We start from the raw sequence: 230,826 nt of genomic DNA, 5'->3' as shown, positions 1-230,826 counted from the left end.
CCTGTACAGTAAAGGCAGGCGATGCGGGAAAACTCCAATGAAACATCCCATAGAAATCGATTCCCCGTTTTCAGCTCTTCGCTCAGTTTTATTGCCCACTTGGAGATTTGCTGCTTGCTTTTCTTCACCCCCAGCCCGCCCCCCTGCCCCGATCTTTCTGGTTAGTTTTCCAGGAGGGGAAAAGCTGTTAAACCTCCTGCCTTCCCCCTGTTGCTGCTGGCTGTCAGGGCGTTCGGTCTTGATCCTGAGAGCCCGGTGCTGGGCCGGCTGCCTTCTGGCCCCCAGCCCCGAGGCTCGGGGGCTCTCGCTCCGCCTGATGTGGCCAGGCTGGAACCACAAAAACCGCGCTAGTGCCTTTTTCCACGCACCCGCATGCCCTACGGTAGGGGAAAGGGAGGGAAGGCGAGGCAGTGTAGAGTTGCTTAATGGAAATGTACCTGCTTTTAAAGAGAAAAAAAAAAAAAAAGAAAGAAAAAAAAAAGAAGCATGCTGCGTAAGCAGGTCGTGCGCCGAGTTACGTAACAGTAGTTAGGATTACTGTTTAAAAAAAAAAAGTCAGATGCCAAATTTCTGTCCTCTCCGTATCAGTTGCCCAGTGGTTTCGTGTTGTGCTCTGTGTGCATATGAGTGTAGACGTCTGTGTCGATTCCAACGCATCAACTAATCTGGAGGAAAAAAAAAAATAAATGTATGGCAGGCCAGTAGAGGGGCGTTCATTTGGGAGTTGAAGATTATTTTTAGTTTTATTTTGTGATTTTTAAGGAGAGCAAATGAGCTTTTTTTTTTTTTTTTTTTTTTTTTTTTTTTTTTTTTTTTTTTTTTTTTAAGCCAGAGGCTGTGTTTTCATCAAACCGGCGGTGTCCTAAAAAAGCAGAAATGTAGGATTTTGTCAAAAAGAGCCCAGGAGCTTGGCAGTCACTTGGAAGTGAATTGTGACTGCTGAGGGGTTGCAGCCTGGAGCCTCGGTCACCTGCTGGGGCCAAACCTCCTGCCATGCAGCACTCTGCTCCTCCATGCCCTAAAGGCACAGGCCTGCGAATGATGGTGACCATCTCCCCAGTGATAGTTTTCCCGAATTGTTACAGCAAAGCCACGTTAATCTTACTGCTTTCCAGCTACAGGTGACAGTTCTTTTCCTCTCCGAATTACGTGTAGCTAACAGGGATGTTGCGGCTCAGTCCTGGCATCCCTAACCTCAGCCAAGGATTTCTGAGCACCCTGCTAACCAGACTTAGTATTTTTTTAATTTTCTGAAGCTACAGAGAACACTATCATTCTGTTCCCGGTATTGGTTCTCAAGATTACATAGTTCAGATATACTTTGCAGGTGGTTTCAGATTTCCTGCTTGTTTTGTTTTGAATCCTTCAGTGCTCCATCTTAGCAGTCTTTTAAACAAGTACCCATTTGGCACCGGCCTCCTGGCTCACCCCCCAGCCTGCAGCGTGCATCAAGCTGGGGCTTTTTTTAACAGGCTTGACATTTCCTCACTCCATTTGACAATTTCATTTTAGCCATGATAACAAAGCCTAGCAAGCAAAAAACATACATGTAAAGAGGAGGGGGTGCAGCTCAGCAACCTGTGTTGAGACCTCGGACACTTATTTTGGAAAGCAGGTTCGGTATGCACGTCGGAAGACTTTCCAGCTTTTTCCAATGTTTTTGTACTTCCCTGGACACTTGGCCAGCAGTCTTGAGAGTGTTGTTTTTTTTTTTGTTGCTGTTTTTTCCCAATCGCAGGCTGTCAGGGTTTTCTTACAAGTTTTTTATTTTGCTTCAGGTTAAGTGGTGTGCGTAGTGAGCAAGAATATTAAACCAAGCGCGTTTTTCCTTTGCAATATAAACAAGATGTTTTCAACAAACTGGCTGGGATAACCACCTCAGAGATGAAATAACAACGGAACCTTTATATTAAGTTGTCTTTTTTTTTTTTTTTTTAACCTACCATTAACTTCTAAACATTTAGTCTTTTGAACTTTTTCCCTCATCTTTCCCTTCCTAAAAATGCTGCCACATCTTCCACTGTTTGTCTTGATAGCGCACCCAAGTAGTACTGTAGGGGGGTTGTTTTGTTGCTTCGTTCTTTAATTATGTTTACCTTTAAGGCTTCTAAATTTGTTCGTGCGTATGCTTTTCCTTTTGACTTTAGGAGGAGTACTGTATGTGTTTTCTGAGATACCCAATTTTGGTCAAGTCTAGTCTGGGAAACTGGGAGTGATCCTCCTGTAAATGAGTCCCACTGACCTGAAACGAGCGTGCGCTGCTCAAGGAAGGGCTCTTTGTGCAAGTAAACCTTAGCTGGACCAGGGTCCAGGTAGCAGCTGAGGACCTGTTACATTTCCAAAGCAGCAAAGGGATCAGTCTTGTATATCTCGCCTTCACTGTAGCTCCTGTGACCTTACCATCCAGGTTGCTCAAGTGGATTGAAGTGCTGGTTTTGTGGCAGATGGTTAGCATCTCAGGGTATGGGTCCTGATGGAGTAGAAGGTGATTTTTCCTCTCTCTGAAGAGGAGAGGTTCTCCAGGAGCCCCCTGGTTCCCCCCGGGAGCAGCTTTCTTATCTGTAAGTGTGTGCATGTATTTGTGGGCAGGAAAGTAATCCCGAGAAAGCTAAGTTGAAATGAATTCAGACAAAAAAACAAAAAACAAAAGCTGTTGAAATGCAACTTTGGTCCTGAATCTGAAACAACATATGCAGAATCTGTTGCTGTGACTAAATTGATTTTTTTGCACAAAATACCATTTCAGTTTTATACCGTTTATCTGCTACAGTTTTGCAATGTCACAAACCTTATTGCCTGATGCTGTTAGATCATATCAGTCATTCCTGCTGTGATCAAAACGCAGATGTCTGAAGTCCAAATCCTCTTCCTTTTCCTTCACCTCCCTTACGAGGCTTCTCAGTGCAGCAGAAGGGTGTTAGCAGTAACAGGGGAAAACGTGTAAAGCTTCCCTGGCATTGACAAACCCCGCTTCCCTGCTGTGCTGAATTCACATCCCAACCTAAAATGCAAACCCTGAACGATGCTGGAGTGGAGCTGTTGGTTGGCCTAGACGGCAGGAGCCTAACTGGAGATCTTTAGCAGTCCTGCTAGTTCGTGTCCCTCACGATGTTTTCCCCGAGTGTCCTGTCCCTGTAAATACCAGTGTTGATGAATTTTACCAAAGTTCCCCCGCAGTAGGTGATAGGAAACAGCCAGGTCCATCCCGTAGTGACTCCAAGCAGAGCTTTGTCTCCAGTAGGAGCCAAGGGTCCGTCTGTCTGCACTGCTGTGAAAACTGAGTCAGGGTCCTGTTAAAATAGAGCTCTGTTTCGTGGTGTACCTGGAACTTTAAACCTTGTGCTGCAGTGACTAGAGCTTCTAATCCTTCTGTGAAAAGTGAGTTAAGGTTTCATCTACGATACAAAAAAAGCACCACAGCTCCTGAGGGTGTGGAGCCTGTTGTTAAAACTCATCAGGCCCAGCTTCACCCGTGGCACGCAGCAGCCGACATCCCTCCGCTTCCACGGTTGGCGTGCGCGTTTTCATTGAGCTATGCAGGGAAGTTTCTCTCCAAAAATCCCCCGGGATCCTGCGCTACGTGAGCAAGCTCCTCACGAATCAAGTGCCCTCTGCAAAGAGCCATTTCCACCCCGTGTGCGTGTGTGGCAGTCGGGACTGGCGACATTCAGCAGCGGTAGGGCTCCTGGTAACTCGAGAGGGTTTTGTGACTTGACTCCGACAGCCCTTCTGTACCTGAACACAGAGCACTCCAGGGAAGGGGGGGGAGAGGGACAAACGCGTTGTGCCAGCCAGCATGAAGTATTTTTGCAGCAAACACTCTTGACTGTGGTGGACAGAGGGGAAGGGAAGAGCTGGGAGAAGTTTGCCTGGGTGCGCAGTACGAGGAGGCGGTGCGTGGCGAGAAACATTTCCTTGAGCACAAAGCCTCACCTTGGGTGTCAGTGTGCGTTGTCGCCTTCACAGAACTCATTTCTTCAAGTTTTTAATCTGTTTTTGTTTGTTTGTTTGTTTTCTTAAACTGAGACAAAGTGGAAGCTTCAGTCAGAGCAGGTTGCACAGCTTGCTAGAGTAGCTATTTTATGACATGGTTATGATATTACGTGCTTGCTTTCCCCTCCCTCTCCCTGCCAGATACGGCTCACCCTTTCTATATAAGGCGTCAAGTGTGGGTTTTTTTGTTTTGTTCTGGGGATGCGTGGAGAAAGAAGCAAAATGAAGTGAAAAATGCAAGCCAAGGTAGAACAGCCTTACTTTAGGGGGGTAGCCTTACAACAGAGCTTTATAGTGAGTGTGCTGTATTCCAAAATATGTAAGCCAAAAACAAAAAAAAAAAAGCATTCATTTATGCAAAAAAAAAAAATTAAAAAGAGGTGTTGGAAGACTTCTTTAATATGTACCTTCTAAAGGTAGCGTAAGGTCTCACCAAGTGACACGTTATTGTGATACTTCTTGCTGGGTCAGTAGGGACGGGTCGGGGTATAAGCGCTTAATGTTTTCCTCCTTCTGTGTTTTTACAAGCAGTAAGTTAAATGTGGTATTTATGAATGTGCCTTTGTGAGTATAGTGACTAATTGAGGAGACCGCTGGGGCTGGAGGGGAGACAATGGTCAATTTATTCTTTCAAGAGGTCAGACGTTGAGATTCCAGCCCACTGGTCCCTTTTTTTTGGCAAGCAGCATCCTTGGGCTGGTCTCTACACTGCACAATACGTATTCATCTGTGGTAGAGATCGGGGCGGGGGGCGAGGAGGGAGGCGGTGTGATGCACAGAAGCTGTTGGTAGTTTTAGGCTAGGCTGCTGTTGCAGGTTGAGTTTGTACATGTACTACGTGGCTTCTCTTTACGTTGGTGTGCATGAGTGTGAGTGCGTGTGGCTTTATTTTTTTTGTAAGCACTGGAGAATTGAAACACAGTGATGTTTGAGACAAATTTATACATGTAGACAAGATGACGTTTTGTAGCTTCTGTTAAATAGTGGGTGCAGGCACACTTTTACCCTCTGTCCGTGTCCTGATAAGAGAAACAGGAGAATTTATTTTTTTCAACCCTTCAACTTCCAGCACACTTAATGTTGCCATGTAAATGAACAGGGTATTACACAAGAAGAAAAAAGAGTTTTTGAAATGGTGAGGTAGAAGTGTTTAAAAGGAGAAAAAAAGAAATCTGAAGTAATTTTTTGTTTCTTCGAAGCTGTTTGTAGCTAAACATGGGAATCTGCAGTGTCTCCTTCCATTTGTTTTTTTTTTCTAATAATTCACCTCTTCGTCCCACCCAAACCGAGGTGTACGAGATCAAGAGCTGTTGCTGTAGCCCCTCGCAATTCCCACCCTGAAAAGCAACTCCAGTGGGATCCCTCAGCTCTATTCAGGAAGACAAAGAGAGGAGAGACTCTGCAGTTTTCTTTGCTTCGCTCTCATTCCTCTCTAATGGCCTTGAAATGTATTATTATGCAAATGTGAATTTTGATACTGAACTTAAGAAGAGGTTGTTTGTTCTTTTTTCAAAAAAAAAAAAAAAAAAAAGGTCCCATATGTGGTCAGCATTGCTTCTTTATTTTGTAAGTGAATTGTAAACTATGCATTCTGCAAAGGGGGCGTAGGGGACGAAGATAGCTTTGCTAAACTGTTCAGGAGTTTCTGTGTCCATGGTAGATCCGTTACCATTTGGGGGGTGGTGAAGTGATAACTTGGAAATAGACAGGAGTTCCCAAGAACTTCTCTTGGTTCAGAATTCGGCCCCTGGGCAGAGATTTGGGGAAACGAAGGTCGACTACAAAAGAAAACGGGCTCCAAAGCTGCTGCAGGATGGTGAATTGTAGCCATGCAGTGTTAACCCAGGGCCAGGAGGGTGACTGGGACACCAGCTCTACCTGGGGAGCGATCCGCCGCCGCCTCCTGCGTTCTGGCCCCGGTCAAGCTCAGGAAAACACGGTGCCGTAGGCACTGGCTTCTTTGGATTTACTACTCGCTTTCCATTACAACAGTCTTGCACTCTCCCAGGAGAATTGGGACGCGGCGGGTCCTTCCGTCTACACCCTCTTTTCCCTAAAATCCTCGTTGCTGCTGTTCCTGGCACAGCTATGGACAGGACGGTGGAGATGGTCCTGGTGGTGCTGATCAAGGCACGACCGCGAGGGTTGCGTTTTTCAACATCGGCAGCGCGTGCAATTTTGGGGAACGTAGACTGATGTGTAGACAAGGCTCTGTTGAAAAGAAAGATCATCTTTTTATCCATGGAGTGGCTGGTAGCATAACGGGCAAAAAAGGATTCATTTCCTCACATCTCCAAAACGCAGCCATTGTGTGAATTTCTTGCGTTCCTTGAAGCTCGCTGAGCTTCCAGGAGCAGTCTCCTCAGAAAAGTGTAGGTCTCGCTGCCCTCTTCATCATCTTCCTAGGGACCCTTTGTTGACTTGACTTTTTCCTTCGTCCATGGCGTACCATGGTACCTGCATTATCCTTGGCATTATCTTAGACGTAATACCATAAACCGAGGGGTTATCCTGCCTGTATTCAGTGTTTTCATGCAGCAATTTTATTTGTGTTGACGTTCACAGTACTGTAATAAGTTAGAGACTTGATGATCGCTCTCGCATCTGCGCCTGCCTTGCAGATGTGATCTTATCAGGGTTCCACTCTGTCAGATTGCCTTCAACAACAACAAAAAGTTTTTAAAAAAAGGAAAAAAAAAAAATCTGAAGTTTCAACTCACAAAAATACCTCGTGGTACATTTCCCCTTCTGACGTAACCATTTAAATCTTAACATTTTCTTCTAAACTTTATAGGTTTTCATTTCCATCCGTTGTCTCCTTTCTAAAAAGATGCTTGGAATAGTGGTTTTGAGCACAGGACCAGAAGCCTGGAACTCCTGACCTTGAACATTGGCCCTTATTCTTCCCTCTTTGGCCTTGGGCAAGTCATTGAACTTCTTTGCCTTTGTTTTTTCATTTGGAAAACAGGGGTGTTAATAATACCTACCTACCTCACAGGGGTTTTGTGAGGATCAAGTAGTACATGTTTGTAAAGTGCTTTAAAGATTAAAAGCATGATAGAAGTATTAAGAGTTCTTACAGCAAGGTAGCTCAGTTCTTTTTACATTGTTTGCTTGTGTGGAGGGAGAGAACCCACAACATTTTCTGTGATGAAGCCATTAGACACTCAAACCCTATGTGACAGAAGTTGATGGAGATTGTTACTCACGCTCCTCCTGTCTTTGTGCCAGTTTCCTCCTCCCGCTCTTCCTCGTCTCGTTACACCAGTTTTGCTCCAGGTCACACGTCTCTGGTCATACTTCTGGAGAAACTTTTGAACTTGAAGTACTTCGAGCTTGCTGCTTCTTTCACCAGGTCTCCACGTTGGAATCCGTTCGTGTGCTTCTCCCTGCCTTCAAACAGAGTTTTTGCTAATTGCCATCCTCCACCGGGCGCATCTCCTCCTGCCACCACGAAGGGGAGGCGGTGGCCTGGGGCTGCCGTACCGAGAGCTGTGCCGCTCCAGCAGCGAAGGGCACAGCAGCTTCCCGTGTCCTTCCCTCAGCTAACTTCTCACTGACACTTCAAGTACAGCATCTCTTTTTGCTCCACGGCAGAAGCTGCCAGCAAGACGTAGGAATAAGGAGCGACGGTCGCTGCTGCCCGCGCGCCTTCCAGCCTCCCGCAGCCTCTCCGGGAGCGTGGTGAGGAAGGGACCGAACCCGGCGGCTGTTGGGGAGCCTCTGCTGCTTCCTCCCCTCTCCAGCCCCGTGGTTGCCCTTTCTTCTTTATGGATGTGCATCTCAGGGCTGTGCATTTGAGCCCTCATGCCTTTGGGCATCGGGCCTTTGAAACATCAAGGGTTTCCGTGTCCGAAACCTCCCCGACGCTTCCCGGTCCTTTGTCCTGCGCTGCTCCCTGTGGCCTCGGGAATATCCCTGTTGCCAGATGCCACCTGCTCCATCTCTGCTCGTACTTGGGACGAAACACGCAGCGGTCCTGCAGAGAAGGCAGCCGGAGCGATGCCCGTGGGGTTTACACACGCGGCCCTTGCATTTCTGTCGTGGCCTGCAGGGCACGCGCGGAGCATCTGAGGCACGAAGCTGCTTCTTTCTCGTTCAGGAAACCGAACAAACGGCAGCACGGCTGCTGATGGCGACTCTGTAATGTTTACTCTGGAAGAAATGTTAGGTATTTTCCCCCAAAGAACCAAAAATTTAAAAAAATATATATTAATGAAAGTAACCAAATGTAAATGTCCTGGAGGGAGAGAAGGGGAGGAGGAGAAGCAGTGACGGGGGAGCACTCTGGTCTATCCTGATCTCCGCCACTTGGCTGGAGATGCGAAATGCTGCTCTGAGTTCCACAAACATAAGGGATTATGTTTACAAAGGTAAATGCCTTCTACCTGTTCAGGAAACTGGCTCACGGTGGGCATCAGACGTCTGGCGAGCTTCTCCTCGTTGCCAGCGGGCAATGGGAGAAGGGTTGTGTCTGGAAGAGGAATGGAGAAATAGGTTAATTTCATCTAATCTTCGTAGTAAAGCAGTGCCACTTCCTCTCTTCTTCTTCAAAAAAAAGACAAAAAAAAAAAAAAAAAAAAAACAACGAAGGGAGGAGGTTGCAGAACAAGAAACTTGGTGATGTCCAAACTGGCTGGATTAGAAAAGGCAGCTTTTCTACTTTGCACATAACTAGGTAACAGGAAGGTACAGCTCAAGTCCTCTTGCCTGAAACACTGTCCCCCAGAAGCAGACATTGTAATAATAAAACTAGTGGCTGTGTATATTGATGCTCTTCGCAAGTTACCTATAAGTGTTTTTTGGTTTTTTGTTTTTTTTTTTTTGATTTATTTTTTTTTCTTATACTTGAAATAGCTTCCTTTTAACTAAACTCTCACCGGAGCTCTGGTTTCTCCCCTCCTTCTCCAGCGTGCAGTAAAGCAAACAGACACAGGACAAACGGGGAGGACGTAGAGGAGATGCAGCAGTGTCTTGCATATAGCCAGGGTTCGTCTTAATTTCCATCCTGTATGCTCTCAGCTCTTTGAATTTCCTTTCCCGAGGGTTTTCCATGGACACAGAAACTCAGCACTTTACAAGGTGCTCTCGTATGGCTGGCTGCCCCCCCCCCTTCTCCTCCTTTTCTATATTTTTATTTTACTTTTAGTATAGTGGTACTTAAAATCACTGGTTCACTTAAAAAGAAAAAGAGAAAAAAAAAAAAAAAAAAACAACCAACAATAAAATGTTTAAACTCTACTAATGTACAAATAAGCTGAAATGTTGCATTTTATGTGTATTTTTGCCATAGCAGGTACTGTATTTCTCATGCTGGATTTAGAAAAAAAAAAAAAAAAAAAAAAAGAAAAAAAAGAGAAAAAAAATGAAAAAATGAAAAAACAAACAAAAAGGGTGATGTTTTATTGGAGTGTGACAAGAGTAATAAGGAATTAAGTCGTCGTCATTTCATTGAAACTGAGAGATGGTGTAATACATATATAAGTTTTCTGAAGGTTTTTTTTTGGGCTTTTAAACAGCTTTTTTTTTTTTCGTTTTTATTTTATTTTTATTTTTTTTTGAAAGATATGATTGTATTATGTGCAACTCAGTTGCTTACATTATAACTACAAAATATTTTTGGGTTCCTGGAAAAAAAAAAAAAAAAAAAAAAACGAGGAAAAAAAAAAAAAAAAAAAAAAAAAAAGAGAAAAAGACTAATAAATGTGTTTGGCTGCTAAGCATTTAAATCCTTTGGCTCCCGGTACTTTTTTGTTGGGTTTGGGGGGTTATTTTTGGGGGAGGGGGAGGGGGGAGAGGGGGCGTATTTCGGTCCCTGCGCTCTGGCCTCCAGCCGCCGGGTGGTGCTGCCTCCTATGGGGGGGTGTGGTTTACCCCGGAGGGGGTGTGGGTTATCCGGGAGGGGGTGTGGGTTATCTGGGAGGGGGCGTGGGTCCTATCCCGGATCCTTTTTCCCCGCTGCGGGCGCTGGATCCCGGAGCCGCCGCTGCCATGGGGACCCCCGAGGACGCGCTGAGCCGCTACCGCTCGCCGCTGGTGTCGCGCTACGCCGGCGCCGAGATGGCCTTCATCTTCAGCGAGAGGAACAAATTCGGCACCTGGCGCCGCCTCTGGCTCTTCCTCGCCCAGGCGGAGAAGGTAACGGGAAGGTAACGGGCCCGGGAGGGCGCTGGGAGGCAGCCCCCGGCCCCATCGCGCAGCCGGCGGGGTGCCCTTGGAGAGCGGGGGCAGCGCTGGGGGTCGCTCCCTGCCGAGCAGTAGGGAGCTGGTTGAAATAACCTCTTCCTCATCCCCCCCCCAAATTTGGAAATGATAATAATAATAAAAGGTGGCTGCCTGGGTAAACTTGGAAAATTTGGAATAAATTAAAATATATATATAATCTGTCTGCCCGGGTGCACGCGAGGGCAGTGCGCGAGGTTTGAGGTTTGGCACAACCCCACGTGTGCAATCCTCACCCGGCAAACCGCGCTGCGCTGCGCGCCCTCCCTCCTGCCCTTTGACCCCTCTGGGCAAAAGCCTCGCCAAGCGGATTTTGGGGGCCCGCAGGGGTTGTTGGCTCTGCAAACACCGGTGTCCTTCTGTGCCTGTTTGCTCTCGGGGGGTGTGCGCGGAGCGAAGCGCTGCCCTCTCCCACCCACCCCGCCGCCCTCGGTCTCACTGGCAGCCGCCCACATTTATTTGGCCCACGTTCCCTAAATCCCCTCGCTGGTGGCCAAAGTGGGCTGAACGCTGGGTTAGCACCCCCCTGGCGGGCAGGGTGCCACAAAAACCCAACAGCGCAAAAGGATCGGTGCTAATGCAGCCCCTGGGAAGCAGAGGCTGAAAGCACATCCATGGGATTGCGGGCTGGCATGTCAGTACTTCCCACGGAGTCAACGTTTCTAAAATCTAGTTTAAGATTTTTTGTTTAAGCCTTTTTGTTTTGAATTTGGTCCCCATCAGGGGTACACATGCAGCCAAGTATTACTTCCTAGCTCAGAGGCCATCATCTCTTCAGATGTGCCAGCTTGTGACTGCGCTGACGTACCCCGAGAGGGAGATTCAGATCTGCTTTTCCACAGTGATATATTCCAGAAAAAAAAAAGAAACATTGCAAATCCACAGGATAGCTCCCAGGCCTGATGTCTGTTTTGTTTTGTGCACAAACCTCCAGCTCCCACTTCCAAAGTAAGGAGGCAGTGGGAGTGCTGGGTGAAGCCGCTGCTGTCAGCACACAGACAGAGCAGCGCCATGCTGGCCAGCGAGCAGGCAGTGCCCAGAGCCATTTAATATCTTCCTTCTCCGAGGACCATGCTGCTGCTGCACCAAAGGCGATGCTTTAGAAGCTGAGGGTGTAATTATACAGCCGTGTTAAAGAGGAGTCCCCCTCCATCTCAGGTACTGTGATCACCACGGTTGAGATGTTGGCGTGAACTGACCGTGCATCTCATCACCCATCACACCAAGAACACCCGCTCAAGGAGCTTTGCATGGTCAAAGCATGATAATTTACACAGTCACCTCAATCCCAGCTGATAAACCATCGCCTTTTCTGCTGTTAGAAAATGAGGTGCTTTACCCACGTGCCCTACAGGAGAAGGGAGCTGCTGAAGCAACCAGCGGGGGGCTTCTTGGTTTCTGCTCCCAAGCCCAGGCCTCGGGGTTCCCCAGTCTCCTGTCCCTGTCTTCTGTCCCTTTTTTGCATCCCATTTCCACGGAGAGCTGTGTTCCCAGAAAGCAGAGACGGATCTTGCGATTTCTTGAGCACCATTTTCATGCCGGGAGGAGGGACGCTGCTATTTTTATCTGTCACCTCGTTCCAGGGGAGTTTGTCTCCTGATGTCAGTCGTGGACTCAAAGTCAGCTCCTCAGCACCTGTTAGCTCTGTCAGCAGTCACGCTGCGATAGATACAAGCGATTTCCTCAAGTTCCATGCTGAAGCTTCATAATATTTCTTTGCAGTCATACTAAAACAATATATAATAATGCAATGAATGAACTATGGGCAAATTTACTCCACTGCTTCTCCTCTCTACCTTTCAAGCCATTTATGCGCTGCTTCTCCAGTCCCTGCAGTCTCTGTTTCACAGCAAATCAGAATATTAGGAAGATCTCACCACAGGTTTTCTGAAGGTTGCAGGGAAGTAGCAAAAGAGGGAGCATGCAGCTTAGTTATAAATTTTAGCTGAAGGACATGGTGAGCTAAGTGGTTTCAGTATTTCATATTTCATTGCAATATTCATCCTACTTCAGGGAAAATTTTTTGAGTAGTCCACTTGGATTATGTGAATAACCAAAAAATGGTGTCACTGGGAACTGGATTAGACAGAAAATCTTCCCGGTTCGTGTTGTTTTTTTGTTGTTGTTGTTGTTTTTTTTTTACAGCAGATAACAGCGTGAGTTTGAAAGAGGAGACCCCACGAAGTGTGTGGTTATGAGATTCTTAAACTGGTCTCCTCCCAGAGACAGCAGCCAAGGTCTGGGTTAAGAGCTGAAGGGTGTGAGTTCATGCCCATCTCAAAACTCTGGCTTATTTTTTTTTAACATAAATTCATTTGTATTGTGATACTCCCACTAATACCTCAATATTATTTTTCAGACCTTGAGCTCTTTACCTAAACAACACATTATTTGAAAGGCAAGTACAGATTTCATGGAGCTCTTCCTTCCAGTGGACACCCCACAGCGTCAAACTGGCTAGTAAAATCTGACTGTTTTGCACGTATGGAATCTGGATGTTTATCCCCCTTAATATAAACACACAATCTATTGTGATAGATAGATATCTATATAGATAGCTCGCAATCTATTTTTTTTGTCCGATTTAAATTCAGTATTTTTCTGTCATGCATTCTTTGTTAGATGAGCAGTCGGTGTTCTCATTCCGTTTGCAGATATTCTGTTACCTGCAGATATTCTGTCATGAGGCCTGCTTTGCTCCGGCCTCAAGGACAAGGGTGAATGAAGAGGGATAGCTGCTCTAATAAATAGCACATCAAAGCGTTGGAACAGCCTTGGAGGAATCACGCTTTAAAATCACAACTCAGAGAGGGCCTCACTGACCTATAGCACTTTGGAGAAACCCTGTGATCCCCTTTAGGTAGTTTTTCTACTTAATTTACTTAGTTGGACACATCTGAAGGACATCTGATTGCTGTGTCCCTGAGGTACTGTCAGTGTTGGCCAAAAGTCAAGGGGAAGAGGCCTCCCACGACATTTGTGGACATGAAAACAGCGTTTGCTTTGGCACTGACCCACCTTGCAGGTACTCCTGTGACAAGCAGTCCCTTTTCTTGGGGATTCTTTCTCTCCACTCTGTATGGCTGTCAGTAACCACACGCTATGGCCAGAACGGATCATGGATGTGCGAGCAAGACAAGAGATTTTAATCTTAGCACAAGGCTCTGTCGCCTGATGAGTTGCCTGTGGGCTTTCAGGCGGTTATGATCCGTACCTGTGCACCTCCAGGACAGCAGCCTGGAGCCAGGTGCTTCTCCTCGTTCGTCTGGACAGCTGTGGTTGTGTGATTACACTTACAGCAAGATATTTTAAGTTGTGTGGGTACGAGTTACCCGATGAGGACCCTGAAGACATACCTGCTTTCCTTGCTGTTTTCTCTAATTCCAGATTCCTTACGTGCAAAACATTTTACTAGGCAGCTTCATTCTGAACAGACCCAGCTTTGAAATGTTTTGTATCATTAAAGCTTCCTTGTTGACAAATTGCAAGTACTAATGTGCAAAACAGTAGCATCTTAATTTAGAAAAAGCAGTAATGCCAAGTTCACTGTGAGACTTTTAAACTCACAGTATTAGGAAAATAATTTTTTCTCAGCTTAGTTATCTTGTGCAAGTATAGAACTGTGCAAGATTTATACCCGTGTATAATTCTGCAGTTCAATATCTTACTCTGTTCCTAAATCAGCTTGCTGAGTAATTTCAGCAGATGTTTTTAAACATGAACTGGGAGCATTTGTCTCCTGCTTCCAGGTCAAGTAACTCATTTCCTCACTTTCCAGTTTCAGGCTGAGATGAAGAATTTTAGGACTTGACTGCACCCAGTTGCCATTCTGCTGCGAAGACAGGCTGAGGGTGTTGAGGTTGTTCAGCCTGGAGAAGAGAAGGCTCCAGGGAGACCTTATAGCGGCCTGCCAGCCCCTAAAGGGGGCTACACGAGAGCTGGGGAGAAACTCTGTCAGGGGGTGCAGTGATAGGACAAGGGGCAGTAGCTTTAAACTAAAAGAGGGTAGGTTAAGGGTAAATGTAAGGAGGAAATTCTTTACTCAGAAGGTGGTGAGGCACTGGCACAGGTTGTCCAGAGAAGCTGTGGATGCCCCATCCCTGGAAATGCTCAAGGTCAGGTTGGATGGGGCTTTGAGCATCCTGGACTAGTGGAAGGTGTCCCTGCCCGTGGAACGAGATGGTCTTTAAGGTCACTTTCAGCCCAAACTGTTCTGTAATTCTATAATCTAAACAGCTTCTATTTCAGTTTGGTTTATCTGTTAAAGACAAAGGGCAACAGAAAGCTCTTTTCCCCTTGCAGTCGCTTGGGCTTCCCATCACAGATGAGCAGATACAGGAGATGGAAGCAAACCTGGACAACATCGACTTCAAGATGGCAGCGGAGGAAGAGAAGAGGCTGCGCCACGACGTGATGGCACACGTTCACACCTTCGCCCACTGCTGTCCGAAAGCTGCAGCCATCATTCACCTTGGAGCAACCTCCTGTTACGTCGGGGACAACACGGTAATAAAGCATTGTTAGTTGGGCCAAACAAAGACACAGGTGCTGACTTAATAGCTCTTTATAAACTTTACTTTATAAAATGATGCTCACTAGATTTTTTCAGAATTTTTTATTAGTTTTACTTTCAAATTTATTTATCCATTTCCCTAGCTGCCCTAGATAGGCAGATTCCTCTTATGTCATTTCCCTTTTGATATGAAGCAAGATCTATCGGCAAATTAACTGTTCCCTAAGCTCTTGTATGTTAAATATTCGTGGAGGTAAGACAGTAATGGTCATAAGAGTTGGGATGTGTGCACAAACGTGCGAGCTGTCAGTTGCATCAATGGAGCAAGAGTTCACTGACCTACAAAGCAAGTCGACTTTTAGCATATGCAGCCCATGAGCTTTCAGTTGTCACTTGGGACATCTGTATTGATTCAGGGTAGATAAAGTCCTTCAATGGAATGGATAAATAGGCTAAATAAAGAGGGAAGTGCTGCCATCCTACAGAACTATTAAAATATTTGTGAAAAAATAAAACTGAGTTCATACTAAAGCCTCAGTGTATTGCTGTTCCTTGATGTCCAAGTCACTGCAACTTCATATCCTCTTTTGTTGTATTAGAAGCTGCTGCATGATTAGTTTTACCTTACTCCTTTGCAAATCTCTTTGGCTTTTAGCTGTTACCACCTTCCTTCCACGTCACGTGGCACCCAGCTGTACTTGAGTCTCAAAAGGAGAAAGGCAAGAGTTCGGCACGATCAGCCCACTTACTGCTCTGCTATCTTTTGCTTACAGTGCCTCTATTTTCTGCTTGGATTAAATGATTTAGTCTGGTGACATCAGGAATATCTCAAAATAATCATTTATGTCCAGATCATGGAAATCAGTCTTCTGCTGCCCAGTGTGACTTTCCGTGGATAGTACAGTAAGAATGATGCTGGATCCAGCATTTTTTTCACAAACAAGTTCCTCGCCATGTTTGGGTACAAGCAGAAAAGCAGAGGTTTGATTGTAAGAAGACTTCTGAGCAGGCCAGGCTTTGTAATCATCTGTGTCCTCTCTGAGAGAAGCCAGTATGTGTGGTCCTTCAGATGGAGTGGGTGGTGGTCAGATGTGGCCCAAACTTCCTTTCTTTGCTTCTTTCAGGATCTGATCGTCCTCCGTGATGGACTTAACCTGCTGCTACCCCAGGTGAGAAGGCGGTTACTCAGAGTGTCTCGAAGTGGGCAGTGCTGGTGGCCCATGAATAACGTCTGGATTTTCATAGGCCTTGCTGGAGGAGCTGTCTGCTTGGGTTGTTCTCAAGCAAGTGAACAGTTATCTTCCTTTCCCCGTGTCTTTGTCTTTCCCCAAAGCTTCTTTGCTCATCATGAGAGTTATAAGCAACTCTTGGTAGATAGGAGCAGTTTCCATGTGCCAGTGGTAGCAGTTTTAGAAAACAACTCTATTGCTTTCAGGGTGCGCTTAGACACCCCATAACTAGATTACTTAGGAGTGTGTCTGCATTAAGGAAGCTGTGTAATACGATTTTCTGAGGACAAATATATTGGGAGCATAGCTGGCCTGAATGTCTTGGCATCCAATTTTTGCCAGACTGTAAATGTGTCAGTTACGCTCCAAGCAGCTTTATTTCTAAACAATTCCAGGAATAAATAAAATACTCAGAGCTACACCAGATGTAGGCTTGGGTTGGGCATGAAGACTGGTCTCGCTTCAGCTAAAGTCCAACTACTTATATCATCCGCTGCTCAAATTTTGTAGCTAGTAAAAATTATGTGCATGCCCTGAAAAAATGGAGCACACCGCATTCAACAATTAGAGGGAGCGATTCAAAGATTGCACAGCTTTTCTCCTCCCTTTTCTAACAACATTGCTGTGCTTAAGCATGCCACCTTCCACTTTTGTTTTTTTTTTTTTTTTTTTCCTTTCTCATGCTGCCTCTTTTCTATCCTCCCCGCATCCACCAGCTCGCAAGGGTGATCAGCCGGCTGGCCGACTTTGCAGAGAAGTACGCTGACCTGCCTACCTTGGGCTTCACTCACTACCAGTAAGTAGCCATCAGCCTTTCCCTTCATTTTCTTGGCTGTTCTTTGGATAGATTGACTTACTACTACTGTCTCCTTTCTCTGTTCTGTTTCCCATCTCTGATCCACTGCTGGACATCATTAGGACGCTGTTGGTGGTTCAGAAAAGGAATACAGCCTAACTCCAGCCTTGCCTCAGAAAATCGAACTGTTGCTTTGGATAGCTGTCATCAGTGGTTTTAGCACAGCCCGACGTTGTTTTAGCACAGCCGCATAAAGAACTTGCTAACGCAGATGTGTAAATCCTGGGGTAGTTCCAGGAGGCATGGTTGTGATCTGCAGTAGGCCCAGCTTCCAATCACATATTTGTAATACTTGTTTTTTTCATCGTTTCAGTTGTTTTCAACTGCAGCACAGAAAAGTTTGTTGCTGGCAGGAAACCTCAGCTACTCAGCCTGCTAAAACTTTCTTCTGAAGTGATGATTATGAGATCCTTTGGTTTTCACACAGCCGTATGTGGGTCCCTATGAAAAAAAAAAAAAAAAACAAACAGGAAGAGTTTCCCCATTTTAACAGGACACTGGCATTTTCTGTCTCTTTGGGAAATTACCCTTTTTGTGCAGTGCTGCTGGCATTGACGGCTTTTAGGCAGGCTCCTGAGTCAAAGTGCAGCAAGATTTGGACCGGTCTGCTTTGGGGAGAGGTAATTAGTCTATTACTTCATGAAGACAGTTTGCTTTCAGAGGCTTTAAACTGTGCATCTTGAGGTAAGCCTGGGTTTTCTACCCTGGTGGTGTGGAACACCAGATCCACGGAAATTAGTCATGGATCATGTCAGTATTAATGTCTGGCACTTTAAAATCACTCCCGAAGGAGAGTGGAAGCTTCAGGTCTCTGATTAATGGCCTTGCTGTATGTGCCGTGTCATTTGATCAGCTCTAGTCCTTGGTCCCTCTTCATCTACAGCTTCTCAGGGGACTGTTCTCAGGTCTGTGTTTTAGTTTGACTTTTGGAAAGCACAAAGGGGTATTCAAGAAGTGTACACGAGGCAAGTCCTACTAGTGAAAACCAAGGTAAAAAGACATTGAGTACCTTGGCCTTTTCTGTGTGTTGTGTCAGCAGGGCGCCCTGCCTTGTTTAGGAGCAGGTCCATGTTTTCCCTAGCCTTCCTTTTGCTGGTTAGGAACTTGTAGAAGCCTTTCTTTATCGCCTTTCACATTTCATACCAGATTCAACCCCAAGGTAGCCTTTGGCTTCCCTAACCCTTCCCTGCAGTGTTGGACAGTTTCTCCATATTCCTCCTGGATCACCCATCCCTGCTTCCACATCTCACGTGCTTTCTGTGCTTTTCTTGTTCACATGTGAAGTCTTAAAACAGTACAGGCGTTGCCTTTGGAGTTCATTTTGGTAATTTGAAATATTTCAGCTTCTGGGCTCAGCACCGGCAGGGGGTGCCCTCTGCCAGCAGAGGTAGCTGGATCTCCTGGCAGATCCCTGGTAGCTGTGGCTGGGAGCAGAAATAAGGAGCCTGGGAAGTCGACCTGTGAAGCCATATTATTTGTACAGACTGAGGCTTCTCCTTTTGACAGAGTTCTGGAAAAAAAAGACAAAATATGTATTTTTTTCTGACAAATGGGCAATCACTTTTCTGTAAGAAGCTATAGAAGGCTTTAGTAGTTAAGCACCTTCAAATATCCATTCTCGCTTATTTCTTAATCCCCTTTTTAACATGCACAGCAACTACGATTACTGTTTTCTCTTGATGTAACTACATTTAATTCCTGAAAAGAATGATCATATCCTCCAGTATCACTTATTGGTGGTGTGCATGTGCCAGATCTTTTTAACTCCTGCTCTGATGAATGAAAGAGAGGGGTCTCAACAGCAGCTAAGCGTGGTCCTTGTGGAGTTACTGTGCAAATTGTCAACGAGTTGTCTTCTGTTCTTGGTTGTTTTCAGACCTGCACAGCTCACCACCGTGGGGAAACGCTGCTGCTTGTGGATCCAGGACTTGTGCATGGACCTGCAGAACCTGGAGCGGGCTCGGGACAACCTGCGCTTTCGGGGCGTGAAGGGCACCACGGGCACGCAAGCCAGCTTCCTGCAGCTCTTTGAGGGAGACCATAGTAAAGTAAGTCAGACAGAGCCCGTGGCAGCCTTGGACATCTCCCCTCTGGAAGGCTGTTGTGTTTGCGGGAGCGTGGAGGTTCTGCTGTCACAAGGGCCCTGTGATCTCTGTGGGGCCCACTGGCAGAGATCTGTGGGAGGGGTACTTCCCAGCAGGTGCGAGGTTTGTGGATGGTAAACTGAGAAGAGCAGAGGATCCCTTTTGCTGTTGCTGACCTTTTTTTTTGGAGTCGTTGAGTTCTGAGGTCCTTTTGTTTTGTTTTTTTCCCTCCCCTGAGGTTGAAGAGCTGGACAGATTAGTGACTGAAAAGGCAGGATTTAAGCGGTATGTAACAAGAATGCTTAGTAACCCGAATTTGCTCTTAACAAAGTCTGACTCTTGCTGCCCGTGCTGGCCCAGATCCCACTGGCTGCCACACTGACATTGTTCTGCTGCTGACTTTACCTCCCCTGGTGGTCTTCCATTCCCACCTGCAGCCCTCTGGAGGAAACTCCACCTCCGAAGCAGGCCACTTCTGGCTGTCTCCCTGTCCAAGCACAGCTGTCTGTTTTTCCTCTGCTCTCTCTCTCCTCGTGCATGCTGCTCCAAGAAATCAATGGCCTGAATCCAAACTTGGTATAGGGACAGGTTGACAGTGCTGTCACCCACTTCAAAAGCCATTGTCACTCCTTGCTCAAAGTCTTGTTATATGGTTTAATGTCCGGAACACTCAACTTCTGTGCTCGTTTCTAGATCGTACATGGTCACGGGGCAGACCTACAGTCGCAAGGTGGATATTGACATCCTCTCTGTACTGGCCAGCCTGGGAGCATCTGTACACAAGGTGAGCCCCCTACCTGTACACACCAGGAAGAAGTGCAAGAGAAGGTGCCTGTGGGGCTAAATGCTTTCCTCAGGAAGTAGGAGTTGTTTGGCTGTTCTCTTTGTGATCATGTAAATTCACCACTGGGTTCATGCGTAGACATCAGACTTCAAAGATCTTAAGACCAGTGTTAAGGGAAAAAAAAAGTTTACTGAGCAGATTTCAAGTTGGATTAACAAATCCCATGCCAGATATTAGTCTAATCTGTGCTAAATCGATCCAAATAGAGTAAATGTCTTTCTTAGTGGTATATGAGTTTTTAAATTTCACTGCTTGCTCCCCGTTAATTGCTTCTCTGGTAATGGTGTTATTCTGCCTGTCCCTGTTGTTATAAATTCCGAGTCAATTTAGCTTTATAAGGTTTATTTATGGGGTCAATAAAAGGCAAATAAACAGCATTAGGTGCGCAGGGAGTCTGGACTCCTCCAACACACACACACACACGTTACATCAGGCGGCTGTTTTTTATGTTTCTAGGCTAATACATATTCATTACTACTTCTAGAAAAGGCAGGGTTATTATAATTAGTTCCCAAAATCCGAACCCTCCCACTGGCGCATGCGTATCAGTCTCTGGTGGTCCCTCTGGTGGTCTCTCATGCTGAAGGCTCGTAGTCTTCCTCCCAGGCTTTTTTCCTTGTCCTTTTCCTTTGTCCATCTTGGCCGGATGTCAGACTTGCATAGTGTCCAATGCAATAGTCACAATAGTTAGCAGTTATTCTGAACCCCCCGCCCCCCCAGATATCAGAGATTCAAGGTTTACCCTTCAAGCCCTCCATTGACACAAATTGCTGAAACATTCCTTACAATCCCTCATCTTCTTTTTAATATTCGCAATTCATGTCTCTTCTTCAACTTTTGCCAGTAAGAACTGCATTTCATCAGTCGGTTCTTGGGGGGTCCATTGCTTAAGCATCATTATTGACATATCACCTTTCTTCCCTACCGAAGTCATCACAAATCGGTTGCTATTTATTATTCGGTGTATCAATAATGTAAAGCAAGGTATCATACAAGGTATAAATAATAACATCATTACAACACATAAAAATAAAAATAGCATCCTTTTAACCCATGGTCCACCGGGCAGCCATGAAAACAAATCCCAATCCATACCCTTCCAAGTTTGTACTGGGACGTGGGCTAATTTTCTAATTTCTTTTGTTATCTGTTTAACCACTTTTCCGTTACCATCAACTTGTAAACAACAATTAGAGTCGTTCAGCTTTCCACATGCTCCCCCTTCCTCTGCTAGTAAATAGTCTAAAACCATTCTGTGTTGAAAGATAGCATTCCTCACCTGGGTGGACCGATCAGCCAAAAGACCCAAATCCGTCGTTGTTTGACTGGTTATAATTTCGAGGGCAGTTTGCAACCTAATTATTCGATTTAAATTATAAATAGGTTCTTGGGCCCCCGATACTACCTTGTTCGGGTTCCAGGTAGCTGGTCCATAATGCTGTATGATTCTTTCAGGAGGCCATTCATTCTCTCCCCATTTTTGGGCACTACCCCCGGCTAAGGAAGCATCAGTAGATCGTTTCACTCTATTCACATCATCATATAATGTTACTTGTAAATGATTTCCTTGTATTTGTGACAATAGAAAGAACAAGGGTCTTATGTACCCCACATAGCATATTCCTGACCAGTTTTTGGGTAGCCTCTTGTAGGCATATTCGCCACACACCCAGTAATGTCCCTTTAGGGCCCATGTCCCATTTGGAAAAGGACCATCCCATTCTTCTTTATTCTTTGGAGCATGAAAATACAGAGTGTTCTTGTCACCGAGTGGTCCTGTTACAATGTCTGCCCCGTTTGTACTCAGATATGTACACCTCCAAGCTCCTGCATTGGATTCCCACTTACAATTACAATCAAGTTTTCCTTGGTGGCCTGTCATATTATGAGCTGACCAGAAATGCTTAAAGAACACTCGTCTCCCATTCTCATCTTGCCACCTCCAGCGGTAGACCCTTACCACATGCTGTTCCCTAGTGGTGTTATCACGCTGACAGCTCAAGATCTGACTGTCAAATTGTCCCTCCGCTTGTGCTCTTTCCGCGGTTTCACATCCAGATCCAAAAAACTCCCTATATGAGCATTTCAGCCAAGTCCCGTTTCTCAGCTGGACATGTGTGGCGTTCCATTGCCCACTACGTGCTGTACAGTTTATGGGTCTACATTCAGGATCAGCACAATCATATCCGGGAGACAGCGTCCAATTACAAATGCTTTTTCCTACCGCTACCGTTCCTGTTCTATTTAAGCAGTACATACCCCGATCTGACGAGTACAATTGCCACGGGCCTCCTTCGTCTTTCCAAAACTGTGTCCCGTTATGAACTTCACTCAAATTACTAACCCACCACTTGGGTTCGACCGGGCCAGCTACCCAGGGCCATCTTTCAGCCCCCTCCGGTCCTCCGCAAACCCAGCAGTTACTCAGGTTAAAGGCCTTGGCCACTTCCTCCCCCAGAATGAAAAAGTTATTCCTCCATTCTTGCCCATGGCTCAGTTGCCCCTGTAAAAACAGTACCAGGATGTATAGCATTGCTTATCCTTCTGCGCCGTCCAGTCTTGAGGGTGAGGGAAGCACCTTCACTCAAGGGGTTGGGCCTGCTCTCAGGGTTGATGTGTTACCGTTCAGCCTTTCGGGGTGATCCAGCTCCTGGAAAGCTAATCACAGTTTTATATGGGTTTAAAAAAAGGTTCTTATGTGTTTGTTTGTTTTTTTTTGTTTGTTTGTTTTTGTTTTTTGTTTTTTCCTCCTTTCTGGATTTCTCTGACAGCAGCCACAGAGATTTTTCTGTCTTTCTTCATCACGCCTCACAAAGACCTTTTGAGCCTCTCATAACAATTTCTCCAAGCCCCTGTCTTGCCAGTTATCCAGTTTCTCTATCTTTTTTCATATGTCCTCCCATGATTTTGCCACAAACTGAGTTTTTAATAGCACCCCCCAGTGGGTGAATCTGGATCCAGGCCAGAGTACATTAGGAGGCTTTTTCTTAACCTTCCCAGCCACTCTGTTGGGGACTCCTCTCTTTTTTGGTGTTCGTTAAAAGCGTTATTAATATTCTGTCCCCCTGGTACTGCCTCCTTGATGCCTTGAATTATTGTAGCTCTAAGATCTCTCATGTCCTGTTGCCCTGCTGCCATTTGGTGGTCCCAGTCAGGGTCCACATTTGGCCATTTTGTATCCCCGGGCGGTCCAGCTTGATTTTGTCTTTCCCATATTCTCATTCCCACTTGTCTAATCATCCCCCTTTCCTCCGTGGTGAAGAGGATCCCCAAAATCGACTGCATTTCTTCCCACCTATACGTGTTAGGTCCCAGGAATTGATCTAATCTCTCTGCGACCCCTCAAGGATCATTCAATAAACTACCCGTTTCCTTTTTAATATTTCTCACATCTGACGTATTGAGGGGCACAGTCACAAAGCCTCTTCCTCCCTGGTTACCTCCCCAGGGTACCCCCAGCAAAGGGTATAAACCCCTCTGCTCCTCAGCCCCTTCCTGTTCCCTTTCCCTGTTTCTCTGTTGCCTCCTTGTCCTTCGGACAGGTGGGAATGGGATAGGGGTCAGTGCGGTTGGGGAAGGTGGGTTATCTGGAGGAGGCAAATTATCAAGGGGCTCCCACTCCTTACATTCTTCATCCTCCTTTTTTGTAATTAAATTAAATATACGAGTGGCAGGTGATTCTGTTAGTCTTAACCAGGCTGCAGCAAACTTGCTCTCTTCCAGATCCACAGGTGTTCTGCTATTCACGTGAATATTCAATGCCTGACAAACCCAGTCCTCTGTGGACCCAAATATCAGCCAAGATACTACATGGGGTCTTAAGGGTTCTTTTGGCCATTTAACCATACAAAATTGAATCCTTCTTGCCTTATCCTTATGTTTAGTGCTTCTAAAACTATCCCAATATCTTAACATTAGCCCTAAGGGACTATCTGGTAGAATATCTGGTGATTTTTCCCCCTTTTTAAACCAGAGGCCCCTCCTCGAACCTCCCGAGTCTGAGGATCTGCTTTGTTCCTGACCCGTTCCTGGAACTTCTTTTTATACAAAAAAAAGTTCCGAAACTCCTGGCTGTGCCTGTATCTAAAGGTGTCTGGTGAGTGTTATCTCACCCACAAATACCTGGAACGATCACTTCGGTCAGAAGGCCTCCACATGCTTCAGAACTGAGTCCCATCTCAATCACACCCCGGCACACCATCACACAGCCAGACCCACCCAACCCAGCAGCGTACTCACCAAACGATAAATCTTCGTTCGGATCTTCGTGCACAGAGTTACGGGTGTAAACCAGAGGAGGGGAGAGCTCTTTGTTCCTCACTTGCCTCTTCTGTTCGTAATCCAGCTGGGCTCCCTACTGCCCTTGGAAAAGGGCCACAAGGAAACAAGGGTGGGGGGTGCCTCCCTTAGGCGTTCGCAGCCTCGGGACCCAAGAGGATCACGTCGGGGTCACCAAATTGTTATAAATTCCGAGTCAGTTTAGCTTTGTAAGATTTATTGGTGAGTGCGCAGGGAGTCTGGGCTCCTCCAACACACACACACACGTTACATCAGGCGGCTGGTTTTTATGCTCCTAGGCTAATACATATTCATCACTACTTCTAGAAAAGGCAGGGTTATTATAATTAGTTCCCGAAATCCGAACCCTCCCACTGGTGCATATCACTCTCTGGTGGTCCCTCTGGGGGTCTCACGTGCTGAAGGCTCATAATCTTCCTTCCAGATTTTTTTCCTTGTCCTTCGCCTTTGTCCATCTTGGCCGGGTGTCAGAGACTTGCATAGTGTCCCATGCACTAGTCACAATAGTTAGCAGTTATTCTGACCACCCCCCCGAATAACAGAGACTCCAGGTTTACCCTTCAAGCCCTCTGTTGACACGAATCGCTGAAACATTCCTTACACTGTGGATTCTTTTCATTGATTTATCTCTCTTTCCTCCCACCTCCTTCTCTTGGGCTAAAGTGATCTGTGGTATGTTTTTCTGTTTTAGTTTTGTAAGCTGGCTGGTTCAGTGAGCACACGTTATCTGTATTTGCAAGCTGCTGTACTTTTGTTATGGTTTTTCAGTGTTCCCTCCTGGTATCTTTTAACATTCCCTGCAAAGCTTTGCCCTTCTTGGAGTCCTGTTGTATTCTAATACAGTGGACACCCTCTTTTAATTATGCTTTCTTGACTGTGGGATTTTTAGGCCAGCAACTATGGTTGTAGTGTCATTTTTTTTCTCAAATTTTTCACTGCCTCCTCAGTTGTCTTCTTGGACACTAACGTAAATGATTCTTCACAAATGCTGACAGGAGATATACTGGTGGGTGTTGGTTTGGTTCTGTTTATTAATTTCTTGGGCTTTTTTTCTAGATTTGTACCGACATTCGTCTTTTGGCCAACCTGAAGGAGATAGAAGAGCCTTTTGAGAAGGACCAGATTGGTAAGGGACTATAGCCATTTCTGGGACTGGCATATGGACCCTTTGACTTATGCTGGTGCAGCAATTTAAGCAAGCTTAGAAATGTGACTGGCAGAAGTTGCTTTAAATTAACTGGGGTGTGAGGTAAAGGTTTCTGGATATTAAGTAATGAATTTAATTTTAATATTTGTATTCATGCACTTCCTGAGTTGAGGGAGAGCAGAAGTAGTCATGTATTCTGCATTCACCACAGAGGATGCCCTGGTTCTGAGGAGAACACGTTGTTTTCCATTCCTCAAGAGCCTAACTGGAGTTGTAGGTTTCCTGGTTGACTCAGCATTTTGGTGTTTGTAAACAGACAAATTTGGAACAATAAAACTGGACTGGACACTTGCCAGAAAAATGCCAGTGACATGACTCTGATGTTGATAAAAGGGGAGGAGGGAATGTCAAGTTTTAGACCTTGGTGCCCAGGCACCCTAAATAGTTGCATAGGATTGAGTCAGCAGTTCAAGCCTTAGCCCTGTCTGTTACTTGAACCATTCTGCATTACATGATTGGTTTTAAAGTACATTTCAACAGAGCAGAAGGCAGCAGTGTATCTGACTTGGAAGAACAGCATTACAGGGGTCGTGAACGCTGCTAGTGTTGCCATGGGTAGCTTAGAGAGATGGTGCTAAATACTGCACTAGAAATAACGTCCGTTTGTTCCTGTTCTGTGGTAGTACTTATGCTGTTTTGCAGAATGGCAAAATGTCTTCTCACTTTTTCCCCCCCCCCACATTTGGATGTTTCTGATCAATCTGAAGAAGTTCGATGTTGTCATTTTCTTTACTGCATTTAGAAAACCGTCGTGTTCTGAGGCTTTAGTCTAAATTTGATTCCTGACGCACTTCTCTTATCTGGAGGAGGCCCTGCACCTTCCTGAGCGTGCTATTTCCACCACTCTCTCTCCTTTCACAGGTTCAAGTGCAATGCCTTACAAGAGGAACCCGATGCGTTCAGAACGGTGCTGCAGCCTGGCTCGACACCTGATGACTCTGATCATGGATCCCCTCCAAACAGCTTCTGTGCAGTGGTTCGAGCGAACGCTGGACGACAGCGCCAACAGGTTCGTTCACACTGTGCAACGCAGCCATTCTGGAAGGTCTTGTGCAAGAAGGCCCGCTGATGTATTGAGGAAAGACTATTTTTAAACTAAAACCACAAGTTACCACCTTGATGAAAAGCAGTCTCAACAGAAGTTAGAGACTTGCAGACTGGTTTCCTCTGAAAGGTCAGGTGAAAAATGTTAGTTTTCTGTAACCGTCAAGACCTTTTGCAAAGCAAAGCAGCAGAGAGAGGAGGGATGCAGGAAACATAGGTAATGAATTGCTCTTATAGTTTTCTGGTTTCAAAAGCATAGTGTTGTAGCATAGCAGCTCTCACATTTCTCAGATTGGTTTTTTCTTCCTGTTTTGAACATCATTTTTGACCCTATGCTTCTTCACTTTTAACACTGAATAATTCAATATTTTATCTGTAAACCCTTCACCCTCTGGCAAATCTGAAGACACTTATTTTCATCTCTCTGTAAAGTGTTGCTCCATACAAGAAGCAATTTCGATCCCAAAGAGCACAAACCATTACTAAGTGATGTTTCATAAAAACCTGTGCAGATCTTTTAGACATGCTCAACAAACTTGGCTTTGTTTTCTGATTCTTCATTATGACTACTTCGAGATGAGCAGAAGTTATCTATAGTTGTTATTAAGTGAGTGATAGCCATTCAATTTGTCCATCTAGCTGTAAGTACTAAATCTGCATAAAGCTCTTACTTAGCTTTGAAATGTTCAAAGCAGTCTTCTGATGCAGAATTTGGTCTCCGGGATTTCTAAGATACAGGACACGTGGAATACTGAACAGCAGAAAAACACTGTAAAATTTCAGAGATTGGATATTGGTTGATATGGTGGGTTTATTTCCCAAGAGCTACCAAGCACTGAGATAACTACTGGAATGTTTCAAATTTTATTTTGACCTCATCTTACAAAAAGAGTCATTCGTCTACTTCATAATCTGTTTACAAAATTCTGTGCCTTGGATTTTTCTTGTCAAAGCTGAAGTATTTTGAAAGGAGGGCAAGCCAGAGGAAAAGCAAACAACCTACAAAACAGCATAAAGGGCATCCTTTTGAATACAGTATGATAGAATTGGGAGCTTTACATGTAGCACAAGATTCAAGTACTAGTTAGTTTGAAAAGATCACGATTTATAATGGACCAGGTTCTGCTCTCACAGGTGGGTGATGTTGTACTGGCTGCACTGTGACCCAGACTCTTTTGCCTGATACAGCACAGTCCCCACTACTGCCTTTCCTTTCCCTCCTTTCCTTTTGGCATTCTTTTTTGTCAGGAGCCTGCTTAGTGATCTGGAGTTGGTCTCTTGGAGGAAACCCCCACCAACCGCATGGATCTCTTTGGAAGTTCCCCGCTGAGCACAGCCAGGCACAGCATGAGTGCACAGCAAGTCTTACTCCTGCAGGGTAGGATCCATAGACAGGGCAATGCAGAACACCTAGGGGAAGATAGTCTTGTGTGTTTACTAGCTCTGTAAATTGCTGCCCTCTTTTCTAGCTGTGTAATCATTGAATTATTTTGGAGCTTTCTATCTGTGTCTCTACGCTTTCTCTTCTCTTTCTGTATTGACCTTTAAGCAGCAAGAAGTGCCCATAAAGAGAACGGTTCCACCTTTTGGTCCACGGTACGCTATCTAAGAGACATTTACAGAAACTTAGGAGCTGGATCTGTGGTAGATGTGAACATGACCTTTATTGCTAACTGGGCCCCTGTGCCTGTCTGTTTCCTAGGCGCGTGTGCCTGGCCGAGGCCTTCCTCACAGCTGACATCATTCTGAGTACGCTGCAGAATATCTCCGAGGGACTTGTGGTATATCCAAAGGTAAAACACTAGATATAGATAGCATGTGAAGCATTGTGTCCTTGATAATGCTGCAACTAAGCCAGAGTGGGTAAAGAAAAAGAAAAAAATCTTCACACTCAATGGATTACATTTTTATCTGGTAGTTCAAACAGTTCCTGAGTTTTGTTCTCCATTCTTACTGTCTGCAATGCAGGCTTAAAATGGCATTTGTTAAAGCCAAAAGATAGTAAATTGAAAACTTCTTAAAAGGAGTATTTTTCTCTGAGCTGCACAATGAATTTGTAGAATTTACCATCAAAAGATCCAAGGCAGATCTCATACAGACCCGTAACTTACCTACAGGCTTTAAAAAAATAAAATTGTACATCTTTTCCACAGTAATGTTCCATAAAAAGTTCAGTTCCTATTATCAGCTCCAATAGATTTTCAGAGCTAAGTTCAAAAAGAGTTCATCACTGTTCATCACTGCACAGTCCTGGGGATTCAAAAGGAGAGGAAAACTTTACCAGGAATCACGGTTGTCTACAGGAATTCCTATAATGCTGTTTCTCTCTTTTTGTTTTGTTTTGTTTTGTTTTGTTTTTTAAGGTGATTGACAGAAGGATCCGGCAGGAGCTTCCATTCATGGCCACAGAGAATATAATCATGGCGATGGTGAAAGCAGGAGGCAATCGTCAGGTACAAATGAATTCAAAAATACCTTTTTTTACTTTCTGATGTTTCACTCCTGAGAAACAAAAGCTTCTGGGTTCTTGTCCTGAATCTCCCACCTTTCTGTGTTCTCTTCCTGCTCCCACAGAGTTATTAATATTAGCCAGCCTCTGCTCTCTGCAGGGAGAGCTGTTGTAGAGATCCTTTAGTGTTAGGAACACTGCGTGTTTGAGCTAATCTGGCTGTCTGTGCTGGAGAGGAGAGAGACCTATTTTTATTATGTTAGATACTAGTAGGCGTTTTCCTCTTGTAAATGTTTGAAGGAACTGGGAACACAGGCCAAGCTTCTTTAAATGGAATGTGTTGGCAGTTGGCTACCTTATAAATTAAAGGAATGAATCAGTACCAAAAAGCAAGTAAGGCTGTTCTGAACCATTCATTCTTGTGTCACACTTCCTGAATTCAGGGTAGTGCCTTTTGTTGCTAATTTTGTTTTGTGTCCTTTATTAAATTTTCTGTGTTGAAGCAAATTGAAATTGAACGTTTTTGTTAGCAAATAAATCCAGATGCACCTGGATTATATTTCCTTATCATTTAATTTTAAAAATCAGTTTAGAACTGATGATGAGATTTACATCCCAACAAGACAGCTTATTTTCACTTACCTTTAGATAGTAACGCTTCCTTCAATAATTGTTGTCCCATCAGGGACGAAGTAAAACTTGCAAAGAGCAGAAATGTGTCTTGGAAGCTTTCAGCAGGATATGTGGTTCTAGCTCTCTGGAACACTTCTGGCAACTCACCCCCAGGTTTAGTCATTAGCTATTAGTCAGGAAACATCTTTTTTCCTTTCTTTTCTGTGCGTCTCTGATGTGTGCCACTGAGTCAGTGGGTAAGCTCACCAACTGAGCACGTTAAGGTTCATATCCTGTGGATGGTTTCCTTATCTCTTCAGCTGTTTCTCTTTCTAAAGTACCGTGTACTCACCTAAACAGTCCTCTTTATTTAATTAGATTGGAGAGCTAATTTCATTTCTGTTTGCTATTGGCCTACCTTCTTTCTGGTGCTGTTTAATTACAATTCTGTAGAGTTCAGTACGCTTACAGAAGCTGTCCTTAGTCACATGAATACATCCTGTTTTCATGTGCTGAAAAGTCTGGAATAGCAGATTTTCTAAAGACAAAACTGAGTTTACCCACTTCATGGCAGAGAAACTCACTTGCCTTCCCCACCACTGAATAGCTCCCTCCCCTAAACATCCAGATCTATTTGTCTGAGGTAGGTTGGTGCTGGAACAAGATGGCCTTTGAATGGAGGAGATGAGGAAGAGGAGATCATTTTCCTTCTAACTGAAGATTGCTCAAAGATAATTCATTTGAGGAGAAAATTATTCCAGGTCTATAAATGCAACCCTATAACAAGTTTAGGGCCAGCATGGCAGCATCTGATTTTGCAGGTGGTCCTCTGCATTCAGGTTCTCTTGTTTTTACGGACTGATTCCACAGGAAGTCAAAGGAATAGGAAATGTTTCAGAAAATTTGTTTTAAGAATGTTGTCAGTCGTAGTTCCATGTGAGGGTTCTATAGCGAAGAACGTCTTAAAGCCCTCAGGTTTGTGTGTTTGTTTCTTTTCCCTGTCAGTCTGTTTGTCCTTATGTAAGCCATGGTTTACATAGTCTGCCCTGGTGTACACAGTCTCACTGCTCATTGAGTTGGGCAGCTTTTCTTTTTTTTCTTTTCCAAGTTTGTAGATGCTTTTCATTGTTATGCTCCCACGATGTTCCATACAGGGCATGACTAGTTGTGAGTAAGGAATTCCTTTATTACAGTTCACAGAATATTTCTGGGAACAGCTATTCTCATCTGTCTCAGGAAAAATAAAGTAAGGAGTAGAACAACTGAAAAAAAAATAATCACGTAGTGAATCCTAAGAGTATTTGAAGAGTTTGAGGAAGTGTAAAGGATTCTGCTGCCATAACTCTGTGGTATAATTGAACAGGGGCAGATGTGGAAGGATTAATAAAATCTTGTTTTCAGATCTGATACATGTGATATATGAAACACTACAGTCCAAGATGTGTTCCATTTGTGTGCTGTTCAATGAACTCTTCTCTGGTGTTTTTCCCTCCTGCACAAGTTAGCAGCATAAACGTGTGCAGTCAGTAACAGCAGACTGACTTTTTCATTTTCCCTTCTCTTCCCCCTGCTCCTGCAGGATTGCCACGAGAAGATCCGTGTTCTCTCCCAGAAAGCAGCTGCTGTTGTGAAACAGGAAGGGGGTGATAATGACTTCATTGCCCGTGTGCGTGCTGATCCTTACTTCAGCCCCATCCATAAACAACTTGATAGCCTTCTAGATCCCTCCTCTTTCACTGGACGTGCTCCTCAGCAGGTAAAGTACTCAAAATAGGATACAGTTTTAGGGGTTGTTATCTAATTAATTTTTCATCCGCCATCCTCTTGTGTGCCAGAGAGTACACACATTTTCTATTATCTCTGCTCATACTACTACAGCAGATGCATTTATCTTGGACATATTTACACATATTTCTTTGAATTCTTTGTCTTTCTACCACATGGGCTTCAAATTTTTGATCCTGGGCATATCTGACTGCTCGGTGTCTCTGTGAAACGGAGCTCCCATGAGGCAAGCAGGTCTGAATAGGGAGAAGAAGGGAACGCCGCCTTCTCTGCTCACTTTCTCTTCCCCCTCTTTCTTGAACAGGTGGCAAAGTTCTTGAAGGAGGAGGTTCGACCAGCACTGATCCCATACAAAAGCAAGATGGGTGGGAAAATTGAGCTGACACTTTAGGCACTTTTTGGCAAGGCTGTGGGTACAGGAAGATAATAAAAACCGTATTGAACCAGGTGTGTTTACCTTGTCACATTATTTTTGTTGTCTACAGCACGTTTAACCCCCAGAGCTTACAGCCACCTTGATTCCAGGTGGGCTTTCCTTTCTTTGCCTGCTGTTTAATCAAGCCTCCCTCTATTGTGTGCAGAGGTACTGAGAAACGCTTGAAGGTGACGAGGTGGCTTTAACACAGTACCTTTCATTGGCCCCGTACAGAGCGCTGCCAGCTGTTTAAAGAGCAAAGCCAGGTGCCAGCTACTATTCCCATTCCCACATTTCCATTTTATTCATCTCCTCTTAAACTTTGTCCACAAGTAATCCAAAAGATGATAAAAGGCTGCACTTGCTTTCAGAGTACTGCAGTTTGGGGAGCTGATAGGTAAAAATATGAGGAATAATGAAAGGGAGAGGACATGCAACTTCTTGGCTGCATCTACAGGGTGGTCCTTCAGTGCTCTCCGGCTGTTTTAATACTGTACTTGTGGCTTTATACCTTCTGATAGTCATATTTACAGGTGTAGGTTAGGAACACCCGCTGTGATTTAGTTTTCCAGGTCCTTGGCTCTAAGTGCTCAATAGTGAATGTAAGGTGGACGCTGGCACATGTAAGCCATTCTCTACTACAAGTGCGTTTTGTTTGATACGGAAAGAAAAGGAGATGTGGGAATTGAAAGAGGGTTTCAAAATACGATACCATGTTTTAAAGAGCCTTGTCTGTGTTTAGTCAGAGAAGTGGGGAAGCATCAGGCTGTGATCACCCCTCATCGAGCTTGCTCTGCCTTTACCTTGCCTCGAGGCTAAGGTGTAAATGTTTGTAAGTGCTAATGGTGTTTAACATATTTTGCCTGTTTGTCCTATTAAAATTTAATTAGCCAGCTGCTTGGGAAGGGTGACTTCAACCGAGCTGGAGGGAAAACAGAAATCCTCCTGTTTTTCGGTCCTTTCCTGTGTGGGGTTTAAAAAAAAAAAAAAAAAAAAAAAAAAAAAGGACCAGGTAATGGATCTCATCATGTGGAAATAAATCCCTGTGCTGGGAAGGGGCAGGTGTGTGTTCTGTGACGGTTGGGGTTACTGAACGTGAGGTGAGGCGCTGTGAGGTAGGACTCCTCCTCAAGGCTTCCAGCCCCCGGGAGGAGCCGGGTGTGGGACCTCACGTCCTTTATTTCCCCCAGTGCCGCCAGAAAGCGCTTCGGAAGTGCTTGTTTTATCGCGACACGCCTCCCGGCAGCCCCTATCGCCGACAGAGGCGCTGAGGAAAGCAGCGGCGCCGCCGCCTACAATCCCCGGCGTGCCCCGTGCCGCCGCCCGGATGCCGCGCATGCGCGCAGCGCCTCCCGGAGCGGCGTGTGGGGCCGCCGCGGGGCCGGGCGCCCGCAGTGGGGGGACGGGCGGGCGGCGAGGCGGGGGGGCGCCGCCGCCGCTGACGGGAGCAGGTGAGCCGGGGCGGGATGGGGGGTCCTGACCCGATCCGGGGGGCTCAGCCGGCCGCCCCTCAGCCTCTGGGGCTTCCCTTCGCCTTGTTTTCCCCTTCCCTTCCCGTCCTTTCCCTTCCCTCGGGGTGGTGGGGTCGGGGGGGGACCATTCCCCGCTGTGCCTGCCTCCTGCCCCCCGGCTTTCCGAGGGGGCTCCGTGTCCGAGCAGGCGCTTCTCTGCCGGACAGGTGGCTTTCAGCGATGCTCTTTGTGGTTTTTGTTATTTATTTTTTTTTGGTTTGTCCGTGACGGCACAGCATCCTCACTCACGATGATTCACGATGCCTCAGGCATGGCTCAATGCGATGCTCTTGGAGGGGGGGGGGGGGCGGTCGGGATAAAGTAGTAAAAGTGCCGCGAGGAAATGGAGGCTCCGTCGGCTGTAATGCACGGGAGAGCGAGGCCACAGCTTGCTGCAGGTGAGGTGTGCATCAGGTGGTCGGTAGCAGGAGGCTGGAGCCCAAAAACCCCCAGCAGAAGGAGCAGGGCGCTGCCGTGCCGCGGCAGGGCTGCTGGCTGGGCTACCTGAGGAGCTTTGCAGCTGCTCCGGAGTGCTGGGGGGGAAAAGCCGCTGGAGCGAAGATTTATTTCCTTATGGCTTTCCGGATGCACACAGTGTGTGTGTGGTTTTCCCTCTGCAGAAAGGATGGTTGGGTCCTACCCCAGAGAGTTCACGAAGTAAAAAGGAGGGGAGGGCGTGAGGAGAGGCACGGCGTGTGCTTAAAGAGGTCAAGCAGGGATGGGTTGTGTCCCCTTAATATAAGGATGTGTTAATGACGTATTTAAAAGGCCAAAATGCCAGGTGCTACCTTCTTCTCTTCCTGTTTAGGGTAATATTTTGACAACAGGTCTTCGTAATCTCAGGGAGATGTCATTCGTAGCGACCCTCCCTCCAAAGGAGGCTGAAGGAAATACGTGAGCGGCAGCGGAGAGGAGGGGGCACGCTGGTAAGGGGGTGATGAGTAACATCAGCCAGTGAGTGAGGGAAACACAGCACAGCTGCCAGGACTGCAGCCAACCCCCAGCTTTGGGGTCTCCACTAGTGCCATTTCGGTACGCCTTCATTGCCGTGCTGTTAATCTGTTGCTTGCTTTCCTGTGAGAGGGCATCTTTTGCAACTCTCAGTGTTCCAGAAGACCTTGAAGATCTTCAAGATAGGCTATACTCAAAATACTTCGCTTCTGTAAATGAATGCCTCTTATGTGAGGTGGCTTGGTAATCGTAGGGACTGCTGGATCAGTGATCTGCATGAAATGAGCTGCGGGCCTCAGTCGCATTCTTAATGAATCGGTCTGCGTGATGCCAAGTTGCCTGCCATGCTCGGTGTTTGTCAGGCTGCTGTAACCAAGAAATCAGGGAGTTTGGCCCTGAGTGGTACTGCATTTGACATTGCAGCTGTTTTGGAAATAATTGGGGTGCTTGGTGCCCATTGTCCTGGCTGTTAACTGGAGGCTTCTTACCAAAACACAAGAACGGAAGAAAGCTTGTGGGGGAAAAGAAGTCCTTGCAACTTTATCAAAGGTAAGGATGTGCTGGGGCGTGTGGCCCTACAGCTCCTGTAGCTGGTGATCACCGCTGCTGGTTGGTGATCTGCATCACGTCGGTGACCCTGATCCTATCCAAACTTGAATCGGTAGGATCTTAGGGACTCTGTAGTTGTCAGGTGTGATGAGGTGGATGGAGAGTTTCACTGCATGCGGTGAATGCAGTGTCCCAAATGTCCCTCGAGAGCTGGAGGGGTGTTGGCATTTCAGCGTTGTATCCTCAGCAGCACAAGGACTCGTTTGAACTTCTTTCCTTGCCACCTTTCATCAGACAGTCAAATCCTGAGACACGCAGAGCTCGCGCAGGGTGACTGGGGAGGGGTGTTTGTGTCTCGCCATGCTTGTCTGCTGTCCTGCTGCTGGCTCCAGGGAGGGAGGAGGAGGAGAAGGAGGAGGAGGATGTTGTCTTGCCACGTTTGTTTTGGCTCTGAGGAACTCTCAGCTGTTTTTACACGGGATAGCAACAAGTGATACTGGTAACAGCAATTCTGGTTCTGGCTTTAAAAAAAGTGCCTTAGGGGAAGAAGAAATGTATTTGTTTTATGAGATAGGAGAGAAAAAGATAGCATTTGGTCATTTGTATGATGAGAACTGTTGTCACTGCCCAGTCAGTGCAGTTTCTTGGCTGGGTAACACCTGATGATTCAGAGATGAGAGAGAATGTCCATAACCCGACAGCCCTTTTGTTCTGGGCAGGAATTCTTCCTGATCCCCAGAAATGGGAAATGTGGTTATTTTTGCCTTGTTTTGTTACAAATGCTAATGATTGTCACGCAGTTTACTTTTATTTTTCCTCTCAGTTACCCACGTATATGCGCTTCTGCAGGAGCAAGATCTGAGTAGTCTAACGCGACGTGTTAGATGGGAGCTTTGCAAGCAGTCCTGGAGCCCTGGCAGGTGTTTTGAGTGTTTAGCCTCTTCAGAAAGTTGAGTTCTGGAAAGACAGAGCCCCGGAGGGGATAAATCTTGAGTGCTGTGGGAGATATTTTCCTTGAAAAGCCGTTTTTTTGGAGCTAAATGAAGTGAGACCTGCTAGGTGAGGCTGAGGTTCTTTTGCTGAGACTGTTTGTGCATGAGCGGCACAGTGACAGGGGAAGTGACCTGGATCTAGCCTTTCCTGCGTGGGAATGACAAGCCCTGGCAACTAAAGCTCTGCAGATCTGTCAGAGGCTGTACCGAGGCAGAGTCATTCCTCAGGCTGTTCCTCTGCCACTGGGAGCAGTAGGATGAGAGCAGCCTGGGAATCAAACTTCCACCTGGGAGCTTGTGGGGCTGGCTCTGGATGCGATGGAGAGCCTTGGATGATTATAGAAAAACATATGAATAGCTGTCAGCGATGTCTTCCAGCATTTTTTTTGGTTTGTAGAGCCTCAAGTCTCTTAACAAGTGCTTGCTTTCAAACTTCTGTAGAGCAAATGAAGCTGGACAGTTGCTGTAACCCCATCACCTTTCACAGACCTCTTAGAAACAGTTTGCAGGCTTGCCGAAGTTCACGGACCAGAGGTTAGAAACATCTTTTGGAAAGTTTGGGAGGAAAATGAGTTTTTGTGGAGTTCTGCAGAAGTGCCCTGGTGCTATACCGTGCTTATTTGGATGAAAGCATCCTTTTATTACACATCAATAAATTGCATCACGGAAAGGTGTTTGGAGTCCATTTAGCTGCTAACCAGAAGCCTCTGGATTGTGTTTGTGTAGCAGTATTTGATGTGAAGCCACCTTTGCAGCCTTCCCTGAAGACGTGGGCTCTCACAAACCCACCCTCTGGCACCCACAGGTTTCATCCCACCACGTTTGAAGTGAGGAGAGTTTCACCGTGCAGCAAGAGAGGTGGGAGCGGATACCTCTGTGTAGTTTGTGTCCTGGCCCTTTTTTTTTTTTTTTCCCATCCCCATTCAATGCAGACTTGAAAAAACAAACAAACAGCCCTCAGCTATTGTTCCAGAGCTTGGTCTGGCGGAACCTCCTCATGTGAGATGGGAGGAGCGCTCTGTGCTCCCATCGCATATCCTCTCCCCACGCAAATACTGGGAATGCCAGGAAAGGGGAACTCCTCCTCTTGTGATCCCAAGGGTCTGGGCAAACTGAGTTCTCCACTGCGGTGCAGTTCATGCTTAGCAGGTGCCCAGCGTGTGCTGTGTAAGGACAGACACCTGATTTCCAGGGCTAAAAAGCCAGGGTTGGGACAGGAGGGCAGGAGGTGCCTGTTTCTTGTCTGTGCTTCATCGCTTACGTAGGTAGTTGTGAAGCTGGAGTTTCCTTCTGCCTGCGTACGCACAGAGCAAATATTGACTCGAGGAACTAATGGCATTTGCAGCTCCGGGATGTGCCTCTACCTGGCCCGAAGGGGAAGGCTCTGGGGGAAGGGAAGGCAAAGGGGAATTACCGGGTTCGGGGTTACTGGGTTCCTGCTCCCCTTGCCTGTTGCAAGTCAGGATTTTAACTCAGAAAACAAAACCTTTCTGAGTGTGAGGGGGCAGAAACGAACTGCCTGATCCAGGGCAGGCTTCTTCTCTGATTTCTAAGAGAGGGGCAGTCTGGATGGCAAACTGGATGCAATCTCCTTGAGGTTTAAAAGCTGAGCTTCTAGGACTGCAACAAAGCGTGTGGCCTTGTGTTGCGTACTGTGGCTTTGCAATCACTTGTCTTTCCTAAAACTTTTTTATCTTTTTTTTTTTTTTTTTTTAAAACACAGGAAGAATGTAGAGAGCAGTGGAAAGCAGCTGGCAGGGGGATTGGCTGCGTGCAGAGCGTTGCTTCGTGTTCAGTGGGAAGTCGAGCTTTTTCCCGTGCTTAGTGGCAGAGGAAGTGATTGTGTGCGATGCTTCCCTGACAGTGGATGAAAGTCTGGCAAGAATTGTGGTTGTTCTCCTTCTGGTGGTGGTTGCTGCTTGCTCCCTGCATGGCTGTTAGTTGTAGGGTCTGCAGCATACAAAAGCAGTGCTTTGTCAAACCCTTCAGTGCTGCTTTTCTGCCGGATTTTATTTCTGTTTGGCTAAAATCATCAGAGGAAGAACATCCCTGGGAAGGAGTTTTTGTTCCAGAATAAGGATCCTACCGAAAAGTTCCCGGAGGCCAGGCTTTCAGGAAGGTTTCCCTAGGAACCAGAGGCAGGAAAAACCTGCCCACCTTGTTCAGCACCCTGATACCAGGGGAGGAAGGCCAGCAGAGGAGCTGTTGCTGCCAAGGCGGAGGCCGGGCTGCGTGACGTGGGCAGGGGGAGGTGTTGCCCAGCGCTGCACCTGCCCTGGGACCTGGAGTCCAGTCTCCTAGTCCTTGTGGTGTCTTACTGGGGGCAAACTTGGTGCTAAGAGAGCAAGTGGGGCCACTGGGGTGACAGAAGGACAGGGGAGAGTTCACAGAACTCACAGGTAAGCAGCTGGTCACTGTGTGGACAACATAACCTCAGAAACAAAAGCTGGACTTGTTTTTTTTTTTCCTTCTTTTTGCACTAAGTTGGTGTCAGATCACAGTGTCTGTTCAGCCATGCCAGCCTGTCTCCTGCCGAGAACTGTTTCACTCTGGGAGGAAGGAGCCTTATCTTTTGTGTTCCCAGATGCCTTCCTAGCTGCTTATCTGAGCGCTGGAGCGAGGCTCTTCTAGGCTGTAGCTGCTTGCTGAGATGCAGAGGCAGGAGCGGCAGTGTAACCTTGTAGTGGTTTGCAGCCAGGAGCAGCTGTACTGCAAAGGGGAAGCTGGAAAATCCATCCGAGGTGTGCAAACATTATTTTCTCCCAAGTTCTTTCCTAAGAACTCTTTTAAGCTCGAGTGGCTGATATATCCCGACTTTCTCTGCTTGCTGGAGGTGGCTCTCGCCATCTCCCACACACACAGAGCTATGCGAATTATCCTGAAGCCCAAAATACCTGTTTCTGACCACCAAACTATTCTGTTGCTGTACTGGAAACCCCTTGTCTGAATCTGCCGTGAACTGGTGCCAGGAAGGTAAGGAGAGTGTGTGCCGGTTCATCATGAACTCTGTTACCTGATGCATTTCAGAGGAGCCTGGCTCATTGCAGGGGGTTCTCCCTGGCATGTTCTCCATGTTCTGGGCTAGTTGATCACAGGAAGGCCTTGTCAGAGATTCTCCTAGTGCCCTTCAAGAGTTTATGCCACAGCCTAACACACATCGCTCCTGTTTTGTGCTGATGCTCCTAAAACCTGTTTCAGACTTCCTGAGTCTAAAGACACCCCTCAAACCCTCGTCACCATTCCAGTCCCTTCTCCACGGCTGGTGAATTCAGAGAACGATCAGGTGTTGTTTTAGCATCCATAATTAAATACAGGACTCACTGTGATGGAATTTGGCTTGATTTTTGGCATACTTTCAGTCAGCAATGCTGGTGGTGTCCCACAGAATTTGGTAGATGATGCCGTGCTCTTTCTAGCTGATAGGTGTGAAATGAAGAGGGAATTCCGCTCTTTGAAGGTTAATTTTCCTGTGGGGAGCTTAAATACTGAGGGATTTTAATTCTCCTGTGGAGAATCTGTGCGTGAAGGGTCTGTCTGTCCCTCCCTGTGCTCTCAGGTACTAACTGATGAGATGCCCTCATAATCAATTCTTCTTTTTCTGTGTGTAACAGGATAGTGACCTCTCACCTCTGAGACCAGTGGGCAGCCTCTGCCACGCAGCCTTACCTAGCACGATGTCAGGTGAGCAGACAAAAAGGGACCTTCTTATTTGATTGCATTTTCTTTCTTCATCTACAGCTTAGCAGAGCAAAGGTACGGGTTCCTGTAGATGTCCTTTTCATTACCATACTACTCTGTGTAAAACAGAGGGAGAGCAAGTGCCCTGCTCCTTGTGACACAGCTGCCTTTTTGCTCAGGGAGAGCTCAATTCCTCCTTTTGCCCTGTGCTGAGGCTGCTTCAGCCATTGCATACAGAGGAAGGAGGAGAATGAAATGCAATTTGTCTTCCCCCATGCCAAGGGAAGCCGAGCTGCTCGGTGGGACACCACCTGAGGCTGGGAAGGGGCTCACCTGGAGCACACAAGACCACAGCAGGTGCACGTGGGTTGCTGCAGCTTTCTACACACGGGCTGGCAACCTCGGAGGGAGGGCAGCAGCCTCGCAGGCCTTCATCAGCAAGGGGAGCAGATGAGCATCCTGCTGAGGGCTTTGATCTCCCATTTTGGTGCCTGGCTGGCAGAGTGTGCATGTTCACGGGGAGTCCTTCTGGGTTCTCACTGCTGCGTGTTGCTCTCTCTGTTTAGGCCACCACACTCCCTCTGCTGGGGGTCCCTTCTCAGCGCTCACCCCCAGCATTTGGCCGCAGGAGATCCTGGCAAAATACACACAGGTACGGCGTGGGGCAGGGAGGGTAAATGCTCTGGTTCTGTGCAGAAAAAAAAAGGGACCCTGGTGGCTTTTGGGGTCTCCAAGCAGTGTAGGGGAAAGGAGGGAGGGAGGCACTGCTCCACCAGTGGTGTGGTTGCAGACACTTGTTTGCCACTCGACCTTCATTTGTCTCGTGGCTGTGGCTCTCGCAAGAGGATCTTGCAGGGCCTCAAGAAACTTGGGCGAGTTATTGCCCTGCTGTGTGGCAACTCTTGCTCCACTGTGAAAATGTTGACACTCGGAGGGAGCCTCTGTCACCATCAGGCTGCTCTGGGCGGCTTGCACAGGGCAGGAAGGGCTCGCCTCAGGGCTTGCCGCCAGGTGGGCAGAGCAGGAAGGAAGGAGGCAGCCCTGGAGCTCTGCAACCTGCCCGCGGGGTTTGCTGAAGGCAGCTGCGCCCAGAGAGGCAGGTTAAAGCTGATCTGGGAGCTCTGCTAGGGCACGGGACGAGCGGGTGGGCTTGTAGGGAATGGAGGCACCTGTAGGATTTTAACCTCCGGGCGAGGAGCGCAGTGGCTCAGGGCTCGGTGCGGTGGGATGGGGTGGAATTTGCTGTTACCTGCTGGGCTGTGCAGTGGTGAAAGTGTCTGTTCTCCTTCCTCACACTCCCAGAAAGAAGAGGCCATCGAGCAGCCCGAGTTCAAGTATGACGAATTCGGTTTCCGAGTTGATAAGGAAGGTAAAGCCAGCCCCATCCCTCCCCATTTGGAAATGGGGACATTTCCAGCTCTCAGGCCATGCAGCGTGAGGGCAGAGCTTGTTTGCACCGTGCCCTGAGGCACCTTGAGCTGTAGAGGATCCTCTCGAAGCAATGACCTGAGAGAGAGCAGTTTCCTTCAGACAGAACATTTGATGGACTTGTGCAGTCTGAAACCAGCAGAAAGGTTTGGATTGCTTTGCTGGGATCTGTGTTAGGATGAAGGATGCCTGATGTCAAACCTGTGCTGGCACTGAAGTATATTTTGGAGAGATGGCCCGAGATTAAGGTGCCCTCTCATCGTGAATTTGCCAGTGTTCTTATTAAAGATCTTTTTGGTGATTAGCTCTCCCCGAAGTTAACATTTTGTGCCTCATTACTTGCATGAGCATATGGCTTTCTGCTTGTCGCCGCCGAGGCTCGCTCTGCTTTTGTCAGCTTGATTTACAGATCCTCACAAAACCCAGCAGGATGACTGCTGCCAGGGTCTTGTTTCATTCCTGCCGTGCTCTGCTGTAAATCAGGAGTGAACAGAGGCTTCGGTGCCTTTTGCTTACAACCAAAAAATTGCTACGTGGAGAAGAAAGTTAGAAACCAAGCTCTGCCTTCCCGTGCTGTGGCTGGAAGACACGAATGATTTTATGTGCTTTCTTCAGATGGATGTCCTGCTCCTCCCCGTGTGTGTTTCCTCTCTCACCCATCTTCGTGTCTCTCCCTTCCCTTGCTCTCAGATGGTGCTGAGACCAACTCCAGCAAGCTCCTGGGGCTCCCGCTGACAGAGGAGCCGCAGCAGAGGCTCAAGTGGCAGGCTCACCTGGAGTTCACGCACAACCACGACGTGGGCGACCTCACCTGGGACAAAATCGAGGTCACCCTGCCGCGTTCAGACAAGCTGCGCTCGCTGGTGCTGGCCGGCATCCCGCACAGCATGAGGCCACAGGTGAGAGCGCTGCCTGGCTGGGCACAACCCCCTGCCCGGAGTAAGAGGCAGAGGAACGAGACCGCTTTCTTTTGGTTGAGGGGGTGCCAGGTTATGGCTCTCAGTGGCTCCTCCTCTCCCTGTTCAGCTGTGGATGCGCCTTTCTGGGGCCTTGCAGAAGAAGAGGAATTCCGAGATGTCGTATCGGGATATCGTGAAAAACAGCTCTAACGACGAGACCATTGCTGCAAAACAGGTGAGAGAGACTGCCTAGTGCTGGCTGGGCAGGAGAAATCTCCCCACCATAATGCCTGCTCTGAAGCTGGGGGGGCTGAGTGCAGACAAATATTTCTTAGGAGCCACCAAGTCGCTGTCTGGCTTTTTTTTTGCATGTGTTATGAGGCTATTAAACTGGCCCCAGGTGCTTGGACAGGGCCTTCCTCAGTCCTCAAGGACTTGAGAATTGTGGAGGGAAGCAGAGTTCCCTGAGGCAAGGAGCCACGGGTAAGTACAGAGAGCAGAAGGCCGTCGGGTGCTGCCAGCTGACCGTTTCCTCGTTTGTGTCTGTCTGGCAGATTGAGAAGGACTTGCTCCGCACGATGCCCAGCAACGCCTGCTTCTCCAACATGAACAGCATCGGGGTGCCACGGCTACGCAGGATCCTACGGGGGCTTGCCTGGCTCTACCCGGAGATTGGCTATTGCCAAGGCACCGGCATGGTGAGTTGCTTTCCTGGTGCTTTTTGCAGTGGGGTCGATCTGTCTGTGGCAGCTGTGCTGGACTTGAGGCAATTTTTGGATTTGAGGCAATGCTGCCAGACACTGCGGCCTCCAGACTAGTTGAAGGGAAATTCATTCTGCATGGAACACTTCTTCCTAGGAGAGGTGGAGCAGAGCAACACCGTGTGTCCAAAGAGGTGGAATAATTCAGTCTGTCTATGGGGGAGGGACAGACAGGCTTCCTCTCTCTGAGGAGAAATCCCTTCCATGGGAGGAGAGACTTCAGGAGAGCCACTAGAGAGAAAAGAAGGTGCTGGTCACCTAGGCACAGGTCTGTGTGAGGAGGGGAGAAGAGTTCCTCTCCTCTGCAGGCTTGGCACGCAGGCTTTCTTCCTTCAAATCCCAGGTGGCTGCCTCCCTGCTGCTCTTTCTGGAAGAGGAAGATGCCTTCTGGATGATGTGCGCTATCATTGAAGAGCTGGTCCCTGCCTCCTACTTCAGCACCACCCTGATGGGGGTGCAGACAGACCAGCGCGTCCTGCGGCAGCTCATTGTGCAGTACCTGCCCCGCCTGGACAAGCTGCTCCAGGAGCACGACATCGGTAAAAATGTGCCCGTAGCTTTTCTGGTCAGGGTGCTGTGCAGGCAGAGATCGCTGTGCTCCTTTCACAAAGGGAGAACAAGAGCTGGGAGGGCAGTGCTCGGGGGAGTCCATCCCCAAAGGCTGGCTGAGTTCCCTTGTCGTGATTCCTGTCTGTGTCTCTACTCACAGAGCTGTCCCTCATCACCTTGCACTGGTTCCTCACCTCTTTCGCTAGCGTCGTCCACATCAAGCTGCTGCTGCGCATTTGGGACCTCTTCTTCTACCAGGGCTCCCTGGTGCTGTTCCAGCTCACGCTGGGCATGCTCAGCATGAAGGTAACTGCTGCCCCCACTTCCTTCTTTCAGTGCTTAATGGCAAATTTTAGGGGCAAGGTTTTGTATCCACTTCTTCTGTGTGGTCTGGGAAAATGTGTGAAGGGCGAAGGTAAGGGGAAAGTAGAGCATAGCAGGTGCTACACAGCATGTGAGACTGAGTAGTTTCCCTTTCCTTGACCCCAGGAAGATCCCTGCTGTGCCTGCTCCTGGTGGAGTAGCTTCTATTTGATTGATTTGACTTCATTTCAATGGTGGATGTTAAATAGAGTTTGGGGAGCAGAGCTCAGTGCAGTAGAGTAGTGCCCAGGCTGTGAGCTGAGCGTCAAATCACATCCAGCAGCACCAAGAGCAGAGCTGTCATGTGCTTACTGTTCTGTGTGGTAAAATGATGGCATCATTGCAGGAGGATGAGCTGATCCAGTCCGAGAACTCTGCCTCGATCTTCAACACGCTGTCGGACATCCCCAGCCAGATCGAGGACGCCGACGTGCTGCTGCGGGAGGCCATGCGCGTGGCGGGCTCGCTGACGGACGTGGCGGTGGAGACCCAGCGTCGCAAACACCTGGCCTACCTCATTGCCGACCAAGGGCAGCTGCTCAACTCCAGCACCGCCGTCAACAATTTGTCCAAAGTGAGTGCCCAGATCGCTTGGAATTAACCCGAGCACACGAAATGCAATAAGAGTGGGATTAAGGCATTAGTGAGAAACCGATCTGCTGAAATAACTCTGGAAGGGAGAGTCAGAAAACAGCAGCAGCCTTTGAGAAGCTGAAAAAGAAATTCATCTGTGTTTAACCTCAGACTGCAGTCTGCAGCTGCAGATGTAGTAGCTCCGGTTTGTCAAACCTGTGTGGAAGATATATTCTGGATGCTCCTCTGTGTGCTTATCGGCAGACAATCCTGCAGTTCTCAAACGTAATGGGCATCCACTTAGAAATCTAAACACAATTACATGTGGAACTGCTGCTGGCAACAGGTAGAATTAAAACTAAAATCATTCAGATGAATCACGGTTGATTCTTGAACTTCAAGTATGCTTTCGTAATAATTGGGCTATAAATAACTTGTTGCACATAGAGCAGGTCAAGCAGGAGAGCTGATTCACTGCAGCTGGAACTGGAACAACTGTCTAAAATTGCTGGGTCACTTGTTGGCCCCTTCCAGCAGTTGCTGTCAAGACCCCTTGCTCAGACCTGACCGTTGTGGAGGGTTGCTTCCTTTTCCTGTACTAAATCGGCTGTAATGTGTGCACTTTTCTTCTTTTTCTCTTTTCTCTCTCCCCCGTAGATTGTGCGGCGCAGGACTCAGCGCAGGAAATCTGGCATTACCTCTCTGCTGTTCGGTAAGGACAGTCCTGTGCCTGCCCTGTGGTGTGGATGGATCTGGCAACCTAGGAGGGAGGGTGCTGAGTGACAGGGAAACTCTGAGAAGAGGAGAGGAGGGAGCTGGAAATGAAGGATGAGAGAGAAGAAGTGTAGTTTTCTATTTACTCGCTTTGGTCTGAGCTCAGAAAGTGAGTTTCAGATCAGCTGGTAAGTCCTGAAGTGGTGATTGACAGTGGGCTGCACCTCAGCCCTGTGCCCAAGGCTCTAACACATCTTCTGGCAGACCACGTGCAGTCCATGGGCTATATGCTGTAGTCTCCTGATACTGCTCCTCTGAGCTCAGGAGCATCGTCTCTGAAGATCTGAGACAGGACGGGATGGGCCAGTGGGTCATCCATCAAGATTTTAAGTCAAAATTTAAAAATGCAGACATCCCTCGTGCTTCTTCCTCTTACCTGCTACAAGAGTTCAATGTCACGAACAGACATCTTTGATTCTTTACTCTCACTGCTTATGAGCTCGCCCAGCATACGTCCAGAAAGCACATGGCCAGGATAGGTTTTGCATAGATACAAAAATAACTTCTGTGGCTTTTGTAATAGCCTTCTCTATCGTAAACCTCACTGTCATCACCTTCTGTGCAACTGGCTAGCTGTCTTGAAATTGCTACATCTCACCACAGAAATTTGTTTTTCCGGGGAAGGAGAATGTACTGAGTTTACAAGGTTTAGATAATGTTCCAGTTGTGGTTGAAATGGCCTGAATAAACTTAAAGCTGTGTTTTACTGGTCTCTTCAGAGAAGAGCTTTTCTAATGGTCTCTGGGAAGCTCACATCTTGTCAGAGGCTTTGCTTACATGCACGCACAGCATTGCATAGAAAAACGATAGTACAGCACTGGTGAAGCTGTAAGGTTGAGCATGCAGAAGTGAAGAAAGGCAGGAAGGTTGGGAAGGTTGTTACTGCAACCTGAACTCTTCTGTGTAAGGCTATCATACGGTCAGTACACGCTGAATCTGTAGGCAACATAGCTGCCACGTGCATCTTTCTTGTGTCTCAGCCTCTTCTTGGCCAAGTTTGAGCACCTTCCTTGGAGGTGATAGTGAGTATTCCCAGGCAACAAGGTAAATTTGAAGTTCAAGTGTCAAAATGTATCAGTGGATGATTGATGATCACTGAGGTGATTGATGGTGGCTTTTATGTACAGTGACTGTCATGCTTTTGTCCTTAATAACTAAAACGTTATTTAAAATGTGTGTGATAGTGGTTTTACCACTAGTGGCACCTAGTCTTGCTCTGGGTGGGAGTAAGAATTTATCCAGAACCTAATTCTTCTTCCATAGAGAGAATGAAGACGTAGAAGTAACTTGGACAGGGGTAGTACAATCACTGGAGAGCTGTTTGGAAGGGACCTGGAGGAGGTTGGTAGTCCGACCTCTTGTGTTCATGCTAGATCAGGTCAGCCAGGGCTTTCTGTAGCTGAGCCTCAAGTGGTTGGATCAGATCTCTAACAAAGAAATAGAAAAAAGAAACGACGAAAGGCCGTACGTGTTGCCCTTTTCCTGTTAGCTGGTCATTGCCCCAAGGAGACCCAGGAGGGCTCGTCCTCCTCTGCACAACTGCTCGGTCTTTGCAGCTCAAAATAGAGCCTCATCACACGTGGCCGGTCCCGCACTCATTTCCTGTTTTGGAAACACCCCCAGGTGCAGCGAGGTGAATCTGGTGGAAACCCCAGGCGCTTTCCTCTGTGTTTCGTGTGTTTGGAGGTGGGAGGGTGCAGAACTTTCCTGGCTCTCCTGCTCGTGTCTGGGTGGGATTCATCAGGGTGCAGGATTTTGGCCAGAAGGGGCCAAATGATGAAACAAAGAGTCAACAATCTGTGTAAACCAGGGCAGCCCACGGCTAGCGTGGCTGTGGTTGTAGTTTCTTCTTTAGTCACATTCTGTTTCAGCAGCGTGAATTTTCCAGGAATCTCCCCCACGGTCTGCGTGATCACTCATCTATTTACGATCTTCCTCTCTCTCTGAATCTGCAGTGAGGCTTCTTACGTCCTACCCCATTGCCTTAGGAGGAGGTTTTGTTAATTTTCATTATTTGGCCTTGGAGTTAGTGTGTGTTCGCCTATTCTAGTCCAGAAGCAAAGTTCAGTTTTTCTCTTATGCTCTCTGTCTAAATCTGACTCTTATTAAATAGAGCAAATGGAAAAGAATTATAAAAATCATTTTAAATCTAATATTGTGTTTCCAGTTATGTTCTTAAAGTTTGGGACTTTTTAATTAGTATCACTTGGATTAAAAGACACCGTTAATCACTTTTCAGTAAGCAGGAGCTATTCTTCGTGTACGCATCGCAAAAATAGATCTAGGAAAATACACGTTGAATTTAAAACAAATGATATTTCTTAGGAAAAGAAGCAAATGATTAATCACGTACCCAATTTTTAAGGCATTCAGACGCATTCATTGCCTAAATAATCAATACCAGTAGGTGTCTTTCTGCATAAATGAATAGGATTTTTGGCAGCTTATGTGGGAATTAGTAAAAGTTGGAAGTTGGGTTACTTTTATTTTGTACTTATGACCATCTGTATACACCAAAATGTTTGAACTTTGGCTGTTAGGGAGGCAGAGGTGACGGAGGATGGAAGCTTCTCTCTCATGGCTCTCACTTCTGGGCTGACACAGGAAAGTGGCCTGTCTTGGTTTTCACATCTTTTTCAGGTCTCAGTGAAGGAGATGCTCTCACCCTGTACGCCGTGCAAAAGTTATAAGTAGTTTTCACAAAAGCTGTTTCAGTTTTAAGAGCATTTCAGTTCCAGAAGACTTTTGCAGTGTCCCTAGTTCTGAGTCTGACCATGGTGCTGCCCCTGTGTGCTGTGCAGGCAGTGCAGCAGCGGCTTGGCACGCTAAGATCCCAGACAGCGTCCTCCCAGTCCCATGTATTCATTGGAAATAGCAGCTCCTTAAAAATTGGGACAGCCTTGTTGATAATTCTTACTTACATTAGTGAGTAGATCGGCAGTAGGTTCCTGCCTTAATGCAGGCAGGCTTGTTTGATTTCTGGCACTAATAAGAAATAAATATCTCATGCTTGGTTTCCTTTTCCTCACCTTCCCCCTGGCCGTGTGGGCTCCACCAGGGGACGACGACCTGGAGGCCCTGAAAGCCAAGAACATCAAGCAGACGGAGCTGGTGGCTGACCTCCGCGAGGCCATCCTGCAGGTGGCCCGGCACTTCCAGTGCGTGGATCCCAAGAACTGCAGCATTGTGAGTGGGACGGGGGCTGCCACGTGCAGAACAGGCGCTGTAAGCTCTGGGAGATGAGCTGGGAGTCACCTGCTGGTCTTCATTCCTCTTTGCTCTGCATCCTTGTGCCAGGACCTGACCCCGGACTACAGCATGGAGAGCCACCAGCGGGACCACGAGAACTACGTGGCCTGCTCCCGCAACCGCCGGCGCCGTGCCAAGGCCCTGCTGGACTTCGAGCGCCACGACGACGACGAGCTGGGCTTCCGCAAGAACGATATCATCACGGTGCGAGGGGCAGCGCGGGGCACACCCAGCCCGTCTGGGAGATCCGCTCAGGGTAGCTGGGGGTCCGAGGGAAGCACTGGGTGGCTCTGGGATGAGGCAGGATGTGAGTATGGTTTGTTGGTCTTTCTCAACACAACTACAAAGGCCCTTTCCTGGCTGCCATACAGCAGAGCCAAAGCTTGATTTGGTGCCAGTTCAACGCCTCACACCAGGCTGTGGTAAGGCTGTAAAAGCATCCGTTTGCCTTTTAGCTGTGGGCGCCCCATCTGGAAGTGGGGAAAGAGGAATGACGTTATGTTTGCAGTAGCTTTTTGCCATTGAAAACCCTGCACCACATGAGATGAAGGCATTGGCAAAAGAGGAGAAGGCAGTTCCTCATGGTGCACACACAGTCAGGCAGCTGTAGCCCTCCTCACCTGTGGGGGGAGAGTTCTGTGTCCTGCCTCCATTCCTTGCTGCTTGCGAGTCGTCGTCTGACACTCTTCAACCGCTGTTTCCCACCCCCTGTCTTTCAGATCGTTTCCCAGAAGGACGAGCACTGTTGGGTGGGAGAGCTGAATGGACTGAGAGGTGAGAGCGGGGCAGGCTGAAACGGGGGGGGGAGAGCAGGGTGGGATGCAAAGGATGGTGGTTGGGTGCACATCATCTCCGCTGCTGGTGGGCGGGATCCTGTAATTGGCTTCCTCCTGCAGTTGCCTGAATTCTTGTGATTTTTCAGGCTGCTTGCTTCCTTCTCTGAGGTTGGACTCCATGAACTCTGATTAATTCTCAGCCCCCACTGGTTTCTCATCTCCCCTGTTTGATATGCTCACCTCTTTTGTCCATCCTTCGTAGGTTGGTTTCCTGCAAAATTTGTGGAGATCTTGGATGAGAGGAGCAAAGAGGTAATTAAACAATAACAATACTAATTGAAAAGGGCCCTGTATTGCCCTCACTGAGTGCATTTGTGGGGAGCTGAGCGCAGTGCTTGGAGACCGGCTCTGGGAAAGCTGAGCAGCCGTAGGGCAGGCACGCAGCAGGATGCTGGGGCAGGGTTTCAGCCTGCTTCCCTCTGCCTGTGCTCTCTTCCTCCTTTGAGGCTGTCCCTGTGGATCTTGCCGGTGCTTTCTGGTCACCACAGTGGATTCTCCCCCAGCAGCTGTGCCTGAGGGAGCAGTGCCTTGGTTCCCCTGGTGAAATGTCAGCTGTTTAGCACTGCCCCACGAGGGGCACCTGCTCTAGGCACAGAAGTGCTGGTGGCCCAGCGAGTCCCAGGGGGCCAGCACTGACCGTGGCGCCTCACACAAGATCATAAAGGGCCGAGGGAGGGGGCTGGGAGTGAAGGAGGCATGCGTGGAGCAGCTGTGGGTGAGCACACCACCTCCGTGTGCTGTCCCAATGCACTGAGCTGGTTCTTGGTGCCCCTCAGTACTCCATTGCTGGCGACGATTCGGTGACAGAAGGGGTGACGGACCTGGTGCGAGGCACGCTGTGTCCAGCCCTCAAGTCCATATTTGAGCATGGACTGAAGAAGCCGTCGCTGCTGGGGGGCGCCTGCCACCCCTGGCTGTTCATCGAAGAGGTGAGGCGGCTCCCTTCCCTTCCTGGGGCTGGGCCGAAGGGGCTGTATGGCGGTGTAGGGTCGTGTGCCAACTGTCCCTGTGCCTCCCTAGGCTGCGAGCAGGGAAGTGGAAAGGGATTTTGACTCCGTGTATTCTCGCCTGGTGCTCTGCAAGACGTACAGGTAAGGCCCCGTTATTCACACCCTGCTCCTGTGTGCCCATCAAACTGCTGCTCTCCACCTTGGGGAGGTGCCCCAGCCTCCTCGTAGCTGTGTGCTGTGATCTTTTCAGGCTCGATGAAGACGGCAAAGTCCTCACCCCAGAGGAGCTGCTTTACCGGGTGAGCGCTGCCCCAGCCCAGCCGGTAGCAGGGCTGTTTCCTGGGGGGGCTGCTGGGGGGCGCTGCCCTTCAGGGAGGTGCTTGGGAGTCTCCCTGAGCTTCCCCGACTGGGGAGAGGCACAAATGGGAACTGTCTGGCAGCCTCAGCCCCTGTGATGCTGGTGGGTGGCACTGGGTGAGGCTGGGAGCACGCTGGGGGGCTCTGGGGGGGGGCAGCGTTCGGCTGTGCTGCTGACACGGGATCTCAGCTCGGCCCCGGCTGAGGCTGAGCTGCGAGGAGGCCGTAACCACATCTTCCTGCCCTCCAGGCAGTTCAGGCTGTGAACATGACGCACGACGCCGCACACGCACAGATGGACGTGAAGCTTCGTTCCCTCATCTGTGTGGGACTCAAGTGAGTCACCCGGGCCTGCCGCCCCCAGCGCCGGGGGTGCGAGGAGCTTGGGATGGGGCAGAGCAGGCTCATGAGCAGCGGTTGTTTCAGCCTGCCTTGGGGTCACTGGGGGGTGCTGGTCCCGACGGGGACAAGATTGTGGGCTGGGGTCGAGGCTGGGGCTGAGAACAGCCTGTCCCAAAGGGGCAGAGCTTCTTCCCATGGCTTCAGCTGAGTAACGTGCCTCCACCCCCTCGCCGCAGCGAGCAGGTGCTACATTTGTGGCTGGAGGTGCTGTGCTCGAGCCTGCAGACCGTGGAGAAGTGGTTCCATCCCTGGTCCTTCCTGCGCAGCCCCGGCTGGGTGCAGATCAAGTGTGAGCTGAGGTGAGTCTGGCCCCTCGGGCCTCGCCTGGATTTCCTCCTCCCCTGCGGGAGCTGGGCCTCACCGTGGCGGGTTTTGGACCCTCTCCCGCCAGCAGCAGCGCCCAGATCTCTTTCCGTGTGCTGAGGCAGCAGTAACCGTCTAGACAGCCTAATGGGATGCGCTGGGCCTGCCGGATTTAAGGGCAGGCCCCGGCTCCTGGGGAGCTGTCGTGACAAGCAGGCAGAAGCTGCCCGTCCCCTCTGCGCTGCACAGCCCCCCTGGCTCCCTCACAGCCTGGGGCAGAGCTCGTTCAGCACAACCACAGCACCAAGGGGCTGCTTCTGGGCTGGAATGGGGTTGTGGGGAGCAGGAGCTGAGCCCTGGGCCGTGGACTCTTCCCTCAGCCACTAGTGCCCGTGGTGCAGCAGAGCCCGGGGCTGCGCTGCTGTGTCAGGCTCTGTAGGGGCTGCACTTGAGTCGTGTTTTCGAGCTTCTCCTCCAGCCTGGGACTGGCAGGACAGGAAGTCCAAGCAGGAGGTGGAAAGAGGGGAAGGTGGAGAGCTGCTGCTGCTGCTCTGGCAGTGCCAGCAGGTGATCCCCACCCTTTCAGCTGGGTGTTTTTCTTGGGTGGGCTGGTGCAGTTGTGTGCCCGGGGGCAGCAGTGGCGGGCACGGGCTGGGAGCGTGCTCTGGGCGTGTGCCTGAGCGCCGGGCTGTGCTCTCCTTCCCTTCCAGGGTCCTCTGCAAATTCGCCTTCAGCCTGTCTCAGGACTGGGAGCTGCCCATAAAGAGGGAGGTGAGTGGGCAGCATCTCCTCCCCTCCTTCCTCTCACGGCCCGGGGCAGGGTCAGAGGCTTCAGATGGAGCCATTTTCCACAAGGCCTCCCCCCACTGCGTGGAGGTGGGCAGTGCAGGAGCTGCCTGGCTGCTGTGCCCGTGTTTCACCCGCGGATGCTTCCCCCTCACTTTTCGGGGCGCGGCGCGCTGACCCGGCTCTCTGTCTCCCTGCAGGAGAAGGAGAAGAAGCCGCTGAAGGAAGGGGTGCAGGACATGCTGGTGAAGCACCATCTCTTCAGCTGGGACATAGACGGGTGACCCACACCCCGCCCCGGCCCGGGGAACCTTCTCAACGGCACACGCTCCTCTCCCCCACTCCGTCCCCTCCCCACACTTGTACCCGTGACAAAATCCCCCTCGGGGGGCTGCCAGAGCTGCAGACCCCAGGGCGGCCACGGCCTCGCGGGGTGGCTTTGGGCTCTGGAAGGTGGGAATGGGGGGAATGGGGCTGTGGGAGCAGGGCCAGCACCACTGCTCCGGACCAGCCAGGGGCTCGCCTCCAACGGGGAGAGGGGAGGTGAAGCCCCAAGCACTTGGAGGGGTTCCCCTGACCTGGGGCCGGGGCAGGGAAGGGGAATCGGTGTTGGCCTCGTCCCACTGCTCTGGCAGCGGGGTGCTTATGAGGTGCCCGAGGGCACCGGCCCGCTACCGCTGGAACGTCTCCTCTGGGAGACAAAAACCAACACTCCCTGAAAACCCCCGAGTGTTTCATGCTGTCGTTTTAGTCTCTAGCTGATTTTTACCGTTAACCAAAAAGCTGTAAATTATCTCCAGGCCCGTGTGTATATTTTGGCACTGTTGTAGCTCAGGATGGGGTTGAGGTGGGAGCTGGCTCAGGGAGACTTAACTCGTCCTCCTGGCCCTGCGGTTGGCGGCAGGGCCAGGGCGGGAGGGGAGAATTGCTGCTTTGTGGTGGTGGCTCTGGATATGGAGTCTGTGACTTTCTACTGAAAGCGCTTGTCTGTGAGCACAAAACTACTCGTGAGATGACACTAGATTCTTACTGCCCTTTATTCCGTGGGTTTGTAAATAAAAACTGCATCTTGGGAGAGCGCTGGGCTGAGCCTTTGTTTTTGCACAGGGCCGGGGATGGATTTAATTCCTGAAGTCTTCAGTCTTCAGTAACTTGAGCCCCTGAAACACGGGAAATACTCAAAACCAAGGAACTAGGGGCTGCTGGTGGCCAGCAGCAGTGCCTGCAGGTGGAGGGGTTTGTCCAAGAGCAGCCCGTAGCTGGGCGAGGCAGAGCGGCCCCGCGCCCTCCCAGCAGCGCAGCGCAGCAGAGACGCCTCGGAGCCCGTGGCTGTTTGGAATTTTTTTAATAAAATGGATTTTTTTTTTTTTCTTCAAATATTTGTAACTGAAAAAATAATTCAATTTAAAGATCCGTTCTCTCCCCCGTCACCTCGTCGCCTTTTCCAGTTGAATACTCGCTCTGGATCCCATGCCCCAGCGCCGTCCCTCGCGGGCGGTGCTGCCCACCCCTCGCCGTTCGCTGCATAGTGGAAGGGGGAGTGCGTGCTAGTCAAATACACGGTACAAACAAGTAGTGGTTACAGCAGAAAGATTCAGGATTACATTCAAGGTAGAGGCAGAACATCAGGCTTTTTTTTTTTTTTTCTTTCTTTCTTTCTTTTCCCAATGGGTGCAAAAAACGTCCTTCCAGGGGAATACCTCTTCCAACAAAGAACTATTGAACTATTATTCAAACAAATAATAGTAAGAAAGCAGAGAACCGGGCTAGCCTCCTCCGGGCACGTCTCAGGGAAAAGATCACTCTGGGATATCCTGGGACAAGACGCTGTCTTCCCCCTGCCCCTGGCCACGAGGTTTTCGTGTGCTCTCCTGGTAGAAGCCCTTTGTGCAGAGGGGCTCCGGCAGGGTCGCGGGTTTCCTCAGCCAATTTCAAGTCCGTTGGGCAAATTGAACGAATTCCTACAGGTTTCACGAGCGGAGGTGGGGAGGTAAAGGCGAAGGGGAGCACCCGGGAGCTCCTCCTTTCGCCGCCCACCCAGGGGAAGGGTGAAATCGGGCGCTGGCACCTCTGCCAGCAAGGAGCGGGGGGGCTGCAGGTGGAGTGCTCCCACCCTCCTGCAGGAGCAAATTGCACTTGGATACTTGAATTCTTTACGAATTGCCACTTGGTAATTCCTCGTACAAAAGAAATCACACAGCTGTTTTGCTTTTTTTTTTTTTTTGGGGGGGGAGGGCTAACCTTGAGCTCACTGCGGGCTAAAAGGAGCTGATTTTGCTGAGTATGACAAACAGGCAGCCTCATTTTTTTTTTCCCCCTTATCCTTTAAAACCTTGGAGGGAAGGTTCTCATCCCCCTTTCCACCATGCCACCCTACTTTCCTCATAAGAAACCACTTGCCTCCTGTGCCCACATGGTCCCATGGCTGGGCAGCTGCCGGGGTGGGGGGAACAGGCTATAACACGGCCCTTGCCCAGTCTCCAAAATCTTGTGCTGCAAAGAGCGCAGGGCAGCAGCCCACAGGGAGCAGTGAGGTTGCTTTTTTTTTTTTTTTTTTTTACCTTTTACCTCACTGGCCTGCAGGGAAACACTGAGGATTTGCTGCAGCGGAGCCGAGAGCAGCTGCCCCTTCCTTTCTCACCCCGTGGGGCAGCGCCTCTTCCCTTTCCTTGCCTGCGGGCCCTGCCAGCCTTCCTCGGGGCACGGGCACCCCTTTGGAGGGCTGGGGGGAGCTCCTTACGCTTGAGGCACCTGCTGCAGGGAGGAACAGCGCAGCTGAAGGCAGAAGAGAGATTGCACGTGGCCCCGAATGATATGTTGCTCGTTGCCAGCTGTGCCCGCCGCACGCTCCCCAGGGGCGGCTGGGGCCGAGGGGTGGGCTCCAGGCACAGCCAGAGGTCTGGGGGCAGCGAAGGACAGGGTTAACACACAAGGATCTGGATTTTAGCACCTTAAAAAAAAAAAAAAAGAAAAACAGAACCAAACCGTTGCTGCAGCCCAAAGCAAGTGAAGCAGCGGGCAGGCCTCTGCCAAGCTCAGCAGGATTTGGGAAACCAGCTTGGACAGTACCAGGCCGCTGGGAAACCCTGGTTTCCTTTGGCTACGTTGGGAAAAGCTGCCTGCTCTGCCCAGCTCCCCACGGCCCTGCAGCACACCGGGCCCTCCCTGACAGCCTCCCGGAGCTGCCGTCCCTGCAAGGAGCGTGCTGCTGCTTTTGGGATGGGCTCGGGACCAATCCTGCCACATCTTGCAGCGAGGGATGTCGTGCCCAGGAACATCTCAGCACACGGCTCCTGCCGGCTCCCTCCTCACCCGAGCTGGCCTGAGGCTGCCAGCCCCGGAGCTGCAGCCTCCCTGGCCTGCTTCGTGCAGGAAGGACACTGTTGGGGGAGGAGTACAAATACTAGGAGCTCCTTTCTTTTTTTTTTCTTTTTTTTTTGTTGTTTTCTTTTTTTTGTGTGTGTTTTTTGTGTGTTTTTTCTTTTTTTTTTTTTTTTTTTGGTTGACTGGCCTCTTCCCCCTGCATGCCCGTGCCCTCCCACGCCCGTTCCCTTCAGTCTCCGCTCACAGAGTTACAAGCACGAATCCCAGTGCAGCTGCAGGTCATGTCCATCAAGGAAGTCTGTGGAAAAGAGGCTGGGAGCCGCGGTGCTGAGGGGAGCCAGGCTCATGACGGACCCCCCCGGCAGCTCCAGCCAGTCCATGCTGTCCAAATTAGCCTCAGCCAGATCCAGGGCTATGCCCCCGGCCGGCTCGTGAGCAAAGTGCAATTCCGAGGTGTCCATGGGTGAAGGCGGGTGGTCCAGGATGGCCGAGCTGCTCAGCATCTCACTGTGGAGGTCGTCGATCAGGGACAGGGGCTCCGGCCCGTCGTGGCCCGCCGTCAGCAGCGGGAGGCCGGTGCTGCTCTCTAGGAAGTCCTCCAGCCGGCCCACGGGCACCGGCTGCCCCATGGAGCCCGGCCCCGGCAGCTCCGAGGCCTGGTGGCTGCTGGGCGGCGAGGGGCAGGCGGGGGCCGCGGGGGGCTCTTTTCCAGCCGGGGACGACTGCTCCTTGAAGTCGGCAGAAATCTCTGTGCGGGGAGCAAATGCACGAAGCGGGGTGAGGAGAAGCTCTGCCGCAGACAGCGGGAGCCCTCCCACCCCGCCGGGCAGCGGGGACCCCGCTTTGCAGCTCAACCCCAGGGAATTGAAGCTGTGGCCGGTGTGGCAGGGAAGATGTGCCCAGCTTTGATGCAGCAGAGCCACCAAAAAGCGTTTTAAGCACACCGATGCCTGGCTGGCGTCTCCCCGGGGGCTTTAATGCCTGCCAGGGATGCGGGAGCAAAGAGCAGTGACAGCCAAGCACATCAGCGCGCTGCCACTTCCAGGCTGAAGCCCCAGGGCTGGCAAGTGCCGCCTCATCTCCTTACCTCCGCTCTCTATGAGGATATCGAACAGGTCGTCCATCTGCTGGCTGGAGCAGCCGTTCTCCTGGGGAGGAAGAGGGACGGGTTAGCTCCCTAGGCACCAGGGGTGGGGCTGCTGTTGTACAGGGAGCAGCCAGAGGCACGGCACCAGAGCCCTCCGTAAGAGGGCTCAGAAAGGGACAGTTTGGTCTCCGTTCTCTTTTCCTGGCCCGAATCAGGAATCTAAAGGGCTTCACGACAGCAACTTTGCACCTGCTCTCCAAGGGAAACAGGAGAACTGCTCTCACCTGGGCCTTTGGCTGTTGCTTCATGGCCTCTTCATAGCCTGGTGGCTCTTTCATTGGGACCGAGGGCACGGGGAGAGAAGGTGGAGGAGTTCCAAAAAGCGACGTGTGCTGCTGCTGCTGCTGCTGCTGCTGCTGCTGCTGCTGCTGCTGCTCCAGGTCCATGTGGGCTGGGGAGGGGGCAGCAGGAGAGCCAGGCTGGGATGAGGGCTGTTAGGAGCAAAGGCAGAAGGAACGATCAGGGGAAAGCTCAGGGCTGCTTTGAGAGACCATCACCCCCCTCTCTTGGCGAGGTCTGCGCCGTGCTGCTCCCAGCAGCCCGGCTCCTTCCGTGTACTCGGTGCCCTGCGCGCTGACCGCGGGGGCGTGAGGCAGACTTCCCCTCCCTGTCAGCTGGAAAGCTCTCGCTGGTATTTTTAATACCAAAGCAACCACGCCACAAACCACCACCAGGCTGCTCCTGGCTGGGGAGAGCTTCATCTGTCCACGTGGGGGAACTCCTCGAGGATTTGAGAGAGAGAGAAGGCATTTCCCTCGCTTTGTTCAGCCTCCTCCGCACTCGCGACGGAGCCGGGACCTCTCTTTTCCCCCACCTCTCTCCCTGCAGCGCCAGCTTCGGCGACACGATGGGGCCTGACAGGCAGCAAACCTCACAGCCCGAGGGTGGGCGGGGAGCACCAGAGCACCGAGCGGTACCGGAGCTCTCCAAAGGAAGCCCCAAGCGCTGCAGGAAGCGGTGCTGGTGACTCAGCTTTGCCAGATGAATCAGCAGCCAGCTGCCCATACGAAATGTTCGAGTGAGGCCGGGGGGCTTGTGAGTGATCCAACCCACATCTGCTTCCCTGGAAAGCCTGGTCACCTGCTCTGCGGCCCGCCTGGAGAGGAGCAACCCCAAGCCCCTGCTACCAGAGCTGCTCTGGGGGCTGCTCTCCACGTGAGAGGGGCTGGAAACCCCAGCGTTGTGGCAGCGGCCACTGGGACGGGCTGGGGGGTACCTTTTTTGGCACACTGGGTTGGCCGGCCTTGCCAGGAGCACCAGTTTTCAGGGACCCTTTGTGGAAAGCGTTGAGGAAGAAGGGCTGCAGGGTTGGAGGTGCTGAGAAAGACAATGTGGTGGGGGGCTGCTGCCCTGTGACCACCTGCAGGCCTGGCTTCTGACCCTACAGGGAGGCAAAAGGATGAGGAGAGTCACTGCAGGTGCCCTCCGCAGCACAGCACACAAGCTCAGGGAGCCTGTGGGGAAATGGTGCCTGCGTTTACCTGCTGCATTTCCACAAGGCCTCAAAGCGAACCAAGGCACCGACTCTTTGCGAAGGGGCCATCCCACTCTGACTACACTAGGAAGGGCTCCTACCTGCACATCCTTCCCAGGACCTGACCCAGAAATGATCCTCCGAGCTCTAAAAACTCTTCATAGAAGTATTTCTCTCTCTCATCTTATTTACATGTGAAAGAGCGAGCTAAGTCATGCCTGACATGAGGTGGGCACAGCAGGGGCTCTTTAGCGCTGTCACTTGGAGGAGGGGTAAAGGCAGAGGTGCTCCCTTTCTCGATCCCACGTTGCACTTCACAAAGACATAACTAACAGGCGTGCTCAAGGCACAGGAACACAAATACAGCACGTTCAGCTGTACCAGACAGTAAAGGCCACATCTTTTTGCCCTTCTCAAAGCTGAGACACCACCTTCAGAGCAAAGCTCCTGCCCACACCACCCTCTGGCAGCTCTCTCCGTGCAGTAACCACCTCTTCATTTCAGCAGCGCTCCTTCAAGAACTGAGGACACCGCTGAGAACCAAGGCTGCCCGCGGTGCCTGTCATCATTTTTAGTTGACAGAAAGCTCCTGTCTAAACCTCCAGCTGGTATTTTGTCCAGCGGCAGGAGAAGGTGCTGGGAGACCTCACTGTGATAATGGTCTCACCAGGACTCTGTGTGTGTGTGCACTCCCTTCCCACCACTGCTACAAACCCTGGCATGGAGCGAAGGAAAACAAGGCAGAAACGCGAGCAGGCAGCACGCTACCTTTCTGACAGCTTGGTTTAGGCCTCGGGGCTGCTGCTGCTGCTTCTGCTGCTGCGTGGGCTGCTGCTGCTGCTTCTGCTGCGTGGGCTGCTGAGGAGTGCTTGCAGGTAGCTGACACTGCGGCTGGCTGGAAGTTTTAGCGGGCGATGATTGTACTCTCTGGAAAGAAGAGGGTATCGGTGAGGAGCTGTTCCCCGGGCACAACAGGGAGCAAGGCTCGAGTTTCTTAAAGGGTGTATTAAATCTGGCTTTCCTGACTCTTTAGGAAATGAAGTCAATCGTTCTGTTTCACCAGGGAGAGAAATCAAACTGGGGTGGGATTCTGTGTCCTACACGAGGAGGTGGTGCCACTCGAACTCCCTGGGCTCTGTGACTTCCCTCAGGGGCTGGCAGCCCTAGCACGGGACCTATCCCTGACTACGTGGGGTGAGCCGGGGCTGACATTTGGCTGACTTGCATCTCACCAGCTACGCAGCAAATGCAGCCTGTCCCTGATGGTGGGTGCTGCCACTGGCCCTGTTGGAGGTGCAAGAAATGTGGCAGCAGAGAATGGAAATTTTCTCTGATACCACGGAGGATGCTGGAGTTTAACTTATGCCATAAAACATATTTATCTCTTCCTGGAAGAAGCACTCAGAACACTTCTGTTAAGTGCTGGATCCATGCCAAGAGGGGAATAGTGCATCATGTCTGATGAAAGGCTCCACTAGCACCGAAATATCGACATGCATTAAAACAAAGAGCAGTCAAAAAGCAAAATGTCTGTTCTCAGGGCCTGATTTCAGCTCTCAGTAGACAAGGGGATCTATCTATCACTCCAGTGAAGAACAAGAGGTGAAATACATCCTCTTTTTTCTAATACCATGGGCACAGTTGTTCTGTCGAAAAGTGGTAGAACGATTTCTACCATGAAAGATTTACTTACACCGCTCTGTTTTGCAAAGCCAGGAACTCTCAGAGCAATAAAACACCTACTAAAATACCATTTTAGTATTTACTGAACTGAATTCCCAATGTATGAAGTCATCCCGTGGTAACCTGGACCCTAGGGACGGGACCTGAGCCTCGCCTACCTGCAAGGCCGGGCAGCTACTCCCTGCCTTCCCGTGGGGCGAGAGGCCCTGCCTCTCGGCGCTCGGCTTGGTCACGGTGAGCACGATGTGGGTCCCGGTGGAGTCGGTGATGAGGGTGGGGGGCGGGCTGCCCTTGATCAGGTCGCTCAGGGCGCTCCCTTGCTGGCCGAGGAAGAGCCGCGGGCTGTGGGACTGGCATGGCGGCTCCGCATCCGCGGCTGGCACCTCCTGCTTCACCATCACGGCTTTCTTTGGCACTGGGCTTGGATTCGAAGTGTCCATTTGGCTGGCGGCTGGCGCGGGGCTGAATTGGTCGCTTTGGCCACTGGATGGCTTTGCGGACGGGCAGCTCAGGAAACCGTTCTCGCTCTTCACCTGGACGCCGAACGCTGCTGGGCTGGGGGCGAGGGCGGCTCGTTCTCCCGCAGCCGCTGGGGCCGGCAGGGACTGCTGAGAGCGCTTCTCCTGCTCCAGCTGTAGTCTGAGCATCTCGACCAGCTGCTGCTTCTGCTTCAGCATGCGGGTGAGTTCCTCGATCTGCTTGTCCTTCTCCTGCAGCATCTGGTCCTTGTCCCTAACTTCTGCGTCTCTGCTGCTACCGGTGCTGCACCGCTCGGCCCTGGGTGCCGCGCTCACGCTGCAGGAGGAAGGTTTGGAGCTTTCTTCCTTCACCAGAAACTGCACCGGGGAGGCCTGCAGGGTGAGCTGGGTCAGGGGTGAGGTCACCATCTCTCCAAAGGTGTCTCCGGTGGCCGAGTTCTCGTCCCCCGTGCTCATCTGCGAGCGCTCAGAAGGAGTGGGAGAAACGGGAGGAGTCGAGCCCGTGCTGCCGAACTTCATCACGCTGCCACCGGTGACCGTGGCCACGACCACTTCTGCTGGTGCAATGCCCGTGGTGACCAGGGCTGGCCCCGTGCTCAGCCTGGCGGCAGGGAAGGCCACCACCACTTCGGCAGCTTTGGGGAGAATGGCTGCAGTGCTGGGCTTGGGAGTGGGGGTGGCGGGGCCGGCCGCACCGTTCTGCTCTTGGTAGGCTCTGAGACGCTCAATCAGGTCCGTCTTGGTGCCCGAGACAGGCAAGGCCCTCAGCTTCAACTCCTGCTTCAGCTCTGCCACCTGATGAGGGGGAAGAGGGCAACATTAAGACAGCACACGCTATCACCAGAACCACTGGGAGAGGGCCAGGCGAGCCCCTGCAGGCCAACACGCCCGCATGTCTGGTACAAACTGCGGGGCAGCAACGCCAGCCCTTTTCAGCAACATCGCTCAGTGTCGACTCCTCCACAGACAATGGCATAAAAAAAAAGGGCCGTGCAGTTTCCCAGGGCTGCCAGCAGCACCAGCGCTTACCTTCATCTCATCGAGGTTGGCAGGGAGAGGGCCTGGCTTGCCCACTGCAGCGTTGCTGTTCTGTCGCATCAGCCCGCTGGAAGCGGAGGACACCGAGGAGCTGCTGCTGACTGTGGCAGAGAGATTGCGTACGGCAGGGGCACTGGCACCACTCTGCTGCTCTCCTGGAGGCCTGCAGCGAAAGAAAAGCCACGGGCATCAAAACCAAGGTGGAAAGGCACTGGAGGCCCTCAGTGCACAAGAAGCCAGTCGAGGGGATTTAGGTATCTATGTCCACAGTCACACACGCTCAGAAACATGAGCACCACCCCAGACATTAAAGCACGCCAATGCTTTTGGCTAGATCCAGCCTCCTGACGCTGGCCCTTTTTGAGGCCCACCGTAACCCGAGGCTCACAGCTCCCACCCAGAACACCATTTGTTGCTAACTGTACTGCGCAAGCCCGTCCCTAAGAGAGAGCTGGCGTTTTGGACCCGTACTTTGGTGGAGCTGGCAGGATGGTCTGGTAGTTGTAGTGCTGCTGCTGCTGCTGGTTGAGGATCTGAAGCTGGAGAAAGAGTTGCTGCTGCTGCAGTATTTTGGCATAGGATGAATCCATGGGAGGAGCTCCCTTGTCCTGCTTTTGGTCCGGGGGGATATACTGATGATATTTAAGCTTCTTGACTTTCGGCTTCAACTCCTTGGCTTTCTTACTGCGCTGAGACTTCTCGCTGGTAGACTTGGGCTGGCTTTGCTATTTGGGGGAAAAAGAGGAAGCAGATAAGAATGGAAACACTGAAATAACGCCCCAGGTAAACCAGAAAGCACGCTGGGGTTTTTGTTTGAAAATTCTCCATATTTGACCTCAGGGCCTTTCCATGCTTCTCTAAGTCGGGCAGTACTACAGCCACAGCACCCACAGCAGCTCTGCAGCACCCTAAGGCAGGTCACAGAAAGGTGGCAATCCATCCTTCCTAGCACCATTTGTCCATGCAGGGCAGAGTCAGTGTCTCTTCTTCTAGGTAATACCGATTGGTTCAACACATTTTGCATTCAGGACCCATTTTACAGACGGTGAACAGCTCATGGACCAGAAGAACCTCTTAAATAGGTTACAAATAGGATCAGAGGATGACACCAGTGAGTATATAAGCCTTCCTTTCTTAGTGCCTGTTCACATAACACTTCCAGCTCCAAACCTGCTTCGGAGTAACCACCTTACTTTCTCTCAGACTACACCCACGAGGAAATCATCCCAAACCGTACCTTAATGAGCGTCGGAGGGGGCTTGGCAGCAGGAAGAGCCGCTCCATTGGTAAGACTGGGGGGCAGGAGAGGTGGAGGTGGCAGAGGCGGGGGGGGCTGTTCAGGTAGGAAAAGTGTTTCACTGGAGTCCGCACTGATCTGCAACTGGGATGAACCCTGCAGGAACAGAGAGAGGCATAATGCACGCACATCAAGGAAGGAAGTATTTTAACAGGGTGCTGGGAAGTGCCCACTTAAAGGGCAACAGCACAGGTTTCGAGTCAGTAATGAGGATCCTTTAACCCACTCCTTCAGTTGTTCCTGAGAGGCAGCACAACTTCTTAGGGCAGAAAAGGAATCAAAATCCTACAGCTGCATCCCCCAGCTTTGCCTGCCAGCGCTGGCTGCACAAACCCAGGCTGCATCACCAAATAATGGCTGTCCCCCTTCCCCTCACGGCACCACTACAGGGACCTCTAACCAGAGGGCATCATCAGTGCCACACAGGGCTAACACCCTCACATTTCAGGACCCTCTGCCACACATCAGCAGTGGCTGTGAAGCTCCAGGGCACTGCAGGAGGCCCCCCCGTCCTCACCTGAGCTAGTGATGTGCCAGTGGTGCTAGGGAGAGGCTCACAAATCCGGGAGTCCATCGGCGATGGGACAGACCCCTGGGACTCATGGCTGGCTGGCTGTTCGGGGGAGAGGGCATCACTGCTGTCCTCGTCAAAGGAGGAGTTGTCTGCAACCTTTGGGTAGTTCACCTGTCCAACTGAAAAGACAAACACCAGCTGTGGGCTTCAAAAGAGAATTAAGGAATTATCTCACTTGCCCCTAGATGTTTCATAAAGATATTGAAGGCATGGAGAGACTTGTGTCTGAGCAGTGCTTAAAGCAACAGCTAAAAATGAGAGAATGAAGCCCAGCGTGGATCCATCTGAAGTGTTTACATTCGTCTCTGCTATCAGTAGAACAAAACGATGCTATCAGTAGAATAAAACGATGCTGGGGTGAACCAGCAAGACAAGATCAGGAAGTACAACATCAGCAACTTAACCCTGCCCAAACCCAGAACCGTGGGATCAGCAAACAATCAGCCTACTTGCTGATCATTCAGCACCACGGAAAAAAGTCAGGCAGGCAGTTTAAGGCCGAGTCATGGTTTCTTTGGTGTTCATCCTAGGTGGTGGAAGATAGAATCACTCTTCAAGACAGAATCCCAAATTGTTCTCCAGTCTTACAAGCAGCAAGGGCTATGGATTAAGAGGTGGCCCTGAGTGCTGTTAGCAGTTCTGCCTGCCTGCATGTCCCACAAGCAGCAATTTATCTCAAAATAAACCTGGTAAGCAGGAATCTTTCGCACCTAACACAAGAACAACTGAAATCCAGGGAGATGTGATATTCTCAAAGTCAGAAGCAAGCCACATCTCTTAACACTCCAGTTCACAAATTCACTCTTTCTCTTCTACAGTTATTTCTTCTGCAGCAGTGAAGCCAGGCTCTCCCACAGCACTGTCCTTTTTGTTTTTCATGCTAAGTATGTGGCCTTGCTCACAGTTGTGTCCCATTTGTCTTTAAAGTAGCTGTGTGTGTTTGAGGGGACGAATAACCACAGACACACGCAGACTGCTCAGCCCAGGGGAAATGGGAAAGAGCACTGCTGAGGCAGTGGGCAGGCTACTCCTCAGCATTCCTTTCAGCCCTTGGAATGGCGCTGGCATGATTTACATCTGTTCTGGTTTATTTTTAAAGGGGTTGAATTCTCTGAAGTTTGTAAGTTCACAGACAGCTTTTGTTTCATCACACCTGTTTATATTCTGTCTCCTCTCCCTGATCTGAGTCCGTCAGTGGGTTCTCCCTGACCAAGGTTGCTGATGTGTTATACCCAGAGAGATTTTTAAGGAGAGAATCCAGGGAATGCAAGCTACAGCAGTCTTTCAAGCCTTCAGGGTATGCAAAGACTTTCATATTATTCCAGGATGTCCACACTCATAATTTAATGTCCACACACATAATTTAATGACTCTGTACTACTATCTGTGCCAGAGGGAGTTTTGTTTTTCAGAATCCTGGGGGCTAAAAGGCTGCGATTCTGCAACAGGAAAACAAGGCCAACGATGGGCTCGCACTCCCTTAAGCAGGCAGGTGAAATGACAGGAAATCATAGCCACGTGTGGGCAACGCCTTCCACAAAGATCCTCTTCTGGCCTCACCTATAATGGCTTCCTTCAGGCTGGATTCCACAGGCAAGATGTTCTTCTCCACCAGCTCCATGGGGCCTGGCCTCTGCGCTATCTTCTCATTGAGGTCATCTGCCAGCCTGGCTCTCTTTAGCTTCAGCTGCTTAGCCTGCAAGGAGGGTTCGGCCGAGGTCTCTGTTCAGGGGAAAGTAAATAAAATGGCATCAGTCCAGCAACGGTCAACCTATGCACTTTAGCAGTATTTGACTTCTGTTCAGAAAGGTAACTGTAGACACTGATAGATAGCTGCACAGGAAAATAATTGCAGATAATGCTAGATAACTACACAGTGTAAAGATGTTACAGATATATTACAGATATTACATATACTGAAGTTATAAAGATGCTACAGTAGCTTCCGTGACTCTAGAACAGGACAAATTCACTGCTCCCAAACTAATGTCACCTGATTCTCATTCACCTTTTCCCTTTCAGGTGTGTCCAAAGATGTGGCACTCAGCAGTAGGGTAGTACTCCCTCTCTGAAACTGAGGTGCATATTAATTAGATCAGATCTGCCTTACTCCCACTCTGGATATTTTACAGTGTCTTCCGTTAGAAGAGCAATCCCTACCAATTCCATTTCATTTCAGCTGCACAAAACTGCACAATTTGAGTTTACCTAACAGATTTTTCTGAGAATCTCCATGCAAAGGTTGTTGGATCCCTCCCAAGAAATCATGATCTTCTGCCAACTCCCGACTACAGGAAAGATTTGGGGGTCCAGAGTCAATACAGAAAGCTACTAAACAAGTAGTTAAGACAATGTTTGTGGTTGATGTCCTTCTGTTTCATGTGTGCCATACCTTCCAGAATGTGCATCCTAACCAGCTCCGATCTCTCTGGCCTGGACCGGATTTTCCGTTTCAGATAGTCCTCTGTCTGTAGCAAAACAGAAAAGCAAAACCAGTTTTAGTTGATCAGGCACAGGAGTGAGGTGATCTTGGGACAGCACAACCAAGAGAAACAACCATCCTTAGTTGCTTCTGAGATCTCAGTAAACACTGACCAGTGAAGGGACATTATTTTCTGTCCCAAGGCACCCACAGAGTGAGTTTATTCTGAAGATGACCTCCCACTGGACATCCCCTCAGTGTAAGAGTGTTCTGCTGCCCTGTGGAACAGAAACTGGAAAGGACTTCCTCAGGACCCGAAGCCCTCTTTTTGCTTTTTATGCAAAACCACTAACGTGTCAGGGTGAAACGCAAGACATTTCTTTTCGCATTAAAGGACAGACATGTTGGTTCCAATGTTCACAGCAGACTTTCATATACTGCTGGCATTTGATGCCGACTTGTGGTTTGGGCATAATCTTCTTTGTTTCAGGATAAGCTGTTTGTTAAGCTAAAGACCCCATGCACTCCCTTGGCAGGCAAAATCTAAATGCTATGACAAGACCCATTTCATTTCCAGAGCTGCTTTTAGCTCTGTCTTTGGAGAACGTGCTACAGAGCAATGCACGGAGATGACCCTGCCCGGGCTGAGCCTGTTACCCTGCACACATCCAGCAATGGGAATCTGGGAGCAGAGGCAAACAGACTGCTGAGTACTGCCCAGCCGAATGGGCCTTACAGGAAATTCATATGGAAGCCAGTCAGAAAACTGCACCATACTTGCTCGGTTGCCCACACCAAAATATTAGCTTGGTAAGAAGGTTTTATTAAATGAGGAAGAAGAAATAAAGCCTTTGGGACACTGGTCGTAATGCAAAACTCGTTGTTCCAAGCTTTCCATCAAGTTTAAAGTGGCAACGCTGTCTGACAGGTTTTCATCACAGCTGTTCTTTAGTCTTATGTTGCTTTCACTTTTAAAACAGAACTTAGCCCAGAGTCATACGAGTTTTTATTTCCCCTGTAGGCCAATCAGAAAAAAAAACAACAAACCACTGTCCCCAGAGACCTTCTGAGGAACAGAAATCAAGAAACCCCCAGTTAGCAAAGGTGCAACACGAAGTGTGAGGCCTGGCTCAGGCCTGGCTTCCTCTTTCGACAGAGCCAGAAGTGGGTGTGACTTCAGTGTTGGGATCTTCTCAATTAAGTTTACATAACATAATACAGCATAATATGACATAAATAACAATGTAAAGTAACTGGGTGGTGGGGAAGAAGAATATTATGGACCTACAGGAAAAATCCAATGGCTTTCAGGCACAACTAGTTGACTGAGGGGTAACCACCACCACACAGAAGCTGAAGAACAGCCCATCCTATACATCCGTGTCTGCACAGCATTGTGTTACATCCAGAGCATGAAGGACTTCCTTCTGCATCACATCAACAGCTACAGGATGCCCAAAATACGAGACATACTCCTCCTGACTTCCCTAAAACCTCGAAGAGCATATTGCATCTTACCCTGGCCCGCTCCAAACTCCTTCTCTGTTCATGAAATGCAGCTGGACTTTTCAGAGCTGTTGAGAAAAAAAAAAAAAAGAGAATGAGTAAGAATGAAGAAGTTTTCTCACCACATGTCCTTTCAGGCCAACTAAATTAACAAATACACCACAGCAACTGCCCCCTGCATCTGTCAACACGCTGGACCAGATCTCCAGCTGGTATAAAGCAATGTGAACTGACATGCTCTGCTTGACAGCAAAGGAGCTACAGGAGCTGGATTTTCTGTGGGCTACTGAAGAGAATAATTTGGGCTCCACTTCTAGGAGAGCTAACCGCTGTTCACCAAGTGGGGGCCATGAACACAAGGCAAAAATCTCCCCCCAGCAAATGCCTTTCCCAAGTTTCAGCATGGCGTAAAACACCCCGGACCCTTAAATAAGAGAACAGCACCAAAACACTGAAGAGATACGTGAAATGGTTGGAAGGATGGGGGAGGATCCTAATGAACTGCAAATCCTCTTTACTACCTTGTAATGTCATAGGAAGCTGCAAGTCTTTCATTAATCTGCACCTGTGCTTTGTGTACAGGCAAGGGCTGGTCACAAATTCTGTAGGTCCCCAGCAGGACGTATATATTCTGTGTAACAGAAACTAGCAGGACAACGGGAACACTTGGACAGGAAAGTATATCTGCCTGCTGACAGATAACCAAGACTTGAGGAATTAACAGCAGACCTCCTCGCCCCCTCAGGCCTAGTAAAAGAGCAGAGCCAAAATGGATCAGGTTTTAAGAAACCGATCCTCTGCTGTCCAGGACCGTACTAACCCTGGAGGAATCTCTCGCTCTGCCTGGCTCCCCTGCAGCACACAAAGCTCACGTCCCACGGTAAAACTGGAGAAAGGGGGTGACATTACTCCTAACTCAGCACTGAGAAGCGTCACTTGCTCCTCATGGTTTCCCAAATCCACGAGCCGCTTGCTTGCTACAACAATTGCATTGTAGCTTGTATTCAGAACTGCCTGAAGGGCACAGAACTCATTTCCTTTCATATTTAGGAAGTATTTATATTTAAAACTGCTCGATGGAGTTTCTAAATTACCATCAAGATAAGCACCAATGTTAAAAAATCCTTCAGCTTTAAAGGCAAGTTGCAAGGCTTTTGAAGCCAGAAATCTCAACTTGTGTAGTCAGTAACTCCGAGGTGTTGCACGCACATCCTCCAAAATACGGTCTCCTTGTACTCTTTTTCACTTGAGACCAATGATTAAAATATTTCTCAAATGTAACTTAATAATGAAATATCAAAATGCTATTCAAAAATTAAAAAGCTTGCTTAGATGCAATGCAGGAAGCTACTTCCAATGCATGCGTAAGCTTCTGAACTTTCCTACGGAATAAAATGCAGAGCCAACAAAGACAAAATGTTAAGACAGAAATACCTCCTGTGAAATATAGGCAGAGTCCCTCTACATTTACAAATACAGAGTAAAAAGCACAAGTTAGTCAATATGCTAGGAATTATGAGCACACCGGTGCCCCATAATGAGATTCAGGCTACAGCAGTGAATGAAGAGTAATTTGTAGAGTAAGTAAGCAACAACTGAGCACTAACCATAGTGAGTATACAACTGCTGGGGCAAAACAGTTCCTGTTCAGATTAAAGATGGTTTCATACAATCGAATTTCACACAAGCCGGGAGAAATCACCAGAGAAAGTTATGCAAGCTGGCAAATGGGAGTGCTCTGATTGCACTTTGGGATAAGTAATGTACGGGCAGAGAGATGGTTTTGCAATAACTGAAAAAAATAACATAAAGAAAAAAATGCACTGGCCAGCTGAGACATGAACAGCCGCGCAGTATGGCCACCGCATTGTCATGACCACAAGCAGCAAATCCCGCTGGGAAATGCTCTTCTCAAGCCCCACGGACTGCTTGTGAATATATGCATGAGCTTGAACACATTTCTCTCGTGGTACACGTATCACGGAAAAGTGAAGTAAAAGCTTCCTTAAGCTCAGGCAATCCTGGGCAAAGATACCGGGCGATAGATAAATCACCATCAAAATCTACGCTGGAAACAAGCGCAGCAAGCCTCTTCTTGAGTCCTCCAAATCCCTCTCCCCCTAGAATGTGCCGGCACGGCAGTAATTCTTCGCTCTCCCCTTCCTACCTCTGCCGTCAGCGTGAGGCAGGACATGAACTTTAAGTGACATTTCCCTGGCCATGGCAACTGCTCAGGAAAGTCAACTGCAGGCGTTCAGCTGATTTCACAGGTAGTCCAGGAAAATCTTCAATAGGAAGAATAAAACCAAGACGAAAAGGATCCCCGAGTCAAAGGAAAAAAAAAGAACCCCCCTCCCCCAAATCCCATACACATTAAATAGTAAGCAATGCAAAACTGCTACGGGAAGACCCTTGCAAAAACAATGTCAGTCTCTCACGACCAGCTCTCTGCAAACAAGCACGGGGCTGGAGCTCGCTGTGCTGGCAACACGACAGAGGACTTCATATCTGACCTCTGGAAATGTCAAGAGGGCACAAATCCTTCCCTGCTTCCCTCAGCAATCTAGGATGGGGCTGCCATGTCAGAGGAGGGTGTCTGTTGTAAAACCCCGCTCTGTCTGAAGTTAACTAAGCCTTGCACATTCTGCTGGCCACGTAACGATGACTATTTTACTGGAGCAATTTGAAAAAAAAATAATGACAAAAAAATAAAAAATTCTCTCTGCAGAAGACTGAGGCTGGGAGGCAGAGGGTGCCCAGCACCGGCTGGGGCAGGGCTCCTGCCACCAAAGCAGGTCATGCATGCACGGCCCCTGGTACCTGAAGCAGCAAATAGGACCCCACAACGTGAAGGAACTCCTAGCATCTGATCCTTTCTGACTGCACGGGTTGGAGAAAATATATTAGGCTGTTCCTTACGGCGGGTTGTCTATCCTGTTCTTGAAGACCACTAATGAAAAAATGCAGCATTATATTGCAGAGAAATTATCCCAGAGCTTGCTACCTGAAAAACCTTTCTGTATGTCTAAACTGTATTTCCCTTCCTACAATTTATACTCATTATTCCTTGCCTTGCCTGCAATGATTACAGAGAACAACCTATTTTCTTCCTCTTTGCATTTATCCCTACATATTTGAAAACTTAGGTTCTCTCTTCTGCTGGATAAAATGAACAAAGCCGGTTATTTCATCCTTCCTTTACAGATAACATTTCCCAGACCTTTGCTTGTTTACTCTCTTCTGGACTTTTTCCAGTTGATCTGCATTTTTCTTGAAGTACAGTGCCCAAAATTGGGTATATATTCCAGCCTAGGCTTTATCAGTGTTTCAGAGAGCTAAAGATTATTCAATAAGACTTCTCAGTTCCACGTGTCAGGCTGTTTGCCTTTTCTTGGGTGCATAAAACATGTAACACTGTTTACTTGTGCTTGGCTCACAAACCGTGAAAGGTCTCCGATCCTCTTCTGCGGAGCTGCTCTCCAGCCGGGATTCTCCATCCTCAGTTCATGCCACTGGCTGGATGTACCAAAAGGCAGGAATTCTGCGTTTTTCTCCCCATCCCCAACATTTCATTTCTCAGCTTCTCCAGAATATTGTGAGCCCCCCATCCTGCCTTCCTCCCAGCTTCCTAACCCGCCAGCTTAAAAAATACACACATGATTCCCTTGTTTAAACAGAATTACTGAAAGCAGTGCATAGTATCAGACACAGACGTTAGGGTCTGTCACCAAAAGGTGACTGCCTCCTCCCTGTGGCACGTGCCCCTCCCCAAACGGGGTGCTATTTAACTCAGTGTGAATCCTGACCCTGCTAACTGCATGGCCAACCTCACTAGCTTTGCTTGCAAAACTTGGGGGAGCCCCTGCAGACCACACAGTGCTGCCAAAGAAAGAAGAACTCGACAGACTACAATAGCAGCGTTAGCTGTTGATAGAAAATTTGTATTTCTCTGGTACTGAGATATTGAAGAATGCAGAAGGAATTTCCACCAGGCCTCCTTTCAGTTCGGTGTACCTTTGCCTGCCCTTGTGCTTTTGTCTGTATGTGATATATTTGTGATATTTTCATCCCCAATAAACGGAGTTTCTACTTTCTGCCCTCACTCCTGCACTTGGGCCTGGGACAAAGCCCGCTAGCCCTCAGTTATGCTGACACAACAGTTTGTGGCCTCGGATCACAGTTGTTTTGAAAGAGTTATTTTAACCTGGATCGGTATGCTCATTTACAGCCCAGCTCCACAAATAATTGTGTCAGCAAGACTGAGCAAAAGCTGCACGGGCAGCCAAAGCCAGAAAGGAGCGGCTGGGGCTGAAGCCCGTGCTGCAGCGGGAGCCCCCATGATGCTGAAGCACGGCCCCAGAGCCTGCAGCCTGCCCCATGCACCTTGGGGAACAGCCTGAAGGAGGAAACGGCTCTCAGCACCACGTCCCACGCAGCAGGCATTACACGTGGCTTACTGCAGGGATCAAAGGGATACCACCATCACCAGAAGTGTTTGGGACAGAGGTGTACAGGGCTTTGTCCCACTCAGCCACGTGGCGAGTTGCAGCACCAACTGCTAGGAGAAGAAGCACCAGCTTTAGGTGACCGCCAGCAGGACACGAGTTTCCTACCGCCGCTGGGCTGGCTTGCAAGGACCTCCTGAGGTTCCTACCACACACATCCCAGTTTTTCATTCTCTCTGCTACTTGTGGACAACGATGCTTCCTCACAGGATTCCTGAAGCGTTACGATCTCTGTGGTCACACCCTCAGCTACCAAGAGAAAGCTCTCTGGAGATGAGTGATGCAACTGCGTCGTGCCTCCACCCTACTGCAGAAATGGTTGCAGCTAGGGCACTGCAACTGCTGGCCTTCCGTCTGACCCCCAAAGGGAGGCAGCAGCCACACCGGAGCATCTACGATGACAAATTCCTTTCCATACAATGCACAGCAATGGAAATCACTCATCTTTGCTTCAAGCTGATGTATTAATTCCTGTGAAACTGCATCCAAAACTGCAGTGCGTAACTTCAGTGTTCCCTCAGCCCACGTCATGTTTTGAAGATGACGATGTGTGAGTGAAGGGAGATTCTACTGCAAAGTGTCCAGGTGGTGCTGCCTGTAACGAAGGTGACTCGGGAAACCAAGGCTCAGCCCAAATCTCCAACGTAACAGCAGAAACAAAAAGCTGGACAAAATGGTCCAAACATTTTCTGCTCAGGGATTATTTACCCTGCAGCATACAAAAGCCAATTTACGCCTTGCAAAGCTTTCAAGGACAGTCATATAAAGATACTTGAGTTCCTGTTACCCAGTGTGAGAAATAAGTGGAATCAGAACCGCTCTAAGAATGAAACATGGCAGAGGAAGGGGATGGAAGGATCCAGCCCCTCGGAGAGGAAGGTCAAAGAAGCCACACGCTCTGCATTTGCTTCTGCAGTTGATGGAAGACACCAAGATTTGCAAGGAGCCAAATAATGCAAAAGGGTCTTCAGAGATCCTCATAGCTCAGATGTCTAGGGAGGCTGCAAAACCTTCTGAAATCGGGTAAGATTTCAGAATAGGAATTGTCTATCAGACCTGTACACAGGGAAGAGACAGCAAGGGAGCTTTCCTTGGTCACACACAGCATCGAGAACTTCACGGACAGCACAGGCAATGTTCTTCATAGGCAATACCTGAACTGCAGATCAGTTGGTCAGACAACGTGCAGTGTTTGTGGAAAACTACAGCTAAATGTGAAAGGCTGAATCAAGTATCCTGCTTGTCATTTAGATCAGCTCATGAAGGAAAATTAAAATCTTTGTTATGACAAAGAGAAGATCATGTCCTGTCCAAAACCAACTTCAGAATAACTCAGAGAGGCAAGGCCTACCACTGCAGCTCTTCGCCTCCTCTCTGAACCAAATTCTAGTTTCTCTCTCTTGTTTACTATATGCTTTCGTAAAAAGATGAGATAAAGAGCTGCAAATACGCTCATGACTTCCTCTGTCAGTTCAGGGTGGGGCACCCACCCTGTAGCACTTTGCGTGGCATTTGGTAATACACACATATTTTGAACCACAGATCAAGGCTGTTGGCACTTTCTTCCTATTTGTCCTCAACCCACTTCCAAAAATCATTTCTCAAAGCACAGAAGACAAAAGTATTCAAAAATTGGGTCGCCAGCACAGAAGGAGCTGTCATCTTGCTAGTGGGGCAGCACCAGAGAGCAGGATGGTGTAGAAATATGAAACAGGTGGGAATACACAGGTGATGGAAAAGAGATCTTCACTAGTACTCTTCTTTTTACGTAGCTCCAGCGAATTTCCCGTTTGGGACACAAACCTGATCAAGCCTGATCATTCCTGCTGATTTCATAGCCCTGGCATGGATAAAAACCCTTGGATTAAGGCTAAGATCTGAGCATCAATTTAAGGATTAGGAAAAAGAAGCCACAATCAATGAACTGTGATTATTCAAGCCCAGAAGCATGACAAACTCAGAAAATTCAGCCACCACCAAAGCACGGCATGGTGACGGTGCCACAGCGTTACGGAGACTCCCGTGACTGAGCTATCCCAAGGGGCAGCAGAAGACAGGCCATGTGTAGTGGAAGGCAGACGTCCTGCCTCCTGCTGCCACCCCAAGCCCTGTGAGACCCCCAAACCTGCTCCTCAGCACCCTGAGGTGGGGCTGAGCATCACAGCACCACGCGGGTGGGACTGCGGGACCCTGCCCCAGCTCTGCCTTTTGGCTGTACCACAGCCATGCCTCCTTTCAAATACAGCTGAAATCTAAGATTTTTGTTAGCTTCAGCAATGCGACAAGCCTGCCTGTCACAGCCAGCGTGCAAGAATTGAGAGAAAGCACTAAGAAGTTTCGAGGGCCAAGCGGAGTTAATTTGAACTGTCAGAGATCTGTGTAATTTCTCAGAAGACTCACCCTCTGGAGGAGCAAAATGGAAATTGTCACCCATGGTAACAGTTATCAGATCTCTGAGTGTCTTGCTACAGCTTCAAGTCCAAGAACACTTAGGGCAGGCACATAGAGATAATGCACAGCCCACTCTGCGCATCCACAGTAATTCTGCAGTCAAAAGACATCGCTGATACCTGAACTGAAAACATAAAGGAGGTAATAGAAAGCTTCACTGCAATTATTATCATTCCACCTCCAAACTCAAGAGGAAAAGGGAGATAAGGAACTTCTAATGGGAACCCCTCAATTGATCCATTCCTACACCAAACTCAGCGCCTGTTTGTTGGATGGTTAATCGCCCCTTTGCAAACTCTTCTGACAGCTTCATGGAGAGCCAAGATGTGGGGCAGTGAGAAGAAACAGGACAGACCATTCCCAGCTTCCAAGCAAGAATAAGCCCAAACAGACTCCAGGGAACGTGAAGGAAAAAGAATTGTATCGCAGACCAAGTTTTGCTCCCCTGAATTATTATGCTTCTCTTGCAAACAACCGGCAGAGCTAAATACATTATTGTTGCAGGGATCAGGGACTAAATGCAGCCTGCCAAAACCCTGAGCACAGCCTTTTCTTTCTGCAACTTCAGAGAGGACAAACAGCACATTTCCACGGCTAACACAATGAACTTTCCTGCTCCAACCATGTCTTATTAATCACAGATGATACAAGCACGTGGAAAACAAACACATACAGCTATCTGAAAACATGAACAAGCCAGGTGCTGTTATTAGGCCTCTTGCAACGAGGCCCTCAGCTGAAATCTACAGACTCCCTTCTCCACATGAAGCCTCAGGCCTTTGAAATCGGGCTTCAAGAGAAGAGATCAAAGTCAAAGAACGAGCAAATAATTTCCAGGAGACGAGCTGCAGGTAGATAATCAAATTAAAAGAAAAACAGTTACAGATTTCTGTGTGAGATGCCACAAACAGAAAACACAGCTGGAAGTGTCCTCCACAGCTCTGTTTGTGTTACGCTACCTGCTCAGAGCTCCAGTTCTGCTCTCGGAGCAGGACATCTAGCAGAGCAAAAGTTGTGCTGCAGCCTCTCTATTTGAGATGTCATTCTATACACAATGAACCAGGAAATACAAGAGATGAAGTGGAGTAGTTAAATATATAAATATATATCTTAAAAGTTTGATGGGTTTGGGTTTTTTATTAAAAAAGTCTGTGAGTAACAATAATCACAGACCATATGTTTGTTTTTAACTACTTATCCTAAATGGTATCCTAAATGAAGCACAATTTCAGCTGGTTTTGTTTGTGGAAATACCTTGTGGGACAGAAGCAGCAGCAGTGGGCACAACAGCAGAAACCAGGTGGTAGGGAAGTATAAATTTGTATTGTTGTTACTATAGATACACTTTCAAAAATACAAGGAGCATCACTTCGAAGTCCTGATGTGTAAAGAAGCATGCGCATGCCGGAGCACGTTACGCAGCACAGACACTCGAGGCAGGAAGAGTGTTTTGGGGGGATTAAAGCAATCGGTTTCTCTGCAATTCAAATATAACACATTGATTCTGAGCCACACATCAACACTCCTGAATTAATAAAACTCCAGGCAGCCATAGCAGCTCATCTTCTATCACGGCCTTGATGCAGAAGGTGAAATGTTGTGGAGACATTACGAATTGCACCTGAAGTCGCCGACACGACTGCAGAACACTTCCTGTTGCGAAAAATGCAGCATGTTTAGGTAACTGTGCTCTAACAGCTCACTACCTTTCCCTTCCTCGACATGGATCAACAGACGATCCTATTTAGCAATTAACACAGTTAAACAAATCTAAAAGCCAGATGTTTTTGGTTTGTTTTGACAACATGTCAGTATGGCCTACCGTAGCTATTGTTCATAGCGGGAATCAGGAATTGACAACATCCCCAAAGGACCGGCCTCCCTCAGCCACTGCCCCGTGCATGGCATTGAGAAGCTGCAGGTTTAAAACTGCAAACATTTTGCTTACTGAAATCAGTACCTCAACTGTTTTATTGTAACGGATGCAGAAGGCCTCGCACAGGCTCTGCACACATGACTACTGATAGGCCAAAACATAAATGTGGTCTGTATCCTAGACTGGCCTACTTTAGGCCAAAACACAGCCTGTGCTCTGTATCTTAAAATCACTTTCTAAGTGTCCCCAGCAACTGGCAACACCTTTAAATTAATTCTGAGCAATGTCTCTTGTACACCCTCCTTAGGAGAGTCAAAGTACACCCTCCTCAGGAGAGTCTGAAAGCCGGTAGGCAGCACAGGATTCACCAATGTCGTATACCAAAACACACTCAGGTAACCAACAGGCTGCATGTCCAAGTAGGAAACTGCACTGGAGTGTTGGTAACTCAAACCTACAGCATGCAATCACCTCAGCATGGCAACCTGTAAAAACAGAGACATTAGAAAAACAGCACAAATTCCAGCCTTCCTGGATTCTACCCTGACTGCCATCTTCTAACTGCTCAGTGTGAAGAGAAGCTCTATTTCCAATTATTAAGCGATTTGCACTAAGCAGTTGCTGTGACAAGAGAAGACAAAGTACTGTAAATCAGTACTGGTCCCAGCAGAGAGGTAACGCCAGGTGCATTTAGATGAGACATTAGGAAGAAATTCTTTTCTCTGAGGGCTGTGGGGCACAGGCTGCCCAGAGAAGCTGTGGGTTCCCCATCCCTGGAGGTGCCCAAGGCCAGGCTGGATGAGACTTTGAGCAACATGGTCTGGTGGGAGGTGTCCCTGTCCATGGCAGGGGGTTGGGATTAGATGGTTTTTAAGGTCCCTTCCAACCCCAACTATTCTAGGATTCTCTGATTCTCTGAACTGCCAAAGCAAAGCAAGCACTAGCTCAGAGGGTTCATGGGATGAAAACCCCAAATTGCCAGCAGGAAAAAAGTTTACAAGGACTTGAGCTGAGTACTGTGTGCTGGAGAGGACAGCAGTATTTTGTTCTTTTCTATTTTTTACACCTGCCTTCTACACACATTCATACACGCTGTGTACATGGCATTCTGGAACCCAAACACACAGCCAAAGTAATTGCATGTGGGCTCAAATCCGGGAAGCAGCAAATGCACTGAAGCAAAAAAGAAGCACATGGAAATTCTCTACCTGTGCTGTAGCTCCCCTCCTCTTAGCTCTCAGTTCAGACAATGCCCTTTTCAAAGGCTGCCTCCATCACCTTTCAGATATTCACAAAGCAATGCGGAGAGCAACACAAAGCACATCCCCGGAAACAATTTTCAACTTCTGCTTCATCTGCTTGGTGAATCTAATGGTCACTACGGCAGCTTCCCTGCAGGACTGCGCCACATGAAAGCCTTAATTGGCTCTATTTTGTGTCTGCAAAGAGAAGCCAAAGATCACAGTCCCCGGCTGATAAAAAAAGGGGCATGTGAAGCTTTAAAACAGGCGCAGAAAACAAACAGAAAAAGCAAAACATGTTTTGCAAAGCAGAATATTGCTATACTGGCCAAATGTCTTTCCCCTAAAATTATAGTTGAAGATACTTTCCACGTGTTTTTCTGCTCAGATGAGTATTAGCTGTTGTGCTAAACATTCTTTTCGAGGGTGGAAAACTGGACATTTAATTCTAACAAAACAAAACAAAACAAAAACTTACAATAGCTGTGACTTAAATTTGACACTGACAGCTTCTGCCTGTTCTGCTACAGCACGACAGGGTTCAGTTGAGCACTGAAGAAGTTTTTGTTTAGTTTGCATTTTAGAGAATAAGAAAATCACTTCTGCATAGTTACCAAAAAAAATGCAAATAGTCAGAGAGCTTCTCTATTGGCACTATCAAATAATAGGCCAAAACTTGAATCAGTATGAAAACTCTCCTTGTTTCTAGATATAGTCCTAGCTCAAATCACAGGCATGTCAGCTGCAGATGAAGGCTTGCTTATCACCTCCTTCCTACAGGCAATGCAGAATTTTAACCTTCAACTAATGAATCCTGCTACTAGTAAAAGGTTATGCAAAGTGATAACAGAGGAGCAAGAAGAATTAATGAAGCATTAAACTAAATTATTTTGAGTCCTCCGTCACTGCTTATAAATGTTTTATTTCTATCTACAATACACTAATTCTTTAGTGAAGCGTAGCCCTGCTGTAGGTGGTTGGTGGGCTGGAAAGGTTACTCAAGCAAGATTAAGTGTACTTGGTGTAAGATTGTTGAAACGTTTGCCTTTCCTCCCTACCATATAAACAAAATTCCACATGGGAACAAAGAAAGCAGTTCCCTGCTCCATTTCAAACAAGCAAAGCAGAACAGGGTGACTCTTTCAGGCTCTTCACTGTGAGCATCAGCTCCTTTACAAACACACATTCTCCCACTCCTCAGGTTTAGAGTGTCCAAAAGCCTTGTGTGGAAGGAAGCCTGAAATACAATTTCTTATTTACAATTCACAAACTCAATCCAAACACCACGTAAGAATTGTATTGCATTCAGGAGAACCAGAAGTACTCAAGTGAGCTTGCACAACAGATAGGTTTTAATGTAAAACCAGAACTTTTACTTCCTCCATTCTTGGTTCACGGATTTCTGCAGGTCTGTTTGGTGATGGGATCCAGGAACTGAACGGAATTAAAGGCTAAATCCGAGTGAACATCTGGGATAGCATAATAAGAGCAACTCTGCCAAGAAAAACAGTTGATACTGAGGAACTAACATCCACACTCTGTATGTGAAAGTGAAACAGGAGGTGGTGTGTCAGATGAGCCCTAGTCTGGTCCCATGGACCAAATGAGTATTAGCTGTAAGCAGAATATTCTTCAGCTCAGTTTCACCCCAATTTAATACAACTCTCCAATTCTGTGAGCTTTTTGTGTGCAAAGCAAGGTACAGCAGGCACGTGCAATCGGGAGTTTGACTTCAAAAGCACTTTCCTGACTCAAGCCATAATGCTAATGAAGGTCCACCCATAACCACTGCAGTTCTTTCAAGCATGATAAGGCTCTCCAGATGGGAAATACAGGCCAGAAGCCAACCAGCACTTCCCGTGGAGAGAGCACGCCAGCTCATTTCATTCGGCGCCAAATCATCCTCTGGATTCCCATTTTTAATTTTTGTTAAATCCTGATAAAGGGCTGAGCAGGGCTGGTTTCCTGAGTAACGAACTCAAGAGGGAGACATGGGGTCCGCGATCGCTATGTATAGCAGCAGATGACAGCGGAACAGGATAAGTACATAAATGCTTTCACAGACAGGGTTTACATGGTAGAGACATGACAGAGTACAGGAGACCTGCACATTCTCAGTGGAAAGGTAAAATGTCTATTCTGAACAGCTGAAAGGAGGAGCAAAGCTGTTGTGACTCAGATGCCTTCAGAAAGAACAGGGCCCTTAGTCATCTCCTGTCCTTCTCAGGTTAAAAATGGGATTTTGCTTTAAGTATCACAATTCGTCTCACATCTGATCTTCTCATTAAAAACGGCCCAGACAAATAATGGTTTAAACATTTCCCTATGTGTGGTTATTTCCAGTTGGCAGGTATGGGTAAATGATACCATGGCTTGGAGAGGAATAATTTTAACTCATGTTTAGAGCAGATCTGCTCAAATGTTTTTTCTTCACTGAAGAAAGAACCTTTTAATGTGGTGCCAATGTTTTCGCAATGATATTTCACTGAGCATTCTTCTTTGGTCTGTCATGAAATTCACACGTAAGAGACATAAATGAAGCAATGAAGGGTACAAGTCTGCAAAGACTCGTTATTTAGGCTATATTTTAAGCAAATTTAAGACTGACTAATTACTCTGGGTGCCTTACTTGAATTACTTGAAAGGGCATCATTTTCAAAGGGCCTGTAAAACAGACCCCTCTCGGGAATCACAAGTTTGGCCAGCCACGCTTTGAAGAAAGCCAGTACGAAACATAACCTAATACAGATTTGCATACATATCCACCTACAGCAGAAGACCACAAAGAAGTCAGGAACATTCAGGAATATTTGCTTCTGGGAAACATTAGCAAAAGCACACAGCCACTGGGACACTAATCTTTCATCCAAAAGCAAGTAAGTGTATTCTGTAGAAACATGTATATGAATTCCCCAGGCGAAAATAAGACAAGCGTGATGTACTACATCCAGACAGGTCAATCCTTCCTTTTTAATTTGGTAATAGAATTTTAAATAGGGGTCCCAGAAACATCTTGAGCATGTCACTACCTTCCAGAGAGCCACTTCAGCTGACAGAGGGGTGCTGACAGGTTCTCTTCATTCAAAGAGAGAGCTGACAGCCTAACCTTATGACATTAGCAAAGCCTAAGTCACATCACTGTGTCATATTACAGTGTGCACCCCAAAAATAGAAGGAACGAGAAACTCATTACTACGTTGTGTTCAAATAAGGTGTGTGAAGTGGGGGAGGAGGGAAGTTTTTGAAAGAAGAAAACATTTACCTGAGCCTCTGCCTTCTATTGAAGCTGTTAAGTGAAACTGAGAGGAACTCTTAAATGCTTGCTCTTTGGTCTTCCTTCGAGTTATTACCTCTAAGTCATTCAGCTCAGAAGTGCATGTGGGGGGTGGGAAACAAAAAAAATATCTTTTCTCCAGTGCTAAACTGACAGAGAATTTACTAAAGCTTGGCATTAAGGGATATCCAATGTGTCTACACAGACACGTATATTAATGTTCTCTGGCTCTGCAGACTTAGTCTTGCCCTGCAAGAAGGGGACTGGCTGATGCCCATAAGTCCCTTGCTGGCTACGTGTTCTAGCTACAAACATAAAACATGGTCCCTTGGTTAACATCTGGTAAGTGCTGCCAGTTTTGACCAGGTTTATGGAATATGTTACATACAAAGTTAGAACTGCCTCTGAGGTCTGCAGAGCTGACAAACAAGAACAGAAACTGCAAAGGCAGGAAGCCTGTTAAAAGAGTGATTATCAGCATGTGTCAAGAATATCAGACACTTCAAACATAGCATGGTCTCCAGAAGACTTTTCACTACGATCAAATTCAAAAGCTGTTTTGGAGTACGGTTACGCTTGGAGCCATTACTCTGTTCCTTGGTATCAGAGGTGGCCCCACACCTAGAGTACCAACGCCTCCGAAGGACAACGTTGAGTGTAACAGGGTGGGGCTCTTCTCTATGATGTTTTTCATCCAGGAACGGAGAATTTGATCTTTCGTATCATTTGTGAAACCAGTCCCGACTCAAAAAACAAGCATAATAACAAAAAGAGAAAGAGTTTAAGTGATACTCACGCGGCATGATCCCTTGGCTCACCAGCTCCTCCCGTGTGCGTCGCTGCTGGAGCTTCAACTGCAGCACTGCACAACAGCAGAGAGAGGGAAGAGAAAGAAACCCATCAGTGCGAGAAACATCAGAGGACACATTTTCAAACGCATCTTCTTCTCTCCTTTGGACGCCAAGGCAGTAGTGAGCAGCAGGACGAGAAGACCTCCCTCCCACCCAACTCCCCTGCAGCACGCAATTGCAGAAGTGGCCGTGAGTGGCGAGGTTTCCGTATTCTGCTGCGGGCAACAAGGAGAGGAAGTTGCAAAGGGTCTTGGCAGGGTGATAAAAATCCGCAAAGCAGGGCCTGTTTCTCAATTCTTTCTACAGCTCCAAGTTCTTTCAAGCCATTAGCATTCAAAAACAAACAGAGAGAAACGTTGGTCTGACAGGCCGCCAGGAAAAGCAGCGACACCCCACCTGCTAATGACTCCTCAAAACTTTAATTACAGATTAAATTGATATGACAAAATCACTGGTCATTAAGCTTTCTCTAAATTACAAGGCCGACTGCCTTCCCTGGCACTGAAATCCTTCCACCTTCAGAACCATGTAATGAAAGTGAAATATCATGGGCATATCTGCAAGTGTCCTTGTTCCCCAGCAAAAGGGATCCCTTATCTCTAGTATGTCTCCAATTTCTTTGAGTGCTATAGAGCATGTGTTACCTGTATGAAATACAGTTATCTTTTTTTTTTTCTAATGCAAATGACTGGATTATTTCCACATTAAGATTAGAACAGCAGTTTCCATTTAAACTATACAATCAAAGCAAAATTCTCGAGATCGTTCTTACGAACAGTCAAAGACAACTTCCATATGAAAGGGACCTCGTAAAGCCAAAGGAAAAGTCCCATGAGCCGTGCACACACACACACAAACGCACAGACACATCGATTTGGGACAACTTGAATGAACACTCACTGAATGTTTGCAATCAAGCCTAAGCTCCTAAGTACACTCAACAGAAAACATTATAAAATTAATGGCATGGCTTCTTCCACATTTAAATTTCAGTTTCTCTGTCATGTTTATGCCTGTTGTATAGTCCACATAACAGAGGTCTGCACAAATGTAATAGAACTACCAAAGAACAAAACTGCTCTGCTAACTAAACCATCTTATTATAACCCTTATGCTTCCTTTCTCAGTTATTTTTTTCTGTCCAATACATTCATTTCTGACATTAGATCCAAATTTATACTGTACACTCCCTAAAGCAGAGATCAAAAACTTCAAGAGAAGATGCCACTTCACCTACTTACATACATCATCGCATTTTACCTGTTTCCTTAAACCTCCTATTTGCAGTTTTTCTTTTGAGGGAGATACCCCTTCCAGTAAGGCATCTGGTCTTCACAAGAAGTTGACAGGAGATGTAAAATCCATCTCTTCTGTGGTCGCTTGCACCGTGGCTAATCGCCCGCACTTAAATGCTTGGATTTGTCTAGCGTCAGCTGCCTTTGGCTCTTGACATTGCTTTTTTTGAAGTTTATGACAGTGCGAATATAATTCCTACCTCTGAAGGCACTTCTGTATACAGTGTGCAACCAAGTTCCCTCTCTTCACTTTCTTGAGCCAAACGAGGATTTCTCAACACACGCATCCCAGGCAGGAAACTATTTTCTTCACCACAGGGAAGGGAGAGAGGGAGTGAGCTAGAGCAGAGCACCACACAAATCCTGCGAGGGATCAGCCAAGAGCCCTGGCGAGGAGGAGGGAATTCAGAGGGGAAGAACAGGCCCTCAGTTTGGCTGTGAAACTGCAAACAGAAGTGGTAGTCCCCAATTCCCCCTCCCACCCAGCCGTGCAATCTCACTCCTACTTTTGCGCTTGCATGAGGGGTGACACAGTCTCACGGCTGTCACAGAGCTCCTCGTTTGCTGGATTCGTCGTGAGGCCATCAAAAGCCGAAGCAGGTGCTGCCACATCTATGCAGAACCAGCGCCAAAAGAATGGGTGGGACCACGGCAGACCTGATCTGATTCAACTGCAGGTACCCCAGCAGCATGGCTACAAGGGAACGGCCTTGAGCAAGCAGCTTGCTGCAGCCGAATCTCGCTCCCCGCATCAGCTCTCACCTCTGTCTGACTGACGGCTGGACCCACTGACGTGACAGCACACCCCGGCCAGAACCGTGAACAGTTTTCTGCCTGGTTTAGTAGGTTCAAGAGTGGGTGAGACTTCATTCTCCCAGCAGCAGCAGGCAGCACGCAGGGTTTCGGCCCTGTCAGGTAACTGTACATTAAATCTCTCGCTCTGTGGCGTTTTCGTCATTCTGGAGCCATTTGAGGGGCTCATTTCGATACCCTAAACTAGCACATTTCACTAAATGTACACAGACCAGGCACAGACCTAGAGCATCTCGCACCCCAACTTTACGTGCAGATAATCTCAGTATTACTCATTTCTCCCAGTTACACATCTAGCAATGTATTTGCTAGCTGTGTTTGCCACTGTGTTATTTACTTGCCAGGACCACCAACTTTCCCTACTTTTTCCAACTATACCTACCACTTACCTCAACAGCTTATTTACCTTTTCCCTCCCAGAGTCGAAGATTTCCAGAGAAAAACTCCCCCACACAGGTGTGGCCAGCATTTTTTGCTCTTTGGTGCATAACTCTGCACTCAACTGTATTTATGCGCATTTTGCCCAACCATCTCAGTTTGCCTAAATGATCTAAAGCATTTTATTTTCACTGTCATTAAGGTTATTTATGCCTCCACTAATTTTTGTTCCATCCACACCTTTACCAGCAGTCATCTTGCACTTGCTTCCAGACCACGCTGGGCTGATCCCAACTAGAAACTCTTTTCTTTGATTAGAGTCAGTTCTTAAACCATTTAAGCTCTACTTCATTACATCCAAAGATACTTTTTAAAACCCAAATGTATTGCACTACTAAGCTAGAGACCTTATAAAAGTCTATTACACCCAGGCAAAACCCCTAAAAAACAAATTTCTAGTATCAAAACAACAAAATTGTACTTGAGTGGACCTGTTCTTCGAAAACTGAAAAGCTGCAAGCATGATTACTGCTCCTCTTATTCAAATTCTTTATCAAATTTTCTTTATTTTTTTCCCTAGAACTGGTAAGAGATTACGTACTCTTTACTCACTCACACTTTTTCACTAGCAGTGCAAAATGTTACTTCTCTTTCACTCTTCCGAGTCTCCCTGCTGTCACCAGATTTGTTAGAAATCAGTGTCAGCCAGCCAGCCAGACTTCATCAAATGGCTTAAAACTCACTTCCCGACTTAAGCTTCCCTTATGATTTTTCTAAATATAGCTTATTTCTATATCAGTTGCCATCTACTATCCTTTTTCTCTAGTCATTATATGCACCTTTTATTTTTAAACACTATGTCCCTTCATAGCAAAAAACTAGCAACTGTCAAGAGGACTAAGCTAAAGAATAGGTAAAAGGTCATTTTCAGGATATTTTTAACAGCTATTAAGTAATTCCTGGGATTTGTGAATGTATTACATATTAAGCAGAAGTTATAACCAGAACATAATGCACTTTTGTCCCAACACAGTTTATTTTGGGAGGAGGGCAAAAAGGTTTAATTCAGTTCAGTCCTGAATTCATTTTGGCTTAAATAAGCACTTGGAGTTGCAAACACCATTTTGTATATTTAGGAGATCACCTGTTTACGTGTGCAAGTGTGTGAATCCTATATATAGATTAACAGATGTCCCAAGAGCCAATCCAAGGCTGTTGTACGTGGAGCTCAGCCAAAGGTCTAGAATGACCAGAGAAATTCAGTTACTCAAAGACAGGCTGGAGTATAAGTCCTTCAATCACAAACCAGCAACCTTCTGTTTCCTTTATCCCCATACTTAAACTTTAAATTAATTTTCAAGTTTGAAAGAAATCAGGTCATATAAAGAAGAGTGTATATCTGCAGGTTGGAAAATAAGTTCCACACTGGAACTCTTTTACTTGCCTCTTTTCTTCAACTTGTGTCCCGGTCCATGAAACATTTTGTAAGCTTCATATGCTTGTCTGATTTTTCCGCCCAAAAATGGGACTAACTGATTTATTTCACAAGAATTAAAAGCTCTGAATTATAATTAAAGTTTGGACAAGGCTGCTAGGTCTTTAATGAACTCTTTCAGGAATTTCTAAAACATTCCAGAGCAATCTGGAAGATGGTATAGAGGGCTGTTGGCAGCACTTTAGAAGAGGGTTAAAGCAGCACTTGTGTGGGTGTGTAGTAACAGACAAGTAACACAGCAATACAGCTACTACCAACAGAGTTGTACTGTTAAAGAAATTTAGCAAGATGTGCTCATTTTTTGTTCATCTTGACGTAGAACTGCGTTAACACTGAACCCATAGGCACTGCCCGCTGCGTTAAGCACGTGCTTAACGTACAGAGGCTGCACCCACACGGACACTTAGGCCACAGCTCTAGTCACAGTGCAGGGGTGCACCAGCAGTAAGCAAGAACAAATATTTATGAGGAGCGAAGTTGCTTTTTGCAGCCTGTCATCTAAATCAGCAGCAGACCTGCCTTTACACACACGTGCCCGAAAGCCCTTTGCTGCTGAGCCACGCTTCGTGTTTAATGGTGTGCCCAGGGCTGCTGCAGAAACCCAGCTGCAGCCTCAGCATCTCAACATCTTAACGAGAAAAAACTACCCTTGTCTTAGAGACTATGTCACATATCCTGGCAAGTTTACAACAACAAATTTAAAAAATATTTTGCATTTCCTGTTTTTTTGAGACCCGGCAACGAGAAGCGCGCAGCTCTGAACTGCGGCCTGTGGTGAGGCCCTGCACGCGCTGGATCCCGATGTAGCACCTGGGGCCAGTCAGCGGCCACATCGCTGCAAACCCCTTTCTTGTAAGGAATCCCCCAAAATCCTCATGGTTGCGCAAAGCGAGGTGACTCTTAAGTACTGCTATAGGGGTTATTACAACAGTGAGAGCCCAAGCAGCCGTGAGGAGCCCGGGGAGGATGGCTGCTGCAGCCCACTGGATACCAGGACGATGAGGAAGAGAGCAAGGAGCCCTGAGACATAACCTGCACCTCAGCTGGCTAGGCTGGATGCTCACAGATGTGATTTATCCAGTTTTTAATTCAGTGAAAGCAGCTAGCCTGATCTAAAAATTCATTCTTGTAACCCAAGCAATACGCCAGGTACTGGCTAGAGAAACTAGCAAGGAGAAAGTGCAATTAGCCCAACTTCATTATCCAGGCTGAGGAAAGTGCAAGCATCAGTAAAAGCAGTAAAAAGCAAACCGTGTGCTTTAATGCTTACAAAGGGTCATGATCCTTTCTTCGTAAGTTGCTCAGCACCTCTGCAGACCCCATCAGAAAGCCCAGAGCTACAGCATCACTTCACTCACAGGGAAGCACTAACGCAGCCTGAGCTGGGAGGGAAAGCTGCTGCTTAGTTCACCAGCACCTTCCAGGAGCATCTTCTAAGAGAATATTCACCAGCCTCAGCGCTGGCAAGGTCTGATTCGGTTCCTTTGTGAGGGTCAGAGACCACGGCCCAAGGCAACGTGGCACCAGGCCACCATTTGCAGCCCACACATGTAGTTTTCAATTTTTCAGTACAATCTCTGTAACAACGCTACACCAAAACAACAGTCGATATCCAACCAACTTTATTGTAACATGCAATGATAAAAGAAGTCTTTAAATATCACAGGATATTTAGCGAAGAAAATCATTACAGCTCTTTGCGCTATCCTAACTTAAACATGACAGTGCCGCCCAACTGCTGCTTTGAAAGGTGAAGCCACTTTTCCACTCATCACTCAGCCAGCAACAGCCTTTTTAATTATGTTGAGAATTTTTTCCCAGATTCTGATGTATGAAATAGTCCCATCTGACTACTAGCCAGTGCCAAATTGAGCTTTGGAACATGCAGCACATTAACCATTGGTTTCACTGGAAGTTATATCATTTTGTGACTGAATTCAATCCCTTGGAGATGTAGTAAGAAAACCTACCTCTTGCACCAAAAATGGTCTCTGAGCTTTTTTCAGCAATGTCTGCTTACAAAACAAATGTTGTCTTGCATGAGCCCTTTCAAGGGGAAGCCAGATTAGACTCTGGTTCAGACACCAGCAAGAGCAGCATCTGCTGACTTCCAATTGCAAAACCTTTCTGGACTGGGGCAGCAAAGGGTGGTTAGTATTATAGAACATTTGTGGTGTCAACAAGAAGCTATAAAAGAATACAGCTATAAGAGTTAGTGATCAATGACTGAATATACAATGGTCAAAATGAATTTTGAAAATGACTCTCACATTGCTGAGGCTGACAATTTAATTTTTTTTCAGAGCTGCCTCTTGCACGGTCGACAACACCCACCCCATCACACAGAATTTGCTAGAATGGTAATTACCAACAAAGAAAAGCCAACTTTGGGGGCCTTTTTTAAAGGCAATTTTCTGAGCCTAACAGCATTTTAATCCACTAACTGCTGATGGGGAACACACGCTGGCTTTGCATTTAAGCAGACTGTGCAGTTAACAGAGAAGCATTTAAGTGAAGCAGACTGTAAATGACACCCAAACTGCAGGGATTATATGGCAGTTTGCTATCCAGGCAAGGGGATGCCAAAAATTCACGTCCCTCTGTGGGGTGAAGGAGAAGCAGCAGAGTGCACAGCTGATCCTCCCAATTTGCAAGCAGCCACTCTTGTTGGGAATAGCATCCACGTGGTCACATTCATTTGAATGCATTTTAAAGAATAGCTTGGAGTGAGCCTGAGCAAAGGGACAGTTAAGCATAAGTTTATTTCTTTACTATTTGAGGCTATCTCACATTCCACTACCTCTTTTCTCTACTGTAGCAACAACAGCTGCTATTAAAATGCAAGCAGTTTCCTCATCTCTTCCTTAGCAACCATACCACGGAGAAAATGAGCTCTGGGAGGATGAAGAAGAGGATTTGGTTTAGTCTCTCCAACTGTCACAAGAACTTTTCCCACTAGAGGCAAAAGCCACTTATTGATACCCATGCTGTGGTCTCCTCTTTGTAAAAAGCAGGATTGAGATCCATCTCCCTGAAGCCAAAGGGGAGGTCTGTGAAGCAAATCCTGAACAGGAAACAAAACCAGGATCGGGAGCAGTTCCTTACTGCAAATCACATGAACGATTCAAGTGGGTTTTTTAGCAGCACTGTAGAAATCAGCACATCCTGCTGTAATATGCTTAGATGGGCAGGTGTCTCGTGTAATTTTGGCGAATATTTATGAACACTGATGAACTCCTTACCCTGCTCTGCTTGTCCAACAGGGACGATATTTGAGGAGGTTTAACCAAGAAAGCCATACAGTGGCATCAAAGGCAGATCTAGCACAGAGGACTTGAAACTTTTTCACAACCACCTTTTCTTTCTTATCTTCTTGAGAGCACGAAAAGTTGTCACAAATGGGAACAAGAATACAATTCTTAAAAAAATGGAACAGATCTTTCACCTCTAAAGCCACAACTTTCAAAATATTTCACAGTAGCTGTGCTAGTAATAATCTAGGGATGTAATGTGGGTCATGTAACACTACTTTTTTTTTTCATCCAGCGCTCCCAGAAGCCTTCAGCTTTCAAATGCCCAGAAGCTTTTTAAAGCAGCTGAAAAGTATAGAAAAGGGCGAGTTTGCCATTTCGACTGGGCATATAAAACACAAAGAGGAGGAAGAGAGAAAATTAACTGACTCACACTCAGGACAAGAAGGGCTGGTTTCTTGATAAAACCATACTCTTCAAAGTTTCTGCATTTTTTTAGAGCTCAAAGTGTTCTTGGGTAATATAAAATCATTAACATGACATCCAGCTCCCACATGCCTGCTAATGGACTAGATGCATCGTCTGTGTGACCGTGTCCCACAGGACTGGATCAGACTGCTAGAAACAGAATACAGCTACAAGGCAATGCTCCCTTTGAAAGCTTTTGTTGGGAAGTTGCTGTTCGAAGAGAAATATGAAATTGTAATCATTTGTAAGAATGTTTTCAAAGGATGATGGAATACTTGCATGTATTATCTTTTAGTGAGTGCATGTTACGAGACATTAAGTAGCTCTTTCACTGGGGACAGACAAATGCGGATTCTTTGATACAGCTAATTTAGCAGAATCTAAAACCTGCAGAAGAAACTGGTCTCAGAAGAATATGGAATCAGAAGCAAATACACAGCCAAAAGCACAAGGATCTATTTTTATCCTCACGCTGTTGAACACGGAAAAAAAGCTACCTCATCAGGTCATTTCTGAGGCTTCAATATCAAATTTGACACAATGTGGAAATCAAAGTAATGTTTGTACTAAAATGTATCTAGAAGGCAAAGCCACCATTTACTGCAATTTCAGTATTGCAACCACATAACATTACAAAACAGGCAAAAACAGTAGCATGGTCAAAGTGTAACAACATAACATGATCTAACCTCAAGATGGAACAGAATAATTACTCTTGTTTGGTGCTTCTCAAAGGCTCCAAGACAGCATTGGGGTTGTAGGGTGGTAAAATGTACAGGTACAAAAGGAAGAACCAGTCCGCAGTCCCAGAAGTTTACAATCTCAGTCTTCAACTTTGCATACAATTGTACGTGTTTATTTCAAGGGTACTGCTCAAATATATGACTCCAAATAGATGCAAAACTTGATTATTACTGCGATCCAAAAGTTATGCTGAATTTTGCACAGTTGTTATTATGTTGGTTTAAAATGAATGCTAGCAGTTGCTGTGCATTTTACAGCATTTGCCTTTACATTCTTCCTTCATAATTTGTTTAAACTCCTGCCATTTCCATTAAACATAAAATGTAGGGGGTTTAATGCAATTTTAATCATCGCTACTTTTTAATGAGATGCAAGCTTTGTTTTCTTTAATACTAAAATTTTGAATCAGATAAATGTATTACTGTCAGTACATACATCTTTCTACCTAATGCATAGAAGACCACTCTTAACAGCCCACATCTAATAGTTCATTTCAGCACTTAGAAGCTGTTAAAATGGGACTTCAATAAATTAACCCAGTATTTTTAGTAAGATATGCAACACATGAAAGTGTGCAATGAGCATAACAACTGGAAAAGTTGGTTTTCTTCCTGTGCAAGGTACTGAATCTTATAAAATCCTTTAGTCCCAGAACTACTGGTTAGGTGAAAACCAAGCATGTGAATAGTTAGGCACACATCCACTTCTATGGAATCTGGCTACCATGCGTGATCCAACAAGATGACCTGTAACAAAATACCTAGGTGGAAAGGTCTACCTAAAATTGACACACCAGTATCATGAGATAGTAAATAATAGCTGTAATCAGTGCTTGTTGATGCCATCCATATATCCATTGTTGCTATATGTAGCTGGAAGAGAAGCCTTGCGGGGAAAAAACTGACTTCACAGAGAATTTCCCAACTCCCCTGTAAACTTGAGTCACAGTCTATACTAATTTATACGTTTCCGTGAAACAACAAACAAGGAGGAACTAACATTGCCCTTAACCACCTTGCAAAGAAGACCCTAGACAGAGATTCTCCAAGATAACTTAAGGTGATGTGGCAGATGAGGACAAATGAAGGGAAAAGAAGGAATGGGCAGATACATCCCGACCATCAGATCTACAGCTGTCTACTAATGTGACAGAACAAAAGGCAAGCTGCACAAGGGAAAACACATTTGTGACCTTTGCATTTTTTTCTTGTAAAGATAGAGGTATCTCTGCCGAGAAGAAGAAAGCGCTCCAACCTTGTTATTTTCCTTAAAGCTGAGACATCAGAGTTGCTTGATGTTTTTTTTTCTGAAAAATTATACAGAAGATGAAAGAGACATGTATCAGAAGCCTAACATTTTTTTCAGATTATTCAAAACTCTTAGTTTAAGTGATAATGCATGTTTGTGTGTTCCTATTAAACTAAAAAAGTCCCAAGTCTTGAGAGAATGTCAAGACATGTTCATAAAACACAACTGATTAGACACGTTTATAATACTAAAATTGATGAGAAAAAGCTTTCCATGCCTCTTTCAGCAGTAAGAGCCACAATCTAATATATTTCCTTTACAGCTCACCTCCCATACTGCAATTCCTGCTACAGCACAGAGCCCCAGTGTACCAACAGCCTCTCAGATCAAGGCCCAGAACTTCCCCAAACATTTCTCAGAGACTGTATCGGCCGGATGATTCAGCCTTCCCCCTACCACAGGGCACCCTCTACAGATAGAAGTTCAGAGCTTCCTTCACAGAAATCATCTAATGGGCAAGATACCACAGAATTTCTGCCCAAACAGCTGGGATCCCTCGACATATGAGCTGTGTTATCTGGTTTTCCACATAAACGTGGAATAATTCTGTATTTCCGAGACTGTCTCAGATTCTTAAACACCTAAAGAAGTTTAGTTTATTGAAGGCAAATGCAAATTGGAACAAATGTGTTTTCACAAGCCGTAGAAAAAAAGGACTTAGAAGTATGCAGATTCAAATACAAAAACAACATTTATTTGGAAGAAGTAATTAACTGGTTATATAGAGAACTCAGAAAACGGGCCCATATAATTTTAAATTAGCTGGTTTGAGCACCTCTCTCCTTCCTTCAGATTTGTGTGGTTGTGCTGACAGTTATTCCACAGAACAAAGGTGGGTTTGCCCAACACACACATCACATACTGCATTTACTCATATATAATTATATATATATTTATATATATATGTGTGTGTAATTCACATTACACACAAAATGCACATCAAATTCCATCAAGCTCAACAGTGATCATACATGTCTACTATTTTTTATTTCCTTTCTCTTTGAATATTCACTTTCTTACAAATGTCTAGAATAGAGATCTGCAGGACACTTTGTATTTTTTTTCGTAAGGAAGATCAACAGCCTTAAAAACAAATCAGCCTGCAAGGTTTAACGTGCTTCTTCAGTGCCATCATAGCTATAAAAACCTAACTAATAAAATTCTGTGCAACAGGTCAACCAGCTAACTACAAGAGCCCAGCAGTCAAAACTGGCCTGCCTGACCACTGACTTCAGGCTGGTGGACAAATTCTGCAAATGTTTAAAATGTTGCTGCTGGCTCACTGCTCTACTGAAGGGCACAGAGGAGACTGCCGGCGGCAGCGGGTTCTCCCACACTCAACACACACGCTGGAAGAACTGTTAATAAACATGGGTTTTTGCTGATATAATGAACAAAAGCTAGTGAAGGGCGGACACGTTTCCTTTCTATTGCTCCCTGCAGCAAAGAGGAGCGGAGATAGCTCCGTGGTGACAGTGCTCGCAAACCACTGTAGTTAGTTTTACGGTCACACGTCAGTCCCGAAGACATGATCCTTGTTCTGAGCTGCCTACAGTCAATGTGACAACTATTATTAGCAGCAGTAAAGCAGTCGCTCAGTGAGGCACAAAGGTACTGCTAGCTTAGGAACTGCTTCCAAAATGTCAACTTCCACTTCTGAAAAGGGGCAGTTTGAGATCTGAGCATGGGAAAGGAGGGGAGCTGCAGGCAGGCTTGGAAGGACATCCCCATGTGTGCATCATACAGACAGAGGTGGGACAGCTTTGGAAAGTGAAAGTGAAGAATAAAACATAAAAAAAAGCCTCACAAAGAGCATTTTGACAGGAACTCCAAAATAAGATTGAGAAGCCCACAAGTGAGACAGGCCGGTTGGGCTGCAAGCCGCTCGCAGCACTGACCAAATGATGTGCAGGGAGCACAGGCGGCCTTCACGCTTCTCATGCTGCTGAGAAACTTGCAAATAACCAAAGCACATAGCCACTACCTCACACAATTACTACAAAAAATAGACAAACAACCCCCCCCCCCAAAATAAATAACAACAAAAAATCCACAGCTGTATTCTATATCCATTTAATACTAGAGAAATAGTTACCAGCATGAAGCTGGGAAAACTCCACACAGAGAAAGGTGAAAGCGGGTCTCCTCCTTTAGTCAGCCAAAGGGTACCTGTTAGTTCCCCACATCTTTCAGCTGTGCCATAAATGTTTGTGCCCTGAAAAGTGTTTCGGTGAGGAAGGTTACCAAAAAGATGTTTGGTGTGTCAGCTGGTAGGGTAGAGCAGAGAAGTTTGGGGAAATCCCCTCAGAATGGCGACAGGCCTCAGATACCACAAGCTTCGGCTGCCTTTGGGGATGGAGACCTCATTGTAGGTATGGCCACAATATGCCTTGCCCTTACCACAGAGAAAAAAAAAATCAGTATGGACAAATCTTTTGTAAACTTTCAAATAGCTTTTTTTTTTTTTTACAAAAGATTTTCTTTATGGCTGCTTACTTTTGAAAGGCTGTATTTAGATGACACTGTCCAGAAAGCCTGGATTTTGCCAATTTTCACCATCAATTCTGGAAGAAATCCATGCCCCAAAGTAGTACATCCTCTTATTATCAACTTTCTTACGTGTTCCTTGCTAGCTTCATCAGACTTAGTCTAACTTCAGATGGAGAACTGCAGACTAGCAAATTCAAATCCGTGTTTCCTCAGAAGAACACTTACTATACTATATAAACTATAAGCCTTCTTCCAGGTCTTCTACAGACTCATCTCACTGAACACAGGGAAAAACCCTGAATGCACTGATCAGCAAACAACATTTTGCAGCTCTTACTCATAATCCCTGTATTGCAAGGTACTTCAGTTACTGCAGGTTTGCTCTTAAATTGGAAGAGATGTTGCACGTAAGTAAATTTTACATACCATTAGGGCAAAAAACACTGCATACACCTCCCCTAGCACAAGTTAGAGAAAGAAAGCCATGAGCTCTGCTTCATGTTATGCCATTTAGCAGATTACGCATCCACTGAGAGGCCTCCTGCAAGAAAAAGACAGAATTTGCCCCATACAAGCTCACTGCATCTTTTTGTTTGATAAACCTAAGCTATGTCAGGGGCCATATCCCATTTTCTACTGTAGGCTGCAGAGGTCCTTGCCAAGAAATATGTTGCTTTAACATTTTGAATCAAAATTTATTGATGCAGCAGGTGACAAGATCAGTAATTCAATGCTCAGAAAAGTCTGGATAGATGGGAGTTGGATCACGAAAGGAAAGATCAAAGCACCAAAGCAGGCGCTTATTTGTGTTATAGATATTCCTTAAGTAATTGATCAATGACTTACAGGTGTGACAGAATGCTGAAAAATCTGAGGTGACTAGTGACAGATCTCATAAGTGACAAAAGGACCACAATTAGATTTACACAGGCAGCCTGATGCGGATCTGAAAAGCGTGAGTGACTGTGAGTGACCCTTATCTTGTTTGGGAAGGAGAGCCACAGTGACATCTGTCTGGCAAGACCTTGGAACAAGCATGTTAACTCCAGAAGTTGTTTCTGGATGCAAAACAAGCAAGCTGAGCTTAAGCATCGTCACAATTTTGTTTTCAGAAAAGCATCTGCTTTCCAACAGCTACAAGGAAGTCTAAGCATCAATTATTTGCTGTTTGAAAGTGTAAATACAGATCTTTTCTTTACAAAATAAGCAACAAATAATTATCAAATAAGCAATAATTACAAAATCATGCCTGCTTTTTCCAATCTTTATTAAAATGTTTCCCAGTTGCTGGGAATATCAATACCCCAGTACCACAGCTGATGAACACGAAGCTCTCAGTTCAACTGCAAAGAAAATTCAGCTGATAGGGCAGCAAAGTACTTACTGCAAATTTTACTTGGTATCGTTACTAGTTCAAAGCATTGTCCGCATAAATGCTATTAACAGCTGCACTCATTGCACCACACCCACTTTCTATTCATTTTATTTCTGCATGTGTTGAATCCTTATATCTCCTTGCTCTGGTAAATCCGAGACCACAACTCCTTCCCTTTAGCATTATTTTGGGCTAAAGAAAGCATTATAGAAGACCTTTTTCTGAAAAATGAATTAGATTAAAGTGCGGTAAACAAGCTAGCCTCTGCCCCTCTCCTCCTCCTCCCATTCCCAGCATGAAAATAGCTAGGGCTAAAGCAACAGCTGGGGATCATTACACTGACAGGAATAGTTCAGTAAACTGCAAGAAGGGAAAACATGTCATATCCATAAAAACTAAAAACACATTAGAGCAGCAGGACTAAAAAAATACGTGATTTCAGCTTCATGGGTAATGCTACGAGCCCCTTCCACTGATAAGGACTGACTTCTGAAAGCACTGGCCATTCGGTGTTAACCCTTTCCCAAAGCTTCCCACACTAGGTACTGCTGTCATAAAGTTCACATATACCATGAAACACCTCCAGCCTTCACAATCAAATGAGGCACGCTGGGAATTAAGAAAAAAAATAAATAAATTGCTTGTTTACTATCAACTTCAAGCCACTTCACCTTACTATCTCATTGTCTTATCTTCACTGCACCTCCTACCTTTTAAATGCAGTGACAATCAGTGTGCCACACATTTGCAGAATTAGTTGCAGCACGAGCCTACAGAGTCTAACTACGTATGCCAGCTGTGTCTCTGGCTTTGCAACAAGGAAAGCCCTTCATATAGTCAACACATTTCTATGCCTTTCTGTGCCACAGCACTCTTTGCGCACATCATTCTGGATTTTGGGGTACACCAAGCCATAATTCAGAGATGCTTCGGTGAGGTTTTGTGCCCAGTTTCTGCTGTTCTTTGCACCACTCTGCCATCTCCCACAGCAGCTTCAGGTCCATTCTGAAGCAGGAAGACACCCATCAACCTCTACAGATAAATGACATCCTTCATTTCGGTGACGTGCCTCAGATGCAGATCCTCTTGCTGGGGATCTCCTTGGTGTCCAGAGCTTCCAGGTCCACATGGGCACCTTCTTCTGCCCTCTGCTGGGGGAGGCACAGGCCACCGAGCTGCTTCACCTTCAGGTTGCAGGAGGCGTTATGACAATGAGGCCTAGATCACTTGTGAAGACAGCTATGCATTAACAAGCACTTGCATGACTCCTGATCTCTTCAAAGTACTGAACAGATATTAATAGTTTAATCAAAGGCTAAGCTAACTCAAATTACCTCACATTTGCTGTGGACCAAGAATGTGCACACAGTTACCACAGATCAGATGGCATGCAGTAACTTGTTCGTGTCTGGGCCCTGAGACACAAATCTTGGAAAAAGACAGGTGAATTTCACTGGCAGCCTCCGAGTCACATTGAACATTTTTGAAGCAAGGACTTGACAAAAAAAAAAAAAAAAAAAAAAAGAGCTGAGTTCAAGACTAGTGACTTTGCACAGAGGTGGTGAGGTTGGAATTTACTTTTGGAAGTATTTACTTCTAAACCAGACTCATGAATGCTCATCAGCTTTTGGGTAGTTTTCTGAAATTTTCCAGAGCTTGTGATTCCTTCTTCCTATCTTTCGTTAGAGGTTACCATACTGTTGTGTTAAGTGGGCTAGGAACTGCAAACTGAGCTCTGGTATTTGAAAACTAAATCATCCCAACGCATTCTTTGATAGAAAACATGTTTATGGATTTCTGAATTCTAGGAATTTTACAAATAACTGCCCCCAACACATACTTTGAAAAAAACACGCATACGCCCTTTGACTTCCCCAGGTCAAATGAATTTGTGTGTGGAAAGGCTCAGCAGTTCCCGTATTTCATTATGTCAAGCCCCACTTAAAAAACAAAACAAAACACATTAAATCAAATGTAGGGCACCATGTTTTCCAGAGGCAAGAAAACAAGATGACGGCTATTCCAGACAGCCATTTCTCATAAGATTCATGAAGCAAACAGGAGTGAACATTGCCAGCATAATGCAGACCCCTCTTTATTTGCCTGGCTTTACTAATAGGAGAAAGTAGACTGGCACCCATCACCTGTGCATGGCAAAAAGTGAGGAAGAGAAGTGGATGAATTCCGTCATGATAAGAAAAGTAGGCTGTCCCATTTTTCGCCAAAAATGAGGTACAACAGTCCTTACAGTTTCATTTAGCTCAGTACTAAATCCTGACTTCCATTGCTCTTGCAAGGGTACACACGAGTGCATCTGCTCCTCCACTGCCTCTAAGATTTGGCTCTGCAAAATCCAGTGAATGCTACAGCACAAATACAGCAGGAGTCCTGAGAATGCAGAGACTTGAATGGAGCACCAGTGAAGCTAATGTGTTGTTTTTTTTTTTCTCTTCTGACATGAAAGAAACTGGCAGCATCCACTTCTCTTTCCTACCCTTCCTGTTTGGTAGCTGGTAGCAAGAAGCCTTCCCCATTGCATCTGGTATTAGAACATCAGGAATTAGACATGGAGCAGGCTGATGAATGGTGCTAAACCCTGCAGAGCTAACACAGCTTTTTCAATCATTTATATTTATGTATATTTATTTATTATGTTTATTTAGAGATACACAAGAACTCAATGGCCTTAATTCGGTTCCACCAGAGATGGCAGCACCTATTTTTCTGTTGATGAAAGTACTACAGAATTGCATTTTCCTCATTCTACAAGCGATGCCACTGTAGAGCTTGTGCTATTTAGTGCCTGTATGAAAGGCATACCCTGGCACATCCAAAAGCAGAGTGCTCACCTTCCATAAGCCTCATGAACGCCTTGCAAATAACAAGTCAGCTGCAAGTTCGAGCTTTTTGTTTTGTTTTCTTTCTTCCTCCAAAGATTGATGTGCTGCAGTTCTTTGCCCCCAGAGCCGACAAAGTAATGTGGGAATACTGCTGACACCAGTGGATTTATGACTGAGTCCCAAATTTTAATTGCAGAGCTATGGCTTCAGTTCTCTTTTCCTTTTCCACACTTGCTTGACGAAGAGTATTCCAAGGAAAACAAGCAATGAAAATAGTAATATTTTAAAAATCTAATAAAAAGCTCACTCTTGGTATCTGATAACGGGGCTTGGTATGGGGAATGACAGCAGGGGACAGAACTTTAACAGTTTTCTTTGGCAACCTCAGCAGATCAAAAGCTGCACGAGAGAAAAATCCTCTAAATTCAACTGCTAAAATCATCTTCCACACACTGGCTATCTTTTGATAACAAACACGGCCTTACTCTATCCAGCTTTCAGTACTCAACTCAGTCCACTCTTTACTTTTCTGTCCAAAATGTCACTGGAAGTTATTTTCCTCTCCCCTCAGATCACGTTACTCACTCTTTAAAACCAGCCTTCACCTTACTTCTGAGGCCACTGTGCCAGAGACCTTTGGTCACTCCTGCAAGGCCTTACTAAAACTTCACTTGCATTTAGGTGAATCCACTATTTCTGATCAAATATACCTTGTGTGTGTTTGTCACTGGCATTTTGTTATGTTCTGCTATTCTATCCTGTAATTTTTTCCTGCTTGTTGCTATCTATTATGCTGCTCACTGTGAATGAGTCACTGTCTGTACTCATCTTCTTCAGCTCTTCTTCAAATTCATTCTTGCAAGCAACCCCTCCATATTGTCTTTTCTTCTCATAGAAGAAACCTTTCTTGTCATAGAAGAAACTCCCTGAAACTTGACCTCTATCTGTCTGCATAATTTTGCAGAAATGACAAATCCCTGTAAGAAATCCCATGTATTTGCAGGGAAACACCATTAACTGAAACAGGATCTTATCCAGATATACACACACCACTCCTTCCACACTCTGCACAGGAACACAATGAAACTCAAAACACGATATTCTATCCCCTTCAGGACAGACCTGCCCCTCCAAAATAAGCCTTTGCACCTTTAATAAATCGGCCTTAAAGCACGGCTTACAAGATCCTTACAGATGTAGAGGAGAAGGAGAAATTTGAACTCCCCAAGTTCCCAAACACAAGTGAAATTGTCCCAAGGAAACTGTCTCCCTGCAAGTCCCTACACACGGGGCTCTGACCTCGTCCTGTGACATGCTTACGAGCGCCCTCAGGAACAACGGGTCAGAGGAGCCAGTGGGAAACCCGAAATCTGGACAACTGCCCGGGTTGGACAGAAAAAGCAAAAGCAGGCAGATTCAATATGCAAGGAGAAAAAAAAAAAAAAAAAAAACAACAACACACCCCCACAAACCAATTACACAGTGCCTAAAAGGAAGAAAGAAAGCAGAGCCTGCTGACCTTCTCGCAAGCTGTGGTATGAATCCTGGTAGGGGCTCGAACAGCTCTTCCCTTGCTTTGCCACAGTCTCTGCAAGCGGCACAATCCCGACATAGGCAGGCTGGAGTGTCTTGGCTTTATCCAACATATTAGAGGAAATCCCTGGACCTGAAGGCCGAGTCTGCAACACGGGAGGCGTTCCAGGCTAGCAGAAGGGGTGCTTAATCCTCACGAGAGACCCAACCACGATCCCTCTTTACCGGGTTTCTGTCACTGCACCAACCGGAAAAAAACTCAGTTTCCTGCTCGATTCCAAGGCTGTGCTTCAACAGGAACCCAGAGGTACGCAAGGCACTGACAGATCCTGACAGCCAGCATCTAAAGATTAAAATCAGCAAGCCTCTTGGCAAAGCTTTTCCTCCTACTACCTCAAAACTCGGACAGACGCTTCGCTGCTTCTGCAAGCGGCTGGAAGCATTCGGGATCCCAGTGTGCAGGGCAGTGCTTATCAACAGATGCGTGGACTTCTTCTTGGAGCCACTGGCAGTGACAGGCAACCTCATTCACCCAAAATAGTGAGCAGTTGGTTCCTCTCCTCACCCTGCAGCCACCTGCCAGACAGGCACTGCCATGTGATGCAGCGCTCCCCTCTCTGCACCTCCCCGCTGGAAGCGCGCCGCGCACAAAGCCAGGAGCACGCCACCACTCCGCGAGCAGCAGCCTTTTCTTTCATTTTTTTTTCCCATTTAAACCATCAGAAATTGAATTTTGGCTGTGGAGAAAGCTGAACTGGTCAGTGTGGAAACAGATCTTACATGCATTGGTGTGAGACTACACACAGGCAGCAGCAGGCTGCTGCTGTACAAGCACACAGAGCCGCCTCCTCTTCCCCTAAACCCTTTCTCTTCACCCAGCAGAAACACCTAGCTGGAGACACGCAGCAGTCCCCAGTCAATAACACTCCTGCAAGCACCAAAATGTCACAATCGAGGCGGCTGTCTCACCAGGAGCTTATTTAATGCACATCATGGCTGGATGTCACCGGGTCGTCAGTCTCTGTATATAGGAACCAGCAGCATGGTGCTGGAATTGGAAGTGGCCAGGGAAGAGCACGCTCCATCCTACCGACAGCCTGGAGGTGCTCACACCAGGACAGCCGGTGGCTTTGCTGTCTCCTGATCTCACAAAGCATGCATCATAAAAGGTACAAGGAAGTCTGAGCAAAAAGGAAGAAAAAAGAAAAGAAAAAAGTTGTCCAATGACGACACACTTGTGAAAAGTATTTCAGCATCTTCCCAGAAAAAAAATAATAATCGTAACTGTTGTCATCCTACAAGCCTGAAGCAAGATAGCCACATGGACATTACAAAAACAAGAAGGTGAATACTCCAAACCCCACCAAAACAGTCTACATTTCAGTCTACATTTCTGCCTCCCTTCAAATCGAGACCAAAATTTTGCAGAGTGAGGCTGGAGTGACAGCAACAAGAAAAAAAAAAATCTCTTTAATAATGAAGCTGAAATCTTGAAACAAGTGATGCTCAACCAAATCTGGAAAACAACTTTAACTCTGCCATTAGCAGCACCAGAGCAAACAAGCAATCTAACACCTTTTTAAGCTACAAACTAGAAATTAATATACTGAATTTTACATGTTTATTAAGACATGATCCTAGATTGCAGAAGATATTTCTGAGCTCCTGCAGCAGTGCTCTTCTTGCTTGGAAAAGTTCAACCTTCACTCAGACAAGAACCCATACTCAAAACCTACCCCGTGCCAGACAGTCCTGCTCTTTCTGACAACGCACCGTTTGGAGGGGGGAAACAAAAAGATTCAGCCACAGAGGTCAAAGATTTGCTATTGCCTTGCCAAACGGGGCCTCATACCCAGCAGTACGGCGTGCAACACCTGGCCAGTGGGAGCTGCTGCTCCCTCCAGCCGAGTCACAGCCACCCAGGCGGTGCCCTGACAGCCCTAAGGCATCGCCCGAGCTCTGATGAAGCAAACTTTGAGAACTGGAAGAACGGAGGCCCCAAGCAGCTAATAATACATGAAATCTACCATATTGCCAGCTTGGGCACTCTGGTGACTTCACCAACCCTCCGCTGCTGTCACTGACAGCTCCATCTTGATGAAGATTTGATCCCCTCAATGTCTTTTTGCAGGGCTGCAGATGAGGATGCCGACTTACCTTTCTTTCTTCCTACACAGAAAATAGCTTGGAAAGACAACCACTTGACTGGCTGAATGGCAGCCAGGTAAATCTTGTCTTCCTTGAGCAACATACTCTGTAATTTTGTCCTACGGCGTCAAATTTGTCCTACAGCGTTCCTGAGTGGTCTGAAGGAAGGAGGAATTATCCGAACCAGAGAAGGATGGGCCAGAGGGAGGATGGGAAGGTCTGTCACGGCAGAAGTAAGGCATCCAGCATGCTTCAGCTGCCTAGCTGCTCCAGAGAAGTGGCACCAACCCACTCCAACACACGTCCAATGTTCACTGATTTCTTGTCTCCCCGGCTTTCTCGCTTGGAAAGCATCAAACTCAATTTTCATAACCAGTCCTGGAGACATCTACTGAGCCTTGCATCCTCTGACTTTCAAGTGTGAAATGAGATACAGACCGTGGGTTGTATTCTCCCTCAAGATGCTGCATTGCTATTTCTACCCTCGCAAGGAAATAAAACGTAACATCAGGTGCACAAACGGCTTGCGAGTGGGCACAGCACGTGGGCATACCATGCACTACTCTTCTTTGAATGTCAGTTATCTTTACTTACTCACTGTTTTGGACACATTCACTAACTTTCTCGTCATTTCTCTACCCTCAAAAGCCAAGACAGGAGATAAGCAGCAGCTTTTTCAAAGCCCTATTTTGTGCTGCAATAGAAGTGCCGAAGAGTGAAGCGCCCTCCACTTAAGTTCTAACCCTTCCCGGGATATTTGGACTTTAAAATCCATCCTCCTGCCCTCCTCCTGGCCTCCTTAAACCAGTTGTGACATTCACCTGGTACCCTAATGAGCCAGTTCCACCGACGGGGCAGCCTTACCCGTATGTGGCACCTGGGCTAGTGGCTGGTGAGCAGAACTGGGAAGGGAGAGAGGAACCAGGAGACTTGACACGCGTTAGACTTTGGATCACTTCAGCTGTCACATGAAACTGACTCATTAGCTTTATCCCCCCCAAAATTAGCGTACTCTTTACATTAAAATTAATGAGCAGGCAGAAAATTTGCTGACAGCTCCCGCTTCAAATGTGCATTTTTTAATCCTTTCACCTCCATTCCTCCCTGCAGCGCAGTGCAGGTCCCCTGCCCTCTTCCCAGAAGACACAGTGCCTGCAAGGATCTGCAGGCACACAATTGAGGGATGAAACCCAAACAATGTACTGCTAAAAACTCGCAAGCAGCTGCAATAGGTGCTCGCTCAGGCAACGTGAGAAGATCTCAGTCAAGGTCTAAGCCAGATGAACCCTTAGAAAAAAAAGAGTGTGAGCCCAATATATTTGCAGATCCGGCTCTGATATTTCTAGCAAGCAGACAAAAGCCAGAAAAATAACACAATGCTGCACCTACACCACTGTAAAGCTTTGCTGTCTTATGACTCCACTGATTTTATATTTCCCAGTCAATACGGACTTCACACTGGCACTTGTGTCGCCTACACCTCCTCTGCTACAGATCCCATTTATTTAATGCGAGCTGGCTTTGGACATTCCCACAATCCTGCCTCCCACCTCCAGTGACCTTCAGGAAGAGGTGGAAACACCAGCCTGGCCTCACTGCACATGCTGGCTCCTCCGGCTCTCGGGAAGAGCCCGAAGTCCCCACACTCCGATCTTTTCAACTAGCTGGGGACAGTCAGGTGGCACTCCCTGCCTTAAGCATGAGCCGAAGGCAAACCAGCACCGTGCAGGTGTAAGGCAAGGCAAGAGGAGCAGACGTGCCTGGGAAGCTGGATGTTTGCCTCAGCTCCTGAGTGGCTCCCCGGCCCCCCAGCCCACGCTGGGATATACCAGCACCCCCACCTCTGGCGAGTTGGCTGTCATTGAGCTCTAAATACCGTGAGTTGGAAGCGTAAAAATAGCTGCTGCACAGGCTGGAAAACCTATCAGATGATGTCAACTCGCATTTTGAGCCCTCCTCTCCCCCCCCCCCACTTCCTTTCCTATGTCACTTTCTCATTACCTCACTGTCTCTAATTCTGAAAGTGCTTCTCTCTGCATCTTTCGGCTGCCAAAGTGAACTTTACACAGCGGCTCGAGCCAAATCAACCCCCAGCACATATATAAACTCTGCCACCCACCCCATTCCTTGGGCTTCATCCAAGCCATCAGCTTGCCTTTCCCTGAAAACACGCACACGAAGCCCGTAATCCCCATCTGCAAACCCCGGGAGCGAGGAGGGGCAGTTTGGTCCCAGGAATGCAGTGCATTAACGCAGCGCCTTATCTGCAGATTAACTCGGCAGATAAGCAGCTTCCAGCCAGCGAGGCAACGACGCTAAGGGCGGTGTGGATACAGCAGCACTGCCTGTCCCCCCCCAGCACCGAGTCACCCAGCGCCGTGCAGACCTGAGGGAGGAGGAGGCAGAAGGGGGAGTCCAAAGCCTTGGCTTTTTTTCCACCTCTCCCCGCGAAACCAAGAGCTCGCAGCGTTTCTGACCAAAGGCCATCTTCAAAGAGCCCGTGGCAAAACTGGTAAAAGGGCAGAAAAAAGGGGAAGGAGGGAGAGGAAGGGATGCAGAGATGTTGGTTCACTTATCTGCCTCACCTCCTCCCCGCTCCCTCCCAGACCTGTTGCACCTAGGAAACCTGGGGATGATAAAGAGGAGGAAACAGTCAAGAAGTCTACTGTACTCTAGATCATATCGAAACAAAAACATTATGTGGCACATTCTCCTAATATTACTAAATGGAAGTGCTACACTTTTTTTTTTTTTTGAGTTTTATTTTCATTTGAAAACCAGTGGAAACTCTTCTATTAATCCTGTGCCCCAGAAAGCTGCACATAAACTCCTTTAGGACAAAACTGTGTTGCCAATGTAGAGATTTCTATTTAAGAGAAGAAACGCAACTAGCAGGTGAATTTCTCTGCTAACATAGTGGGAGGATCTGCAACAGAAAACTTCAGAGAAGAGGAAAGGAAGAAAGTGGGGGGTTAAGAGAAAGGAGTTTCATAGCTAGCTTCCAACCAACTGCAAGCCCCTGTGCACATGAGCCCAACAAAGACAAGCAAGTAAATTAAAACCACATATCCAAACACGTTTTATTTGTTATTTTTACCGTTTGGGTTGATAAACTCTGGTTAGATGCAAGCAAAGTGGGATACCTCATTATAGGGTAAAGTTACCGGCCCTTCTTCACGTTACACCGCCACCACCCCCTGTCACAGAGACCCCAGAGCTGGCTGCGTGATGCTCTCACCCTGTTCCAGTGCAAAGTTCAAAAGATTAGCTCAAATTACCTTTGGTAAGCCAACAAACTCGACAGTGAGAGCTCTCACAACAAGTACGGGGTCTCAAATGTGGGGAGCGGAGCTCCAGTGGAGGAGCTTAACTTACAGCTGCTGCCACTGGAACTGCAGAGGAAAGCCCAGGTACTCCTCTACTTCAGGTATTGCTCACCTTGCTCTAACGTCATTAATTTGGACTGGAGGAAGAAAGAACATCAGTTCCCTGCTCTTCTCTACGAGCAAGTTACCCTATAATGAAAAAGTCAAAGGTTTTAAGCCAGAGACCCAAGATTTGACCAAGTTAAAATAGTTCTCATCAGGTTTCCCACCTACGGTTGGTTCTGCTAATGCACCCACGGGCACCCTAGTGAAGAAGGGATGAAATAAATAAAACAAAAATAATAATAAATAAAATAAAATAAACAAAGCATTTGGTTTTGCTCTAGAGAGCAGAAAAAATGGAAGTTCTAGCTGCCAAACCAAGGAGGTACTGAAAAGAAAAGAGGGGAAAAGGAAGCAAGGTCTTTGAATTCGTCTTAAAACACAATTTCTTTTTAGGAGGGAAGAACTGGGAAGGGACAGGAGAAAGATACCCTTCCCCTCGTGTTAAGGCATGTCTAGGAGCCTGAGAAGTTATGTCACTGATTCCCGTGTCTGTTAAGCAGCAGATAGCCCATATTTCTCCCTCCCACACCCTTTCAGCTTCTGGCAATAAAAGGTTTCTTCCTATCAAACCCCTCTGCTGCACAAAGGGGCTACCTGCAAATGCCTGGAAAATGCAGCCTGTTTTTTAGCTTCCTAAGCAAGAGAGGAAAGAGCCAGGCTGTGCCTGATGTCCTCACACTACTCGTGAAAGGAGAGCAAACCCTTCCCTTGCTTCTCAGTTTATAATAGTAGAATGGGTACCAGGCAAACTCCTGCTACAGGACTGTGACTTTTGCCCAGAAAACTTCTCCACACACATCAGATTGCAGTCCCAGAATCTTGGTTTTTATTAAAGTGTGTATTTACCCTTTATTGTTGCAGAAGAACACCCAAACCTGAAACAACTACGCATTGATGGAGGTACAGTTCTACAAGGCCATCATGCCATGCCATTCATATCGGACGTTATTAGCCAAAGTTAATGATTTTAGATTCCACCTGCACATACTGCTAACTTTTTTTTTAAAAATGGTTTAAGTGCTTTGTCGTGGTGATAGTCGTGGAGGCTGGGATGAGGGAAAGCAAGAGAGGAAGCTTTGTGATACTGCTAAGCCAGGTCAGTGGCTACTGAAAGCAGTGGTCCTCTTTTCCTCTGTCCTGGATGCTCACCTCACCCCACAGTAAAAAATAGCTACTGTCAGGCTTATTGGAGGCAGAATAATTTCATAGATTTGGGGTAATTTTTACCTGCTTAGTAGCTGAATAGTACTGCTTACCTAATGAGAAATCCCATTAAAAAGAACCCAAACTCCCCAAATAGCAGCCTGTAAGAAACAGCAATTTCCCACAGACCATAAAGACAAGAAAGAGCTCCCTTCAGTGAAAGCAAGGGCGAGCCATATTGCTTCTGCAGCTTGGTAGCACAGCCTAAGTTCACATGTAGAGGGAACTGCCACAAAGCGTACTGTTGTGGTGTTACATCCTAAGCTGAGCTTGCATGCTTGATGCTCTGCGTCTTTGCCACAAAGACGTTTTCACGTATGTGAGACTACATTTGTATATGTCGATGATACTAACATCACTGGCACGAGCTTGAGATAGAAAAGCTGTGAGAGCAGTAGGGAAAGTACAGTAAAATACAGCACAGTTGATTTGATGTATGTTGAAAGGAAGGAGTGGGGGGAAGCAGAGGCACAGGCCTCTTCTGCAAGTAGCATCGCTGCTTTTAAAACAAACCTGATGTCAGATCCAAGAGTTTTGATATTCCTAGCCATGAAAGCAAAGGGAAAAGGCAAGGAACTGGCAGGGTGCATCTTCTTCTGTTGCCCCAGCAAAACCTGCCAAGTCTTACAAGTTTTAATCCAGAACTGGCTTAAAAGCCCTTAAAGGCACGTAGCCTAAATGCTTAAAACTGTGCAGGTAGCTGTGCTTGGAACATTACGTTCCTATTTGGCCTCTGCTTTCTGTTTTGTTTCCTTCTTCCTAAACGTATGAGCTCACCTGGAATGAAACGCACAGAAGCCTTTTCAGTCGCCCTCTTTCCTCAACTGTCTGGCACTCAGTTAGGAATTCGTCACTTTGGTACGAGTTACCAGAATTCATCAGCCAGAACCGCCTATTTATGGAGTTCAGGCAATCCAATTACATTAAAACACTCTTTGACTTGATAAATTGGGTTAAAACAGGTAGAGAGATTTACATGTAGCACAGTCTGTGGGTCAGAGCTGGAATTAGAAACACCAGCATCCTCCTTTGGCTGCCAAATCTATTTTACCAATGCAGATACAAGACAGGAGCTGTTACACCAGGCCTGAATAAAAGCAAATGAGTTGATGATATAACTGAATAGACAAGCAGGCAACTGAAAAAGCTGTGTTTTTATGTGCTTGCCAGTTCTTATGATCTGACAGGAGTCGGATGCTTGCTCCCAATGCATCTAACAGCTGGCTGAGCAGAAGTCACTTACAAACAAACTCTTTAGAGCAAAAATTATTTTCACAGGATAGACACAGCCATATGCTTCCTTTTGGCTACCACATCATGCTAAGGCCAGAACTGACTATAAACTCTAAACTCTCTTCTATCAGAAAATATTTCTGCCTGAGCAAGACATCAGTTGGGCCAAGCTGTCTTTAAGCTTCAGCTACCATGTGGAGCGCCAGACGCGGCAGACGAGCAGAGCGCGGTGGATGTTGTCTCCCCTGCCTCAGTGAAGAAAGGCTTTTAATGCTCTCTGCCATGAGATCCTCCCAGAGAAGCTGACGAAGGATGGGCAGGCAGTGAGGTGGATCAAAAAAGGGTGGATGTCAGTGGCACAAGCCTAGCTGGAGGCCAGTACTGAGCAGAGTTCCCCAGGGGTCAGTACTAGGCCCAGTCCTGTTGAACTTCCCAATTCGGAGGGGCTGTGTGGACTGCATCCTTGGGGATCTCCAAAAGCCACCTGGATGTGGCCCTGGGCAGCCTGCTCTGGGTGGCCCTGCTGGAACAGGGGGCCTCCAGGTCCCTTCCCACCTCAGCCACCCTGTGACTGACCCAGCAGTTTGCTCACCCAGTCAGCCACCTAACGCTCTCAGAGTAAATACAAAAAAAATTCTACCATGACAAACCCAGTAAGCAGGGAAATGTGCATATTTTTAATATTCTCCAGCGATATCTACAGCGGACCACAAAACTACCCACTTCTAATTTCATGATTTCCTAATTATTTATGTCTATCACCTTATCATGCTTATTCTTCCTTGCTGTCTGATCTCTCTGCTAGACTTAGTGCCCAGCCACTGCAACTCTTTACTGGTCCCATGATCCACTTTTCAGCAGTTTTCTTATCCTACTGCTGACTGCATTGCTTGAAACTCCTTCTCTTCTACCTTATTCAGCTTCACCATTCAGTACACACGGTCTGAGTGATGTTACACAAGCCAGATGAAATAATCCAGCATCTTGCTCCACTTCTCATCATTCCTTCTTTTTGATGGCTCTGGGTCTCGTAAGAAAGTTCACTGAGCCAGCAGAAAACTTTTTTTTTTTGGATGGATTTGTTTTCAACGATGGATTAGACGGCTTGCAAAATCTGCATCCGAGCTAGCTGGAGCTAAGCACTGAGCTGCTGGGGATGAAAAACAGAAGAGTGAAGAAAAGTTGGGCCTCTTCCTGCCCCTTCCATTGGTCACCACAAATCACTGGGGCAGTTCAAACTGCTTCCTCTAATTTCACCCCCGAGTCAAGCTTTTGCATTTTAGTTTCAACCTTTTCACCAGAGAGAGGCTGAAGCCCTAGACACAGCGCTGCCACATTTCGGACTTGAATACTCTGCAGACAAACATGCAGGCATGTGCTGTGTAGCTTGCCAGAGCACATACAATAAATCCAACGCTCTGGGGACAAGCCAGGATTACTCCTTGTACTACAAGCATATTATATACGCAATTTGCAAAAGCACAGCTCTTTCAAGAGATGTCAGATTTATTACAAGTATATATCATAAGTATTAGAAGTATGCTGCAGAAACGTGTGGGATTTCTGAATGTCTTCTGCCCTCTCGGTTGCTTGGGTGTAGCTCCAGTGGGGCAGCCAGACATCCGGAAATTCGGTGTTAAAAGAACCCTCATGGTCCAGATGGGGGGGGGGAAAAAAAAAAAAGCAGACAGTCTGGGAAAATCAGACATACAGTAGTCATACCCAAGTTTACAGGGAGAGGCAGTACCTCTTGGTAGATCAAACCTCTGGAAACCTGAGCTCCCACCGCAATTTAGGCCCCCTGCTCTCCGCAACCAGCTCACGCTTTAAGGTAAAGTCTAAAAATTCCTATTCTTCAATTTTCTTGTTTTCCAGGCTGTGCTTCCACACGAAAATGTCGTGTTGTATGAATCAAATTATGCACAGCCAGCTTTCTTACCCAAATTAGCAGAGTCTTAAGCATTTATCAGAATTAGGATCTTAGGACAACCTTTCCCCCACACAGCCCTCCCACACTTCTCCCCCACCTCCGCTCCCCTCCTCCCCTAAACCAGTTGCTCACCATTCTTCATTAAAGAACTCATTTTTTCCCTCCCGCTCACTCTGCTAATTATTATCTCCTTCAAACCCTAAAACAAGCTCTGCAATCTCCTGTCCTAATTAAATCAAAGTAAAAGAGCAGTTCACATAAATAACATTTTCAAGATCTGCTTTTAGCTTCTAGATTTTGTCAGCAAAGTTTCCAGCCCTGCCTCAGGGCCAGAAGGTTAAACATTTCTCAATGACGCAGGCTCCCTTAGCGAGAGAGCGACGAGGAAGTGGTCCAAAAAGCCTCCTTCTTCCCAGGCACTAAATCAACAACCACGGCAAACAGCGAGTGCCTCTCTCCGAGGAAAACTGGGAGGAGTGGAGCAGTCTATTATAGGCGGTCGCTGATTCTGCCACCATAATGCAAAAGCCCAGAACAAAGGGGAAGAAAACAAAACAAGAGGGAGAGATTTTGCATGTGGAACATTTAATGGATAGAGCAATCAAAATTTAAAAAACAAAACAAAACAAAACAAAAAAACCTTTCAGCTTCTGCAGAACGCTGAATTTCAGTCTGAAATTGCTGTTCTTCTCTGGTCCCATCAGGTTGCCAGGACATTTCTAGGTTAAATTTAAAGATGCTTCGACCTTTAAATGGGCTGCAATGTTCCTGCCAGAGACCGCATCTCATGTGCTACGCTGCTCCAGGCATGTTCACATGTTGGTCTCTGGATTTTCAAGATAAGATTAGCAGTAGAGGTTTCTCCATAAGAAGCCGACTAATCGGGATCTTATTCTTACTTAGTTTGAGGTAATATGGGGTCAGCGAAGGCACATGGCAAAGGGGTTTCTGTTGATTTCAGCTTTTAGTGAAATAATTTTGAAGGCTCTGAGCCTTAGGTGTGTTTTGTAATAAGTCAAGTACAAGATACTTTCTGAAGAGCTTAACCAAAAGTTTGGGGGTTTCCATTTTCAGCTGGGGGTAGTTGAGTGTGAGATAACTCAAACAAATCAAAACTACTCTCTTTTCAATGGTGCATCATTTATTTTAGTTGACATTCATGAATGCAAAATCCAGATCTCAAACGTTGAAAGAAAAAACACAAGGAAAACCAGCTGTAGAGTATCTCCAACAGGAAAAGGAAAAAGAAAACAAAATCATCAAGACCACTTCTCATTACAGACTGATGTAGTCAGCATGTGCTTCCCTGGAAGCTGCAGCTTCTTTATTTGGAATACACTCATTTCTGAGAAAAAACAACCAGGGCAGAGAAAATGGCAGAGGCTACAAAGAACCATAAATACAATTTGTCAACCTACTTCTCGCACAGGATAATTAAATAGGTTCCTAACCTGTTGGGATTCCCATCCTGTGCATAATGCCTACTAAGTGCCATTAACATTATTTGGAGAATCTGATTTAAATTAAGCATTGGGACAGAAAGATAGAAAATAGTATTCATCAGGTCACAATAAGAGACACTACCTTAGCACTTGCCTACTTAAGGATATTGTAAAGTGGGTACAGCTTCTTCCCATAAAACATTCAGTCTGCATTAAGGTTTGCACCAGTTTAAGTACAAAAAAGCTGTTTCAACTAAAAGGCACTAAAATACATTTTAATTTAATATTGCAAGTTAGAATATTTTTAACCAAAGGGCAATTCTAGGTCAGCTTTTCAGTGTGAGTTGCTGGCAAGGGAGAAATCCAATGCATTTTAAAATGGTGTTTGGTAAAACTGTGAAGGACAGGAGAGGACCTTGGTACTTGAAACAGCAAGGGATGGAGCCCTGTGACCCTAAAGGTTAATTCTGCTTCTTTATGACTCCACCTACTTAAAAAAAAAAACGCACACACCACTGGTAAATTCAACAACATTCTTGAAACACACTGCAGTTATGCACAGAAGGGAGCTGTGCCAATGTAATTAAATTAGTCGGGGGGGGGGGAAGGAAGGGGAAGAAATATTTCCCCCATTAAGATAAAGACTTTAGTTTCACTTCCATCCGGCATAGCTCGTGTTTGCTAAGTCACAAATGAAAACAAGCTTAGACCATCACAAGATGACCAGTTGAGGTTTCTCCATGTGAAAAGAGAATCAGAAACAAGTGTCAGACGCTTCTTGGAAGAGCCCGAAGGTCAGAACAGCAGAGGGTGCTCTAAGTCCAAACTGAGGTGCACCAGCACAGCAACATGGGGCATCCCCATGTGACATTAAATTGTAGGTATCCCAGGGCTTTTGTTGTTGTTTGGTTGGTTTGTTGTTGTTGTTGTTGTTCATTAGGCTTGTTTTTTTTTGTTTTTGTTTTGTTTATGATGCTCTAGGAATTATCTGAGATTGGTAAAAAGCAGAGTGCAAAGGGTTAAAAATATTAAGAATTTGTGTCAGATACCACATGACCTCAGACAAAACCAGAGACATTCCCAAAACCTTAACAGCTCCATGTAATCTCTACGACTGATCTATACAGCTCTGGGCATACTTTGAGGCTGCTTCATATCGAAACTTAAAAAAGTATTTGCTTTTTACGTCCTATGAGCAAAGCACAGACTGGACAGGAATCCTACCATTACAAGAAAGAAAACAATCCTGATCTAAACCCTGATCTGAATTCCTGCCACCAAGCAGGAATAGAAACCTAAGTGCTTTGTTAAATATTAGTCAGCTCTTACATGTGAGCAGTGGATAGCAGCGAGGAGCCACAGGTCAGCAGCAGACAGAGCGGATGTGTCCACGCTGCACTCCTCCAGGCAAGGCGTGTACGGTGCCATCGGCGTTATCAGCTTAGAGATGGAGCACAGCACACGGAAGGTTCATTTATATTCATCATGTAAATGAAAGGGTAGCTTACAGATTACAGTAATGGCAATTAAACGTAGCCCGTAATACATAATGCATTAATTTCTCAACAAGAAATACTCTGCTTAAAGTTACATTTTACACTTCAAACTTTCATTTCGTTTTTAATATCAATTGGTGAATGGTACAAAAAATTTGTAAGCCGACCATAACCAAGTATATATTATCTGGAAAGTGGTGCACACATACACACAGACCCCTTGAAGTTGTTTCTTGTCAGCTAATTATTTTGAAATTAAAATGGAGCCATAAGAAGGGTTAGAAATCAAAGCAAGGCAGTGGATATTTGTTTTGTGTCTAGCACATCTTCACTGTTTTTGGACAAATAGAGCATGTGTGCGTTCATAGAAGGGATAAAGACAAAAATATGCCTTGATGGTTTTTTTTCCCCTCCCTCTGTCTCAACCTGCAGTGCAACACTCACTGCATAATACAAACGAACAGAGAGCATCTTCAAACCAGCTGGAGGAAAAAAAAAAAAAAACACAACATTTTTTAATGGGTAATTTAACAATTCAATAAATGCAAGCTCCAAGTTTTACAGGACTTCTAGCAAGTTCTTGTTTAAACTTAAAGTTGTCAGTAGAAATAGGTACTGCTCAGTTAAATGATTCTAATGAGTAGTCTTCTACATTATCTTTTTTATTAAAAAATAAAAATGAAAAGCATGCTTTATATATTTAGTTAGTTCCATCCTTTAACCCTGGTTTGATTAACACAATAACCATGGTTTGATTACTCAACAGTTAATCACAGGGATAAAAGGCAGCAAAAGGTTATGTTCAAATCTTTCATGAATGGAATAACTCCGCAACGTTGCAGCTCACAGTTGTGCACTCCTCGCTGCGCGTTAAGAGCCAGCTCAGACCTTTATGCACTTAGTAGCTCCGGCAGAAAAATTTCCATATTTAAAGCTGACTTCAACAACGTCCCATTTGCTGCTTCGGAAAGAATTCCCTCTGCAGGATGACGATGAAGCTCACATAACTCTGTTCAGTCTTTGGATCACATGCAGGATTCTGGTTCAAAGCCAGCGAAGCGTCACTTTATCGCTACTCAGAATATACACATCTCGGGGAACCTTACCAGCAACCAGGGAACTCTTTACAATCCCCAGGAACTTGCTACCTAGATACAAAAGGTTACATTTCCAAATACCACGGATTCCAAACCAAAATCAAAAGTTCTATTTTTGAAGTGGTGATGATGCAAACTAGCGAGCCAGTCATGCTCTCCCCTCGCCCCCACCCTCCATCCAAAACCCAAATCCCCGTTGCTTTGATTCAAGAGCTCACTGAAATCTTGCAATTCCAAACCTAGGGGACAACCAGGAAGAGAATGATATTTTAAGGTCTGCTATTCAAACAAAATGAAATGAAAAAAAAAAAATATGGGGAAAGTTACAATTAAAAAAATAAAAAAAAAATCTTTTAATAGTAACTAAAAATAGTAAGAAAAAAAATCCAACAAGTGCTTGAAAAAGACACGATGAAGTTAGAAGTCAGTTAAGTGCATAAATAAGACATTTCCATTACGAATATCAAGAGCCAGCACTGAATTTATACTTCATTTGCAATAGGAAAAAGAAAAAGCCAGCCACAGAAACTGCAGCTCTGCATTTGTCATGCCTCAAAGAGCTGAAAGGGGCACTCCTCCCTTCTCTATGAATTCACAGTCCTGCTGTCCCCTTTCTGCCCATTACATGTGGTTTAGCAGCTGATGTCCCTAAAGCGCTTCAACATCGCTACTTCAAAGAGGGAAGAGAAAGAGCCCGGGAGCTGTTTTGAAAGAAAAATGAATGGAATCAGCACCAGTTTGTCCTAAACCGAGTTTACTATATCCCTAATCAGCTAAAATAGCTCAAAAACACACTTTTCCTGGAAATAAGTGACATTTTACATTTGGTTGAAGAAGACACTAATTTGCAGTGATTATTTCTTTTCACAGTTCAGAACAACCGGCTTCTGGTGTGCATGCCTAGCTTGGTCTTGAAGAGATGCTATCCAGTAAACTACCTGTGTTGAAGTGGTCATTTTTCCGTTTTACTCATAGAAAGAAGATTACAGAGACCATTATTAACGTGCATTATATTCCAAGACAATGCAAGCCACAGGGTAGTGCCCAGAAACAAACCAAGAGCAATAAATGAAGTTGGAAGTACAGCAAAACGAAACTAATTACCAAAAGTAGCCATTTGGCCAAGGGCACTACTGCTAATGTCCATTAATTCTGGCAATGCATCGTTAGACTCTGAGTGGCCCTAAGTGGTCATAACTCTTATCCAGCCATGCAACACGTCTGCAGAAGTGATGTGAAATTTGGGTTTTATCTGGCTGATTGCACCTCTATGTGTAGAGCACAAACGTTTCTGCCCAGTTATCTCCTAGAAGTCATAAAAAGGAACTTGTGAACAGTAACAACTAAGAAAAAAAGGGGAAAATTATCTTTGAAAGTTCACGTTTGCCATTTAAGCACAAAATTTGCATGTATAAGACCTCTAGTGCTGCCAAAAATACTGAGCTTTTAATATTACTAAATGTACCTTCAGATTTTTATCAAACAGAAAAAAAAAAAAAGCACTGCTTCAGTACACACGACTTTCTCTGGAAGGCTAATTTCAGTGTGAGTAATAAGGAAAAAACCAACAGCAGTAATTCAACTGTTATTCCACATCACTACTATGAACAGTGCGGTCTGAATATGGAAGCTGTTGCAAGGACATGAGATTACACAGACACGTCACTCATCGTCGGTAAAAGATGTCAATCCAATGGAAATTTTCTCTACAATAAGCTTTCCAAAAAGGCCAACAGCATACCCAGGGCTGCTGAGATCTCCCTATACTTTTCACAAGTCCCTTCCATGGCTGTTGAAAAACTGTCTCAAGTGTTACTGGATTATAAACTGTGTCAAAAATAATAATAAAAATAAAAATTCCTACAGCCCTCTTCACTAACAAAAAAAAAAAAAAAGAAAGAAAATAAATATTTGTGACTCATTCCAACTGCCAAGCAGTCTGTGTTACAGAACAAAGCCAGGTCATACCACCAGAGCATTCAGTCTGTATCTTTATCTGAACAGGGATCAACAGCAAAAAAATTTGCAAGATCTCCATATGGGATGGTTAGGTAATGACAAGAATAAGAAAAAGACTTCAGGGGAACAAAAAACAGAAAGAGTACATAGGGAGATGAGATTGAGGTAGATAAAGAGAAGGAAACAACAAGCTTTTGGAATCAGCAAATCAAGAAAACAAATGAGTCGGATTCTGGGAAGTTGAAGGCTGCAGAAAGTGACTCTTGTAGAAAAAGGACAATTGTGGAGCTCCCACTGCCAAGAGCTCAGTACAGACCTACACATCAGCTTCACTTTCAATAGGATGAAAACATACATAATGGCACGGAGTGGTTTCCAAAGCCACATTCTTGATTGTCAATCTGGAACTTGGCCTCACACTGCATGACTGCTGCTTGAATGGCTGGATCGGTTCTTCAAATTATTTCAGTAGTCCAATGAGACGTCAAATGCAGCAGTAAAGTTTCTACTCTTCATGAATTTTTCTGGCTCTACTGTCTTTCTGAAATGCCTTTTCAGCCTCATTTTCACCTACACATTTTCTTCCTCAACTGTCATCACCTGCGTTGACTTTTACTCTTCCCTTTTTTGTTCTACTGGGTGGGTTTAATTTTTGTTGTTGCTGTTAACACAATGTGCACCACAATAATCAATTTGTTTCTGCTTCACTTACATTTTGTTCTGAAGAAGCATTCTCTTGGAGGAGTCTTCTACAGCCTGCACTTCATAGGTCAAGCACTCTTAAAGCATGCAGGTCATGAAGCTGTGCTTTTTGAATGCTTGGGTGCTCAAGCCTATCAGGATAATTTATTCACACAACTTAGCCCATGATTCTTCTACTTCTCCAAGCGCTGTTGAGGAGCAGGTTGAAAGCCTGATGAGTTGACTGGTACAATAGTTTTCAGCTTCCACCTTTCCAGCAGGGCTTATGGAGATGAACATAGGGGCCACGAAGCCTTGAAAAGTTAAGTCTTTCTAGATTAGATGACTCTAGCTCTTAACAGAAAGGAGATAACAGAAAGGTGATTCATTTTCCATCTCTAAAAAGCCTCAGGTAGTTTGCCCAACAGACGACTTACCATAATCAGTCAAACAACAGTAGCAGTCAACAGCAGCTGAAGTTACTAAATTTTTTAAGCAAAATTTTTTAACAATTTGGTCTTGGCATCCAGAAGCCATTCTTCCTTATCTAGAAGCTGGTAATACACTTCCATGATTCAAGGCAAGTCTTTAAGTTTAAGCTTACTGTGTGCACGGTTCCATCCTGTTGTCGTATGTTATTTCCCCACCAGTCTTGTGAACCCGTTTCTGTAAACATTGGGCTGCTTATTGCTAAATATTTTCCCAGCAGTAGTTGATCCATGAGAAAAAAGAGCTGCCACTGATGGAAGAGGTGCAATAAATTTGTATCCCTCGTTAGTTAAGCTAAGCTTGCCAGGAAATTGCCTCAACATCGCGAAACGTCACTGCATAATCTAAGCCTAAATTAGCTGACTTCAGCAAAAGCAATGACCGTAGCCACAAAAACAAGATGTATGAGTTCTCTTTACTGGGAGAAGCTCTCATCTTAAGAATTAAATGCAAGCCTGAAGAATTTTCATCATTCGGAAGAAAAGACAAACACAGCCATAACTAAAGTTTTTTTAATGAAGGTTGTTTCCCTAATTTTGATAAGTCTTATTTTATTCTTTGAGCTTCCTAGAATATCACATACAAATCCAGTTACAAGTGCCCTGAAATGTAAATTGCATGGCTCTTTTTTCATCTAAAAAGATTAAGGCAATTAGAAAACCTGTTAGAAACAACACATGCTGAGGTAAACGTTTTTTTCAGGCCCTCCCATAAAGACTGACATATCAAGGAAAACAAAATTCACAGACTACCAGAGTACCACTAGAGGAATGATGGACTGTATAGTCTCAAAAACACCTCTCCGTAGTATTATGGGTTAGGACAAGAAGCGTGTACTCTGTATCAAATGCACACCTGATGTAAAACCTCTCCTGTCTTTCCAATCTACAACAGGAGGTGGAAGACGTGCTTTGGTTCTGCGAAGAGGCGTACAGTATGTCAGAACTACAAAGTAAGGATCGTACAGGGTTCTTTATTGACATGCAATCTTCAAATACTTTGCAAAATATAAGACTAAGTTAAGGAAAGCAATGCTGTGCATCCAGAAGAAACACAGATGTTCAGAAAAAATATTAAAACAAAAAACCACATGTATAAAACTATGAAGTTATTGTTTCACTTGTCTCTTTCCAAGTCACTATTTAAGGAAAAGAAAAAGCATTTGCCTTGGAAACAAATCTGTCTTGACACTTTTGGAGTTTTATGTTCTACTTTTCAGGCAACACTCTACAAATGATAGAAGAGTACACAAATGCAAACGCAAAGTCCTAAGCTACTACAAGTTTGCTGTCAAATCTCACCAAGGTTAGTCATCCTGTGTTCCCATCCATAAAACAGAGGTCACTCATATGTATACATACTTGTTAAGTTTCACGACTACAGAATGTCCCAAAGCCGCAGATAAAAATGCCCCACATAAGTACACCATACAGTCATTAACAGATAATTTTAACTCTAGCCTGTCTTACACGTCAGAAATACAACTCTGTACGTATCTAGCAGCTAAGCGCAATATCATAAAAAAGACCACAGCATTTAGGACAAAAATCATATAAACACAATGCCATTTTAATGCCTAAGTCATAAAATAAGTATTAGGAAGCTTCAAAGCATGAGAAGTACTCCTCCCCCACCAAAAAAAAAACAAAACAAAAAAACAAACAAACAAACAAAAAAAAAAAAAAAAAACAATAACAATTTAAGCTTTCTCCAAAGTATCAAGAATACATTTAATCGAAAAAATAATTAACAATAAAACTCTCAAACAACCACCAACAATGAATAAGCCAAAAGCTAAACAGAAGAATTGCCTTAGAATAAGTCCTAGATTTGCTAGGGAACTTCTAATCTTCGTGACACACATTAATTCAACACTGGGGACTACCAAATGAAGAACAGAAAGGTAATTTTATCTCCACTGAAGCTTGAAAGTGATCAGTGTTTAACACTCAACTAGTACCCATTCAAACTGCACATGAAATCATGACAGCTCTCTGATTTGTCTTTACTCCAAGTCCCATACCCTCCTGGCACTCCCTGTATAGCTCAGCCACCATAATTTGCTAGCAAAATTTACCCACGGGATATGTTTGGGGATGATACCTGATTGGAGTGCTGTCATCTGCATTTCTGGTTCCAGCAGCGTCATGCTGATCCTTTTCTCAACAGTTACAATCCCTTAAAGATTCGCTTTACATACAGAATAGATAAAGACAGGCAAAAAAAAAAAAAAAAAAAAGAAAAAAAAAAAAAACACGAAGACCTATCAACTTTAACCTTGTTCAAAATTTGCAAGAAATTCTCATCCTCATATGATGAAAACTGCGCCTACTGAGAAAGCTCAGCTTTTCAACATGCAGTTCTCTGCTTATTCACAACAGGCAAGTTGGAACAGCCCAGAATCAAATTACTGCTAGGAGAAAAATGAATACTCCAAGGGGAACGCAAGATGTGTAGTTTGCAGAAGTAAGGTCCGCCCCTTGATGCTCTGTAAGGGGAAGGAAAGGGGGAGGAAGGGGTCGGATATAAGAACTGGCAGTTTTTTCTCCTTTTAAAAGAGGAGGATGACGTCTTGGGTAGACTTTCAAATCCCCTAAGGGGCTCTGCTGATGAGGCAACTTCATTCCAAGGACAAGGAGACCCAGTGTTAACATAAACACGCAGTCATCCTCAGCTTAGAAACAACATGGCCAAAAACATATACATCCTGCCTGTAACATGACCAAAACCATATACATCCAGCCACTTTTTGCCAATCTTCACCAGTCGTTTGTCTTGCTAATTGTATTGTTTCCCCTAGCCCTTATCAAACCCCATTGCTGGGCACTAAACCTGAGCTACTGTACCAAAGGACTGGAAGATCTTCCAAATAGATGGCAGCATCTGTTTCTTAAAATAAATACATAAATAAATAAATAAATAAATAAAAAAGCAAAACACCCTTTCTGGATCACAGCCTCCACTGTTTCCAAAATTCAGATTCAAAAGGTTTGGGATATTGGATAAAACTTTCAGAGTCAAATATTTCTTGAGATTAACGGATAACAAAATAGAACTAAAGTCTTTCCTCACTAGGTGATTCTAGCTCCCAACAGAAAGGAAATTCAATTTCAGTCTCTGAAGAGTCTCAAGTAATTTGCCCAAAAGATAATTTAATTATCTGAAACTAATTCCAACACCTGTGTCCCCAGAGCAGCTTTCCCTTATTCCCCACCATTCCCAAGATTCATTGTCACTTCTCGTTAGGTCACCTGCGAGTAAGTAACTGCACATTGCTTGCATCAAGCCCAAAAACACATTAAGCCCTGCATCAAAGATAAAGACCAATTTTCGCATTTAAAATCCTTTGGAGCAAGTCCGAATCCTTCCCCCATTGCATCAGTACTCATGAAAGCCAGGAACTGGGTGTGCAAAAAGGCTTTTGCACTGATTTCTGAGCCCTCCAAACCTAAGTCCCGTCAGGGTTTCTGTAATACTCGGATGCAAGAGCTCCCCAGCAGCTGCTCGACAGCTGAGAGAGAACACGGCAGGTTTTAGCACCACATCTTCCTTCCCCTCCACAAACACATCTGGGGCTTCAAAGGAGGCAGCAGAAACTCATTTGGGGACTCTAAACAGCACAGGAAAATCCCTTGCCGTGATGATATTGTAATATTAATCTGATTTCCATACTCCTTACATCAGTAACGTGTTGTGGAAGGACAAAAATCAGCTCATTTGGCCTTCTGTCATAGTGAAACGCTACCTATGTGGTTTTGGATTCACAACCAGACTTCCAATAAATAGCCAGCCTAAGTGGTAATTCTTGTCCTTATGGAAAGGATCCACAGTGGAAAACCATATCCTGAGAATTTAGGAAACATGACCAAAATGAGTCATTTCAACACCTATTGTGAATATCTGCATTCATCCAGAATGAAGGGAACTGCCCACGTTCAGCAAATGCATGCTTATTTTTCTGGCAATACGTGGAAATACAAAGGGAAGCGGTGTGAGCAAAGAGGAAAGGCACTCTGCTACAGGGCCCAGGAGCATCACGTAGCTCCCTGAAGAAGGCATGTGTGAATTCTCAGTGACTACGGGCAGCAGAAATTTAAGGCATTAAGCAGGACAAAACAAAACAACATGACTGTACAGAAAGAAGCAAATAAGAAGTGACAAAAAAGCAAACTTTTTAATGTCTAAGGCAAGAAAACGTGTGACAAGTCTCCACGGATGAGTAAATGTGTCACGTCGTTTTTGGAGAGAGCCAACTCGCTTCAGATGGCATCGTATGCACAGCCCTTTGAAAACACGGGGTTTGCCTTGCCACAAAGAAACCTTTTCGTTGACCTGGAACCTCAAGCTGTATTACTGCAGTACGAACGCAGAAGGAAATGTACACAGATAATTGATTATTATTAATATTAGCAGAATGGTAGGGTGTTGGTTGGTTTGTTTTGTTTTAAAGTTCAGAGGTAACAAGAACTCCTGTAGGCCCATATGACCGCATGTTGCTTATTTGAGGTGAAGACTGCACTACCTGATGCCTTCAGCCGGAGATTTCTTCACTACACCTCGTGGTAATGCACTGATTGTAGAAGACAGCTGCAGCCTGCAGAACTAGCTGATAGCATCCTAATATAAACAAATTATAGAAAACTTGACATTTTTCATAAGGAAAGCTACACATTACAGAAACAGGCCATCACCCAAGCCATGATTCAGTTTGCCAAGTACTAGCAGCGTGTGACGGTTGTGAAATGATGAAAATCTTGTGTGAAGCAGCCACTCGCTATTTAAGTAGGACAGAGTCCTGCAGAACGGCGTTCTCCCTCTACAGAATCAGACCTCCTTTCCCCATTACTACCCTTAAAACAGCAAAACCCAAGAGACCTTATTTACATAAGCAAAACAACTGCCCGGATCTGGGTCTGACTTGCTCAGCAAACAGTTTAAATTCTTCCAGGAGTGTTTTATTTAATAACTATCAAATCGTATGTCTACATATCCATCCATCAGCCCTCAACCTTGAAACCTCAAAGGCAAAATGGAGCAAGAAAGTAACTGGAAAGGAGAGACAGAAGAGAGGGATATCACAAGCCAGTGACGGGGAGGGCATTATAATCACGTTAACTTGATGGGGAGCAAACAAAAACTGCGTTGAGAGCTAACTTGTTAAAGCCACCACATTAAAGCTGCCTTTGGCATTACTCCCTCCAGCTTAACTATTCCCCCATCGCTATTTAAAAGTTTGTTTGTTTTAAATATTTTAAGAGATTACCACTTCTCAGTCGTTTAGTAGCTCCCATCAGGAGCAGGCCAGTCACTTCCATCATGCTCTGAATCTCATAGCTCTATCAGAAATTTTCAGACAGCATACTAAATTTATAGTCCCCTGGGACATTAAGTCTCTTAGCACAAATCTATCCAAGATAGACTGGTTGTTTTTATTCTAACAAGCATTCCTCTTACTCACACAAAAGAGAAAACAGGCAGCCTCGCTGGAATGTGTGTGAAGGACAGATCAGAGAAAGCTATATATTTCCTGTCTTTGTTACAATACAGACTTAAGCATCTTTGTCACACATAAATTCTGGATGAGGCAGAAACCATCACTTGGTAATGAACTGCCACTAAGTCACATCATTCCAGAAATCCTCCACACAGCAGAACAGAAAAGAAAATTGAGCAAACAATTTCAGAATGATTTTGTCAACAGAAAAAAACAGTTTTTTCAGGAATAAAATCAACTCTTGTTGATAAACACAGACGCCCACCTTCAAGTCACAACATGCACTTTTTAAAAGGATAGCTTTGTGTCATGATTTTATAAAAACACTGATAATGCTTTTAAAGTCACAGTAGCAAGAAGACAATTATAATGTTTGCAAAAACATCTTAGTAAGTTATATTTAAAAATAATTTCTGAATCTGACTGCATTCAGTGCAACAATTCAGGATGGGAATGGGCAAGAGGCAGGAGACAGGAACACAAACCCTAACAAAATAATTATAGGAGCAATCACCCACACAATTCCTTAAAGTAAAACCAGGTGCCCTGATACTTCTGTCTTTTGACAGTAAACAAACACAGTCACTAAATTAGCTCCTTAAAATCATTCAAATAAAAAAGTTCAACACTGCAATTTGTAAATGGGTATAATCTCCAGCAGCTTATGTGGCAATAATTAATCCCATGCTTTGTACAGGATGAGGTCTTCACAGCAATGGGAGTACCTTCGGATCCATAAAGCACATGCCTGTTACATGACTTCAAGTCATACTGAAATTCCACACATTCCAGCTAGGCTCCTTACCCCCGGTACATATGTAGGCACTTTGTAGAAGGCAAGCATCCCAGATCAAGTAAACCCCCAAAAACTGACAAGCCGGTGCAAGTTTTGTCCAAACCTGTAATCACAAAATGCAACAGTTCATCTGAAAGAATGTTACCCAACCTTAAAGAGGCCTACAGGGAGAAGCAGCAGGCCAGTGGTAGACTTCTAACACAATGTTTTTCATGATCAGTGCACAGAGATAACTATGAATTCACCTGGGGAACACGGGTCAATAAGAGAAGGTCAATAAGCTAGGGAAGTAATTATAATTTAAAATAAAGCTAAACAGAAAGACAATCTTGATTAGAAGTGATCAAACTGCACAAGATTATATATTCATAGCCTGTTCTCTTTTTTTTTCTTTAACCACATTCATCAGAGCCTTGTTGTCAACCTTGCCCTAAGGGTTGGGAAAGCTTATCTTGGCATTTTACTACAGGTGACTAAAAAAATAAAAAGAAATCAAGGTAACTGCTTCAAATGACTCCGTAATGACCTTTTGTGGCCTGTGTTACAAGAATGAGTCAGTCCTGGTAATCTCTCATCATTTAAGAAAGTTGTGGGATCAAGGCCTTGATGAACATGGATTAAAAAAAGAAGAAATGGAATGTGAAATTCAGGTAAAAAAAAAATTCACTGTGAGGCAAAAAGGCAAATTAAATAACTACACTTAAATACTCTATTAAGCTTAATGCCTGCGTAGAGCCTAGTAAAGGTGTCAAAATATTTTACTAACACCTTGCCCCATTTGGTTTCCTTCCACAGAAGTGTCAAAAAAAAAATCTTATCTATCCGTTATGTTCCAGTCGTTCACACACAGGCTTAAAGGCTTTTGTCTCATTTTAATTTAGTATAATTTAATGACAACTATCCAGGCAACATGTTTGAAGCCTTTACACCCATCTAACCAGGGATCTACAAGGATAATGTGTAGCTGGGGTAAGAGGGAAGAACACGAAGTGGAGCCTGGGCCTGAAAAAACACAAAACAAACCAGAAGCCCCCCAGAAAGAGCCTGTTGCTGTTCTCCAGTTCTCTACAAGCAGCCAGAAAGAAATTTGTTGTCCTGGGGCATGTGGCAGCATGTGTATACAGCACTGCACTCCCAGTTCTCCCATGGGATACACAATCCATGATGCTTTACATGCCAAAGAAATTTCTAATTTTACCTCAGCTAACAGTTCACATTCCGGAACCACTGCCTGAAGTAACAAATTCAGTGCAGATCCACGTAGGATTTTGCTACAGACATCTACAGATAAGAGAGACCTCCTGGCAGGAAAAGTTACAGAAAGGGTTAAGCAGTAAAGCATAAGGAGTGAGCTGAGCTGTGAGTCAGCAATGCCTGTCTGGAACTGCAAACAGGAGACCCTTTGACACACATCGGCAGCTTCCAGCAAGCCTCTGGTTTTACCATCTCCTCCCCTCCTAGCAGCACTCGTCTCGAGTCTTCCTCATACCTTGAATTTGGCAGATTGTCACAGGAGCAGTTGCACGGCACCAGATAGGCTTCTACAGCCACCCTGGATGGCTGAAATGTTTAAGCAGATTGCCATCTCGACTAACAGATCGTCTCTAAAGGTTGTTTGAAGCTAAAGGCATAGCAACAAAGATGCATCGTGTTAAAAAAAAAAAAAAAAAAAGAGCTTTAAGAAGCTCAAAAGCTTTCAACAGGTGTGCGGTTTCTTTCCCAAGATAATTTAAAATTTCCCATTTGGGAGAACAAGTTTATCGACTCAAAACACATCAGCTACGTTCCTCAGCAACTTGCTGAACCGAGTCTCCTTTTATGCTGCCACAGTTTGCAGATAACCGTATTTCAACGGCACTTTTTAGTCCCACAATACTTGAACGTACACACAAGCAGCATATAACATAACATATTACACCCTGGTAGAAAAAAAATACACTGTATACATCTGGAGATAAGGTCAGGTAGTCTACACCAAGGACTTTGGACTTCATGCCTTGAGTGAAAAGCTGCACCTCCAGCAGTATAATTCCCACTATTGTGCTGAGCACTTGATAAAGCATCAGCTCCGAAGAGACCCACCTAATGAGTCATTTCCGGGAATATCCTCATTTTCTTTGGCAAAAGCTAGGTAGAGGTGCTCCATTTCAGATACTTTTCAAATCCAACAGTATTTTACCTGTTCCAGTCAAGTAGATTGGCAGCCCCCAATGACAGAGCTTCAAGGCTGAGCCCGTAAAAGTAACATTATTTTGACAGACAAAAACCATCTATTTTCTGTATAACATTCCCATCATACCATTTTTCAAATCTATTCAAACAACTGAATTGTACATTGTACATAGACTAATTTTTCTGTAACAGAGATATTCTTTTCTCTGACCATAACAAATGCTGTTTTGACCCATTTTTATCTACTCAAGGTGCTGCTACAAGGTTCCTTTTCCAAACTAGGTACTCTTAGCAGTTCCAACGCTAGCAACCCTTTCCTTGTGGCATCAAGAGTAAACTGTTCCCATTTCCAGACCTTTTGTCATGTCTTGCTCACTACAAAGGGAAGAATCCTGCCTCCAGTAAATTCACAATGTCACCTCCAGTTGGCCAGCTGTCAGGTTTTGGAAACAGAAGACTTGTATGCTTTTCCCATGCTGCCTTCAAGTCCTCTACCACATTCAAAACTACCTCATTTAATTCTCATTAGAAATACCTCTGTGTCAGCATAACTATAAAATACCCAAGTCTACCACTAGTTGAGATGTGCTGAGATCAGAGTCCACCATACTAACATTGCATTTCCTTCTCTTTTACTTTCTACTAACCTTTATCTCCATCCGCTGTCTTTTATCTCGTACTTAGAGGACTGCAAACATTAAGGATTATTAGCTTTTTGTTCTGTTTTGCAGATTCCAGCTTCACCATTTTTACAGCCTTTAAAAGCAGAAGGATGGCATAATGTATATGAACAAGAAAACTCTTTATCTTCTTAAAAACGATACTGCAGGTTGAAGCTAATTCTTCCAACTAGCAAAACACTAATACACTTTCCAGGGAAGGGTGCACGCTCAGCTTCTGGAGCTAAAGAGCCAAGCATGTCAAGTGAGGTATCCTTCCAACCCAAAATACTGTCCTACAGTTCATGGATTCGAAATCACTTCAGCAGACACATTCAGTACTGGCTATAAAGCCACCCCAGCGCTCCCCAGCATTTCCAATATGCTGCGACACACAACTCTATATAATGCATGTAATGCAACATATAACGCCAGGCATTATAAAGCATGCAGGAGTCAACCATCCTGAAGTCGATAGCATCAGAAGTTGGTAACAAGCAATTCACACTGCAAAAATTGCACACAAAGCCCTCCATACTGCCAACAGCCACCAACACATACCCCAGAGGGCAGAGTAATGGAAGATGACCAAAAGGAATTCACAGGCAGAAGCCATCAGTTATCAAACTGTTTCACCAGTCAGTCACAGGATGGTACTGAATACGGAGAGTTTTATGGCAGGCTGGCGATTTTGAGCTTCACACAGTTCACATTCTCCCAACACCAGAAAATGTCCTCGAATCACAGAATCATTTAGGTTGGAAAAGATCTAAGATCATCAAGTTCAACCATTAACCTAGCACTGCCAAGTCTACCACTAAACCATGTCCCTAAGCACCACATCTACACATCCTTTAAATACCTCCAGGGTTAGTGACTCAACCACTTCCCTGGGCAGCCTGCTCCAATGCTTCACAACCATTCCAGTGAAGAAATTTTTCCTAATATCCAAACTAAACATCATCTGGTGCCACTCAAGGCCATTTCCCCTTGTTCTAGACTAGTTGCTTGTCCAAGCTAGTTGCTTGAGAAAAGAGACCAACTCCCACCCCGCCACTACCTCCTCTGAGGTAGCCGTAGAAAGCAGTAACGTCTTTCCTGAGCCTCCTTTTCTCCAGGCTAAATACCCCGCTTCCCTCAGCTGCTCCTCAGACTTGTTCTCTAAACCCTTCACCAGCTTTGTTGCCCTTCTTTGGACATGCTCCAAATGCACCTCGATGTCCTTCTACTAGTGATAGGCCCAGAACCTAACACAGTATTCAAGGCACAGCCTTACCAAGGGACCCTATATTCTGCCACTCTACCATCAGTCAGAAAACAGTTTGAGGGATTCATACAACTCTTCATATACTACCTACAACTTAAGATATGTGTGCTGGTCATTCTCACTCCAGGATTTTGAAGGCCTACTGGGGTATTTAATTGTTAACTCCAGGTCTTGTCCCTCTTTCTAACAAGTCTGACAGAACTTTTCAGACATCTGCAGTGACAAAGATTATCCACCCCGATAATGTACAGACCAAAGTGGCAAAGAAAAATGTACAGATCCCTGATGGCTGTAGTCAGAGGATGCGTTAACACTTCCTTTGACTCTCTCTTGTCTTGCACAACTTCTAGTCACTACAAGCACATGGGCGTTTGGAAGTTGTTTCTGGTATTCACCTACAACAACCTACCTGCGTTTATCACTAGACTCTCCGGAACTTCTACAGCAACATCAGCCGCTCCCATCTAACAACGGGAATCGGTTTTGTCAACTCAACATGTACCACACCAACACCGCGATACTTCCCGTAAGCCTACCAGTGGAGACGTACTGCATGAGACCCGCGTTCGTGGCACCACTTACCATTCTTCCTTTCACTGAGCGGAGGAAGGTTGGGGTTTCGGCCATGATGGAGGCTGAGGGTCAGCTCGGGCTGCAAGGAGAGCTCCTGCAGCTCATTGGCAACAGCTTCGCTCTGCGGGCTGGGGGCCGCCGAAAGGGACACCAGCACCGGCTCATCGTCATTTTCGCCAGCCCCTCCTCCGTCCAGCCCATTTCCAGCAATGACGGAAGGGGGCAGGCACACCACCCCGGAGAAATCCACTTTGGCTTTCGTGATGGCAACCTACAAGACAAATAAATTTAAAAAAATAATAATAAAAATGGATAAATACCAGTCTTAACCCACACCTCCAGTTCACTATGGCACCTCCATATCCTAGAGGAACAGGCTCCTTAGCACAGTGTTTGTGTTATCGTTCTCAGCTGAGACACATCTAGTGATCGAAACTTGCTAAACTCACCAGCTGATAAACTTGTACATGCCTCCAACAGGGTCACCACAGAAACTACTGATAAAACTACAGATTATCATAATTTTCTTCAAAACTTAAGAGAAAGTGATCTCAGCTTTTGGTACTTCATGAACCAAATCTTGAGAATCACCACAAAGTGTTGGTCACCATACTCCAGCTTCCAGCAAAGTCATCCTATTTAGCATCTTGCTGAACTCCTGATTACTCTCTTTTTATACCAACAACGGTGTTTTAAGAGGACAACTGTCAATTTGAAATCCAGTCAGGTAAAGTAATCCTTCATACCCAACCTGGAAGGACAGCTGAGTACGAATGAGGATTTTTAAATAATCTAATTTGCATTTCAAAAAATAGTTATTTTGCCCTGTTCTTTCTTTCCCCATCACTATGAATGACAATGAATGCAAGAAAAATATTATATAAAAAGTACACAGAAAAGTTTTCCTGTCTAAAGCTTCGTCTACCATAACTGAAGTGTGCAATATATAAGGGGGTTTAATGATTAAAATAACAAGTTGATCTCATTTTTTTGTATTTCTATAGTTCTTTAAAGAATTATTTAAAAGCCAACATTATGTTGAAATTAAAGTTCTTTTACGTCCAGTAATTTAAACAGAAACAAACCAGCTGGAAGCCTCCAGTGGAATGGTTACTGTGTTAACAGTTAAACAGCAACAGGGAGTACACCAGGACAATCATATTTGGGTTTGATTAATGAAGATGAAAGGTTCCTGCTTCGCAGTATGCTGCTGCTTCACCCAGCCAAAACTCAGAAGACTACCACTACCAACTCCACTGCACCAGAGGCACGTTAAGAAGCAAAAAACTCTTCCAGAGGCTAACCTTCAGCTTCAGGAAGACGGAGGTAGAGCTAGCTGCACAGCAGCTAAGGAAAAAACAGCTGGTAATCTTCCAGAAATCGATCAGAATGTGCAGACTTGGACAAACACCTTTAACAATACTTTTTTTTTTTTTTTTATTAAGAACTCTCCACTTAACACCCATAGTTAACCTGAATGCGTGTGACAACATTCAACACATTAATAGCTGATAAAGTAGTTCAAATAATCATTTTCCCTGCTTTCATTTCAGTTTCGTACTTCATTTGATTAGTCATGTTTGCTCTGTCGTGCGCAGATCAGGATAAGTGGCAGTACATTTGTCTCAAAAACTTGTTCAGTATATACTGAACGCAGCAATAAGCATTTCTGGCACCAAGCACATGCTATTTCATCCCTGCTGTCACACATTCAGTCCCAGGATCCCGTGTCACGATCTGAGGAGAAGCAGGGAAAAACGTGGAAGAAGAAAAGAAAAGGAAACAAAAGCCACTAACCGAAGCTGGTGCTCGTTAAAACAAAACAAATGAGACTGAGCCAAAGCTTACTGCCATACAAAGTATTTGCTTTTCTTCAGTTACAATTTGGCTAGAATGTGCCTGCCTCCTCCTTGATGGATTTCCTGTCCAAGGCAAACACTGCTCACATCCATTTGAGAGAAAATTTTAACGGTAATCTGCAACAAGGAAAAAAAAAATGGGATTGTGCCCTTCTTCTCTTTGCACTGGATACAAAAAGCCTGGAAACGTATGCCCTTAAAACACAGATTTCGAATAATAGTTCAGTAAGCTACAGCAATCCTTTCAAAGGCTGGAAAGAGTTAAATCATGGCCAACACGCTTGGCCCCAGGCCCTGTCCCTGTAGTGATGGGAGGCCTGGGGAAAGGGGCTAAAAGGAAGATTATGTGCTCAGATAGGGGGCTGGCTGGTATGGACCACTTACACCCATCCTATGGGGGCTAAAGCCTATTTGTTTTCTCAAAGGAGATGCACTGGAGGCATTAAACCTTGTCTGGTACCAAATGAGTTCGGTGGGATCATGTAGGAGGACAAGTGGAAGCAGGTCTGAACCCACAGACAGGTGACAGGCATCTAACACCTACCCAGCAAGGATTTAGGATGGTAGGAGGCTCAACCCCCATCCCAATCCATCCCAGAAAAGAAAAAGAGTCCCTTCTTCAAGAAGAATTTCAAATGTCTCAAATTCATAAGATCTGCCTCAGCTAGGAAAATAGGAAATATACTTAGGAACTTATAACACGTTGGATTTTCTGTTTAACAGGGGTTTGCATGAAGTAGGACAATCACATCTCAAACACCATTTTAACAACAGCATTGCAAAGCAGAATCTGGTTTCCTGATCTAGGTATATCCACATTAGCCAGTGCACTGAACCCTACACCCTGTACGTAACAGCACAACACCAAGCTGCAGTAAAAGCAGCCTAGCCTGGCCTACCCACAATGAGTGGGTCAGGAGGTCAATGCCTGTGTGTCAGTTTAATATGCAACTCTGAGCAGTACCAAACCAACTGGTGTTAATTGATATTGGGGTTATAAAGAGAGTTTCTCTAGCAAATTGGCCAAGAGAAGTTCAGCGCAGGCCTCGGATCATCACTGGGGTTGATGCTTGCAGGCTGAAAACTTGCAGGTTTCCTGACTGATGCAGAAGATGTCACAGATGGGAGGTGTCTTCTTAATCCTAGCTGGCATGCCATTCAATGTCTGTCCACATCAAAAGTAACAAAGCTTAAGCACCTCCTGAACATTCATTCTTCCCCTTTCACCACGTCCTCTGTTGTGCCAGCAGAGCTGCTCGTATAGCCACACTGCAAACTGTTACCAGAAAGCTGACTTGGCTGAAATGTCATTTTTCCTGGGTTGTATTTCAGCTGGATCGATTCCTCCATACAAACCACGGTAGCATCAGCACAATACAGGGAAACGCTGCCACAAATTGCAGAAAAAAAACAGTCTCACTGCGCATCTCAGCCGACGTGGACAACAATTCTGTTGCTCCAAGTAGTGCTGCAGCTCGGATGAAACTAAACTGGGATAAATCACTAAATGTGTTAGGAAATCCTACATCCTCCTTCCTCTACATCCCCTCCCATTTCAGGCCAGCACAAGGACCTGCCGTTAAACACAACAAACCACTGAGAAATCTCATCCAGGTGGACAAGCTCCACCTTGGTTCACTCCAGATAGATTAGGTCCCCGGTACAGTTTGCCATGCAGCCACACCAACGTTTGTGCCAGCACAACACCAGGAACAGATCCTGTTTACACCATTAATACTTCCCAACAACTCACCACTACGTAACGGAAAGAGAACTTTTTTTTCAGAGCAATGCCAAGTTTTAATAAAATGCAAAAAATGCCCACTAAAGAAATGCATCCGGTCCACCAGACTACAGTAAAAGCTATAATTAGATGGGTTTGATTTCGGTATTTTCAATTAAAAGTCAGATAAGGGCATACAGGGATTAGGAAGATGCTTTGAGGATTTATAGTCATCCATGTCACGTTATTTGGAAATCACAGATCTCCTGTGAAAGACGTGGAATCCTCTTCTGTGACCAACAGTGGGGCTGCATTTAGTCTTCCCAGACAGTCACAGCAGAATGATCGGTTGCACCCAGTAATATTTAGAACCCTATTAAAATGTTGCAATGTTTGTTTGCCTGTCATCTTGGAACTGACCAGAAAGTTTCCCATAAAGAAATGTACCATACCATGAAGATCTTCAAGTGAGTCACGCAGAAGCTGATGGGCAGCCTTAAGAGTAAACACTTCTGCAGCTCCACAAGGGTTTCAGGGTGAGTGCCCCCAAGGATTTGTATCTCTTGCTGGCCAGAAAAAAGCTTCCTACCATGGCATTTCTCTCCTTTTGGCCCAGCTGCTTCTGGGACACAAGAGGCTGTGATCCCGCAGATGTTCCACAACAGTAACACCAAATTCAGCAAGCTCTGAACCTTCCACTGTCCAGCTCCTCGTTTCTGTCCCTTATGGCCATTGCCATAAACCACACCACCATCGCCTCACGCAGCGATGGAGCAACCCAAAGGAGACATTAGACACTGCACCGAAATACATGAATAAGTTTCACCCCTTTCTGACCTCTGGAGGCATCTAACAAACTTCAATTTCAGACAGACAGACATGGCAGAGTCATTTCTGAGAAAGCTATAAAACAAACAAAACCATATCACAGAATGGCTTGTGTTTGAAGGGACCTCAAACATCACCGCGTCTCACCCTCCCTGCCACGGGGAAGGATGCCACCCACTAGAGCAGGTTGCCCGGGGTCTCATTCAACCTGGTCTTCAACACCTCCAGGTTGCACCTCCTCCTTGCACTTAGAGTTGGTTCACATTGGCCCACTTTTCAATATATATCCCATTCAAATCAGATATAGTGGAATCTATATTGGATCCAATATATCCAAGTATTCAATATTGGATACACATTGGAAAGAGATTATCAAATCTGCAAACTATAAAGAGTAAATGCTCTTTTTAGGTGCATCCTCTTGCCATCCCAACCCCATTACCACAGTAAACACAGGGTAAATCTGACTAGTTTACTCCTTGGTGAAAAAGTACTCTTACTTTGCGTTTACCACGTTACAAACTTACTTACAGAAGCTTCTCGTGGAGCTGCTCACCCAGAATCCCTGAAGGATAGCTCAAAGCCAATGAGGTGAAAAGGCAACACAGACGGGTGCAGCACTGAAACCTGTCTGACCTGCAGTAAGCTCGTTCACGGAGCTACGGGAAAAGAAGACCAGGGGGTGGCAGGATGGAGAATTAGGATTAGTTGCCCACCATTTTAGCTCCATTAATCACCCCATCGTGAGGCCAGACAAGCACCCATGTCAGCACAAGGAAGCAACAAAAGCATTCATCCAAGACCGCCCCTTTTGGCGAGAGACAGCTTAGATCAACTGAGCTTTATCGCAAGACCACATCCTCTGGTTAGAGGCTAAATTGGTACTGCCGACAAAAGAAACAGTCCAGCCTGCTCCTTCCTCACCTCCTGTGGGCCAAGGCTGAGCCAGATCAAGGAACTGATCCAGGCTAAATCCGACCGGGTCACACACACACAGACAAATTGCTGGGTTTGATTTGCATCAGTTCCTGATCTTGTTTGCAACCCAGCCACACAAACACTCACACCAGCACAAGGGAGACTGAGGTACAAGGGAATAAAAAAGATATCAGGATGGCTTAGTGCAACACTGCTACCCTAAGGTGTTGATATATGGTTTACCTATCCAGCATTCGTGTTGGACGTTGACACATGTTCTAGGTCTTCCTGCACTAAATTTTGCTTGACTGTATCAATATTCACACGATCGTGGTATAATTAAGTTTTTGTTACTGGGTATTTCAATGAACCAAAGAACAGTACCACCTTTCCTAATATCAAGCCTCAATTATCAGAGTAAAACCTATTAAAAAGAAGGAATTTTAAAAAAGTAAAAATCAAAGAGGCACAGAAAAAGAGGAAGATGCATGTCAAAATTCCCAAATCAAGCAAGGACACCTCTCTAAACAGCTTTCCCTTGTTTGCATTTGGGGGCCAGGTTGCCAGGGTAATGCCAATTTCCTACCAGTTTAAGAATTGCTCGGCAACCTCCAGCAGTTACCAGCAACAGCCCGTGAGTGCAGCTGTGCTATTTCCAGCAGACAGGTTTTTCTACTCTAAATTTAAGAGCACCCTTCTGCTAAATCACCATGCCAGCTGAGGTCCTCTGGCCAACAGAAGAGGCAATCTGGGGCGAAGTGGCTTTAAGTGGATCATCTTTGAAATGAATGGGAAGAGAGGAAGACAATGGTATGTCATGCCCAAAGGCAACTGTTTCCCCCCAGGTCATCACAAATCAAAAGAAAAGCTCAGGACAACTCAGGCTTGCAGCAGATGGAAGCGGCAGCATCACATTAGCTTGAGAGGTTGTAAGGATCAGAGTGAAACCACAGTTAGGTATTCCTTTTCTCTTTAGATATCAAAGAAAAGTCACCATCAGGAGAAACTTAAGGTTGTATAAAAAAAAAAAATAGTTAGCTTCCTGTCTGTAAGCTGAAACTGTGCAACAAATATTGGCAGAATTACTCCTCCACTTAACCCAGAGATGAACTGATGGCTCTGTCCCCGAAGTCTATGCAGCACAGTAAACAACAATGCCAGTGTCACAAAGACTGCACCAGACAATGCATCAGTGTGTTCTTCGCAAACCTTAAGTTAAGGAGCAAAACTGCACAAGACACACTGAAGAGAGCTGATCTTACATTATGGTGCATTTCAATGCATATGCTGCATATAATTTGCCTTCTGCAAAACGGATCGGGCAGCTTACTTCACTTTCACAGTAATCGGGATAGGGGGAGGCAACAACAGGCAAAATAAATAAATTTCTCCTGGATTAGAAGCAGTGATTTGAACGTGTGAACTGTCCGGTTCACCATTATTGCAAGTTACTATCCTACAACATCTCTTCTAAAAATCCAGTGTTTGCAACACTCGAACCAAGACGCTGGTAAGAAACAGATGGGTGCAACCTCCTGAGCCAGAGAACCTGGGTCTGTGTGTGCACAGTGCCAGCACCCTTCCAGTAAGTGCTGCCATCTCTGAAGCATCCCCAGGAGCTACTGCCTCCAGCAAATCCATCAGCACAAGAGGCAGCAGGCATGCTCAGGCCAGCAAGAAAACAACACGAAATCTTATCAGACAAAAGGCATGAGCATCTGTATAGAGATGTTAAGACTTGAGGGGGAAAAGTTCCAAAGAACACAACTAACACAAAGCACTCAACACCATTAATTTCTGCTGTTGAGAAGTCCACGTAGACAAATACAGCCTCCCACATGACTTTAAAGACCACTCATCAAGAGCCATATTTCTCATGCCGTAAGTTTTTTCTTCATGAGATACTAGCAGTCATTTTACTCGGGCCAGAAGTGATAGAAAGCCTTTGAGAGGTTTTGAACAATCTTTTTAAAATATCCATTTCTTAAAACCACAACTTGCAGGCCAAGAAATGTAGTTTTGCATTCCAGATATTTAAGAAATACTTGTCATGATTCAATGTACATTTGGAGGAACTTTGTGGCTTTCAAGCTCATGAAACTCTGGGTACACAAAGGAACAGATTAATATCAGAGCTAGTTCTGAGAATCACCGTGATATTTATAATGATATTTATGATTGTTTATTATAAACAATCCTTGCTCAAAAAAAAAAAAAAAAGTGAATTCCCCACCTATTTCTGAAGTTCTTAAGCCCAAAGCATGAACGAGGCAATTCTAATTTCAAGGGACAACAAGCCCTGAACCAGAGAAATACTCTACAGACACATAATTCTATCCTACCTCACGGTGTGTTGAATTAATCACCTAGCTGGGGAGATTAAAGATAGCTGCTGAAGAAATAACAATTTTCACTGCAGTTCAAAGAACAAAAAGGAGCAAAAAAGACACAATGTTCAGTTCTCCTGGGTCTGTGGGTATACTGGTATATTTTAGGCCTTTGACGTGATACAGCTCAACTTTATAGCTCAAAGGAGAACCCAGCCTCCTCCTCCTGAGCTATTCTGCTGCTTCTCTTTTGAGGGCGTACAAAAGATTAGACGGAGAGGCGCAGGTCAGACAACTAACTCTGCAAAAAATTAGAAGCCATTTTGTGCAAGAATCAGTTAGCTCCATGGATTTGCCCTTTGGCTGCACAATCACCAGCTCTGATGCAAAGGAAAAAGCCGGGGAGCACAGCTGCCTGGAGGTTTGACCAGCCTTTGCAACAGCAGCTCGCTGAAAGATCAGCTTGACTGTAATGTCAAAGAGCACACTTAAACATCCAGCAGCAGTGCCAACTTAAGCAGTCTGCTACACATTCCCACTCTCATACCTTCCTCATTGTGAAACGAGCATAAATCTTACGGAGACAACATGTACTGGACCAGATGAAAAATAATCCAGCAAAAACCACTTCTTTCCAGGAGGATCTGTTCCCCAGAGTGGCTCACCATGGCCACAAAAAAACCTATGCCAGCACAACAGAGGGAGCAAGCTGTTTAAAGCTCGCACGGGTGCCAAAGAAATGCATGATGAACTATAGTGTATTCAGAACAGGATTGCTCTATGCCTGTTTTTCACCACCTTCTGTCCGACTTCCTTGCAATTGTCATCTGGTGCATTTTTTAAAGTTTCCTGCATGTAGGAGGCAAAGCATTCCTTCCCCCCCAAAGGGGCAAGCAGATGAAGCAATGGATTCGATCCAGCCAGCACTAAAGGCATGTGACAACAGATGCCAACAGTCAATGGCAGCAAGGAGGCTGCAGCAAACTAGAAAAGGGAATGCTGATGGTCTGCAGCCAGATGTGAGCTTCAGCTCAGGAATTCATGGCAGGAAAGCTGAGGGGATGAGGAAGAACGAAGGAGTTCACATTGAAGGGCAGATCTGGAAGAAAAAGTCCTTGGACAAGAGGAGAGTAGAAATAAAAACTTCCCAAGAAACAATATGCTTTCAACCAGAAGATTTGAACTTTGGGACAAGGACTCACAGATCTAGGGCATAGCAGAGCAGTGACTTGGGCTAGGAAGGTGACAACTCAGGGAACTAATGTAGCCTTTAAAAAAAATTTAAGGCAAAAAAAAAAAAAAAGGAAAAGAATGGTGTCACAGCACAAGTATTCATCTCAGCACAAAGCAGCAGACAACTGCAGAACTTAAAACTATCTGAAGGAGTTTATGGTTAGATCTTTTTTTAGCATCTCACTTTTGTGAGTAAAGGGGTGGTTTTACATTTTGCCTAATCCAGCGTGATCATGGGTTATGATTTAGAATATATCTATATATATGGACCTCCATTCTCTGCTCTCACCTCAGTTTTAAATGAAATTCTCACCTTCTGGGCTTCAAATCCAGTGACTGCAGCCACAGAGCAAGTCAGCTCAGCACACTGTTTCTTGATGGAAAGCTACACCTTGAAAAATGCTTGCTGTCCACCATACTAACTAACCAAAACCTACAACTACAGATTCATTAGACAAGGTACCAAAATAAAAACACAGAGGAACGGGGCCCACTGAAAAGTGACAGTTTTCAGTTACCCCATGTTAAGCCTAGTGTGAAACCAAAGCTTGAAACGGAGACTGCAAGTTTTCTGATCCCAGCCACATTCTTTAGTCATGACAGTATGAGGCTGTCTACAAAACTTAGACCAATCTGAATTGACTTTGTTTCTCCTCCCCATCAATAGACACTGGGTGTGGAAACCAAATTTCTCTGAATTTACTGGCACCTCCCAACGCAGCAAGTGGCAGGACATCCGTTTAAGTGGAAGCCCAGCAATTGAGACCGAGTTACCAGATCTTCTGTTCCCTTTTTGCCCTGTGAGAGCTGACTTCCCACCCCTTAGCATTCCCCACTACTGAAAAATAGATCAGAATTTTCTTCAGTGATTCATACGGAAGCACGTATCAATACCACTGTCTTGTCTAAGCTAAACAGTTTATTGAAAAGCATTAAGCACTCAAGAGGTGCTTCCTGACACATAAATCTAATGAACGTGGGTAACGTGGCAGGGTGATGGTGATGGGGAATACTGCTACTGCTGCTGTACTTGGCCAATTCAAAGAAAAACAAACTCAACCTCTCCAGTATGGAAAAAAACAGACCAACGTTTTCTTTCTTTGAAGCAACAATACTAAGAGCCAGCAGAGGAAGGACAGCTGAAACAGGACTTGTGTTCTGGTGCTGCAGTAGATTAAAACATTTTTCTATTATTCACTGTGAGACTCAGGCTGGGACTACAAATAATGTCTGAATATATCATCTTCTCTTTTGGGCACTACTGTATCGTGGTAATCTCAGTTACATCTTGGCAGACATTACAGTTTTACTGTATGTAAAACAATTGCAATTGTCTGCCTTTATATACTCGAATAAATCAGGCTAGCTATACAAGTACCATAAAAAAACGTGCAGGCAAAACACTGTGAAAAGTTTGCAACACAGCGCAAGCTAACTTGTGATAAACTTGACTAATTGCTAGGCAATAATGGAAAGGGCACAAGAGTACGTTTACGCTCTACACTACCAAGTCCTTACCCGACTGCTGTCACACCTCCTACCAGCACCACTGCAAAGCACTCCCTTCGGTATGCTACTAACCCTCGTGTTTAGTAACCACGAGTGATTTTCAGTTCAGCACATATGAACAAAAGGTGCAGAGTGAAGGTAGCAAAGAGAACACAACACATACCTTACTCAGAGTTCCCACGGACAAACCCAGCTCACTTCCATGCCAGCAGCTCTCTCCCCAGTCACTGAAAGGGAAAACAGGACACATGCTCAGGGATCTTCAAAAAACAACCACCACAGCCCATTCTCTCCTTTAAGAGTAAAGGAGCAAGTCCTACACCTAGGTTTCCTCTTTTTTTTTTTTCTTCTCCATTATCTTTAATTACTTTGGCACACGCGACGGAAGTTGGACTGAAAATAAAGGCTGCCACGCTGGAATATACATACCCACGCTGCTTCCAGGGCACAACCTCTACTTTAGGACCATTGGCTTGTCAGTTCTGAAGAATGCATTGTTTGAGATTTACCAAGCCAGAATACTCACCGAACGATACACTCAACCTTTCCATCCCTATACTGAAATAATTCTTAAACATTAGATGCTAGAAGTTGGAGACTGTTATGACTAGTTTATTAAACCATGTTTTACATCCAAAGAAAAACAGGGAAAGGTTAAAAAAAAAAAAAAGAAAAAGTACACTGATTTGCCAAGACTGCAATGGGAATCCTATAGGAGGCAGGTGGGGAGAGGGAAGCATCCCACACACTTTAAAAACCCCTAGGTGCACCGGAGTAACACAACCATTTCTCTTTGCATACAGTTTTAACAGACGTGCACAGCTGCAGTTGCATAGAAAATGATTACTTCAGAGGCTCTGGAAAACCTCTCTCAAACAGGAATATAAAGGGTCGGAAGTTGATTTGGAGCTGTCATACTTCTACTTCTGCAGGCCACATTCAAAGAACAAATCACGTGAAGGTTTTAATACAGAATTTCCATTCCATTTTCCCCTCTGGGTTTTTCAGACTTTAGGGCCTCCAAGACACCAGCAGCACTCTGCGGGCACACACAAGTGCAGCCGGGATGCTGACATCCTGTCAGTGAGAAAACAAACAAAACCCAGGAACCTCCCCAAATACAAACTTGAGAATGAATGAACGGGCTTAGGACACGAGCCTTGACATAGCTGGGGTGAGGAAAGTGAGGGAAGAGCTGAATATGACACCAACATCTGACGGGATGAGACCAATTTCACCAGTTAGACTGGGGAAAGAATGACCACAGATGCTCAGAAAGTCAGAGTATCACAAAATTTGAAGAAGCTCACTGATACAGGTAACTAACTGCACATCCACTTGGTCAACCCTCATCCAATTAACAATCTGTAGGAGAAGGGATTTAAAAAACTGATACAAATAAATCTTAGATTTCCTAAAAAGTAAGGACAAAAATGCCTTGGTTTTAAAGCCTCAAGAGGTGAAGGGAAGGCTTCTACAAGGATAGTAAACAACTGCCTGATGAAAAATGCTTTTTCATGTCATTTTGCTGCAGCATTCTCCTGACAGCAGTAAGCACATAGCATCAAAATTTAGATACTGAATGTTGGCTTGTGTGGCAGCTTTTATTTCTTTCTAATCACAGACTGTAAGTGCATGAGTTAAATTTATCTATGTATTAAATCTTTACTCCAGGTTTTTGGTATTGTTTGGTTTGAATGGGATTTATTTGGCTATTACTGGAGACCCAGGTACCCTGAAAAGACTTTTCATACATGAAGGTGTGGCCAAGTTAAGAGATGGGTTTCATTTGAAGATTTCTGCTGGCTGGTCCCTAACTGTGTATCACGCAAGCACACAACATTCATCTTTCTTCCTCTACTAGGAAGTAGTTTTATTCCAGATATCCTGGACAATAAAAGGCCAACTATAAAACTTCCAGCTCTATTTGTCAAGGAAGTCCCTGCTCAATCCTAGCAGGTGGTTAAAGCATTGCAACACACAATTGCCTGTTTAGTCATCAGAACCCTACGCGGGCCGTACACTGGCTTGCCACGGGCACGGACAGTCAGCAACTTTTTTTCTAACGTGTGCACCATTCAGGTAAGAGATGCTGCAGGTATAATTGCTTTATTGTTACCCTTATCCAGTCATCCCCTGAAATTTCAATCCAGCTTAACTTATCACGTCCAACTTTACCAAAACTTCCCAAGACTGCCTTACAACCGTAATGGCAAGGTGAGCTCCTCACTGCTCCTTCTCCACTGCAGCCAACGAGCAAAGATTAACCTGATAACTGAGGCATCTTCTGGCAAAATTCCCCAGTTAAGCTGCTTTAGCTGTTCTTTGCTCCTAGCACAATGAAAACACTCCTCCAGTCCTCCTTCTTCCTCTGACTAGTCAACGCAGGAAAATTCGACTGTCCTAGATTTTCGGAAGAAAAAACAGTGTCATCTCTGAGAAATGCAGAAGTCTCATCTCGCTGATAAACTCCTCCATCCAATGGAAATGTTTACATGCCAGTGTTTACACGTTCAAGCCAAATGGCTGCGATTCCAGTGATTACCATGGCTTATTGCCTTCGCTGGTGACTGGGGGAGCTGGAGCACGTCTGAACAGCACGCAGCCACCCCGGCACGATTCGCGAGCCTGCTCTGAACACGGCAGCGCAGAGCTCACAGCACGTCTTTAGCAGCCACGCTGCCTCTCAGACGGAGGCTTTCAAGAGGGTCAAGCTCGAGGTGTTGCCATAAAGCATGCCTGACTGGGTGGGAGAGGGAGAATTTAGAGAGAAGTTAGGGTTTTAGGGTTATGTTAGGGTTAACATTAACCTGGCCCTACTGACCACTCAGAGAAACCCCTCTCCCTACCCAATGGAAGACAAAATACAAATACAAGCTGCCATTACATTTTCTTGGGAAACTTCTTGTACTGTTACACGACCAGAAGAGAGGGCAAAAACAAAAATAATATATTTTTTAAAGATATCATCCAAGTAGAGCACTTCAGGGCTTCTCCAGCAGCTTCCTGACAAAGGAAGGGAAAGTTCCCCGGCAGGAGACAGAAAGTGAATCCCGTCCGAATTTAGCTCAGCTCTGTACCTTCACACTTATAAACAGTTGCAGAAAGAATGAGTTCATCATAACATGGGTATGGCTGTGTGTAAAGGATGATCTCATTTGAGTAAAGCTAAACAGGGTGTCAACTGCATGGATCAATCGTGCAGTGAAAACATACCCTGAGCGTCTCTGCTTAGCCACAGACGGGGCAGAACTCAAGGAAGTGCAGTACACGAGCCCTGCACGCCCCGCGTCACAGGAAGCAATCATTTCAGGATGAAAAGCAATCATTTCGGGGTGAAACAATCCGTGATGTAGGGTCTTGTCCTGAACCAGAACTGATTTCTCAAAAGTAGATATCCTATTTCCATCTCCCTACCGTGAAGGGACTCTGAAGACAAGGTGCACTCCGCACATCTATGTGCCTTGCTGGAGGGTAGGAAAATGAAGAATTTTCTGCGCTGCTTTACACCAGCGGCTCCTGTCTGTGACACACACACCCTTGGGTACGCACCCACGGCGAGCACAGGCGACAGCAGCAGCAGTTCCTGAGCGTGTCCAGGAGCAAATTCTTACTTCCCTGAGTTGGGAACCTGCTGGGAGGCAGCCCCCACCGCTCAGCTGTTGGCAAATAACATGCCGGTGCACCAGCAGCAGCCACCACGCTCCTTGTGCTCCACAAAAACCCTGCTTTTCTGGATCGGCAGGGCCAAAAGGAGCTGAAAGAGGGAGCACAGCTTCATGAAGGAGGATAAGTAGAAGTAGTTGACATGCTAGTGTGTGGTGGGAGAGCAAAGGCAAAGAGATGGCATGAGGTTAAGGCACAAAAGGAAACCCCCAATTAGAAGCTCAGCCTTCAGCTTGTGAGATTTGAGAGGACTCGTGACTGTGTGTTAAATTTCACGTTCATGCGGAGATGCTATCGATGTGGCAGCGTGTCTACATCCAAAATACTTCTTCACACCAGAAACTGCACACCGCCAAGAGAAAAGGGGAGAGGAAGGGGGCAAGGACTGCCGCAGAAGCTGAATTCATTGCTTCGACTCGTTCAACATAAAGCATCATTTAGACAACTGCAGCACCTTGCGCGGTGACAAGCTCAGATTTAACTGCATGGAAAATAAGGATCAGAAACAGAAAAGGCTCACAGAAAATTGAGCTCCGGCGAGCGGCATTGTTTCTTAATGTCTGCAACCGCTGGATCAGATTGATGGCAGGCTCCTGTGCAAGCTGCACGCATGGTTTGCCCTCCACAAGGACGACCTGCGTTTCAACATCCCAGCGCCCCGGCCGCCCGCCGTGACAAACCTAAACCCGGGAACGCAAACCGTCCTCCCCCCGATGCCATCCGTTTCCCCTGAAGGAGCCACTCAGCTGTGTTTGCACTCCATAAAGCACTCAGAGGAGGGGAGGTAAAACGCACACACCAACCTCCTGTTATCTCCCTGGAGCGCCAGGGGAGCGTTTGACAAAGGAACCAGAGGCTGGGAATTGACACAGCCCCGTCCATCGCATCCATCTGATGCACGTGCGTAAAAGAGGACTCCCAGGGACAGTTTTAGGCTCCAAAAAATGCTCCTTTCAGCCCCAGCACTTACCGACCAGCTTCTGCACTCCCTCCCCTCTGCTCCATTTACGCCTTCCTTCTCCCCTCCCCTAGCTTTCATTTTGGGGCTGGGGGCAGAGCAGAAAGCACAGCGATTAAAAACCGGGTTCCCAACCCCGCAGACACCGTCCCTGCCGAGGTGACAGCACACGATGGAAAAAATAATAATACAAAAAGCAGATGGGAATACGAGCTCTTCGAGACAGCCCCAATACTAAAAGAAATGTCTGTGTAACCACATCCTCTGCCTTCAGTCTCAGCTCAGCAATGTGTCCAGCAGGAAATAATTACATTTGGCTTTCCCAGAGTAGGTGTTTGACGGTTTCAGATTGCTGAACAGTTGCTTTTTTTTCCGCTTCCTCTTCAACAGTTTCTCAGGAAAAAGACACTGACCCTCAGGACACAGCTGATAAAAATTCTTTAAAGGCACAGCCTTGCGTAACTGCAGGAGGATGCGCTAATCCTTACCTCTTTTTAAGCAGAAGAAATTAAGTGTACTCTTCAAAAGGGATCTTACTCATAACTCTGAGTTACCAGAAGTAAACAGATAACGAGACAGGCAGATTATGTCATCCCGAGCACAGGAAGGCCGGCTGACTGTACCGAGTGAAGACAGAAGACCGGGAATTGTGCTTTTGGGGTAAAAACCTCGCACATTGCGAATGAGCACAAGAATTAATCTCGTGATAACGTTTTGGCACGTGCCAAGAACGGATCTGCTCTTACTCTAACACCCAAAGCTTTTTGCTCCAAGCCTCCCCTATATCTAGTAACAGCCCCCTTTTTCCCCCCACCATACACCCCACACAGCAGGGGAATCGTGGTGAAGGAAATCCAGCAGGGCTTTTTTGTTTGTTTGTTTTTATTAAATTACGGGCTGTTTTGATTACCCGAAGGCACATTTCACCTGGAGATTCCAAGGTGAAAGGCTCTACAAAAATCAACGCTGCTTCACCATCACAAGCAAGCGCTTCTCCCCAAACCCAAGAGTTGCCCAGAATTGCATATTGAAGGGGAAGAAAAGTTAGCACTCTAGGAGCATGCTTTTGGGCAGCTGCCATATCCTCGTAGCCCCACGTAAAAACATCTTCTGCACTCCCTCCCTTTGCGTTTTATTTCGTGATCCGCTTGCTGCCTATGGACTTTTGCGTTTGGTTGTCGGCATTTTCTTTTCCCCGCGCACTCGTATCAGAGCGGGGACGTTTCAGCCTCAGCTGAATGGAAACGAAAGCTGCCTCTGCAGCTGCAGGAATCAGCCCACAAAGCACCACTTGCGTTTCGTACGGAGCGGTGCGGTGCCCAAGGAGCCCCACCTGGCAGTATTTCACCCTGTTTTCCTCAATTCACGTTTGGTATCTAAATTACGAGTGAGGCAAGTTAATGCCTGCTGATTAGGGAGAGCAAATTCGCCCGCTTGTGAAAAGCTTATGGCATTTACTGAGCCTCCCTCTCCGTTCAGCAGAAAGCCCAGATCTAAAGAACAGAAAAGGAGCTCGCAGTCAGCTCCGGATCACACCCTTATGTTTAAATCTATTATTAGCCTCGACTTAATCACAACTATTAGCTCACTGCTATAACGACTGCAGCGAATGACAACGAACGGGTACCCCCTCATTTCCTATCCAGAAGCAACCAAAGTATTTTTAGAAAGGCTGATGAAGACCCAAAGGCACCGCACGGCTGGCAGCGCTACGGGACGGATCTCGGCGGTGTCTTTCCTGAAACCTGCTGATGTTTTCTGTGCGAGCAGCCGGGTACGCTGTGAAATCGGTGTTGGAAGCGTGCATTTACCTGGCAGTAAAACCAACACACGTGCTGGAAGCCTCCGTGTAAGTGCACTAAGGCAGGGTTAACTCACCTTGAGCGTCACACGCAAATTTAAAGGGGGAATTGCAGCAGAGCTCACTCAAGGCCTGAGCTAGAATCGACTGGATGGACACGTTTGGCCCCAAATACCCACGTTTGGCCCCAAATACCCACGTTTTACATTCTCTGAACGCTCAGAGCCGCGTCTTTGGGTCTTACCAAGAAATCAAAGCTGCGTTTTGGCTCCCCAGACCCCGCCAAGCAGCTACAGCTTCACCCCGCAGCACGTTAAGACCTCAAAACCTACTTACCGCCCAGGGAAGGCGACCGTGCCCCTCCAGGAGCCAGCCCCTGGCGCTGCGGGGACGGCAAAAGGGCACAGAGCCCGACCAGGACCCCAAACCCCAAACCCAAACCCGCCGGGGGGCATCCCGACCCCATGGGACACTGCTGGGGCGGGGGGGTCCCAGCAGGGGGGGGGCACCTGGGCAGCAATAAGGGCTCGAGGGGCCCTATAGAGGGGGTGGGGACCCTATAGAGGGGGGTGGGAGCACTATAGAGGGAGTGGGCGCCCTATAGAGGGGGTGGGGACCCTATAGGAGGGGGTGGGCGCCCTATAGAGGGGGTCGGGAGCCCCCCAGCGAGCGGGGCCATACAAAGGGCCGCCCCCCCGGCACCCCCCCGCCCCTCACCTTTATTTTGGGCTAAAACCCAGCCTGGCAGGGGGCGTGAGCTGCTTGAGGGGGGGGGGGGCACCCTATCACCGCCCCCGCGCGTGAAAATCGGGGCAAAACCCATCAAAACCGGGCAAACCCAGCACAAAACCCTACAATTATTTCTTTTTTTTCCCCGCTGAGGGTGCTGGGGGGGTGTGCGCCCCCCCCTCCCCCCCCGCCCGCCCCCCGGTGCCGCCGTCCCGCACTCACCGCTCACGGCTCCATCGCGCCCCGGCCCCGCCCGCCCCTGCCGGAGCCGCCGCCGCCGAGCACGCGCCCCCCCCCCCGCGGGCAGCCCGGCCTCGCCGCCGCCGCCCGGCGCCTCGCAACCGCGGAAGCGCCCGCCCCCCGCCGCCCGGCCTGCGCCCGCCTCCGCCAATCAGCGCGGAGAGGGGAGGGTGAGCGACGCGGCGGGCGGCCAATGAGGAGGGAGAACCCGGGGAAGCTAACGGGCCCGAGGCAGGGAGAAGGGGAAGGGGGGCGGGGATGGAGGGGGGTGAGTGACAGGGGTGAGGGCCAATGGGGAGGAGGGGGTGATGTCATTGGGGAGGGGAGGACGAGGCGGGGTGGGGAAGGGAGGGGGCTGCTCTTAAAGGGCCAGCGCCGCCCTCCGTGGGGGGAGGGGGGATCAAAATGGGGGCAGAGCCAAGCGGGGAACAAAAAAATGGGGAGGGGGAGACAAAATGGGGGCACCTCCGCGCCCCGAGGATGCAGAAGTGGTGCCTCGGGGGTGAGGCAGCCCCTCGTGGTCCCCTCCAGTAGGCAGAGGCACGGGGGGCCATGATATATCCATGATATAAGCATGATATATCCGTGATATAACCGTGATATAACCACGATATAACCGTGATATATCCATGATATAACCATGATATAACCATGGTATATCCATGATATAACCGTGATATAACCATGATATAACTGTGATATATCCATGATATAACCGTGATATATCCGTGATATAACCATGATATAACCGTGATATATCCATGATATAACCATGGTATATCCATGATATATCCATGATATATCCATGATATAACCATGATATACCCATGCTATAACCACAATATAACCATGATATAACCGCGCAGCAATGCACGTGAAGTAGGCAGGTAAAAATCTCCACCCTCACGTAACCCCTCGCCATGCTCCTCGGCAGGGTTAGCCCTCCTGAGGCAGCTTGGCGAAAGAGGAAAGCCCAAAATGTGCACCGTTCCCATGGACGGTGGTGTTTCTGCGAGCCCCAGGTTGAATGACAAGCCAGGCACGTTTACCTGCCTTCTCCCCTGTGTTCCCCAAGAACAGCACATCAGGGGTCTGAGAGAAATGCCCCCAGCAGATGACAAAGTCTGGTTGTCTTTTTGGTTTACATTCCCAGTATTACCAACAGCAGTGCCTTGCTTGTTCTTGAAATCATTTGCTCAGGATCCACGTTAATGGGTCTGTTTACAGCACAGGGAGAAATGATGTGCCCAAATGCGTACCACAAATTGATGGCAGAGCTCACAGCCATGCCAGGATTTCATATTCACAAGCCGCTCGCCTAGCCATATCCTCCTTCAAGCAGATGAACATTTAAAAGATGGAAATCATTCCCTTCATTTCTGAGATTAGGTTTCATTACTTTATTAACGCCTCTGCTGATTTACCTACTCTGCATACTACTGATTGCTTTCAGTATCTACTACTGCAGATTTCAAAGGGTATTTACAGACCTTGATAAACATACAGTGGAGAAAAACAGAAAGAAATATGCTTGCCCGTAAAAGCTTATTGTTTTCAGCAGGAATAATCAAAAGTGAAGGATGCGTATTACATATAAGCCGTATTTCGTTTTAGTTTGGAAGGCCTGTTTGTTATTTTCGGTAGCTTTCAGTTTTCTTAAAATTCATAATGAATGAACTAAATTCATATTTTATGAACACAGGAGTAAGAACAGCCTGTGCTATTTGTTAGGGAAGCACATCAAGTATATTAAATGTCTCCCATTTGATTTAATGCTAGATGAACGTTTACATTCAGCAAAGAAACCAGCAGTGAAGTATAACAGAATGCAGCAGAACCCAACCTAGCGCAGTTCTGAACTCAGCTGCAGAATCATAAAATCAAGTTACTTTTGGGTGCCTACCCTGAGCAACTGGGCTCGGAGTCTTGCACAGAAATGTTTTGATTTTCCAGGCTTGATGTCTTAGTCATCACTGACAGTTTTGCATTTAGATTTCATTTCTCTTTAAAGAAAAGCACAAGGAGTGCGGAAAAAAAAAGCACCAAAAGAGAACAAAGCTAAAAGGTGTCCCTAAGAGTGTTTCTAAAGATAAAGTTCTTAAAATGGCTCAACACTCAGCTTAACATTAAAGCCTGAATGGCCTTCAGCCATTTAAAGATGACTCTGCGTAAAACCGTAAGCTATTAAAGAAACCTCAATGACCCAACAACTCGGAACGTGCCTAAGAACATTTATTGTCTCGCCTTGTGCTGGTGGACAAATTAAATAGGAGAGATCCTGGTGGGCACAGCAAGCTGATCCGGCTTAAAATATATACATAACCAATTTTGCAATGAATGAGTTCTTTGAGCTTCACTACTGAGTGGTTACACGCATCTTAGCAGCTCAGTAGATCCCAAATTTTCCAGAGGTTTGCATGGGCAACAAAATGGGCGCCATGGCCAGGCTCCTGCAAGACACTGACCTGGGCTGCAAGGGAAGCCACCTCTGTGGTGTTTTTCCCCCAGCAGCTCTGGCAAGATGCACACAGAGAGCTTCTGCTGGGCCAGAATTGCCTGCATCAAGGCCAGATGAGCTCTTGTGCCAGACAGTACTGCCAGTCACTCGATCACAGGAGCTCAGAAGATCTCTGCATGGCCTCGCGCCAGAGCCTACAGAGCCCACATTTCTCTCTCAGGCTGCTTGAGCAGAGGTTGATGAGGAGGGTGAGCCTGCAGGGATGGGCAGGGAGAGGAAGAGGAGGGTGCAGAAGCAGGTACTGGAGTTCAGGTACATGTATTAGGGTGCAGAGGAGGAGGAGTGGGCTGTGGAGGCTGGAGACTGGGCTCCTACTGGAGAGCAGAGTCCTGCTGTGTTTACACTGCTGTGTGTTGTAAAACTAGGAGGGGATGGTATGTTCTCAGTCGTGTTTAATCACGTCCTGACAAGCAAGAATAAGAGGCGATGGGAGGAAACGTCTGACATGATTCCTTGCCTTCAGAGAGGCCAGCCACATGCACATTTTTAACTGAATCATGTTCTTCGCATGGTGTCATTCTCATTTTCCACGTCCTGCACATCAATTGCTGATTGCTGTCCTGTAATTCCCATGGTACAAACGCATTTTGAGAAAGAAGAGAGGACATAAACCTCTTAGAGAAGTAGTTTGATGTCCATGTTCAAAGCATTACAGACAACCATTTCTTCTATCACAGTAAGGGTTTTCTGTTTGAAGTGGGTCAGCCGTTTCAGTTTGGTAAACACCAAGGTATGTCTGTTAATGTCTGCCTTTCTCCTTTTCAAAATAAAAATTTAAAAAAGGATTTGGTGTGGTCAAATGCTCAGAGAAATAGTAACATATAGGAAAGGGAGGGCAAAAGCGATTGAATTTTTGGAAGATTTGAAAGGAAAGATCATTTTCTTTCTGGCAAATGGTAAACACAAGAATTTTTGGTTAAATAAATGTTTGAGGAAGTGGTAAGTGCATGTAAAAAAGTGTGTGGAATGGTATCAGAGTTCAACTGTAATAATTGCAGTGTCTTCTGTCAAAGAAGACATAAATTATTAACTTCAGGCTCTGGCTTCCAGGTTGTGCTCCACACAGATAGGAAAACCTTCGCCGTAGCAAGCACGGCGCTTCACAGACTCCTTGACTCAAAAGCGCCGTGATCAAAAAGCGCTGTGGTTCCCAAGAAAAGTTGAAGGTTGCCCGCAATCTTTCGGGCCGAAAGGATGGGGACACCAACTCGCTCGAGAAGTTCTGGGGTTATTGCAGTATTTTACTGCTTCCCATAGATGGAGCCACACTCACGATGTCCAGCTGCGGTGACTCACTGGCAATGAACGCCGCGTCCCCAGACCTGGGAGCAGAGCTGCAGCAGGAGGGCTTCATGCCGAGTGTGTCTCCCAGCCCCATTTCCTGCCCACTGCCCCAGGCTGACTCCCTAATTCTGTTTCCCAGCCTCCCAGGTCTGTTCCCACAGCACTGCAATAGGCAACGACACAGGAAATCGCTAACCCTACGCTGGCCTTCCTGTGCAGCTCGAGGCAACGTGTTCTTCAGATGTTACCAATATCACCTTCCTGACTGCACAGTGTGTGAAAATTTGGGCTGTTGGTCTGCTCAGAATGACTGGATAAGGCATTAAAAGAAAGCTTAGGAAACGTGGTTATCACAGAATCATAGACTCACCTGGGTTGGAAAAGACCTTCAAGATCACCAAGCCCAACCATCAGCCTCACCTACCGAGTCCCATCACAAACCCATGTCCCTCGGTGCCACGTCCACACGTCTCTTGAACATCTCCAGGCATGGGGACCCCACCACTTCCCTGGGCAGCCCATTCTAATGGGCTCTCTGGGAAGAAATTATTCCTAATATCAAATCTAAATCTCCCCTGGGATAACTTGAGACCATTTCCTCGTGTTCTAGTTTTGGAGGCTTCTTCCCTCCACTGCCGCATTGTGATATTGGGCAAAGCTTTGACCTACCAGGTCTGATGACCGTGGCCTTGTGTTGTTACCTTGCGTTGGACTTGAGGCAATTTACTGTACAGAGAGAGTACCCTTTTGCCAGGCTTGTAATGTTTAAACAAGACAGCAGAACAGATGATTTTATCAAAAAGATGTTAAATTTGTTTGGACCAGGCTTGTTATCCTGCTATTTGTTGTTCAGATCTGATCTCAGCGGCGCACGTTGAATATTTCTATCTCCTTACCACAAACCAACTGCCCTGCCTGGCATCTCCAAAACCCTCTGCAGTCAGGGCAGGCTCTGTTAGGATAATGTTCAGCCTTCCAGCCTTAATGTCAGGATTTACAATTGTGATGATGAACGTTTTAAAATGTGCTTTAAAATATATATTAAAAGCAGCAGAGGGGAAAGCTCTGGAGAGAAATCAGAGTATTCTGATTTATGTCTGGGAAAAGAGTAATCAAATGAAAGGAAAAAAGAGCGAGTGCCAATGCCATGTGGGGAATGCAGCCTCTCAGGCCTGATTTTCCTACAGAATAACAAATCCAGGAAAAAAAAAAAAAAAAAAAGAGGCTAGAACAAGGGAAGCAGGACTGAAGTTCACTTCTAAAGAGAGCACAGACCAACTCTTGCTCTCCGGTGCACTGCAGCTGCCTCCCAGTTTCTCTGTCCCCATGCAACGTTGCAGCTGAGCAGGTGAAGCCGCTTGAATTTGCTCCCAAGGAAAGCCATCCTGGTGGGGCAGAGCTGCCAAGGGCTCTTCTAAATGCTGGCAAGGCAGCGAGTGAAGGGCTCCCGGCCAGGGCTCACCCGATGGCAGCCACGTAAACCAGAGATCTGCCTGCGGGGGGTTAATTGACACCGGGGGCTGCTCAGTGTCTTGGATGCTGATCCTCTGCAGCCCCTTCTGCTTGGAGGGAGCCATTTATCAGAGGCAGGGTTAAACACCCGTCTCATTAGAGGGCCTGGTGAGAAAGCGCTCCCTGCAGAGCCGACTTCTGCAGAAATGTGCCTGGTGCCAGTACATAACGTCAGCTCTGCCCGGGATATCCTGGGGATCTCAGCTCGTCAGGCATTCAAAGGGAGCAAAACAGAAAAGCAGAAAATAATAAGGACTGTGAAGGTGCTGCATGGGTTGCTGCTCACTCCTGTCCTGAATGAGGACTCGGCAAACCTGAAAGGTGGCACATTGTAAAAATGGGTCACAGGAGAAGGGTTTTTGGCAGAGTAATGTTATGTGTGTACGGGAAATATATTTATTGCAGAGTAATGTTATTTGTGAGAGTTTCACAGACTGTCAGGGACAGCAAGTCAGCTTAAGTCTTAAACAGGATTATAGTGAAAAAAAAAAAAAAAAAGGATAATTAGAGGATCTTGCTTTTATTATCTCTTTCATGTTTGAGGGATAAAATTCCAATAGCTTCGGGGTGTACAGCAACCTCAGAAAGCCCATGACTAGAAGTAACTTCTTGTGTGGGCAAATTATCCCATTCTTCTCTTGAACTTTTCCGGGTGTAATCTTCCGCTGCTTTCTATCACAGATTGAGCAGTAGCCTGCAGGGGTGTTAATTTCTGTGAGTTCATTACTGCTGAGGTGCCTTAGTAAAGGCACGAGCTGGAATCTGAAAGGCTGCTTTCAGGCCACTTTCATTGGCAGAAAAACAGAGTGTGATGGATGTAGATAGGGGTATACCGACCAAGATTTTTTTTTTCCAGCACTTGATTCCATCCCAAATATAAAAATAAATATTACATCTGTATTTTTTTGACTACGTTTCTGTTTTCCCAGCAACCCAGTATTTGGAGCAGCTGTCTCACCTGGTATCTTGGGCATTGTCCTGGACATTGTCTGCGTCTCTATTGCCCTTTCTGCTGTAGTGAATAAATCCAGCTTCCTCTGGTGCCACCGTGTCCCAGACATCTTCCTCCTCAGACTTTCCATAGTGATTTTGCCAGGAGACAGGGAGCAAGCCAAGGATTGGAAGTATTTGCTCTAAGGGGGACGGGGGGTATCCTGTGTTGGGTACAGGTGCCTCAAGTCCAGGAAAGCCTTAAGGGGTATTTAATTTTCCCTGCTGAATCCATGCTTGAAAATATCTGAAATGTATAACTTGGTACAATGACAACTATGGAAGGGAATGAGGTGATTAGTCATGAAACTTTGGAGAACCTAAATGTCAAGGAAGGAGTGGCTGTGATGGTACTAGTGAGATAGCCAGGAGTACTGAAACGAACTCGAGAAAAGAAAAATTTTGGCTCAATACAAGGAACAAAAATATAAGCTAAATAAAGCAGCCTAAAATAAGTAACTGCATAAAGCCTAAGAAACCAAACAAAAACCTTTCCTCCAAGCAGTTATTTTGAAAGAGGAAAAGTACCAGCTACCACCAGTGCTCTACAAGCGTGAAGCTTGTTGTGGATTTTTTTATATGGGAGCCACTCGAAAAATTATGGTGATGGTGGCTGCCTACCAGGGAAAGAGCCAACAATAATCTTTGCTTGATCAGACTAATCCCCAAAAGGGAGGCACTGAACCCCCTCAGAAGCAGTAAATTAAAATCAAACATGAACCTGGCATGTGTGGTACGTGACGCATGTAGTGGCACACTCTTCTGCTGGGCATTGCGCGTAGAGGGCAGACACATCATCGTTCGCTGTTTCTAAAATAATAAGCCTATAAAAAGAACTTCTTCCAGTTATGGAGACAAATAAACTTGACAACAGTGATTTGTCTTATTACAGAACCTATGCTATTTTTCTCTTTTTCTGTTTCCTCCTTTCCCTGGTGAGCTTTGAGTTCAGATAAAAGTGGTTGTCTGATGCGGGCAAGAGCTGGGCACAGATGAGGGGCCTGAAACTGAGCAAATATCACACCAAGGATGCTCTCTCTTCACTGCAGTGTTCCTGGGGTTTAGAGGATGTGACCTCCAAGAAGAGGAAATGGTGAAACTTCAGATACAAGCAGAAATAGTCTTAAATTTATGCGCTGTGATAGAAAATTGAGCAGTAGCTAAGCCAAATGTTTAAGCACATGGAAAATTGAAGCCTGGTGGATGGTTGAAAGCAAAGATCAAAGTCAATCTTTATGGGTAGACCTTCCTCTTTCTACTGTACAATAAAGGTTGTTAAGCAAAGGCTGGGGAGATCTGTACATACAGCTGGAATCAGGGCTCGGAGACGTGCCTGGGCTTTGCTTGCAGGAGCGGTTCCCCAGCAGTCCCAGACGTGCCAGGGATGCTCAGGTGGAGACATGAAATGGCAAAGTGCCCAGGGGTGGCTTTCAGTCTTCTTTCTTGCATTGCCACCAAGTCCTGCGTCTTCCTCTTCCTCCCAAGTCCCATCCTTTTCTCTCGGGACCTTCTTCTCCCAAAGTTTCTACAACCAATTTTGTTTGCCTACACCTCCATGAGGGGGAGGCAGGAGCCCTACGTCCTCTCTGAGCACCCACCTCTGCTGTTGCTGCTGGTGATGGCACCCACACTTCAGTGCTTAAAAACACCTGAATGTTATCACCTTTCCCAAATAATAATATCTCATTAAAAATAAAGGATTTTCCATCCTGCTCAGTGGCTTTATTTCTCTGTCTGGGTGGGAGAGCTCTGGACAGAAACCTGAGGCCATCGTCTCCTGATCCAAGTTCCCCAGCAGCGAGAGCAGCTGGTGAAAGCTTGGAGCAGTGAAAGATGGAGTTTCCACGGGCAAGGCAGCAAAGAGCAACAAGGGAACAGTCACTGCACAGGATTTCACTGGTAAATTCACCTTGTGAATACCAAATCTCCCAGAAGCGGGTGGCATTCACAGCGTTACTCACTGCCAAAACCTCTCCTCAATTCACAGCCACATCCCATTTCTGTCACGGTTCTGCTTCCTTTTACACAGCTTTGGGGCTTCCTCAGCCCTGCTTACTCACCCAGTAATAGGTGAAATAGGTTGATGCATGTGGGTTTTCTTTTTTTTAAGTCCCCCACGGCTGAATCCACAGCCCTTAATGAGGCGGGCCGAACCCCAGGCAGACGGGCCTGCTGCAAGGCCACAAGTAGCGAGAGGTCCTCACACTGCACCTAAAAAGCAGGGAGCATAGCAAAAGCATGACTGCAAGCCTTCGTGGGGCAGAGGAACAGCAAACTGGGCCTCAAACACACCGTGTCTCTCTCAGACTGTGTTTAATGCCATGCTGGCAGCTGCTGGTGGCTGTGGCCTCTCCCACAGCCCCGACATGGCTGGGCCTTGCCTCGCTGGAGCGGGCGCACCTCCAAGAGACCATAACGAAGTTCAGTCCCCATGGTCCCAGCCATTTATAGCTTTACCAGTCTGCAGGTAGAAAGTTTGGTTTGCCAATGGAGTATAAACCAGGTGGCATCTGGTGGGCAGGACGCCGTGAGCTGTTTGGCCACATGAATGCTTGCGACAACGCAAAGTGGGGAACGAACGACCAGGGAATGGGGGCTGCCGCTGAGCTGAGCTCCCCAGGACCTGCTGATGATGCTCGTGGAGCTGGTTGGGGGACTGCGATAACATCAGGGAGCAAAAAAGGCAGCGAACGAGCTGACGTAGGTGAGCAGCACGAAAACCCTGGCTGTGCCCACTTGTACCTGCTGGGCATTTCCCTTCACCTCCACAGATGAAGAAAAGCCACCAAGGGGACCCTCGAGCAGCATCCACCACATCCAAGCGCCCTTAGGAACCGCTGCCCCATGGACCTGCACTAGCTCCTGGAAGACCTTGTGGCAGTGGAGGTGCTTGGCTCCATGGCCAGCATGTATTTTTATGTCCTTTATTTTTACATGTTCATATTTTTATCTTCTGCTACACAACCTTCTTTTTTTGCTTTCATACTGCTGTAAGAATTAGTACAAATTAATTACTCTTAAAAGGCATAGGAATATTGCTGTCATCTGTCCTAGAACTCAGCCTTCCCCCCAAACTCTTATTCCAAGAGATGAAGCTGTTTAGAAATCTGTGGCTATGATTAATACCAGACGGAGGGCATTTTGAGCGAGAGTGCTAAGCAAAGAACAAACGGGAAATTCTGTGGGAAATCAGCTTCACTGTTGTTGTTAAGAAAAAAAAAAAAAAAAAAAAAAAAAGATGATTTAAACAACTGTTTGACTTCATCAGTGACAATATCTTAATTAACAATTAAAAAAGAAAACAAAGCCTGACAAAGTCCCTCTGCTATCTTCCAGCTGCTCTGAGGGTCTTTGACCGCCCGAAGTTGTGCCAAGCGACTTTCTCTCCCTTCTGCCAGAGCCTGTGCACAGCTCTGGGTTTCCAAATCCCTGGGAATAGCATTTCTTGGATGAAACCTGCCTTTGCTGGAGTTTGGCAGGCACAGTGGGTCCTGCTAAAACTGCTGCCAGGAGGAGCTGAGCATTAACACTTAAACAAACCTTAAAGAGGGGGAGAAAAGGAGAAAGGGAGCAGGGAAACAGTGGCGCGATGAAGGGGAGAAGCAGGAGAGCAGCAAGCCAGGCTGCCAGTGCCCGGAGCAGGACCTCCAAGGGACATCATGGGCTGTCCCCTGCTGCCATGCCCTGCACAGCACCTCCACTTCCCTCCTAGAGACATAGGGCAGCACCAGGGGGCCCGGCTTGTTCTCACCGAGCACTGTGGCTGAGGGCTGTCGTCTTTGGTTTTGTGCCACGTTGCCTTGCTGCATTTGTCGAGGGATGGTGAAGCTGCTCGGGGGGGAATGGACTGGTGAGGGGATGGATAAGCACAGGACTTCTGTGAAGGTTTGATCACCAGGTCGTGACACCAGCAGATATTTTACAATGCCTGGGACCTGCAAAAGTCCCTCTTGTGCAAACAGAGTGAAGGAAAATCCCTGCAGGTGCAGGCTGGTGTGGGCAGGAATAACAGCGAGTTCTCACACCCATCAGCCACCACTCACACACGCTCAGGATGAACAGTAAGGCTGCTGGTAGCCCCTCATGGACGCGGCCATTGGTGAGCTTTTATGGGAGTTAAGGAACAGGGCAGCTTCAACCTGGCCGCAGGAGGGGGCTCTCCCGTTCCTGCAATCCCGCACTTAGGAAATTAATTAATAACGATTGACTGCTCCCAACACCTTCCCATGGGAACAAACCTGTCGAGATTTCTTTCCTCTGATATCATTCGGGAACCTCACAGGGGACAAAGCTCCACCCAAGATGCCCTGAAGGCGTTTTATGAAACCCTGGCCACGCATAAATCCTTAGCATAAAGGAGAACGTGCAGGGGCCCAGGGGGCTGCTCCTCCGTGCCTTTGTGCACTTACAGGGACATAGCGAGTGATGTAATTAGGGATATTTCAATCACCCAGCATGAACCTTGCAGCAGTTATCTACGTGTGCTCCTTAGCTACAAGGGCGGCAACCTTGCCGTCTGATTTCAACCCAGAGACCTGCCTAGGAAGGGATCCAGAACAAAAGCTCCTTGTTTTGACTGAAAATATGTTCAAGTTGCACTCCAGAAGACCCGCTTCAGAATCAGATTAAACCTGGAAAAAATCAACACTGATCCCACAACTTCCTTCCAGCAGCATCACAGAGTATGGTTGGAGCCATCTGGTATTTTTCACCCAACAGCCTGAATTTCACCAGCCCAGCTGTCAGTCTGGATGAGAGTCCCAAGTCATAGGATGGTTTGGGTTGGAAGGGACATTCAACACCACCTGGTTCCAACCCCCTGCCATGGGCAGGGACACCTCCCACCAGACCAGGTTGCCCAAAGCCCCATCCAGCCTGGCCTTGAACACCTCCAGGGATGGGGCACCCACAACTACTTCATTTTTGTGTTTCAGAAGAAGCTGGAGATTTACTTTCCTTTTGTTTTTTTGACGTGTGTGAGGGTTCAGAAGCCAACCACCAACCATATACTGAATTTTTCTAATTTCTGGCTTTGCTCCCACCGTTGGGGTCAAGCATGGAAGGAGGCAGAGAAGGAGATGATGCCTGGCCCTAGAGTCCGCAAGGAGATGGAAGCTGCTCACATGAGTGTGCAGAAACCAGTCCAGGCTCACCCGCTGGCCTCCTGGCAGGGCCCTTCCTCTCCTTCTTGAGTGCATCTTCCCTCCGGGCCAGGACCTCCCCGCGACACATCCCGCTTGGCTCGTGAAAGATCGATGCGACTCCCTTGAGCACTGTGATCATCCAGATAAGGCAGACCACAAGCAAAATGCCAAAGTATTTTTAGCTCGCATCCTATTTTTCGCTCTGTCCACGATGAACGAGGACAAGGGGGAAGATTCCTCATTCCCCACCAGATTACAAATCGTCTGCTGAGAAGCGAAGCCAACTGACTCCCCTCGCCCCAACCTCACAACTTGAGTGAAAAGTGGGGAGGAAAAACCAACCCCGTCTTGCACAGACCCCTCCTGCCATTGAGGAGGAAACTATTTTTCCTCTGTTTGCATTTTATCTCCTTTTCTGTGTGCTGCTAATTGTATCTGATTGACACAAGGGGAAACAAACCCAGGAGCTTTGGGTTCACATCTGAAAGCATTTAAAGCTCAAGGCTGCCACCACCTAGCGTGGCAAAAAGGGGTTGTGCAGCGAGGGCAGGAAGAGGGGGGGAGCCTTGGCTTCCTTTTCTGTTTGCAGATTTTTAAATGAAGGATACTGGAGAGCACAATAATAAAGCACTGGCCCCGCAGAGGCTGCCATCCTTTCTGCCAGACCTGCTCTCAGTGGAAGAGCTGGTGAGCAGATCTCCAGTACCTTCAGCAAACCCTTTCTGGGATGAATGATGGGAAGGGATTCCACTACCAAAACCAGCCGTGGGCAAGCCCAAACCATACTACTCCCCATTCCTCGCACTGCACGGCTCCATCCCGCAGCAGCCACCGCTGCAAGGACGGACAGAAAGCACAAATTCATCCCAGGAGGCTGCCTCACCCGGGGGACAGTCCTCAGGAGAAAGGCAGCTTCTGTGGTCCCCTGGGCTTTTGTGTCATTTCACATGTTATGGAAAGAGTGAGGTTGCAACAGGGAGATAAAAGGCTGTCTGATCATGTAAAAAAAAAAAATAAAACCCCAAACCTTTTGTACATTACCTGCTGTAATCTGGTGAATCTCAAAAGTAGAGAACTGCGGGATCAAAGTGGTTTTTGATTCCTGGTCGCAAGGCAAACCTAGGAGAAATAAGCCTGAAGAAAGGAAGAGATGTGTTTTGTATGCAAGGAGTCGCTCTAAGGCTTAGGACTGCATGGGCACGTGCACAAGGGAAGATGATGAGAAAAATCCATCAAATTAGTTTTCTCCCATCAGCATTCATGAAAGGCAGCACTTTCTAACAGCTTCGCACCAGCACGCCACCGCCAGTCCTCAAGGGCGTTAGAAGAAGGAGAAACTTTCAGACAACAGAGGGAAAGGTGGGATTTTTTGTACAAAAGGGCAACTCTGTGCCTCTTGATGTGCCACCACTGAGCTGAGCTAAGGGGACACTTATGTGGGGCCCCACTGCATCTCTAATCCACCCAGGCAGGCTGAAATCTCCTATCAATCACAGACTTAGACCCGCGTGGCCAAGCCAAGAATCCTAAAGCGACAATTTGCAGCAAGGAAGCCACGGGGAAGCCCGCCAAAGCGCTCAGCATTTGTCTCTCATTCCACATAAATCTCACCGCGAAGAAAACTGCGTGCTCCATATCTGGATGTGAGGGTACGGCAGAGATTAGCTGCTGCTAAGAATAAAAGCAGCACCCGCAGGGAGGGCAGCTGGGTGACAGGCGCTGAGGATCGCAGCTCTGCTGGTGTAAGCGGATCCCCGGGTGAGCTCAGACAGACGGGGTTTCCTCCGATACAACAGGGCTGATCCACAGCACCCAAACACACAGGTGTGGATTCAAGGACTATTGTGTGTGGATGCCTCCAAGTCCAGCATCCGTGCACCCAGCATTGCAGGTCGATCTCGAAACACTGTGAGGGTTTTCCCACTGTTAAAACCTGATGCTGGCAGCTTTTAACTCACTGCACATCTGGGAGCATCTGGTAAAGACCTTTTGCCCTCTCCATCACTTGTACATCTCCAGTGCTGCTGGTGGTGGTGGCAGACGGTTATCTCGTTGAGGTTTTTGCTCTAGACCACCCCAAGTTACTGCTCGTCCCTCCTCCTGCAACAACCGGGTCTGCTGTGGGTGGACCACGCAAACACCGCAGCTTTATTTGTGTAACTGACCTGACCCCTCTCCGTACCACAGAAACTTGCTTTGATGCCCTGAAAGCAAGAGAGGCTTCTGCTCGGAGTGACAGCAGCTGCAGGAAACAGAGAGCTTCGTTAGGCAAAGGGCAGCCCCCCTTAAGTGCAAAGCAGCCCTCGGAGACACAGAGTTCAGCCTTCTGGGTGAGGTAGTTAAATAACTCTGAGAACATAACTGGTTTTATACATCCTGTCTCCCCATCCAACTGTGCTTTAAATCATAGTGATTAAAAAAAAAAGAAGGCATAAAACCCAACACGTAAGCGATGCTAGCTCCCCAGGTCCCACACCTCCTGCCGTGCACTTAGTGGCTGGGAAATGGGAGCATCGATGGCCATCGCCGCATTTTTCAACAGACCCCGTGGCCTGCGTATCCCTGTCTTGCAGGTTCACCTGCTTTTCTAGGGATAGATCATGTTTGCCTGCCTTTACTGCAAAAGGCAAGCACGGAGCAGGGTCAGCACTCCCCTTCTCCTTCCTCAGCAGATGAGCACGGAGATGCGCAATGGAAAGATTAATCTGTACCAGCAGCTTTGTCCAAAAGGAATGGAGCGTGCTGCGCTGCAGGCTAAGCTCATTTTTCCTCCCACAGGATGGATGTCAGCTTTCAGGTTTTAATAACTTTCTTTGGTTTAGCCAGCTAACTGTGCAGAGGAACGAATCCCTCCCGCAGCACAGCGCAGCCAGCTCGGAAACAGACAAAACCATTTAGCAGCGCTCAGCAATTCACCGATGCTATTTAGGATCAAGAGCAGACATTACACGTGATCAGCTCCTAACCTCTGTGCTGGGAATCAATAGTTAAGAGAGAGAAGGCCTGTAAGAACTAGCAGGTTGCAACTATTAAGTAGCATTAAAAGAAGCTGAAACGTGTTAAATGCCATCCTGCTATTATTTGTACAGGCAAACAATCAATGTAATGATAAGAGAAAGGGTCTAGAATATAAATAGGAGTAAAATTCATCCCTGACATCACAGATAGCTGAGGAGCCACTTGTTTTGCGATCTTGTCTCTTTGGGCTAGGTGCAGAAAGGAAGGGATGGGGATTAAATTTAAATCCCCTAAATTAAGCCAAAAAAGAATGATAACTATCCCTGGTGCAACTTGGCTGCGACAGATTTTGCTGCTGTCCTTCGTTAACGATCCTCCCCTTCTTCATTTCCTCAAAAACAGCATTAAAAAAAAAAAAAAAGTTTTTTTTTCACTTCGAGATGAAGATATTTTATGTTCTCCAAAAGCAAACGGACAACATTTTTGGCTGGAACACGCAGTCAGCCACTGGACACACGAGGGAAATGCAGTGCTCTGGCAGCACCCGGCCCTGCCTCAAGGCTCTCAGGGCAAGTACTCGAGCTTAGAGCTCCCCGTGCCACAACACCCCCATCACGGTGTATGCCTGAACTGTGTCAATTGAGTCACTTTTGTCTAAAGAATGTTTGTTATTTAAAAATGTAAAAACTGTAGAATTATTATATTTCAGCTTTGCTTCTGGATGGTATTTATCTGCCACGGGTGACTTAAGAACAAGAATTAGGAATAGCGTTGTGCGTAGCCTTCTCTAATAAATGATGCTTCTTTAATGTCAATGATATTCACATATGCCTTTGAAGGCAGAAATAATTTTAGCAACTCTAACAGAAATGTCATCATCTGTTCAATCTATGCCTGAGAAAACTTCAGCGAAGGTACCACCTGTCACATGAACTTTTACCTGTGGATTAAACAACTGAACAACCCCTCACCCATCTCTTGTTTGGCTCAGTCACGGGAGGTTAAACAGGCTTTCAGTGAATTCAGCCTAATGTCCAAATACTACAGAATGCAGGAGCAAAAATGTTTTAAATACCACAGATCAGACAAAAAAAAAAAAAGAGATTGAAGACAATCCTGACTTCACTCACTCGTTTTCATCCCTTTATGAAACTTGCATTATTGCAGTGGGTCAGGAGAGATGAGCAGAGCTTAGTGCTAAATTTCTATTCCACATTTAATGGTTGCAAAGACATAGCAGAGGTCAGCACGCCTCTCTATGCAGTTGGTTTGTATTTGGCTTTCTTGCAAAGGTGACAGATACTGTTTTATTCCTTTGAAACCACACTGTCTAGTAGGCAATTTTTTTTTGGGCTAGGGACCAAGCAAGCATTTACTTTCTTCTTAGAAGTACAGCAATCAGAAAAATCGTTCTGTATTTGTAGGATTTGCTGCTTCATTCCACACAGACCAAAAAAGTCTGTGGGCACTGAGTTAAAGCTTCTCGCAGCCACGTAGATTTCAGCTGAAGTGGCATCAGAAACACTTGATGCATTTGCGTAAAGCCGACAGCCTTCCAGCTTCCCTGTAATTATTCTGAGAGCAAGAATTTCACTGATAGTATACAGTTATCAGAAGCCATACTGACAATTGAGAATTTCTTATTAAAAATAGAAAAACAGACTTCAATCTGGCTTTCCATAGGATAACTCATTTCAGTCAGCAGAGTATTTTCACTGAAATTCTCAGAATTGTGATTGCTTCTTCTCCACCAGTGAGGTCCACATATTCTCATGAAATTTCATGTCGTTTATCCAAGTATAATTACCTCTCATTGTGCTTTTCCATACCACTAGATGTCATACATAAATCCTATTTGGGCTGAAAAGCACCAAGCATTGCAGGAAGTCCGTTTTTCTGGTGTACTTATGCTCACAATCTCCCAATACTTTTAAAAGCAAAAATCAGTTTAAAGGTTTATATTCTTGATCAAAAGATAGCTTTTTATTTTTTTCCCTGCGGAAATACATTCCAATTTCATAATTAGAATTGATCCAGTTGATGCCATTTAGCAATTCAGCCATGCTGCATTCCTGCAGCACTTGATTCTCTCAGACGTTCTTTGTGTTAAACTGCCATGGAGTTTCTCAATACTTCAAATATAAAACTGTACTTCAGAACAATCCTGCTGCAGATTTAATGACAGCGAGCAGGATTTATTTGGATTTTACAGCCAAGGACTACTGAACAAAACTATGCAAAAAGAACATATGCACTTACATTAGCTGGGACAACAGTTACGACCTTTATGCTTTATGGTCAGGAAGGCGTCTGGGAAGATTAGTGGAAGAACAATTAAACGGCATTTTTGAGAAGGCACACCGCTGATGAAGCACAGGGTACTGCTCCCTGCCTGCACGAGAACGTGGCATGAATTCACATACCCTCAACAAGGAACTGGAATACAGAGCCTGATCTATTTCTGAGTAGGGAGTCATCTTCTTGAAACGGTGCGAGGTAGCACAGAGAGAAAGCAGGAGGTTATGTTCCCTCTTTCTAACCAGTATCTGCATTGAAACTTTGCTAGGTGGGTTCTAGAAGGCACCAGGCCTACTCACGGCTATCGTCACTCTAGCAGTTCAGAAATCTCACCACCAGGTATTTGGGAGAACATCCCAGCATCCTGTGCCACAAACGTGTATTTGAAGTTGAAAAAAAAAAAGCGTCAAAAATCTTGCTCTTCATTATTTTAATGAATCACAAATCAAGTGACAAAACCAAACAGAGCGCGAGGAGAATAACATGAAACCAGCCCCACCAGCTGTTGACAAAAGGTAAAGACAGAATAATAGTTACGGATAATTCAAGGGAAAACAAGGAAGTTAAGCATCGTAAGAGATACTCATTCTCACCAAGAACATCAGCCAAATCATATGGCAATTAAAATTTCATTTCAAGTGTTTCAAGAAGGTCTCTGCTTTGTTTCTTAACACAGTGAGTCCACAGAAGAGCGGGGACTGGGCTATCCCCAAAGTCATGGCAACAAGTCCTACAGAACATATTCTACATTTCTCCCAATAATGGAGATGGCTAAAAAGAAAACGGAAATAAAGAGAAAGTGAGGACCCTTTACTACCCAGTGTGGCCTCAGAAATGGAATGTATCTTTCCAGAGCCCAAAATCTTTGGCGTAGGTTCCTTTCTCAATGTCTGCGTGAATGCTTTAATCCCATGACCGTGAAGGTTGCAGCAGTCAGTTTCTCATAGACTAGAATCATTAGGGCAGCAGTAAGGACTGTCTGCAGGAGCTTTGCTTCAAGGCCTTTGTAGAGTCCCATTAATCCAAACCGCCTAAAAATAAAATAAAATAATAAAAAAAAATTAAAAAACAAACACGTGTAAATAGCTTTCTATAAGTAAATTGGTACACTAGGCAGAATTAATACAAGTTAATGACAACTGTAAGAATCTTAAATTCATTCCCGATCTCGAGTCACAGTTATGCTTCAAAGTATTTTAAAGAGAAAATTCTAGAAGAAACTTGCTTCTTTTTAAGGTCAGAGGTGAATGAATACATATCCTAGAAACCAAGTCCTGTTGAGATATTTAAGAAAACTTGTTTTTGTGTACTTTTACATTATATTACAAAAAAGAAACACACACACACAAAACGGGATGGATCAAATGGCAAGTTCAAGGTGGGGGCAAGAAGAAACAAGAGTCAGATCCAGCAACAGTTTCAACATATTAGCAATATTCAAGTCTTCTATATCATGCTAGAAAAAAAAAAAAAACAAACAACAGAAGGCTCACCTCACTCTCTCCCGAAGAAGGTAAAAAACATTTTTAAGACTGCCTAGTGTTCGGTTTTCTGGGTTCAACCTATGGCGTCCAAACTGGAAAAAGAGGAAGAAACGACATTTTGTTATACTATTTCCTCACACTACAGGCAGAGAACCCAATACATAGGTAAGAAATTGCAAAGCCTATCCTAAACTTTTTTTAACATTTTCTAGGCTGTACTTCCAATCAGAGATGCTAATTAAGTGAGGCCAAAGCTCAGGTTACTCAGCTTTACACAGCAAGCATTAAAGCAGCATGTGCTACAATGAAGTCTTTCGTTTTCGAGATGGATTCTAAGAAAATGAATGGTGGTTGGCTTTCTGTTGTTTTGCAGAAGAAGATTTCAGGATCTCAAAAATTGAGTCTGCAGAGTCTTAGTACAGATAGGAAATTTGAAGCTAGTTCCTTCTGGCTTGTACAGCTTGCATTTAATAAAAATTCAAAGCTTCATGCATCTGCAAACCATTATTTCATTGAGATTGCATAAGCGAATCCAAAATTTATCTGCCCATCACCAGTCTTTGAGGAAAACACCTGGCCTGAATACTTATCTTTTACTCAGCATGTCTGCATATCCCCAGCCTGTTTTCAAGCAAGCGTGCTAGCTGCTGCTGTAATTCTAAGGCTCAGGGTTAAGCTGGCAGTTTCAGGAGCTCTTTTTCCGTCACTCATTGAAACTCTTACCTGGTGCAGGTCAATAGCACTGTCAGCAAGCTGTAACCATGAATTATTAATGCACAGTGGTTGTCACACTTGTATTTATGCACAGATAGCTTTTGAAGTCTGTATCATGCTTCTGTGCTATGAAAGGTGAACTGGGATGAGTCTTACTCGGGCAACTGCTGATTCTCAGGTGTAAGAAATTACCACTGACAGCACGTAGAGAATACAAGCAGATTTAGGTAAATTGGAAGTAATAAGAAAATGCCAGGTTTACACACATTCCTTTGCTAAATGTCTTGAGATACAGCAGCAACAGAACACTCATGGAAATCACCCTTTACTAAGAAAATACATGCTCACAAACAGTGATTTTGTCATCAGCAACTAACTGATTTCATATTGATAAATCAAGGTTAAAGACTTTTTTTCAAAGACTGACAGCTGTCTGTTCCCTCTCCCCCCCAAAATGCTAACTAGGTTCCAGGCTACAATGCCAGCCACTGCACGAATTACTCATAGGTTTCCAAATAACATCAGGATTAGGTGTTTTCTTCTCACCACTTCTCCACCATGAGATTACTCTGTTGTACTGCAAACAGAGCTTCATCAGTGGAAAAAGAAGTTAATTTCTCCCTAGGATGTCAATACTTCATCAGTTACTGGGGAAGATTTCCCAAAGGGACTAGCATTCTCTACACTAAAGAAATTAGGCATGAGTTTTAAAGGGAGATTCCACAACCCAGGATTACTAAGAACATGAACCCTATTGGTATTTCCCAAGTGGGAATTTAACCTACCCACTGTTTACTGACAGGCTAAAGAAGCAGTTTCACTGCATAAGGAGTGACAGCAGTGCCATGTATTTTTAATGACTGGAAGGGAGACAGACGTAGCAAACTGCAAGGCTGGAAGCTGCCTAGCACTATCAGTTACACACAGTAATTGCTCATTATGTGGAAACGAGGAAGAGAGCTCTTCCAAGAGGTGGAAAGCAAAGGTATAGACACTGCACTACAAAGAACCCTAATGACTTTGAAAGAATAGTTTCGAGACATTTAAGATTAAAAAGAAAAAAGTCCCGTACTTCTACTTGGAGGACAGAACTTAATTTTTATGTACAAGACTTTATGAACTGTATCAGGCTTGTATTAGTTTGTGTAAAGCTGAAAAATTGTTTCAAAAGCCCAACTGTGCAAAGTATACTTCTTGCAGAGTGTTATTTCTGAAAATACCAAACCTTTGTTCGTAAACTATTTTTTTTGAACATCACTTAGTCTGAGTGATAAAAACATCAGCAAAGAAAACAAAGCTAGCTTTAAAACAGAAAAAAAAAAAGTACGAAGTAGTGCAAGCTTGAACTGGGCAGCACAGGTACTGTAGATGTATGTGAAGTGACAGATGCACGTTTGTGCTGTTCTCACTAAAATTGTTCAGGGTTTCTGGCTATCGCTTCTTTTACAGAGCAAAGGGGAAGACGTTACCTGCAGTAACTGCAGAACAAGAGCTAGAATCCTTGTATTTCCCATCATCACAGGGAAAGGATGGATGGCACAAAGACGTAGTACACAGGCCACTTTATTTCACCATGGGCCACTGTGAGAAACGTCCCCCCCCCACCAGGACACCGATGGTTAGGCTGTGCTCTACCAGAAAGGCAACTCATTACTGCCCAGGCACGGCAGCAGTAACCTAGCTGACGACTTAGGCTGAGAGATGCAGCTGGTTACTGCATTAAACCATCAGCACAACTTACCAGGGCTGCCTTAATTTTGAGGAAGAACACTGCCACCGAAAGTCAGAAGGATTTTGTTCTGAAAGCCAGTGGGAGCCAAATACAACACGAAGTAATAATCACAAGATTGTAGCTATTTCTACTGCATCCATGGGAAGGAGTGAGGGTTAAAGCTGTTCACATACCCCATGGAAACTGCAGTGCTGTGCGATGCTGAAGCTAACACGGAGCACTGGGGCTTTCCTGCCAGTTCTCCTTCACGGCAGCGGCAAACCCATCACAAATTAAAAACAGACCAATGCTGCAACTTATCCAAACAAAGCTAAATTTGCTTAAATGTTTTCTGTACCTATCACTTCAATAATAAAAGCCTGTGTTACTTAGTTTAACTCCAGATACGTGCCCAGTCTCTTAAAGCAGGTTAAGACATCGAATGAGGGCACTGGCTCAGCAGATAATCAGAAGTTGAGAAAATTTCAGAAAAAAACGACTGCTGACAAAATTTAATTTCTAACACATGGATGCCATGGTGTGCACCAGCAGGGTGGTGAAGTACAAAGGAACAGAAACTGACAGAAGCTGTGCAGACACAAAAGGTTTTCAGGGTAGTAACAACACATGGTAAATCTATTCAAGTCCCATTGGTTTGAAATATAGCACCCAAGCTTTTTACAGGCTATGAAAAATCAAAATACATTGAGTCTGCTCAAGTTAGAGAGAAGATTAGAACTAAACTAATGGAAAATTGGCAAGAAAAAAACTTTTTTTTTTTTGTGATGAGCAACTAATAACAAAAATCCCCTATTAGGCTAGCCTGAAAAGTGATACCTTTAACACGGAGGGCTCACTTTCAAGAATTCGGCTACCTCTCCAAATTTACACAGCCTTTAAAACATGTAATGGCCTTACCACACGTGCAAGTTAGAGCTTCTTCTTACATAGGAAGATAGCGTCATACTTCACGTGGAAACATTTATTAATGTTTAATGGCTATGTGACTAACATGAAAAAATGTAAAATAGATTTTAAAACATTGAAATTAAACTACAACTCTTGCTTACGTATGGTCAGGTTCACACACTGCCCTTCCCCTTTGTTCTGTTACAATATTATTACAGTATGGGCACAAACTGAAGCATTAACATATTAACATAACATTATCCAGCACACATACAACTTGCAAGTGAGAATAAATGCAAGTGTTTCCATTACCACTACAATTAGCTTACAAGGCTTGGCAAGTGGTTAAAGATATTATTTATGAGGCAGGTCAGCTTCCCTATCACACTGCAGAATCACATTCTGGCTATTGACAAGGTCAGGCCAGAATAAAACGAAACCCACGAACAGAACTTTGTTTTGGATTTACCCTAGGTCATCTGGAAACAAATTGGGCTTCGAGGATTTAATTTTAATTTCCTACTTGACACATTTTCTATTTATATTCAAAGAAGTAAAATTGCACTCTTCAGCGCCTAGAAGCAGGATGGTGCATCAGCTGCTGGGAGATGCTGTACTGATGCATTCTGGCATCAGTCCTCCCGGCCTCTTGAAAGAAATTGCTTCAGTAATGCCAAGTTCTGTTAGAATGCATCTGGAGGGCATCAAAGCAAAGAGGTGTCCTTGCCAACGACCTGTACCACACAAAGGGGCTCCCAAAAATAGGGGTTCATAAACACAAAGAGCAAAAAGACACATGAAGAGGCCTTGCAATATACAGACCAAGTCAGAGGCTGTTACCCTGGAATAAAACGAGGACTTACCCGCAGAATTGACTGCACTGTCTGCAGAGGATAAGTGAGGGTGGTGGCAACTGCTTTGGCTATTGCACCGATGACAAAAACATCCAAAGAGGTGAGCTGTTCAATATATAAAGAGCACAAAGCACCACATTAGTCAGTTACCTGTACGCGTCTGGGGATTCTGGGCTGTTACCTGCTACCAGGTTATCCAAGTATGCTTGGCATCAAAATTTGATGAAGCATTTGGGTTTTCTTGTTTTTAAGAGTCAGAACTATAGTCCAACCAAGCTACTTCCCTACAACTAAATTACACTTTAAATTTTTACCTGCTCACAAGCTTTTGGAATTCTCATTTGCTCACTCTAACTAGGTTATTGAAATACAGTGCAGATAATGCCAGCTAAATCAAACCTAAAGCACTGAGAGTAGACATAAGATAAGGGAAGTGGCATTAAAACACGCCATCAATTCCCAACTATTTCAGGCTTTGCAACATTTAAATTAAGTCACACAACACACACTTGTGGAAAGGTGACGGATTGAAAGACTCCTTGACCATGATTCTATAATCCTGAGACACAGCCACTCTGCTATCAGGCAGAATTTTAGCCTTGATGACACAGGCTAAAAATCTCACTCCCCTATTAGCTAAGGACACCTGTTGGAACCGCACCCCCCCTCCAAAACCCACAATGTTCCATGATGCACCAAAAGCACTGTTATAGCCTAAACTCTGACCGCCTATTTCAGTGTAACAACGTAACAGCTCACCTCAGCGGGAATTAATCACTGAAAATTAGCAGATGCCCATATCAGAACATTTATTAAATTGCCAAAATATGTTGATTCCAATCAGAAATATATGCAATCAATATACTTGATGTACTGGAGATAGGGTAACAGGGTGAGTGTAAGTACCTACTTATAAAACAGATACATTAGAATTTAAACCCCCTAATTTAAATCATGAGCTGCAAACGATTCTAAGCAAATGTGGACACGAAGCGCAGTTTTATTTTTAAAGGAAGAGGAGTTCACATAGTAATAACTTCCTTGGGGATGTGAAAGATGCACATCTCATTTGGCATCATAATCATGTACCTTTATCAAAAATACACATTTGAAAAAAAAAACAAGCAAACAAACAAAAAGAAACCCCCACAAAATACTGATACCTCAAAAACCCAAGAACCTAAACCAAACCTACATTTCTAAATTTCCTGATGTAATTAACACATGTCAAAGAACCTGTCTTATAACAGAGAATGGCCATCACCTGGCCTCGAAACATACTTACTTCCTCCTGTCTTTTCAAAAGCTTCCGTTTAAAGCCTTCATAAAACATGAACTGTATAGCAGGATTGAAGACCAGCAGCAAAGAGGGAAAGGTACCATTCCATAAAGCTAAGACTCCTTCATCTCGTATTATCTGATGAAAGGCATCTGAGAAGAAAGATGGAAAAATCTTTAGAGTTTTGAGTACAAAATTATGAAATATAGAAGATGGGTAAAGTTATATTTAAAGGCTGATATTCAACTTGTATAAAAACCCACTGCAGTCTTCTGTGTGACACTTTTCTTCTTCCATTCTAATCGAACCCGGAAGGGAAAAACAGTGATAAAGAAGGTATCCTCACACCACCACTGACGTAAATAAAGCTTGCTTTCCATGCAGATGCCCTGCTCTTTTTAGTCCAAGCTCAGAATCACTATTAGTTTTTTTAACCCTCTTCAAAACTGCTTTTTATTTTTTAAAGTATTATTATTAAGGTGCAAGACAGCCTAAATGTGTCAGTGGTTAAGAGTGGCAAAGCCCAGTTTCCTGTCAAACTCAATTACTGCAAAGTGACAGTGAAGCACAGAGATTCCACAACAAAATCTGTTGTACAAATAAAAGGCTGATCTTCAGAGCCTTTGATACCGTATTTAATTTAAGTAACTCTTTGGTTACTTTAACAGATGCTTACCTATTATGCCTTTATAATTGGTTGGTACAATGTCTTCATTTCTAAATTTTGCTCCCTGCAGCTTCAGCCGTGTGTTCACTACCCAGAGAGGAGTGGTCAAGAGTACATTCGCTACACCTAGTGCAAACACAGGACAAAGAAAATCAGCAAAACCAGAAGATTGCAAGGGTTTTCTTATCCCCTTTTACCCTAATTCACACATCACTGAAGTTACTGTTAAGAAGAGAGGGAAAAAAAAAACAGCATACAGTAAAAGTGAGTCAGTAATTTGTAATATGCTACTTCAGGTATTCCCCCCGATCTTGTTGTGAATTAGACCAGCAGCACACTGCATGCAGCAGAAGATAATCTTCTACTCCTCCCCATAACTAAAAATAACCCACTGCATCTGAGCACATTGAAGGAATCTTAAGTGAACTTGTTACTTTGCTGCATAGTACCTCGCACTGGAACATGAGGTACTCATTCATGCCCTACTTCACTCCATGACGTAGAGGAGGCTGCCTTTGTGTTTTCAAACAGAAAACACAAAGTGATAAGGGTAGAAGGACTATTCTAGGAGGAGAGATCAAAACAGAGATGTATGCAGTTTAATTAGCAGAAAAGAACTCCTACACTGCTGAAAGAATAAGAAAACTTAGTTTTTTAGATACGCTAGGTACAGCTACGGTGGAAAACACTGGATTCTCCAAGTATCTGAAGACTTTGAAATGGCAATAGGGTTACAAGCAGTAACAAACCCCAACAGTAAAGCTGGACAGCTATCAGCAATTTGTATGGGGGAAGAAATATAGACAAAGATACATAAGCTTGCAACAAAAAGGTAGTTTAGAGCTGTACTTTGCAATAACAGGGAGAAGGATTAAGTACCACTACTTCTACAATCACCTAGTACACCTCTTCCCAGTTCAGTAATGAATGAGACAGTTACTTTGAACTACCAATGTAAAAACAAGCTCCTGATCTTGCTTTCTTACAACTATTTCTGCATTACGAAAACTAGCTACTGTTTGCACTTTGGTCCCTTTGTGTGGAAACTGAGTTACAGACTGAATTACTCCATTATATTGAGATGAACACACTACATCACTATCAAAACAGGAAACCTGAAAAAGGTGAAACTTTACTACCTATGTTATGTCTGGTTTTTGTTATTGTTGCTGTTTTTGTTTTGTTTTCCCCTTGAAGTGGGTAGAGAGAGTTCAGAAAAACAGAATATGAACATAACTATCACGGAACGGCTGAGTTTGGAAGGGACCTCTGAAGGTTGTCTAGTCCAATGCCCCCGCTCAAGCAGAGATACCCAGAGCAGGCTGCCCAGGACCACGTCCAGGCAGCTTTTGGAGATCTCCAAGGAGGGAGCCTCTACAGCTTCTCTGGGCACCTTGCACCACTGCTCCATCACCAGCACAGTGAAAAAATGTTTCCTGATATCGAGGGAACCTCCCGTGTCCCAGCTTGTGCCCACTGCCTCTTGTCCTGACACGGGGTACCACTGACAAGAGCCTGGCTCCATTCTCTCTGCACCCTCCCTTCAGGTATTTATAGACACAGGTAAGACTCCCCTCAGTGTCCTCCACTCCAGGCTGAACAGTCCCAGCTCTCTCTGTCCTCCCTCACAGGAGAGATGCTCCAGTCCCTTCATCATCTTCAGGACTCTGCTGGACAACTGCTCCTCCTGGTTTTGTGTCACCTGGGAACATACTGAGAGCATGCTTTGCCCCATCATCTAGACAACCTCACTGCCTGTCCATCCAGACCACATCGGCAGGATACCTAGGAGGATCTTACGGGGAACAGAAACTGAAACTATGCCTCAGTGTCCTTCATAAGGACTACACATAGCTCTCAGGTTTGGAACAACATCCAGCACCATAAAAGTCAAGCTACATTAATCTCTTTTAACCAAAGTCAGCACAATTCCACTATGGAACAAAGGGTTAAAACCTAACAGGTTAGAGTCCAATCTGCTTGTAGGTTTTCACGCTGACTCAGTTAAAGGTGAAGTCATAAAACTTTATTTTCCAGACTGGAAAGGACATGGTTTGGACTTTCTTTTTTTTCGTTGCTTTTTTTTTGTTGTTGTTGTTATTTATGCAATCTGTATTTGCTACCAGTAGAAGGAATGAGAGATGGATACGGAGAATTAGCGAACACTCTAACTGGATTCTTTCAATTTACACCAGAAATTATTCCACAGGGATATCCACTACTGACGTTGAAGACAACCTAGTCATTTAACTGACAAGCTACCAGCCTAATTCCTGCAGCCTTTGATCCAGAATGATCTTTGTAAGATTACTCCACTGATGAAGCCAACTTAACAATTTCCTTCCTTACTTTCCCCCAAGTACCCACCCATCGACTGCACCTACGCTGGAAGTACAAGGACCTAGCTAAAAATAAACAAAAAGCCCCCCAGTTCACAGGCTTTTCAGTATGATCACATCAGTAATTGCTCCTGCGGAACAGTACTGGCAAACACAGGCACACAGTGGTAATTTTTCACGCTGGATTTCCTAGAAAAGGAACTAGTGTCACCATTTCTTCAAAGAAGTCACTGTAGCATCCACATGAGAGGAAGGGATGAAAAAGAACAGACAGGTCCTCCTGTACATGCATGTATCTGGGGGCTTACTGTCCCTTTCAGGGGACCCAGAAAGAAATCTAAAGCTGGCCTCCAAATCCTTACCCTAACAACTCTCAGATCCTAATCAAAAATATTTTGGAATTGTCATATATCTTTCCCTCTGAAAAAAAAAATACAACAAAACTTACCTCTCCCTGATACTTCTCTTCAAGACCTAAAAGGTGATATCTAGATACCATGGCAAACAATACCCCAGGCACAAATAAAACACAAGGCTGAAACAGCACCATGTTTTCTGCCAGAACTGACAACAGGAACAGCTCATGCACATGCTTATCATGAGCTGGGGAGGACATGGAAGAGCAATGAGAGCTGTACAACAGCGCAGGTCTGCCTACAGGGGCTGCCTATCACAGCAAGCTGGGACAGAGTTTATTTTCTTCACAGAGGCTCACACAATGCTGTGGTTTGGATTTTTGATGAAAACACCGGTAATAACACACTGAAGTTTTTAGTTGTTACAGAGCAGTGTTCACACTGAGCCACAGACTTCGCTGTTTCTCGTGCTGCCTGACAGCAAGGGGGCCGGGGGTGTAGCTGGAGCTGGGACACAGCCAGGACAGCTGAGGCTGCCCAGAGGGATATCCCATGCCATACAGCACCATGCTCAGCAATAAAGCTGGGGTAAAGAAGCAGAAAGGGAAGGATGTTTGGAGCGATGGCATTTGTCTTCCCAAGAAACCATGCCGCGTGCTGAGCCCTGCTTTTCTGGAAATGGCAGAGCACCTGCCTGCTGATGGGAAGCGGTAAATGAATTCCTAGTTTGACTTTGCTTACACACATAACTTTTGCTTTACCTAGTAAACTGTCTTTATCTCAACCCATGAGTTCTCACGCTTTTACCTCCCTGATTCTCTCCCCCATCCCACGCTGGGAGAGTGGACAAGTGAGCGGTTGTGTGGTGCCGAGCTGTCTGCTGGGGCTAAACCACAACACAGGAGCAGGCACTGAGCGTGACCTCCAACGGGCTTCATGAAGAAGAATGTTAGTTAAAAAGCTCAATTTCACCAGAAATGTATTTTCAGTATATTCCATTACCTGCAACAACCCCAAGAACCAAGTCTTTTCCAGTGGTTGAATGCTGACCTTTGACCCAGAGAGCTTTAAGACTATTAAACGTATAGAAATAAACAAAATTGGAGCAGCAGAGGCTGGAGATAACAGGGAACCATCCTCGATATGGTGCCAGCCTAACGGAAAGAAAAAAGTCAAAGTAAGGAAAACGTCATGGTAAGGAACAGCAAAGCATTTATGTGATCAGGGTGATTTTACACGCTGAAGGTCCCACAGGTGCAACACTGGATACTACGTACAATACTAACTAGGTATGTCTTTAACATTAATGGAATGATAAACCACAAACCATATTAAAATCCTGATTATACCATAAGAATTAAGCCATTAAGCACTTACAAAAAAAAAAAAAAGCAAGACCAGTTTTATTGAAAAGGAGCTGTAAAGGTAGAATATATTTACAGTGATTAGCTTGGTGCTCACTCACACCAGAAGTGTGTATTACACCACTGTATTTGTTCTCTATCCACATCCAGCAATGAACTCCAAACATTTAGGGCACAAATATGCTTGAAGTGTATATGTTAACATACAAACTGATACAGTCACTTCAAGTCACATATTGAAACATGCACACCTAGACACCAAGAAGTAACCCTTATCCTTGCTGAGAATAAGAGATGTCAGCCCAATAGAAAAGATAACAACCTCGTAAGGAGATGCTCGCTTCTCCAAGGACAGAAAGTAACACTTACCATAGCTGAGGAAGCAGGGAAAAAGGGCAAAAAAATGAAATAAAAAAGAAAAAAAAAAAAAAAGAATACTACACCTTCAATATAAAAACAAACTGACAAACAACTAGAGCAAGGAAGAAAAAACGTGTCTGGGTTCCTACATTAATTTTAAAGATGGAAGACTAACTACTGAAATTAATATATTCCACCAAGGAGATTTTTCCTAAGGATGCAACCTGGGGCATGAGGTATGCAGGTGGGAGGAATTTCTAGTAAGTGCCTTGCAGTAAAGTCTAGAGCAAAACAGTCAGGTGAGTGAGGAAAAAACTTTACCTACTTAAATTTAACTAGATTAATCACAGATGAAAAAGTGAATAGGCAAACCTACCCTTACAATTCAGAGTAATTTTTCAGGTGCTGTCAATAGCTGTCATTGTGTATCTTGATTTAAGAATGATCTCCTAACTGCTGATTAGCAAAGCTCCCTTCTCTGACAGGCCTGATGAGCCTGTAAGAACAGGGACACCTCAGCAACTGACCTGCGTCCCCAGCATGTCCTGCAGTATATCTCAAAAGGATAGCAATGTGTATCTTCATTGAAGCTGCACAGGCCAGGAAGAGAAGAGCAGAAGAAATCTCCTTAAAGAAGAGCCTCCAGGATTACTGCGTGTTGGTGTTCATGAAAATACTGGGAATACACGCGGGGAAAAAAAAAAAAAAAGAGGATCCCCAAGATGGAAACCACAAAGGCTGCAAGGCTGGTAAATGCAGCATCTGACTGTTCTTCTGATGCAAACACCGGGTTTTCATCCTTAGGTGCTTCAAGTGCTTCTCTCAAATGTAGCTGAGGATATACCACATTGTTAGGACTGCTTCTGAAGTTACAGGTGTCACTGATTACACAGCTGCGGTTAAAAACTAACTGTGCGTACTGTTAGTCATCAGTACAACAGTTTTTGCATCACCTATTTCTTCAGTGCCGGAAAAGAAAGGAAGAAACACCCTCTGCGGACCATGTCTTCTGAATTTGAGCTATTTTTGATGATTTTCAAGCAAAATATCTTGCAGTACGTAACTGAGACAAAAAGTATGATTTTGGTGAGTCAAGTTATCAGTGTTAGTATTGGTCATTCATGAACAAATATTTCTGAACATAAAAACTAATTTTGTGTTCCAAAGTGCATCTTTGAGATGAACTCAATGTACCCCAGCGAACACCCTTTGTATCACCCAGAAAAGAATGAAAGTGCGGTGAAGAAAGCAAAGCTGCTTGATAAGCTTCTGCAGAAGACGAAATCCATTAGCTAAACCTATTTGCTTTACATCACATCTAGGTGAGAGAAGCACTCTCAGAAAAGCAAACTATGAGACAAGACTCCACAAACTAATGCCAACAACAACACATTGATCTCACATTGCAATGCTTTGCTTGTTTTGTTGTTGTTGTTTGTTTTTGCTGGTTGGTTTCAGCTGGGTGTGTTACTCCAGACATCCCTAAAACTAGTTTATTCGTGGCTTATCCATGTCTTCCAATAATCTTTGGAGGAAACAACGTTCCCTTCTTGCCAGAATTACTGACTTTTGTTTCACAGGAGAAGGAAGATGCCCACTTTTGCAGTCTCTCCAATTCCCAATTTCTTAATTGAAGTTTCTTTGCCATCCTCATGTGACAAATATAATGCAGAAATGTGAACAGGAGAGCACTCACTGACTGAGAGGTTCTTGTGCATACAACTGCCAATTGCTCAAGTTCAAAGGTGTCAAAAAAATTACTGGCCAAGCTAAACTTTTGTCAGCTTTAAAAGTCCTGGAAGCCCCAGTGCACTTAAGTGAATCCCTAGAACTCTTAAGAAAACATTTGTAATGAGGACACACGTACAACTATTTTTCTGCCCAGTACAGACGGTGAGCAAATACTGAAACACAACATTGCTGGAAGTTAAATACTTTTCCATAGACCTTGAATCTCATTAGCACAAAGAATCACTTGTTTCTTTCCACATGCTTAAGAGAAGAAGCTTCCATCTGGGAAATGTGTCCCAATTCTCCCGTTGAAAGTGGCTCAGCTGCCCCAGAGTCTCATCTTGGTTATGAGAAATGGACACACCCAGGAATTAGGACAGACAAAGCTGGTTTATCAGGTACATGAAGGCACATTTGTGTACAAGCCTTTATTTCTGAAGAGACACAGCCACCTCGCTAATGGAGGCACAGTTACATTGCTAAACAGCTTGATTGCATAATGTACTCCAGAAAGGTAATCCAAATTAACTGAAGATGATCACGTCGGATTACGCAAGCCACAGCACTTATGTGGGGACACTTTGAATTAAAGGAAAATTCTGTCCACACAGATACAGGCTAACTATTCCACTTTAAAAAGAAAATTCAGATTAGTTCTAGAGCTTGCCTACATTAATACTAGAGGAAAATTAATAACTACTCACAAGCCTTCTTCTTTGATTATTTCCAGTAGGACTGCTGGTGTTGTCTTCGACTTCCTCTTCTCATCCACTGGAAAACAGAATTGAATTTTTAGATTATTCTGATTTTTAGTACTCATTTTCAATTCCTTAGCCTTCCTACTCTGAACATACCCCAGAACAGCATATTTCTTCTTCCTTGTAGGGGACACACATTCTCTGTTTCTGCAGAAATTCCAAAAAGCACATCTCTACTTTCATTGCTAGGTAAGGCTACTTGTCACTGGTGCTCTTCCCCAGACTAGCAGGTTCTTTTGGGCACCAAAGTATCTGCCGTTACCAACTCCTAACCTCAGAGCCGTGACATGAGCTGAATGTAGGTAAGAGACTAGGACTGGGCCGCCCATCTGCTCTCAACATCACTCCTTGCACTCCAGAGCAGCTCTACAAGCAGAGCCACCTCTTGCAGTTAATCTGCAAATAGCTAAGCCTTAGCAAAACACTGCCTTTCCCTGTGTTGAAAGCTGTTCAAGAGCCGCATGGCACCAACTTCTCAACCACCTATTTCTGACCACCTGGCTGATGATCTTCCTCTAGCTCTTAATTAACGCTTTAATTGCAGTCTTAGAGTGTCTGGTGATTCTGTGACTTTTGATTAGGAGATAGAGCATTAGAACAAAGTCTATACTCTGAATTTTTGTAAAATCAGTCAGATGATTCTGCTTCAAGTTCTGTCCCTTTAATCCATTCTCAGGAGTAATTCTGGACAAGTTTTTCATGATACTGCCCCTGCGGTGTGAAGTGTTCTCAGCAGCCTAAACCACCACCACCACCCCACGAATGTAATACTGCATAATCTCACCTCTTTCTTTTCTCAGGATAAGACAACCGTTTAGAAACCAAATCTGGCCACGGATCACACGGGCTTTCCAGCTAATTAAAAGGTTGCCCAATACTTTCAAAAGGAAGAATTACCTTTGGCTGGAAAAATGGTGTTAGTGATTTAAAGGTGTTGCACAAGGCAGATTCTTGGTCATGCAAGATAGGTCCCCTGCAACCACCCTCACAAATGCCCAAGAGGAAAAAAAAACGAAATGCACAAAGAAACTCGAGTTCTGACACTTACCCTGAAGTCTAAGCCTAGCTGTGTCCAAAGGAAAAAATACTGTCATCGCCGTCACACTGCCCTGAAAAACAAAGTGAACTGGCTAAATAGTGCATCAGCTGCTTATTCACATGCCTGACAAACCCTCTGGTAGCCCTTTTCTTCTCACCTGGAAACCTGAGTATAAAGGGGATAAACTCCACGTGTAAGAACATTGAATTGAAGTGGTTTTTTTTGGTCCCAGGCTTGCAAACAAGTTCTTTCACTTACTAATTATTAGATCAAGCTAAAACTAAAACCATGAGAAACTTTTTGTTCAAAGAGAAAGTCTTTGAAGCCTGTGAGCAGATAAAGTGAGCATCGGGAGACAAACATCACACTAACTCTCATAGCCTCTGTGCTCTGTTGCTGGTGAAGGGGAAAGAATGACACAAGCAATGCTGTCTTACAGTAACATTGCTTTGACTTAAGGGAAATAACAACACTTGCTCATTAAAAAGAAAGAAATAGGATAATTATTTCAGGACTTAATCTAGCATTGTACTAGATTTCAGTTTAGGCAATTAAGACCCACCTACAAAGTACATCTGCATTAATATTGCACAGCTTTTGGAAAAGATATCCAACTCAAAAAGAACTTGGCTTGCTGCAAACTTCTTAACACTCTCCAGTAATACTAAATGCATTAAGTGGCTGCTAAAGCCGTGGGGCTCTTTCATTAGCAGCCATACAGAATTAAGCGGTGGGAAGGTCCCACTACACAGCATGTAAAGGTTCCAGCCTTCCCCTTTCATTTTCCTGCTGCTCCAGCATAACTGGGTGCATTTCATCCTGTTTCCATCTTCTCAAAGTGAGATTCAGCCTGAATCCTGCTCTCAGGGCAACCCACATGGCAAGAAACACGTGCTGAAATCAGAAAGCAGTAATGGGGAAGATGGGGTAGAGGCAGGCAGGACAAATGGTAGGCACTTCACCTACACTTACAATGTCCACAAAGCTACAGCTCAACAGAATGTCATGAGATAACTCGGCTGATGAACAGATCGTGGCCAACAAATATAGCTTATACCCTCTCCCCCTCCTTTAGCTAAATTGAAGAAAATAAACTAAGAGAAGCAGAGTGATTTCCTTCCTGGGTTTGTAAACAGAGCTCAGCTGTGTGGTCTGAAGGACGCCAGAAGCATCACATGGAGGGGACCGGATCTCATGGCTAGGGGTAAGGGAAGGGCAGAAATGAGCAGGCCCAGCCCTTTTCCCAGCAGGAGATCCTTTCGAGATGGACTCAGGCACCTTTCTGAATCACACCTGAGACCGACAGGGCAAGTAACTCATTGCTGCTTGCGGGTACGTGCAATAAAGCACACAGCCTCGTGCTGCTGAATGGGGGAGGCTTCACGTCTGCCTTCCCACCACCCTCCTGCCGGTGCCGAAGCCAGGCTGTCTGCCAGCTCAAGTCACACCGTCACCAAATAATCGCCACAACAGGTACGAACTGGCTGAAGCAACCCCAGCTCTTGGTAAACTGTACTTCAACCCCTGCCGCCTCCATTCTGGTGGCATAACTATTTGGGCAGCTACACGATGATGCGGCCAAGGAAGCTAATCTGGCCAAAGAAGCACTTTTTGTCGAGGCTACTTTTTCAGTTGGCTCAGTTCCCCGATCAGCATCACCGCAGCACCACACAAACAACTGGCAGTGACCAAGAGGTGACAGTGAGTGGCCAGAACAAGCCGCCCAGGGTGACTCCGCTGCCATGCAGGTCTGCATGGTCACAGCTGGCAGTTTGCTGGTTTAAAGAAAACACAAGTAAAATGTTGTCCACCAACATTCAGAGCTGCTTAATTACTGCCATATTACTTCTATAAAATTGCCATTCCTGTAGCTTTTGAAACATGAAGGTTGCTTTACAGCTACATGCAGAGATGAAGAATACCTGTATAATCAAAGTCAACATGAAATCAAGCTTTTTTTTTTCCTGCTCACAACATTAATTAGTCTCAGACTTGACTAGGTAGCCTAGCACCTTTATGAACTTTCACCAAATTAGAAGAGAAACAGAAGTGATGGTGTTGTGATCTGACACGCTCTTCTGATTCATTACTTCAGCACAGTTCATAGGATTTTTGTTTTTTTTTTTTTTTTTAAATTCTTGCATCACATCCCCATTCCACCCCTCACCAGCGTGCCTTACACTAATTTAAGCAGAAGGTGAGACGACATCAGGACAATTAGTAGCTGTGTCAAAGATCTTGACAAAATTCACGTGTTCCTGCAGTAAACAGAAGTCTCGAGGTGGATGAATGTATCGGTATTATAACAAAATAAAAATCCAGGTATCCAGCATGAGGTGGTTAAGAAAGAAAAAAGCAGCTGCCCTGATTTTGGAAAAATGTCTTGTCCAGGAGCTGTAAGGTGCATGTGGGTATCAGTACCAGCGGGTGGAAGCCCCAGGGGAACAGGAGTCCAGGAGGTCCAACAGTCCCGTGCTCCTTCCCCACCAAGCCACTGCCGCTCAGGTGCCAGCATCTCCAAATACGACAGGGAAACCTCATGAACTTACCGTCACCAGGGGAGCTGAAGTACCATTTTATTACCATTTTATGCTGCTCTAAGTTTACGGCCAGGTGTATAAATCCGGCTGGTGTGGCACAGCCTGATGCCAGGGGGCTGCACGGGCGCGGGCAGCACGCAGCGTCTCCGTGAGGAGCCCGTTTGGGAGTTCCCTTTCTCAAAACTGGCAACAAAACCCGCGTTACCTCAGCTGCTTCAACGAGCAGACCTAAACCACCTGGAAGAGCAGGCACCAACCCCACATTTATTTACGATGGAGAACAAACGACCTAAGCGCCTTCTTCTGCTTCCCCCGGCGGGCCGCTTTACCAGCAGCTCCTATTGTTCCGCCGCATTTAGCGACCTTCACCGCCTTCAGGACTGGGATTAGGAGCAGAGCTTTTGCCCTGCCTGGTGCTCAGCAGCCTGAACGCCCCGCAGCCTGCCCGACACCCACCGGCAGCAGCCACGGGCAGCGCACGGGGTCGCCCCCGGAGCGCTCCCCGCTCATTTCCAGCCGTCCCTCCCGTATCTCTTCCACCACGAAGCCCCCTCCCCAGCCCCGGCCGCCCGCCGCTCACCAGGGCCCCGGACACGGCGTGGACCAGGCTCTCGTAGGAGGCGACGGAGGACATGGCCGCGGCCGCGGCGCGCTCCGGCTGCGAGGCGCTGCCGGCGGGGATGGCGGCGCTGCCCGCGGCCGCCCCCGGCCCCGCCATGGCGCCCGCCTCCCCCGCTCCCCGCCGCCGGGCAGGGCCCGGCCCTCCCGCCGCCTCCGCGCATGCGCCGCGCCTCAGCCCGGCGCTGAGGGGGCTTTGAGGGATTTTTAAATTTATTTTATTATTATTTTTTTTCTCGGTGCCTCACGGCGGCTGTCAGAATGTGCCCAGTCACCGCCCTGCTTCTCCTGCCGTTTCTGCAGCGCTGCAGGGCGTTCGCTTCACGCCTGGCTGTGAGGGCCGGCGACTGGCAAAAAAGGCTCTGGACCGTAGGGGCTCGCAGAGCCCCCTCTTAGCCTGTTCTGTGCAAGAAATAAGGGCATGCCCCGCTTTGTACAAGCACAGTTTGTGTCTCTTCCCCCGTCCCCCTCCTCCCACATCGTATTCTGTGGTGGTTTTTTTTTGGTACGCTTCCCCCCGTTTGACCACCACACAGTGGGATATGCCACTGCATCCGAGGAAGACATTGCTTTAACAGATCATCCATTGGTCTTTATACACCATGGGTCTTTATTTATCCGTCTGTGAGGAAAATGCCACCTTCTGGGAGAGAGGAGAGGCTATGCAAAACATGCTGGTCTGCTTGAGGCAAGCATCACCCTTCCAGCACTAACCTCTACGTGCCCAGCAGGTAGATGCCAACACCAGCACCTTAACGTGTCACAGAGCTGTTAGTTCATTTATCCAAGGCGAACACCACAGAAAAAGTTTTTTTTCTTAAAAATAAGACTATCACACATATACAAAAAAAATCAGGCTTTAATTTAGAATTAAATTGTATGCATTGCACCAGCCATTCACTGTCACAAAAGCACGAAGGAGTTCTACAAAAACAGGGAGTGTTTATACAGTCACTTTGCACTATAAAAGTGCACATTTTTGGCATGAACTCCTCCAGCAGGACAAATTCACTTCCATGACTGTTGTTCTTTGCAATTACTGCCCTAGCTGTGCAGAGGGAAGCTTTAAGTAAGAGGCAGCTTGTACTACGGATTGAATTTCCATTCAAAGGATTTGTGCACAAATTTGCATATTATTATTATGCTGTAGTGGCTTTATGCGAAAGGTTGTGGTAGCTGTTGGTAGTTTTATACCTGCAGTCAAGAGTCAGAGCCCTGTTCCATAGCGTTTGTGTGTATTTGAGTGACTGGTCTCTCTCTGTTTCAACTGCTGCTCCAAGGGAGAATAGGAAATGTCAGGACAGATGCCGGTTGCTATTGTACTACTCAAGTGAGCACCATTGTGTGGTAATGGGGAGAATGCAGGGCTTGGGGCCTGTCTTCTAATTTGCCAGATTGTATTTTCTTTTTATTTTTTTTTTTCAAAAGTGCTCTCACTTCACTGTTGGACTGTGAATAAAAGACGCTTGCCAAAGTGACTTGTTTTTCCTTCCGTTAGATAGGCAGCAGCCAGACTGTCTCAAAGGTGGACAAGACTGGGCAGAGCAATGTTAGGTCAGAGGCAGAGTGGGTCAATAAATGAGTCTTAAAAAGCCACGTGAAGGTAAAACCGTGTGGTACGAACAGATATATCTGCTGGCCATTTGCAACGAGTTGTAGTTCCAAAAAAGCTGTCTTTTAACACCAGGTTTTCTCGTTACATTCAGGGCATCTGCAGAAAGCCAGTGCAAGCCAAACTCATGCATAAGTCCTTCTGTGAGATGCAGAAGTAAGCAACGTTGTTCTGGGGGCTTGTAGCAGCTGCTGTCTGCACAGAATCCTTCACCCAAAAGGACAGGAGGTAAGGGACTTAGCCAGGACGAGCTGGAGCCAGGTCAGCTTTGGCATCCACCTTCCTTTGGGACGTGGCGTGCTCCTGACTGGAACTGGTGTTTGGATTCGGATCCCCTTGGAAAACCCACAGGGCATCTAGTCTGGGGGACCCTGCAGTGCTTTCGTGACCGTAGGGCAAGGGGGGTTGCTGCAGCAGTGGTAGAAGGCCAGAGGGTTGTTGGCTTTCATCAGCTGCGCTGTGGTCTGCAAGTGGCTGGTGCCAGGGCAGAGGTGGACTGGAGTACTCAGGCAAGAGGGCAATTTGCTAGGAAAATGGAAGTGTTTTCTTCTGATGTCTAGAGAAAGGTGTCTCCTGAAAGTTGCAGCGCTTTGCAGAGGTGGGATTCAGCCACAGTTTGTACATGGTGGAGTGAGGGAAGCGCTAGAGAAAAGTGATTCTGGGATCCCAAAGAGCTGAAGGAGAAGGAAAATGCAGCTTCTGCTTGAATGCAGAAACAACTGTGTTGAGCACTACAGGACGAGTCATAGGAGCGCAGTAGCGTGATATAAGCAAATGCAAGTACAGGGGAAGTGAGAACATTTATAAGGTAATAACAAAAGAAAATACATGAGGTGGTGGCTGGCTGATCTGTGCTATGGAGCAACAAAGAAATTCAGGTGACTGTGGTATGCGAGTAGTTGATCACCTTGTGAATCAGGCTTAGGGAAGTTGCAGCCTTCTGGTGTGGTCCTCACAAACAGGAGCTTAGCGAAGGAAGCTTTGTCTCGCGGCCACCTGTGGCTGGAGAATCCACTGGATGTAAATACTGAGGACTGCCCTGTAAATCTGAGTCTTCATAACTAACCAAGTTGTTAACTTAGCCTTACTAATGAAGTGTTATTACTGTACCTGTCCTTGATGTACAAATATGCTTCTGAGCTGTATATTCTAGATGGATGGTCTCAGACAGCTTGAGATCTGCTTGTCAATAAAGAAGTGTATTTGCAGAACGCCTTGTGACTCTTTTTGTGAAGTGGCTGACAAAGTTGTGCACCTTTTGTGGTTGCACGTATTTAAGTATGTTTACTAAAAAAAAAAAACTTTATTTTTTTTATGCACAAATATTTCAGTGGCAACAAGGAATACAAGTTTCTACTAGCTGTAAAAACAAACAAAAAAAAACACAGAGGACTACAGGATTAGGGGCAGCAGTTTACCTAGGAATTTCTTCTAGAAGGACAGCAAGAGAAGCAGTCAGATGGTAACTGTAGTTTGTACGGAACAAAGGTACTCAAAGACAAGGTACTGGTTGTGAGCTGTGAAATAGCAAGGAGGTGAGAAATAAACCAGGTTGTAGTAAAGGGAAATCTGTTATTAAAATCTTTAGTTTCCTAAAGCTCGTGTTCATCCTTTGAAGGCTAAGAGTTTCTAGAAATTCATTTGTATTGTGTAGTCACAAAGAAAAGCGTAATAGCAGAAGATTGGATCAGCCCCCTTAAAACCAGAGCAGTGTTTAAAGTAGGAAAATTGCTTTTTTAAAGTGGGCCAAAGGAACAAGTTATGAGGAAGTTACCAGAACTAGATGTGAAACTATCAAGGTATTACATTGACAATGAAGTAGCAGCTACCAGCCGCAATACCTCGAATTAGAGAGAACCTGTGCTGACGGTCAGCCATTGATATCTACCATCTGAAAAAGGAAAACACCAAGTGCCATCTGCGCTTTCCCATTTCAGGTAAAAAATAATAAAGCCTGTTGCTAATAGTTTGTAAGGAAGAATGAGCACAACTGTTCTTAAAAAATAAATAAATTGCTTTTTGTTGTCGTTATACCAAAACGAAAGTGCATGAGCAAAAATAGACTTTCAAAGCCATTTTGTAATGCACGATATCTTTTGCTTTAGTCTCTTAGGTGAAAATGTCTCAAACTAGAAGAAAATAAAAGTCAAAACGGAGATGAATTCTGAGCCTCTTTGGCGGGAAAAACAGAGGACAACTAAAAAGTGCATCGGAACAGATGGTAGGCATTTATCAAGAGCCTGGGAAAGAAAACAAACAGCAAGGCACCAAAACTTGGGTTTGATACTTTGTTAATCTATGGAAAACTAAAAGTAGCTGGGGGAATGTTTGGTCATCTAGTAAGGCTGCTGAAGTAGCATGAGAGGAGATCAATAATGGCAAATGCAGGTAATTTAAACTGAAAATCATTTCAGCCTCTCCTGCTCTCCCTGGACCTAAGTGAAACGTGTAGGGAAAACTCCGCGGCATCCAGAGGTTCAACTAAAATACGTTCGAGTGCTTAAGAGGAAGAAACGCAGGCACACGTGTACTGAAGAAATAGGCTTTTGATGTGTTTATAATTGCAATACTTCCTTCTGTAATATGCCGGTCTTCCCGTGGTCTTATAGTTAAACCTGGTCTCGCCAAGCTTGTATGATCATTGCGCCATTTATTGTGTTCAAACCGTTCCTGTTAATCTGTAGTTGCTTTATTCCATGATGTATGGCAGTACGATCCAATTTATCACAAGTTTTGCAACAGATTCAAAAAGTACTTTTGAAAGTAATAACTCCTCACATTTCCATTCTCTAATGAAGTATGTTTATGAGGTAAAAAAGTACATTTCTATTTTTTTCTGTAAATTGTTGTAGCGTTAGGAGAGCAGCAGCAAGGTAAGATTGCTTTAAGGTCAGTATTTGTCCTTTATTTGCTAAGGTAAGGCAGTACAGAGACAGGGAATTCGCCCCTCTGGAGTCATTAGCAGCATCCTCATGCCTTGTCCTGAGGTGTGGGCAGGCCCAAGAAAATCTGTTAAGATTTGTCAGCTTTCTAAAGATCTGCTACCTCCTTGTACAACCACCGACAAAACTGAAATTCTCCGAATGAGAAATTACAAAGATCTAGTTCACGTATGGAGAATGCGTCTGTAGTTGCTTAACTTGGTGCTTTCTTCTAGGCTTTCAGGTAGAAATGAGGGCTTGGAGGAAACAGAGGCCTTGGGCCTTCTGTCCTTCGGTGAGCTCCACCCGCACGTCTTACAGCCCAAGTTGCAGTTTCTGGGAAGACCTAAGGCCATGTCTTCGTGAAGCTTTTTGTAGGTGGGTTCCAGGTTTTCTTCCTTCTCTTACAGAACTCTCAGACATGTTCAGTTCAAACATTTGTAGCATTTCCACTGTTTTTCTTGGACAGCTTCACAAGCTCTGTATGCTCCAATAGATTCAGTTGATTTGGGGAATACTGGAATTGTTGGGTTATCTGCTGCTGGTCTGTCTTACATAGGTACAAAGCATAGATTTATATTAAAACATGTTGCTTAGTAGCAACATTCTTCTGGAGTCTTCTGTGAGAAGAATCTAGAAGCTGCCCCATGTCAGGTAAGGGCCCTGCTGCTGGCCAGAGCCGAACCAACAAGCGGTGTTGTTTTCACCTCTGTGAGAACAGATTTAAGATGGGGGGGAAAAAAAAGCACTGCTACACAGCAGCTGGGAGAGTGAGGGGAGTGAGGAACAGCCTTGCAGGCGCCAAGGTCAGTGAAGAAGGAGGGGGAGAGGTGCTCCAGGTGCCGAAGCACAATAAATGGCGCAATGATCATGCAAACTTGGCGAGACCAGGTTTAACTATAAGACCACGGGAAGACCGGCATATTACAGAAGGAAGTATTGCAATTATAAACACATCAAAAGCCTATTTCTTCAGTACACGTGTGCCCGCGTTTCTTCCTCTTAAGCACTCGAACGTATTTTAGTTGAACCTCTGGATGCCGCGGAGTTTTCCCTACACGTTTCACTTAGGTCCAGGGAGAGCAGGAGAGGCTGAAATGATTTTCAGTTTAAATTACCTGCATTTGCCATTATTGATCTCCTCTCATGCTACTTCAGCAGCCTTACTAGATGACCAAACATTCCCCCAGCTACTTTTAGTTTTCCATAGATTAACAAAGTATCAAACCCAAGTTTTGGTGCCTTGCTGTTTGTTTTCTTTCCCAGGCTCTTGATAAATGCCTACCATCTGTTCCGATGCACTTTTTGGTTGTCCTCTGTTTTTCCTGCCAAAGAGGCTCAGAATTCATCTCCGTTTTGACTTTTATTTTCTTCTAGTTTGAGACATTTTCACCTAAGAGACTAAAGCAAAAGATATCATGCATTACAAAATGGCTTTGAAAGTCTATTTTTGCTCATGCACTTTCATTTTGGTATAACGACAACAAAAAGCTATTTATTTAGTTTTTAAGAACAGTTGTGCTCATTCTTCCTTAGAAACTATTAGCAACAGGCTTTATTATTTTTTACCTGAAATGGGAAAGCGCAGATGGCACTTGGTGCTTTCCTTTTTCAGATGGTAGATATCAATGGCTGACCGTCAGCACAGGTTCTCTCTAATTCGAGGTATTGCGGCTGGTAGCTGCTACTTCATTGTCAATGTAATACCTTGATAGTTTCACATCTAGTTCTGGTAACTTCCTCATAACTTGTTCCTTTGGCCCACTTTAAAAAAGCAATTTTCCTACTTTAAACACTGCTCTGGTTTTAAGGGGGCTGATCCAATCTTCTGCTATTACGCTTTTCTTTGTGACTACACAATACAAATGAATTTCTAGAAACTCTTAGCCTTCAAAGGATGAACACGAGCTTTAGGAAACTAAAGATTTTAATAACAGATTTCCCTTTACTACAACCTGGTTTATTTCTCACCTCCTTGCTATTTCACAGCTCACAACCAGTACCTTGTCTTTGAGTACCTTTGTTCCGTACAAACTACAGTTACCATCTGACTGCTTCTCTTGCTGTCCTTCTAGAAGAAATTCCTAGGTAAACTGCTGCCCCTAATCCTGTAGTCCTCTGTGTTTTTTTTTGTTTGTTTTTACAGCTAGTAGAAACTTGTATTCCTTGTTGCCACTGAAATATTTGTGCATAAAAAAAATAAAAAGTTTTATTTTTTAGTAAACATACTTAAATATGTGCAACCACAAAAGGTGCACAACTTTGTCAGCCACTTCACAAAAAGAGTCACAAGGCGTTCTGCAAATACACTTCTTTATTGACAAGCAGATCTCAAGCTGTCTGAGACCATCCATCTAGAATATACAGCTCAGAAGCATATTTGTACATCAAGGACAGGTACAGTAATAACACTTCATTAGTAAGGCTAAGTTAACAACTTGGTTAGTTATGAAGACTCAGATTTACAGGGCAGTCCTCAGTATTTACATCCAGTGGATTCTCCAGCCACAGGTGGCCGCGAGACAAAGCTTCCTTCGCTAAGCTCCTGTTTGTGAGGACCACACCAGAAGGCTGCAACTTCCCTAAGCCTGATTCACAAGGTGATCAACTACTCGCATACCACAGTCACCTGAATTTCTTTGTTGCTTCATAGCATAGATCAGCCAGCCACCACCTCATGTATTTTCTTTTGTTATTACCTTATAAATGTTCTCACTTCCCCTGTACTTGCATTTGCTTATATCACGCTACTGCGCTCCTATGACTCGTCCTGTAGTGCTCAACACAGTTGTTTCTGCATTCAAGCAGAAGCTGCATTTTCCTTCTCCTTCAGCTCTTTGGGATCCCAGAATCACTTTTCTCTAGCGCTTCCCTCACTCCACCATGTACAAACTGTGGCTGAATCCCACCTCTGCAAAGCGCTGCAACTTTCAGGAGACACCTTTCTCTAGACATCAGAAGAAAACACTTCCATTTTCCTAGCAAATTGCCCTCTTGCCTGAGTACTCCAGTCCACCTCTGCCCTGGCACCAGCCACTTGCAGACCACAGCGCAGCTGATGAAAGCCAACAACCCTCTGGCCTTCTACCACTGCTGCAGCAACCCCCCTTGCCCTACGGTCACGAAAGCACTGCAGGGTCCCCCAGACTAGATGCCCTGTGGGTTTTCCTAAGGGGATCCGAATCCAAACGCCAGTTCCAGTCAGGAGCACGCCACGTCCCACAGGAAGGTGGATGCCAAAGCTGACCTGGCTCCAGCTCGTCCTGGCTAAGTCCCTTACCTCCTGTCCTTTTGGGTGAAGGATTCTGTGCAGACAGCAGCTGCTACAAGCCCCCAGAACAACGTTGCTTACTTCTGCATCTCACAGAAGGACTTATGCATGAGTTTGGCTTGCACTGGCTTTCTGCAGATGCCCTGAATGTAACGAGAAAACCTGGTGTTAAAAGACAGCTTTTTTGGAACTACAACTCGTTGCAAATGGCCAGCAGATACATCTGTTCGTACCACACGGTTTTACCTTCACGTGGCTTTTTAAGACTCATTTATTGACCCACTCTGCCTCTGGCCTAACATTGCTCTGCCCAGTCTTGTCCACCTTTGAGACAGTCTGGCTGCTGCCTATCTAACGGAAGGAAAAACAAGTCACTTTGGCAAGCGTCTTTTATTCACAGTCCAACAGTGAAGTGAGGGCACTTTTGAGAAAAAAAAAAATTAAAAAAAAATACAATCTGGCAAATTAGAAGACAGGCCCCAAGCCCTGCATTCTCCCCATTACCACACAGTGGTGCTCACTTGAGTAGCACAATAAAAATCAGCATCTGTCCTGACATTTCCTATTCTCCCTTGGAGCAGCAGTTGAAACAGAGAGAGACAAGTCACTCAAATACACACACACGCTATGGAACAGGGCTCTGACCCTTGACTGCAGGTATATAATCCCATTCTCTGGCAGAGCAGGTCATCTAAGCTGTGGCACTTGAGAACCCAAACAGCGCAGCACATGGCTTGCTTCAAACAACAAAAATGCCCGCCTGAACACGGGTTGGCACCTCAGACACCAGGCTGTGCTGGCCAAACAGCTCAGACACACTTGCAGCTCAACTGTTTTCAGAGTCAAGTCATCAGCTAAGCTGATTACTGCTGCTGTATTTACAAGCCCAATCCCTACTCCATGCTGCAATGGAAGCAATTAACCTGAAGGAGCTGCCCTTAAGTCCTGGAGCAAGCACGGAACACAACAGTTACACAACAGTCATTCAGCTACTCGTATCCCAAAATAGGAGCTATTATTTTTGCTCTTCCCCGGTGCAGTTAACTTTCTACACTCACACGTCTGTTCAAACCAGTTTAGTGGCTTAGACATTAATTGGGCAACTTGGGGAACTGAAATAAGTCCAGAGATCTCTCCAGTTAGCTCACCAGATAGCATTAAAAGCAAAACAAAACAGAACCCACACATGAGAAGTCGTAGGACGTGCGTTCCCAGAGACAAGAATTCAGCTAGCTTGCTAAAGCTAACACTAAAAAATGGGGAGAAGGTTTTGCTAGGGTCAGTCAGCTCTGAATAAGGATAACTGATGTGTAAGCAAGCAGGCAGGATGCAGAGAACAATTTCTACTAGCTGGGGTAGCTTCCAACTTTTGACTAGTCATTGGTAGAAAAACACAGGCAGCTAAGAGGGAGTAAGAGGAAACTGTTAGGAATGAATCTTTTAAGATTAATTCATACACAGCACAGATGCACCAGCCTGAATGAAGCAGAAGCTGGGTTTCAGCCTATACTGAGGGGTGACCTACTTCAGGTGTCTCCCCTTGGGAAGAGGAGATCAGAATATGACCAAACGCCAGGCACAAAGAAACACTCGATCACTGCTTGCGTTCGCCTGCTCATGAAGACAAGCCCTTAAGCACTTAGTTCTGATTTAAATCACAAGGTATATATACACTTCAATTGAAGCACTCCCACATTTAACTGCAGCAAAATAAGTTTATCAGAAAGTTACACAAACCCAAAAAGCTTTATTTTTCAAAACCATACTTTATTTTTAAAGGCTACTAGAAGTATTCAGAACTATATTTCTTAAGCAAAAAGATTCACATTTCATTCTGCAGGGTCATTAGTATGAGAAAAAGCATTTGGGGGTTTATTTTTTGCAATTGTTTTTGAGTTCCTACACCAATCCACATTTTTAATTAAAAGTGGTAACAGTTATGGCTTTAGATACAGAATTACAAAAGGTAACATGTGAAGGTTGCGACTCAAGGGGGAAACAGACAATTATGATCATTTTTCCACAGAAAGGTAACGTTTTAGCTAAGACAAACAGAGGCAACAATGGTCTTTATGGGAGACAAATCCACTGAACATCAGCAGCACAGGAACTGCTTGAAGGATACCCATGCTGTTAATTCACAAGTGTTAGAAGAACATTCTGTCTGCTCCAATTACCTCACCTTTTCCTCTGTATTCTACGCCTCAAAAACGTGGAAGTTTGAGACCACAACAGCCCCACTCCCCCCCTTTTTTTATTTTTAAAGAAAGGGATACAACAGAAGATGGAAGACTACAGTATGTGGTGGAGGAAGAGTCACCATCTCTAAACAGACAGCAGGACTTTGGCCAATACATTTTATCTGTAAGCACGTAAGGACTCAAACCGATTCAGAACCCAGAGCTGCAATTTTGCTGGGTATTCTTCCCATCACTGATTTTTAACTCTGTGTTTACTTGTTCTGGATGGCTTGCATGCAGTGAGACAGAGGTAGTGATGGGAACAAGATTCCTTCCCTCAAGTTTCCAAATAAATGAAACCTGGTAAGCATGCCCCAAGGAAGGGCAAGTGCAACCAGAGAGGACCTGCCAACTGGGAAAGGCCAAGAGCATGAGTACAGACATTAAGCTGCTCTCCCATACCCAGGACTGATTAAAAAAAAAAAAAAGTTACATGAAGGTGCTGGACAAGAATTGAGCACGTAACAAAACCTCTGTGGCCTCCACAATATGTACTTCATGCCAGGTTGTGCAAAGGATAGGACAGAACCTTTGCTGCACAGTTGTGGTGATCAAAATACAACATTATTTGCAGTACTGCCAGAAGTTCCAGTGTGTAACTAGCTAGCATGGTTACATTGATCATTTTAATAGCTATATAGTCAGTCACTCATTTAAAAAAAATAAAGACGTGTTTTCAGACAATTCCTTTATCCAGTTAATTCTTCAGACTTGTCCCACCTTCGCTACTTGTGACTAGGCCAACATTTCTGTCCTAACTGGATTAAGACAGACTTCATCTGTTAAACTTCCTTCCTTTTGGTTCACTGAGGAAAAATAATTAAAAACAACAAAAAACCCACCACCACCATCCCAAAAAGAAAGGGTTTTATTTTATGCTCCTGGAATACTACAATCTCTCACAGGAGCTTTCACTCAAAGGAAACTGTCTTAATACTTACAATAAAAGGTTGCAACTCTTTGACAAGGAGGCATGGTTGAAACTAGGTCACCTGAATATAATTTGAGTGCTATGAACCAATCACTGAATAAAGTCAACACGTGGGGCTAGAGAGCAGTTCTCCTTAGAACACCCCATTTCTCTTCTTGAGAAGATCAGAGGTACAATGGTTTGTTTTATTGCAACACTGGTTAGCCAAATCAATCCTTCCCATCCAGATATGATTTTTATGAACCAGGGATTTTATGGTTTACTGCCAAACTTGGCAGACAATTTACTGATGAGATTCATGACCTTGGGATTGTTCTGGTACTTGGACATATTTGCTGGATTCTGGGCAACATCTTGGAATGCAACCATAACTTCTGGATCCTGCAGGACAACAGAAAAAGCAAACAATTAGGGCATTTAAACAAGAAGTCTACAAAAGTTACTGGTTCTTTGGTTCCAACACAACCACTTGTCTTGCTCTGCTTTTAACATGGCAAGTCTAAACCAGAGTGAATAAATAAAGGTCTCCTAAAGAATACTCAAGGAAGCAGTGTATGCTGGTAATGCTGTATCAGAAAATACCAGAGCCATTACTGGACTTGTTACAGTGAAAGTATGATGTGTGAGAAAAGGGAGAGTTTTTTTTTTTTTTTTGCCTAGAAAAGAAGCTAGCAAATGTAGCCACAACTACTGAATTATTTTTGTTCAAGTATCTTCAAATGCATCTTGAAGGAGGGAGCAGGAGCTCTGTATGTGTATCAAGCATGGCAGTGTAATTATCCTCCCCATGCAATAGCTGCTAGTCATTCCTTTCACCCCTTTTCCTACTAGCAGCAGAAACTTTAACCTGCTGGACTGTGAACAGATGATTTGGCAATATTTGGCTTTTTAAAATGCATCTGATTCTCAGTCATTCTCCACCTCCTCTGGGAAGTCACAACTGGAAGAGAATCTTCTGTCTCTCATCACAGTGCTGTGCTGCACTTAATAAACACATTCATATATATATAAAAGAAGTTTGGTGTTCTTTTGACCAGTGTCACCTTCCCCACCTAGTATGAGAAGTGCTAATACTTTTTTCTGTATTTCTAGTACACCTTTAGCCTCTATTGAATTAGAATTATTTTTGCTCATTTCACATGAGTGTGTTCTGAACAATGTCCTTCAATAAATCCACACGGGCTGATTTTATATCTCAGCCTGGGAAAACATTTCCATGATAACAACTTCTGCATGAGAGACTCAAGTTTTCTTTAGTCCAGCAAAAATACAAGCAGCTTATTATGTCCAGTATATAACTGTAATTTCATCTCTTGTTCTTTCTTGCACATTTAAGTAGTTTCACTAAAGGACACAACCTTCCCTAGACTTCTATTCTATTGCTATCGCAAAATTATTATTTGGAAACCATCAAAACCCAAGTGGTGTCCGCAGAGCTGTCTGTGCTACAATAACACCACCACATATCTGTTGTAGCATCAGACACAGACAAAAGCTGCTTAACAAGTCTGGTCCAAAAGTTGCATTTAGTAGGTGTGTACTGCAGTGAAATCACCCATGTGGTTCAGTCATGTTTATATACATGTTGGGAACTGAAAGAGTCAAGACTTATCTTTTGTTAGATGGAATTACAAGGTGTGTTATCTCCCTTTTCAAAAAGGATCTGCAAAGTCTATGAAAACTAGGATGGTAGGGTTTAGTAATCAGGCACTGGATATATTTCCTTCACTTTACATGATTCGTATGAAAACAGATGGCTTTCACAAACCCAAACTTCCCAAGCTGCTGAATTCAAAGTAGGCTAGAAGACTATAAAGACCATGCTATATTGTTAAATCTGTCTTTCCACCTGCATATGAATAAACAGTAACTTCTGTAAATATATCCATAAGCAGCCATATCTAATTCTTTGGTTGCCTCTACAGAAGGTAAGCTCAGTTTGAAAGCATACCCAGTTAACTTGGGCATGCTTCAATGTAAGCTCAAGGTGAGCAGTCTCAAAGGTGAGGAGTTAACAGTCACAAACTCAGAAGAGATTTAACCTCAATACTACAGTTTCAGCAGTAACTCACCATGAAAAGCCCCTACACATGGTAAGCTGAAGTAACACCTTAAGATTAATGACTTGGGACAGACTAGGGTGAATCCTTATCTTTTTTTTTTTCCTCAAAACCTCATAAACAGCATCAGTAACAGCTATCAGTTACCATCATCCTTAAACACAACCCACAGTTGCACTGAGCAGCAGCAAGTCAAGCAGTAAAAACTCCTGGCTTTTAAGACTCTATCCTGCACTGCTGATACAGAGAGGCTAAGAATATAGGCAGACATTTCAGGAAAAAAAGGTAGTGCAGACACATAGGTCAAGTGTTAAACAAATCACAGCTAGATTTAAAGTCTGTGCAAAAGTCAATGAGACGCTCAAGGCTTAGCTAACAGGTTCTGCAAAAAACACTGCCAACACATGTTCTTACAACAGAGTACTATAGTATTTCAGGGTATCCATAATCAGCATGCAACGGAGCCTTTTTAAAGGCATGTGGCAAGCACTTAACATTTAATTGCACTTCAAAGCTGTTTTCAGCAACTCCCATTTCAAAGGCCTGTACTACAGCATAAATGAGTCAGGTAATGAATGCAACTGCATTTTTCTGTTTGTTTTTTTGTTTTGGATGGTTTGGATCCAAGACAACATTGCTGCCATAGCAGCTCAGGTAAAAGGTGCATTTCCAAACACCAGCAACCACTAAACTAGGGTAACCCATAAACTTTGGCATAGAAAGTGATGCATTTTTAAGGATTTCAGGGCATACCAAGTAACAGTCCCTCGTGATGCTTTTATTAAATGGCTATCATAGCTGCTCAATGACCTGAGAACATCACATAACTCTAGCTTAACCAGAGCAATCCAGAAAAAAACACAGCAACATGCTTTTATATGAGACCACATTAGAATGCAAATAAACACAGCTCACTTTTTGCCTAGCCAACCTAATGCTGTCAGATGCATTCTACTCAATCTGCTAGAATACTTTTCTTGTGTAAAACTAGTCATGACACTTAGCAATTAAATAATTGAGCTACTAATCAAGCCCACTGGGGACGTAGACTTTCCGAGCATGAATTCAGAAAGTGCCAGATGTAGAACTATACTGATACTATTTTGCCTCTGGCAAAAAACACTTGGGCAATTCTCCTCTCGACATTACTGCAATATATTGCATTGCAACTATGTTAACAGTAATTTGCGCATAATTATCTCACCACAATGTGTACACATTCAAGAAGGAGCAATTGAAGTATACTGTGTACAAAATAACTGTTCAAGAGACTTAAAAAAAGATAAACTCCTCACAGCATACAGTTTTGTCTCTTGTATGCAAGTACCGGGTGGGGAAAGGAGGGAGACACAACATGACACCTTTAATTAAGTTCCTGTCAATCTGACAAATAGTTAACAGATTCCAGACAGTTTGGTGCCACACATGCACAGAAAGAAAATTTCACGACAGAAATAAGCAAGCACTCCCCACCGCTCTCCAAAAGGTCACATCTTTCTTCCCTCAGCTCACAGGAGCTGTTCCTCCCTCATTCCAAGCATTTAGCTTTGATTTTAATCAAATACTCACCTGCATGGCCGCCAGGACTTCTGGATCACTGAGAATCTCATTGAGACCTGGCATACCTGCCATTCCTGGCATACCTCCAGGCATAGCCCCAGGAAATCCACCTGCAAACCCAAGACACAAGAATGCACGAGGAAAAACATTTAATTCAGCTATACAGGAGCTCACTGATAGAGACCAAAACATACTTGCTTTGCCACACCTCCAACACCTTGTCTTCCACAAAGCTACAGCTGCTCCACTGAATGCAAAGCAGGGGCATTGGTTTTCTGTGTGTGAGGACCTGCATCTTATTTCATACATATTTTTAACCCAATGAAATAGGAGGCTTGTAATTAGTGTGAGTGCCTATCACCTTATACACAAATGCAGTGATTTTCTAATTAACTTAAATCAGGTACAACCCAAGTCTAAGAAACAGATTTTTGAGTGCCTGAGGTGAACAAACTCAGGACTTACTACTACTGATTTGCTTTTGCCCTAGGCTCATTCCAACTTAAGCTGGAACTTCAATTGTTTCTCCCCAACTTGTTATACTCAAAAATAATATGAAAATGCGATCCTCATGGAGCTATTGCTTCTCCCTGACTTATTATATTAAAAAATAACACAGAAAGGCTATTCCTCGTGGAACTGTTCAAAAACTGCACTGCCTCCTTTGAGAAATCCTCTTCAACAATAGCTTCCAAACATCAGTTTTCCCTAACACTCAACCAATTTTCAGCCTTAAAACTATTGTTCTTAAGCAAGACAGCTCCAAGCCACGCTGAGTAATTTATAAAACATTTTATATTATTTTTTCAGCACATATTAAGCAAACACTGCATCTTTGTTTTCTCAGACCTAAATTCTTTCACTCTGTTAATCAAGACTGACTCGTCTTCATGTATTTACTACCCAGCAACTACCCAGCTATTTGAGAGAAAGAATCTGATCCCTCTTCCCACTACTGCTCCAGTTACTTGTAGACAAGTTTTAAACTTAAGAACATTTTTTTCTCAGTCTTGTGAAGAAATACTATGAACTGTGGTTATAATACAGCATATGGAAAAAAAACCCACAGTCACTTCTACCTCAAGTAAATGGTGCTTAAAAATACACACCTGGGAAGCCACCTGGGAAACCGCCAAATTGAGCTCCTCCTGCCTGTCGTCTTGCTTCTTCCTCCTATAAAGGAAAGCACATCATTCCACATGAAGCAATGGAACTGCAGCCTGTTTTCTACTTATCAACTGGTTTCAGGAAGAAAAATAGCTGAGACTGCTTCATGGGAGTAGGCTACAGCAATAAGCAAATGTGGTTTTGTATGTAGTGCAGTACTTCAGACAAGAAATAGTGGTCTACACTTACTTTAGTACGTTTCTTTGGATAAGTTATGCAGAGTGTGTTTTTACTAAGCATGAACTGAATGATCAGTTTTAGCCCATTAACTTTTACAAAACACTCCCACCCATAACACATGCTGCAAAAATATATTAGTAAAGCTGAGAAAAAAAAAAGTCAATGCTGTCAGGAAGTGAAGAAGAAAAGCAAAGGGTTATTTTGAAATTAAAAACTCCTACTTTGGGAGACATGGAGACATGAGTATTAAGTTAAGACTATTCTGGTATAGTCAAACAGTAACTGAATTCTTGAAATTGTTGGATTAGTAAAGATACCAGAACCTGTCTTTGTCATAAACAACAGATGCAGTACAAGGCCTTAATCTCCAGTATTCATTATTGGTCAAGTAACACAGACAGAAAATATCACCCTAAAATATCAGATTTAAAATCAATTTTCCTGTGCAATTAATTAAAAAAAAAAAAAACACTATGCAACTCTCCACATTGTTAATGTTAAAGCCTAAATAATCACCCTTTGTGCTCTCTCATGCTCCTCTCGTGCCTTCTTCACTCTTTCCATTCTTTCCTTGATTTCTTTTTCTTCGCGCTTCCGTTCATATTTTCGGCGATGTTCTGCAATTTTCTGAGCCTGTTACAATAAATAGCAGCATTTCAGGTACGTTCTAGTACACCACACAATGTATTTCAATATAAAATACACAAGTGTAACCAACTGTTTTTACTAGCTCTTAAATGTAAGATTTGAGTTCACATCCTAAAAGCCCCCTTATTTCAGGGTGCACATGCTATTTCCTCTCTACCACAGTCTGTTATTAATGTATACTAGGCCCTTGCAGGATTCACCAGACCCAGGCACTCTAGTCTAGTACCTTCTTCCCGTACAGCTCCAGGACTTACACCATAGTTAGAACTTAAACACATTGTTCCACAGTCCTTCCTGCTTTTATGCTGAAATATCATTTTTTCCAGGGCTAACACCAAAGAATTGCCCACGGAGAATGGAATTTTCCCTGGTACAATAACAGGAAGCATAACTCCCCCTGCACAGACAGACTTGTTAGACAGAGCTTTTGCTGTTCCAGATGCCTTGGCAGCATACACAACTGGACTCAAGCAGACCAAAGAAAACCTGAACCAAAGCAAGAGATGGCAGATGGGGAGCAAGTTAGCTTCCTATCTTCTCAAAGGTATCAACTCTGCAGCCCCCATGGAGGAGACTAATAAACTCCCTAAGATTCCTCAATCAGGGATCACTTTAATAATAGAACACTAACTGCAGCATTATTTTCCTGAAGCCAGAACGTATCCTTATATAACACTGCAAAAAAAAGTTTGTAATTTTACAAATTGCAGAGCTTTAATACCATACATGACAAGTATCCTGTGACATTCCCATAAATAAAAATATATATATATTAAAAATAAATCGAGGTCCAGGAACAGAAATACTACTACAAATTACAGCTATAAGCCTCTCTTACACACAGATACTCTTCTGTTCTGCAGCTTCAGCTTCCTTCACAGCATATTTACCTACTGTGACATGGGGGTCCTCCATGGGCTGCAAGGAGATAACCTGCTTCACCATGATCCTCTCCACAGACTGCATGGAAATCTCTGCTCCAGCAGCTGGAGCACCTCCTCCTCCCTTCCTTCTTCACTGACCTTGGTGTCCACAGGATTGTTTCTCTCACCTCTCCCCCTCCTCACTCCTTTCACAAGCTGCCGCACAGCATTTTTTTTTAAAGCCCTTTCTTAAATTTGTCATCACAGAAGTGCAACAGGCTCAGTTTTAACCAGCAGCATGTCTGTTTTGGAGCTGGCTGGAACTGGCTCTGCCCACCACAGGAGCAGCTCCTGGTCTCTTCCCACCAAGGCCACCCCTACAGCCCCTCAGCCCCACCCTCCCGCAAATGTTGACACATAAACCCAACAGAATGCAGCAGTTGCGATACGTAATCCATGAATGCCTTTACAGGAATATTTAAGACATGAAAAAACAGCCTACTACGACATCTTGCATGTGTTACACAGATGTTCTTCATCAGAACAATGCTGCAGTGAACCACCTGAGAAAAGCTGAAAACCAGTCTCACAGAGATTATGCTGCCCTCATGGGGTGGACTAATGAAAGTAACACAGCCAAGAATACTTTGTAAAACACAATTAGGAGGAAGCTATGATCAGTTTGGAAACATTTTGGGAGAAAAAAAAAAATCCAGAACAGCAAGAGAACACTGTGATAACAAAACGTTTTTAGCCTAGATTCTAAAATGCTTGGCAAACTTCAACTATTTCAGATTTTTCAATTAAGAAGGAAGGTATTGTTTCATAGTTCAGTTATATGAGACCTAATTTGTAAACAGAGACAAACAGCTGTGATTGAAGACACAGAAGCACTTATAAACTCAAGTTTGAAGTGTCAGATGAATGCTAATGCTGACACGTGGACATTCGATGTCACAATGAATATCACAAGAATTTCAAAGACACCTCTAAAACAAATAGGAGAGGGACTTCTACTATCCTTTCCCACTTACCCTTGGTTGCACCTCCTTCAGCATTGCACTAGCATCTTCATCATAATCCAGTTTACAGGCTAATGCAAGATCATGAGCAGCCTCCTCCCAGTGACCCAGAAGTCTGGAATTCAGAAGAAAAAAGCAAACTGAACTCTAGGTATTGCTCAGGGTATTTACAACCATGTATCGTCCAATATTTTTTCTGCAGCTATGGAGACTTCTAGAAGTTTCAAGCTAATAATCACAGTGTTTTCTGTAACACGTGATTTATAATGTTATAGAGGATATTTGCTTGCTTCTTCTATACCTCCATAGTAATTGTTGCATTAGGTAAAAATCAAGAAAAACTAAATCAGCTACTGTCATTCTTTGCTAAAAACAAGAACAGTCTACCAGGGAGAAGGTATCCTGTCTATAAACATGCAAAGCACACTAATAAATGTTCTGCATCGCCAGGTGAACACTCGGTGTGAAACTACAAGGTCAGTGTTCTGTACAACTCTACCCCACTGCTAAATCAAGCTTACATGCACCTGGTTTACTCAGCACTTACACATCCCAGGTAACTGCCTACATCAGGTCTTCGTTGAAGAGGTAATAAAAGCTACTGTGCAGCACTACTTCTTTATTCATTACAACAAACTTGTGATAATCAGAGGTTTAAGTGAATGATAAGGGGTCAAAGCACTTCAGATGACCGACGGGGGATTAATCCAGACTACACTGCAACTTTCTCATTCTTAGGCTTCACACCGTTTATTAAAATTGTAGCCCTTATTAAATAAACACTGTTCAGAGTAATTCATGTATTAATTAGGAGTTTTATTAACACTTACTCCTTCCACTTTTATACAGAGTGAAGGAAGCATCCCCTTATTTCTTTGGCTGATGTATTTTCATTTCAGAAATAATTTAACTACAGTTAGGGGGAAATCCTGCTGACATAGTGCAATTTAAATAATTATACTGTTCACTTAATACTACTCTTCATTTCAACAATTGGTTCCCTTAATAACTGGACAGTTTAATTTGCTACGTAAAAGAGCTCTAGGATCCTATGGAATAAAGGCAGCAGAGAAATATTTAGAATTATAGGTTAGTAAATTATAACTGAGCCAAGCAACAAACAAAAGAGCACCCCAAAATAAAACCCACTCTATTCTAGAGCTTACAATCTTTAGCAAATGATAAAAAAATGCTTTACAGTATGACAGTAAGTCATTAGAAGATGGCTTATCAAGGAGAGGAGAAAAAATAAGAGTGCAGAAGGATTATTCTTAAGTCACCATCGTCCTTTTTTCTTCTAATCCATATACTTAGCATAATGGTTTCTAGGCTCAAGAGCACTGCTCTCACATACAAGACAGACAGTTCACAGAAAAACAGAGTAAAGAAAAGCATAGACAAAGTTGTTCCCTCCTGAGTTAAGTAAAGAGAGTATCAAGAACGTTTGCAGTTCACTACCTATGCGCTTTCCCCCTCCATTTGTAGGTCTGTGCCGAGTCAGGATTAATCTTGATGGCTCTGTCACAATCTCTAATGGCAGCGTTTGGCTTCTGTAGTTTCACAAAAACACTGCAGGAACAAGAACATTTATTGTACATGTTAAAATGCCAAGTTACTAACTTAAGATGGAAATAATTTTTGATGACTAACAGGCGAGCTAATGAGATACATTTGAAAAGCTGAGTTCAAAAAAGATTTTGTAGTGATAACAGTGTCAGTGAAATTTAGTTTTCCCCCCTGATGCTATGTGAATCATTAGCAAAAAAGTGCAAGCATTCAACATTCAGACTCGAGCCTTGCCTAGAAGAACAACTTTAATGCATAAGGAAAGGATAAGTGCAAAAAGCAGTTTGATTTCACACTGTTTGCGGTCTATAGCCAATGGCAACTAACAAAGTTTAACAAAATGAAGCTAGTATTACATGTTCCATGTTACATTGTCTTTAAAGTAACAGTAAGGAAATAAAGCACTAATTATCACACTGAGGTTCTACCATTTTCATGCCTTCCCAGCCCATGTAACTGAGGGTCCTTGAAACACTGTACTGCAGCTGATTTCGCAGCCTGCTCCTTAAGCTCCTCCATACAGAGGAGTCAACAAGCACAAAATCAAAGACAGCAATCAAGAAAGTAATCAAAATATAACATCATCACACTGATGTCTAAATCTGCACTGGACCTCAGCTTGAATACTTTGTGAAATGTTGGTTCTGCTCCTCCATCTCAAAGATGGGTAGTAGAACTGAGAAAGGTCCCAAGAAATGCAGCATCTTTAAAGCAGAGCTGCTCCCTCCTATAAAGGGAAACAGGTTAGGACCCTATAGCCTAGTACAGAAAACATCCAGAAACAAACCAAGAAAACACCAGAACTTGAGTCTATAAAAATCACAAGTAGTAGGGGGAACAACAAGGATTCTTTAGCAACTGACAGTTCTTTTACATACAAGAACCACCAGACAAAGGAAACAATGGTAGCAGAGGCAAAAGAAAGGATCACATCCTTCATTTAGTTAAGATTTCAAAAACCCTTGCTGCAGAGCACTGCAAATGCTAATTCGTATTTGTTCAGTGGGAGACTCAAAATCATACCAAGACAAAGAAAACAGTAACTTTTGATGTTTGGCATGTTAAGTATAAAGACACAGTTTTAAATAAGTAAGCCTATGAGTTGTGAACCAAAGGGTGAAAAAACAGGACAGGTGACTATCATCTCAGTTCCCTTTTTCATATACTACTGGTTCATAGACACCTGGGATTGTCAACTACCAAGAGAAACTGAATGCTGGATGATGTGGGCTGTTTAAGCTCACCTGATACAACTGCTCTCTGTGTTAGGACTTGGACTATCCTTCGGAAGACTACTCATTATCAGACATGGCCATTGCCAGATCACAAGTTGTTAGGACAAGTAGTTAAAAAAAAAAAAACAACAAAAAACAGAACATGCAGCACATGGAGAGCTGCTGGCTTTGGTTTCTGAAGTAACACAATCACTGGCTTGCTGTATTTGCTACAACACTTTAATGACACATGAACATGCACCGTATTGATAGTTTCAGGGGACCCTACCAAAGAGCAAGCTCATTTCAAATGGATCCAAAAGGCAAATGCAAAAGGCATTAATAAAACAAAGGCTTGATTCCAGTTTGGGACTGTAAATTGTGAAATTGTCTTTCCCAGCAGTGCTGGGCCATGAGAAGCCTATCCTAATTTTAAGGGTCTGGCTGTGAATGAAGGATTAGCTGGGATTTTCATTTTCTGTGTTAAGGAAGGTTTTTCGTTATTAATTGCTATCAAGAGCTTTTTGCTTTTGAAAATAGCAGAGCCAAAAAAAAAAAAAAAACAACAAAAACCATACAAACCCAAAAAATTAGCCTGATCCCCTCTCAGTTAAGGCTAATAACTGCAAGTTTTACAATGTACAAGCATATCTGATTAATTATTAGGGCTTTATGTCTAAGAGGTTCACGTATTTCATACTTCATCTCTGTATGGAACAATAGAAAACATTCCTGAATTGGCTGAGTATTCAGTAGTCAAGATACTCCAAGTAAGAACATCTGCCCTTTTACATTTACTCAGAGGAGAAAAAAAAAAAAGGTGTCAGCAATTACAGAGTGCCTGTAACTTCATCAAAGCTTGCTATAAAACAAGAATAAATTCTCACATTCTCCTAGTAACAAACACATGGACATTTCAAAGAACTATCCCAAACCTACACCTCACCAGTAAGAGATGCTCCAATGCTACTGGCAGTCTTAGAATATTGATAAACACAAAACAAAAACAAAGAAACAAACCCTTAAGCAACAAAAAACAAAACCTGAGTCCACCAATGACAGGTGGATTACTCACAGCACTTCATTACTCACAGCTGTTACACTTTAAGTTTTACAATAACCTAGTATACAGTTTATTCATGTCTGTAAAAGAGGAAATGGAGGTCAATTTTAAACTTCTCCTGATGCTTACACTTCTCATTGCTAAAAAATCCCAGCCCTGAGAAGATACAGCACCATAAGAGGTTTTTAAAATGTTAACTATGATCACAACAATAGCAAAAACTAGAGTACTGAGGTACACAGTGTACACACAAAAATTCGGATATAGCACATACAAAAGAAGCAGCCATCTACCAGTGAGGTGTAGTGGAACAAAAGAGCTAAAAGACACTGAGCAATCACGTGGAAGTCATCAAAATTGAACAGATTGAACTTTATCTTACTCTAAAGATGATCTACTGAATTATCAACTCATCCATGCTTAGTGACTTGTTTATGTGCAAAAAGTAAAGGAAAAAAAAATATCCATGGGAACTCATGCTTCTCTAACACGTACATCCCTGGTCTTCCACAAGATTTAGGAAAATAAACATTGGTGCATCATAGACAAGGGCTACCACAAATCAAATTTGACATTATGCCTGTAACTCATTATCTGCAGTCTGGTAAATGTAATTTGAAATAAGGCTGATGTTGAGAATTAGGTACGTTCTGCTCAAACATAGGACTGCTGAACAGAAAGATATCTGCTTCTTTCTGTCAAGAAACATAGTTAGCAGGCACAACAGGGAGGGAATTCACCTAATCCATTTAACTTTGTAACTAGACAGGACATAATCGTAGTAGAAACTTCAAATGTTTCAGGCATTTGTGATCCAGCATTATTCTAATTCAACACACCACAAGGCATAAACTACCATAATGTATTTTAGTACATGATTTTGTTATTTGATCTACTATCAAGGCTGTTTAGATGGCTGCTTCCGCAAATTCCATTAATCACACACAGGAGAAAATGCACAAAGTGTACTTTTCTTTCCCTTCACTCCTTTTAAATTTACGCAGATCTTGCCAGCGTAATTTAAGCTCTTTAAGGGAGTAACAGGCAGAAACATAAATCACTAGTTTCTGATGACTCACCTTGCCCTCTTGGCATACAAGATGGCCAAACAAGGATTCAGCTTGATAGCATCTGTGAACAAGTCGACAGCCTTCTGAAGTTCACCTGAAAATGAGTACCAGTAAAGTTTCCATCATTAGGAAATGATTTCATCCAAGTTGCCAAGCCTGCCTTATCTTAAATGGAAGATAATCAACAAAAGAAAATCCAATTTGCAACATTATTGACGTACAAACTCCACAAGGAACGCTGGAAGGTTGAGGAGGGGAACTTTTCCAAGTTAAATTTGTCCAGTTGACTTCATATGCAATCACGTAGGAAGCACACAGCTTTTCACTGCATTAAGACAAACCACTAGAGACACTAATCACAGTACGTAGGGAAGTACTGTAACAGTCAGTTTATAATTAAGATGCTGCAGTACTTCCCCCAGCGATAGCCACATGGGGAAGACAGTTCTTTAAAAAGCCTTTATGTCATAGCTAGTTTTGGATATCCAAGAAGGTCCAAGATACTTCAGGTTTGTTTCTTTTTTTTTTTTCCCCAAACATTATATCCTTTAACATATACTAGAAAACAACTAAAAAATATTACCTTCACTTAGAGCATTGATAGCTTCCATCTTCTTTTCATTAGCTTGATCCATCATCTCTTCCGTTACCTAAGAAAATAAGCAAACAAAATGACATACACACAGACAAAACCCAAAAGCTAGAGCCCAGGCCAGAAGGACCACCAAAGACAACACCAAAGGCAGCAGCTGCACTTTTCTGTCTCTAGAATCCTTTGTTTAATTTAGGTTTAAATCACAGTACTAAAACTATGATCTTTTTTGCTTTCATTTTGGAGACACTAGTCACCGTTATTTTAGCTGGAAAAGGCTCTCTTGAGTGTTCAACTCAGCCAAACAGCACTCAGGAGAGTGTTCAAATACCTTCTGGTAGTTGAATCGTGACAGATTGCTACAGATCTAGTTTTCGTGTGCATTTTAATATTTTTGCTGTTGTTGTTTTTGTTTTCTGACCTTATTTTTCCTCACTCAACTTTTTGGTGGACTACTCTTGACAAAGAAAAGATTGTTGTTTTAAACCAGCAAGTTTTCCATTCAGGTCAAAGAGATCCAGAACTACAGCTGAGTACCTAGCCATGTAGTCCAAATTTCCCCCTCAGCTGTTATTATCAACTAAACTCAAAACCTCTCTCCTTTCCTACTGCCACAGCCATTGAAGGTATTGTGCTTACCTCCACGTTTTCATCTCCCATTTCTTGAGGGGCATCATTATCTGGTTCAATCACTCCTTCATTGTCAATTTCTGGGGGAAAAGCAAAAATCAACTTCAGACTCCATCCACAAACAGAGATTTCTAGACTCACATTTTAACTGTGATATGCCATCTACTTTCCACACCTAAGTCACTCTCTTCACTTTCTGGCTCAGGAGATTTAACTGGCTCCTCTGGCTGTTCCTCTGCTTTGCCCTGAAAGAGAAATGTATTTGTAAGCACACACTATTTCTGACTGATATTCTACTCCCAATCTAATAAATAGCAATGCATCAGAAAATACAAAATGAATCTGCAAAGCATATGACTGCTCTGCAGCTGAACAGTTATTTTTAAGACAGAATTCTCCTTTCCTTTTTTCCTCCTCTGAGATTAAGTCTGCCACACACACACACACAAGTAATTCAGAGCCCAAATCTTTACTCATGAACTTATATTATTGGTAAAGCCTGTCCTTCAAACTGTATAATTCAATGACCAAACACAATGATCCAGATAATACATACTTTAGAACCAGTGTTGCAATGAATACTAGCTAGCCACTGCAGTCTTCCTGCCCTCCCCGATGCATTCTCTGGATGAAAAATTCACTCCATCTAGTACTATTAAGCTAAGGTCCTTCACAAGGAACAATAAGCTAGCATCAATGACTAAAATATTTCTTTATCTGTCAAGGTCAGAGATCTTTGCTACTTATACATACTTCGAATAATTTCCCACGTTTTCCTATCAACTTTTAATTACTTCACTACCTTCCTTTGAACCCCACCACTTAGCACACCCTCCATTATCACAGACACAAGCTGTTTGCCTTCCCATTCCGTGTCGCGGACTATACTCACTACTTACACACAATTGCCCCAGAGTTCTAGTCAGCCAGTATTGCAAGCAACCACTGTCTTGTTAAATGCAAAATAAAATCTCTTCTGCTTTTTCCAATAATAATTTCAAGCTTGGAAAAATCCCGCTATAAACATCTATAAGCCTGATTTATTGTCTCCCTTAAAACAATAAGAAACAAACAACCCACACCCACCTCTTCCACAATGCTGTCATAAAAAGTTGACAATTTAACTGTTCACTTCATTACCTATTGTGCTTCCAGTACTTCTTGTCATGCAGAGATTATAATTTGAGCCACTAATGACAGCAGAAATGGTCTATAAACAGACCATGAGAACATTACAAAATAGAAATTCGAGTGTTTGCCATTTGCATTGCTGAGAACATCAGGCATTCAGGATGAAGGAAATGGAGCATGGTAACAATTGAAACAAACTGGAAAGCCATCTGTAACAAATGACTGTCTATGACACCCAATGGGCAGGCTTCAGACTGAACTGTCAAAATTATTCACCCCAGTGTATTCACCCACACTATTTAAGTGAAGTTTGATGGTAATTTTTGTTTCTCTCTTCATACCCAATAACATTTGGACCCTGCAAAAGTTATCTTGCAGTTAGAAAATTCTTTATACCTCACCTTACTTGTCTCATCTGTGGAGGTGCTGGCTGGAGCAGGTGGTATTGTGCCTCCCATGCTTTTCAACAAAACAGAGAAGAGAAAAAAGAAAACAGATTATCAAAATAGTGGGCCATATTTTATTGATTCAAATCCTGCTGATAGTCTCAGCTTTCTGTTATGACAGAAAACACGATGATCCAATTCACTGTAAAAGTGATAAAAATAGCACACGGCATCCACGATTTCACAATGTAACATAACACACATTGGCTCTTTCACCTAAAACTGCACTGTAACTTGTACTCAAGTGCATGACACATCACCCATCCATCCTTTTTCACAAGGAAAAGTTGCCTTTTTGGCAGAAACTGATTTTTTTTTTTTTCCCTTAAAATATAAGTTTTATTTCAAGTCCAAAATAGATATTATTAAAGCTATTATTAAAACTAGAATTGTTTTTTAAACAGGGTTCAAACAAGCTAACAGAACCCCAATGGCTTAAAAAATGTCTATTATCCTGATTTTTTGGGGGTCTAAAATGCTTATATAATTAACAGAAATGCTGTTCTCTATGCAGCATTTTTTTTTCTGCATTGCAATATCCATGCCTTTTCACTGCAAGCTGAAGAGCACTTGTACTTTCACTACACGTTTAAGAGCATTCTCTGTATAGCCAGCATTCTCTCAATATAGAATAAACTTCTATATTCTATCAACTTTGGGTAGCAGCCAGGAAGAAGTGCAGGCTGAATTCTCCAGCTGTTTCATGTAGCATCTAATCATATCTAATGGCAGGCTGCCACAAGGACTACCATTCCCATCCATTCTCTGCCCCACTTTCTCATCTACAGATAGTTTTCAATTGCTCTGCCCCTACACACTCCAAAAGGAAAAAAACAACAACAAAAAAACACAACAACAAGAATGACGACACTTGAGTCCATCAACTCAGTCTCAGCCAAGTCACTGACCACACAACTGGTTCGATGTGATGCAGGGGAGAAGGGAAGGAAGTGGGCAAATAGGCAGGAGAAACTGGAAGGGCCCAGGAGTGTTTGCTTCCAGGAAGGACTGCAACCCAAAACCACACAATTTGCAGAGAAGGGAAGGTGGCAGGATTCACAGGTCCTGGCACAAGGACCTGCAGCAAAGGGCAGGTCAAACAGCACTATGCTACTTCTAGTCTACATCAGGAATGATATCAAGAAAAAAAAAATATCACAAGTTTCATTTTATTTTTTTAAAGGCATCTTCTGAAGCTATTAGAAAATCTACACGTGTCCCTGGTACGTTGATACTGCTTTAGCTATGTTATGCTCCAAGGACTGAACAACTCCAGGCTGATAAACCATTAGAGAGCTAAGCAAAAAATACTGCATGCATAGTAACTGCCCCTTCTAATTTTTACTCTTGCGGGCTGCCAGTCAGGCATACAACTCTCCACACTTCTGTAAAAATCAAGAAATTTTCATCCTAGCTTTCTGAACAGGCAGGTCAAGAAAAGTTGGCCATAACTGCAGAAAGAAAAAGAAATGGGAGCTGTCTGGGGGAGCCTTGGAACTTCTGCTGCACATCTAAAAAGCCTGCAGGACTTAAGTTTCAGAGCAATTCCAAATTATTGGTCTGGAGGTCAGCTCGTTTTCAAGTCTGGCACCTTGTTCGAGGCCGAAATCACCTGGTCAGTCTTCTCTACTCTCTTCACATCCCAAAAGGCACCCTTTCCAAAGCTTAAAACAGGCTATGAGATATGTGGATGTATGTTAAACATGTACACTTATATACATGCCTTTTTTTTTTTTTTACATGCATATATATTTATGCTATTTCATGAACAACTGAGGCTAAGCAGTTTTATTCATAGTCCTTGAAAATTCTAAAGCAAGTTCCTCTAAAATCCTTCCTTAAAACAGTAGATGGTTACAATGGTTAAATGCATGGTAAGGATATGCAAAGTTTGCATATTTTATTTAACCTCAATACTATTTAGATACACAGGATACTCTTGGAGAAAAATGCAAGTTTTTCAGGAGGAAAAGCTCAGGAGAAACTGAGTTGCAGCTCAGGAGAAACTGAGCTGTACAAATTGTGCACAACAACATTTGGAATCAAGTCTTTTGCTGAACCAGTTGTGCAATCCTGGTGACAACTCCTGGGAAGCCATCAGGACTCCATTGCAACAGGGACTCCAGCCTTCTGCTGATCACGGTGAGGAGAAGCGCTGCTGCTATGATTTGTTGGGAGAACTGCAGCTGTCACTTCTGCATCCACTTTTGGCACTCACAGCAAAGTTGTCTTTACAGACTAACAACAGGGTTAAAATCTACTTGAACAAAACAATAAGAACAACAACAAAAAAGGCAGAAAGCCTGGTATGTGAATGAGGGGTTCTGTGCTTTACTTTTCACTAATACCATTGTTTCTTTTTTTAAGCACATTCCCCTAAATAGCTTATTTTGTACCAATTCACGTCAAAACATTTATATTTGCATGCAATTCCAAAAAAAAAAAAAAAAAGTGATTTGAATAAAAGGGATGTCAAACTCCCTTGCAAACGTTATCATGCAGCAGCAAATGCTTTCCACGCAGCTAGACAAAATAAAGGCCAGAAGATAAGTGCGTGAAAACAGCAGAGATGATCTAAGGCTTCTGATGCAACACTAACAGCTAGCCAGAAATCAAGCTGACTTATTAATTAAGCTGAAATTCGCTCCGACTCTACTAGTGGCTAGCGTCATTTTGAAACGCTGACTAATTTTCGTTGGAAACGTTAGCTTTAAAACAAAACTCTGCTCAGAATTTTGGTTGCAGAAACGTAAGAACGTGTTTCAGTACCTTTTACTCACTGCTCTGAAACCATTTGCAACCCCACCTGGGTGATTACACCTCTGAGTTTTGGGCTCAGGTGAGCCTGATGGATGCGATAAAGCACTCAGGCGCTGCAGGTCCAGGTGAGGCTGTGGGATGGGATGAAACCCACCGGGTTCACCCCCCCACCTGAGGCCAGGCTGTGCTGAGCTCCACGCAGCTCCCCGAGAAGGCGCAGCCCTGGTGGCTGCACGCCCCGTCCCGCCCCACACAGCCCTGAGGGGGCCGGGACCCCCCCAGCTACCACAATTTGACGTGAAAAACCAATCCTGGCGGGAAAAACGCTCCCAAATCCCGGCTCCGGGCACGCAACTCCCCCAAATACCTGAAGAAAACCCCCGGGGACCTGAGGGAGAGGAAGAACTTCGCGGGGAGGGGGTGGATGAGGCGCCCCGTTCGTTAACCGTCGGTTAACGGCTGAGCAGCCCTGAAGCGGCCGCCGCCCCCCCCCTCAGCCCTCCCCTCACCCTCCCTCTCCCCCTCCCGCCCCGGGGAGCCCGGGGTCCTCTCCCCGCACCTCTCGAGCCACTCGCGGAGGAAGGCGAGCTCCTCGCTGTGCAGCAGGGCCGGGTTCTGCTTGCAGAGCCTGACGAAGGCCCGCAGCTCGCCCAGCTTGCGCGAGTCCATGGCGGCGGCGGCGGCGGCGGCGGCGGGGCGGGAGCGAGCAGGCGGGATGGCGGCCGCGAGCACGAGCGCGCGTGCACGCGCCCACTCCCCCGGCCGGCCGCCGCGCGGCGCCGCGGGAGCTTTCAGCCCGCCGCCAAGCCACGCCCCCCCTCCGCGAGGCCACGCCCCCTCCGCGACCCAAGCCCCGCCCCCTCCCTCTCCGCCGACCAAGCCCGCGCGGCGGGCGGAACGTTCTAGAAGCGGGGTGGCCGTTAAACGGCCGGCGGCCGCCCTGAGGCGCAGCGCTGCGCCTCAGGGCGGCCGCCGCCGCCGCGCTGCTCCCCGCTGCCTGCCCTCCTGTGGCAGCGCCGCTCGCCGGGCGCCCTTCGTGCGGGCGGCTCCTCAGGCGGTGCGGGGCCGCCTGTCGGCGGTGTGACGGCGCCGCGACGCGGCGGGGAAGGCCCCTTGGTGGGCGGGCGGGTGGCGGAGCCCCGCGCTGGTGCCGGCCCTCGGCCATGCGGAGGCTCCTGTGGGCAGCGGTGAGGGGCTGGCGCGGCTCCCCAGGTCAGAGGGTCCTCGATGCGGAGCCCCCCCAGCCCTTGCCGCCGGCCCCGGGCGCTGAGGAGGGTGGGGAGGGGGCAAGGGGGAGGATGGCTCAGGTCCCGGCTCCCTGGGACGTGGCCCTGGGCCCGCCGGGGGAACGGGGTGTTGTGTGGAAAATAAAGCACCACGTTGGAAAGCTGCCCCAGGTGTTGAGGGTGTCGCTTTATTGAGTGCCTGTTGTGGTCTCTCAGCTCGCTGCCTGCTTAGGGGGGTGGAGGGGGGTAGAGTCTCTGCAAAACCTCTCGTTTTCTGTCGTTAAAACTGTAATCAGCCCTCCCTGCCTGCAGCCCCAGACTGTTCCTCCTGTCAATCATCACGCACTGAATGCTTTATGCTGTGCCTATCATTTGTCCTGTGTAAGTAATACCCAATTAGTGGCTAGGCAGCTCACACAACTCCCAAGGCGTACGGTTCTGCCACAGACCCACGTCCCATCGCCCTGAGAGGCAGGCAGCTGCTCAGCTCATGTCCATGCTTTATGCTTCTGCTACTGAAAAGTTGATTATCATTTGTGCTGAGAATCCAAGACTATCTACGCTATGGCAGCGTGAATTGGTTTTGTAGTAGGCACGTGGCAAGTGACATGAAAGGCAGTGTCTGAAGCATCAGCTGTTCGATGTTAGGAAACCCACTATCATCTCCCTCCATGTGCTAGATAATTTGCAGCTAGGCGTCAGCAATTCTTCAGCTGTGAAAGAAAGCTGTGGGACTGAGAAATCCGAAGTCGGTGCAGTTTGTGACACCAGTATTTAATTGCAGCTTTTGTCTTGCTGTGTGCTCCCCCAGCTCCCAAATTCTCTTTAAAAACTGTCTGCTTTGGCTGCACGAGCAGTTGGTGGGAGTGGAAATGGGATACACAGCGACACTGCTGAGGAACCGTTTTCAACTTGGCCGCTGCTCCCGTCAAGTTAAGTACAGGAACACGGAACCTCAAGCATCCTTCATACAGGAACAAAATATCTGCAACTTGGTGACGTCTTGGTGGCGTTGTTAGTAACAAAAGGACTGTAGAGGCCTTGAAAATCCCCCAGTTGTTCCACGTTCACAGAACACATTCATGTTCAGAGCAGTCTTTGAAGGTGTAGTCAAGAAGCAGCGATACGCAGGCGGGAAGGATCGCTTCGAGCCCTCTGCTGCCAGAGGGAAGCAGGGGGTGGGGATGGTGCTGGGTGCATCTTCTGCACAAAGAGCAGGCATGTGCATGTAACACCGCTTTCTGTTTCCTTGCTGGAGTGCCAGGTTTAATTGTCATTACGCTAATTTCTTTCAATCTGTTTTACAAATATTTGGTCGTTAGTTGAGTTGTGTGCATGTTGTTTTGTAAGCTCGCAAGGTATGCAACAGATTCAAAAGTTGAGGCAAATTTTGTGATACAAGGTGAATGAATGCTACAAAGAGTAAGATGACTGGAGTGTAATTCTGCAGTTTGCTGCCTGGAAAGATCTTTTACCTTGACACGGTGCGTTTCTTTTCCTCTAGTTTGCAAGTCATGTGCGCTCCGAAGATTTTCCATCCAGCCCGCCCAGCAGAAGAAGATTCCAAACCGGTATTTGGGCCAGCCCAGCCCCTTCACACACCCACACCTTCTCAAACCAGGTTAGGTTCACTCTCAGTATCAGCTCATCGCTGGCATTTTGTCTTTTCTCTGCTTTTCTGAGATGTCTAGGACAGAGCATTGATCCGTTGCATCATATGGGTGATTTCAGATGTTCAGGATTAGCTTCAGTAGGCAGTAATTATATCTAGTATTTAATTTCATTGTCTGAGGTGATACTGATTCCAAAAACAGGCTTTGCATGTTAGCTTTCTACCTTCTCATCAGACTGCTTGTCATCACTGACTTAAGTCCTGTAGATCTTTCACGGCAGCAGCAACTTGTGAGCTCATTGTCCTGCAAATACAGTCTGTTTTATATGAAAAAGGGAGAATTCTTTGTGTAAGCTGAAATAACCAGAATAATTCATATCCAATGTCTTGTGAGTCACAAAATAAAGGCCCCTATTCATGAAGGGAGACTGGGGAGAGACTTACTGAGAGCTGGTCACCAGTTGTCTAAAGAACGTCCTCTTTAGAAGAGTGTTCAAACTGTGAGGAAGAGAAGAAAAAGAGACAAGTCTCTATGAAGTTAAAAGGTAGCAATAAAGCAGACGGTGAGGTTGTGCACATTTATGAAGTAGTGAAAATGAGTTTGTAGATATGAGGTGACAGTGATAACATTTTTTTCAATTGAAAATAAAAATATATTCTTGAATATGTCCAGGAAAATATTCTGAGTTTGTGTTCTTTTTTCATAGGTATGTATACAGAGAGAACAGATGAGTATATAACCGTATACTTAGATGTTTAGTTGTAGGATAATTCAGGTCAGAAGAGCCCTCAGGACATTACCAGGTCCACTCTTTGCTCAAAGCAGAGCTAACTTCAATATTAAATCAGGTTGCTCAAGGCACCGATGAACAGTTCACAGTAAATGAGACACTTTGAAAGTACTCAGAACTGAAATACCAGAGAAGAACCCTAGCTGTTCATAGTAATTTTCCTTTTAATAAAGGAGTGTTGTTTTCCTTAAAATAATATGACATTGATTTATTGTAATTATTGTTTTTAAAAGCAAATGTCTTTAAGGCAAAGAGAATTCCACGCCTCTCAACTGGAAGGAAACCTACTTCTAAACTTGACTGGACTGTTTGCAGTAGTTAGCTGACTGGCAGGTAGTGGAGGCTAGGAAATTTGTAGCGTAATATTGCAGAAATGTGGGATCAGATTCCACTAAAACAGTTTCTGTGTTCTATGTCATTTGTAGATCTACAGATAAAAATAAATAAATAAATTACTTTTACACCAAATACCAAGGTGTAAAGTGTAATGCAAACAAAATGTGTTTTCTTTAAACTCTTCTGTCAGAGAAAAACATTCTGCATAAAACTTTATTTCCCACCCCACTTCTGCAAGAATCCATTTACAAGCCTTTTTTTTTTCTAGAATTGTCAATACGTTAAATAACATGAAACTAGAATTCAACAGTATAAAAATTCAATCCATGCTAAAATAAGATATTAGCCAAAGCACCGATTAAGGCTCATGCATTGATTTATAGCATAGGTAAGGAGTCTCACATTTTAAAAAATACATACTTAGTCCGTTGTTGGTTGTTTTTTTTTTTGACTTCAGTCTTGTTTTGGTGAGTCTTTCGATGGCTGTACTTCATGCCCTTTGTAACTGGAGCAATATGAAACATACCTTCGTCTAAAATATGATTTGTTTAGTTAGAGTCATTGGAAATATAGTACTTAGCTTTTGAAAAATCCAAATTGTTAATTATTGAGAGCAGCTGCATCTTCCCTGGAGAAGATTCCTTCCTTTAATCAGAGGTTCTGATGCCAGCCTGCAGGTCGTGGTTTCTTTCTGCTTGGAATCCTGTGACTGGTTGTACTCTGCAGGGACAACCTCTGTGTTTCTGAATCACCTCCCAGTAACAGTCTGCCCCTTAGAGCTTAGAACTAGTTACTTTGTGAGTTGACTTAGCGTGTATTTGAATAGACATTTTGGCTTTATCTGAGGAGATCTGTGCTCAGCCTGAGGAGGTAATCTTCTGTTCAATGTCCAGATGCCATAAAAAAAAAACATCAGTTTTCAGCAGCCAAAGTTCAGTTTGCCTTGTCCCTTCCCCATTTTTCCTTATCTATCTGAAATTTGTTTCTTCCAAAGTTTTATTCACTGAATGCTCTGGGTTGTCTAAATCTACCAGGTTCTGTGATTTCTGCCTTTGCACAGAAACATAAAACAGAAAATCTGGCTTCTGTTTAAAATAAGTCTCTCCCTTTGCATGATGGTGGAGCAGAATGAGCGAGGATGTGCTGTAGGGATGGGAGCTGAAGTGGTGTAGGAGACAGCGATGGAAAGACTGATTGTGGAAAGGGCCACAATGAAGCCATGTGTTTGAAAGGCATCAGGGAGGAGTCAGGAAACAGGCATTGCGATTAGTAAAATATCATGAGTGCCTTGAATTTCTTGGTCTGATTTGGTTTTTGTTCACAGGGGAGGTAACCCCAGGATTGTCACAGGTGGAATATGCTCTTCGCCGACACAAACTGATGGCGTTGATCCAGAAGGAAGCCCAGGACTGTGAAGGAGTGGACCACACAGTGATTCTGCTATCAAATCCCACGTACTACATGAGCAATGACATCCCCTATGTTTTCCACCAGGACACTAACTTCCTATACCTCTGTGGCTTCCAGGAGCCTGACAGCATCCTGGTGCTGCAGAGCCTTCCCGACAAAGCGCTGCCCTCCCACAAGGCCATCCTCTTCGTGCCCCGGAGAGATCCGAGACGAGAGCTGTGGGACGGGCCCAGGTCAGGCACAGATGGGGCTGTTGCTCTCACAGGAGTAGATGAAGCTTACACTATAGAGGAGTTCAGGCACTTGGTGGCCAAGCTGAAAGGTAACAGAAAATGGAGGGGGGATGAGGTGAGAAATGGGTTGCAGGGTCTGAGCATCGTAACAGTTCTGGGACGTAGCTGGGTACTAACTAGGTGAAGCATCTCCCTTGAATACCCAATTAGGGAGCCTGTATTGGTGCTAGTGTCTGTGGAAAAGAGGAGGGTTTCCTGTAGGTGCTTTAAGATACTTTCTCTGTGTTGACTGACTGTAGAAAAGTTGCAGGATCTTAAGTTAGGCATCTAACTTAGACATCTATAGCTTGCCACAGTGAATTTCCCACCTTTTGTCCCACATAATCCCAGTAAGAATAATTGCTAATGGAGAGGTGGTCTGCACAAGTAGGAGGCTTGTTCTGCTGTTTCTGCCAATTCTGTATTTGATCTGTTCATAGAAAATTTCATTTAGGCTGGCATCTTCCATGTACATTACATTTACTTTGTAATCCCAGTGAGGTGATGCAAAACGGCTTCTCTGACAGGTTCTGTCTGTGCTGTGTGAGCGGTTGTCTTGTCACTGCATATCAGATTCCTCTATGAAAAATCGAGTATTAAGCCATCTCATTTTCTCAAAGCATTCTTGAACACACTGAGCTCAGCTGTGCCCCATCTTTATTACAGAACCAAATATTTGTTAGCTTCTTGAGAGATAATAATGGAAACATACTTTTGAAAATAATAGTTTTTTCTCCACTCTAAACCTCTTGAGTGCCCATGTGGATGCTGGTGAAAAGTAAGGAATATAATAAACAAGACAACCTGGCAGGCCATGTTACTGTTTTAGGTGTGTCTTTTTGCTGATGGAGCCAGAACCAGATGAAGCATGGGAAACTTAAAGGAATTTTGTTCATAATAGACTCTGAAAAATGATCCATCACAAGATCTTGTTAGTCCCCTCACCTTTGTTAGCTAGCTGTTGAGGTATTCTTGAAACACAAACATTACTGTTCTTTAGATGTGTTCTTGTGCATCCTACGTCACCATGTAGCCTCAATACTTACAACCCAGGGTGAATTTGTATGTATTATGAAATGAAGCTGGAAGCTTATGACAATATAAAAAGGGCAAGAGCTTGGGGGATTACTCAGACTAGTGAGTGCTGGAGTCTTAAATTCTGTCTCTGATTCTAGGTATTTTGTTTCAAAGAAAGATATATTGAAAATAAAGGCACAGAAAGGGCAACAAGAATGATCATAAATATGGATTCTCTATGAGATACACAGTAGACAAACTTGCTCTGCTTGAAACAGAAAACAATGTGTAAGGTGTGAGAGGTGTGTGGTTATAGAAAGCACAAAGAGGGTGAGTAGGAATGATTAGTCACTATTTTACGCTAGCTACAATCAAAAGGGAACACTGAATGAAATGGTCAGGTGGCAGGTTTTCACACCTTTTAAGTTTTAAACTGTAGATCATTCATGAGAGGTTTGGAGCATCAGAAGTATAAATGGAGTCAAAAGTTTTTAGTTCCGTGAAAAGCAGTTACTCAGTTATGAAGATGGAGCATTGACGTGAAGAGACCAAAAGCAAGGAGGATGTGCTAGGAGAAATAATTTTCCACTAATACCCTGTTTCTTAGAGACTTTTTGTGAGCACCTGCTAATGGTTACTGTCACCAAAGATAGAGGGTCTAGGTGGGCCTCAGCTGTGACTCTGTGTGGCTTTTCTACTCATTCCCACTTAAAATGCTCCTGTGGGGCAATGTGGGTGCGAGCTCTGATGTTCTAAATAAATTTTCACACTGGTAAATGCGCTTGTCCTCAGTAAGTTCATCTCTAAATGGCTGAAATAAGCAGTTGTTCCCCAAAGATATTTTGAAGCATGGTTGATAACGACCGTGATTCCATGCAGTGGGTGACGTGCCTTGCAGCATCAGAGGGGACAGGCTAAATGAGAGAATGATTCAGAGTGTGCGCCACTGCAATGCAGCGGCTTGCTTACCTCTACAAGTGCGGCTTTGATACACAGATCCTAAATTAATCCATACAAGATCAGTGCTGATCACAAAACCCAGTATTTGCATACAAGTGGGGATTTGTCAAATCTTACATGTTATGCATTGCTAATTTTCCAGGTTTTGAAGAGAGCTCTATTCTTCTGTGAAAGGATATATATGGCCTATAAATGCAGATTCAAAGGAAATTGTCTTCTCAAATGTAGCAACAGGTCTAGTTTAGGAGGAATGATTTTGTTCAGTATAGGGAGGAAATAGGGAGGAAATTTCTAAATTTATCTTCTTCTGCGTCAGCTTTTGTTTTGTATTCCAGGTGAGTCAAGCATGGTGTGGTACGACTTGACTAAACCAGTGCATAAAGAGCTGCACTCTGACTATATGCAGCCCCTGGCTGAGATAAAAGCTCGCAGCAAAAATCATATCCAGGGCATCCGACGTCTAGTGCAAAACCTTCGGCTGATCAAATCTCCCGCAGAGATTGAAAGGATGAAGATAGCTGGACGGCTGACAGCAGAGGTACGCAGTTGTGCTCAAAATGAACTGCTCCCAAAATAAACCAATGCATTCCTTTAAATTAGAAAGGGGAGAGGGGTGGTGATAGGGTGAGGTAGGTTGGAAGGATAAGGTCTAATCTTAGTTACTGAGCTGCTGTCTCTCAGCTATTGGCTGAACTCAGCTCCCTCCACATGACAAGGAGAAACAGGAAGACTGTTTGGACCACTTGCTTCTCTCAATTAATGGAACTTCTTTCAATTAGTGTAAGCCAAGATGAGCCAGTAGCTGTTAGACTGTTTTAAAGTACTATATATTCAGGAATAGGGGTTGCCCTATACTCTCTCCCCAGCTTCCACTCTCCTTATGACATTTTCTTCCCCATTTGTCCCATTGTTTTCAAGGAATCAGCTCATTTGAGGCATTCCCCAAAAGAGAACGGATAACAAAAAAGAATTTCTCTCAAGTTCAGGCTCCTTTACTAACTGAAAGGCCCTGCTTTTTTTGTAGGCTTTCATAGAGACAATGTGTGCCAGCAAATCTCTGGTGGATGAAGCCTTTCTGTATGCAAAGGTGAGTATGCCATTGTTGGGAGTGAGATAGAAGGACCAGATGATTTTTATTCTTCCAGGAAACTAGGAATGTCAGATCTCCCAATGATGTGCCTCCCACTGTAGCATATTTCTCCTTCACCCAACTCTCACATCTCCTTAGACTCCCTAGACTCTCCTCAAACTGAAACTGCAGTCTTCTTTGGACAACTCCTTTGACCTAAGTCAGTGTTGCAGCAGATTGTTTTCGAGTGTGCTGGGAGATGTCAACAGATTCTGAATTTGGGACCTATAATAATAAAAACTTGCTTCCACCCCTATGGATATATATATTGTACCATGTAGCCATACTAGATTCTTACTCTCACGTATGGACTGGTCCCAGTGTTCAGTGTTCTGACACTGAGGATAAAATATTCTTCCTGGAGGTCTTTTTTGTTTGTTATCTTTATTTCCAAGGAGCAGTGAAGTTGAAGCCAAAGCTCCAGAAAGGGTTAATGTGCCTTTAAAGGCATAAAAAAGAGAAGTGTTTGTTTGTTTTAAAGTAACTGAAAAGTAAGGCTGTTCTCTAGCCTCTTTGAATATGCTGGCCTAATTCTTCAGAGCATCTTGAGGCACAAAGTAATTCTACCAGTGATGGCGGGAAGCTACTGAGTGAAGATTTGGTTAAAGGAGTACACAGTTGGTGTGGGGGAAGTTGCAATGTGGAAGAAAAAGCAAACAAAAAAACATGGGAGAAGAGTGAGGAGGACTGAAGAGAAGGGTTAAAGGGAGACAAAATTTAACAACTAATTCCGGAATAATTGTAAAAGAGAGGTTGGCTGCGGCTGTGTTTGGGTGAGCTGTGAGCATATCTCATGGACAAGAGTTCAAAGTGTGCCTTATCTAAGCAGTCTGATTGCTCTGGAGAAATACTAGCCTAATAAATGGAAAATCCTGAGCTTGAACATAAGATTTCAGTAGAGTTTTTGTTTGTTTGTTTATTTTTACCATTTCCACTTACCCTGAGTTAGAATTTGGATCTTCCTCTCCTTGCTGAACATACAAAGAGACTATGCACATATCTGCAAGAAAAATAACTTGCTGTAGATGACAATTCATACAACAGATAATAACTGGGAAAAGTAGTAAGATAAGATACTTTTATGTTGCAATTATCTGCTATTTGCTTAATACAGCATTGTGAGATTCAAGAAGTTACTTCTTTAAGGTGTGTGATATTGTTAACCATGTAAATCAAATGCAGCCTGTTTTCTACTGTCCATTTTACAATTTTACAGACTATCACCAAGGCAATTGTGATAAAAAAGCTGGAGCTGCATGGAAGAACAAAACAAAAAAAATAAAAGCAAACTTTCAATTACTGAAGGAGTTCTTCCTAGCTGGGTGGTTGTTTGTCTCAATGACTGTGCGTTACCATTTTAGTGAACGTTCTTTCTTTTGTGCACATTCTCACCTTCCACATCTGGAGAGGGGCGTATCTAATTAATGTATAGCTTGTCAGCAGCTGTGGTGTCTGCTTTTGTGGCAGCTTTCAGAGTAAGGTCAGCATGGGGAATTCTTTAGCAGTACTTCTCCCACCCTTATTGAAGGAACGTATCAGTTGTCAAAGTTTATCTGCTATTGATATCTTTTTCTAATGTATTTAACTACAAAACCTGCTAAACAATCAGAGATAGTTATGATCTTATTCTAGAAAACAATTGTATTGTACAAAATATAAGGAGGTGTAACAACTATTTGTAAAGCCTCCGCCTCTTGACTGTAGCCTCTCACTGCACTGGATTACCACAACTGTCTTTAAGCAATGTAGGCACCTCTCAGTTACAAAATAAACACTAATTTGCTTGCACATTTGCTAAGGAATCACATGAGGAATTGCAGTGAGATGAGTATTTGAGGAACATCAGCAGGATTTGACCCTCAATTCTGACATAGATGGGCCTGTGCTGACATGGCAATGAGCAGTATGTCTAATGTGTAAAGAAAATGATTTTAATTTAAATGGATTTTACAGCTCATTTTTTCACTCTTCTTCAGGATAGTAAAATCTACCTTACTACATATAGGAATCCTGAAGTGCTCCGTCCCACGTATTTTTGCTAATTATAGAAAAGATCTGTTAGTGATATGTTAGTAATATATTGAGGATATAGAGGGGTTTTATAGACATAAGTTTATTCATTTTGATGCTTTCGTCTGCTTCATCACTGAAGGAAGGTAAAAATCTTGAACTTTTGGGGGAAAAAAAAAGAAAAAGATTTACTTATTTATTGCTCAGAGATGCAGCTAGCACATACTTTCTTAACCTTCTTATTGGACAGGGTCTTAAAAGTATATACTGCTGTAAATATGCAGGTAGTCTGTAATTTTAAAAGACAACAGCAAAACACACCTGTTGTCTTGCTGGCATTTAGGATCTTAGTCGATCTGCAAAGTTGTATGGCAACTAAGAGCATTATCTTGTAGCAGAGCAAATCCTCGCATTGATTTATGGCAACATCATGAATGTTTGATACTGTATTGAACAACTTGCACCATCGAGAGCTTCCATGAGATTGGATGCAGGTTTAAAACCTCTTCTTGAAAAGTGGATAGCTCTGTATTATTTTCTCCAGAGTTCTGGGAAAACTTCTAGGCTGTTTTCATGTAATGAATTCACTCTGCAATGTCACTTTGTGTCATACAAAGTAAGAAAAGACTTGTAGGACGTGAATTATAATAGCCCCAGGGCAAGTAATCAGCAGCACTAACTGTTTTCTCCTCTCTGAATCTGTTTTCCAGTTTGAATTTGAGTGCCGGGCTCGTGGTGCTGATATCTTGGCCTACCCCCCTGTTGTAGCTGGTGGCAATAGATCAAACACTTTGCACTATGTGAAGAACAATCAGCTCATCAAGGTAAACCATATGCTGTCCAGTTACTTTAAATGCGTTTCTGGGACACGCTGTCCCCATATGCATCCCCATGCTGATCTCCATTTTGGCTGAGCAGATCAAAACACTTAAATGTTTTCAAGTTAGCAGGGGAAAGGAATTCTCCCTGGTAAGCTTTACTGACAGTGACAGATTAACTTCACTCCTTCTAGTCTCTTTCTCTCCTCTTTACACTTGCTGCTGTATTTTCTGCAGAGTGCAAGGACTTGAAAACAAGCTTCCAAATACTTCATTTAGCAAGCATGGCTGCTCCTGCACCATGTTCCTGTCCTGTAGTGTGCAGTGCTGGGTGAATTGGCAGCCTCACAGAAGAGAGGGACCGCTGCAGCAGAGAGAGTTAAGGCACTCCGGGGCCTTCTGCTGCCACTTGCATTGCTTGGCCTTGCTTTGCAACCTAAGGTGCAAAAATGCCTTCCTTCTCTGGCTAAGCTGAAATGCATTCCAGACTCCATGTAGGCCAAAAAAGCAGGGAAGAGGAACAAGGAAGGAAAGGACTAGCATTAAATCTTGAGAGAGGTGAATTAAATAGTTGTAGGTAAATTAATGAATCTGCCTTATTTTGGAGATTCCTACTATTGAACTGAACCCTTTCCAGCTCTCCTGATAAAACAGCTCTAGATTCAGAGAAGTATTCTGAGAAGCAGTGTAACCCCACTGCTGTATTCACAATTTTCATCTCAGTGGAGCATATTTTCCCTTAATGTTAATATAGGAGGAAACTTTTCCTGCTAGCATTGTCTTGTTTTGAAGCTGGCACGTAAGCAGACCTTGAAATGATCTGCAGGGACACACATACAAAAGATATGACAGGCTGTTTGGGGCAGAAAGAAGCTTTGTTGTACTGTCATCCAAGGTCAGGCATGCACACGTAACTCCAGCTGCTCCTGTTAAAGTTGTTCTGTTAGATACTGTCACTTGCTCTTTCTAAACAGGTAAGTAGGAGGTTAAACACACAAACTTGACTCCTCCTTTGTGAGCTGCCTCTTACAGTTCTTGTTGCCAAATAGGCTGACAAGGTATCTGATTTGGAAGGAATCTAAAGGTTTCATATGGCCAGGTGTGTACAGTCCACTGCTTAGTAGACTCCTCTTTAAAAAAAGAGAAAAAGCTGCGTAACATAAGAAGGCACTCACCGAACAATGAAACCACAGGCTGGACTCCTTTAGCCAGTAAATTGTTACTCAGCTTGTTTAATTGCTTGGACAAGGACAGGTGCTACAATTTCATATTTTACTTAAATAATTGAACCAACTATTTTGAAAAAGTTGAAAATAGAGTTTAAATGGATAGCTAATGGCTTATATGTGTGATAGTGAGACAATCTCACTGCTCATTTATCTACGTTGTGTGTGTGTGTGGCACTTATCTGCACATAATGATAGTAGCACTGGAAGCAATGCAAGCCATCCGCTTCTGGTTTTCCCTTAATGCACTAGAATTATTTTTTGTCATGCCACATTGTGGCTGCTGGCACAGTCTGGTCTGTGGAATGAATCTCTATAAAAGGTCTTGAATTACATGCAGTGTAAATCCGTAGAGAATTTAATCCAAAGTTTGTACAGTTCTGATTGCTCCAGTTGTTGCTAGCCCCTTCAAGGGAGGAAAGCAAGGCACTGGTTTTATTCCTGGCACTTTCTCTTTTTTTGCATTGTTTTCTAGAAAATGGGCAGTCAGTGATTTGATTGACATGGAGTTTCACATCTCCAAAAGTCCGTTTTTCATTACCAGGTAGATTCAGAAGTATATTTGAGAGCAGTCAAGAAGGTCCCAGAAGAGAAAGAAGATGGTACAAACTATTCAGTAGTGCTTTTACAGCAGACATACACTGCCAGAGGTTATTTTGCTGAGTCTTGTGACAACGCTAAATTTCTTACTTGTTAGTGATCATGGTGGTAACTCAAAAAAACTTTTTTTATTTTGCAAAACACTTCTGTCTCAGTCACTGAGACATTTCACTAGTGAAAGGAGTCACTGGCACAATTTACTGGAAGAGAAACAGTCCAACTGGAGTAGTCTATTTATAAACAGTAGCACCTGGGGTGTTGTTCTGCAAACGGGATTCACATCTCTGCAGCTGCTTTGCAAGAATAACTGTATAACTTCCTTTCTTGCTCTCAGACAGAGAAATCAATTCAGTTAATAGCAACTGATCCACACAGCATTTTTTCCTGTTGTTCTCCAGGATGGTGAACTGGTCTTGCTAGACGGTGGATGTGAGTCTTCCTGCTATGTAAGTGACATCACACGAACCTGGCCCGTCAATGGAAGGTATTGCTGCAGTGAGGCTGTTTTGAAGGAATATGAGAAGCTCTTAAATAATTCACAGTTTGAATGTGTGTGTGTGACCTGTTTCTGAATAGTTTGAACAGGTCCCATTCTGTGGTTTTTCAGAGTAATCAAATTGCATAAGTGAATCTGGCAGTATGAGAAGTTATATTCCCCGATGCCTCATTCATTACTGCATGAATATTTGGGATCACTGCTATTTTCACTATTATGGTATATCTTAAGTGCAGAGGGGGCTCTTGTGCATTCAGCTGCTGCTAACCCTGGTTGTGTGTAAGGGAACAGGAATTTAGTTCACAAGTGCATGACTTTGCCAGTTGTGAATTTGCTGGTATGGTGTTGCTCATTGTGCCATGTGGTTGCGTGTTTGATTCCTGCATGTTTTAGCTCAAGTGTGTTATTTTTCCAGCAGTAGCATTGCCTTGATGTGATTTGGGGTTAAGAAGTCAACCTGAAACCCTGCCTCTACCCAATGTGATGCCTTGTCTGGTATTTCAAATAAGAAGGCAGTTACTTTCCTTTCTGACTTTCCTTGTTCCATCACTGAACTGAATCTGGCCCTAAAACAGCTTCTGGATCTCTATCCAGAAGAGATATTGTGAGATACTGACTTAATTGTGAGAAATGCCCTTTGGTCCTTTTCTCAATGTTTTGCAGGTTCACCAAACCTCAAGCAGAACTATACCAGGCTGTCCTGGACATCCAAAAGTCCTGTCTGAGCCTCTGCTCCCCAGGTGTGAGTCTGGAAAATATCTACAGCCTCATGCTGAGCCTTATTGGACAGAAACTGAAAGATTTGGGGATCCTAAAGAGCAGTGTCACTGAGAGCCAATTCTTCAAGGTACTTGAAGGTTTTTTAATCCAGCTTCTCCCCGCTAGGCCTGACTATTGCATCCGTAGGCTATATTACGGGCTTTAGTTTGGATCAGGAGTGTGCTTTTGAAGTCAATCTTTTAATTGCCCCTACTTAATATGTTTTAATTAATGTCGTGGCCTGGTCTCAGCACAGAACTGGATTTTTTTCAGATGAGGCTAAACTTGGAAGTTGTGTTTCAACCCCTGATGGGCATTCAGCCCACAATTTGATCTGAAGTAACATCTCAGTCTTACACGTGCATCGTGTGGATGTTATCCCCTTGGCACTTACTATTTCACTCTGCAGATCCATTCCCAGTGGCCTGCACTACATATTAATGTAGATATACTTTAGAATACAGGCAGTCTGAAGGGACCTATAGAAACGTTGGCACTAATGCAGAAGTCTGTGTCAAGGGCTGACAGCAGGTAATTAGTCATAGTTCCATGCTTTAAAATAGCCTAAATTTGCAGTTCTACCAAAAGGTGCAGCCCATTTTCCCAGTCTTTCCACCTGCTGCCTCTTCTGCACCTCTTTGTGTCACTGCTGGGATTCACAGAATGAGCTGGGGAACGGACTGGGGAACTGCTCTGCTGCGGAGCTGAACCTGCAGACAAGACAGGGTTGTTTGGCAGTTGGAAAAGTTCACCTGGTCCCATTCACTGCAAACCGGTGTGATTGCTGATGCAGATACGAGAAGGCTGGCAGGAACCAGGTGGCAGAACTATCCCTTTGGCAGCAGTACAGATTTCTGCCAGATTTAATTGTCCTGCAGTGTCAGTGCAATAACAGCACATGTTCTCGGCCCTGACCGGAGGCTCCCATGCCGCTTTCTCTCGGCAGGCGGCAGCACAGCCAGATGAGATCAGCGGCTGCAGCTCAGTCCCCAGTGAATGTGAGGAGCGTGGGGCAGAGGAGGAATTGGCTCTTTGATTCCCCCTGACACACAGCTCCTCTGGAGGGAGGGGATTGGGATGATGCAAGGGGAGGCAGTAACAGTGCCCGGTAGAGGTGGGTTAAAATCCTGCTGTAGCTGCTGACTGAAATTGGCACAGCACCCTCTCTGTCGTGCATAGGAGGCTGCTTCATCACATCACACAGCAGCTGGTGCAGCTGCTGCCAGTTGTCAGGGTCAAATGCTAGGAGCAACACAGGGCTTGGATGCGTAAGGGATGGAAAGGGTCAGGGCAGCAGAGTTCAGCGAGCCAAAAACTGAGGTCTTGCCTGTCCTGCTGAGGTAGTGATGTGCTCGGGCTGTTCTTGCCAGGGAGGAGGAAAGGCAGTTTGCAACATGCTCAGAACAGCCAGCTGGTACAATTAGGTTTTGAGGGCCCTCCAGTTCTGATACCTGGAAGACCCAGTGACCTAGTCATTGCAGTGAGACTGCTTGCTAAGCACAGAACTCTGCTCTCTCTCATCTCCAGTCTTTTGCATCGGAAAAACGGGTTGGCCTGTGTTTAACTACCTCCGTAACACTTGTTTTGTCTTCTGCTAGGCTGTTCGAAAGTACTGCCCGCATCATGTGGGCCATTACCTGGGCATGGATGTTCATGATACCCCAGATATATCCCGATCTCTCCCGCTCCAGCCAGGCATGGTGATAACCATTGAACCAGGTAAAAAAATGTACAGTCAGTGGTGGACTTTTGTCCAGGTAACACTGAGGATAACAGTATTGCATCGAATATTTAGTTGGTCCCTTAGACCAAAGCATTCAGGTCCTTTCTTGCTGAAATTAGGAATGATTACAGGGTTAGAAAATGTTAACTTAATCCTCTCCCAAAGTCATTACAGTATTAGAAAACCGTATTTCCCTCCCAGACATAGCCAAGCTAACAAGCTGTGGGAGTTAACTCTCAGAAAGTGTCTGTGCAGCATAAGGCAGAGCAGACTCAGACTGTTAGCATTTGACCCTCAGCAGCACAGGTGAATTGCAGGGCAGAGAAGCAGAGTAAACTCACTTGTGTTGTGGTCTGTGTGACTGTGACTAAACTACTACCAGTCACTGGTAGCGTAAGTCTCGTGAACCCTGCAGCCTGCAATTACAGGCATTCACAACTTGTCTTTGCAAACTAGGCATTTCACGATGAATCTTTATTTCTTGTCATTGGATTTGGAGCTGTCAGCTGAAAACTGGTATTTAATGCTCGGCTCTTCTCTCTTTCTATTCAGAACACTGTTAAAATCATCATTGTGAGCATTGAGAGCAAGAAATGCAGAAGGACCAGCTGTAGTTGTGGAAGTTTTAATCGACATGCTAGCATCTGCAGGCACTGAGAGAGACTTTCCTTTCTTTTTCTACCAGCTGCTGTGATTGAAGGAAAGAGAGCAGCTTCCCTTATTAAACTTCTTCAGGGTCCAACTTCTGTTATATTGCTGAAAGTCTGACCCTGTTCTCATGGTGGTGCAGTGAGGGAAAGATGTTGTTCTGGAGAGTGTGGCATGTTTTAATTCCCTTTTTAATTCCTTCAGGCCTTTATATCCCTGAAGATGACATGAATGCCCCGGAGAGGTTTCGTGGCATTGGTGTGCGCATTGAGGATGATGTTGTGATAGCAGAAGATTCGCCTCTCATCTTGTCTGCTGACTGTCCCAAGGAGATCTACGACATCGAGCAGATTTGTGGCCGCAGCTCGTGATGACCCTCCTCTGCCTCTTGCATCCTTCCTGGGGGGCGCACGCCTCCAGGGGTGCAGATCTCTGTGACTGGCTGTACTTGTCGAGTGATGGAAGGTGTGGACTGCTGATGGCTATTCCCAAACCTGAGGCTGGGAAGTAGAATGCAAGAGGCTTAGGCACCGAGGGCTGAAAAGCAAAGCAATCTTTTCTGTGTGCATTTTCCTTCTGATTTCCTTCTAGCTGTTGTAGGACATGGGGGTGAATTCATCCCTTCAATATGTGGATCCATCGGTTCTGGTGCCCTTGGATGGATTTTGTGAGTGCCACCACCAGGGCTTTTGCCTGGTCCCTCTACGTATGCATAGGTGCAACTGCTGAGGGCCCTTTAGTGGTAGTTTCACACCAGTCAGTTTTTTAAAACTTTGAAAAATGCTGTTTTGAGGCAATAAGGCTGTGTCAGACACCTTTGACTTTATAGAGCCCTGGAAGAAGGGAGTTTGGTAGTCAGGAAAATGGGTTTGGTTGGGAGGTAGTTTTACCTGAAGCCTTTGCAGAATGCTTTTACTATTCTAAGGGTAAGGACGTGCTTGGACCCTGTTAAAGAAGATGCAAAATGGGCCAACAACAGGGAAAAACATCTCATCTGGTCCTTCAGCTATTTGAAGTGTTTGGAAAGTTTAGAGTGTACTAGTAGGGCTCAGGAGGTTGTACACACCCATTCTTGCTGTCTTCCACATTCCCCTTTTTTATCCCAAATCTCCATTCCAGGCTCCTGTTTGGAGCCCACCACTGCCCTGGGAAGCTAGGGCCACGTTGGCTGTGCTGGGCTCCACCGGGAAGCTGCTGGTTGTCACCCAAATGTGAGATGTTCGATTCTGGGACAGTCATGGCACCCTTCTGGTTTATGCTGTAAGTGCCAGCAACTTTAGCGGTGCATTTTTCAAGAGACTGCAGTATGGCAAGTCACAAGTCTTTTTACAGCTTTTGTGAAATAATTCTGCTTTTCAGAACACCGAGGGCATAATCACTGCTGCCTTTTGGGTTTTGCCAAGTGTCAGTAGGTAATGCTATGTGATTATATTTTTTGAGGCAGCTGCAAACGTGAATTGTGGCCAGGATGGATGAGGAGTAAAGAGACTTGTCTTTTGTCAGCATCAACCTACAACTCAAGCCATTGTATGCCATAGTAAATATACCTACTTGAGGCAAACGTGGTGTCTGTGTATTTCCTAAAGATATTTTGACAATCAGTTGTTTAACATGTGAAAATTGCCTCTAATCAATGTATCTCCTGTTATTTCTGCTTACTTCTGCTTCATATAATCTTTTGTCTTTTCCGATTGTAGCTTTCAGTATTTTTCCTCTCAGTTTTTTATTCTCTTCTCTTCCAATATTGACTCACTTTGACACACCATATCACTGCTTCCTAATGCCTGCTTTCCTTTCTCATCAATGGCATTGTCTCTTCCCTTTTTTGCCTTAATTCCCCACAGTAGATGTAGGGGATGGTAATCAGGGTTCTCGAGTATGACTTCTGGCTCTGTTGCTGTGTAGCATCTAGCAAAATCTGCTTTTTTCTTTTTTTTTTTTTTTCTTTTTTTTTCCTTTCCTTTTCTTTCTGCTTCATTTCACTCAGTGAAGGCCAGCCAGCCAGTGTCACGCAGCTCCCATTGCTTTTAATGGGAGCTGGGTGTGTCCACCAGCATGTGAATTTGGCACTTGAAAGGCAGCCAAGACACGCTGTAATTTTGTTTTTTAAACACGATGAAAAGTGAATGTTTTTACAGAGTTTCATGTATCAAGTTTCACCTAGCGAAGAGAATCTGCTAATCTCAGACATTTTTTTTAGATGCCCATGCGTTACAGTGAGAAGCACAGTGTAAATTGTTAGATGGAAGGCCTGTCAAGCGTGGACACAGATCTGACTGTTACTTTTAATGTTCTTTGGATCTGTAACACGTTTGTTGTTCCAATTACACATGTTAGAACCATATGAACAAGGAAAAATCTTGGATTTTTGAACTTTGTAAGCAGCTTAAAATAGCATTAACCTGGGCGCTACATGTGTCTGCTGATCACATCTGCCCAGGTACTTAACTGCAGAGTTAATGGTTATACTTACTGTAAATAAGCCTTTGGAATACATATAAAAATATTTTTAAGATAAATCATTTTCTAGAAAGTCATTTATTGGGCCATCAAGTTGCATGGCTGTTGAATTGATGTAAGCACTTCCAGGAAAAGCATTATTTTTCAGGGAGATTTATAAATTATCTTGTACATTGTCAAATATAGGCACACACTACTTCCTATCTTTCAGGAAAATCCTGCAGCTTGCACACACCAGTAGATTTTAGGAATGTTGAGGATGAATGTTCTTGTCAGTAAAGAAGTGTTTGTGACTCTGCTGGAGGAGTAATGGGTCTGCTAGGACTGCTGTGCCCTGACATGCAAAGTGTACCTGATTTAGGCTGTGAATTGCTGGAGCAATCGAAGTTTCTCTATTTTTTTTCAGAGTGTTTAGCCATTTCTTCTGCATAAACTGCTGCAAATGTTTTGAATCTGTTGCTCCGCGAGAGTCCATTTTGCAGAATGTATTAAATTTGAGTTTTACCAACCTACATTTTTGAAGGCTTTTTCTCAGTTGTTGCAGAAGTGGACGGTCAGAGTGTCGTCTGGTACCTACATGCATGATACAGCATCCCTTGAATGCAACCAAATCCGTGAACGTTTCACACGTCCTTCACCAAGAAACTAGTCTAAAGAATTCCTCCTCTGACTGCCTGTAACAGTGACGTACCTCCCAGATCTCCGTTCCCATACTGCCGGATTTCCAGCCTGTCCGCCACTGCAGAGGTTCCTCACTCCCACCACTTGGGTGCAGGAGCCGCTCTCGGTGGCCGCTCGAGTTGTCGGCTGCTCGATGAGGGTGAATCCATTTCCTAACCCTTGCTGCCGAATCCTCTTCGCTGGCTCGTAGGAGCTCGACTATGTGTACCTTAAGGTGTCTTTTCTTGGGCTTCTTGAGCCAGCAGAAACTGAGGTATATGCAAGTGCATTTGGGGAGAGATTTTACGGAACTACGGCATGGGCCTTAAGGGAATCAGAGAATGAGATAAAATTTTCACATCAGAGCCAGCCATCCTCATGGAGAAGCTGCTTGGCTTTCAGAGGAAGCCCAGGAGGCTTTTCTTGGCTTTCCCTTTTCATACTCTACCAGAGGCCTGCTCTGCTTTGCAGGTAACTAGTTGGTAGTAAAGTCCTGGTGTTAAAGTACAGTCTGAGCAGAGACGTTAATTTGCAGATAGACTTCTGTCATCAACGTGGAAAGAAATTTGGCATTTAACACAGTTTGGCATTCAATCCCTGTTATCTGTGAAAAAATACAATATGTCTTTTCTAAAATTGCACTTGATATTTTGCAAAGCAACCTGATGGTCTGGGAAGGAGGAGCAAACCGAGGGGGCACATAAGAGGGAATGGAGATGGAGGCTTCTGGAAACGTACAGCGCAAAAGAGAAGATTCAGGAGGAGGGAGTAATTTAGAGCCAGGGGGATTTGTGCAGGTGGATGTAACAGCAAGGAGACAACGTCCAGGTGTAAAAAGGATATTTGTTACCTTGCCAGAGCAGCACCATAGCTGAGAAACTGGTTATGCTAGCTGGGAGACCCTGATCGATTTGTCCTGCTCGAGGGGGGAGGAAAGGAGTCAGATTGTATTGATGAACTTGGTCTTAACAGCTAGTTTAATTATTTCTTTTAAAAATCAATAGAATTATCCTATAAGAAAGTTTCCTGCAGTTTCATGTTATTGATCATGTGTCATATTTTAAGTAATGTGCAGGGGGAAAAGTACATTTCTAGGCAAAATCTTCATTATGATGGAGGGAGCAAGGCTGAGGTTACATACTCTTATGCTACCCAAATTGCTACTATGGAAATTTAGTAATTACTCCCAGAAGAACTTCTATAAAGCAGAAAGAGTTAAGGTTAAACTTAGAAAAAATCCATACGAGATAAATGACCAAAATACTTTAATTATGATGAGATGCTTAGTACTTTGTGTAACTGGATAATGACACTCTGCACTGCAATAAATTGATGGGTTTGGATTTGTTTTGAAGTGAGTTGTGTAGAAACATATATGGGCATCTTTCATCAGTGCACAGACCTAAACTGTGTTGCAGTTTTTGATGGTACTTGTGCTCCCTACACACATGCTCAGCCTCTAAAATCTTAATTAAAAATCATGGGTTTGGGCAACACTGGCTCCAGAAGTGGGTTGGACTTATAAAATTAATCCTGTTTCCTTTTAAAGCAGAATTTGTACCAGAAATGGATAGTGAGGCTCAGTTTCTCCCTTCAGTTCCTTTTGCCCTCTCACTTCATCACCTGCTCACTTTCTCACCTGCTTGTTTCTCCAGAGCACCACCAAAATCTGGCTAACCAAAACCAGACTCTTCAGAAGACGGGCAGAAGGGAACGAGGAAAAATTGCCAGGTCTTCCACGTGTGTCACCTTCTCTTGCTGTCTCATACCACACAGGCCTTCTGAACTACCACGAGTGAGTTATCCATTAACGGTGGCAAAGAAAAAACAGTTCCTGTCTGGG

At 45.1% G+C, this 230,826-nt stretch overlaps 6 protein-coding genes across 9 annotated transcripts; 3 read left to right on the top strand and 3 right to left on the bottom strand.

The window, feature by feature from the left end:
- Positions 1 to 9,926: 9,926 nt before the first annotated feature.
- ADSL (adenylosuccinate lyase) lies at positions 9,927 to 31,585 on the top strand. Its single transcript, XM_032193330.1, has 13 exons — positions 9,927 to 10,131; positions 14,518 to 14,721; positions 15,853 to 15,897; positions 16,674 to 16,753; positions 18,690 to 18,861; positions 19,136 to 19,182; positions 19,591 to 19,681; positions 25,097 to 25,166; positions 26,109 to 26,256; positions 27,994 to 28,084; positions 28,655 to 28,744; positions 30,932 to 31,108; positions 31,442 to 31,585. The coding sequence occupies exons 1-13, from the start codon at positions 9,985 to 9,987 to the stop codon at positions 31,526 to 31,528; spliced, it is 1,449 nt and encodes a 482-aa protein (XP_032049221.1). The 5' UTR covers positions 9,927 to 9,984; the 3' UTR covers positions 31,529 to 31,585.
- Positions 31,586 to 32,940: 1,355 nt separating this feature from the next.
- Positions 32,941 to 52,711, top strand: SGSM3 (small G protein signaling modulator 3). Of its 2 annotated transcripts, none has more exons than XM_032190218.1 (22): positions 32,941 to 33,003; positions 39,167 to 39,236; positions 39,800 to 39,885; positions 40,536 to 40,602; positions 41,352 to 41,560; positions 41,718 to 41,795; positions 42,115 to 42,258; positions 42,665 to 42,860; positions 43,031 to 43,176; positions 43,580 to 43,807; positions 44,464 to 44,518; positions 47,639 to 47,766; positions 47,878 to 48,033; positions 48,549 to 48,603; positions 48,868 to 48,917; positions 49,442 to 49,594; positions 49,686 to 49,756; positions 49,866 to 49,914; positions 50,223 to 50,308; positions 50,551 to 50,673; positions 51,388 to 51,448; positions 51,664 to 52,711. In XM_032190218.1, the coding sequence occupies exons 2-22, from the start codon at positions 39,230 to 39,232 to the stop codon at positions 51,745 to 51,747; spliced, it is 2,232 nt and encodes a 743-aa protein (XP_032046109.1). In that variant the 5' UTR covers positions 32,941 to 33,003; positions 39,167 to 39,229; the 3' UTR covers positions 51,748 to 52,711. The 2 variants fall into 2 exon arrangements, with proteins under 2 accessions (XP_032046109.1, XP_032046101.1); XM_032190210.1 differs by having other exon boundaries at positions 41,688 to 41,795.
- Positions 52,712 to 54,958: 2,247 nt separating this feature from the next.
- MRTFA (myocardin related transcription factor A) lies at positions 54,959 to 155,992 on the bottom strand. The gene is made up of 17 exons (XM_032207809.1): positions 155,914 to 155,992; positions 144,439 to 144,475; positions 137,226 to 137,289; positions 126,675 to 126,936; positions 80,551 to 80,616; positions 66,420 to 66,475; positions 64,872 to 64,947; positions 64,040 to 64,201; positions 62,423 to 62,598; positions 61,846 to 62,001; positions 61,080 to 61,333; positions 60,600 to 60,771; positions 59,250 to 60,365; positions 58,177 to 58,335; positions 56,159 to 56,365; positions 55,875 to 55,935; positions 54,959 to 55,535 (listed from the first exon to the last, which is right to left on the bottom strand). The coding sequence occupies exons 1-17, from the start codon at positions 155,990 to 155,992 to the stop codon at positions 55,036 to 55,038; spliced, it is 3,603 nt and encodes a 1,200-aa protein (XP_032063700.1). The 3' UTR covers positions 54,959 to 55,035.
- A 5,602-nt stretch (positions 155,993 to 161,594) lies between these two features.
- On the bottom strand, positions 161,595 to 179,957 carry SLC25A17 (solute carrier family 25 member 17). Its single transcript, XM_032191557.1, has 9 exons — positions 179,846 to 179,957; positions 176,735 to 176,795; positions 175,633 to 175,699; positions 172,476 to 172,627; positions 168,788 to 168,904; positions 168,118 to 168,263; positions 166,842 to 166,937; positions 162,654 to 162,736; positions 161,595 to 162,191 (listed from the first exon to the last, which is right to left on the bottom strand). The coding sequence occupies exons 1-9, from the start codon at positions 179,897 to 179,899 to the stop codon at positions 162,044 to 162,046; spliced, it is 924 nt and encodes a 307-aa protein (XP_032047448.1). The 5' UTR covers positions 179,900 to 179,957; the 3' UTR covers positions 161,595 to 162,043.
- A 9,476-nt stretch (positions 179,958 to 189,433) lies between these two features.
- Positions 189,434 to 209,523, bottom strand: ST13 (ST13 Hsp70 interacting protein). Its single transcript, XM_032190357.1, has 12 exons — positions 209,390 to 209,523; positions 206,026 to 206,083; positions 204,669 to 204,738; positions 204,503 to 204,573; positions 203,855 to 203,921; positions 203,281 to 203,365; positions 199,817 to 199,927; positions 198,371 to 198,473; positions 196,342 to 196,458; positions 195,588 to 195,651; positions 194,488 to 194,588; positions 189,434 to 191,239 (listed from the first exon to the last, which is right to left on the bottom strand). The coding sequence occupies exons 1-12, from the start codon at positions 209,497 to 209,499 to the stop codon at positions 191,111 to 191,113; spliced, it is 1,086 nt and encodes a 361-aa protein (XP_032046248.1). The 5' UTR covers positions 209,500 to 209,523; the 3' UTR covers positions 189,434 to 191,110.
- Positions 209,524 to 209,959: 436 nt separating this feature from the next.
- On the top strand, positions 209,960 to 227,424 carry XPNPEP3 (X-prolyl aminopeptidase 3). 3 transcript variants are annotated; one of them, XM_032207448.1, is made up of 10 exons: positions 209,960 to 210,042; positions 211,561 to 211,677; positions 214,120 to 214,527; positions 216,790 to 216,992; positions 217,479 to 217,541; positions 220,304 to 220,417; positions 222,636 to 222,721; positions 223,397 to 223,580; positions 225,091 to 225,211; positions 226,068 to 227,424. In XM_032207448.1, exons 1-10 carry the CDS (start codon positions 209,994 to 209,996, stop codon positions 226,232 to 226,234), a joined length of 1,512 nt encoding a protein of 503 aa, XP_032063339.1. In that variant the 5' UTR covers positions 209,960 to 209,993; the 3' UTR covers positions 226,235 to 227,424. The 3 variants fall into 3 exon arrangements, with proteins under 3 accessions (XP_032063339.1, XP_032063341.1, XP_032063340.1); XM_032207450.1 differs by lacking the exon at positions 226,068 to 227,424 and adding an exon at positions 225,768 to 226,031; XM_032207449.1 differs by lacking the exon at positions 209,960 to 210,042 and adding an exon at positions 210,307 to 211,187.
- The last annotated feature ends 3,402 nt before the right edge of the window (positions 227,425 to 230,826 follow it).

Source organism: Aythya fuligula, chromosome 1 (genome assembly GCF_009819795.1).
Source record: "Aythya fuligula isolate bAytFul2 chromosome 1, bAytFul2.pri, whole genome shotgun sequence".
NCBI lineage: Eukaryota > Metazoa > Chordata > Aves > Anseriformes > Anatidae > Aythya > Aythya fuligula.
Note: the sequence above shows the minus strand (reverse complement) of the source record. Positions and strands in the feature narration are given on the sequence as shown.

Bases quoted from the DNA above. Each gene is read 5' to 3' on its own strand.
- ADSL (XM_032193330.1), top strand. From the start codon at position 9,985: ATGGGGACCCCCGAGGACGCGCTGAGCCGCTACCGCTCGCCGCTGGTG. The intron at 15,898-16,673 runs GTGAGAAGGCGG...CGCATCCACCAG, and splicing joins TTAACCTGCTGCTACCCCAG to CTCGCAAGGGTGATCAGCCG. The intron at 28,745-30,931 runs GTACAAATGAAT...CTGCTCCTGCAG, and splicing joins AAGCAGGAGGCAATCGTCAG to GATTGCCACGAGAAGATCCG.
- SGSM3 (XM_032190210.1), top strand. The intron at 40,603-41,351 runs GTAAAGCCAGCC...CCTTGCTCTCAG, and splicing joins TTTCCGAGTTGATAAGGAAG to ATGGTGCTGAGACCAACTCC. The intron at 43,177-43,579 runs GTAACTGCTGCC...GCATCATTGCAG, and splicing joins TGGGCATGCTCAGCATGAAG to GAGGATGAGCTGATCCAGTC.
- MRTFA (XM_032207809.1), bottom strand. From the start codon at position 155,992: ATGTGTCGCGGGGAGGTCCTGGCCCGGAGGGAAGATGCACTCAAGAAG. The intron at 66,476-80,550 runs GTGAGTATCACT...TTTTCTCAACAG, and splicing joins GAGCCAAGGGATCATGCCGC to CTCTGAAAAGTCCAGCTGCA. The intron at 60,366-60,599 runs GTAAGCGCTGGT...CCCCCTCATCAG, and splicing joins CCAACCTCGATGAGATGAAG to GTGGCAGAGCTGAAGCAGGA.
- SLC25A17 (XM_032191557.1), bottom strand. From the start codon at position 179,899: ATGTCCTCCGTCGCCTCCTACGAGAGCCTGGTCCACGCCGTGTCCGGG. The intron at 172,628-175,632 runs GTGAGTAGTTAT...TCTTTCCGTTAG, and splicing joins ATAATCAAAGAAGAAGGCTT to GCTGGCACCATATCGAGGAT. The intron at 166,938-168,117 runs GTAAGTATGTTT...TATATTGAACAG, and splicing joins TTTTGAAAAGACAGGAGGAA to CTCACCTCTTTGGATGTTTT.
- ST13 (XM_032190357.1), bottom strand. From the start codon at position 209,499: ATGGACTCGCGCAAGCTGGGCGAGCTGCGGGCCTTCGTCAGGCTCTGC. The intron at 204,574-204,668 runs GTGTGGAAAGTA...CTTTTCCCCCAG, and splicing joins AAGTGAAGAGAGTGACTTAG to AAATTGACAATGAAGGAGTG. The intron at 199,928-203,280 runs GTGAGTCATCAG...TTGTTCCTGCAG, and splicing joins TTGTATGCCAAGAGGGCAAG to TGTTTTTGTGAAACTACAGA.
- XPNPEP3 (XM_032207448.1), top strand. From the start codon at position 209,994: ATGCGGAGGCTCCTGTGGGCAGCGGTGAGGGGCTGGCGCGGCTCCCCA. The intron at 214,528-216,789 runs GTAACAGAAAAT...TTTGTATTCCAG, and splicing joins CTTGGTGGCCAAGCTGAAAG to GTGAGTCAAGCATGGTGTGG. The intron at 217,542-220,303 runs GTGAGTATGCCA...TCTGTTTTCCAG, and splicing joins AAGCCTTTCTGTATGCAAAG to TTTGAATTTGAGTGCCGGGC.